Raw genomic sequence first — 288,358 nt, forward strand, 5'->3', positions numbered from 1 at the left:
ATTAAATATGTTACATTTCTATAAAGGTATGTTTTACTGAGAAGAGATTCAGGACTTTTTTTAAACAATCTTTCAGATTGTTAATTTTTTCCCCGCTGTTAAGTGATGAATGCAATTGGTTTCACGATTTACAGTGAAATTCAATATATTCTGAAAACAGCAAAAAATTGCAAAAATTTGTTTTTTTAAATAACAAAATATGTGTACTGTATTTTTAAAATGTATTGTTAAATATTAATACTTTTTTTCTTTTTTTACAGATTGAGAAAGAAAATTTAGGAAAATTAGTACTTTTTTCTAGCAATTAAAAAAAACAGTTATTGATTATTAAGTTATTTTGTTGGTCAGGTAAGTTTGAAATATCTGTATTTATCACACATTTACCTTCATACTCCCTTTTTTTCACTTCTCCTCACTCTACTTTTCTCATTTCCCTTGTGGTCACTCAAGTACATTGAAGGGTGAAATAAATATTTTATTTTTAAAAAAAAAAGAAAAAAAAGGTGCGCGTACCTTAAATTTTTTTTTAAAACGTGATAAAATAAAAAAAAAAAATTGTGAGGTAGGGTGGCTCTTAAAAGAGCCCTTGTGTTAATACAGGGACGGAGGAAAGAAAGAATGGCAATATTAAAAGGTACCGCACTTGTGCTGCTCAATCTTATTGTCTATTAGAGGAATACTAGTCTCCCCCATAGCAATAAGAGAGTAACAAGTGTTGCACCTTATGTGTACTCTCTGAAACCGAGGGTAGATGTCCATAGGAGCAGAAGAGGGTGACGCTCCCACCGCAGAGGAAGTGCTCGGCTGAGCTGCCGAAGATGTACTCGGCTGAGCTTCTGCGGATGTGCTCGGCTGACTTACTGGAGGGGTTGCTTCAGTATGTCGAGCAAAAGTCTTGGGATGTACATCCCTAATGTGTCTAAACATAGAGAAAATTTCAAAAGAATACTTCTTCTTTGGATTTCCTCTAGATAAGACACGCCCACAAAGTGAGCAGGTGACTAATGGAGCATTGACTTTTTTCTGCCCCTCTGGAAATGTGAAATATTCCCAGACAAAAGAATTCTTCTGTTTCCTCCTTCTCTGTCTAATAATGCTGTCCTGCTCACTCCCAGAAGAGGACTGCTGCTCTGCCATTGTATCCCAAAGACAATTCAGCTCCTTCTCCTAGGGAATCACAAGCAGTAATGAGGGGAATGGGTGTGGTGTTGGAAGTTTCTGGAAATGAAACAAGTTTAAACCAATGAAAAGTGTTGTTTCTGGATCACATGACCTACCGTGCGCGCTCCGTACGCTTACCGTACGCGCATGGTAAAAGTACGCATGCGCGTGCGTAAGACGCGCGCACGCGCGCATGCGCATTAGAAGCACGCACGCGCGCATGCGCATTAGAGGCACGCGCGCACGCACGTACGGCGGTTCCGCGTAACGTGCGCGCCCATGTGCGTAGGAAGAAAGCGCTTACGCGTTGCAGACGAAATACGGACGCGTACGTAAATCGCGTACACATGCGCACACGGAGCATAAATATTATGTACGCGCACCGTACATAAAGCGTACCGTAAGCTTACTGTACGCGCACGGAAAAAATCCAAAAAATAAAATAAAATAAAGGTTTGTAGAAGATATTAACTGTTATTCAACTATATCTAACTATTTATTTAAAAAAGGTGAACCATTCTATATTGCAGGATACAGTAAATCAATGATTATATACATAGGTAGCATCTTGTTTTAAAAAAAAACTCAAAAGAAAAAAAAAAAAGGATTTAAAAAACATTGCAAAATCACTGAAAAAAACATAGGTTTCACACACGTTATAGTTACGAATTAGCATTTAAAAAACCTTGCAAATTCACTGAAAAAACCAGAGGTTTCACACATGTTATAGTTAGCTCGACATTTCACTCGTACAAAACCATTGAAATTTCCCCGTTATAGTTAGTTCAGCTAACTATAACTCGCGCGCCCGCAATCCACTGCTGATGACGTCACATATTACATCACTCATGACATGGTCAGTGACATCACTCATGACATCACTGATGACATCTCAAATGACATCACTGATGACATCATCCATTGAGTATGTGTTTCTGAACAGTTTTAATATGTTTAATATATATAGGGAAAGGCCTGTTGAAGAATGAGTGGGTGTACAAGTGTGTAAATGGATGATGTTCTGTGGTGCGTAACTGACTCTATAAGTGAGTCGTTAAATGTATCTTACTGCAGACTAGTGACTAAACTGTGTAAATGTTTGTATGTGTCTGTGTGTTGGTGTATAAGTGGCGGCATGGTTTTGTGAATACCTATATAAGTGTCTATATGAGTTATTGATTGCTTGTCTCAGTATCTGTATGGGTTCCTGAGTGTTTGTGTGGGTAGGGTGTGTGTGACTCTATGCATAGATGTGTGAGTGGGTGATTCTATGGGTGCATGGTTTTAAGAGTGCATCTGTGATGGACTGTATGGTTGAGTGAGTGTATGTATGGGTGTGTTACGGATTGAATGTATATCTCAGTGGTACATTTGTGACTAACTACATATGTGAAAGGCAGTATATATGCGTGTAAGAGTATATAAGTGGGTAGATGTGAGAGTGTGTGATTGTGAGAGTGACTGTATGGATGAGTGTGTGCTTGTATCAATGATTCTATTAGAGCGTAAGAATGTGATACTATTTTTATGAGTAAGTGAACTTGAGTGTGTATAACCGCATAGGTGAGTATATGGGAGTGTGATTATTTGCATGACTGAGTAGGTGTGAGAGTACCTCTATGGATGATTGGTAGTGTGTGAGTGTCTATATAGGTGTATAAATGCATATGATAGTTTCGTATGGAGTGACTGTAAGTATGAGTGACTGTACAGGTGAGTGTGTGGAGGTGTATGAAGACCTAAAAGTTAATAAGTGGGTATGCAGTTATTGGTATTGCAGTATGTATGGTTTTGAGAATGGAACTCTTAAATTTTGAGTCGGTATATCAAAGGTTATATTAGGGTGTGAAAAGATGTGGTAATTTATCACATGGATGATGTCATTAGTGATGTCATCAGTGATATATATATATATTACCTACTGGCGGTCGCCAGTAGATAGTTATAGTTAGGACCGTGTTTCCATAGGAAATCCGCAACATTCTATTTGGAATAACTTTGGCGACGATTGACGAATCCTCGCGAAATTCTCAAAATAGGTGGGGCGATACGCTCCGCTCCTACCCTAAAAGTCTCGGGGGGATTCGTCAAGCGAGGGCTGAGAAAAAGGGGGGGTCCCAAAAAGTGTTTTCCCCATGCATTTTTCCATAGGACCTTTAGTCCGAGCTACAGCCTGAACGGCTGAACAGAATTACTTGAAATTTGGCAGAGAGGTAGCCCTCAGGTCAGGGATGTGTCTTTTGAAGGTCTCGTGTAAATCTGTTCAGTATTTCCTGAGAAAATAGCATTTAAATCAATATATATATCTATGGGCGCGCTCCGAGCGCGTACCGTAAGCTTACCGTACGCGCACGCTGCCGTGCGGGAGCGCGATTCTGATTGGTTGTTAGATCTCAGTAAACATTAGAATCGGTCGAAACCAGGAAGTGTCGGCCGCCATTTTGTCTCTCGCAGTCTGAGGGGGTGAAAAACAAAGGTGGATAACGTGAAAAGGGGGCAGGCTGGACAGTTCCTGACCCCCTAGCCTTTGTCAGGGGGTCCCAGAAGGACCCCCAAGGGCAAAAATTAATTTTAATTTTTTTTCAAAAAATCGCCGAATGCGCGTAGCGTACGCGCACGGCGTAAACGGAGAAATTCTGCGAACTTCGCGTAATTACGCGTACCGTGCGCGCACGGCAAAACATTTTTTTCAAAAAGGAAAGCTTAAAAAAATATAAAAAAAATTGTGAGGTAAGGTGGGCTCTTAAAAGAGCCGTTGGGTTCATACAGGGATGGAGGAAAGAAAGAATGGGAATAATATGAGCGTCTACAAACGTGCTGGTCTATCTTATTGTTAATAAGGGAAACACTGGTCTCCCCAAAAACAATAAGACCACAACACCTTGTACACCTCATTGCAACCCTCCCAAATCGAGGGTTAACGTCCAGAGGAGCAGAAGAAGGTGATGCTCCCACCTCAGAGGAAGGGCTCAGCTGAGCTGCCGATGATGTACTCGGCTGAGCTTCTGAGGTTGGGCTCTGGTGACTTACTGAAGAGTTTTCTCCAGTATGTCGAGCAAAGGTCCTGGGATGTCTATCCCTAAGGTGTCTCATCATAGAGTGATTTCCAAAGGAATACTTCTTCCTTGGATTTCCTCTAGATAAAACACGGTCACAAAGTGTGCAAGTGACCAATGGAGCATTGACCTTTTTCTCCCCCTCTGGAAAAGTAAAATACTCCCATACAAAAGAATTCTTCTGTTTCCTCCTTCTCTGGATGATGGTGGTGCTGCTAGCCTCACTCTCAGAAGAGGTATGCTGTTCTGCCATTGTATCTCAATGTCAATTCAGCTCCTTCTCCTAGGGGATCTCAAGCAGTAATGAGGGGAATGGGTGTGGTGTGGGAAGTTTCTGGAACTGAAAGTAGTTTCAACCAATGAAAAGTGTTCTTTGTGGATCACATGACCTACCGTGCGCGCTCCGTAAGCTTACGGTACGCGCTCGGAAAAAAGTACGCATGCGCGAACGTGACGCTTACGGAGCGCTTACGGAGCGCGTACGTAAGACGCACTCGCGCATGCGCATTACACGCCCCTGCGTAACCGCGACATTGCTTCCGCGTGTACGCGTACGTCACGTACATATCACGTAAGCGCGCTGTACTTATGACGTGCGGAGCGCATAGCGTCAGCATACCGTACGCGCATCGTATCACGTAAGCGCACCGTACTTATGACGTACGGAGCGCGTAGCGTCAGCTTACCGTACGCGCACGGAAAAAAATGCATAAAAAAAAAAAATTAACCATTCCATAATGCAGGATATAGTACATATATTATTTTATACATAGGTTTACCAAAAATCTCATTAAAAAAATTGCATTTAAAAAACCGTACAAATTCACTGAAAAAACCACAGGTTTCACACACGTTATAGTTAGGAATTAGCATTTAAAAAACCATGCAAATTCACTGAAAAAACCATAGGTTTCACACATGTTATAGTTAGCTGGACATTTCACTCATAAAAAACCAATGAAATTCCCCCGTTATAGTTAGTGCAGGCAACTATAACTCACGCGACCGCAATCCTCTGCTGATGATGTCAGATATTACATCACTGATGACATATGTGTCTTTATGAAAAATAAATATTTGTAATATATGTATAGCTAAAGATTAATGGAAGAAGACATGGGTAATTAAGTGTCTAAATACAGTGATGTAATATCTGACATCATCAGCAGAGGATTGCGGTCGCGTGAGTTATAGTTGCCTGCACTAACTATAATGGGGGAATTTCATTGTTTTTTTATGAGTGAAATGTCCAGCTAACTATAACATGTGTGAAACCTATGGTTTTTTCAGTGAATATATATATATATACATACACACACACACACTCATATATATCAGAGGAGGAGACAGAGAAAAAGCCCTCAGACAACTAGAGTGCAGGTACATCCATAGGATGGGGACCAAAGAGCCAAATGGCATTAATATTGATGAGGAGCTGTATACTTTTCTCTAAATCTGTGTCTCTATTAATATGTGTTGCTCTCTGCCTTTTAATAGCTTCCTTATAGTCGCCTCTTGTTCTTGTCTTTATGAACTTGCACATATTGAATTGTTTTTAATTGTTTTTATTGTGTCTTTAGTCCTTATAGCAACATAGTAACAATATAATTATTCGATTTTTGTTTTAGGATGTTTAAGAAGAACACCATGAGGCAAGTGCAAGACAACTAAGATATCTTTTCTTTTTCGTTCTCTTTTTTTGTTGTAATTCTTGTTTTATTTTGCACACTGTCAATCATGTCTATATTTTTTGAGCTCTGGTAGTAGCATGCCCAATGGGGCGGTATTTATTCATGGGATGCTCTATGATGCTTCTTTTATTTATGACTTGAGCAACCATGAGTAAATGGAGACTTCACTTAGTTTGTCTCATGTACATGGATGTATTTGTGCCCAATGGGGCTGCTTGGTGATCTTGGTAATCCGTAGTGGTTTAGACAAAGCCCAATGGGGCTTCCTTGTCTGCAGTTTTTTAAGTTGTGCATTTGAAAATGTGCATGCATGTTGATACTTTCCTTTAATGGATATATTTAATTAATTAAATTCATACTTGAGTATGTCCAGGTATAGTGAAATTCTAAGCGTTGAAGGCTAACATCTTACTTCCAGGTATCTCCCTTCAAAGCTCATAAGTAAATGTGTGAGGTGATAAAGTAGTGTCTTTGGAAGGAGTCCTTTTTTTTTTTTAAAGACAAGAACCCTCACTCACCCAAGGGTGACATGCTTCTTCATGGTGTCCCGTTCTCACACCCAGACTGTGAGGTCCATGGTGTGGGCTACAACTCCCAAAGTGGGAGGAGCAGAGGTGTTTTCAGATGAGTGATGCATATAGAGTCAGTGATGGACAGAGTCCATTCAGAGATCCTACTAGTGAGTGAGCAGACTACTTGTTGCAGTATAGAAAACAAGGAGTGCAATGACACCCCTCGTGGAGGCGTCTGTAGTGGGATTGCTCTCGCAACGTTGAATTTATAGCCTGTCGTGTCCCCCGGGATGGTGGAACAGCTGGTGTACTCAGGATGGAGGAACACCACAAAATATGGGGGAGGATTCCTAGCATCAGGCAATGTCAGCCGCTGTGGGGCTGGAATCCAACAGTATCGCTGCTGGCCTCTTAGGGAGGCAGCTACCCCCCTCGTGGAGTCAGCTGCTGAGGGATAATATTCCCAAAGTACTGAACGGAGACTCACAAGTCCCCCAGAGGTGGGTGGAGCAACAGGTGTCTCAATACAGGTACTGGCAGTCTCCCAAAGTGTGACTTACCTGTTGTTTGGTGCCTCCGTCTGCCCGGTGTATCAGTGAGGGTGAGCTCTGCGAGCACCGGTGGCTGTTATCAGGACAATGGGGCACACCCACAACACGTTGAGTGTGTCCGTGGCGTCTACGTGACATGTGCCACATCCCCGTGTTCTTGGGATATGAAGTCTGACTAGAGAGGAGTGCAGCTAAGTATACAGGAAACAGCAGGGGTTGCGGACTCGAAAAAGAAAATACAATGAGTAAGGTAATGAGATAAAATGTGTCCACAAGACACACAAGAAAGTCTGTGTGTCCTTAGATCCAACTATTCAGGCAGCCATAACTTGCTGTGACTAGGTGCTGTCAGGATGTCCTTGGACAGGGAAAAGGTGTAATTATTGTACGTAGATGCGTTCCTTTCCAACTTGGAGGGGGGTGGTTAACTCCTTTTTATACACAGTATGTATGATTGAAGCTATGTTTAATGTGGGGATACTTGCTCATGTATAAGTTCTGATGGTCCTCATGTTACAATATAAGAGATGGGCTAACATGTTAACGTCCAGGTAACCCGGCCCCAGGTCAAATGTGTCCCAGGCCTGGGTGTGCTGCTGGGATTCTGCACATACACAGAACTATGCACAGGAAAACAGGACCTCGGTGTACAGGGGCAGAACCTTCCTACCACCTTAGTACCCGAAATACCAAAACCGACTAGCTATTGTGCCTCATTTGTTCTCCTACATAATCATGATGAATGATTAGACAACCCATAACACAACACTCCTGGCTCTCTCAGGAACTGAGGCAGCAAGACATACCCTTTCGCTCACTCACTCATACTTGCCCACAATAAGAATTGACAGAGTCAAGGTTATAGTTCAAAATGTTTATTTTAACTATCGTGCTGTATAATGCAGTATACGAGTCACTACCAGTAGCGAAATGCATAAACCTAAAACAGTTAGCATTGTTACAATTCCATAGAATATAAAGGGGGATGTCATCATATACAGACAGTAGAAAAAGGACTATCGCGCCTAACCACCCTCCCCTTGGTAAGGTGAAGTTAATAATATAAAGGAAGATCTCTGGACTTTGTCAGCAGACCCCATACCTTATTGCCTAGATGGAAGTTTTACATCATAGGAACAGCATAGCTCTTCTCCCTGGAAAGGTCCCTCTCCAAGTGTGTATTGAATAATATGCATCCCTGTAATATCAAAGCACGAGTTTCCAGCAGCGCAGCTGTGTTAGCATGTTTTGTCTAGGTGCTAGGGACTGACCAGAACAGAATACCAAGGGGCATTGTTTATTGACCTTGCACATCATGTTCATACTAAACTCCAGGAACAGGCCGAGAACGCAGAAAGCAGACAGTTCTCATGTGAAAGGCACAGACAGAGTCTTGCAAAATAATGTCATGTAGTAACGTGTGCAAAAAAGCATCATGAAAACAGAGCTCATGCTAACTTAGCAATGTCAACAATGACCCTAATGGCCATATAACAGGTGTATTCTTCCCTCATAGAAAGTATTGTTCATTAGTGCTGTGTGAAAGTCACTACATATCATCTAACTGGGGGGCAAGATAGTACGTCAGTATCCCAGGCTTGTCCAGGGTATGTCGTCATTCAGCCCTTGACTGTCACTTTTAAGCCTTTACACCCAACGTTGTTCTCTATAGAAGAGGAATGACTCCAATGTCCCCATAGTGGTTGTGTAGTTGGGTTTGTCTAGTACCAGCCAGGTGATATCGTTCTGAGTGTTGGCATGCTCCAAGAAGTGTCTAGTCAGTTTTGTATTGTTTTTCTTACACCGTAAAGATCTGTGGTGTTCAACAATCCAAGTGCAGACTGTGCGAGTTGTCATCCCAATGTAATTCAATCTGCATGGGCATCTCAATAAGTATATTACCCCTTTGGTGTTGCAGTGTGACTGGGAAGTTCCCATTGTGTCCGTAAGCCTAAATCAATCTTAGTTGTTGTTATGGTGTATAGGCATACTGAACATGAACCACATGGAAAGTGTCCCCTTACCGATGTTAGAAACCACAGTGTATTCTGTGATCTGAGCTTGTTCTATACGTGGTCTTGTATGGACTACCATATCTTTGATGTTCTTACTGTGTTTGTATGCAAACAGTGCTCTATTCAGATTCTTTTCTCCTGTATTCAATATATGCCAATTTGTTGTCACAATTCTCTTTACTGTATTGGTCAGGTGACTGTAAGTCCCTACACAGACTAGTCTGTCATCATGTTGCTTGATGTGTGTCTCTAGGAGGGCCTCCCTATTGTTGTTTCTGACACGTTTAGCTGCTCTATTGTTTAAAACGTCTGGGTAGGCTCTCTGGGATAAGTTGGTGCTGAGTGTTGTTGCATGTTTCTTACTTCAGTACAATTCCTCCTTAGTCTAAAAAATTGTCCTACTGGCAGATTATCCCTCAGGGCGCGGGGATGAAAGTTATTATAACTCAGAAGGGAGCTCCTAGCCAAGGGCTTGGTATAGAATTCTGAATAGATTCCACCATCTTTGGGGTAAAGCAAGAGATCCAGGAATGGTAGGGAATCTGTACTGTATTCACAGGTAAATCTGAGATTGGGGTTCCTGGTAGTCAGCCAGCCTGAGAGTGCTTGGAGTGTCTCTATGTCACCTTCCCAGATCACCAAAATGTCATCTATATACCTCTTCCAGATTTTCAAGTTCTCCCTGTATAGATTGTCTGGAGGGTAGATGCAAGACACTTCAAGGCTGTGCATTTACAGGTTTGCCATGCGAGGGGCAAAGGTGCTCCCCATTGAAGTCCCATTAGTCTGCCAATACAGATGATCTTTGTACTGGAAAAAGTTTCATTGCTATGGTTGCACAGTCTAGTATGAACAAGATAGGTGTCATGTCCTCTTGTGTTCTAGAGCTAAGAAGGTCTCCAATGGTCCTCAGTATGTCGTCTTGCGGGATATTGGTATATAGACATTCAACATCGTAGGAGACAATTAAATGCCTAGTGGGATCGAAAGTAATGTCTGTCAATGTGTTCAGAACATGCTTGGTATCCTGGAGGTAGGATCGCATCTGAGATACCCAGGGTCTCAGGAACCAATCCACAAATTGTGATAGAGGCTGCAAAAGTGTGTCAATCCCCACACTATCGATCTTCCAGGAGATGGTCTAGTCGGTTTGTGAATCTTAGGGGTATGTAAAAATAATGATCCTTGGAATTAGTTGGTTGTGACAACTCAGATTCACTCCTAGTGATCCAGCCTGCTTCATATCCTCTCTCCACCAGAGTCTTGATGGTTTTCTGTAGTCTTTGAGTTGGATCACTTTGTAAACGTTGGTAATACCGCTGATCACTCAGTTGGCAGGGGTAATCTGTGCTGTTCATGATCACTATGGCTCTGCCCTTGTCCACTGGTTTAACATTTATTGTTTTGTTTGATCCTAAATCCTTGAGGCAGTCTCTTTCCACCTTTGTGATGTTACAAAAGGGATGCCTCACCTTTGATTTTTGTTGTTCAAAGTCTGTGATGACAGCTTTCTCAAAAGTAGCCACTTCTGGTGGAACTAGATGAAGTGGAGGATTGAATGTGGATTTGTTCCTGAGTCCAGTGTTGACATTGAGATCAATGTGATCATCGTCTTTCTTGTCAAAGAAAAAAGACAAGCACATTTTTCTGAAGAATTGGGATAGTTCCACATGAGTTATGAAGTCGTCACCCAGGTGAGTGGGTGCGAATCCCAAGCCCTTGTCGAGGACTTTAGTCTCAAGAGGGGTCATTGTTTCCCGCTAAGATTAACTATTAGATTGATGTCCAGCTCATCGAGGGTAGTGGGTCCTTGGACATGCTCCTCGTTATCCTGTAGATCGATCGCCGGGTCCCACTCTATGTGTGGTCTCTCCTGTTCTGCCCACTCTGGCTGTGTTGCCCTGGTCTCTCGTCTTCTTCTTCCGCTTCTGCCACGGCCCTCCCCAAAACAAGGCTGGTATTCCATGCCTCCAAAGGAAGGTGGTTGCAATGGTTGGAATGGTTAGAACAGGTATCCCCATGGTTGTGGTGGCCACCACAGATTGGGTGGTGGAGGTGGTTGATTATGGGCGAAGTAACCCCAACCTCGGAATTGTCTTGGTCTTGATTTTTCACCTGAGCCACTATAATCTGAATCGTCCATGTTGCTTCAGTCGTCCAAATTTGAGGTCCACTCGTCAGTTCCTTGTCGCCATCCCTTGGTTCCTCTCTTAATGTTCTTTTGGGTACTGTTGTCGTGTACTCATATGCCAGGTAGAGATATACGCTTTCGTATGTAAACCATTCCATATCCTACCTTAGTTTGTTAATCTTGTACTTCAAGATGCCTTCTCTCGTCTCGCTGAGTGTTTTGTTGATCTCCTCAAGTTTCTTTTTATATGCAGTCAGGGAAATGGTGCCTTTGAGTTCTGTAGTGGTGTATGAGTGCATATATCAGTGACTGTATTGATCAGTGACCGCTTGTATGAGTGACTTTATGGGTGAGTAGATATGTGTGTAGACCTATGAATCAGTGAGTGGGTATATACTAACTGGTATTGGTGTGTCTATGGTTTCGAGAATGCTAGTCTGTATTTTTGAGTAGGTGTATGAAATGTTATATTAGGGAGTGAGGAGGTGCATCAGATATAAAGTGGATGACGTCATCAGTGATGTCATTTGAGATGTCATCAGTGATGTCATCAGTGATGTCACTAACCATGTCTTGAGAGATGTAATACGTGACGTTATCAGCAGTGCATTGCGGGGGCGCGAGTTATAGTTAGCTCTACTAACTATAACAGCCAAATTTCTTTGGCTTTGTACGAGTGAAATGTCCAACAAATTAAAACATCCCTGAAACCTGTGTTTTTTTCAGTGAATTTCTAAGGTTTTTTAAATGCTAATTTCTAACTATAACGTCCCTGAAATCTACGTTTTTTTCAGTGAATTTCTAAGGGATTTTTTTAATGCTAATTCCTAACTATAGCATCCATGAAACCTATGGTTTTTCAGTGAATTTCAAAGGTTTTTTAAATGATAATTTCTAACTATAACGTCCCTGAAACCTATGGTTTTTTAGGGAAGTTCAAAGGTTTTTTCAATGCTAATTCCTAACTATAATGTCCCTGAAACCTATGTTTTTTTCCATGATTTTCAAAGGTTTTTCAATGCTAAGTTCTAACTATGCCTACAGAGGTAGGACATGTGCAGAAAGAGGAAGAAAAGCGCAGAAACAAGCAAGAGAAATGCAGAAAGAGGCAACAGAAGTCCAGAAAGATGAAGAAAGGTGCAGAAAGAAGCAAGAGATATGCAGAAAGAACCAACATAGGTGTGGCAAAGGCATCCTGTGCCCCAACTTATTGCTGAGTGGTACTGGTAGTAACTGACTCTGGCTAACCAGGCCCGAAGCCAGTACTATGCTGAAAGACACTTAGAATACAGTGAAAACACCTACATATACTACGGTACACTATAATTGGGGTACCCCTGTGATTGGCATGAACTCTCCTGTAAGGCCCTAGTACATAACAGGACAGTGGGTTTAAAAATACCTCTAAGCCAGAGGTGCAGAAAGAGACAAGAGAAGTGCAGAAAGAAGCAACAGAGGTGCCGAAACAGGCAAGAGAGGTGCAGAAAGAAGCAAGTGAAGTACAGAGAGGCAATGGAGGCGCACACAGTGGCAACAGAGGTGCAGAGAGAGGCAGGAAGGGTGCAGAAATAAGGAAGAGAAGTGCAGAAAGAGGCAAGAGAATTTCTGAAAAACGCAACAGAGGTGTAGAAAGAAACAAGAGAAGTGCAGAAAGAGGCACGTGAGTTGCAGAAATAAGCAAGAGCAGTACAGAAAGAACCAACAGAGGTGGAAAAAGAGGCAAGAGGAGTATAGAAAAAGGTAGGAGAGGTGCACAAAGAGGCAAGAGAGGTACAGAAAGAGGCAGGAGGGGTGCACAAAGAAGGAAGAGATGTGCAGGAATAAGCAACAGAGGTGCTGAAAGAGGAAAGAGGAGTGCAGAAAGAGGTATGAGAGGTGCACAAAGAGGCAAGAGAATTACAGAAAGAGGCAGCAGAGGTCCAGAAAGAAGGAAGAGAAGTGCAGAATGAGGCAAGTGATGTGGAGAAAGAAGCAAGAGCAGTGCAGAAAGAACCAACAGAGGTGTAAAAAGAAGCAAGAGCGGTAAAGAAAAAGGTAGAAGAGGTGAACAAAGAGGTAAGAGAAGTACAGAAAGAAGCAACAGAGGTGCTGAAAGAGGCGTGAAGGGTGCAGAAAGAGCAAGAGAAGCGCAGAATGAACCAACAGAGGTACAGAAAGAGGTAAGAGAGGTTCAGAAACAGGCAGGAAAGGTGCAGAAAGAGGGAACAGAAGTGCAGAAGGAGGCAAGAGAGGTGCAGAAGGAGAAAAGAGGAGTGAAGAAAGAGGCAAGTGGGGTGCAGAAAGAAGCAAGAGCAGTGCAGAATGAACCACCAAAAGTGCAAAAAGAGGCAAGAGGGGTGCATAAAGAAGCAAGAGCAGTGCAGAATGAACCACCAAAGGTGCAAAAAGAGGCAAGAGGAGTACAGAAAGAGGTAGGGGAGGTGCACAAATAGGCAAGAGAGGTACAGAAAGAGGCAGGAGGGGTGCAGAAAGAAGGAAGAGAACTGCAGAAAGAGGCAAGAGAATTGCTGAAAGAAGCAACTGAGGTGTAGAAAGAAGCAAGAGAAATGCAGAAAGAGTCAAGTGAGGTACAGAAATATGCAAGATTAGCGCAGAAAGAACCAACAGAGGTGCATAAAGAAGCAAGACCATTACAGAAAAGGGTAGGAGAGGTGCACAAAGAGGCAAGAGAGGTATATAAGTAGGCAGGAGGGGTGCAGAAAGAAGGAAGAGAAGTGCAGAAAGAGGCAAAAGAATTGCTGAAAGGAGCAATAGAGGTGTAGAAAGAAGCAATAAAAGTGCAGAAAGAGGCAAGTGAGGTGCAGAAAGAAGAACAGTGCAGAAAGAAGCAACAGAGGTGTAAAAAGAATCAAGGGTGGTACAGAAAATGGTAGAAGAGGTGAACAAAGAGGTTAGAGAGGTACAGAAAGAGGCAGGAGGGGTGCAGAAAGAAGGAAGAGAAGTACAAAAAGACGCAAGAGAAGTGCAGAAAGAGGCAAGAGAGGTGCAGAAAGAGGCAAGAGGGGTAAAAGAAGAGGCAAGGGAAGTGCAGAAACAGGGAGGAGAAATGGGCAAAGGGGCAAGAAAGGAGCAGAAAGAGGCAAGAGAGGTGTTGAAAGAAGAAAGAGAAGTGCAGAAAGAGGCAGGAGGGGTACCATCCACTCCTGCTCACCATCCAACCCTTGCCGGCACCACATCTTCAACAAAAGCAACCGCATCATCGCTCCCCAGCTCCGGAAGATCATCAACAGCTCCTTCGAGACCGCCACATTCCCAGAAAGGAGGAAACATGCCGAGGTCAACGCACTACTCAAGAAACCCACAGCGGACCCAACGGACCTTAAGAACGTCTGACCCATCTCCCTGCTCCCATTCCCGGCGAAAGTCATCGAAAAGATCGTCGACAAGCAACTGTACCACTTCCTTGAGGAGAACAACATCCTGGACCTGTCCCAATCAGGATTCCGCAGCAACCATAGCACCGAAACTGCCCTCATCGTTGCCACCAGTGACATCAGGACCATGCTGGACAATGGCGAAACTGCGGCCCTCATCCTCCTGGACCTCTCGGCCACCTTTGAAACGTCTGCCACTGCACCCTCTGCACATGCCTCCACGACACAGGAATCAGTGACAAGGCCCTGGGCTGGATCCCCTTCTTCCTCACCGACAGAACCCAGAGGGTCCAGCTCCCCCATTCCACTCGGAAGCCACCAAGATCATCTGCGGCGTGCCCCAAGGATCATCCCTCTGCCCTACCCTTTTCAATGTCTACATGGCTCCACTCGCCAACATCGTCCGCTCACACAACCTCAACATCGTCTCCTACGCCGACGACACCCAGCTGATCCTCTCTCACCAAGGACCCCGCCACTGCCAAAACGAACCTCCACAAAGGACTGAAGGCCTTCGCCGACTGGATGGAGAACAGTCACCTGAAACTGATCTCGGACAAGACGGAGGTCCTCATCCTCGACTCCTCCCCCTCCGCCTGGGACGACTCCTGGTGGACGGCCACGCTGGGAGCCACAGCGATGCCCACAGTCTATGCACACAACCTGGGATTCATCCTGGACTCATCGCTCTCAATGACCCAACAAGTCAACTCCGTCTCCTCACCCTCCGCATGCTTCGTAAAATCTACAGATGGATCCCCACCGGAACCAGAAAGACGGTCTCCCACGCACTCGTCAGCAGAAGACTGGACTACAGCAACACCCTCTATGCTGGAACCATGGCCAATCTCCAGAAAAGACTGCAACACATACAGAACACCTCCGCACGCCTCGTCCTAGGCATCCCCTGCCCCTCCCACATCACAGCCCACCTGGAGGACCTGCACTGGCTCCCCGTCAACAGCAGGATCACCTTCAAGCTCCTGGCCCACGCTCACAAAGCACTCCACAATGCCAGACCAGCATACCTCAACAAACGTCTCACCTTCTACACCCCAAATCGCCAGCTTCGCTCTGCCGACCTTGCCCTCACCACCGTCCCACGCATACACAGAACCACCACCGGCAGCAGATCCTTCTCCTACCTCGCCGCCAAGATGTGGAACACCCTCCACACCCATCAGTGTCTGATCCAGAACCTGCTGACCTTCAGGAGACACCTCAAGACCTGGCTGTTCGAGCAGTAGCTGTTACCCCCCCAGCGCCTTGAGACCCTCATGGGGGAGTAGTGCACTCTACAAATGATTGATTGGTTGATTGAAAGAAGCAAGTAAGGTGCAGAAAGAGGCAGCAGAGGTACAGAAAGATGCAAGAGAGGTGCAGAAACAAGCAAGAGAAGTGCAGAAAAGGCAAGAGAGGAGCAGAAAGAGGCAAGAGAGGTGTAGAAAGAAGCAAGAGAAGTGAAGAAAGAGGCAAGTGAGTTGCAGAAAGAGGCAAGTGATGTGCAGAAAGAGGCAAGGGAGGTACAGAAAGAGGTAAGAGATCTGCATAAAAACGCAACAGTGGTCCTGAAAGAGGCAAGTGAGGTGCAGAAATGGGCAAGATAAGTGCAGAAAGAGGCACATGAGTTGCAGAAAGAAGCAAGAGCAGTGCAGAAAGAACCAGGAGAGGTGCAAAAAGAGGCAAGAGGGTTGCAGAAAGAGGTAGAAGAGATGCAGAAAGAGGCAATAGAGGTACAGAAAGAGACAGGAGGGGTGCAGAAAGAAAGAAGAGAAGTACAGAAAGAGGCAATAGAATTGCTGAAAGGAGCAACAGAGGTGTACAAAGAAGCAATAGAAGTACAAAAAGAGGAAAGTGAGGTGCAGAAAGAAGCAAGAGCAGTGCAGAAATATCCAACAGAGGTGCAAAAAGATGCAAGAGGGGTGCAGAAAAATAGTAGGAGAGGTGTACAAAGAGGCAAGAGAGGTACAGAAAGAGGCAGAAGGGATGCAGAAAGAGGGAAGAGACGTGCAGAAAAAAAGCAACAGAGGTGCAGAAAGAGGCAAGAGAGGTGCAGATACAGGGAGGAAAGATGCAGAAAGAGGGAACAGTGGTGCAGAAAGAGGCAAGAGAAGTGCAGAAAGAGGCAAGAGGGGTACAGAAAGAGGCATGAGGTGTGCAGAAATAAGCAAGTGAGGTATAAAAAGAGGCAACAGAGGTGCAGAAAGAAGCAAGAGAGGTGCAGAAACAAGCAAGATAAGTGCAGAAAGAGGCAACAGAATTACAGAAAGAAGCAACAGAGGTATAGAAAAAAAGCAAGAGCAGTGCAGAACGAACCAACAGAGGTGCAAAAAGAGGCAAGAGGGGTACAGAAAGAGGCAAGATAACTGCAGAAAGAGGCACTTGAAGTGCAGAAAGAGGCAAGAGAGCTACAGAAAGAGGCAAGGGAACTGCAAAAGCAGGCAAGAGAAATGCACAAAGAGGCAAGAGAAGAGCAGAAAGAGGCAAGACAGCTGTAGAAAGAAGCAAGAGAAGTGCAGAAAGAGGCAAGTGAGGTGTAGAAAGAGGCAAGAGAGGTACAGAAATAGGCAAGGTAGGTGCAGAAAAAGGCAAGAGATCTCTAGAAAAAAGCAACAGAGTTGCTGAAAGAGGCAAGTTAGGTGCAGAAAGGAGCAAGAGAAGTGCAGAAAGGGGCAAGTGAAGTGCAGAAAGAAGACAGTGAGGTGCAGAAAGAGGAAGAAAGGTGCAGAAAGAAACAAGAGAAAAGCAGAAAGAGGCTAGAGAGGCACAGAAAGAAGAGAGGTTTGTGCACCATTAGTTCCAGTTTCACACCCACATTTTGCAATAAGTAACACATGACCATTCCAGTTTTGCAAAGGGCCTTCCACCACGCTGTAACACATGACACTGCATTTTTGGGAACATTTGAGCCGTTTGAGCTAGAAACAAGGCTTTCTTTGTTCAAATCTCGAGATTAGGGAGCAGATGATGAATTATGTGGCTAATTCAGAAAATATATGATTGTGCGAAAGTCGGTGCAACCAAATAGTTGCATAATTCTAGTGGCCCTACTCATACCTCTGATTAGGTCCACAGGTGCTCCTCAGTGATTCCTTCTTTTTTTGTCTCACTGGGTTCATAGTTAAGCTTCTATGGAAACAAGGAAGACTAAACCTGAGGTTACCACTCCAGAACACAGAATACCATACCACATAATTACTCTCCATAAAACATAATCCCACTCTACATAATTCCTACAAAATAAATACCACATACTTTTATCTACATAATTTCACTGCATAACTTACCACATAATTCCACTACACACAACGTACATCCACTCCACTCCAAGAAACATTAATAAAACCCTTTTAGATTTACAATGCTAATAGCTCTAACTCTTGCAAATGCCAGACCTATTACATTACAAATGCTTCTTTAACCCCTTCGCTGCGGCGCGAATTCTGCCGCAGCGCTGGGGGGTTTGGGGGGTTTGCGGCGCCGCTATGCTCATGACGGAACCACGCCGTCATGAGTCACGGGCGAGCTGTGCTCATGACGGAGTGGTTCCGTCATGACTCCACCCACTTGCGCTAATCGCCCGCACAGGCGGGGAATTAGCGCCGCATGGGAGGAGCGGCCGCCAACGGCCGCAGCATGACGGAACCACTCCGTCATGAGCACACGGCGCCCGTGGCTCATGACGGAGTGGTTCCGTCATGAGCGGGGAACGGGTTAACTGGTAGTCATGTTTGCAGAGTGATGGAGAAAGGTGAGCGTGGCCTCTGAAGACCTCTAAGCAATCCCACTGTGTGGGACTTACTGGAGGTAACAGGAGGGGTAGTTGGCCCACAAGGTGAACATTGGGGGCCAACTACCCCTCCTATTACCTCCAGTAACTCTCACTCAGCAGGATTGCTGAGTTTCACAGGAGGCCACACTCCCTTACCCTACCACTCTGCAAACACACTTCCTGGCTCTCTCTTGGATGAGGATTAAAGTCCCCTTCACTGCTGAGGGTCCTTAGTCTACCTGATACCTCCAGTGTGCCCCAGATAGTGGGATTGCTAAAAAGTGGACACAGGCCATGCCCCCTTTCTCCACCACTCTACATATGTGCCTCCTGGCGTGTTCTGGGTTGGGGGATTAAGTTCCCTTGAATCCTGAGGGTCCCTAGGGGCCAACTAGCCCACCAGGTACCTCCAGTAAGCCCCACATAGCTGGATTGCTGAAAGTTGTCCGAGGCCATGCCCCCTTTTTCACCACTCTGCAAATGCGCTGCCCGGTGCATTGCTGCTCAGGAGATGAAGTCCACTTCAGTACTGAGGTCCTTAGGACACAAATGTACCCCACCCCACCAGCAGTGCGCCAAGAGGCACATTTGCAGAGTGGTGTAAAAAGGGGTGTGGCCTCGTACCACCTCTCAGCAATCCCACTGTGTGAAGCTTACTGGATGTTCCTGGTGGCCTAGTTGGCCCCCAGGGACCCTCACTAGCAACGGGGACTTACTCCCCCAATGCAGAGTGCACCAGGGAGGGGGCAGGGCCTTCGGCAAGTTGCCAGTTTCCCTTTTTTTATGGGAGGAGACATTTTTGGCCCCCAGGACCTCATTGCCCGGGGCATACCCAGCTTTTTTTATTTTGGGGTGAGCCTGCGTGGCCTCCTCCTGAGGCCAATTTGGGCCCCAGGACCCCATCCACTGGGGCCACGGGAGCCCGCGGTTCATTTTTTTTCTTTTTTTTTTCACCGGATTCGCGCACCCAGCCTGCATTTGGCTAATTTGTGTTTTTGTAATGCTTTTTCTGGCCCTGGGGGTCCTCTCTGGCCCTGGGGGCACTTTCTGAACCAAGAGCTACCTTTTTGCCATATTTGGTGTAATTCGGTTCAACAGTTCGGGCTGTTGCCTGTTTCAAAATTTCCTATGGAAATTAACAAAGAGAAAATGCATTTTGGGACCCCCCCTTTTTCTCATCCCCCGCTTGACGAATCACCCCCAAGCTTTCAAGACAGGAGCTGACCTGAGCTGGTCATTAGTTTGGAAAATTTCGTGAAGAGTCGTCAAATGGCGCCAAAGATATTGGCAAATCAAAAAACACATTTCCTATGGATAACAGGTCCTATCTATAACTACCTACAGGCGACCGCAAGTAGGTTATATATATATATATATTTATTTTTTTTTCCACAAGAGTTGCCCCACTGAAACCATCACACAAGAGGGGGTGAACACACTGGTATCCCAGGCGGCTGAACTTTCACAGGTCAAACAGCCCTTAAAGCCATATGCATTTCAAGCGACTTCGCGCTCTTGTTCACTGGCAGGCTCCACACTCAATGATGCACAGAAACAGCAAACGTGTATCAGGACACGGATTATTTAATGAAACAAGTCCCGCCCCCATGGGCGTCGCCGTGGCTTTCTGGATGTAGTAGTCCATTAATATACAGCCATGCTTGTAGTCCCGTAAAAAACCCCAGTGGGTGTTTGCATGTTTCAAAAGTTCATAATAATGCCTAAAATATGTAGACTTGTGTAGGTTCGGGCCAATATATACCTGAGGCTCCGGTCCCCTTCCTTCCACATCAGGTTCGCGTTTGCGGGCCTTGGGATCCGCCTGTTCTGGCGGCGGGACGGCTTCGCGGCTGGACAAGCCGCAATTTATCTTTCCACAAGATTTGCCCCACTGAAACCATCACACAAGAGGGGGTGAACACACTGGTATCCCAGGCGGCTGAACTTTCACAGGTCAAACAGCCCTTAAAGTCATACGCGTTTCAAGCGACTTCGCGCTCTTGTTTACTGGCAGGCTCCACACTCAATGATGCACAGAAACAGCAAACGTGTATCAGGACACTGATTATTTAATGAAACAGAACAGGCGGATCCCAAGGCCCGCAAACGCGAACCTGTTCTGGAAGGAGGGGGACCGGAGCCTCAGGTATATATTGGCCCGAACCTACACAAGTCTACATATTTTAGGCATTATTATGAACTTTTGAAACATGCAAACACCCACTGGGGTTTTTTACGGGACTACAAGCATGGCTGTATATTAATGGACTACTACATCCAGAAAGCCACGGCGACGCCCATGGGGGCGGGACTTGTTTCATTAAATAATCAGTGTCCTGACACACGTTTGCTGTTTCTGTGCATCATTGAGTGTGGAGCCTGCCAGTGAACAAGAGCGCGAAGGCGCTTGAAACGCGTATGGCTTTAAGGGCGGTTTGACCTGTGAAAGTTCAGCCGCCTGGGATACCAGTGTGTTCACCCCCTCTTGTGTGATGGTTTCAGTGGGGCAACTCTTGTGGAAAGATATATATATATATATATAAATTCACTGAAAAATCCATAGGTTTCACACACGTTATAGTTAGGAATTAGCATTTAAAAAACCTTGCAAATTCACTGAAAAAACCAGAGGTTTCACACACGTTATAGTTAGCTGGACATTTTACTCGCAAAAAACCAATGAAATTCCCCCGTTATTGTTAGTTCAGCTAACTATAACTCGCGCGCCCGCAATCCACTGCTGATGACGTCACGTATTACATCACTCATGACATGGTCAGTGACATCACTGATGACATCACTGATGACATCTCAAATGACATCACTGATGACATCACTGATGACATCATCTAGTGAGTATGTGTTTTAGAAAAATTTGAATATGTTTAATATATATAGGGAAAGGCCTGTTTAAGAATGAGTGGGTGTACAAGTGTGTAAATGGATGATTTTCTGTGGTGCATAACATGATTCTTTAAGTTAATCATTAAATGTATCTTACTGCAGACTAGTGAGTAAACTGTGTAAATGTATGTATGTGTCTGTATGTTGGTGTATAAGTGGCTGCATGGTTTTGAGAACAGCTATATGAGTGTCTATATGAGTTATGGATTGCTTGTGTGAGTATCTGTATGGGTTCACAAGTGTTTGTGTGGGTAGGGCGTGTGTGACTCTGGATATAGATGTGTGAGTGGGTGATTCTATGGGTGCATGGTTTTAAGAGTGCATCTGTGTTGAACTGTATGGTTGGGTGAGTGTATGTATGGGTGTGTTAGGGATTGCATGTATATCTCAATGGTACATGTGTGACTAACTCCATATGTGAAAGGCAGTATATATGCGTGTAAGAGTATATAAGTGGGTATATGTGAGAGTGTGTGATTGTGAGAGTGGCTGTATGGATGAGTGTGTGCTTGCATCAATGATTGTATAAGAGCGTAAGAATGTGATACTATTTTTATGTGTAAGTGAACTTGAGTGTGTTTCACTGCCTAGGTGAGTAAATGGGAGTGTGATTATTTGCATGATTGAGTAAGTGTGAGAGCATCTCTATGGATGATTTGTAGTGTGTGAGTGTCTATTTATGTGTGTGTATAAATTCATATGACACTTTTGTATGAAGTGACTGTAAGTATGAGTGACTGTACAGGTGAGTGTGTGGAGGTGTATGTTGACCTAAGAGTTAATAATTGGGTATGTAGTTATTGGTATTGCAGTATGTATGGTTTTGAGAATGGAACTCTTAAATTTTTTGTCGGTGTTTCAAAGGTTATATTATTGTGTGACAAGATGTGCTACTCTATCACACGGATGATGTCATCAGTGATGTCATCAGTGATGTCATTTGAGATGTCATCAGTGATGTCATCAGTGATGTCACTGACCATGTCATGAGTGATGTAATATGTGACATCATCAGCAGTGGATTGCGGGCGCGCGAGTTATAGATAGCTGAACTAACTATAACGGGGGAATTTCATTGGTTTTTTGCGAGTAAAATGTCCAGCTAACTATAACGTGTGTGAAACCTCTGGTTTTTTCAGTGAATTTGAATGGTTTTTTAAATGCTAATTTTTTTTTATTTTTTTTATTTTTTTTGAAATATTTCTTTTTAAAAAAATTCCCTATGTATACATTTATATATTATCTGTATCCTTTAATTTGGTGTGGCTTTTTTTAAAAGTTTTTTTTAAATTTAATGTTGAACAGCATAGTTAATATCTTCTATTATTAAGTTATGTCCTCTTTTTTTTTTTTATATAAATTCTTGGGGTGCGCGCTCAGAGCGCGCACCTAGTACGTTTGCGTACATTTTTCATGAATTCCGGCGTACGTTATTTACGTACGCATATATACGTATTACTGCGCGCTCGGAGCGCGCACCTAGTACGCATGCGTACATACGCACGCTTACGTACGCCGTACGTACTCCACGCGGTATACTTCCGTATACGCGTAGAGTACGCGCGCTGACATTTACGCATACGCGCGTGCTGCGTATGCGCGTTACGTACGCGCATATTACGTAAGCGCATGCGCGCATACCCGTTCGTGCATGCGTAATTGTACCGTGCGCGCAGGGAGCTTGCTCGGTGCGCGCACCTCGGGGTATGTGATAAATAAAACAACACTTCTAATTGGTTTTCATTACTTTCAGTTTCAGATTGTTTCAACACCACACCCAATCCCCTCATGGCAAGTCATGTGATCCAGAAACATCACTTTTCATTGGTTCAAAGTACTTTCAGTTCCAGATTCTTCCAAAATCACACCCACCCCCCTCATTGTTAGTTCTGATTCCCTAGGAGAAGGAGCTAATCTGTGTGTTGAGATACAATGGCAGAGCAGCAGCCTCCTTCTGAGAGTGAGCAGGACACTCTTGAGAGACAGAGGCAGAGGAAGCAGAAAGACTCCTTTATATGGCAGTTTTTCACTTTTCCTGAGGGACAAAAGAAGGTGAATGCACCAAAGGTCACCTGCAAACTTTGTCAGTGCGTCTTGTCACGTGGGAATCCTAACAAGAAGTATTCTTTTAGTATTCATACTATGTCAAGACACGTTGAGAAAATGCATCCAGTGACTTTTCGTCGAGCTTCTGGAGCAAACCCTCCACCTGCTCAGCCGACGACATCTGCAGCAGCTCAGCCGAGCACATCTTCGGCAGCTCAGGCGAGCACTTCTTCTGCAGTGGTGCCTTCACCTTCTTCCACACCTTTGGATATTCGTCCTTGTTTTGGGAGGATGAGTACACACTGCATGGATTGTGGTCTTCTTATTACTTTGGGTGAGAGCAGTATTGATCTCATTCAAAGAAAATTTGAGGAGCATCTTTGCGAAAGGCCATAATTTTGTTATTTTCTTTTCGTTTTTCTCTTCCTCTGTCCCTATATTAACTCAAGGGCTCTTTTTAGAGCCACCTAAAATCCAAACACAAAAACTTGTTTTTTAGAATCTATTTCTCTTTTTTTGTTTTAGAGTGCGCGCACCCAGCGCGCACCCAATGGGTTTTTTTTTTTTAAAAAAAAACATTTTTTTTTCACCTTTACTAAACCTTCAGGAACTCCTTGAGAAAGAGAGGGGAGTGGCAAAGTAATTAAAAAAGAGATGGTGTACATTTCACAGATGAACGTAAGACAGTTTTCCTATTAAACTTTAAACTCTGCATCAGTATTTATGTATAGGTACCCAAAAAACATTATAGCTCATTTTAGTGCTGCATTTGAATTTGCTGTATTTACAAGGAGAGGAAAAGACACACAGAGAGGCTTATCCTCTCCTTGTAAATATGGAGGAGCACCCTGCGCCACTAGTACGTCAAGAAAATTGATGTAGTGGTAGCGCAGGTGGCTTGTAAATGTGCCACAGAGATGTAAAGGAAATTAAGGGTGAAACAGACAAATCAAGAGTGACAGATACAGACACAGAGAGCAAACAACTGACAAGGAGTAAGGCAGTTAAAAAGACTAAGACATATGGATACAGAAAAAGGAACATGGATGAAAAATTAGTTTTAGAGGTAGTAAAGGTAGGGGAGTAGTATAGAAGGAGTGAGGAAGTTAAAAAAGAGTAGTAAAGCAGGAAGAGAGAGTGAGAAGAGAAATGAGAAAAGTAGAGTAAGGACAGGTGAAGAAAAGGAAGCATGAAACGAAACCAGTGACACATACAGATATGTTAAACTTACCTGACCATCAAAATAAATAATTTAGAATTAAATGTTTTTATTTAATTGCAAAGATAACTGAATATCATCTTCTAAATTTTCTTTCTAGTTCTGTAAAAAAGAAAAAAAGTATTAATATTCAACAATACACTTTATTAAACAGTACATGTTTTTTCATATTTAGCAAAGCAATTTTTTGCCCTTTTTTGCTGTTTTCAGAATGTTTTGATTTTCACTGAAAATAGTGAAATCAATTGTATTCATCATTTAACAGCGGGCAAAAAAAAAACCAATCTGAAAGATCGTTTAAAAAAGCCCCAAATGTATCCTCACTAAAACATACCTTAATAGAAATGTTTAAAATACCTTTTAAGAAGAATAACAATTTCTAAAAAATAACATCTGTAAACCTTGTTGCAAAAGAACATTTTCCAAAATAATATCTGTCAAAGAAGTCCACAATTGTTTGTTTTACCTTTCCTTACAGCCAAATGATAAGTTTAAAATCCCTTTTGAGAGAAATATCCAATTTTAATCCTTTTAAATTTTAATAATGCTTTCTTCCAATGATGATGTTAGTATTTAAAATTTGGGTTTCAGAAAAATTAGGTAACAATTGGGTAAATCATAAGGCAAACGTTGCTTGAAAATCAATTGATAATCATTACACAGTGTCCATCCTTTTTCACATTTAAGATAAACTGTGTAATGACCAGAAGTTATAGAAGGTCCATCATGAAAAATTATTGCAACTGCAACAAAAGTTTTTCCAGATATTGATAATTGTTGTCCTGTAAACTTCTTTATTAAAGTGTCCAGTTTTGTTCCATCAGCTCTACAACGTTGCATCATTAAAATTACATACTGTCCATATTTCTTTAAAAATAACGTTGATAACATGTCTGATTTACATTGAGAACATTCCATGTTGTGATTAGCATCTTTAACTAATTTACTAAAAGTCACTGTTTTACTCTCTGGTAATGGTAAATATATGAACCTTTCAGAATCAACATTACTACTGCTTGTGTTCATACAGTTATCACAACAATGTTCCCATTTATAAGAGACACCAAATACATTTTCTACTTCTACCCCTTCATCTTCCAGTACCATCAGGATATACATCAAGAATTCCTGTGCATCTTGCTGGACATTTTGTGTAAACTGTGTACATCCAGAACATACATCTAAAAGATTTCTAACATCAGAAGCACTTTCTATTTTAGTTTTATCATTACTCAGCTTCTCATAGAGGAGACTGCGCAAAGAACAGAATCTTTTTTCTTGATTTAGTATTATCTGCTCTTGCAAACTTTCAAGATAAAATACAACATTCAGCACTACATTTGCGTAGCAGTTGACACCAGAGCTATTTTCAAAATGACAACCAACAACCTCTTCAGCATTGTCCTTTTTCTTTTTGCTTGCAGTCACATCACTATCTTTTTGTTTTCTCTTCTGTACACCCTCATTACAGATATCCTCAAATCTCCTTTTCCGACAAACAACACGTTTTTCAAACACAGGATACTGTCCTAAATTAGGAGCATAGCTTCTTCTTAATCTATTATACTCCTTTACACAGTTTGCATCAGCACTTACTTTTGAGTCATCAAAGTCTATCATGAATAAACCAGATAATTTTTTCACGCGTGATAAAGCAACATATGCCATACCTTCTTTAAACACACTAGATCCAATGTTTACAAAAGCACTATCAACAGTTAATCCTTGAGACTTGTGAATAGTTACAGCATATGCTAGAGAAAACAGAAACTGCTTCCTACGCACATATAAGTCTTTCACAAGCAAGAAACGAACTGAACAACGACAAATGTCTTTAACCTCTTGTATCTGATCAAATTTTATTTTTAAACATTCAATTCCAACTTTTTTCTGGTAATTGATAAAACCCACAACTCTTCCCATAGCTCCATTCACTAAACCTTTCTCTACATCCAAATTCCGTCTTAAAATTACTCTACAGTTCATACACACATAAAGATTATTTTCCAAACCTGCTGTTTTTGAAATGTTTTTCTCCAGAGAATCCAATTTAGTACCCAATTTGCCTGTCAATATAACAGTTATTCGTTCATGTTCTTTTTTATCCACAGCTTCCAGTTTTATAATCTCTTCATTTTCCAATTTCAAAAGTTCTTGATTGAATACAGAACATTCATGTAGTGTTGGCATTAAGCAGATTAGAGTATTTTTTTCTGCAATTTCCTTGTATATATTCTCTGGAACTATTTGTTCTGTTGGAAACAGATTACTCAGCAATCGACTCTGTAATGCTTTTCTGCCATGTTCTGTGAGTAGTCCAATTCTTATATCTTTCAGAATACTTGCATAGTCCTCATCATTGGCTTGCCTCATATTGGTAATGAGTTCCTTATACTCAAAATATGTCCAAATATTTACATTGCCTATACTTCCTAATGACTTTTTTGTGTCTTCATGTGTAAGTGTATGGAATACCGGTTGTCCTTTAACTGGAGTAAGTTGCAAAAGATCTCCAAAAACTATGACATGTTTTCCTCCAAATAGGACGTCAAAGTCTGTCTTCAGAATTTGCTGCATTCTTAAATGCACAAAGGCAAGCATTACGTTTGATACCATGCTTACCTCATCAATAATGAGTACTTTCATTTTCTTCAATACTCTTGAAACTTCCAAGCATGCTTCTCCTGCTAGTTTGTGGTACTGTATTTTGTTCTCATGCTCTACTGGTAACATTAGCAAACGATGTAAGGTAACTCCTTTGATGTTATACGCTGCTAACCCAGTTGGAGCAGTAACAACACAAGACAAAATGGAATCCATTTTCTTCTGTAGGTAGCTTCTAATTACATTAATTAAGAAACTTTTTCCAGTTCCTGCTTGTCCACTTACATACATTCTCATTGGTTCAAAAGATGTGCATGAGCACTATTTATTTTCATATATTAATCCGTGATCAATTTTTTGTCTGACTTCTTCATAAATTTGTTTTTGTTCTTCATTCAGTTGCTCCTCCAAATATGTTAAGTCTACAAAATCTTCCTGAGCTTGATTCATAGCTGTTTCCACTTCGTTCATGGCTATTGCTGCTTCATTTTCGATGATCGGTTGTCCTAGAGGATCTTGACTGAATGTCCCAGAACTTTGACTGTCTTGAGAACTGTCTCTAGCTACTTCAGCTGCAATTGTTGCTTCTTGTTCAACTTCTTCATTTAACATTTGAACATAAGTTGTGAAAGTACTGCATTCAACGTTGTCTTTGTTAGCATTGAAGGAATCTTCATAGCTCTGAAATTCTCCAAGTAGTTCCTCCTCTGTACGCCATGGTTTAAACAGCTGCAAAAGTGCCAAGTAGTAAAATTCCTTTTTATCAGGAGTGTCGCTAGTCAGCTTCCGGTGATTTATCAAACTTCCTTTTGTTTGCTGCACCAAACATCCTTCCTCACCAATGACTTTATATTTTCCATTGTTGATATCTTCTGTGACATTCCGTTTAAAAATAAAGTTCTGCAGCACTTCATAGAGACACATGTTCTCAAGGTGATGACTTCTTTGTGGGTAATATGTGTCCAACATGTTTGTTCTTAAAATGTCTGTACTTTCTGGTTCGAACTCTGCTAAATATTCAATTTCTCGAATAGATTCCAGAACCCGATTTCGCATTCCTGCAAGGCCTAAACTTGCCCAAATTATTCTTCTGGATTTCGAGTACAGACTTGCAGATGATAACCTATCTGAGCATTCGTAGGATCCAATTTCTCGATGCGATAACATCTTTAAACTGAAACTGTATAGCTTCTTACTGACAGTCTTCTCGTGAGAAATCTCTTCCCACATTTCCTTCAATTCCGTTTTCTCAGATTTAGTGATGTAAGATGTGACATAGCGAGCAACAGCAATAGAATTGTCAGCCACATACTGTATATCCATGTTAGCATTCCACATGGATAAAATGACTGGGTTGTAGTCATTTATATATTTTGACTCTTCTTTTCTTCTTAGGTTGTAGGTATTCTTAGGCGATCTTGTAATAGTATGTCGCACAGCTGACATAAAACTGTTTACTCTTCCTTTTGAAAGAACAGGTCGTGGAACTCCAAATCGACATTTTGTGTAGAATTTATCTTTACTCTTGTACTTCCGTCGACAGTATTTTCCACACCGATGACTTTGGAATCGTAAAACTTGCTCTTTTAAATTTTTCTCTTCTGTGCTTTTAGGTATAGCACATGTTGCATATCCTTCGATGAAACTTAAAACTGCATCATCAGAATCTGTTCCAAATTTTGGAGCATCCTTGATCCACAACAGCATATGAATATGAGGAGCACCTCTGGCTTGGTACTCTTTTCTCCAAAAGAAATCCACAACTTCTCCAAGAGGTGGATTTTTTTAATTGCAGATGAAGGACATCATAGCCTCAAATCTATGATTGAAATATCTGCAAACATTAACCGGATCCAATGAGCACAATTCTCCTGCTGTCTTGTATTGGATGTTTTCAATATTTGAATTTGCCTCTCGAAGAAAATCCAGAAGATCATCCCAAGCGTACTCGGCACAGCTTAGGGTTAGGAACCATGTAGGAGTTCCTAAATTCCGTAACATACATTTCAATTCTCCATGGCGTCGGTACCAATATTCATTCGTCCCACGCTGACAAGCCATCAAATTGATCAATTGAGATTCCAAATGATCATCTCGCTGTTGCACTTTGTTCATAAAATCCTTTGCAGTTACATTACATAGATGTACTCCAGTTTTCAAAATGTGATTTACTGCATAAGATAGTGCTGACAAGTCACTTTCAAATAAAAGATGGAACAAATAAGGAATACTTTGACGAAATCTAGGATCTTCAGCATATAGTCTTGTAGTCCGATACTCAGAAGCAGGAATCTGTACTGGACGTTCATCATATCGTCCTCCTTCTCCTGTAGGAAACAGCTGGGGAAAACAACGAGCTTCCAAGCTCTCTTCCCACACACTCACGGGAGTTCCTTGTGCTTTCTTCATCTGAAACAGATCAATAGCGTTTCCCATAACTTCTTTAGAATGTAGAGGATGTATGCTGAAATGTTCATAAATTTCTTCTTCTTTTGACTTATCCACTTTTTCAAGTTGCCCAGTTGGTATTCCTGTGTCTTCTAGTATTTCTTCTTCATCCATATAAATGGCTTCATACCATTTATTATTTTTTTTCAAATACAAATTTGCTCTTTGTACTTTTCGTACATCCACCAGCTCCTGACAAATTTTCTTATTCTTTGTAGGTACACCATTAACCAGAATAACTAATGGTTCAGTTTCCAAAGTATCTGCATCAATTGTTTCCATATTTTTTTTCAAATCTAATGGCAAATAGACAACTCTTCCTTTGAAACCTCTCTGTAAATCCGAAGGAGGTAATTTACCAGTTTTTGGCTCCATACGCACTATGGTCTGAAACGGATGGACACATTGAATGAGTATAGACTCATACGTATTTAAATCAGAAAGTTCTGGAGGAATATCAACCAATTCTAAATTATTATGTACAGCTCTAGCTGGCATTCTATTTACTTCGAACTTGTTATAACAGTATTTACAAATACGCTGATCTTCACCCAAATCAAAACAATTTTACAGAAATATATATGTTGCAAAATCTTTCCACTTATAATTATCTTCATTTTCACTTTTTTTATACAGATCAACATTCCTTGTTTGATTTTTGTAATGGCTTCTCCGGCAACATATACAAGTAATATTTGGTCTTTCATTAGAGATGATAGCAAATTTTGTCATTTCATCATCAAAATTTTTACTAACAGTGAGTTCTACATTCTCTTCCACATTTTCATCAATAACTGTATCATTTTCTGCACTTTCTTGTTCTGGACCAAAGTAACAAAACTGAATTTCATCAGTAACCTTCACTACATCTGATACAGATCCATGGAACAGACCATTATTCAACTCATTTAACTTCAGTGCTGGACTTTTAGCAAAATACAATGTTCTCACAAACTTTCTCATTTCAGTATGATGTACTGCCAGCATCCTAAAATGGTGAAAAACACTTTGACACACTTTCCGAGATAGACAAGCCAGAGAATGTCCTTGCAAACCAGTATTCTCTCTCACTCTGCATGGATCTAGTCTTTGAAGCACCTTAATCTTCTGTTTAACACTCTTTTTACTATATTCTCTTAGAAAGTCACGTAATTTATCAATAGATTCCTGACGCACAGTACAAATACTACTACAATTCCAAGTGTACACTGGGGCTTTAGGACGTCTTCCCATAACCTCATCAGCCATCACTTGTTCCTCATTTCTTGGAACCATTTTCTCCTTTTCCATTACACACCCATCCTTAACTTCATATGCTCTACCATTGGTGTCAACTGCATGCAACAAACTATTACTTTGAAGATAACTCTCTTCATTAAAAAATGGTTCAGTACTTGAACTATGCTTCCATTCTCCTAAGAACACTTTACAAAAGTTTTTTTTTTTACTTCTCTTTTCCTTTTGCTTTGTGACTTCATTGCATTGACTAATTTATCTAATCTACGCATCCTGTTCAAAATTAAAATGAATAGTTTTTTTTTATTTCTAATGCCTTGGTAACAATATTTTCAATTAATTTATTTTTCTTATAAAATTTTGTTTTTTTCTTATATTTTTTCATATCCTTCAGCAAATTTAACATCACTCTTCTCTGAAACATTTTTCGACGAATGTTTTTAAAATCTATTTTCCGTGTTAAGTCACTCTTCCTAACTTCTGAGTCTATATTAGCATTTTGTTTTTGCTGTCGACTCTGTTGTTGTTTTGTACTTGAAACACTGTTTGAATGTATCTTCCGATCATTTTTTTTTTTTTTGAAGATATTTTAAAAAAAATCTTTAGTTTGTTTACCAGAAGACTTTTTCTGTTTTCCAACACGTGCTTCGCCTCCTATTTTTTTTTTTATCAGTCGTCTTCAAATATAGTTGTTGTTTCTTTTCTTTTGTTTTTCTTGACTTTATAGGCATCTTTTTTTTTTCACTGTTGCTCACCAATACCTGCAAAAAACTAAAAAAAAATACCTCTATGTAATTTAAATTCATTACATTTAAAAAAAAAACTTTTCAAATCCTATCACATGAGCTGATCCTTTGCTACGAGTCAAACTCTTACAAAATAGAAGAAACATGAATTAAATCTCTGACAACAATTCCTGTGTCCACACAGACTCATGATCTGATTCTAGGCAGAAAGCGATATTTCCTTTGGCAATTTGAAAGCACATTTACTACTGGGGTAGAGCAAGTGATAATTACTGTAACAGACTGACACATGTTCCTTCTAGTTTAGACAGGCAGAAAGGAGCACATGTCCTAACAGCTCCTTGAGACCATGACCATGTGTTACAGGGTGACTGATTAGACTAGAGCAAAGGAAATGAGCCTTGGTGATTTTGAATCTGTTTGCGTTACACACTGCTATCTGAAACAGCACACAGAGCTGACTAATACACATGGGAGTGTAGCAGAAGCTGCTGCGTGTGTGCAAAGAGTGTGTTTCTGGAGACTGTGTATTGTCAGCTGCAACAGACATCTGCATAGAGACTCCCACAACTGCATGAATAGTACAGACATGTGTGTAAGAGTACATGTGTGGTAAGGGTTAATTGGAGTTTTCAACATGTAGGAACCACCTCAGCCATTGCAAGAATTGATGAATAATCTACCATGCTATTTTCAAACGTGTTTGCATTTGCATCACATTTTTGAGATACTGCTTTCTGCTGATTGCTAACCAACACATTGGAAGAAAACAAGCTGAGCCTTTCCTGAATGTGAAAGTTTTTCTGATCAACAGCAATACAAATTAAAACGCTAACAACAATTCCTGTATGCACACAGACTCATGCTCTCATTCTAGGCAGAAAGCGATATTTCCTTTGGCAATTTGAAAGCACATTTACTACTGGGGTAGAGCAAGTGATAATTACTGTAACACACTGACACATGTTCCTTCTAGTTTAGACAGGCAGAAAGGAGCACATGTCCTAACAGCTCCTTGACACCATGACCATGTGTTACAGGGTGACTGATTAGACTAGAGCAAAGGAAATGAGCCTTGGTGATTTACAATCTGTTTGCGTTACACACTGCTATCTGAAACAGCACACAGAGCTGACTAATACACATGGGAGTGTAGCAGAAGCTGCTGCGTGTGTGCAAAGAGTGTGTTTCTGGAGACTGTGTATTGTCAGCTGCAACAGACATCTGCATAGAGTCTCCCACGACTGCAGGAAGAGTACAGACATGTGTGTAAGAGTACATGTGTGGTAAGGGTTAATTGGAGTTTTCAACATGTAGGAACCACCTCAGCCATTGCAAGAATTGATGAATAATCTACCATGCTATTTTCAAACGTGTTTGCATTTGCATCACATTTTTGAGATACTGCTTTCTGCTGATTGCTAACCAACACATTTGAAGAAAACAAGCTGAGCCTTTCCTGAATGTGCAAGTTTTTCTGATCAACAGCAACACAAATTAAAACGCTAACAACAATTCCTGTATGCACACAGACTCATGCTCTCATTCTAGACAGAAAGCGATATTTCCTTTGGCAATTTGAAAGCACATTTACTACTGGGGTAGAGCAAGTGATAATTACTGTAATAGACTGACACATGTTCCTTCTAGTTTAGACAGGCAGAAAGGAGCACATGTCCTAACAGCTCCTTGAGACCATGACCATGTGTTACAGGGTGACTGATTAGACTAGAGCAAAGGAAATGAGCCTTGGTGATTTACAATCTGTTTGTGTTACACACTGTTATCTGAAACAGCACACAGAGCTGACTAATACACATGGGAGTGTAGCAGAAGCTGCTGCGTGTGTGCAAAGAGTGTGTTTCTGGAGACTGTGTATTGTCAGCTGCAAGAGAGATCTGCATGGAGTCTCCCACAACTGCATGAAGAGTACAGACATGTGTGTAAGAGTACATGTGTGGTAAGGGTTAATTGGAGTTTTCAACATGTAGGAAGAACCTCAGCCATTGCAAGAATTGATGAATAATCTACCATGCTATTTTCAAACGTGTTTGCATTTGCATCACATTTTTGAGATACTGCTTTCTGCTGATTGCTAACCAACACATTGGAAGAAAACAAGCTGAGCCTTTCCTGAATGTGCAAGTTTTTCTGATCAACAGCAACACAAATTAAAACGCTAACAACAATTCCTGTATGCACACAGACTCATGCTCTCATTCTAGACAGAAAGCGATATTTCCTTTGGCAATTTGAAAGCACATTTACTACTGGGGGAGAGCAAGTGATAATTACTGTAATAGACTGACACATGTTCCTTCTAGTTTAGACAGGCAGAAAGGAGCACATGTCCTAACAGCTCCTTGAGACCATGACCATGTGTTACAGGGTGACTGATTAGACTAGAGCAAAGGAAATGAGCCTTGGTGATTTTGAATCTGTTTGCGTTACACACTGCTATCTGAAACAGCACACAGAGCTGACTAATACACATGGGAGTGTAGCAGAAGCTACTGCGTGTGTGCAAAGAGTGTGTTTCTGGAGACTGTGTATTGTGAGCTGCAAGAGACATCTGCATGGAGACTCCCACAACTGCATGAAGAGTACAGACATGTGTGTAAGAGTACATGTGTGGTAAGGGTTAATTGGAATTTTCAACATGTAGGAACCACCTCAGCCATTGCAAGAATTGATGAATAATCTACCATGCTATTTTCAAACGTGTTTGCATTTGCATCACATTTTTAAGATACTGCTTTCTGCTGATTGCTAACCAACACATTGGAAGAAAACAAGCTGAGCCTTTCCTGATTGTGCAAGTTTTTCTGATCAACAGCAACACAAATTAAAACGCTAACAACAATTCCTGTATGCACACAGACTCATGCTCTCATTCTAGGCAGAAAGCAATATTTCCTTTGGCAATTTGAAAGCACATTTACTACAGGGGTAGAGCAAGTGATAATTACTGTAACAGACTGACACATGTTTCTTCTAGTTTAGACAGGCAGAAAGGAGCACATGTCCTAACAGCTCCTTGAGACCATGACCATGTGTTACAGGGTGACTGATTAGACTAGAGTGTTACAAAAAAACAAGCTGCCCCTTTCCTGCGAGTGCAAGGGTAGTAGAGCAAGACCAACCGGAATGAAAACTCTCTTTACATTTCCTATGTGCTCACTGTCTCATGGTATGATTCTAGGTAGAAAACAGTATTCCTGAGTGATACCAGTACACATTAACTTATAATGAAGTCATACTCCATAATATATAACACTTAAATATCTTCCTTTACATAAAATGTTAAACACAACTTTTAAAGTGGTAGGAAAATGTACCATACTATTTTCAAATGTGTTTGCATTTGCCTCTCACTGATCAGTAAATGATTTCTGCTGAATGCTAACCATCACACTTTAACATAACAAACTACCCCTTTTCTGCAAGTGCAAGGCTAACAGAACAAAAGCAACACAAATTAAATCTCTGTAAAAAAATCCTGTGTGCAGACAGACTCATGATGTAATTCTAGTCACAAAACAATATTCATCACTAATACCACTACACCTTAACTTACAGTGAAGACATACTCCATAATATCTTGCTAGTTCTAGACAGTTAAATTTCTCCTAAATCACAAAATGTAAAACACAACTTAAAAACAAGAATGAGAATTCTATTATTTATATCAAAATACACCACATACTTCCCCTCTCAAACTCATAACTCACCTTTAAAATTAATTAGCTGAGAAAGAAATGTGGGACTCAAACAGCAGATTATCAGAGCCAGAATCTCAGAGCTCTACACCTCTCTACTCTCTGCAGAACCAGTAAATGGCAATTTTTCCCTCTCTTTTTTCCCACATATACATTTAATGTAAAATCACAGTCCTTCCCACATTTTTTCAAATAGAATCACACATTTCTGTTGGTTGCAACTTTCAACCCCTTTGCAAATCATCCCTTCCCCCAACATGACTTCTGCCTGCTACCATAGCAACAGCTCATGGAACACTGGTGTGAGCACAGAGGTCAGAAGTTCAGCAGACATTGTTTCAAATCAAAACAGCAAGAGTGCTTGACTTTTCAAACCTAACAGCAAATCCAAAGTAATGTTCAGTGGGAACACATTTTTCTGTACCAATCCAAAACATGCTTTTAAAAATTTAAACATACAGCCTGGTTTTTAACTGTAAAATGGTTTAAATCAGCCAATGAGTTCTTTTTATCAAAATAAAGTATGTATGCCTCCATATTCCAACTGTGTTTCTTTTCATATTGCCATTCTACTGAAAGACACCTTCTGAGTGCACCCAGATCTCCTTGAAACATGTTCACAGCGCGGATTGTAGGTCATGGCTATGTCTTCTGGAGTTAAAAATTTGCAGAAAAAAGAGGTATGGTGAGAGACCTTGCTTTGCCACATGTTGACATTAAATGGATTGGTCAGAGAGGGTTAAAGTGGCACCAATGAATGCCTTTGGTGAAAACCTTTCTACATCTCCCACAGCCTAACCTTATTATTGTGCACTGTGGTGGAAATGACCTAGGCACTTTAACTGGGCTAGGTCTGGAAATGCTTATTAAGGACACCTTTGTGCAATTGATGTCGCTTTTTCCTCAATCTGCCTTTGTATATTCTAACATATGCCAAAGGCAAAAGTGGATCTGGTCCAACCAATTTTGTCCACAGATTGACAAAGCAAGAAAGCACGTCAATAAGTCTGTTTCTGCTTTCCTCAGAGACTATGGTATGGGTTCTATATACCACAACAACTTGCGTTACAACATGCAAGACATTTATAGAGGAGATGGTGTACATTTCAATGATGAAGGGAACAGAGTCTTCCTCTTGAACTTTAGACTCTGCATCGGTACTTACTTGTAGGTACCGAAAAACACTCAATGAACACAAGGGCTCTTTTTAGAGCCACCTAATATCGAAACACTTAAAAGTGATTTCTTTTTTATTTTTTTTATAATGTTTTTTTTCGGGTGTGCGCTGGGTGCGCGCACCTCGTGATGTTTTTTAGGTTTTTTCGGGTACGCGTAGAGTGCGCGCACCTCGCGATGTTTTTTAAAAAATTTAAATCTTTTTTTTGCCCTTCGTGGTCCTACTGTGCCCCCCTGACAATGACTAGGGGGTCTACAACTCCCTACCCTGCCCCCTCTTCACGGTCTCCACCTTTCCTTTTTAGTGCGACAGACAAAATGGCGGCCGACACTTCCTGATTTCGACCCATTCGAATGTTTACTGACATCTAACAACCAATCAGAATGACGCTCGGGCACGGCAGGGTGCGCGCACAGGGCTTGCTCAGTGCGCGCACGGTACGCGCGTATAGATATTGATATGCTTTTAAATGCTATTTTCTGAAGAAATACTGAACAGATTTACACCAGACCTGCAAAAGGCACTTCCTTGACCTTATGGCTACCTCTCGGCCAAATTTCAAGTAATTCTGTTCATCCGTTCGAGCTGTAGCTGTGTCTAAAGGTCCTATGGGAAAATGCATGGGGAAAACGCGTTTTGGGACCCCCCTTTTTTCTCGGCCCCCGCTTGACGATTCACCCCGAGACTTTCAGGGTAGGAGCTGAACGGAGCGCCCCATTAGTTTTGAAAATTTCGCGAGGATTCGCCAACCGGCGCCAAAGTTATTCAAAATAGAATTTTCAGATTTCCTATGGAAACATGGTCCTAACTATAACTATCTACTGGCGACCGCCAGTAGATAATATATATATATATTCATACGCTTGCCTGTAGATCCCCTTTCTGCTTGAAGAAGACAAGTGCAGACCCAATTTCTTTCAGTGATGTGTATTGTGCTAACACCTTGTCGCCATGATGCATTTCGGCCGGAAACAAACGGCCTTGATCACATGATATATATATATGTATTAACCACCAAAGATAATATGCAGCACTCCAAAGGGTTTTTTTCTTTTAGTTTATTGAGCCATCCTTACTCCACCTACGCGTTTCAACCAAACTGGTCTTGATCACGGTGCATGGCAGTAGTCCCTCTTTACTTTCTACTTTTTATACCAAATTCCCATGTAGTCTATAATGGTGCATTATGGGATAGGTAGTTTATACAGTATATATATTATACAAAGTTTTACATATTTACAAATTCTATTTACACAACACAGTTTTTATTAAAAAAAATTGGGAGTGAGTTTACAGTTCTACTTTTCAAGAGTGTAGATGTTTTTGCACATTATAAGACATCAATCAGCTTATACCTAAGATTCAATATTGATGAGAAAGTGGGCACTATGCCCACCAAAACCACACAGGTTGACACTCAACTAAGTTTGAGTAGAGATAATAATGTCAACAATAGTGGTATATGTGATCACAGGTACTTGCTTTTAATTATAACTAAATTCTGATTGATGTCTTATAATCCTTTGAAATTGAAGCAGTATGGCAGTATTCCCTAAAATGTCTGGAAAAACACCACAATTATTTATAAATGCATTGGGTGTTAGAATGATGTAAAAAACAATTAATAATTCAACAATCATGATCTTGGCCAGTGCCAGATGCAAAAACAATCGATAATCCCATCATGATAAACATTGATGGTAGTTTTCCATGTTATAGCGATATTTTGAATATTGAATAGGATGAGCATTACAAGGGTATAAACACAAGCTTGAGACTAATCTACTTGTTAAATTAGTAATTTAAATGTTTTTTCTTTGTCAAAATGTGATTGGACAAAAAACTGAGATCTTTCTGTAAAACATGCACTTTTTCAACTAAGAGTAAATATTTTCTCTTGTCCTGGGAACACCACACACTTGTTCACTAATGCATCTATACACTCATAAGCAGCAACCTTCTTTTATTTCCACTAAGACCTCAGCAAATATTTCTTTCCTATATCAATCAATCAATCAATCAATCAATCAATCAATCAATCAATCAATCAATCAGGTGTTTGTAAAGCACTGCTACTCACCCGTGAGGGTCTCAAGGTGCTGAGGGGGGTGCTGCTGATCAGTCTGGGTGCTGGGGGTCAATCGAAGAGACATGCCTTGAGATCCTTCCGGAACTGGGTCCGTGACGGGCATTGCCTGATGTGGAGGTGGTGTTCAAGGTTTTGGCAGAGAGGCTGGATCTTCCTCCAGCTCTAGTCTTGGGACGATGACCAGGTCCAGTTCGGCTGAGCAGAGTTGTCTAGCGGGTACGTGAAATGAGAGGTGGTGGTTCAGATATGCTGGTCCTGTGTCATAGAGGGCTTTGTAGGCATGTGTGAGGAGCTTTAATGTTATTCTTTCATTTACTGGGAGCCAGTGGAGTTCTCGAAGGTGTTCCTGTGATGTGGCTGGGTATGGTGAGGACCAGTCTGTCTGCGGCATTTTGAATGTTCTGTAGTTTCCTGAAAACTTTCTGGGCGATGCCGGTGAAGAGTGCATTGCTGTAGTCGAGTCTTCTGCTGGTGAGAGAGTGGGTGATTGTCTTTCTGGATTCAGTGGGGATCCATCTGAATGTCTTTCAAAGCAGGCAGAGAGTGTGGAAGCATGACAAGGAAACACTGTTGATCTGTCAATTCCAAGTGAACGAGGAGTCTAGTATGATGTTGAGGTGTCAAGCATTGGTCTGTGGGGGTGGGAGGGGTTCTCAATGCAGTGGGTCAGCAGGAGTCCGCCCAAGATGAGGGGGTGGGTCCCAAGATGAGTTCTTTGGTCTGTCCAAGCTGAGCCTGAGGCAGCTGTCTTTAATCTAGGTGGCAACTGCACATCCTGAGGTGGTAGTTAGTTCTGGCAGCTGTGGGTTCGCTGGTGAGGTTGAGGATCAGCTGAGTGTATATGTATATATTTGCTAAATATGAATTTCTTCCTCTCGTGATTATGAAAACGAGTGTCGGTTTATTAATCCAAACCAGCACTGTGATTAGATTTAACACTTTCCCTTTCAGACATTCTTTGAGAATCTCGACTCAACATTCATTTAGACTATGTCCAATGTAATTATGTTGGACGGGTTCTTTATTGCAGTCCTGACATTGTGTGAACAATGTTTTTACATTGTGGATTGAGTGAGCCTTTTTGATATTTTTGCCCGTATCCTGCGACCACTGAGAGACTATATAAACATGTAAACCCTCATGGATTATCTTCTGGTAGGTTTAAAGAAGTGCTAATATCATGTTGGGATTTAGTATATTGCTTTAAGAAAATTGGGGAAATATAGAGACCGGAAGTGACTATTTAACTTTATGTAAAGTTGCTTTTCAAGTTGGCGTCAAGTACATGTGTTTTGCATTGAGGCGTAAAATGTACTGGCTCATCAGGATCAATATTTACAGACCCCCTGGAAAAAACAGGCATTTGGCCATGGTACCGGTAAGTTTGACACAAACTGCCATGTAGAGAAGTTGTGCTTGAACTGTGCATTAGGACCATTTATGATGTATTACTCTGTGGCAGCTTATTCCTGTTGCTGTGCTTTGCTGTGGAAAATGGAGGTATAGCGTGTGCATAAAATAAACTTACTTTCCAAAAACATTTTCTGAAATTCCACTTTAATGGCTTTTGTAGTAACTCACACTTTTGTAGTAAGTCCAGCACCACATATGGCCAATCACTGGTACTGTAAAACCCTTCCATAGAAACTAATGTAGGGAGGGACTTACTACAAAGTGATACATTACCATAAAATTGTAAGTTGCTACAAAAGTGCAGTTTGTGAATACTGAAAAGTAGTAAACTTACTCAAAAGTGTAATTTACTGCAAAAGTGAAGTTTGTGAATAGCACATTGTAGTATGTTTTGTAGTGCTACTGTAGTAGTACAGAACTTACTGCAAAGTGCAGTTTGTGAATAAGGCCCAAGATTTTATGTAAACCGTGTGAAAATAAAAAACGCTGCACAAACACCTTCAAATATTATCTATGACAGTCTATAATGATGAAGCCTCTACCATAGAAGATCTTCTTTGAATTCTTCCTGTAGGAACTTCAAGCATAAATAATCTAGGAGACAAACCTGCTGTGTAAACAAATTGCAAAAGGTCTAACAAAGCAAGCAAGAATGATCTTGTTGGAGAAGAATTTAAAAGTGCTTAGCCTTAAAGTGCATGCCAATTTAGTATTAAACCTATACAACTGCCCAAAACACCCACATATCTGAAGCAACACTAGGTTTTCGAATTAAAACGGTAAAAAATGTGCCTATGATTCTTAGTACTCCTGCTAAGAGCTCATTGGTATGGATGGTTAAGTGGCAATCCAGGGCTAACATGTAAACTGTGTAGAGCTGTGCCTGAATCATTTCCACGTATAGTGGGCAAATGTAGAGGTTTGTTACCAGTGAGGAAATACTGGTTCCATCCGATGTTTTGTTTTTAAATATGTGCCACTGAAATAAAGCAGTTGATTGCTGCTTAAAGAGGGAGGTCCCCAATTGATGTCCCGCTTCTAGAAATGTATGAAAATGTCATCCAAAGAACTGAACCAAGCTGCCGGCATGGTATCTGCAGGCTTCCCTACCTGCACCACACAGAAATAAGAGCATGCTTGTAGACCCCTTTATGAGTTTCAGACTGTGTATAAGCTACGGGGAGGGATACCGCCCTACCACTTGTGGGCAATCAATGACTCTGAGCTGTGATATAAAATTTTAATTACTGAGCTTTGGATCTTAAAATATATTCTACATGCTGTTTTAACTTTATTTGGCATAACAGCATAACATTATATAGATTTTAATTAATCATACAATAAAAGCATTATCCATCTATCTGATGCTGTTTAGCATCTCAGATCCATTTCCAAGGCTCCATATTGGGAGCAACTGATAATTTGGTTCTATAGAACTGCCACCTACCTCCTCTGTTGTATCCTTGTGAGCAACATTTTGTTGTATGTATTTATTTTGCTCTTGTGAGATGCTATCCTTTATAAAGTGGAGTGGGGCACCTCCTTCCTGGTCAGCTTCCTTCCAACCTTTGTCCATGCAAGTATTATTTTATATCTGAATATAGGACCTGAGAGATGAGGCTATTTTTATTGCACCATGTGTGCCTGTAGGAGCAAAACCCAAGTGTTCTAGTGCACCCTCAATATTTTGATCACCCTGAAATTTAACTCAAAAGGTTCTGCTCCAGCACACTTGATCGTGCGATATCAATCACCATTCTCCTCAACATCAGGCCCACAAAAATTAGCAAACTAATAGGTAACAAGTACCACTCAATATCTGAGTTCAAGATCAGGGAAAAGTAAAATGTTTTGTTACAAAAATCCCAAATTAAGCAATACAAATAAATGCAAAATTTGTCATGAAGGCTCATATACAAAACACACAGTCAGAAATCAGAATTATTCCAAGTCCCAATAAGCAGCAAATTCAAGAATGGAATGGAGAGGGTCCCTAGCTAATGGATGTTCAGGAATATATTTGGCTTACCCCAATACCAAGGGTTTGTATACACCTTTTATGAATATGTAATAAGCACAAACTGAAAATTTAGGCATGACTGGTGATAACAGATTGAGAATATCAGAATAGAGATCGTCACAATAATAATTATAAAACTAGCCCATTTCTATGGTAAAGGAAATATACCAACAACTTCTGAAGGAGCAACACAGTTGAAGATGTACCACACAATATGAAACATTTTCTAACGAAGACTAATACACCATTGTGCTAGCAAGCCTGCACGGGAACTTCCAGCGAAAGGACCATCAAAATATTACATGAGGGAACACTAGAAAAGTTTAATTCACAATACATGCTTTCTACATGCATGTGCTACATGAAAATTGTGAGGAGACAAGACATGCAGGGTGATTGGGAGGGGTCATGGGCAGAAGCATGATGAACAAAACACCGAAACAGCATGAATTTTTTAATAAAATGGTGCCTTTGCGGAAATGTGGCACAACTAAACTACTTTAATAAACACATCTAAACCTTTACATAAAATTGTTTCAAGTGCAACATCATTAATTCATCAGTTACAACAATATTCATTATAAACATCATTAGTTTTAAACATGAATTTGTCACCAAAAATTGCACATTTAGAAAAATATTTACCATGACTAAATTATTTGTCAAATGTTTTTTTTAAAATAGTTTTTATTCGTCAATATACACATAAATTGCAGGCCCCTGAAATCCCCAGAGGTACCTGCCGAAGCATTGCAAACATAATATCGTCGACGTTTTACATTGGAGAAATAAATGTAAAGGCGCTTCATATGAAAAACAAACCCCCGAACCCCCCCCCACCAACTCCCGGATCCCCCCTCCCGACCGCACCCAACCATGACCAACAAGCAACATCCTGCATGAGCATAGACTAGACAGTTCTGACACCGGGCCCAAACTAAGCCCTCCCTCCCCAGGGGAACTAAAGGGACCCCTCTTTCCACTCCTCCGGGACTGGCTTAAGGGGGATAGCTCTGTAATCTGCAAAACGCTTCCATATCTTATAGTGTTTACGTGGACACCCCTTGGCTGCAAATATGGGGAACTCCAAACCCATGCTAAAGTCCAGACCCCTCTTCCACACATTCAGAGAGGGAGCCACCGGAGCCTTCCATGCCAGGCGACATCCCTCTTAGCCAGCGTGAGGCCCAACAGTAGCAGGTGCCTCTTGTATATGTTTCCTCCAATGTCAGTCATGACGTGCAGGAGTGTCAGCTTAGGGTCCACGGGAAGATCCCAGCCCAGCACCTCAGATAGGCAGGACAGCACCCCTCTCCAGAAACGGGATAATGATAATAATAACCGTGTGAATGAAGGAACCCTCCTCCCGCCCACATCGGAGACACTCCGGAGATGCGATCAGCCCCGCCCGCCACAGCCTCCTACAGTAAAATAAACCCTGTGCAAGTATTTAAATTGAATAAGGTGTAGTCGAATGGCTATGGCTGCCCCCCGAGGCGATACTGGAGCGAGGGGGAGCTGTGAATGACAAGCGTTTGGTATATCTTGGAAATTTTGGTATATCTTGGAAATTTTCCGCTCTTGGAGGTCCCCCATGAAGAGCTGTTCTTCCACGGGGCTAAACTCAGCTATGGAATCCAATCCCGCTAGGTTGGGGGAGAGTGCATGGCGGAATTGGAGGTATCTATAAAACTGTGTCTGGAGCATGCTGAATTCTTGTTGTAGATATAGAAAGGACTTCAAAGTGCACCCCCGTACCACATCGCCTATGGTGGAGATGCCTATCCGTTCCCACCCCTCAAACCCGGACAGGGCCGTCAAATGGGGTTTTGGCTCCCTAATACACGCAGTAGTGTTCCTTGAGGTTGTAAACCTGGATTTCCTCAGCTTCTGGATTGAGCTGGCAACATTGATTCTTATGTTGCCAATATTTTTATTTAGGTCGCTGCGGATTGGGAATTTCTGTGACCTTAAACTATACTTTTGGGTGTTTTTAGGTATTAATGGAGAGGGGCAAGGGGCCTCTTCTCTGCTTTTAGCCCCCTCCTCTCCACTCTTCCCCTTCGGCTCCAGCTTCCTTCTGCCCTTTACTGACATTTGTAATTACATCTGTACTTCCAGATTTCAAACAATCTGGTGCATCAATGTTGATGCGCTAGTATCCAAATGTATTCCAATCCAAACATGACCTCTAGAAGGCGTTACCACTGGACTCTTAGGAGCGCCGCTCTCATACATGGTGCTAAGGGTAGGTTTAAGGCATAGCCTCAGAAGTGTTATCATGTTATTCAGCCTGGTCTCCTCCAATTTTTCAGTTGATGTTTAATAAATGCAATGTAGGAACAGAACTAAGTCAGTGGGATTAAAAAATAGGTGCTTTTCAGTGCACTTGCTGCCCATCGATTGACTGTTTGAGGAATTAAAAAACTATATTTCTATTTGAACCTGCCCTACATTTTATCCAATATGCACACCTTTATGTAAAAAATAAAACTGTTATTGTTGTTTACTAATTCCTTGCACTGCTTTGTGGTATTGACTGAACAATGAGAGTACTGTTGAGGTCTATTCTAAACGATAACATAAAAAATCACTGCAATGAATGTTTTAGTAAAACAATTTTGCATTATTGACGATTAACTTTTGTTTTTGTCTTGCTATAGATTTCCCAATAAATGAAAAGCCCTCTGCCTCTTTCTAATGCTTGTTTGTATCTTCTCATTGCCAGAGTTTCAAATTTAGTTGTTTCTATTAGTACTCATTAACTGCACTTGCATCTAAAAAAAAATCATAATTTGTAGTTTGCAGTGCTTTAATTATGTTTTGTTTGGCTAGCATTCATTGTGTGTATGTTATCTCTAATTTAAAGAAGCTATAAAAAATAATTACAGTCATATTTTTTAATTGTTCTTCTGGTTACCCATGCAGAGCATAAACTAACAGCTCTACATATAAATGTTTTGGCTGCAAGAAATGTATTTGATCTGACTGCGAACTCTTAAATACTGGTAGGAAATATATATACACAACATGAATTGCATACAATTTCATAAACTGGATTAATGAATTTCAGCAATCGCTCAGCAATACATAATGCACTTATTGATTAAAACCATGAAAGGCAATTACTATGAGACTAAGGGGATCAACAGGATGGCCGGCAGAGGCACAACCGTGGTGCTGGCGGAAAATGACCTTTTCCGCACTCCAGCAGCGGTCCTCGTGTCCGTACAAATCACGATGCCGCAAACAGCCCATCACACCGCAGCGGAGAATCCACCCACCCGGAGAAGGCGGACGCACGACAGCAGAGCACGAAACCAGACTCCCGGTCCCCTCCACCCGGTCCTGACTGCAATGGATCCACTTCTTCAAGCCTTTCTGCTGCTGTACCTGATCCACTGCCAGCAAATAATGCACCGTCACGGACAATGCTGCAGGTACGTTAATACACAACCACAACACACAATTCCTGTGCTGACATACAGTTCCTCTCCACATCAGACACTCTGGTGGGGACAGGAACATATCCACCAGTGCATCCACACAAGTCCTACCTGTTAGAAACTCACCCCTCTGAATCTGGGTCACGCATCAACCACAGAATCACTGCAATTTCACGGTCACGTCACCGCAGCGGTGAAGTAGTGGGAAAACCTGCACACAATGTAGTAGGCAGGGCCTGCGCCAGGCAAGGGCAGTACGCCAAGATTTACAGGGCTCCACCTTCACCCTTCCCACACCACGCTTCCTACACCCATTTGGGAACATGCTGTCTGCTCCTCCTGTGCCCCCCCTGCACAACACATTTTCCAGGTGTAGCCAGACCCTGCACCTCACACATCAAAGGACAAGTCAGATTGACTGGGAAGGTGAGGGTGAAGAGGAACACCCTGCACAGAAGCTCAAGGGCTGGACAACCCTTCTCCTCACACCAACCTTCCACTCATGTGAAGCAAACTGAGTATGAATACAAAATGAAGACTCAAACTGCATATTAACATCCACTGAACTGTTCACACTGCCTGTCAAGTCACTCCCAAACACCCCACACCGACACACAGCCACATACTCATACCATAGGTCAGCAGCAATGGAGGACAATGAATGGGCCAGCCAAAAGTGAAGTGGACAGTGCTGGAAAACCATGGAGCAAGCCACATAGCATTTGTACTTCACGTGCAAGAGAAGGAACATATCACACCACCCATAGGCCATCAAATCAGACATGGGTGGCACAGAGAGTGCAATTAAACCAAAGTGACCTCTGTGCAACTACTCAGGAAGACATCACACAAGCCATGCATAGGCGCAGGAATGATAGCAAGTGCCTGAAGTCATACAGTGACCAGCTACACATCTGTGTCAAGTCACTTGACACATGTATGTCATCAGTACAACACACATGGCCCATTGTCACACTCCTTGACTGTCAAACACAAGTAGGAACTTCACACTTATCCGTCCTCTACCCACCTCACACCTGCAACACTCAACACCTGTAAGAAACACACATAATGGTGAAAATGATGTCCTGTGAGTTCAGTGACAATCAATCACACTCCCTGTGGTGCATCCACAAACATCACACTCACACTCAGGGATGCCTGAACCAATGCTGACACAGAAACAATAGCCAAAGACAAAACTCACATACAATATACACAGAAGTCCAACAAGCCCACACATGTGCAGCCAAACTGTGGAAAGGCAATGTGACCCTAGACAGAAAAAGAGTACACAGCATTGTCACTCAGGGCCAATGCACCGACAACATACCTCAAAACAAATCAGAACTGCATCATCAAAAATAATTAATGAACAATAACTGGGATCAATGGGACAGTCAGCTAACAGAGACACCACACCACTCATCAAGTGAACAAGGTGCCATAGTATACCACAAGCATGCACAAGCACAATCCTGACAAGTGAAAGGTCAAACATAGGAGGACAAACCACCAATGTGCACTCAAAACAAGTGCAGTAACAATCCACCGTATTGCATGTGACAGACACACAAGTAATGCACACTATACCTGCAACACAAATCTGAATGTATCACACAGCAACAACTACTTAAACACAATGTCATGTAAATAGAACATCACCTACACATAGCATATGTCACTAGAAAGAGCCAACACAGGCCAAACACTGCATCCATCCACAACAAAAACACAACTGATGCACTTACAATCATCACATGGAAAACTCAGCTGGACATCAGGGGGATGCACACCAGGCAAGTACAAGGCAACATACACTGACTGCACTGAATGCACACCAAGCAGTGTGTGCACACCGACCAAATCAGTAGCACACACATCTGAGTGCCACACCATGAACTCCCACAACAAAAATCATCACAGCACACAGAGAACATCACAATCAGGAAGGGTAGCAGTACCTCAGCAAACACACATACAGCTGAACCATCACCCACAGAGGCACAACTAAGGGAAACCCAGTGGCAAACAACCAGACTAGAGGACTGTGCTGCCCAAACTTATGCAATGCACATGAGCAACCATGACAGCAAAACAGTAGAAGAAAATAACACATAACTAATTGGGCAAATAACCTGAGTGGCACGTTGGTCCTGTACACAGTTCAGCCTCACAAAGCATAGTGTCGCACTATGAAGGGGTGGGGAGGATAACACACTGGCAAGCTATGGGGTGGAAGACATGAGACTGAAGTGGTGTGCAAGTAGTATTGGACAGGGGAGGAGTTTACAGTACACAAACACATAGATGAGTCACTCACAATGTGTAGTCATCTGAAACACCTATAGGGGATGGCATGACACCACATACCACATAGCATACTGGAGCCAAAAATGGTTCAAGTCACAGCAATGCATGAGAAAACTCACAACTAATGTCAGTGTGGCTGAGCAGGTCTGCATACTGAGCAAAAACAGAAACAAGACACATGGGTGACTAACACAACACAACACAGACTTGGCAGTCACACACTCTGCATACTCACAACTGGCAGCAACAACAAGTAGTTGTCCCCGAGGAGTGCAAGGACACACCAACTCACTACACAGTACCCAACCTACCAACTCCTTCATGTGCCCAGAATCTGAAGCACATTGCAAACTATTTAAACAAACAGGCACTCCTCACCTGGATCACACATGTGTGCAGTTGTCATTCCAGGGGCACACACACACATCAACACAACTAACAATGTGAGCCCATTCACACTGTATGACCACTCAAGTTCACATATCCTAATGTACCCATGTGACTAGGAAGACAGGCCTACACAAGATGACCACTCGTCAATATTGCTGTATATACATCAAGAAAGATCACACAGATATGATGGACCCTGGCTAACATGCAAGTAATCCTGTGGAAAGACGTCACCTCTGTCATGGTATTGCATCATAACATGACAGGTGTACAATTTAGCAAACATGACCATAGAATGATCAGGATAACAGTAGATCAACACAAACAACCCTCATTGCACCGTCAAGCTTCAGATTCAACAAGAACTGAAGTGCCGGTCACCACTGGCAAACTCTGAAAAAGTAAAACAAGCAATTTGCAATGTTAAAGGGGCATACAGAGCATTTCTCACATGCAATCATGCCCATACAGAAAACATTTGAGACTGACAAAGCAGACAACAGGAGTAACTGTCTGTATTACATATCACCCCAATAGGCATCAACAGTAGAAAACAGCAAGGCCATTGACCAGTCTATAGTTCAAAGTATGTACATGTGTACATGAGAACCTGCAAAGGGAATGTGTAACACTGTACACTGTGATGGGAATCACCAAAGATCTGGGAATACAAATGGGCAGTCCAGGCACTGCTGGGGAGAGATTGGTTTGGGAGAAGGACTTTGCCTCAGACTTGGCTGTCAGTTAAACTGGGAGGTGGCTGATTGTTGGGGCCAGTAGTAGGACTGGAAATGGGAGAGAGAGAACGGCTGAGGTAGAGTCATCAGTGGAGTTGTGAGCCAGAGGGCTGCTTGCACTGGGTGGCATGGTGGCACGGGGAGGCGGAGACATGCTGCTGTAAGACACAGTGTGTGAAGGTGAATGTGGAGGGCTGCCTCTCCACTTCTTGGGGATTCGATAGCCAAGAATGGTCTTGTAGGAGTGGGAAGTGCAGTAGGCACAACAGCCTCACCTCCACCAAAGGTGCATCAGGTGCAGGTGGTGGCCATCCTTGTGGGGATTTGCTGGATCTGGTGGAATGCTTGGCCTGGCCTTGCCTTTTCCCCTCCATCCCCTGTTGCTTAGGTGAACCCCTCACATTGCTCTCCTGTCCGAAGTTCACAGGGCTGTTGGTGGAAGTTGAGGTTGTGGGCGAATCTGCCTTAGAGAGCTGTTTCTGCGGACTCTTTGCAGGCACCAGCTTCACAGCAGGCAGGGCGACTGTTTGTTTGGCTTTGGGAGCAGGTTTGGTGACAGGAGTGTCCTTGGATTGGGCAGATCTGGATGCATGTGAGCCTGAGGCCTGCTTCTTGGCCTGATTCCCCTGAGTGTCACTTGTAGGGCTTTTGCCTTTGCGCTCCTGTGTGTCTATTTTTTGTTTTGAGGATGGTGTCTGCGTTCTGGTCCGCTTGGTGTGCTGCCATTGTGTGCTGCGTGTTGAGTACTTGGAGCCTGAGGGCTGTGGTGTGTGGTCACTCTCATCAAATGGGATGGTGGTTACTGGAGAGACTGAAGCTGGACTCTGAGCCTGTGCCAGCTGAATGGCTGGCGTCACTTGGGAGGACAAAGACTGGACAGTTCTGTGTAGCCCACCCATGTCAGAATGAATTCCCTAAATGAAGGCAACTACCTGAGCCAACTTCTTGTCATGATCCTGGAAGGCATTCAGGAGAGAAGTCTTACCCACACACAGCTGGCACAAAGGTCCACTACCTCAACACTGAGGGCAGCAGGGGAGACAGGGGCAGGGGGAGCGGTGGTAATAGCCAGGAGGGTGGGCACTGGATGATGTGTGCTGGAAGAAGAGGCAGATTTCCCACTCCCTGTGCCCGCCAACATTAAAGAGTCATCGCTGGAGTCAGATGACGTTGAGGTTGGTGTTTCTGGGCGTGATTCTTCAAGGACACTTCTGTCCCCCTCTGAGGCCCCTAGACATAGACGTAGGTTCAGTATAGTGCCATACTCACAAACATCATATGCAAGCAAGGCACAAAACTCGATTATGATACCCCCATGTTGCACACCACCCTGTGCAGTCTGCATGTGCAACCTTAATGCAAAACTCAGAAGATGCATGGAAACATGCACAGTTGGCATTTATAATCCATTTGACATTCACACAGCTAAATAGCTGGCCCGTGACACCATATAACCTGACATACTGATTTCTGTAAGCATACCTATATGCCTGTAGGTGAGATAGATGTACATCTCAACATGTTGTCACAGTCACATACGGAGTCACTCTAAAGGGGACAACATAAATACTGACTCAAGAATGTTCTTATACTATGGCCATGAGCTACTGATGTCCACCATGTTGTGCTTTGAAGCACAACGACCATAGCACATTGGTGTCAGATGTGTAGTTCCCAAAGTTTCCAAGTCAGGCACTGCACACATCAACAAAAGCACACTAAGATGAGGCACACTGCTGTTCACTGCCCGGTGACGTCAATGACACCCATAATGCAGGCGGTGTGATAAGGCCAAATCTCTTCTTGCAATGTCAAGGGCCATTAGATTAAATACATGAGAAAGTACATGTAGCGTAAATACATGACAGCTGCACGCAACACAGAGGTCACTTACAAGCATTGCATCACACTAGAAAGATCACAGAGCTCTGCAATGGTGCAGGGTTGGGATACATGTTGTCACTCACACCCAAAGTCACCCTTTGCAGAATACTCACCCCCAACTTGCTGCTGACGGGCCCTCAAATGTCCATCCAGCTCTGGCTGTGTCACTGCCAAGATGCGGGCCATTAGTGGTGTCATGCTCCTGCACACCAACCTGCCAGACCGAGGGAGCAGCCTCAGCATCATCTCTGTCATGTTTTTGCTCAGCCAGCAGATGTCATCCCACCTCTTGTGACAGTGTGTGTGCCATCGGTTGGAGACACCCAAAGCCCTCACCTTGCGTGCAATGGCCATCCATAAGGCCTTACGCTGGCAGACTTTAAGCTGCAGGCATGGGAGACAAGAAGAGGAAGTTTCAGTGACCCTGGGTTACATGCCACTGTGTCTCAGTACAGGAGCATGCACAAACTTAGCACAGATATACAGATATGTTGAGCAGAGGCCATACAGCATAACACGTAGTACATTAGCATCAGATAAACGTATAGAAATGCATGCAGGTATGAGGATGGACACAGTACCTGGTCATCCCATACGCATGCAGAATGCCAGTACAGAAAGCAATGTGAAGAAGGCCCTCAACTGTGATGCAGTATGGGAGGGAGCAAGACATACATTACATTTGAAATGATGTGTCGGGGCAGACTCACTGTGACCAACACTGCACACCCCTCAATGTGCTTGGCCTTTGAATGGCTCACTGTGTCACGGAGGTCACATTCAGGGACATGATCTTACATTCTCACACCCTTCTCACAAGGTCTGTCCTATGCAATCCACAGGCCTAAGATAGCTCATTGATGAATAGGGTGGTAGACCATACATTTGTCTCACTCTGTCCATTTATTGATGGGTCCCTGTCAAATTGGGTACTAACTGTGCAGTCAAGCGGGACTAACACTGAGGTTAAAGGTGGGCCATCTAAACAGTCACATGTATGTACAATATGAGAGGGCAAACAGTGCCTACACATGCGAGTTAGTACACATAATGAAAAGAATGGAAGTTGGATGTTTTCAGAAGGAGAACAATCTGCTGTGTCATAGATGACTTCCCACTAAGAGTGGCACCCTCAGGCATTTCAGTCTTGTGCATAATGCTTACATATCCATGGTAGCAATATGGAAGGTAAGCACACTTCCTTCAGTACTCTCTGGAAGGAAATCTTTTGTAATGTCACAAATGAAAACCTCATGGACTCTGACATCCATCAGCACCGGCAATGTTTGTTCTGACTTCCACTTTCCAAACCAGCAGTGTTACTGAATGGATGCAAAAACACTGCATGTCCCTCCCATCCTGAAATGCAGCCAGGGATCTGTGGAAATGAGGCTACAAACCCCATTTCCCTGAAGTCAGCATGCAAGGCAGTGTATCACACAAACATGCACTCACAGGCACATATTACAGCAGATCAACTTCATGTGTGCACTCTTTGCACTCTCCTACTGTCACTCTGAAACACTTACCATGACATCAGGAGCACCATATAGCCTCCCTTACTGTGAAAGCACCACTTCCACCAGGACCTCCAGCTCCTCCGTGGTGAAGGGACGGGCCCTGATGTTCTCAGTTCTCGCCATCACTGGGTCCAGTAGACAGGAACAGCAGCAGTTGGTGGTGCAGAATGTCAGGCAGAGGTGTTTGGATGCAGTGGAAATATTTGGCTCTTTCCCAGACATATATAGCCCCCTGGGGTCATTTCAGTTGTACTTAGCTGCTGCAATTGGTGTTCCAGGCCAGCTTTTTTCAAATGTGACCAATGACCGGCCCTGCGGTAGTGGAGCACGCCTACCGCAGGTTTCAAAAGTGTATTACACTACCGTGATTGCGGTTTCCATTGGCTGAAAGAGCATGTGCATTGGCAGTGCAAAACCGCAGGGGCCAGGTAGTTGCTACCGTGATTTGGTATCTTTGAATTGGTGCCAATGGGTGTGATTGTGGTGGCAGTGCGCGCTTACGGCACCTATGGACACATCATGCTGTGGCAATGGTAATGGCCAGTTCTCAGCATTGCACAGTAGACACTTACTATGAATCATGACACCAGATAGTGTAATTAATTGCTAGTGTGACATTTAAGTCACTGATGCTTACACATGCCATGTCAGTGCACAGGATTACATGCATTGCCATGTACTACCTCACATGTGACTTAGGATGTTGTTGAGCATGTACACAGATCTATTGTGTGAGTGACTCTTGAATATGTACACATGTCAATGTGTGAAATGGCTAAGCACCCACAGTAATGATGGACTTACTCCATAATATGCCTATTTCACTATGTAGATTGCTGAACTCATGTCCATACTTGATATTTATGCACACACTGTGCTCATTGTGTTGTTAATGGGTGCCCTGTCCGACTCACGCAAGAAGGTGTCGCAGGTACAGTAGCTATGTAGAAGCCAGCAGTGTTGCTGTTTCACACATGTGCTGTGTCAATTATTCTCAGGGCTTGTGACACAGGATGTTGAAATGTACCATTTGGCAATCACATAGTCTGAATGTGTTTTGGGGGTACTCACTATGTACATACTGGACACTTGTACAACTACTTTGGATCAAGGTGTCTCCACATGTGACTTGTGCTGTAAGCTGTTGTTTCTGGCCAGTCATTGTTGGCACGGTGACAGTCAAAACGGAAGATGTGTAACACATCTCATAGGGGGATTGAATTGGCATGTGTCCCCTTTCATCTTACCTAGGAGGCGACCAAATGTGCATCGTCCATTCACATTGCTTGCGGACATGGAGGATGAGGACATCATATGTAAATTCCGTTTGGACCAACCTACCCTTCAAGACCTATGTGCTCAGTTGGAGCCCCATCTGAGGCCTCGCAGAGCATATCTGACTGCTTTGACACCAACATGTAAGGTTATGGCAGCCCTGCATTTCTTTGTAACTGGTTTGTTCCAGTACACGGTGTCCAGCGCAGGTGAGATGTCTCAACCAATGTTCAGCTTGGTGCTACGTGTTGTCCTGTCCGCTATGATGACCTACAAGGACAGCTACATCCATTTTCCCAGGAGCTATGAATTGGCAGCTGTGAAGGGTGAATTTTATGACATTGCCCACATCCCCAGTGTTGTTGGTGCCATTGACTGCACACATGTTGGACTGGTTCCACCACAGGCACTTGAGCACATCTACAGGAACAGGAAGCATTTCCATTCCATCAGTGAGCTAGTGGTCGGCCGAGTGGATATGATAATCTCCCAGGTCTGTGCCAAATTTCCAGGATCAGTACATGACTCCTACATACTGCGTAACAGCAACATGCCACAGCTGATGGCAAATCTGCATCCGGAGCGAGCGTGTATTGGGGGTGAGTATGCAGAATCAAGTAGCATGCTGTATGTGTAACATGCTGTCATTTGCCACAGTTATATTACAAAATTGGTCTGTGTATCTCACACATAGGTGACTCTGCATATCCCAACCATCCTTGGTTGCTGAGCCCACTGAGTAATCCCAGGACCCCCGGGGAAGTCCGCTATAATGAGGCCCATGGGAGGACACATTGTGTGGTGGAACGTACCTTTGGTCTTCTGAAGTCTAGATTCTGGTGTTTGGACAAGAGCGGAGGTGTACTACTCTACTCTCCCCAGAAGGTGTGTCAGATTGTAGTTGCATTCTGCATGCTCCACAACCTGGCCTTGCGCACAGAGATCCCCCTGGACGATGATGAGCAGCAGATGTCCCCGACTGCAAACTCACACATGTCCAGTGACAAGGATAGTGGAGAGGAGAAAGGTGTCGACCAGCGTCAACAGCGTGTCAACTGCTACTTCCCTTGAAGGTGAGTGACATTGTACAACAGTGCCATTGTCTTCTGTTTTTGATGGTGGTGAAAAGGCCTAAGGAAGCTTTTTGACTGCTGGCTGTTGTTGGCTCTGTGCTGATGGCTGAAGTTTGTGGCACAGTGTAGTCATGACTAGCCACATGATTTCTATATTGATATTGTTTCTCATTGTAATGTGTGCTGATTTGTGTACCTTGATGACTAGTGTTGTGTTCTCTTGTGTCTTTCTAGGTCCCTTCAGCCTCTCAGTGCCTCGTCACAATCAGAGCTTCTAGTACATTGGAATCTGAGTCAACATAGTACATCCTGTGATAAACATGGAGCTGACACAAAGACATAGGTGTGTAAAGAGTATTTATTTACAGAGATTGTTTGTGACAGTCAAGTGGGGTTTAAGGAAAAGGTGCAAAGTGAATCAATGAGTTGTCAGTGATGTAGACGAGACAATAGAGTAGTCACCACATTGATGTGGTGACATAGTCCAATAGACACCTGCCCTCAACATGGGTGTGTGGATAAGGATAGTCAAAAAAGTCAATGTCAAGGTGAAGAGAGGTGCCATAATGGCTGGCTCTTTGACTTGCTTGTGCATTGCCCCGTGATCCTCCCGTAGGGTTTTTCAGACGGCCCCTTTTGCGTTTTCCTGGGGGAGCCTCTGCTGTGGGCTCAGCAGTGTCTATGGAGTCATCCTGTTCCAGCTCACCCCTCTCTGTGGCCCCAGCTGAGGTGGTGGGATTAACGTCCTGCAGGCCACTGGATAGATGTTGAGCTGTCCTTTGGGCCACATAACTGTCCCTCAGAACACCAACTAGCTGGCCCATGAGGTCTACAATTTGGGCCATACGAGTGTCCATGGACCTCAGCAGCAGGTGGAGCTCACGCACTTCTTCCAGAACCTGGCCCATGTGTCCCTTAGTTTGTTCATATGCCCCAAGGACTCGGGCGATGTTGGCCAGGGCTTCGGCACCAGTGTCCTGTCTATTTAGTACCCCAGTTGCACTCCCACCTGCCCTGCTGTCCCAGACCTGATGGGCTAGGTTTGTTCTCTGCATCTCAGAAACTGATGGAGTCTGCATCTGAGGGTTCATGTTCCGGGGGTGGGGGGGGAGACTGGCTCTGCAGGTCGGTGTTCTCTTCTGCTCCAGTCAATTGTTGATCTCCTGTTGGGCAGAGGTGAAATGGTCATTGAAGTGCACCCCACAAGATTTGTGTTAGATGTTTGGAGGTTACATGTGATACACCACACAGTTTACATTGATGTCACTTTGTTTCGCAGCACGGTACTGAGCATCATGACATAATGTGGAGGTTCATACATTATTTGTCCATGTTGTGACATGTCAATAGATACCATGCTCCACGTACAGAATGTGTGGTTACAATCACATGTCGTCATCTCACGACTAGCAGCATGACAACTTAGTGTGAGGTGTCTTTTTTGTTTACTCTAGATGAAAGACGTTACATCTGAGCAAGGACTTCCCATTGTAATCTTATGCTTACCTTTGTCATATCATTTACTTTACTTTTTTTTACCAACTGACCATGCATGTTTTGTGCTCATATGGGCCTTGATGCTCTGCCCTCATGGCATTCCCACATGGAATTCAGTGCTGTACATGATTGTGCCCTGAATTTCTTTAACATGTGACTTTGTGGTTCAAACTTTAGTTTTTGTGACAGTTACATACGCTTAGCTGTCTGCACACTTGGAGTTGCTATTGAATCTATGCCAAGTTGGATGCCATGTGAGGGCTGGTGTGGTCATATGGATCAATGCTTTTTTGGCGGAATGGCACGGTGCATACACTGTCTACCTGCCTGTTCTGGGACACAGTTGAGGTGAATTGCTGCCATATGGTTGTGGGTGTGGGGAGTGCTCCATCCTGCTGGGCTTTGGGACAGGGGGCTGGTGTGAGTTGTAGTGCAGGCTTCCCACTCACAAACACACCTCCCTGTGAAGATGGCTGCCTCTCTGTGAAGTGGAGCAGAGGAAGGAATATGCTACGCATGGCTCTTGGATGGGGGAGTGTTCCATCCTGCTCAAGGGTGGGTCAAGAGAGCATAAGAAGGCTACCTACCTGTTAGGTGGAGGTGAACAATGAAATGGCTGACACTTGGTTGGGGGTGAATGTTCCATCCTGCTGAGCTGTGGGACAAGGGGGCCTGGTGGGAGTTGTAGTGCTGGCTTCCCACCCACAAACACCATTCCCAGTTAAGATGGATACCTACCTGTTAGCTGAAGGTGAGCAAACACCCCTACCTGTTAAGATGGCTACCTACCTGTAAGTGTGATGTGAGCAAACACCCCTCCCAGTTAAGATGGCTACCCACCTGTTAGGTGAAGGTGAGCAATGCAATGGCTGACACATGGCTGTGGGGGAGTAGTGCTCCATCCTGCTGGGCTTTGGAACAGTGTGCCTGGTGGGAGTTGTAGTGCAGTCTTCCCACCCACAAGCACCCCTCCCAGTTAAGATGGCTACCTACCTGTTATGTGAAGGTGAGCAATGCAATGCTGACACATGGTTGGGGAGAGAGCTCCATCCTGCTGGGCTTTGGGACAGTGTATCTGGTGGGAGTTGTAGTGCAGTCTTCCCACCCACAAACACCCCTCCCAGTTAAGATGGCTACCTACCTGTTAGGTGATTGTGAGCAATGCAATGGCTGACACATGGCTGGAGGGGAGTAGTGCTCCATCCTGCTGGGCTTTGGGACAGTGGGCCTTGTGGGAGTTGTAGTACAGTCTTCCCATTCCACACACACCCCTCCCAGTTAAGATGGATACCTACCTGTTAGGTGAAGGTGAGCAATGCAATGGCTGACACATGGCTGGGGGAGTAGTGCTCCATCCTGCTAAGCTTTAGGACAGTGGGCCTGGTGGGAGTTGTAGTGCAGTCTTCACATCCCACACACACCCCTTCCAGTTAAGATGGATACCTACCTGTTAGGTGAAGGTGAGCAATGCAATGGCTGACAAATGGTTGGGGGGAGTAGTGCTCCATCCTGCTAGGCTTTGGGACTGTGGGCCTGGTGGGAGTTGCAGTGCAGTCTTCACATCCCACACACACCCCTCCCAGTTAAGATGGATACCTACCTGTTAGGTGAAGGTGAACAATGCAATGGCTGACACATGGTTGGGGGAGTAGTGCTCCATCCTGCTGGGCTTTGGGACAGTGGGCCTGGTGGGAGTTGTAGTGCAGTTTTTACATCCCAAACACACCCCTCCCAGTTAAGATGGCTACCTACCATTTAGGTGAAGGTGAGCAATGCAATGGCTGCCACATGGCTGGGGGGAGTACTGCTCCATCCAGCTGGGCTTTGGGACAGTGGGCCTGGTGGAAGTTGTAGTGCTGGCTTCCTACCCACAGACACCCCTCCCTGTTAAGATGGCTACCTACCTGTAAGTGTGATGTGAGTAAACCCCCCTCCCTGTTAAGATGGCTACCTACCTGTTAGGTGAAGTTGAGCAATGCAATGCCTGCCACATGGTTGTAGGTGTGGGGTGGAGTGTTACATCTTGCTCAGCTTTGGGACTGGGGTGCCTGGTGGGAGTTGTAGTGCTGGCTGCCTGTGCACATGCCCCCATGGTAACATTGCTGGCTACCTTTGGGGTGATATGTAGTTATATGGTCAAGGGAGCACTCCTTGTATATGGTTCTTCCAGAACAATGTTAAGATACGACTTATTCCTAGGGTGCTGCAGCTAAGCATGAGTTGTGCACTGATGCTGAGAATTCATGAAGTTATAAACAAGTCTGAACTTGTGGAAGCTGCGCACTGTTCACCTGGTGCTAAAACTCACACCTCATAATATACCGAATGATACCAATCAAACATTTAGTTGAAGCACATAATATAACATTTACTGTTCAGCAATGTGTTTACTGTTGTCTTTTAACAAGCATTGATAGTAAATAAAGTTTTCCAAATCAAATCATTCAAAAAAACATTCATTGATTTTACATGAATTTTGTTCATTTCATTGTACAAATATGTTATTCATTCACATAAATGCATCTGTAAATAACATGCCCAATGCATTTCGGAACCTGTTGGTTCCTTCTTCAGGGGACAGTCACCTTTGGGGTGAATCAGAGGGAGTGGATGCTGGATCTGTGAGACATGTTTTGGGGAGAGTGCAGTGCACATGCATGCATTTGGGCCTAGGAGGTGTCACTTTGTAGTTGTGCAAGACAGTCCATAGCAGTGTAATAATAGACATTTGTTGGTACTTACCAGCCTCCACTCCCCTGTCTATTCCTGGGAGACTCTCTGGATGCAGTGTGGCAAGCACCTTCTCCTCCCATTCGGCAAATGTTTGTAGTGGAATGGGAGGGCCCCCGCAAGTCATCTGAGCCAGCTTGATGTTCTTGTTGTTCTTTTCTTTCACCTTGCTCTTGAGGTCATTCCACCACTTCCTGATCTCCTTCTTGGAGCAGGGGATGGTCCCTACTGCATTGACTTTGTTGACTATCCTTTCCCACATTTGATTTTTCTGGCTTGTGGTGTCTGTTGGACCAAGCTTCTAAACAAATGAGGTTCTTTTCTGAGAACCTCATCTACCATCACTGACAACTCATTTTCAGTGAATTTGGGCATTTTCTTTTGTGACATGGTGTGCACATGTGTGAAAAGTGCAGTTGTGAAGGTGATGGTGGTGATGTGTGTGGTGTGTGTGTGTGTTGTTGCGCTGTGTGATGATTTGCCTCTCCTTTCTGCTGTGGGGTTGGTTCCTTCAGTAGTGGAGTATTGCAAAGCATTCTGGTCAGGGAAGGGGCTGGTTTTGTACTCAGTTATGTGGGTGGGTCAAAATGGAGTGTTCCTGTCAGGTGTGTGGTGTGGGTTGACCTGGGATTTGTATTTTTTAGTTACCCTGGGGACGTGTCATTGGGGTGTGTTATGTGTTTTGTGAGGCAGAGCCATTACTTTTCTGGAGCGACTGTGACAGTGTAAATACAGCGGCCCTTCCGCTGGCTCTCCCATTTATCTATAGTTGCGATTGCAGCGGTCGGAAACAGTGGATCGTCCGCTATCACCGCAATGCTATCCTAATTTGACGTGCGGTCATTCCACTGGGCGTGCAGCGGAATTGGGTCTTTCCGCAGCAAATCCGACCACCACAGATGGATTTTCACATGGTCCACACATTGCCGGCAGTCTTTCATGGAATCTGCCCAACGTGGTTAGATTTTTCTGGCGGTTCATCCTAATCTGACCACCGCTTTTCCCGCGGTGCATGCGGGCGGTTAATTTCTGCTACCACGGCGGTCGGAATGGTTTTCCGACCACCATCCTAATCGACCCTTAAGTACCAAGGCTCCATTCCTTACTAAATCTAAAGTCTTAGGGGTCTACTCACTAACTGCATTTTGTAGTACGTATAGTAGTGCTACAGTAGTATTAGCTAAATGTTCTACAAAATGCTATTCACAAACTTAACGAGTATAAATCTCCACACCTCCTATCTTTTCTCTGGAGATCTCCTCATTCATGTAAGTTTATCACTTTGTTGTAAATGTGGGAGGGATCAGTGGGAGTGGCTGGAAAAAGAGGCATTCATACTACTAAATGGAAGGGTTTAGAGATGGGCGAGGAGTGGCTTAGCAATGGTTAGGTAGGGGTTTTTTGGGACAGACATTCACCCACCCACAAATGAGTAAGCCCATTGTTATTCACATACTGCACTTCTAATATTACCACAGCCAAAAAGGGAACCAAAACAGTAGTAACTTTCTCTGGGTCAGAACTGGACTACGTCCAGCACCCCACATGGTCAACCACTGGTACTTCAACAACCTCCAATAACTTTAAAATAAACCCTCATAGGAAATAATCTTAAATTAAAAGAAATTATTGAACATAGTTCAAAATATAAATAAATATAATTTCATCTTTTAAAGAAATTTTCAAATGCAGCATATTTAGTATTCAATTTCTAAATATTTTAACACATTCTTTTTAATTCTACATTACTGTGACATTATTTTGTGATATTATTTTCATTAAAATATAATTAAACTACTTCTCATTAATTCTACAGATCATGTTTAATACTTATTACTGCATAATAAAAATAGTTTTATTACTTTAGAAATGTATTTTTTAATTTAAACTTCAGTAAAACATTTGTTATTATGTTTAAGTATTTATTGGTAATTCTATTTCAATTTTAAGCCATTTAATAAATAATTGTAATCTTTTCTGGGTAGTGTAAAGGGTTAGTAGGTGTCTTTAGGGTTATGATATGAGTAGTGTTCAGTTGTAGTTAGTAGTTTTTATACCTCGGGCATTCAGTTGTGCTTTTCATTAGTAAGGAATTTTTAGGGGTGTATAATATATAGTAGTAGTAAGGAGTTTTTAGGGTTCAGAGATAGGTTGTGTATGGGGTAGGAAGGACTTTTTAGGGTTCAGATGTGGGTTATGTTTCATTAGTACGGGAATATAAATGGTTAGGAAAAGATGTTTCAAAATCCCAAAAAAATGTAACCTACAAAAATGAAAAATATTGTAATGTAAAATTATAAAACTAATTTAGGTAGAATGTTAAAATTAAAATTAGATTCAATAAAGTAAAAATAATTTGCATACATAAATACATATTAGTGCCAAATTTCTATATTTCTTTATTTGACAGACTTGTAGCGCGTGCAGCTACCTCGAGGGGTTTCTCAGCGCATGATAGAGGCAGATAACGGTAACCCAACAGACAGCAAAAAATGCCAAGCCAGATTCTTGGAGCAGCCCCTGAGAAGGCCCGATTGTAAGTTTTTTTTTTCTGAAAGCGTACAGGTTGGAGCAGGAAATCTCTGGCAGAACTGGAGTTTCTGGTTCCTCCGGAGATCACGAGTTTCTGTGTCAGATATGCACGGGAGTTAGAGTGTAAAGCTTTGTGCGTGATGCATGCTTGTTTGAGCTGTATTCTTGCCTCCAGGGGAAGCCAGTTGAGAGCTTTCAGGTGTGGGGAAATATGATCGTATTTCCTTGTGCCGGTCAGTAGTCTGACGGCCGCGTTGAGGCAGGCTTTAAGAGGTGCCAGGGAGATCATGGGTAAGCCCGAGAGGGTTGAGTTAAATTATAAGGAGTTGAAAGTAATACTTATTTACCTGAGAAGAACTAGAGATGTAAAGGTACACAAGTTAATGGTATAAATTAGGCCTGGGCAAAATTTCAATTATGCCAGAGTAATCAGAGTAATTTTGTTAAATCTGTATTACTCTTGGATGAGGAATTACCGATAATTACGCAATAACTCCTTCCTGCACAGATAGGAGAAAAAATGCTAAAGCAATAATACATTTAGTGAGAGTAAGTGGCCGCTCATGCTCGCTGTTTGTGTTCTGCTGTGTTTAGCACTATTTATTGGTGTAAAAATACATCCCCATGTACATTTTGGATGCAATGGTGCATTTTGTGCTAAGTAAATAGCTCTAAATGCCAGGAGTAAATTGGGGAACATTCCTTCCCCAAGAGCACATTTAGTGAGTGCAAGCAGCTGCTCACACTTGCGATTTGTCTTCTGGAGCATTTAGTGTTATTTTTTAGAAAAGGGCCTCCTTGCATCCCTTTTGTACACATTGGGGCATTTGTGCACTAAGAAAATGTGCAAAACACAGTTGACTTTTTTGAGTAATTCTGCTTAATCTCACAGAGTTCTTAGGTAATTCCACGTTACACATAATTGCACAGTAAAACCCAGCCCTAGTAAAATTGTAAAGATATAACTTTGCTGAAGTAAGCATTCCTAGATGAAAAGAGTCTCACTTTAGCAGAAGTATCAGTGGCAGAGGTTTACAATAGGAATCCAGTGTAAATAATTTTATGAAACGGCCACCTTCTTCAAACATAATAAAAAATGCTCCGCAAAGTTTAGAATTTGCTGGAGCCTTAATAATAACTAGTCAGGAAGGACCTTAAAGAGGGCTTTATTCTAGTGAAGTAGAAAGCGGGATGCTGTCACGATTGCATATTGTCCCTTTGGATGCATGGTTAAATGGAGAGGTCTGGATCCAGAACTGCAAAAAGGTGCTGACATAGTCAAGGCTATGTTTAAAAGCACCTGGACATAGAGTTTGGTCTCACAATCACCATACTCATGTCAATAACCAGAATCTCAGTTATGTGCCAATTCAGGGGGTAATTACGATGGTGGAGGGTCTGCCACCGCAAGCCATGCGGTGGCGGGCACTCTGCCATCGGACGATGATTCTCTGCCCGCCAAATTAGGATGCGGGGGAATCGTACCCTGACCGTGGCAGGCGCAAAGACCAATCCAATTGCCTGCTGGACCGTCCAGATAGCGTAAAATGGGGGCTGTGCCTAGTACGCACCGTCCGCCAGATTACAATGCTGGCCGCAGCCATCCTTTCCGTGGCGGGTAAACCACCATTGAAAGGCTGGTGGAGAATGCATTTGGGGGCCCGTTGTGGGCCCCCCTTCTGTTGGGGAGGTGGTGGTTCACTGTGGGGTTACCTATGGTACCCCTACATTTCACCGCACTAAGTGGCAGGCACCGCTATGGTTGCAAAGTAATCTGACGTGTGGGACCACCGTGTTGCAGGCAGGCAGTGCAAGGCACCGCTACGGTGGCGGGCAGACTCGAGTCTGCCCGCCATCGTAATGACCACCTCAGTTTTGAGAAACTTTCGGCCAGCCAAAAAATATATAGTGAAAACTGCATCCACTCAAATAAATTTCTGTATTGGGCCTACGATCATTTATAACAAATGGTGCAGGGGTTTTGTGGTCACATATTGAATATGATAGGGAATAAGGAAGCAATTATGTAATGGTAAAGGTATACAAGAAGTTGTAAGAATGGAAAGTAATAATAGATATTGGTAAAGAATCAGTTTTTCTAAAGGTGGTTTTCTTATAGTTGATTATAGGTATCATATCTGATCTACAGTTCACTATTTTCTTTTCTTTCATACCACAGTCATAACTGTGCAAAAGAGGCTTTACAGAGGACCTGTCTATTTTATGGATTGTTTAAAGGACAGGAAAGTACATCCGATGATGTGCCTATGGACACGAGGGCAAAGTACAGTGTACATGACCGTCAAAGTTTAGTTGATTTGCTTTACAGTGAATTTTCGACATTTCATATGTGTTCAAGCAATTTTTTGCACCAGAACTTTCAGCATACATATGCTTGAAAATCCCTTCTTAGACATCCAGGTAGTATGAGACTAATTGCATGTTGTTATAGAGGAGTTACTTGGAGCTCTGTTCCAGAATATTTGTTTCATGTGTGGTATTTGCTTCAGGACAGTGGCTACTCTGATAAACGTCAACTTAAAAATGCACTCTATTTGGCCTTTATTTTGGATATTGTGGTCACTAAGTCCTTATTGTGGGTTTAGTTTTAGTTCTTATTTCAAGACCGCGGAGGAGACAAATAGGCTGCATCACATGCCTCACAAGGAGTCATAAAATATGTTCCAGGAACTGGCATGCAAGAAGTAAGGGGTGAGGAATTGGGAGCCCAGTATTGTAGCAATAAATTGCTAAATGCCAAACAGAAAAACATCAAGCCGAGATATTCTGATCTTAAAGTGATACATTTCACAGGTAAAGTGTGTTCTGTTGGAGACTAGTGCAGAAAAGATTGCAACACAGCAATAGCAATAGATAACACATTGATTGTAGTGGAAGGAAAATTGGTGCAAGGAGTATCAAAATTTAAAGGTGCAATGCAAGAAGGGTATAGAATAACATATTGTGATGGTCTACGAAGGGTCAAAGCACAATGATGCAACACATGGAATCATTCATTTTAATGTGAGGATTGTTAGTATGGGTACATTTTTCATTATGGATCTATGTGTACAGCTTATTAATCTTACAATTAACATTAACACATAGTTGAATAGAGAATGGTGGCAAATGAGATTTTGCAGTGGGCAGGGTATATTATTGTTCCCAACATCAAGGCAGGTTGTGTATCATGTCAGCACTTGTTCCGGTGGCCCTTGGAAGAAGATTCTCTCATGTCAGGCACCACACTCTCCTATACTATACTCAGTGTTGAACACAAAGGGGAGAGGGAGAGTTCAATTTGTAATTATGATTTCCAACAATATCTTTTGGGATATCTGTTGGACCTGGCCCTCTCTGCAGGGTCACCCTCAAACTTGTTGCCTTTTTCAGTCCACTTTTTGCAGAATTCGTTTGTATTGGCCATATAAATCCTGTGCTCGTTACCACTTCTGACCAGTGCTGAAGTGGTTGCGCAAGTGCCTTTTGGAGTGGTATACGCTACACTCAGGACCTGTAAATTAAATTCTACCATGGGGCCTGCAGCACCTAGCATTTATTATGCCACCCACTTAAGTAGCACCTTAAAACATGCCCCCAGCCTGCCACTGCAGCCTGAATGCTGTTTTAAACAGCCAAGTTGACTGGGCATATAACCCTCTTGCCAAAGCTTAAACTCTCCTTTTTGCATACAAGTCACCCCTAAGGTAGGCCCTAGGAAGACCATAGGGCAGGGTGCATTGTAATTTAACACTTGTACATGTTCATTTAAGTTTTACATTTCCTGATAGTGAACCTACATTTGTTTTTCACTACTGTGAGGCCTACCTGTAACATAGGATAACATTGGGTTGCCTTATTGCAATTAATGAGTGCTAACGTTTGATTCAGACCAGATATCCAGTTCACGTTTGGTATCTATGAAATTATAATGAAAAATCCTCTTTAATGGTAAAGTCAGATTTCGAGTTACAATGTGGAAAATTCCACTTGTAGAAAGTTAACATATTGAAAATGTGTATACCCCCACACCATAGATTCTTCTGATTCTTGCCTACACTAGTTTGATCCATGCCCCTTAATACCTCAACTGAATCACTCCCCGCTGTGATAGACACACTTTTAGAAAGTTGGCATTTTCCTTCCCTTAGCCCTTTTGTGCCTGCAGTCTGTCTTGTTTCACATGACTGGATGTAACTTACAGTTAGATTTTGTGAATTCCTCCCACACAGTCACAACATAGAGGGATTAGGTGTGTTTGAATTGGCCATCTGCTGGCAGGATTGGGGATGGTGGTGAGCACATCCCCACTTACAACTGAATAGGGTGTGCTCTGCCTTCACACACAGGACCTATTCACTTCGCATTGACTCTGCAGTTAGCTTGAAGCCATAGTAGGGGAGTCCGAAAATTCCACGCACTTGGAAGAGCCCTTCTAGAAGATTCTCCCGCTTGCAGAGGAAGAGAACCAGGGTATAAAAATCGGAATTTTGGGCCCACTCTCCAATTCCCTTTTGGACCTGTATAAGGATTGCCTGTGACTGTGACCTGCTGTACACTCTGCAAGACTGTTTTACTGTACCTGTAAGGACTGCTTTGCATGCCTGGAGCCTGCCTTGAACCCTCAGAGGCCAGCAGCACCTTCACCTGAACCCAGGACTGCCAGAGTGACTCCAAGGGCTAGTTTTTTGGCATCCTGTTCAGAGCCAAAGGGACACAAAAGGGTCTCATCATCTTAATCCCACAGCTGGACACAGCCTCAGTGAGTCCTGAACCCACAAATGGTGTCCCACTGCCACCAATCTTATACCTTTGGTTGTGGTGTTGGAGGTGCCCAGATGAGCAAATTCTAAAACTGAGTACTTAGAAAACGTCTAACCAAAAACTGCTCTGAGAACCAGGAGGAGACCTGTTTACTATTCCAACTCACAAATGGTGTTTAGCCCCTGGAACTGTGTTTGGCTAAAGCTTTCTGCCTCCTCCCAATGGGGGTTTTTGACTTCCAAAAAAGAGGCTAGTGGCCTGATTCAGATCTTGGTGGACCTGATCCCATAGCCGCTCTTCCGTCGGTTTCTCCACCCGCCTACTAGGAGGTCCGCCCACTCAACTTAGCTGCTGGTGGGTTATGGACGATAGTCTGTCTGAGTGCCACCTTTCCCGTCAGAATTTGCCTCCCACATTGATGGTGGCATAGCCAAAAGCAGCAGTCAGAGGGAATCCAGCCAAGATTTCCTCCGGGACAATCACAATGTGCCTTGTTGCCAATGTAACTGTGGAGGGTAGACCACCACACCTGAGGTGGTGGTGTCAATGGGATATAAGGAAGAAACTTACCTTTTCTATTTTTTCCACTTCCCTTTCCATCATGATCGTCTAAATACTTCCTTTGCTGCTGCTAATTGACCACAAAGCAAATCAACCCCATTGTCCCTGGAATAGAAGGTAAGCTTCTTTTTAGATTGTTTCTTTATGAACTGTCTGTTTAAATAAGCCCTAGACTCATGCATTTTTAAATCTCTCTTAAAAGCAAAATGTTATTAATGTGTAATGCACATGTGTGGAATGTTGTCATTTAAGAAATTTAAAGAAACACACTTATATAATGTTATTCTATTTTCAAATCTGGTGAAGCTGCCTTCATGATAATGGACACTTACACACAAATTGACATCAATAAAAAATCAAAAAGTGTTTATACAGGAGTGTTTAATTATTATTCATAAACTATCAAATTATAAACATATGCATTACACATTATTGGAATAATTTAAGTTTAATATAATGTAGAAATTTCACTAGACAAGGTGAAACATTTTTTAAATAACCGTAAAATCAATATTAATTCTAAACTTAAATAATTTGATATATTTATAAATGTAACATTTCCCCTCATCTGGTGCATTATCTATATCTAATTACATTTTAATTCTCTCTTTATTTTTTTAAGGTCCAAATAAACACACCTATGTTAAATCAAAATGGTGTAAGTGTCCATTATCATGATGAATGCTTGCACAAAAATGTAAATGTCCATCACAATATTTTTTTACTAGTGTATGGACTTTACAAATTAGAAATTTAAAAAACTGTTGTATTTCCTGCCATAATTGTATGTAAAAAAATGTAATTCACATTTTCATCATTAACATTTCTAGGAACCAATGAATTGTAAACTAAAAATATTGTTAGGACACACTTTGTCAAATGAAAATATTTGTTATGAACAAATGAGATACTTCACTCAATCAATCAGTCAATCAATATATTCTTTATTCGATTTTAAAAATAAAATCATAAAAGACAAATACATATTAAAACAGAGCACAAAAATCAACATCAGCATAGGTAAAAAAATTATACTTGCTTTAAAACCCCAAAAAGATCATGTAAAATAAAAAAAACACACTGTAGGTGTATATAAAACTGCAAATGCAATAATGCAGGTCTAACTTGGGTAAAATTCATCGGCTTTAGGAGCGGATGTATACATTTAAATCGCAGATGATAAAATTTCACACAGATCATGACAATATGTAAGCTGTCATTGACTGAGACATTATCACAGTCACATAAGGGCATCATCAGGTCCTTAAAATAACTGTGGTTAAAAGGCACTAATCGCAGAAATAGATTTAACCTAAAATATATCAATAGACGTTGCTGATGGCTGGACAAGTTGCAGGTCAGATAGGATTCCAGGCCAGTCACGGTCTTTACTAATATTTTGTGTCACACAGAATGTTTCTGTAGTGCTATATCCTCCCGATCAGATGCCATCTTGTCTCTGAACTCTTTAGCGACCCATTTAAGGTCAGATCTAACTATGCTACTGGGATTAGTATAAAGTTCAGTTCTCCCTAAAGATGTCAGATTATGGGAGATATAAGCCAGCCAGGGAAGTAAGGAATGCTTATCCATATTCAGACAGTCTTGTACAATTAATCTGTTAAGACCAAGTTCCTCCTTTGTCCAAATTAGAAGCCAAAGTTTTGAAGGACAGAGCTGAAGCTGGTTGGTGATATAGCCCAATACCAGTTCTTTGTGGGTGATTTCATATGGTACACTTTGTGGAACTCCCAATAGGCCCCTTAGGAATATGTTTTCCTGTAATCAAATTTTGGCTACAGGTCCATAACCCGAAATTCAACAGTTATAACTGACTATTGGGATGCACTTGGCCTTAGAAATTCCCCGGACAGACTTTATGTGGGTGCGTCCAAGCTGACGTGAGAAATCACTTATGCTAAACATTGCTCAATTAAAAGCAATCACATCATGGATTATACGTGAATGCCAATTAAGGCCAGAATCTAACTGAACCCCGAAATCTAGAAACTAGTCCAACTGACTAATATGATGTCCATTTGCTATAAATTTCATAGCTTTTATTTTGGCCAGGCGAAACTTCATCACATGTGATTTTGAAAAATTGATGGAGACGTCAAGGGTGTTCATAAAATCGATAAAAGAATGAAGAAGCCCTGGAATGGAACGGCCACCCAATTAGGGGACATCCAAATATAGTTCACTCACTGCTAATTCTTGTGGTAAATAAAAATTCCTTTACCGGGACTGAATTTGATACAGAAACATTATAAAATAGCTCAGTAAAATGAGAGGCAGAATCCGTGATATTAGAGTTTCGGAATGGGCTTTATTCCAATAATCGATTATAATCGGATGCTTCAAGTTCCATCACCACGGGGGTTCAGGAAGTGAAGTACATACTTTATTGACAAGAAGTAACTTTTATAGTACATACATTATATTGAAGTGAATACAGTAGGCGTAACAATTGATAAGGACATTGACGTTTGGTCTGCGTAACCGAAAATGGGTGTAATAATGAGTAAAAAGGAACATGATTGGTTATGATGTAATACATAGGTGGATCTATAAGATAATACTTGGCATTGATGCGCGCGCAGCAGTATGACGTGTAATTGACGTGTAACTAGGGGGTGACGGGGACTTGACATTTAGCTCTATATGTGGAGACGAGAAGTCTGGGGGGTCAAGTCAACCTAATCCCAAATCATATCTAACATCCTATGTTTAAAGAACTATGTTATCCATAAAAGAGGGACTCTCGGACAGAATCTATTCTATACTGACTGTGCGTGCGTGTACAAGCGTCTAAGTGTCTACCCTGAATGCGAGGGGGTAGGAATATTCCATGGTAACAGGGCTATGAATTACTTGCATGAGGACAGAGAAGATGGGCCTTTTTGCTTGGTAACTGGAAGAATGTTTACTTAAACTACTAGGCAGGAATGCATCGGCTGAGGGGGAGGCAGATAATTCGAAGGTGAAATACAGTTCTTGGCAGAGAGTAAGCTGATGTCAGGCTTCGTAAGCCGCGCAGAGAATGAGACAAAGTTCATGGTCACAGATGCAGGCTCGGGCTGGAGCTTTCAGAGGCAGAAGGCAAGAGGAGTTTTGATGACAGAATCAGGGCCTACTTGCCTGGACTGAAAAGTGGCATAAGTGAACCATATAAAGCCGATGGCCTTTCATATTTAGGAATGGGATATCCGGCCTATACATGGCGGATCTGTCAAAGGACATGTTGACGGTGGACGCACATGTATTTGCGTCTTCATAACTGGAACTGGAGGGAACATACATGTACTTGTGACATGCACATGGAACCGTTGGGGTCCAAGATAGGGGACATAACTGACCAGAAAAATCCATATTTCCACATTCCCTCCTTGTCCCCTACTTGCCCTTCAAGAGATATCAATCTTCATCAATCCATTGATCTGTTCATATAGCATCATTTGTTCTTCTTTCTTCTTCCGGGATCTTGAATGAAAATCTTGATGTGGAATGCACGATGTGGCACACAGACCACAAATTGCTGGACCACATTGTAGACATAGACAGCAACTGAATAGTATGAGAAGGCCAATACCTAGGAAGGATAAAACTCTCCATCCCCAGGCTGATACCGCATTCCAAAACCAACTGGACCAAGTCCAAGTGCCTGGGTTCTGGTGTATCTGGCTTACAATCTTATGAAGGCGAGTGATGGCTTTATATACAGATGGCGAATTTTCTGGTATGAATACGCAGCAGCTTGATCCGATGACCCTACAAGCTCCGCCCCTATCAGCCAGGATGACGTCAAGGACAAGACGATTTTGAAGCACAACAATCCGCATAGCAGACTGCTCTTCCGTTAAATTGCCTAAGGCGGAAATAGTCTCATTCACTACTGCTTCAAGGGTTCTAGTTAATCTACGTATCAGCTTACTATTAGTAACAGTACCTATATAGGGAAAGATGCCTTTATTAAAATCTACATACTTGTCCCATGCCGTCTCAGTGTAATCGACAATGGGGAGATCTCTCCGTTCTCTGTTGTGTACTAAATGAATATTTCTGTAATAATCAGGAGGAGCTAGGAAAACAGGTGGCAAAAGGAATGCAATGTAGCAGGTACCATCCCAATCTAGAGGTAGACGCATATATGCAGTCTGACCACATATAAAGTAGGAGTGGCGAGGAGCTCTAAATGAAGATTTTCCTTGATCACTGAATTCTACCATAGTAGTGCATTTACTATGGCCCATATGTATGGAACCAACCTTTCTTACACATAATTCACCCCTCGCTGGGAATACTGACATGGTGGGTAAGACTAGTTCAATTTCAGATACGACATTTAGAATCATGAGATTAGGTGTAAAATTACCTAATCCATATACTTCATTTTCTAGATCAGTTCCTGTTCTTTTGGGGCGACCCTCCTTGTCAGGGTAACAGACCTTGAGTAAAGCTAGGTTCAGATTTCCCCATACCCAATGATCTTGGTAAACTGCTGTGTCTGAGTCTATGGAATTAATTAAGCTAAACCATGCTCCACAGGAGCCATTATGTGTAAATGGATGTGGAAAGAAAGGCAGGACTCCTTCATAATTCTGATAGGGAGGGAGTCGGCCACACACCCAACAATTGGTGGCATTACTAGTCTGATGGGAATGATGTAACATACTAATGAAAGTGTTATTGCGCAGCGCAAGTCTATAAGACAATTCATGCGGAGGTAAGTCACTAAAAGAATGTTCAGCAGCAACATTATAAACATGTCTAGAAATAGGGTAATATATGTGCAACAACATACTTGTAATAATTATTAAAAGACTCAATAAAAACAAAATTAATAATGTCACTATGCAGTGGCTACGCAGTGATTTACAATACGCCTGTCGTTTCAACATTTTTCGGGTATTTTCTCTACTCAGGTCCAAGGGATACATGTCAGAGACAATTCAACCGCTTCACCTTGGAGAGGACTTAAACAATCAAATTGCTCGACTGGTTGGGCCTAAGCTTTAGTTTGTAATTTTCAGATTTGTTAGGTTCAACAAAAGGGAGTTTTGTATCAGTCTGTGAGGGAGTGCAGGGCACAATGTCTATATCCGAAGATAGTCCATGAAATTTCTTGATGTGGCTTGAATGAATCCCGCCCTTGCGGCCCTCGATCTTCACGGCTGTTCTTGTGGTCAACAGGACCAACTTGGGTGCTTTCCACCTGGGCTCCAGCTGAGTCTTTCGGTCGAAATTCCTCACAAAGACAAGATTACCCGGAACAACGTCATGGGGTTTCACCTCAGTGTTGTCGGGAAAGGCTGCAGCTACCTGTGAACGAGAAGATTGTAGTGCAGACATCAAGGAAGCCAAGTAATCTGTCAGCATATTACAGTCAATATCAGTTATTTTGCGTGGTATGGGCGTCCCCCACATATTCGGTGGTCTACCGAAGATCACCTCATACGGGGATAGCCCTGTTCGAGAGTGTGCTACCATTCTCATGTAAAAGAGTGCAACTGGTAACGCTACTACCCAGTCAACACCTTTCTCTCTGCATATTTTGGACATTCTAATTTTCAGTATCTGGTTATGTCTTTCTACGAGACCTGCTGCCTCGGGATGTCGGACACAGTGGAATTTCCACTGATATCCTAACAGAAGTGAAACGTGTTTCATTAATTCGGAGGAGAACGGCTGGCCGTTATCTGAGTAAACAGCACGTGGTAAACCGTATCGTGGGAAGAATTCTCGAACCAACTGTTTGGCAGTAGTCGGGGCAGTGTAATCTGAAACCGGGTATGCCTCCGTCCAACGGGACAGAGCGCAGACAACTACGAGAACATATTTGAATCCTCTGCATCGTTCCATCTGGATATAATCCATCTGGAGTACTTCAAAAGGATGATTAGGGGTATGAAATCCACCCTGTTCTACGGGAACGCTTTTTCCTGGGTTGAACTGACAACAGATCATACAGGTACGGACCTTTTGTTTTGCTGCTGCTCGTAAATGTTTATTGAACCAAATGTGTTGAATGCTGTCTAGCATAGCTTTTTCTCCTAAATGTGCTGGACTATGTATAGTGTTAATTATGACTTGGACCATTGAATCAGGAAGGAACCATACAGACCTTTCCTTCATCATCCATCCTTGGTCCGTTTGGATCCCTCCTAATTCAGTCCATTTCTTTATTTCGTCTGGTGTAGCATGTGTCTGTATGTCAATTACGTCAAGAGTAGGATCTTTAACTGTCATACAATGTGTCGGTGTCGGGACTATTGTCTTTGTCATATCGGGGGTTTGAGTTTGAGCAATCAGTTTAGCTGTTCTGTCGGCTAGATCATTGCCTTGGGAAATGATATCAGTAACCTTCGTATGAGCCTTACATTTCATAATTGATATTTCAGTGGGTAGATGTATTGCATCTAATAATGCATGAATGAGGGGTCCGTGCTGAATGTGGGCACCGTGGGAAGTTAAATAACCTCTCTCTCGCCACAGCACGCCGAAGTCATGTACAACTCCGAATGCATAACGTGAGTCAGTGTATATGTTGACTTTTTTATTCATGGCTTGAATACAGGCTTGTGTCAGAGCGATAAGTTCTGCGGCTTGAGCTGACAAAGTAGTTATACGATTGGTTTCAATGACCTCAGTATCTGTTGTGACTGCGTAGGCGGCTACTAACTCTCCTGTACTTGTTCTCATGCATGAACCATCTACATACAAGGTCAGGTCTGGATCTGACAATGGGACATCGGTTAAGTCTTGTCTGGGTTTTGTTGTTATTGTAATAACTTCAATACAGTCATGGGCTAGTGGATCTGTTCCGACTACTGGTAAAAGTGTGGCAGGATTCAATGTGTTACAGCGTCTGATTTCTATATGTGGCTGAAACAATGTAAGCTCGTATCCTGTAAGTCGCGCTACAGTCAAGTGTTGTGTTTGCGTTCTATTTACAAGAACCTCTACTGCATGTGGTACTTGAACTGTCAATGGATGTCCTAACACTATGGCATCGCTTTGTCTGATTGCTAAAGCTGTTGCTGCTACTGATTTTAGGCATGCAGGCAAAGCCTGAGCTACGGGATCTAATGTACTAGAAAAATAAGCACATGGTTTGTGTGCTCCTGCTTGTTCCTGTGTGAGTACTGACAAGGCCGTACCTTCGCGTTCTGTAACAAAGAGTGTAAACTGTTTTCTGTAACATGGCGTTGCTAAAACGGGTGCTTGACATAAAGCTTTCTTTAAGCTTTCAAAAGCTTGTGTGTGTTCCTGAGTCCAAGGGAGAACAGTCGGTGTGGCTGCCTCCTGTGTTGTCAATTGAATGAGTGGTTTTGCTAGAAATGCATACTGAGGGATCCACTGTCTACAATATGAAGTGAGGCCTATGAAAGCCCGCACCTCCTTCTGTGTCTTGGGTATTGACATGTTAGCAATTAACTGAATGCGGTCGGGTGTAAGCTGCCTTCCCTCCTTGGACAGCGAGTGACCAAGATAAATAACTCGCTGGACACAGAATTGCAGCTTAGAAGGGGACACCTTGTGCCCTTTTTCGGCTAGAAATTGTAAAACCGTCAGTGATGCTTTCTCACATTCGGGTTCGCTTCTAGCGGTGATCAGCAGATCATCGACATATTGAAGCAGGGCAGTGTTAACCGGCATGTGGATACTGTCAAGTTCTCGTTTCAGTGCTTGGCTATAGATGCTGGGGCTTTCTGTAAATCCTTGAGGTGCGCGGGTGAATTTAAAGCTACGCCCATTTAAACTAAATCCGAACAAATATTGGCTTTCCGGATCTATTGGGACGCTGAAAAAGGCATTTTTGAGATCAATTACAGTAAACAATGTTGCTTCGGAATCAATAGCTGTCAATAATGACGAGATATCTGGGACCACAGGAAATTGTGGCACAATACATTTGTTTAACTCGCGCAGATCAATAACCAATCGATATACTGGCGGAGCTGTAGGATCTGTTCGTTTAAGAATCGGAATTATCGGTGAATTACATACATTGGAGTCTGTTTCTACAACTACTCCTTGGGCAATAAGCTCGTCAATGATTTGTAGTAAAGCCGTTACAGCATCTGGTGGTAACTTGTATTGTCGCATTCGTGGTAGTACCACTCCTGCCTTTAGTGTGACTCGATATGGTGTAATATTCATGCAACCAACATCAGTAGGGCCTTGTGCCCATAGATGTGTAGGTAAAGTCTGCAGTCGGGGATCCATGTCTCTAGATACATAGTGACCTTTAAAATCACGTAAAAACAACCTTACTCCTTCCGGAGAACAACATATTATGGCTCCTAGGGCTTTCAACGTTTTTATTCCTAACAAGTTTTCTGGACATGATTTAGTAAGCAATAAATCTGTAGTTCGGGTCAGAGGTCCTATCGTAAGTGGAAGAGGCTGTGACACTTCATTAACAATAGGTTTTCCTGAAAAACCAAGGGAAATATTCTGTGAGCCTGAGAGGGGTGCCCCTGGGACTTCACTTCGTTTTATAGTTGTTCGACTTGCCCCTGTATCGAGTAAAAATTTTCTATCTTGACCTAATAATTCACTATGTACATAAGGTCCTTCTTGATCTACAGGAATCTCGATAAGGGGTAAGTCAACTTCCCTCTCTAGGCTAGTTCATGCGTAACGTTGATACTCCGGATATTCATACTGTGCAGTCTGATACATTTGTCGTGTTGTTGTCTGTGTGGCAGCAACAGGCAACGGTGGTGCAGCTGGCACAAACTGTATTGGCTGTTGTGCGGCTGGCATGGCCTGGGCATGCTGCGTAGCTCCTTGTTCATTCTGATCTTGTCTTAGTGGCCGTGATCTTTCTTGTGTTTTACCTATGGCGATATTATGTTTTAGCACTGGACAATCGTGTACGTAATGACCTGGCTTTTTACAATAATTGCATGTCCCTTTTACAGGTCCTGCTGAATCGGAATGTGTCATACCCTTTTTATGTCCTTCAGCTGGAACTGTCTGGGAAACTAGCATTTTCATTTTCGTGTCTTTCATGCGTCTGTGTTCATGTTCTTGTTCCTCTTTAATTCTATTGTGGTGGTACTGTAACATTTGTAACATTTGTGTTGGAGTGTTACCTTGCCAGGTACTTTCGAATTTTAATACTCTATTCTTTACTGGGGGCAGGGCATTTTCCACTAATTTTGTTACAAACAGATGCGGGTATGATTCGCTACTTGCTTTTATGCCACTATTTATACCAAAACATTTCTCGAATCGGGCATAGTAATCGCTAGTGTCTTCATCTTGCTTCTGTTTGCAGGCTGAAATTGTACCCCAATCTTCCTTTTTCGTAGTTAATAAACGTGGCAGTACCTGTACTAGTAGACCTGGTAGTGCTTTAGTTTTGTCCCCAAGCCCCGAACCTGGACCTCGGGCCCTTTCTTCTGCTTCTAATGCTGACCATTCTATCTTTTGATCACCTACCTCCCACTCTTTTTCCTTGAGTTTCTCATAAATGCCAGCAGGCATCAACACCTTTAATATTGTCATAATGTCGGGGTAGGTATACTCTCCCATGAGTAACATGTCTTTAATTTCTCGGTGAAAACCCGCTGGGTCCTTGTCATGACTGGGTACTACTTTCTTCATTTCTAACAATTCTATTTTCGATATAGGCGTATATACAAATACACGTTTAAACTGATTGTCCTCGCCTTTTATTGGGTGTACTTCTCGTAAGGGATTCTGTCTATCCAGGTGATACGTCGTTCTTTCCTTGACAGGCAATGAGACATGCTCTGAGCATACAAAAAGAATATACTGCTTTCTAGATACTAGAATTTCTTTAATTAATTCGGTACCTGGACCTCTCCATTTATTCATAAGCAATTCAGTCAATATGTCAGGTAAGGGACCAGGGTCCGAATGCTGACTCTGATATAGTATAATGAGTTGTTGAATCATATAAATCCCAGCTAACCTCTGCTCATCTGGGGTGAGATTCAAAAATGTACGTACTACTGTCTCATCACTATATTTTCCGGGACTGTCCACCCAATGAACAGCTGCCCTCGCTAAATCTTGTTCATCCATAGAATCGAGAAAATGATAACCCCTTCGTTCTCGGAGTAGTTTGTCGGCGGTTTGGAACGAATGCTCGTTAGACCTTATGTTAATTATAGGTATTTGGAAATTCCTGTCATTATCTGGACATATTGGACGTATTGGGTCAGTATGACATCTAGTCTGATTCCTATTACAAGATCTTCCTCTACCTACATAGGCTATGGTGTCTGACTGTCCGGCGGGCAGTCCTGACCCTTCTTCCTCGCTTTGCTCGAACTCGTCTGTCTCTAATCTCTCTTCGTGTAGGCGTTCTATTTCTTTACGGATCTTTCGGCACATGGCTATTATACAATTTTGCTTATCGTGTCTCCCTTCTGATATATTCTGGCTCCATTTTGTAAGAATTTTCATTGCTTCCGGATCTACCCCCGGTCGGTCTTGATTTCTGATCACACAGTTTATGAGGAAACGCAACAGTTCCCCCTGTATCTCTACTTTCTGGTATTCCATAGCTCTGTTAATACATTCTGGATCTCGCCCTGTTTGAACAAAATGATATATTTTATCTAGATGCGCAGTCATTCCTGGTAGCTTCGCTAAATACCCTGCGGCTTGTCTGATACGTAATGATGCCAGGATCATTTTGTCCTCTTTACCGAGCACCGGGTCATATCTACAGTCTATAAGAAGTTCCTTAAGCGTACGATCACTTACGAATTTGGGTGTACGTGAATGCGCTGACTCTTGGAAAATAAGTTTATTTATTCTAGGTGGCGTAGAAAAAATATTGGTAGCACCTCCCGTGGCCCCGTCTGGGGCGTCGGGTGTGAAAGGATTCGTCGAACGTGACACAGCAACTATAGGTGTGGACTCAGCTATAGAAGTACTTGTAGGAACAGATGCAGAAACAGATGTGCTTGCCGGAACTTGTGACTCGATTTGTTGCTGCAGGGATACGGGTGCTGGATCTTGGCGTTGGACCTCCCTGGTATGCGGTCTACGTGGGGCGGAATTAGCATACTCGGGAGCTGCGTCATCTAAATATGAGGAAAGAAAAACATCTTCTGCGGTTCTAGGATGCCCCTTAGGATGTACCTTGATTGGGAATAATGGGGGTGGCAAGTCTTTCGGTATCTCTGGAGTAGCCTTAGGTAATCCTTCGGCCAGAAGGGGATACATACCATTCATAAGGGCATTTCTTTGTCTGTCTACTTGTTCTGATTTCACTCGGATACCTTCCTCAATTAATAGATTCTCTCGAACTTTATTGGAATTCTCTTTACTCTTCTCTTCCTGTCTACGTGCTTTTTCTGTTCGTCTATGTGATTCTTTACGCCATAATTCAACGGCGTCTTTCTGTGACTGTCTGACTTTTCTTTTCCATAACTCTTCCTCGACTTTCATGATGCACTCTGCATCCCAGGTCCCCGCTGTGGGCCACCTCTGACTTTCTGGTAATCCCTTGGTATAGTCTACCCATAAATCAAGAAATAATATAGCGTCTAAGCCATGTTTGTGATACATAAAGTGCCCTGGAGTGTCCCTAGGAGGAATAGGGACGGCTTCTTCGAGAACCCCTTTTCTGGTAGTGATCTGTCTTAATTTTGAAAAGAGCGGCATATTGAGAACTGACCTTATACTTGATTTTGACCTGATACTTGAATTTGAACAGACTTAATACAATAAACACGATAATGAACAGTCATTCATACCACGATATACAGAACATACTTAAACACTTTAAACATTTAACATTAAACCTTTAACTGAAACAACAATGATGATCGTCTGCATAACTAATCACCAAGCTTAATTCTCGACAATAACTAGACAATAACTAGATACTTCGGAATACTTCGGAATACTTGATATACTGCTAAACAGTACAGATACACTGCTAAAACAGTGCAGACCGGATTTGTGTACCCAAACCCGTCTTGACCGGCACAACCTATGTGCACGTCAGAAATGCCTCCCCAGCAATGGTACTCACCGGGTAGCTTCGGAAAACGGAAGGCCTCAGTAACTTGAACTTGAACCGGACTGGACTCGACTCGACTCGACTCGTCGGACACTGGGCTTGACTTCGGACTGGTGGGTCTCTGTATACCTCGGATCTTGCTCTCTCAGCTAGGCTCTGGTCGGGATACTTCGCACTTCTCACCGCCTCGTCTGGGTGTTGATCGCAGTCTCAGTCGCCCCCGCTTGACCGGAGGGAGATACAGGAAATCCTGCTGGTACGCGTTATTGTCCGTCCAGCTGTGGCAGGAGACCGGGCCTGCAACGCACCGCCGGCGCGTGAGATGAGAAAGTGTCCCTGTTCGGGCGCCATCATGTGGTAAATAAAAATTCCTTTACCGGGACTGAATTTGATACAGAAACATTATAAAATAGCTCAGTAAAATGAGAGGCAGAATCCGTGATATTAGAGTTTCGGAATGGGCTTTATTCCAATAATCGATTATAATCGGATGCTTCAAGTTCCATCACCACGGGGGTTCAGGAAGTGAAGTACATACTTTATTGACAAGAAGTAACTTTTATAGTACATACATTATAATGAAGTGAATACAGTAGGCGTAACAATTGATAAGGACATTGACGTTTGGTCTGCGTAACCGAAAATGGGTGTAATAATGAGTAAAAAGGAACATGATTGGTTATGATGTAATACATAGGTGGATCTATAAGATAATACTTGGCATTGATGCGCGCGCAGCAGTATGACGTGTAATTGACGTGTAACTAGGGGGTGACGGGGACTTGACATTTAGCTCTATATGTGGAGACGAGAAGTCTGGGGGGTCAAGTCAACCTAATCCCAAATCATATCTAACATCCTATGTTTAAAGAACTATGTTATCCATAAAAGAGGGACTCTCGGACAGAATCTATTCTATACTGACTGTGCGTGCGTGTACAAGCGTCTAAGTGTCTACCCTGAATGCGAGGGGGTAGGAATATTCCATGGTAACAGGGCTATGAATTACTTGCATGAGGACAGAGAAGATGGGCCTTTTTGCTTGGTAACTGGAAGAATGTTTACTTAAACTACTAGGCAGGAATGCATCGGCTGAGGGGGAGGCAGATAATTCGAAGGTGAAATACAGTTCTTGGCAGAGAGTAAGCTGATGTCAGGCTTCGTAAGCCGCGCAGAGAATGAGACAAAGTTCATGGTCACAGATGCAGGCTCGGGCTGGAGCTTTCAGAGGCAGAAGGCAAGAGGAGTTTTGATGACAGAATCAGGGCCTACTTGCCTGGACTGAAAAGTGGCATAAGTGAACCATATAAAGCCGATGGCCTTTCATATTTAGGAATGGGATATCCGGCCTATACATGGCGGATCTGTCAAAGGACATGTTGACGGTGGACGCACATGTATTTGCGTCTTCATAACTGGAACTGGAGGGAACATACATGTACTTGTGACATGCACATGGAACCGTTGGGGTCCAAGATAGGGGACATAACTGACCAGAAAAATCCATATTTCCACATTCTAAATGATTAATATATGAAAAAAAAATAAAAAGGTGCTAGAATATGACCCTGACGAACCCCACGCTGCAGTTTAAAGTACTGTGTGCATTCACAATTAGGCCCATATCTAACACTATCTGAGAGGTCCTTATGTAAGTCATACAGAAAATTAATTAACGTAGGCTCTACTCCCATCTGAGCCATCATGGTCCACAGTTTGGAACAATTGACTCTGTTGAAGGCAGAGCTGAGGTCCATGAAGGCCTTCACTCATACATATCTTAAACATAAAAGGAACGTAAAAAGCCTTCCTCTTCACAACAGGCTGTCATAGTGTTGCCTAAAACATGCCTCCTATACACACACTGCCAAAGGGTAACCTCCTCAGGAAGGGGCATCTATTGGGCACACAGCAGGCACCTCAAGGTTTTTCTTGGGAGGGGTGGGTTTGGGGTTTACACAGGTTATAGACAATTAAGATTTGAATTCAGGAGGAGGAGTACAGGTAGGAGGGGTCGAAGAAGATTGGGTTTTGGAGGTTGAGGAAGCTGGAGTGGGTGATGTGTTTGTGTCTGTATGTTTTGGAGTTGCATGTGGGTCTCGTGTATGTTGTGTATGTTTGTCTGTGTTTGTTTGCAGGTGGTGTTGGGTAAGTGTGTGCATTTGGTTTTGGTTGGTGTTGTTTTGGGTGTAGGTGTGCTTTTGTGTGAGTGGTTTAGATGTGTGTGCTGTTGAGATTGTTGGTGTGGTTGTGGTACATGTCTGTATAATTTACAGTTGCATGTGGGTCTGTTAAATGTTGTGTATATTTGGATGTGTGCGGTTTGGCTGTTGTTTGGTATTCTGCTGAGTGTGTGCATCTGGGTTTGGTTTGTGTTGTTTTGCGTGTAGGTATGCTTATGTGTGAGTGTGTTGGTTTGGTGGAGTGTGCTGTTGAAGTGGTTGGTGTGGTTGTGGTGGGTGCTTGTGTGTGTGGTGGTGGTTGTGGGTGTGATGGTGGTTGTGGTGCTTTTGAGTATGCTGATGGTTGTGGATGTGCTGTTTGTTTGGGTGCTTACGGGCATGCTGATGGTTGAGGTGGTGGTTGTGGGTGTGATGGTGGTTGTGGTGGGTGTGGTTGTGGTTGTAGTAGTTGTGGGTGTGGTGGTGGTTGTGGTGCCTGTGGGTGTAGTGTCAATAGTGTGTTTATGTTGTTTGTGTGTTTGTATGTGCTTGTTTGTGAGTTTGTGTTCTAATGTGTGATTGCGCTGCTTGTGCCAGTTAAAGTGGGTGCCTGCAAATAAATGGGTATGCTTGGGAATGCGGTGGAAGTTAGAATTTGGTTTGAGGAAGGGACCTTAGTTAGAGCAGAAGGTTGGGCTGGTTGGGAGGCTGTGGTGAGTGAGGAGGCTATTTTTGCAAGCATTCTCTATATGCCAGACATTGAACTGTGAACGGCATACAAAATGCAACCATTTTTTGCTTTTGTCAACTACGGCCATGTATGCCATTCACTATCTCAGTCTGGCCTACAGAGATGCAGCGTAAGAGGTCAATAGCCTCCTCACTCAACACAGCCAGGTTGACAGGAGCAAGGGGTGAGGGGCCTGTGGTGAATAAGACCCTAGCCCTTTTTAGGGGGTAAGGTGTGGCCAATGGGGGAGAACAAGAGGGAGTGTGGAGATGGGTCTGTGGGTGGCAGACAAGGATGCAGTTGGTACAGCTGCTGTAGGGCCCACCACCACTAGGGACTGGTCACTTATGGAGCCCTTCAATGATGATGATGAGGTAGTGGCCTCTGGCCTCTGTCCCATTCCCCTAAAACTCCATGCCACTGTGTCCATTGGTGTCTGATGTCTCACCAACAGAAACACCGTGGCTGCAGCTTTCCTGCCTTTGTGGCCAATGTCCTCTTTTCCTGCTCTTGAAGATGCTGAAAAAACATATACAATAGTTTATTGTATCTGTGTAAATAGAACTAATCATGAACGTCTTTCTCAAAACATTTACCAAGTTTTCATATTCCACCTGCTTTAAGGGTTTAAAATTTAGTTTAATGTTATCATTATCTCATGCATGTAGGCAACATCTTCAGAAACCATTTGGCTCCTATCTTATTTTTTACCATTTCTCTTAACCATGTTCAATGTTCTCCAGGAACTGTTTAACACCTCTGAATGGTTCTGATTGGTTGTTTTGAATAGTGAACTTTTGTTTATTTTTTTTTTATTGAGAGTTTTATTTTCCATGGTACATCATTATACATTTGCAAGTACGACGTTATGCCAGGTGTACACAGGCAGTCAGACAATATAAGCACATTATGGAGCATCCATCTCATTATACATCATATAGTTCAAGTAACAAACAGCACATTGTACATGGATATTACCCCTCTAGTAATCTGGTATGAGATGTGGTGGGCTGACTAATGCCAGGTGCCTAATTTTGTGGGTTTCCGCAAGGGTGCGGGTTGATATGTAGACCCCCCACTCTATCCTGGTGTACCTCTTTGATTAATGCCCATGTTTGTGCTCCCAATATATAGGAGCCTACTCTGTGGTGCCAGGGGCTAAACATGAAAATGTGAACTGAGGGAGGGGGTGGGAGGGGGATAGGAGGGGTCCAGGGAGTCTACAGAAAAGATATTTTGTGGTAGGTGTCTGTTTTGTGGTTGGTTCCAGTTCGTCTGCGAGATGTATGTGACATCAGTGTCGGGGAGAGAGGGAAGTCTAAAGGGGGCTGTATCTCCCATCAGTAGTTGGGGTACTAGTCTGGTGGGACCCTATTGCATGATCGGCCTTTCATTGATACAGCTATGGCGTAGTAGCATTTGTTTGCGCTATCAGGGACAGGGGTGGAGTTTAGGACTGGGATGGTGTAGCCCTGGGTGAATCTTCTTGTGTTGTCTCTTGTGTTGAATAGTGAACTTATGTCACAAAAATATATATATTTTATTAAATCCATTTGTACATTGCGTGTACAAGGCAAAAAAGCAGATTTATTTGTATTTGAAAAAAATAAAAATATGAATTCATGTGTGTTAATGTTTACAGCAATTTTGTAACAATATCTGTATAAACTGAAAGCCTGTTACTTTTGCTTGAGCATTTCACTATTGTAACACTTAATTCAAGTAACTTGAGTATTTTTCAAATGTTAAAATTAATTTTCATATGCATTAACTTATGCTGTTGAAGAAATTCAAGAACAGTTTTGTTGGTATTTTCAAATTACTTCTACAGTATATGTAAATACACTGGCTTGATATATGTCTAATCTACTTTAGTACTGAGCAAATACATTTTACTTCTGACTCCAAAATAATTGTATATACACTGATTCAGATATATATATTTTTTTAAAATATGCAAATAACAATATGAAAAAGATTAAACCTTGATGCAATTCTAAGATTTCCCAATGAGTCCTTTTTTGTGCCTGATTCAGAGCTATCCAGATGGGACATTCCACCATAAATGTGGCGGACCATTCCATCTGCAAAACCCCCTCTAACTAATCTATTTTTGTTCATAATTCATTTATCCTCTGAACCTAAAACAGGACAAATAAATAATGTTAAATGGTAAGTCTTACTCTGTCACCAATGTATTCACATTCCTGTCTCTTTTTTTTCAAAAATACATGCTTATCAAATTCCTTTTTCAAACAACAGACTGGCTTACACGCACACTGGTGAATCAGTAAGACATCATGCAAATCTGTCACTTTTAACATAAATGTAATTTTATTATTTAGTAAAACTATATTTGTAATATATTTTTAACACAAAATGTAGCCATTTATTCATATGCTTCTAGTCATTTTGGCGCACATGCTCACTATTGTTTGTTTACTATTCCAGCTTGCAAATGTGATATTTGAAACACCGATTGTATCAGAAGTGCATTTTAAGCTATATGACCTCTAACAGGGCTAATGTAACATCCTTCACAATTGTGACGGAGCATCACACCAGACACAATAATACATTTTGGCATGCCTGGTACAACTGTCCCTTATAACATCAAAAAAACTCATATATCATTTTTTAGGCAGGCTTGTGTCTGCTTAAAACAGTCCTTTGGTAGTGATCAGGAAGATTTTCGTATAATTTTCCACAAATGCAAAACACACCATCATACACCTTGTGCAAAGCTTACACACTCAAGAGCTCTTCTTATGCAATGGACATGTGGCGACCTTTATGTTGATGCCATAATGCTGCTGCTGTTGAGCTCTCAACCGCCCATCAAGCTGGGGATAGGCCACCACAAATATGGAGGCCAGTAAGGGGGTCGGGGTGTGGCACACATGCTTCACATGTTGGGAGGACTTGTCGAGCTGGACCTCTACTGATATCATGGTTCAGTATTGTCGGTCCTCCCATCGCTTACTGCAGTGAATAATGGGCTGCTTGCAAACCCCCTCACCTTATTTGCGATGGCCTTCCAGATGTCCTTGTTCTGATGAGAGTTGACCTGTATGGACACTTGAAATAAAAAAACAAAAAATTGTTTTGTGACTTTTTGTTTGTATGTATTGATGTAATACATTTGAGAAATCAATCGCAAGCATTAAGAAAAGTTATAACAGCATTACTTTTTTTTATAAGTTTTTTTTAGGAACCTATTGAGTACTTTTATTCCTTGTTATGATCTCATTTCAGGCCAATGACATAATCTAGGCAGAGTTATTTGTGGTATAATACAAAAACAAAAATCATATTTCTTTGGAATGTAAAAAATAAGAGAAACATGTCAATTAGTATTAAAAATGTAATATATTTTCTAAATTAACATAATGTTAGTTTTGTAGATTTCACATACAATTATTGAATATAACAACAATAGGGCGTCAAAATCACAACACATACTAATTTTAGAGGTGTCGTCTGATTATAATGTGTTTAAAAATAAACTCCATAATTTTTCTCTGCAATTCAAAAAGACCAGAAACTTCACTTTAATCACTACACTTCACTCAGGAAAAAGGGACATTCTACCCTGTGTTTAAATAAATAAAAAGTTCATCAGAATTACATTTTCATCTTCAACATGTACCTGTTCCTCTGGTGAGCCATACAGCAGGCTGTACAGGGGCAGGACCACAGTAGCCAGCATCTCTAACTCCTCTGGCCAGACGATTGGGGCTCCATCTTCTGCTTTTCCTGGCATTGTGGTTCCCAGAGGTTGGAAACAGCAGCAAAAGTTGAGGAGGGTGTTGTTGGCTGCAGTGTTAGGAGGTAAGTGAGCTTTGTTTGAAGCGCTGTGTACATCTACATGACGTGCGCAATCGTCAATGGACACGGACACTTCGATTAGCTTTCATTCATCGCTTTTAAACACATTAGCCTATAGCTGTATCTGTTATGGAGTTTTACACCCACTACCCTGTCAACTTCTGCTGACTTCCATCTAATTGTAAATGTCCTGATGGTGAGGTCAGGCACCTCCCATTTTAGATTGTGAAATAGTGTGTTTGTGAATGTTAAGTACATCACCACCACTCAAAATGGTGGCTAGTTTGTTTACATATACAGAATGCCAATGTTATTCATTTTTTCAAACAGAAAAGAATTATGTAGTACGTTACTGTGGTTAAATGAAATAGTTGTGTGATTTTATTTATACTACTGTTGACTGAATCTTTGATACAAAATGATATAAAAAAAGGTGTAAATTAGACATCTAAAATAAATTATTTACACATTTTTTGAAAAAAAATTAGTAGACATGTCAAAAAATGTATTTTTTTTAAATGAAAATTACAACTAAGGTGCTGCTTACGATGCATTAGGAAAAAGATGCAACCGTCGGTCGGAGCCATTTCCTAACTCATTGTAATCAGTCTTTGCCAGACGGCAGTCAGAATGACTTCAGCAAGCCGCAAACGATCCTTTGCATGCTTCCCAAGGAGGGTAGAAATCATGGTTTGGGCTCTGCAAGGCTGACTACATCTCCCGTCATCCCCTGCACTTTTGGAGCACTTTTAAGTGTGATGCCAGACTGTGGCCCCTGTAGCCACCAACAATCCTAAACGCTTCCCCAGGAGGGGAGGAGTCATTGTTTGGATGCTACAGGGGGAACTACATCTCCCATAACCCCTTGCACTTTCAGAGCGCTTTTAAGTGCAACGCCGGCTTGCAGCCCCCTGTAGCCATCAGTGATCCTCTGTACACTTCCCCAGGAGGGGAGAAATCATTATTTGGAAGCTGCAGGGTGGACTATTTTTACCGTCACCCCCTGCACTTTTGGAGTGCTTTTATGCACAACGCTGCCCCGAGGCCCCCTGTAGCCTCCAACGATTCTCTGCGCACTTCCCCAGGAGAGGAAGTAAAAATGGCCCTGATTCACTCTAAACCAAAAACATTAGATGGATGGTTTGATCAGACCTGCAAAAATTGCTAAAAGCATTGCATATAGCACTGAAAGCATGAACTAGAAACAGTGTCCTGATAACGTCATTGCGTGAAAACTATTCAGGTGCAAGGAAGGCACGGGAAAGAGCCTTGAGGGAGAAGGCCTTGGAACATCTAGAAAGTGCAGCAACTGCCAAAAGCAGTAGCGATATTTGGAAGGTGATTAATGCCCCTCTTTTTAAGAATCCCTCTGATCCCACGCTGGATACCCATGTCAGTGAAGAGGCATGGGTGACTCACTTTGAGCAGGTTTTTGGCTCTTCTTACACCCTTCCAACTCAACACTTCTCCACGGTTTTTCCTTTGAAGGAACTCTTAACATTCTCGATAGATTAAATAAAAACTGGGCTAGGGAATTTTATTGGTGGGAAGGCCCCGGGCCCCGTTGGGGTTCTCATTGTTTTTTTCTTACACATCAGGACATGTGGCCCCCCTTGATAACAAACGTGTTTAATGTGATAGAAAGAAATGTCCCCTTAGCTTTGTGGAATTCTAGCATAATTGTACCGATTTTCAAAAAGGGAGATTAAGCAAACCCCCAGAACTATAGACCTATTTCTCTGCTGGACGCTACAACAGAGCTCATGGGCTTTCTTCTGTTACATAGGTTGGAGGAGTGGGCAAGGGAGAAGAAAATCTTGAGCCAGGCCCAGTACAGCTTCCACAATGGTAGAGGCACTATAGACCAGTGCCTCAACTTAAATCTGACTGTAGATAAATATACCAGAGTAAAGGGAGCCCAGACCTTCCTGGCATTCATGGACTTAATAGCTGCATTCGATTCCGTGAGCAATTCCAAGCTATGGAGCCTAATGGAGACTATGGGGATCGAGACTGCAATAATAAATTTAATCCATCAATTGTATTCCAGTGCAACTGCTTGTGTCCGTTATGGCAAAAACTGGGACTATACGCGCTCATTTAAAATCACTAGGGGAGTGAGACAAGGGTGTGTCCTCGCCCCCTTTTTATTTTCAATCCATACAAATGGGGTGGAGGCAGCCCTATGGGGTCAATACCAGGGGGTCGTTTCCAATTCTGGAAAAAGGCCATACGAATCGTCGTACGGAGCGTTTTCTCCGTACGACTCGTACCCGGTAAACTGTCCCTACAACCTAGGAAGTACGATTCGTACAGAAAGCCGATTTCCGTACGAATCGTACAAAAGACCGTACGTGTAAAAAAAAACTACGTTTCTGATCCGGAACAGCCTGTACGCGACGTCCGGACGTATTCAGGCAGCAGTTTCCGGCCCAGCAAGTACGATTCGTCCCTACGTCACTCCGTACGGCTCTTCTTTTACGGGAGTCAAACACAGCCGGAAAAGCAGAGTCCGATGCGAACCGATACGCAACGGAGCCCTGGTACGTGACGTGCACGCCATGAACCCCGTCGTACGTGTCATCCTGGTCCTCTTGGCCTACGACCTGGTGCACCGCACCCGACACACATGCCGCAGAAGGTGAGAACAACACCCAGGAGCCAGGGTAGGGGTGAGGGGCAGGAAACAAACCCCATACTCAAAGCCAAACCTATAATATGGAGGCCATACATTACCACCAGGGTCTGGTCACTTGGGGGGGCGTGGCCAGCAACCCCTGCGTACCGCAACAACGGAAGTGGACGTGTACGGTGCGTTCAACAAGTACCCCTACGGCACCATTAGAACAGTGATACGGACCGTACACACGCAATGAATGCGTGCGTACGGTGCGTATCACACGTATCCCTTACGGCACAGTAGAACTGTGATACGGACCGTACACACGCAATGAATGCGTGGGTACGGTGCGTGTCACACGTACCCCTAAGGCACCATTAGAATAGTGATACGGACCGTACACACGCAATGAATGCGTGGGAACGGTGCATACCACACGTACCCCTACGACACCATTAGAACAGTGATACGGACCGTACACATGCAATGAATGCGTGTGTATGGTGCATACCACACGTACCCCTACGGCACAGTAGAACTGTGATACGGACCGTACACACGCAATGAATGCGTGGGTACGGTGCGTGTCACACGTACCCCTAAGGCACCATTAGAACAGTGATACGGACCGTACCCATGCAATGAATGCTTGGGTACGGTGCGTACCACACGTACCCTTACGTCACCATTAGAACAGTGATACGGACGGTACACACGCAATGAATGCGTGGGTACGGTGCGAGTCACACGTACCCCTACCGCACCATTAGAACAGTGATACGGACCGTACACACGCAATGAATGCGTGGGTACGGTGTGTATCACACGTACCCATATGGCACAGTAGAACTGTGATACGGACCATACACACACAATGAATGCGTGGGTATGGTGCATGTCACACGTGCCCCTACGGCACCATTAGAACAGTGATACGGACCGTACACACGCAATGAATGCGTGGGTACGGTGCGTGTCACACGTACCCCTAAGGCACCATTAGAGCAGTGATATGGACCGTACACACGCAAAGAATGCGTGGGTACGGTGCGTACCACACATACCCCTAGGACACCATTAGAACAGTGATACGGACCGTACACACGCAATGAATGCGTGGGTACAGTGCGTGTCACACGTACCCCTACAACACAGTAGAACAGTGATACGGACCGTACACACACAATGAATGTGTGGGTACGGTGCGTGTCACACGTACCCCTACGGCACCATTAGAACAGTGATACGGACCGTACACACGCAATGAATGCGTGGGTACGGTGCGTGTCACACTTACCCCTATGGCACCATTAGAACAGTGATACGGACCGTACACACGAATGCATGGGTACGGTGCGTGTCCCACGTACCCCTACGGCACCATTAGAACAGTGATATGGACCATACACACGCAATGAATGCGTGGGTACGGTGCGTGTCACACGTACCCGGTTACGGCACCAGTACATTTGGGATACGAGGCGTACACACGCCAGGAATGTGGGCTTAGAGGACTGGCCCAGCATGTTACCTTCATATTGGTGTGTGTAGGTCCAGGCCAGCAGTGTACTGCTCCAAGGGGGTGCGTGGGTGGGTGAATATGACTCCCAGCAGTGGCCTGCAATATGAGGGGTGGGTGCATATGACTCCCAGCAGTGTCCAGACATATGAGGGGTGGGTGCATATGACTACCAGCAGTGTCCAGACATATGAGGGGTGGGTGCATATGACTACCAGCAGTGGCCTGCAATATGAGGGATGGGTGCATATGACTCCCAGCAGTGTCCAAACATATGAGGGGTGGGTGCATATGACTACCAGCAGTGTCCAGACATATGAGGGGTGGGTGCATATGACTCCCAGCAGTGGCCTGCAATATGAGGGGTGGGTGCATATGACTCCTAGCAGTGTCCAGACATATGAGGGGTGGGTGCATATGACTACCAGCAGTGGCCTGCAATATGAGGGGTGGGTGCAGAGAACTCCCAGCAGTGTCCAGACATATGAGGGGTGGGTGCATATAACTACCAGCAGTGTCCAGACATATGAGGGGTGGGTGCATTAGACTACCAGAAGTGGCCTGACATATGAGTGGTGGGTGCATATGACTACCATCAGTGGTCAGAGATATGAGGGGTGTGTGCATATGGCTACCAGCAGTGGCCTGCAATATGAGGGGTGGGTGCATATGACTCCCAGCAGTGGCCTGCAATATGAGGGGTGGGTGCATATGACTCCTAGCAGTGTCCATACATATGAGGGTTGGGTGCATATGACTACTGCAGTGGTCAGACATATGAGGGGTGGGTGCATATGAATACCAGCAGTGGTCAGAGATATGAGGGGTGAGTGCATATGACTACCAGCAGTGGCCTGCAGTATGAGGGGTGGGTGGCTATGACTCCCAGCAGTGTCCAGACATATGAGGGGTGGGTGCATATGACTACCAGCAGTGTCCAGACATATGAGGGGTGGGTACATATGACTACCAGCAGTGGACTGCAATATGAGGGGTGGGTGCATATGACTCCTAGCAGTGTCCAGACATATGAGGGGTGGGTGCATATGACCACCAGCAGTGGCCTGACATATGAGGGGTGGCTGCATATGACTACCAGCAGTGGTCAGACATATGAGGGGTGGGTGCATATGACTACCAGCAGTGGTCAGAGATATGAGGGGTGGGTGCATATGACTACCAGCAGTGGCATGCAATATGAGGAGTGGGTGCATATGACTCCCAGCAGTGTCCAGACATATGAGGGGTGGGTGCATATGGCTACCAGCAGTGTCCAGACATATGAGGGTGGGTGCATATGACTCCCAGCAATGGCCTGCAATATGAGGGGTGGGTGCATATGACTCCTAGCAGTGTCCAGACATATGAGGGGTGGGTGCATATGACTCCCAGCAGTGGCCTGCAATATGAGGGGTGGGTGCATATGACTCCTAGCAGTGTCCATACATATGAGTGGTGGGTGCATTTGACTACCAGCAGTGGTCAGACATATGAGGGGTGGGTGCATATGAATACCAGCAGTGGTCAGAGATATAAGGGGTGGGTGCATATGACTACCAGCAGTGGCCTGCAGTATGAGGGGTGGGTGGCTATGACTCCCAGCAGTGTCCAGACATATGAGGGGTGGGTGCATATGACTACCAGCAGTGTCCAGACATATGAGGGGTGGGTGCATATGACTACCAGCAGTGGACTGCAATATGAGGGGTGGGTGCATATGACTCCTAGCAGTGTCCAGACATATGAGGGGTGGGTGCATATGACTACCAGCAGTGGCCTGACATATGAGGGGTGGCTGCATATGACTACCAGCAGTGGTCAGACATATGAGGGGTGGGTGCATATGACTACCAGCAGTGGTCAGAGATATGAGGGGTGGGTGCATATGACTACCAGCAGTGGCCTGCAATATGAGGGGTGGGTGCATATGACTCCCAGCAGTGTCCAGACATATGAGGGGTGGGTGCATATGGCTACCAGCAGTGTCCAGACATATGAGGGGTGGGTCCATATGACTCCCAGCAATGGCCTGCAATATGAGGGGTGGGTGCATATGACTCCTAGCAGTGTCCAGACATATGAGGGGTGGGTGCATATGACTACCAGCAGTGGCCTGACATATGAGGGGTGGGTGCATATGACTACCAGCAGTGGTCAGAGATATGAGGGGTGGGTGCATATGACTACCAGCAGTGTCCAGACATATGAGGGGTGGGTGCATATGACTCCCAGCAGTGTCCAGACACATGAGGGGTGGGTGCATTTGACTCCCAGCAGTGTCCAGACGTATGAGGGGTGGGTGCAGAGGACTCGCAGCAGTGGACAGAGATATGGGGGGGGTGTACATCATCATCATCAGATGACCACACCTACATGGTGGTATGGACGCATCCCTAACTTTGGACTATGATTTTAGTGCTATTACAACACATCACTGACAGCAGGGTCCCACTCCCAGGACGATGGATGTCTGTCACATACTGCATGACGCACCACATGTGGGTGTGAGGACATATAACACATGCACACCCACCCATGGCGGATGCAGCACAATACACACCCTGATTTCATGTCAACAGACTGTATAGTCATGTAACTGCATATAAAACTAAGATAGCCAAAGTGAACACTCACTGTCACGCACATCCCAGGAATGTTAGGAATGATATCAGGTGCCACAGAGGAAGGAACACTCCTTGGGACAATGCCTCCAAACTAAATAAACACACACTACCAATGATGTACAGGTGCTGGTCCAGCCACCAAGCTGTTGTCTCTCATGGAAGGAATAGGGTTCAATTCCACCAGATACAATGCCCACAATTGTGAGTCAGGTGCCCAAATACCCTGCATAACAAGTACCATTTGTGTGGTAGGCCGTGATTACACACATGCATAGTGCTGAAAAGGGCCAATTTGTCCCTGAAGGCATTCCTACATACCCAAAACACAAGTACAGTGACTAGCAAGGATGGCACAGACGATTCAGCAGGAGACATCGGTGAGCTGGCATGGCCATTGTTGAAGGGATCCCTCACCAACAAAGGAAATGTGGACACAGGTCAGCACAACAACTGTGCAAATGTTTGCAGGGAAGATGTCTGGTGCCACAGAGGAAGGAACACTCCTTGGGACAATGTCTCCAAACTAAATAAACACACACTACCAATGATTCTTTGCAGAGACATTGTGATGGCACACAGATACCATGGTCCACCTCATGACCATCATACAAAAACATTTCTCAGAACCCTAACACATTACCCGAACACCAACTCCCGGAGCCTCATCACCAACATCAAGTACCTGAAATGCAATAGTGTTGAAAGTAAAAGAAAAGACTTTAGTCAGCACCAAAAATAAATTAATGTAAAGGATACTATGTAGAAAGGCCAATGGCCAGTCCATTTCTCAAGCCCAAGGGTGGACGTAGGGGACCGCGTCCACCCCTACCTTGCCTGCACTAAGGAACCTCAAGGTTTGTCGACCGGGGGGCATCATCTGTGGCAGGACCAGGCACCGCAGGGACATGAGGGGGAGGGGTATGTGTGTTGGGTGCAGGGGTGGACGTCTCCACCACAGGGGGTGGGGCAGCGCCAAAGGTGGAGGTGAACTCGGCGCTGCACACTGCTGCTAGGGCCTCCATCCTAACCCCTGCACCTGAAGATACCCCAGGGCCAACGGAGGGTGTGGTGGGCGAGGGATGGGGTGCAGCACACTTGGGGGAGGGGGTGGACATGGTGGGGGACTCAACTCCCGTGCCCAGGGACTTCCTCGCCCGCTTGTGGTGTGGTGGCTCAGTGGGGGCGAGGCCCAGCTCAACCATACAGGTCTCCTTGGGTGACAGTTTGGCAGGGGAGCTAAGGGGAGTGGTCTTGGAGGAACAGGGTTGTGATGACTGCGACTGTGGCTGCGTTTATGTCGTCTGCCCCCAGCCCCTGTGGGTGTGCCTACATCCCCCTGAGTGTGCGTGCCAGGAGGTGTGCGCTGTGCCTTGCTTGAGTGTGTGCTGGATTTGTCTGGTGGGGTGAGTGCCCGTGACAGTCTGGGTGTGCATTGGGCAGGCATTGGAGTGGGCAGTGTGGATGGGTCCGGGGAAGGGGGGGACGGAGCGCTGCAGGAGAGAAACTGCTGCTGTCAGGGAAGATTCCATGGACTGCAGAAACCTGCGTTGGTCAGACATCGTTGCTGACATGCCCTCCATGAACGACACCATCTGTGTGAGCAGTTTAGTGTGTCCATGGAGGACAGTCAGCACCAATGCCTGCCCAACCTGCAACTGCTGCAGTATGTCCACAGACTCTTCACTGGGGGCAGCAGGGGTGACAGGGGCAGGGGGTGTGGTGCCTGGGCCGAAGGAGACATGGTGGGACTCTGCACGGACAGAAGGGACAGGAGCAACTGGGAGGGCGGAGATGGTATTGGAGGAGGCGGGGACAGATGTGGGGATGCTGCCAGTTGGTGTTGCAGCCTCCGCCTCCTCAGCGAGGTCAGCCTCGGACCCGTCGGTGTCGTAGCTGCTCTCGCCTCCAGACAGGTCCTCCGACTGACTCCTCTTGCCCTCCATGCCACTGGCTCCTTCTGACTGCCCAGCACTGGTGGCACTGTCGCTGGGTCCCTCCTCCAGGTCCATGCAGGTGTCTCCCTCGGTTGCAGATGATGATGCTGTGGGCAATGAGAAGAAACAGAAATGCATCAGTCACCTGTACACATCTGACACATGAGCACAAGAACAATTGGTCACAGTGCATATCAGGCAATGCATCATAAGTAACAGCTAGATAACTCCGCACATATGTAAGCCCTGTACTGCCCAGTTGGTAGACCCCCTATGCCACTTGGACATCAGGAAAAAAAGAACACTAAAGGCCACAACTTGAATGAGAAATACACTGAGAAGCTAGTGTCTGTGAACCGGTGAGCACAACAATACAATGAAGTCATGCCACCTCTTGTAAGTACTTTGTAACACAAAACGAAAAAATTTTGCTACCTTGGGACTCACAATACTTTACACAATCTACATGTTTTGAATGTGCCAATTCGCCATTTCATGAAAAGAACACTCATGTGCCTGCATGAAATATGTCGCACAAGGCAGTGCACACAAAAGTACATTTACACTGTCATTGAAGAAGCTGGCACCTTTTCTAAGAAGCCACTGTTAGAAATGAATGGTGTTTCAGAAAGTACATATACATGGGCCCACGGAGGTCTTGATGTCTTGAGACTCGTCAGTTTGTATCACCAACAACAAAGAAGTCTCACAAAATCAAGAGCACTGTGGGAACATGTATATGGAGAATCTGCAACACCATTTAATTCTAACAGTGGTTTCTTAGAAAATGTGCTAGTGTGTTCCATGAAAGTGGAAATGTCGTTTGGTGTGCACTTCGTTGGGCGACTTTTTTCATGCAGGCACATCAGTGTTCTTAACACAAATCATCAAATTTCCACATTTAAAACATGAAGAACTGTTGACAAGTGCTGTGATTGCCAAGGTACAATTTTGTAAGAGTAACAACTTGAATTATGTCAGTTGTCACATGGCCATCCGTCACCTGATTACACAGTTGGCTACACGTATGACCTACTGCCTGTCATCTTGAGTGGCACACATGTCCACACCCAGGACAATGCATAAGCTAATGGGCCTGCAATTGGGTAGAAAAAAAGCCTAGCTGTACTGTGGGGACACCCTCATGGCAAGCCAGAATGTACACACAGATGTCAGCACACAAAGTCCAAACAGCGTTGCACCTGAACCACACAAAGGTGGTAAAAATGTATGAGCAGGAATCATGTTTTTAAAAAACTGACACAGGCTGCAAAGCAGGTAAATTAAGCACTGGCCAGCATCACAGCAGCACTGCATGGTGATTCTTTGTACAGCCAAGTATCACACACAAGTCAGACCTGGCAATGAAAAATCAGGGTTGCACATGTATGCCTCTCCCACACACCCCACCCCATGCCTGAGTCAATGTGATTGATACAGATCAAGAAGTGACACCTCTTATTCAGGGTTACAATAACTGTGCTGGAAAAATAGCTACATTTACACAACATCACCTCGTGGGGCTGGCAACACATATTGGTGACAAACAACCATCAACAGATTGTTGTGAATAGCCACACAGGCACTGCCCAGTGTGAGTATGCACAAGCAAAGTGGTGTATCCCTGTCCAGTGGACACATGTAGCACACATTTTCAAAATACTAACTAGGCCAGGGAACAATGCCACAGAGGCAGACCTATGCTGAACACACAGAGAATGTGCACAGTGTTGGATGACACACATGATTAGGAGGCCAGGGTGTCTCATGGGACTGTAGTGGGCACACTGCTCCATGGTCCTGGAATGAGCATGTACCATGTTCAACCGTCATGGTAATATGCATATCTCCCACTCATGCACATCATGTCTGAGGCCACAACATTGGTCATGCATGCTGCAAGGGTGTTCAGTTGAAAGCTCACACTCCTATGTTGAGAATCATCATCAGTGACAACAAATATGGACCCCCAACATAGTGAACAGGTCATGGCACAGGCAAGGTACCAACACAAGTCACAGACCACCCTCCCACATGATGCCGAAAGCAATGTGCACTTAGATTTACTGGCACCCTAGATGACCATGTGCAAATGTGATTACACACAGACCAGGGCACACATGTCAAGGAGGGGAAGGGATGAAAAAGAGCACCAAGTGACATTGGGGAACCGAAAATGCACTGCACATATTAACTCTGGGAGTGTATCCAGGCTACAGAGCACTTCCAAAAGCTGGCGACACATAACACGACAAACAGCCATGTACCTACCCCCTCCTTGCTGCAGTCTCTCCTGTAACTGCCTATCGAGCTCAGGGAATACCATCGCCAGGACACGTTTCATGTGGGGGTCAGGCGTCGGCGGCCGCAATGGGGGTGAGGACTGTAGCGCCCCAGCTGGACCCGGGCGATCTGCCGGGTCCAGCACCGGATGTCCTGCCACCTCTTGCGGACCTGTGGCAGCTGCCGCCTACGCTCCCCCTCAGATCTCACGGCCCTGACGATGTCTTTCCAGATCACGCCCTTCTCGTAGGCAGTTACCTGTCAGGATGACAAAGTGACACAACATCAATACACCTGCTCCATGTCCCAGAGACACACATTTGAACATCATTGAAATGTTGAACAGGGCATAGGATGTAGACAGGAATTACATCATACACAATAAGAAATTGGCCTGTGTGCAAGCCCCAATGCACTACATGGCATTGAAAGTCCTCTCCCAGGAAATAGCTATTTGCTATGGCTTGGCAGCAGCTTTGACATCTTCCGCAAGTCACAGTATACACTGCTTACAGCACGTAACAGTTGATAAATGCTCTCACTTGCTGAAAGCATAGCTTTCGCATGTTTCCTAACCGATGTCAAGTGGGCAGTGAAAAAGATGAAAGAATTGCTCTGAACATGCAGCTCCCTGTTAGTCAGAGCAAGCCGGCTTCCACAGGAGGTGTTTAGCCGACAGGGTCCGGTAGGGCCCTGAGGCTCCCCCACTGCCTAAAACAAAGGTCAATGCAGTACCTGCGTGAGACCATGGCACTCGCAATTGAGGTCAGGCCCCGGGGGATGTAGTACCTGGGGCCAAAATTGACCGGGGAGAGGGCGTTGGGTGGCCCCCTACCCCATTTGTGAATGGCCAGACCCCAGGGAATAGGGTCCCTGGGATGGAACATCAGTCAGGGAAAGGGATTTGAGTGGCTTCCCCCCTTAGATTATAAAAATAATAAAGCTGGGCCCCGGGTGATGGGGTCCCACGGCCCAAAATCAGCTCAGGGAGGGGGCCATGTGGCCCCCTCCCCATTTGTTTATAGCCAGACCCCAGGGGATGGGGTCCCACTCATACACCAATACAACCACTTAGATATCCACTTGCACACTGATACAGACAGTCACACAGATTAGTATCTATCTCAGAAAAGTTTACCAAGCACATACACTCATGGGATGATTTAATCAATGATGTAATTTGACTTTTCATGAATGATGTCATGAGTGATACCACTGACCATGTCATAAGTGATGTAATATGTGGGGTCATCAGGAGTGTATACCGGGGGCATGAGTTATAGTTAGCTCAGGTAACTATAACTGCCAAATTTCACTGGTTTTGTATGAGTGAAATCTGATCCTAACTATAACAGTTCTGTAACTGTTTTGTCAGTGAATATATATATAAAATATATGTTATCAAAACTATTTATATTAAATTATATCGTTTTTACTAATTTAATACTTTAAATGTATTATTTATGAACCACTGTTTATAAAAACAATATGCTTAACTTAATCTTGGCGATTTACTCTTCCACAATATTTTTGACACCGTATTTGGGTGTTTTACATTGAAAGTATATAAACAAGTAAGTATATAAACACAATATTCATGTCAAAATATATTGTTATTTATTATATTATATTTTACTACTCTTCAGGACACTCCACTGAAGTGGGGAGAGGCTGAGGTACCACATGAGGGGCTGGGAGAAAACCACCACACATCCTGTGCCTTCAGCTTTGACCAGAAAAGGAGATGCTACCAGCATTTACAGCACTCCTTCCTTCTACAGGTATGAACACTGACTGAAATGCAACACAAGGCAGTGGCCTGCCATATCACAGGGGGCACTGCATTGCTCGGCTGTATTTCAGGTTCCCCTTACAGCAGATATTTTTGGAGGACTCCGATGCAATGGGGCCCTCTCATCTGATTCAAAGCCACTTAGGGGCTGTCTGAGTTAAAGGAGCAGCAGGATGCAGGAATAATGTTTGATGGTCCCTCGATGGCCCAGTAATTACCTATTTCCTCTTTCTGTATGTAAAGTCCTGTTTGTCATGGTAGGCAGAGAACTCTGTCCTGACTATGGATTTCTCCGCCTTGAGAAATTGTGTACGTAGGTGCAATAAATAGGTCTACCAGAAAAGAAGGGGGATTACCATGTGGTTTTTAAAGTACCCTTAGTTATATATGAACTATGAATTTAGGGAAATGTGTTAATGTCATGCAGAGGTACTTGCATGTGATCAAGAAGATGTGTGAATGTATCCTGAATGTTTTATATTTTTGTCCATACACTACTTGTGGTATGTTCGAATATGTCTTGAAATTATTAGTGTATGTGAACAATGAATACAGTCATAATATGCAATCTATGAATGAATGAGTGAAGTGGTAGGGGATACATATTACACAGAGACTTGAAAGTTTCGATACGACCCAGTGTTGCAACAGAGGTGTCTCAGAATGATGTATGTAGATGGGGTTATAGTACACCATTCATCATTGATTGATTCTACAGTGTTTAACCACTTTGATTCAGTAACCAAACTAGTAATTTTAAAAAAAAAAGCATAGGGGTGGGCAGAACTCACGAAGTTACCTAAAAACTCACCGAGATTCCATTAGCAGGGGAGTTTGGTACTTTGCGCTAACTTTTAGCACCAGGAGCTTGTCCTACACGGTAAAATCAGCATAAACTGCACCATTTGGTGTGCCAGAGAGTGCTGCTCCTTTCTGCTGCTCGAGAAGACTTCCTACTCGAGCTGAAGCTTTCTCAAAGCGAGCAGCAGCTTTCTTAATAAGATCGGTAGCGGCCAGCTGTGTCTGCCCGTGTTGAGAAACCTCACTGGGAAGCGGTCTATCACTGAATATTTTTGGTCACGCTCACCATTGTTATGTTGGTGAGACTTGCATGCGGTGGTTGTTGGAGTTTTTCTCCAAGCAGATTGGGCAAAACTCTGCGAGCTCCAACAGAGAAGCAGAGTTTACCACCCACCCTTAAAAATGAGGCAACTATTTGGATATATACCTGCCAACCCTGATCTCTGTTCTGTGTCCCACTCCAGGAATCTGGATGGGAAACTGGTTCAGGGATAAGGTCTACTCCTAGCCTCATCATATGTTGATGTTGTGCAACACACGCCAGGCTACAATAATCAAGTCATCTTACCATACAGTCAAACATTAAAACCAAAAGTGCTTTCAATTATGTCTTGCATATATTTATGTGTCCTATTGTTACTATGTTCTGGCTACCTGATTGAATGTAGGAAACAAGTGAGGAGGTGGATAGAAAGGGTATACCTGGCATTACCTGCAAAAAAGATGTGATATTGTTATAAAGGTATAATTTTGTAACCTAGTGAATATAATGTGTTATAGAAAATATAACACACTGTCTACATATTCATTCTTTGCGGATTAGTATTGTGAATGTTTATTGTGTTGTGGTGATGGTATGAGAGAAAACATTGATGTTTTGTACCAAAGGTACACATGCAGTCACAGAGTGAGTAGGTGAATCTTACCTAATAGACACATATCATCAAAATCCCCAGCAACCAATGTGCAATAGGTGACTGTCGAAAAAAACGTTCGCAGAAAAGGCAGCATATACATCATGAAGCACACCTTGTCATCACCAACATCTAGCACTTTGATGGTTTGCCATTGATGTCTGTTGTGGAAATTATGTTTTCTATGCTTGGATGGCTGAATTGCAATGCTTTAAAAAAACTCATCTGATGGGAACTTGAAGCAGTATTTAACAACAATCAGTTCCCTAGACATTCCAAAAATGTAGATCCTCTGACTTTAACTTCCCCTCTCTCCTAATATAAGTGTTCCTCAGAATAATGCAAGACAGTAAAGATATCTGCGGACATTGTGATTCTTTTTTAAGGTCCATATCTTGCTTTCTGTGGGTGCGCTGTGTCTGATTACTTGATACTGCAATAACTTTCACCTGTTATTAGGTGTGGTGGAGTCCTTCCTGTCCAATTCCTCAAACCCCTGCAGTGGCTGGTATGTTAAATGTGAGTTAAGCTGGGATACTATTTGTGGTTTCTACTACTTACTCCATGGCTTAGCTGGAGCTGATTAGATCCTTTGTTGTCAGTAGTACTTCTGGAGTAGATGTGGGAGTAACTTTGGTTAGTATCAGCTGGGTTTCACCACTGCCCTCACCACCTCACTCCTGTCACAGATGGATCAAGGCCACCGGAGAACTTCTTGTCGACTTTCTCAGCACAATCACTCTGCCAATGCCAACGGATGCCAAACACCCCTCAAGGAAAGTCCAGGCAAGCAACACCCCAAGAAAGCCAGAAGGTTCACTCCCACCCTCCATGAGTCTAGACTCACCTGCAGACTACTCAAGAAGAGATGGAGGAACATCGAAACCACAGAAACCCAAGCTGCCTTCAAATCCGCCTTAAACGCACACCCCCTCTTCCTCAAAACCACAAAAAAACAGCCCATTAAGACAGAATCATTGCCAATGCACACAACGGCAAAGAACTCTTCACCATCATCAAGGAGTTTGCCGAGCCCAACAGCAGGACCACAGACGTCCCTCCCTCTCAAGACCTCTGCAACAAATTCAGCACCTTCTTTCACCACAAGATCAGACAGATCTATGACAGCTTCAAAACCCCAGACCCTGCCACTATGCCTGCCACCTCTGCACGCAACAACACTGCACCCCAACAGCCCATGCTCAGCTGGACTCACAACAGAGGATATACTCAAGACCATGAAGAGCATCCACTCATACCCCAGTAAAATCCTTGCCCGTACCACATCTTCCACACAGCAGCCACCACCATTGCCCCTCAACCTCGCTGCACCAACAACTGCTCCATCGAAACGACCACCTTCGCCGACGGTTGTAAACGTGCCAAGATCAATCCCCTGCTGAAAAAGCCGTCCTCAGACCCGACGGACCTCAAGAACTTCAGACCCATCTCCCTCCTCCTTCCCAACCAAGGTCATGGAGGAGGCCGTCAATACCAAAATCTCTGCGTTCATAGAAGTGAACCACATCCTGGACACCTCCCAATCCAGCTTCTGAAGCAACCACAGCATGGAGACTGCACTTATTGCCGCCCCCAATGACATCCGCTCCCTCTTAGACCGAGGTGAGACCACTGCCCTCATCCTACTTGACCTATCTGCCACCTTCGTCACCTTCTCCCACTGACTCTAAGCACGAGACTCCATGGCGCCAGCATCCACGACAAGGAACTCGACTAGATCCACTTCTTCGTCACCGGCCCAACTCAGTGAGTCTGACTACCCCTGTTCCTCTCAGAACCTACGGAGATCAGCTGTGGGGTACCTCCTTGAGCCCCACCCTCTTCAAAGTCTACATTGCCCCCGTCTTAGCCATCGTCAGAAGCCACAGACTCAACATCGTCTCCTATGCCGACAGCACCCAGCTGATCCTCTCCCTCACCAATGAAAACACAACTGCCATAAACAACTTCAACAGCAGAATGAAGGCAGTTGCCTCCTGGATAAATGGCAGCTTCCTCAAGCTCATCTCAGACAAGAATGAAGTACTCATCTTAGGACCCTCCCCTTCAGCCTGGGAAGACTCTTGGTGGCCATCCACTCTGGGACCACCCTCCCACCTCGATGGACCATGCTCGCAACCTCAGCATCATACTGGACTCATCTTCCCACAATGAACCGCTACATCAACGCAGTTTCCTCAACCTGCTTCCACATGCTTGCCTGCATCGAAAGACATTCAGATGGATCCCCACAGAATCCAGAAAGACAGTTATCCATTGACTCATTACCAGCAGACTCGACTACAGCAACACATTCTACACCAGCGTCAACCAGAAACAGCTCAAGAAACTACAGAACATCCAAAACGTCATAGCCAGACTGGTCCTCGACTTCTCCCACTACAGCCACATCACACAACACCTCTGACATCTCCACTGGCCCCCAGTCAACAAGAGAAACAATTTCAGGCTCCTCACACATGCCTACAAAGCTCTCCAAAACAAAGGACCAGCATACCTGAACCACCGCCTCGAATTCCATGTACTCGCCAGACAACTCTGTTCTGCCGAACTTGCCCTAGCCTCCGTCCCCAGGATCCACAAGACCTGAACTGGTGGAAGTTCATTCTCCTACCTCACCACAAAGACCTGGAACACCCTGCCCATCCACCTCAGGCAATCCGCGTCACTGACCCAATTCAAGAAGGACCTCAAAACCTAGCTCTTTGAATGATCCTACACCCTGAGGAATCACAGCAGTCCCCTCTTACAGCACCTTGGGACCTTCAAAGGTGAGTAGATGCACTTTACTAGCACCTGATTGAATATGAGTGTAGTTTAGTATTTGCATGGGTCTCCCCACATTCATCCTTGATTTTTTCTTTTTTGCCTTCCCATTTAATAATAGATAATATTTCACATTATCGTACCATTCCCACATACCTCTCCCACAGGAGACCTGTTATGTTAGGTTTTTGAAAATTTGTAGAGCGCACGTTCACTAACAGGTCTCTTGGCACTGGGTTTTCCATTTAAGTCACCGAATAAAGAAGGTCTGTGTCTATAACCTTGGGTAAAAAGCCAGGGCCTTCAGCTGTTTCCTAAAGCGCAAGTGGTCTGTTTCTAGTCTCAATGATGTGGGCAGTGCATTCCAAAATTGGGGTCCCTGAATTGAGAAGCGCGACCCTCCTGTCCATTTACATCTGTAACCCGGCACCACCAATAGATTCATGTGTGTGGATCTTAAAGTGCGCTGTGGTGAGTATCTGTGAATTTTTGAGGATATGTATTTTGGGCCAATGCCATGTCTAGCTTTAAACAGGATGCAGCCGTTTTAAACATGGAGCGTGGAGCGCTGTTCCACTGGAAGCCAGTGTAGTTCCTTCAGCAGTGCCTTGACGTGACAGTATCTGCCTTGTTGGTAGATAGTTCTAGCTGCATGATTTTGTATCAGCTTCAGCCGATGTTTCTGGTTGCACAGGAGGCCTAGGTAAATTGCTTTTGCATAATTAATTTTTGATAGAATCAAGGCAATGATGATTTGAATACTGGCCTCTCTGCTCTAAAACCGCCTGATTTTTTGCAGTTTCTGTAATTGGAAGAAACAGACAGAGTTGACCGTCCCAATCTGTGAGTTCATGGTGAGGTCTGAGTCAATATGTATGCCTAGGCTCTTTATCGAGTTCTTAGGGGCTCCTGCGGGTCCTAACTTCAAGGGCAAGTGGGCCGGAGTCCAGTGCTGAATTTTATTGTTAGGGTTGATGATTTCAGTTTTTTCGGAGTTTAGTTTTAATTGATTTTTATTTACACAATTCCTGATTTTAAAAAAGAAAAATCTTTTTATTGTTTTAATTCAAACAACACAATTACAGACAATATCAGGATAATTGTGCAATCAATCAGACATGCAATGATGTTGAACCATATTAGCATACAATTACATATGTCGGACAGATATTCTTATCATAATAAACCACACTTCGTGGGAGCTGCAAACTATGAATCGCTGCCGCCTAATATGTCAGCTCAATTATAAGAATCCAGCCTGCCAGTGAATTATAAAGGAAATACACCCTCCTGTGATGAACCTGACATTGCTAAATATAATCTACCTCCCCTCCCTCTAATTCCACCCTCCTCCCCATTGGCGTAACAACTATATACAATGATTTGTAGTGACAAGTCCCAGCTGTGTTGGCATTAATCAAGTACAAAACATCAAGTAGTGACATAGTTCTCTGCTGTCAAAGGTAGCTCCCATGCGTAAAACCAAAGTGCTCAACCCCCTAGAGTTTGGTAGCCCCTCAAGGAAGCTCATCTAAATCTGGTGATCCCGATTCCACATCAGAGTCCGTATCTGGAATTTTTAGTAGCATTACTAGTGTCTCCCAGGCCCTCGTGATCTCCAATGCCTTTTCGCTATTTGCGCGGGTCGCCAACTGCAATCTCGTAGTCCCCTCACATTCTGCCCATTTAAGAAACTCGACTTGCCATCTCCGAAAGCTAGGGCCCTTCTTAGCCTTCCAGTGAGCCGTGATTTCCCTCTTTGCAAGCAGTAGCCCTAAGTCTATGAATTTGCTCGTTACCTTGTTCTTAGAGGTATGAGGGAACCAATGCAGCAAACATAGGCCTATAGTGGGCTCTATGTCTCTACTCATGATATCCTGCAAAAGTGTTACCACCTCCTCCCAATATGTTCCAAGTTGCGAACCTCCCCAAAGTCCTCCTCCCATTTTTGTCGAAGCAATAGCAATTGGGTTAACTTCTTGTGCGTCATTCGTCGATACAGGCACGTAACTGCCTTAATAGTGCTGGCTGCCAAAACTATGTATTGACAAGCCATCGAGGTTGGAGGTTCTTCGAGCCCCTCCTTCCAATGTGCTTGAATGGCCATCATAAACGCCATATGCAATAAGTAGTCCCCACGGGCCAACTCATATCTGTCCTGTAATCCCCATAAGGAAGTAAAACGCCATCTTCATAGAGATCTCCCATGGTGGCCAACCCCCTTTCCGCCGAGTCAAGCAGTGCCCCCCAATCGCCCCAATGCGGCAGAGCAGTGCACATTACCATCGAGATATCAGGAGCATACGGCCGCGCTATTTGTGTGTGCCACTGACTTCTGTTCCAGCAGAGTTTAAACGTCCCCATCTCTCGAGTGAGAGAGGAGGTTGAGAGCAGCAACTGCAATATTAATCTTGAAAGCGTCTGCCTATTAACCCGATTCCCATTGACGTCGTCTTGGCCCCGAAAGGTTTGTACTATTGTCTGAGTAAGCCGCTGCAACTGCGCCGCTAAATAATAAGTTTCGAAGGCAGGGACCGCTAAGCTGCCCTCCGATCTCGGTCTCATCAACGTGTTAAGTGCCAAACTCTGTCTGCCCGAGGCCCAAAGGAACCCAACCACCATCGACCGAAGCTGCTTTACCAATTCAGCGCGGCGCGGATTACCGCGCTGTGCTGAAGGTTCCGTGCGCGGACGGGGCCATGACGGAGCGGTTCCGTCATGCGCACAGCGCAACCGACGCGCATGACGGAACCGCTCCATCACTCTCATCGAAGGGGTTAAAGACAGAGGCCAGAATCCAGATCGGCAATGTCCTGAAATAGTATAACAGCCTGGGGAGTGCTATCATCTTCAGAAGGGCCACCCGCCCAGCCACCGAAAGAGGAAATGTGCCACAGAATTCGATACAGCCTTTAAGCCCCCTAACGGCCTTGCCCACATTACCTTCCAATAGGTTGGTTTGGGTATGATAAATACGAGTGCCGGGATACATCTCGCATTGATGCTCCCATTGGATTCCCTGCGTAGTAGATGGTTCTTCGGTCGCAGGCGCAGCAGGAAACAGACAAGTCTTCGCCCAGTTTACCCTAAGACCGGCAATTGTACCAAGGCTTCCCAATAGATTCTTTGCACCAAGAAGGGCACCCTCCGTGTCGGCCAAAACCTAGGAAGATCATTGGCATAAAGTGCGATATGATGAATTTGTTCACGCACTTGGAGCCCAGGATAATGCAAGCCCGTTCTGGCCCGGGCCGCCAGCGGCTCCATGGCTAGGGCAAGCAACAATGGGGAAAGGGGGAAGCCCTGTCTCGTACCCCGACCCACTATGCAGGCATCCTATATCATCCCACCCGTTTTAACCCGCGCTCTAGCCTGGCGATACAAGACAGCTGTCCAATCCACAAAATCATCTCCTAAGCCAAATCGCCGCATAACTTGAAACAGATATGTCCATTCCAAGCTATAGAAGGCCTTCTCAATAGCTATTGCCAACACGGCAGAGGAGGCCTTGTGATATGTATCAGCATCTAAGATACTAAGAAGGCGCTGTACATTCTGGGCTGTATTCCGGGTTGGTATAAACCCCCCTTGATCCGTATGTATCAGGTGGACCATATATGGGAGGAGGCGGGCCGCTAATATCCGGCATAACATTTTATAATCCGTAGTCAACATTGACCTCGGGTGATGGGCCGTCCTTTTATGAGGAGGTTTCCCCGGTTTTAGAAGTGGTATAATTACAGCCTCACGAGTAGTAGCAGGTAAAAGGCGTGCCCTTCTTGCGGTGTTATACTATGTTACCAACCTAGGGGCCAAGAGATCGACATATGTACTATAGAACTCCACAGGCAGGCTATCCACCCCGGGGGTCTTTCTCCAGGCCATATGCTTGATCGCTCCGCGGACCTTCCCTTAAGTTATGTTCTGACCCAACAACTCAGCCCACTACCTATCCAATGCTGGAAGATCTGCCACCTCCAAGAAGCCCTGAATGGCCTCCACGCTAGGTGCCACCTTGCTCTGGTATAAATCAGCATAGTAGGCAAAGAACTGATAATTTATCCCGCTGCGTGTAATGGACTTCCCATCAGGACCATGGAGATCCAATATGATCACCCCCCTTCGTGCAGGGTTGGCTAACCAAGCCACCAACGCCCCAGACTTATCTCGCTCTGCATGAGCACGCGCGACATACTTTTTATAATCAAAGCAGCACAGCCTTTAAACCTGCACTGCAACCTCCTCCCTTGCTGCCACTAATTCCTGATTTTGATCTGGGTGTTCAGGCCTCTCTCTCTCCACTTCCCGCAGCCTCTGATCCGCCCGCTCTAATTTTTGCAATAATGCTCTACGTACTCCCATCTTATACGCAATACAATGCCCTCTTATTACATTCTTAAAAGCATCCCATTCCGCCGCCAGTGAGGAGGCGGTACCAGTGTTTTCTCGAAAATAATTAGCAATGCCGATCCCCACCACCTCCTGAAACAACTGATCTTACAGTAACTCTGAGCTCAAGAGCCATGCTGTGATTGTGGGGTGCCCGGTAACAAGCTGATGCGCAAAAGCAAGTGGTTATAATCCGACAGTGTTCTGGTGAGATACTCACTGTGCTGCACCACTGCGTGCATGTCAGTAGAGCAAAGCATCGCATCCAGGTGAACATGGAGGTCATGTAGTGCAGAGAAAAACAAGTAGTCACAAACATTTGGGTGATGCGCTCTCCAGGTATCTATCAAACCCCAACTATGTTGCCAATCCCGTCTGATCCTTGAGAGAGTAGGGGTAGGCGCATCAGGGAGAGGGGGATAGGATCTATCCATCACTACTTCTGTAACAGAATTTAAATCCCCACCCATGAGTACAGACCCGGTCAAAAATGGAGCAAATTTCCCTGCCAATTGTGTAAAGAAGCCCGATTGCCCTATATTTGGAGTATAGATACTGCCCAGCACCACATCCCTGCTATTCAGTCGGCCCGCCACTAGGACATATCGTCCTTCGAGATCTTTTAGTTGCCATATGGGTTGGAAAGGGACACCGGCCCGGACCCATATAAGTATCCCCCCGCAAAGGCAGAAAAAGTTGTGCAAAAAACCTGCCCTCTCCACTTACGCTGCAATGCCACGTCCTCGTGGTTGCCATGTGAGTTTCCTTAAAGAAAGCCAGTTGGACCCCTCTACGCACTAAGTACGCATGTATCCTATGCCTTCGCAGCATGGAATGCATACCCTTGACATTCCAAGACATACATTTTAGATCAGATACTGAACCCATGACATTGTTCCACTCTGAGCATTACCAGCACACATAAGAAATTTACGCCAATACCCCCTAAACATTCCCTTACAACAGAAAGAACAACCCCAACACCCCCACTCCAGGACCGGCACTAAGAAACTAGCCCCCACCCAAACTACTTAGAAACTAACTTCCCTCTAGTGGCTACAGAGGAACAATGGGGAAGAGTGGGTGCAAGCCGGTGGTTACCTTCCGCCAGTAGATTTGGAATCGACTGCGCTTGTGCCTCATGTAGTACTCCACGCCCTATCCCTGGGAGGCATCTCACCAATAGAATGAAGGAAGCAACCCCCCCCGCTGTGGCCTGCGATCATTCTAACAACAATAAAACAAACTGTGTAGTGCAAGAGGCCACAAAGGCAGGATCCGTGCCTATTGCACCTGTAAAGGAAAACTGGTTAGGCAAACATGAATTGTAACCATCAAGCAATTTCGTCAGCTGTGCCTGGCGTGACACGTGGCAGCTGTACACTACTAGCTAGGGACCCATCTGTGTCAGTGCCCTCAGGAGTCTTGTCCATCTCTGTACCAGCTCCCAATGACTGCTCACGGTCCCGGAGTGGCTCCGACACCGCCCGCAGCACCTCAGACCTCTCCTTTGCCCTCAGAGATGAGCTGGGTGTCTTCAGAGTGGCAGGGCACCGCCGTGACCTGCGGAGGTGCTGAGGAAACCGCACTGGGGGAGCACTCGCCCCAGACCCCCAACTGGCCTCCGGCCCATTTGGTACATTTCAAGCCAGTCCCATGCCTCCGTTGGTTCATCGCAAAAGTGAGTTGTGCCATTGAGGATAATCCGAAGCCGGGCCGGAAACATCAAGGAATATTGAAGGCCCTTGTCCCTCATGGCTCTCTTGACGGCCAAGAAAGAAGCACGGCATTGTTGGACTTCCAGCGTATAGTCTGGGAAAATTGAAACCTTGCTATTATCCACCGTGGTGGGTCCAGAGGTGCATGCTGTCTGCAGGAGGAGGTCTCTGTCCTTATAATGGAGGAGTCTGCCCACTACTGGGCACGGCGGTCTACCCAGCGCGGCGGACTGGCCGGGACTCGATGGGCCCTTTCCATCGTGAAGAACTGGGTCAGCCCCTCCGGCGCCACCGTGTCGCGGAGCCAGTCCTCAAGGTATTCGACCATATTGGCCCCTTCCAGTCCTTCCGGCAGACCTAGGACACGAATGTTGTTCCTTTGGTTGTGCCCCTCAGTGTCCTCAGCCCTTTTCTCCAGGACTAATAACCTATGGGTGATGTCTCCCACCTGCTCAACGAGGGATTTCTGCGCTGGTTCCAGAGTCGCCAGGGATGTTTCGACCTGCTCCACTCTATCCGCCAACTTGCTATGCTTGGCACGCAGTAGTCCCAACCCCACCATCACAACTAGGGGTGGGCGGAATTACCGGAAGTGCCTTTCGCCAAATATCGCGAAACGGCACAAAATCTCCGCGATCTCGCGATATTTTGCGTGATCGCGGAGATTAGTGCTTCCGGTTGGGTGCCCTCCAGTCAGCTGTCTGTCATAGTGGGGGAAAGGGCGGGAAGACATTGCCCACCACTGGTGTGTGCGGTGGGGCTTCCATGCAGTTCACATGCCGCTTGTTTAAAGGGTCAGAGCAGCAGACGAGGAGACAGAACCTCCTGGTGTCAGGAACTACACGGGGATTGCGCTCGAAAAAGTCATGGATGCACAGAGCTCCATCGAGTATCACAGCTAATTTTTGACGGGAGATAACTGAACTTGTAGTACTTTCTACTGGCTAATCAGTAAGTGCTACCTCGTTGGGTAAATGTATAGTGCTTTTCCTACACTACAACTGCGTAAAGTGCCAGAAGAGTTGTCTACAGTGACCATGTGTGTCTTTAACGTTGCCAAGGCGCCGACGGGCCACGGAGTTCCGTGAGTCAGCTGTCCATCATAGTGGGGGAAAGGGCGGGAAGACGATGCCCACCGCTGGTGTGTGTGGCGGGGATTCCATGCAGTTCACATGCTGCTTGTTTATAAAGGGCCAGAGACCGATCAGAGCAGCAGATGAGGAGACAGAACCTCCTGGCGTCAGGAGTTACACGGGGGTTGAGCTCGAGAAAGTCGTGGATGCACAGAGCTCCATCGAGGATCACAGCTAATTTTTGACGGTAGATGTGGGGAGAAAAGCACACCTGCCCAGCCTCGACCTAGCTACTCCCGAATGTTTTGTGCTGATTAATGCGTTACTGAATTTGAGCTCCAACTCGGGCACCTGCTTTATTTATATCTGTAAGTGCTTCCTGTTGAGGTTTAATTTTTGTGACAGGAGCATCGTGCCAGAATGAATCCTGTCCTGCATATGTCCGTTCCGGTCGTGGATCGTGGAAGTTTCGACATTTTCGCGTTCAGCGCGGAACACGAAAATGTCGAAAAGTCGCAATTTCCGCGAGCGGAACGGAAATCTCGCCCACCCCTAATCACAACAGCGATGTCCAGACGTAAGGCCTCTCTCGTGTGTGTAATAGCCTGCAGTATCTGAGCCAAATGCTGCTGCACTGTTTCAGCGGGCACTTCGGGCGAAGCCGGTCGCTGCTCCTCCTGCCCTAAATCCTCCTGGTCTGGCGGGGCCAGCACCTGCTTCCCATTAGGCTTCCCCATCATGCAAAATGTGGTGAGGATGCCCCCTCCAGTCCAGGCCACCCGCCGCTCACTGCTCCGTGGCACCTTGTCCCAGGCACTATAGGACTGCCAAGCAATGGTTCACCTGCACTCCATGTAGTCCGCGTTGCTCAGGGCGGAGGACTTCTCAGAATAGTCTACCCTCTTCGGTGCCAGCAGCAGTCCCAGCGCACAGGTTGCCCCTGGCAAGAAAGAAAGCAATCGCCCCTTCAGTAATACAGGGCATCCGGGAGCTCCAGGCTGCTCTACACCTCTTCTGTGCGGTAAGTTCTGGTCTCTGGCAGGGCTGTCCCAAGCAGCACAGGGCCCGCGTGTTCACCCCAGGCAGCCGACGCTATTGGGCAGTCCACAGGAGAAGTGAGGTGGGAGACCTCCCCCAGTCCCAGCTTCCAGCTCCCCTCGGCACACGTGGAGAAGCACTCACCCGCAGGCGCCAATGGCGAGCAAGGGTCAAGCCCAGAGGCCTTCCGTATGATGTCGGGTCCGATGCGTGGCAATCCAAAGATCACCTCCGCGCGACACAATTAGCCTGCGTCACCCGGCCCGACTCCACCAGCAGTCCTCCAGTGATCCCATCAGGGATCTGTCGGGGTCGTCAGCGCAGTGGGGTCAACAGCAGCTCAGGAGGGCTCCACCTCCCCCAAGTCCCCCGACAGGCGCAAAAGTACTTTCAGTGGCCCCGACTGGTTCTCCGAGAGAGACGTGCCGGGCTCAGGGCTCTGCCACCACAACACCGCCCACTCTATTGCTCTCCAGAGCATGTCCTCCGCCAATCAGTGTCAAGCCCAGCCTCCCGCTCTCCGTCGGTTGGGCTACAGGACTGCTCACTTAAGGTCGAGCGGGAGAGCGGGGAGCCCCTGGAGCCCCGGCTTCTCACTCAGCACCATCTTGAACGCTTCAGTCAAGATCTGCTTGAGGCTGCCGATGCAGTTCAGTGCCCCGATTCTGCCAATCTGGTGCTCCGAACTACTCCCCGGGACATCGCTACGCAGCGGGAGAATCCGTGCCGCACCCCCGGGGACAGGGCCGTAATTACTGTGAATAAATCAATGGGCCGGTGCGGAGCTGCGAGCTCACGCGTCCGCCGCCATTAGGCTGCAAGCCACACCCCCATCCAATTCCCGATGAACAGCATGGTATTCCTGATCAACTCCTTGGAGTTTGTGGAATCCTCAAAAGAAAAGGTCAACTGTATATTGTCAGCATAGTTGTAGATCTGTACCCCCATCTGACGAAGCGTGCGTTATGAGGGGCCAAATATATATATTAAAGAGGTGCAGAGACAAGGAGGAGCCCTGCGGTACTCCACAGTTCATGTTGACAGTGCTGGATTTGTAGGGTGAAAGCAACACTGTTTGTTTCCGGTCTTCTAAGAAGGATTGAAACCAATTTAGGGCAGCACCTCTGAGACCTGCTGCAGCAATATGTTCCATCAGAGTGTCATGGTTTATGGTATCGAATGCCGCAGACAGGTCCAAGAGGATCAAGGCTTGAATACAGTCTTCATGAGCCTTTCCTTTTAGGGTCGTCCATGTCTGTGGAGATCTCCTCACTCTTGGAGTAAAAGCGCTGCACATAAGACATAGGGCCGGCATAGGTGGCATGTGTGAATAGTTAATGTAGTACTAGTGCAGCACTAGTTTAATTACTCAGAAATGCTTTCATTAATATCCAAAGCTGTTTTAAACAGCCCCTAGGAAAGCTATATTGATGGAATACTTTTATGTGGGAGGCTGGGTGGTATCCATGCAAATAGTGTCAAGTACATGGGAGCGCAGAGCTCCTGTGCAAGATGTGCCAGTAGCCAGAATAAACCAGGCACGCGCATGTTGCAGGTCTGCCGTTAGCCAACACTTTTTGATTCTACTAATATTTTATGTCAAATATACTTACTTATATGGGTATTCAGCAACCTGTTTCCTCAATTTGTCTGTTATTGTGTCTTTCACACTTTCACATTTTTTTTTGGCCCAATACAGCTTACAGCTAGGGGCAATGGTTCAACCCACTTGACCCACTGGTTAAGCTCACTGTGAGTTATGAAGGCTTATCCATTATGGCAGAGGAGTCTCTCCACTAGGTGGCAACAGATGTAAATATGAAAAATAAAATGATAATAAACACATTTTATTATCATTTTGTTTTTCTTCCTACTTCCTGCAGGCTGCCAGCGAGTAGCATCATAGGGCGGGGTGGTGCAATGCAATGTATGGCAACAATGGGGAGGAGGGGTGATGGGCAGTACTAAGTACACATGACTGTTTGGCCAGCCATCTTAGGGCAGCCAAACCGTCATGCACGCTTAACATTTCCCCACCCAGCTGTGTTGTACAGTTGGGTGGAGTAAAGCCACAGGCTCCCAGGCACTGTCTGAACAGTAAATCAGGCCTCAGACAAATCCCAGCGATGCTCTCATGCTGGGAATAGCATTCCAAGCATGAGAGCAGCATTGGAATTGGCATCTGTGAGTTTGAACAGTGTGAGCCAGTAGAGGAGCAAGAGAAGAGCAAGACAGAGCAGGCACAGCATTAGGTAAGTAAAGTTTACCATGTTTAGGTCTCGCCTAGGCAGCGCATACGCTGTCTCGTTGAGACATGCAGTATATGCTTTACTAGGTGAGTCTCCGCCTCCTTTTTCTTATTTGTTATTGAGTGTGTCTTTCAAAATGTATTACTTGCTATTGGCTAAGCGTGTTTTAAGTCCCTCCTTGTTCCCTGTTGGGCACGCCTATGGATATTAGCCACTTTACTTGTATTAGTGCATTTTTTGGGGGTCTGTTGTTTTTCGGGGATCTCTTTTTTTTAATGTGCCTTGCTTTTTTTTTCACTTTGAGGAAAGCGCGCTTTTTTTTTGTACTTTAACACTTATCCATTCTTAATATCCGCTTGTGCCCACCTGACCGAGGAAATGGATGGGCTGGGCAGACTTGGGCTGCTGCCAGCATTCTTCTTTGTTCCCCCGGGACGCGATCATTCGGCCAGGTAGACAATGGTGGGGTGGGGCGTGGCTTGCCTCTGTTCACCGCACTCCCGCAAGCTGCCCTGCCCTCTGGAGGCAGTAGAGGTCCTTGCTGGCCCAGTGGCTCTCCGGTGATCCCGCGCTGCAGCCCCGATGGACTCCGATACCAGGTGAGAGTCAGCCATGCCTTTTTTTTCAAGGGCTGTCATATTTAGGCAGCTGTGCAGTGGCATAGCTACGGGGGTTTATAGGGGGCGTACCACCACAGGTGGCCCTTTTTGGGGGGCGGTGGCTGTGGTACGTGGCCCGAGACTCAGAGACTGCGGCACAGCAGATTAGGATCCAGCACAGGGCCTGGCTACGGCCGAGGAGGAGGAGGTTGGGCCGGGAGGAAGCCGATTGTCACTGTGACACTGTGTTCGGCACACTATTTAGGACCTTTCACATTAGGTCCCAACAGGGCTGAGTGGCAGCAAGGCAAGCTGTCTTTTTTCTTCTACCTCGTAATCCTTCTTAACCAACCCCCAAACCCTCTCCCCATTCCCCCCGCTTGTCGTCTCTAACCTGGACCTCCCCTCAATCAACTCCCCCCTGACTCGTCGACATACTTCGCCAGCACCCCCCGCTGTTAGTATTTTCAGCGCACCATGCACGCTTTTGGGTTCACAATGGTGTTTTCACACACTTTTGAGCAGCCGCCCAACTCTGTTGTGTTCAAACTCCTTTGTGTGAAATGGCAGCGGGCTCTTTACCACTGCTGGAACCGAACCGTTTCAACAATGAAGACCGCGCCCCTTTGTTTACTTTTGCGCGGCTGCCCAACCCATTTTTTCCTAAACTTCTATATTTTTAAAAAAATTCAGCGGAACCCAAACCGGGAGAGTTGGTGGTGGGGGCTCCCAGGAAAAGCAGTGGAAGGCGGACGTGTTCTGGGGCTGCCAGCCGGCGGGCTCAGACTCCTTCCCCACCTCCGGATCCATGATTAACACCGCACTCGGTCCCAAACCAAAGTATGGTGGTCGGGTGCCTATGGTAAGTTGTTATCTGTGGGTTATCTGTTTTCTTTGAGCTGCCTGTAAAAATGTAGCTGTCCGAAATTAGGCCGGAGAGACTGATACGGGAATCTTCCCATGACATTATGGTCAGAGGTGCAAATATCCCAGGTGGCCTACTGAGCTTTTCATCCTTCTGAGAGTGACGAAATCGGTCACAAGAAACGTACGTTTTCACTGCCGCCATACCATTTGGAATAAACTTGCGCTGTACAAATACTACTGACATATTATATTGTTAAACCTAACTATCACTGTGTACTGCTGACAGACAGCCACTGCTCTGTCCACCGTCCCCCCTCGGAAGTTGGCACCAGGCTGTGACATCAACAGTGATTGGCAGCTCTGCCTGTGCTAGATCCTCAGTAGCAGCAGCGAGGAGGGGGCAGCCCTGCTGAGACTTAGTGTTCCCTCCATGGTCTGCCTCTCTTTTCTCTGTTGGTGCTTTCTGTACTGGTCCAAGTATGCAAGGCGCAGAAATCTTTATTTGTATGTGATGCATGCACTGTGCCACATGGCTTTGCGTTGGCATGCACATTTTTTCTTTGTATTTGCTGTGCCAGCTAGTTTCCCATTTGCATACACACATTTCCTAGTAAACAATACCGACACATACATTTCAAAACAGAAATGAACTCCAGCTGCAAGACCTCAAACTTACAAGGCGGACTGCTTCAGGATTGTCTTAACGCGGTAACTGTTATTGACGCTGGCGTTGTTTGCTCTTTCATATTACCTCAATTGTCTTCTAACCTTGGCAATAGATTGTCCGGGGAGATGATGGCATTAGCTAGTGAAAGCTGCCCTTTGCTTATTTTTTGGTGACAGAATAGGTGCATAACAGTGTAAGCATGCCCAACTTTACTTATGAAGGCATGCTTCTTTCTAATCAACACTGTATTGTATTAGATTCCATAGTACCTTAGCAACATCCCTATATTGATACATGTATTTATGTTTTTTTTACAGTGTTTATATGATTTCTCTCTCCTTTGTACAGCACTTTGACAGTGACTTGACGGTGTCCACACTATCTAAAACAAATCTCAATTTTTAAAAATACTATTTTTTAAGCATGAGGCAGTTTATTTGGAACAGCTACCAAATTTATCCAATGCCATTTGGGTGAGTTTAGCCCAATTCTAGCTTTTTATAATCTACACTCACAAAGTAAAAAACGAAACTTCAATTCCCACAACGCAAGAGCGATTAGCTTTAAAAGTCGATTTGTTTAAGGTGTCACCCGCACCTCTGTGCAAGCAATCTTGCAGAGACAAAGTGTGCAAGGCTATTCATGTGGGATATGTCCTCGGTGGCTCGTCAGGCACATCCCCCACTCCGGTTCCCCTCAGTGGCTTTTGGGAGCAGGAAATAGCATGCACACAACAGGGGGAAGGGGTGTCAGAGGGGCGCAACCCCGTTGTGCAGAGGCCTAAGTACTGGTGCCTGCAGAAGGATGGTCACTCCAGCTCCCACGTACTGCACAAATACAGCCTTTATCTGGTTCCGAGGTTGCCACTTGCGATGTTTTTTCCAAGCCAATCTGTACTTTCCCTCAGATACAGTCGATTTTTGACGAAGTGCCGAAGCGTGAATTAAAACCCAGGTTTCTAATACTGCCACTCTGCTAGTGTATTAGTGTTGGGCACATTGTTGGTAATCCTTTTCTGGGGGTCGTTTAGGCTAAACCTGACAATACTGATGTGTGTCAGGCAACTATTGGTGCCATTACATTATTAATGGCTTTGTGCAGGGCCAAGTCTGAAGAGTATTATTAATGGTGGTGCCATATTTGTGTTGGAGTTGAACGGTTGTGTAACTAGTTTGGGGAGGTAGGTCTAGCACTGCAGTGTCTTATGATGGGAGATGCGGCTCTCTGATCTTCTCTTTCTTCTGTTAGCTCAGTAGTACAAGGATACTCTGACTACAGCCTCCCTGCGAGCTAAGCTATGACGTGGGTGCTTTTAATGGACGGGTATAAAAAAAAAACTGCACTCTATCAGCTACAAAAAAAATGCTCTCTTTACAGTCTGCAAAAAAATCTATATTTTGGAAACACTTTATTCTTAAAGCTTTTTGCAAACTTTGTAGCCACCTATCTTATACTATGTGTATTGTAAGTTTAAAACAACGACTTGTTCACTGTGCTTCTTGTCACAGACTGGGGCCTCATAGCACTAAATGTACACAAGCCACTATTCTCTACTGCACCAACTAATAGAGGTTTCGTAATGGACGATAGTGAATTTCCCACTGCTTAACATAACTTGAATTTAATATTAATTTTCGCTATGTGTTATTTTATATGTAGTTACTGGAAGGTGAAAGACCAATAAAAGTTACAGAATATTTTGGTTTTTAGGCACGCCCACACGCTCACTCACCTCGCTCCCTTGCACGCAGTATCACAGTTCCCATACTTTTTTTAAGCATTTCGAACACTGATTGATGGGACTGTTGCTTGCTGTCATACACTGATGTGGGTTCCCAGATTTATGGTGCTGTTACTCCTCATTGAGATGCATTGCTGGATCTGGTGTGCTGTTCCCTGGTGTCAGGCTCATTGCTAGATGCTACATGCGGTTCCTTGCTAGGGTGTGTATAATCCTTGTTACAGTTGTGTACTACCAGATTTGTTGTGGAGGTTTCGTCTATTGTCAGATGTTATCTTTTACTACGGTTGTCGGTTTGTGTTGCTAGGTATGCCTTGTTGTTTGAGTATGTTTTCAGATATTTACTGCAGTTGCCTATGCCAGGTCAGGGTGCTGCTGTGGCATTAATTTATACACCACTGACAATGCCTTTTATTTATGTTTTATAAACCAAACCATAAATAAAAGGCATTGTCATTTACAATGCCAATAGCTCAAACTCGCGTAAATGCGAGACCCGTTGCATTGCAAACCTCTCAGATGCCACAGGTTTGGTGCTTATTATGACACATTATGACGAAGGCAGTTGGTCTAGTTTATTAATTGTGAAAAACATGTTTAAGCTAGTAAACTTTTAACAGCTGGTTGTTATTACAATGTGGGATCACTTGCCTAAACCTTCGCTGTGAGGAGCCTAGTTCACCAGGAGGACTGCTGCTGATTCCAAAACTCACCTCCATTCCTCGCCGCACCCGCTTCGCGGGTGTCGCTTCGCTGCATGGGGACAGAGACAGTGGAATCTGCCTGAAGGAGTGGTGGTCTGTGGTCAGAGGTTGCACCAGGGCTGCGAGCGTGTTAGCAGGGACTCCATCTCCCAGGAGTCCCTGCCCGACCGACATCTAACACACGGTCTGCTCTCCCTGTTGCTCCGCCCACGGCCCGCCCGAGGGGATTACAAACACCTGCCTGCCCTGCTATTGTGGGATCACTTGGCTAAACCTTCGCTGTGAGGAGCCTAGTTCACCAGGAGGACTGCTGCTGATTCCAAAACTCACCTCCATTCCTCACCGCACCCGCTTCGCGGGTGCTGCTTCGCTGCGTGGGGACAGAGACAGTGGAATCCGCCTGAAGGAGTGGTGGTCTGTGGTCAGAGGTTGCACCAGGGCTGCGAGCGTGTTAGCAGGGACTCCATCTCCCAGGAGTCCCTGCCCGACCGACATCTAACACCTGGTCCGCTCTCCCTGTTGCTCCGCCCACGGCCCGCCCGAGGGGATTTCAAACACCTGCCTGCCCTGCTATTGTGGGATCACTTGCCTAAACCTTCGCTGTGAGGAGCCTAGTTCACCAGGAGGACTGCTGCTGATTCCAAAACTCACCTCCATTCCTCGCCGCACCCGCTTCGCGGGTGCCGCTTTGCTGCGTGGGGACAGAGACAGTGGAATCCGCCTGAAGGAGTGGTGGTCTGTGGTCAGAGGTTGCACCAGGGCTGCGAGCGTGTTAGCAGGGACTCCATCTCCCAGGAGTCCCTACCCGACTGACATCTAACACCTGGTCCGCTCTCCCTGTTGCTCCGCCCGTAACCCCACCCTATATAATCGATCTAGCTTTCCGCTGCGCGGGAGCGCCCAGGGCTAAGCCCGGGCAAAGGGTAGGCCGTTTGAGGCCGTTAGAGAACGGAAGAGACCGGGACCGGGCCACCCCCCTTGGTGCTTGAGCTTCTGATCTATCCTCACCGTGATACTTGGGGATAATGATCGCCAGAGAGACTCATAGCAAAACCACGCTGACAGCCGGACCAGCCAAGGGTACTTTGGACACATATTTCGCCAAAGCTGGCTCCCTGTTAATTGATGAAATCAATGTCCTAGAAAGACGTATCTCACAAGAAATAGAGTGGGTTAGGAGATCATCTATGGGAAAGATAGCACAGGCACGGACCCCAGAGAATAGACTTGAACGTATACTCTCAGTCACTAGGGAAATTGGGGAAATTGGGGATGGTGGAGTAACCGGGAGCCCTAACACATTAAATCCAAATAGCTCTACTGCCAATATGAGGGAGGAAGGAACTAGTATACAAGAATCCCAGATTCGACTCACTTTATGTAGTTCCCGGCTACAATCCGCCCAACCCCCTATTCCGGCCATTGAGGAAGATAATACCCCTGTCACTGATAAGGAAAGCCGTGTAACACAGGGACAACGGGAGGGAGCTATTTCAAAGAGGAAAAGAGGGGCTCATAATCCAGGGGGACGCAAGGCTAAACTGGGAATAATACGAGAGATGTACCCACAATAAGTTGTTCCGTGCAAGATAAATCCCATGAGGTATTTGCTATAAATCCAGATCCGCAGCTAATATATCTAGAGAACCCCTCCCCTAGCATAAACACAGAGGAGGATATAACCTTGCATAATATTGGCGCTCTTATGAGGGCTTTACTAAGCCCAATTGAGGCTCGTCTGATAAAGATTGAGGCAAGGTTAGTGATTATAGAAAAAGCTACTGCTCAACTAGCTGACACACTTAAGTCCGGTAATAGGATAGACAAGGGTAGAGGGGGAACCATGACTAACGAGGGAATATTTCTACCCCCCCTAGAGGGAGCAAATCCACAAGTGATACCCCCACAACCGCAGCTTGTGGTCTTACCTCCGGTAGCCTCACAGTCCACCGTGGGGACACCTACCATTACTCTGGTAGAGACCAAAAGCACACCCATACAACTTCTCCCCCCGAAAATTATAAAAGCCTAGGCCAGTGCATCTACCCCCAGAGGCAGCCCCTTACACAGTCATCTTAGCAGGGGTGCCAGAGCTTAAGCAGGATTCCAAAGAACCAGTGGCAGCACTAAGAAACAAGGTTGTTAATTGGCTTACCACTAATAGACCTCTCCCGCGAGGAGTATTTGCTGATGTACGCATGATAAGAAGGGTTCCATGGCTGGGCAATTCAAGAAAAACCATTAATGGTGACTGTGTGCTGATTAACTTTAGGGATCCTAGGTCAGTTTCCCACATATGCTCCTGGCCGCATCATGACCAAGGCACGTCAATCCAGCCGCTACCATTGTCATTCTTTTATCCACCGCAGACTTTCGGGGGTGAGGGGGATGGATGGCAAACTGTTCCTAGGAGGGGTGGGGGATGGGGTGCTAGAGAGTGTGGGGATCCTTACTCTCATGGCATCCAGCAGCCTGTTTATTTACCGACATTTAACAGGTTTAGTTCGCTGGACATGGTGGATTGACAAAGCAAGGAGAGTGGGGTGGTGGTCACCAGCTCACCTAAGGCTCCTAAGAGGAGAAAGGGTACCCTAGTTGGTTAAACGTCAAATTCCCCCAAGGTAGTTCAGTCCGAGGTGCTCAGTGTTGTTAAGGACCTCGAGTCACGGCCAATAGGCCCCCCACCTTGTATTAAGATACCTATAGCTGATAGTGAGGAACCCTGACAAAACATTAGATCCATGGCCACCTTGGGTGAAAATACCCCCACAGTTCCCAATGAAATAAGCAGTCCTTTACATCTAAAGATACTGTCCTGGAATGTGGCCGGTCTCGGGAACAAGCTGGATTCCCCAGAATGCGTCTCCTTTGTGGAAGATAATGATATCTGTATGTTCCAAGAAACCTGGGCGAGAGAGGAGTACTCCCGCCCGGGTTTTGCAGCATTCTCAGTGGCAGCTAGGTGGGGGGGTCGTGATCGTCCATCAGGAGGCCTTATCATCTGGGTGGCAACGGATCTGGGGTGCTCTGCTACACGAATCATCACCCATTCTGAGGACGTCCTCGGCGTGATACTGGAATGGTCAAATTCTTCCAGGCTCGCCTTGGTTAATGTCTATTCAAGGCCGGTTAATATCACTCAAGAATCGAGGACGATGGATGAACTTTCAGCCTTCCTCGATAACATTTCCTCGGATATACCCTTCGTGGTGGGGGGAGACCTGAACTCTCAATTTGAGCCTCTACTGGGCTTAGTGGATGGACCCTCTTTAGACGAGGATGCCGTTTGGTTGGTTCCTCCCATACATGCTACCCCACCTAGAGCTTGGACACCCCTTGCGGTCCAGGTCACCGCCCTAACATTTAAGTACGGTCTGCGGGCCTGTAATGACCGTGTAAACTCTGATATCCCTCCAAAGTGGACGTATAATAAACAGGGTAGGGAATCAAGAATAGATTATATTTTGGTCCAACTCTCCTAGTGGTCGCTAATTATTGACTTCAAGGTAATTACAAGGGAGGATAGTGACCACAATGCGCTCCAGTTACAATATAAGATCCCGGGTTTAACGGGAACAAGGGTCATTGCAGGTTCTCGGTCCACTGGGTTGGTCCTTACGTCTAATAGAAGGAGAATTAGATGGGAAAAGCTTGCCACTAATCAAAGGAAAGTCGCAGAATTATACTCCAGGGTAATCCCCATATTTGACGTAGTGAGCACTTTAACGGAAATCCCATCGCCAAAGACCATCATGAGTTATTGCGTTTGGCGCACGATGACTTGATAAAGCCTCTGGCTGAAGTCCTCTTCTATCCACTTAAGAAGGGGGGGGGGGTCCACAAATCGCCAGACCTGGTACAATGTTGCTTGCCGTATGGCAAAATTAGACCTTTTTTTAAACGCCATTAAGGAAGGCAATAGCCGAGCTGAGATCAAGGCTAGGAGAAGGGAGTATAAGCGTTTGATCTTTAATGCTAAGATCGAGTGGGATCAGGAGAAGTGGGAGGACCTTACTAAATCACTAGCCAATTCTGGAGAATTGTAAATACTGGTTCAGAATATCTTCCATCGGCCATGGAACCTAACATCTCAGCTGAAGCTTGGAAGGAGCATTTCTGGTCCCTTTATAGGGTAGAGGCTGGGGCCCCCGGCGAATTACTACCCTCTGTAACATCATGTCATTCTAGAGACCATTTTACGGTGACTGAAATTAGAGCAGCGATTTCTGCCCTACCCCTTGGCAAGGCTCCGGGTTTGGACGGCCTCCCCGGGGATCTCTTTAAACAGGAACCAGATGTTTGGGCACCATATCTAGTGTCCATGTTTAATGCTATCCTGGGGGGCATGGAGGTGCCTAGTACTTGGCTGGGCGCAGAGATTGTGCCGGTCTTTAAAAAGTGGTCACCTCTGCTCCCAGCCAACTACAGGCCCATTAGCCTTATAGATGTCTCCCAAAAGCTCTTTGGTAGGCTGATTCTTGATCGCCTCCAAACTTGGATTGATGATTTCTCCATCCTTAGCCCCTACCAGGCAGGTTTTAGGAAGGGGGTTTCGACTACGGACCAGGTGTTCCGCTTGAACCTTATTTACTGGAAGACCGCAATAATCGAGGGTGGCAGCTTGTACACGGTTTTCGTGGACTTGCGTGCTGCCTTCGACTTAGTTCCAAGAGTAAGACTCTGGTCTGTCTTGGCGGACCTCGCCATACCGCAAGACATCCTTTCAATTTTGATAAGATTGCATTCGGGAAATTTCGCACGTGTGAGGTGTGGTAGGAATGGGGTACTCACGGATAGATTCCCGGTTGACAGGGGGGTAAGACAGGGTTGTGTCCTCACTCCGACCCTGTTTTGCCTCTTTGTCAACGGGGTTATCGACCACCTGTTGAGGGTGGCCGATACTGATGCACAAAAACTCAATGGCAGCAGGGTGCCCGCTATCATGTTTGCGGATGACACCCTGCTGCTTTCCAAGTCCCCCATGGGAATCCAACGCATTTTAGATGGATTTTCGACCTTCTGCATTGAGAGGGGTCTAGAGATTAATGCAACGAAGACGAAATATAAGATTTTCAATCCCCCAAATTCCACCCGGCCCAACCCCACCATAGGTACTCAGCAGTTGGAGAGGGTATCTACATTTGAGTATTTGGGGGTCACCATTAATCAAACAATGTCCTGGGACACCCACCGCAACAAGGCCAATATGAGACTGGTTCAATTAACTGGAGGTATCTGTAGGTTGAGGAATACTTCGTCCTTCAAACCCTTGACACCAGCCCTACAAATTTATAAAATGCAAGCGTGTGGGGCAGTAGTATACGGCGGGGAACTGTGGGGCCACACCTCCACCCAGAACTTACTAGTTACTGCAAATAATTTTATTAGGCAGCTTGCAGCCCTTCCAACAAGTACACCCCTTTTGCCGTTGAGGTTGGACCTGGGACTGAGACCCATTAGTGAAGAGCTGGCACTTAAACCGCTGACCTTCTGGCGTCGTTTGTGGGCTAGGCCAGAACTTACAACATACAGGTCTGAACTACAAGAGATTCTAACTCTGCCAAAAGCCGCTATTATCCCATGGCTAACCTATGTGAAAAAAACATGTGAGAATCTGGGACTGCCGGACCTTTGGCTAGATCCAGAGAGTGCGTGCTGTAGGATCCGTAGGAAACTCCTGGTAAAAGAATTTTATGAATTTAAATTATCAAAACTTATAGGGGCTATAAAGGAGGGGTCTCTTACTAACTCATTTGTTAAAACGAAAGATGTGTACCACCAAGAGAGTTCTTGACAATATTAGTCCGGTCTTGACCAGAAAATTGTTCCTTCAGTGGAGACACAGCTCACTCCCACTTAGATCATACACAAAGCAGTGGTCCAATCCCCCCTCATCAGAGCAATGCTCTCTATGCACCCAATCCCGGGAGGATGACCTACATATGATCTTTTTCTGTAAAGCATACCGTAGACCCAGAAATTACTGGCTAGTTCCCCTTCTTAAGAACCTGGGTCTTAGGCATTATCTACATGCATACAGAGTGTTAAAAACAGATCTCTCGCCCCCGGTTGTGTTTGCGGTAGCTAAATTTTTAAGTGCAATGTGGCACATTCGAGCAAGTCATATAAAGCAGATTGAGGCTGGGGATAATAGAACTATTGAATGAATTGTATTTTGTAACTCGTTGTTATTTATACTTCTGCTCAAAATGTTATGTGTTTTTTTTTTATCTGAATGTTAATTCTTTTTTAAATGTTTTTATTGTTGTATATCTTTTATGATCTAAATGGTCGAAATAAAGATTATAATATGAATATGAATATATTACAATGTGTTGCAGGATAGAGACTGGTATTTTGTTAATCTCACAGATTACAGTAGTAGGCAAGGGTTTTGACACTGGCCACCACATTGAAATATACTTAGAGTTTTCACTGGGATGATTCTTCTTATGCCCTGTTGAGAGGGGATATATATCCCAAAGGCGAGACCGATTGCATTGCAAATGCTTAGTATTTATGTTTTTGTTTCTGATTATTTTTGTATCCGCCTCCCCCGCCCTACTGCTTTGGATACTGAGCAGCCACCACTGCATTAAGCCCTTTCACAAGGAGCACACCCAGACACAAATTAGTTCCCTGAAGTGCTATGGTCTAGTGCAGCAATGCTTTTAGAGACAAAAAATGTTTAGCTTTTAGCCAATGTTTGTTTTATTTATACGTTCATGAAGGCCCAGCAGCATCCCAAACAACAAGGACTTGCAAAAACCATGACAAACCGAAACATTGAGCAAGGAAACGAGTTTTCAAATGGGGAAGTGAATAATCAGATAGGCTGTTAGTAAAAATTTGATAGACAGCCCATTGAACTCGTTGGACATTTTCAGGATACTTTCTCAGCCAGAACGCAGCTTCACTAATGCAGGCTCGGGGCTACACATTTGCTGTGTTATGTTATGTAAATTTGTATGCCACAGTTTATCACCCGCGATAACACAGCATAGCAGAAAAGCTCCCTATTCATTATTTGGTAAGCAAGGGCTGTGCCCTTATCATAAAGAAAGGTTCTCTTTATAAAGAAGGTTCTCGAGAGATACCCTTTAGCAGCTTGATGACGATACTTGTAAATATTGATGGAATCGATTATAACATTCTAACACATCTGTAAGTAGTTGTATCACTCTGTAACATTTTATCAGTTAATCCTACATTAAACTAGAAAGACATGTTTTGGGGGTACAGGGTAGTATCAAATTGACTACCGGGGAACAGTAGAAATTCTACAGATGAACATTACTTGGAGATGCAGAGAGAAAATATCCAGAAGACTTTTAGGACAGGTAAAATATCAGAAACACCAGTTCTATCCAGTGCATTCACACGGCAGATCTGATGTTGGGCGCTTTGTGAAGACAAGCATTGGTAGTGCCAGCGGTTCTGTGTTTGCAATACAAACACGTATTAGTCATGGCCTGTGCTTGCAGCGCTGCATCGCAATGCCAATTGGAGTGTTTGTATGCGTTGTCTTAGTCAGTGCTTGCTTTTCAATGCGGAATCTAAAAACATTTTAAAAGTCAATATGCTATCATGATTTTGCATACACTAGCTCCGGGTAATAAAGTCCGAATTTCTTAAGTAATAAGAATATATTAGAGTATTTTTCATTTGGAAAGATAAAGAAAGGTAGAGAAAAAAGTGACAGAAAATGAGCCCTATTTCCTTTGCTAAACATCCCCCCCCCCCACCCCCGCCCTCCCTTGCTCCCTCTAAGGTCAGAGGATGACTGATAGGCATTTGTGACAGAGAGGACATGGGCTGGCAGATTGTATCTCCTGGGGCCTCGGTGCAATCAGCTCCTCGCAGAGAGATGGCCGCTCACAGGCCTCTAATGAGCCTCAGAGAACGCCACTGAACCCAAACACGGGGCGCTTGCACAATTAGAAATTGGAAACATCCTTTCTCTTTTCTTTCGTCATATTTCACTTTGGATGTTAATAGGTCTTTCTCATCCCCTTATAAAAGGTACCCCTGGAATATCCGCGAAACCTGGCATTTAAATGGAAATAGCCCTGCTGGAACATTTATGTTTCAGGCATCTCACGATTTTACTCACAAAACCCTTTTAAAAAAATTAATCATGCAGCCCAAAATCAGCATGTTTAGCCATAAAATTATCACACGGACAGTCTGAAGTAAGATGTAAAGTGTTTAAAGTGCAGTGTAGGAACCCGTGCTCCTGAGCCTTAAGCAGACTGCTTCCAAAAGTAGCAGGCCACTAAATGTTAAAAAAGAAAAAGTGTGTTCAGACTTAAGCAGTATAAATAATGAAAACAATAGCATATACTATTGGTGCTAATAATAATATCAATGTTGACTCTCACAATCTAAGGGGCATATTATCAAGGACGGCGTTAAAAATTATCGCTAAAGCGGCGATAATGGGCTTGATAATATGCTCTATGGAATTCCAATAGAAGTCCATGTTCTGGTGTGAACATGGGCTTCTATTGGAATTCTCCAGGGCATATTATCAAGCCCATTATTGGCGCTTTAGCGGCAGTTTTCTGCCGCTAAACCGGCGATAATTTTAACGCCGTCCTTGATAATATGCCCCTTAGGGGCATATCATCAACGAGGCGATCAAAAATTATCGCCGTTTTATCGCCAGTTTCCGGCGATAAAGCGGCGATAATTCTATCGCCCTATCAACAAGGCGACGCTAACCCCTGTTAGCGTCACTTTTCCAGCGATAGAGACTGGAAATGTATCGCCTTTCAAGCCAGCGATAATCAACGCTAATTACATGCAAAGTAGGAGTTCCTGACTGAAATCCCACGAAAAAAGTTGCTAACACAGCTGCTCACTATTATCAAGGATATCACCAAACCGCTTAGCTACAAAAAAACGCATGTTAACTCCCGCTAACTCCAGTTATTATCACCTGATAAAAACCCGACTTAAACTGGAGATAAGTGGGTGTATATAGGGGAGAGTCAGCCCGAGCTTCCCCAGAACAGCCACAGAAGCCATGGAGGTAGTCATCATGCAGCTTGGAGTCCCTACAAGGCAGCAACAACAACAACCACCGCCAATGCCACCACCACCAGGACCAGCACCACCCATGCAGAGACGAAGAAGACAGCGGGCACTGCGCAGACATGTTTACCTCGCAGACTTCAGTCCAGAGGAAGTCATAGCCCACTACAGGCTCAAAAGAACATCCATCCAGCACATCCTGACCCTTATTGCCCACAGGCTGATGCCACCAACACAGCGGACAACCAACATCCCTCCGCAGACAAAACTGCTCGCTGTGCTGCACTTTTTGGCCTCTGGGACATTCCAACCAACAACAGCCAGAGTCGGTGGAGTATCACAGGCAGCCTTCTCAACCTTCCTCCCCACTGTCTTGGATGGCATACTCAGCCTGATTTCCCAGCACCTTCACTTCCCCAACACTGTGCAGGAGCATATTGCCATCAAGCAAGGATTCCATACCATTGCTGGCTTACCACAGGTGATCGGTGCAATTGACTGCACACGTGTACCATTTGTGCCCCCTGTGGACAGCGAACACATCTACCACAACAGGAAGCACACCCATTCAATGAATGTGCAGGCAATAGTGGACCACCGCGGACTGTTCACAAATGTCATTGCCAAATTTCCAGGGAGTGTGCATGATGCCTTCATCTTCCGACACTGCATCATAAACCAGCGCTTCCAGGATGGCACATATGGAAATGCATTGCTTGTGGGTAAGTACCAACTGAACACACCACATGCTCAAAAAACACAATCATGTTGACCCATCAAGAGGGAGGATGTAAATACATTGCCTAGGTACTGATTGGGGGGGGGCACAAAATGCATGGGCACATGCTGATGTATTGTGCACGAGGATGAGGTATACAGGCTCCACTACATAGAGCACGGGTACTCATAGTATGGCCCATGTGCTGCCAGCGGCCTGGCAAGCCTTTCTTGTTGGGCTGTGGACCTTGCAGGCATTGTACCTGTGTGCCATGTCTGCAGATTTCATAAGAGTGCCACCAAACTCTGCTGCACCAGCGCGGACTCCGAGAGACTCTGCACCATGGGGGCTGTGCGAGTCCAGCGATAGTCAGTGGAGATGCATGTGTGCCAAGAGGTGAAATATAACAAAAACTCGTTAACAAGTACATGGTCCATGAAAGACCTGTGAAGTACTGGGGTGTGGCTGTGTGTGTGTGCCCATGAAGCTGTCCCAGCCCAGGCTGCCGGGGGGAGGTGACAGAGGGTGACAGACGGAGAGAGAGGGAAAGAGACAGAGGGAGGGAGACAGAGGGATGGAGACAGAGGGACGAGGGCAACAGAGGGAGGGAGACCGAGGGTGACAGAGGGAGGGAGACAGAGGGAGGGAGACAGAGGGATGAGGGCAACAGAGGGAGGGAGACCGAGGGTGACAGAGGGAGGGAGACAGAGGGAAGTTGAGATAGGGCAAGGGAGGGAGAGATAGAGCGAGGGAGGGAGACTGAGAGAGGGAGGCAGAGAGAGAGAGAGAGAGAGAGAGAGAGAGATTTGTGTATGCCAGGTCTGGTGGCTCAGTGAACGAGGGTGTCCGCACCAGGGGCCTGTGTCCAACCACATGTTCAGTTTCTTTTCTCACTAGCCCTGCCCCCTTCCCCACTGATCCAGCCCCCACCCGTGCAGCACACTGCCACAAACCACACTGCAAATTTAGGACCAGAGAGAAAGTATATGATTACCCATGGTGTAGAGTAACCCCCAGCACCTGGCCATCTATGTACCTAATCAAAGTCATCCTCACTGGTATCCCAGTCCGGTGTGTGTTCGCATTGTTGATGAAGATGAACATGTTGCAGTTCTTGTTGCTGGTGACCTATTAGGGTGACCCAACGTTGCATATGTACTCACACATGAACAATCAGTATGTCAATTCAGAGGTCTGTCGTGCCCAAGGTTGTAACAATGCACTTTGATTGTAGGAAGTGCAGAGTGTGGCAAATGTGCATGCATAGGCCGGAAAATGTGTCATGAAACCACCATACAGCGCCATTGGTGTTGACTGCAGTGTTGTTGGTGCTGCTGTTGATGGTGTCTAGTAGCATCTCCTCTCTCACTCTGCCACACATATTTTTCAATCTCACCCCTGTGATTTGGTGTGTCATGTGGTTGCCCGATGAGTAAGTGGATGTCTATTCGGCCACTACTTGTGTGTTGAAATAGATAGGTCAAATGCTGAAGAATTACAAATGCTAAGAAGTGTGCAAAGGTGAGCCATGTGATGTGTATCAGCTTGGTGAAGTGTGTGGCCATTCAGATCTGGTCAAATAAACCACATAGCGCAAATGATTTGGAGAAGTGGAGTCATGTGAGTTTCATGCCCTGCTAGTGACAGATGACCCAGGCCATGAAGTTTACATTGTGTCAAAAGTTATTGTTGATGGTGTTTTCAAACCTTCACTGTCTCCAGTGGGCCCTGCAGGTCAGGTGGCTGCGGACTGTCCCTCGTTATCTCATGGAACATACAATTGCATGGCTTGTGTGGTGTCACAGGTCTGCCATCAGCATGAGATGCATGTCTGAATGTGAGCTGTGTCATGCGTGGCCGATGTCATTTTACCATTCACATGGCGGTGACTGCAAGGAGTGTGGATCAGTGCCCTGGCTAGATCTCAGGAGAGCCAGGCTGCCTGTTGGTGTCTGTGGTTTTAGGGCAGGTCTCAGTTCCATTGAGTACATTTGTAGTGACACGTATGCAGCTGTGCAGCAAACACAAGCTAAATGGCTGGTTGGACGATCAACACTGAGGCAATGTACTCAGCATTGATGCTGCTAAATAACCAGAAGCAACACATGTCTGACCTATGTCTAAGAATTGCTAAAATCACAAGATAATAAACTGTCAACACTGCCAACATAGTATGCTTAATGAATCATGTACCCATCTATCCCTCACATGTCAAAGGTGATCAAGGATATGCTCTCTGCCCGTGGATGATGACACCGTACGAAACCCCACCACCCGGGCACAGAGGCTGTACAATGCTGCACATCGCCGCACACGTGGTATTGTGGAGGGTACATTTGGCGTGCTCAAGTCACGTTTCCATTGCCTGGATGTTACAGGTGGCAAACTGCTCAACAGCCCAGAAATGGTGAACAAAATAATCCTGGCATGTTGTGTATTGCACAACATTTGTGTCCGCACAAATGCCCCCTGAATACAAGTGCCTGCAGCACCGGGCGATGAACAGGATGATGGCGAGGATCAGCCAGGTGGCCCACACCCCACAGCCACTGCGGCTGGAATTGCCCGAAGGGACCGGATCATAAATAATTTCTTCACATGAGCATATCAGATTGTCAATTACAAAAGCAAATACATGTATGTAGAAAAGGACCTCAAGTACTGTTTGTGACAATAAACAAACTCATCACACATACCCTGTCTGCAAGTTACTCTCCTGCATCATTATATCACTATGAAATGTTACCATTGTACAATAATTGCAATTAAGAGTACCAAAGTAAAATCATGCTGTGTATGTTTCATCATCCCAGAGAGTTGCAATAGTGCGTCAAGCGTGCACAAGCTGACTTTACAATGAGTAAAATCAGGCACACAACTCATCAATGGTTGTGTCAAATACTATGTAATACACGATTCACGGGGTGTACTTGACATGATAATTTATAACGTATGGTCTATGAACTGACAAAAAATGATTTCATTGGTTAATTCGTTGTTAAATATAACTGTTAAGGCCGTGATAAGGGGGCCAAATCAGAAAATTGAGTGTGGAATGGGGAACTAACCTGAGAAGTGGGTGTGGAATGGGGCACTAACCTGAGAAGTGGGTGTGGAATGGGACTCGATGTGGAGAAGTGGGTGGGGAATGGGGTTCAAATATGAGAGGTGGGTGTGAACTGTGTGTCCCAGCAGAAAAATGGGTGTGAATTTGGTGCTCAATTTGGTAAAACGTGTCCTAAATTGGGTGCAAATCTTAACCGTGGCTGTCAACTGTGGATCTAAGCTGTAAATTGGGTGTGAAATGGTGCCAAATGGTGGAAAGAAACTCTGCATGCATCCAAGACATTGAATGAGCCAACAGCAAGGCTCACATGCACACCTTCCCTAGACACCTTCATGAAGACTAGGGGTGGGCGGAATTTGCGGAATTAACCTTCGCAAATTATCGCGAGAATGTTTAAAATTATCGCAAACAAGCAGAAATATCGCAAAGATGCGGAAGTTTTTTTCCGGCATGTTCGCGAGATTTTCTGCATGGTTGCGGGTCGCCAACTTACCCATGTGGTTGCTTGCGGGCGCGGCCATCTTGTTTTGAGTTGTTCTCGCGGAGCATGATCGCGAGAAGAAAGACGTGATCGCGCGACGCATGACGTCACTGCGGGCGCGAACTGTCGCGAGACAGCGCAAATGGCTAAAAACAATACAACATCTCATGGAGAACGCGACCGGATCAAGAAAACTTGTCGGCGAACGCAGGGATTCAGGTAAGGCGATCGCGCGCGCGCGAGAATGTATCATTTTACAGCGCGAGCAAGAAACAAATTATCGCCAAGCTGCGGAAACCGGAATTTTTGACATTTTCGCGCTCTCCGCGGAACGCAAAAATGTCAAATTATCGCAATTTCCGCGAACGGAACGAAATTTTTGCCCAGGCCTAATGAAGACCGTCAAGACCGGTCACAATGTTTAACAAATTGGCTCATTGGCAGTATGACCCAACAGACAAGATGAACTATCTGACCATCTCCCTGCAACCCGTGGTGGACAAAGTCACTGAGAAACCCATAAACACCCAGCTGCCTGGCTACATTGAAGAGAACTCCATCATGGACCACTCCCAGTCGTGTTTGGGTATCAAGCACAGCACCAAGAACATACACCATGCTGACAATGCTTAAATATGCATGCCACTTGACCTGTGTCACACTGCGGACAACACATCCTACTACACCTCTATGCAGCCTCAAACACCCTCTCACACACCACACCCCAGATGCCAGACACCACCACAAGGGGATACGAGGAACAGCCCTCACCTGTATCCACACCGTCTTCCCTGCAATAAGCCAAAGGACCCTCACCCACCCCTATCTCCTAAACCACAGGCAACAACTGCGGAGTCTCCTCCACCTGCTTCAACACCCTCTGTATGCTCAACAAGATCTACAAATTGTGTCGACAGACACAAGGAAAACAGTCACCCAGGCCCTCGTCAGCAGCAGACTCGACTACGGAAACGCACTCCACGCCGGGGCCACCGCCAAGCTCATGAACAGACTGCAAAGAATCCAGAATGCATCTGTACGCCTGATCCTCGACGTCCCACGCCGCAAAAACATCACCCCCCACCTGAGGAACCTGCACTGCGTCCCCGTCGATAAAAGAATCTCCTTCAAACTCCGGATCCATGCACACAAGGCACTCCACAAGACCGGCCCGGACTATCTCAACAGTCGACTCTCCTTCTACGTACCCAACATGAAACTCTGCTCCACAGACTTCTCTCTGGCTACCGTCCCACGCATCCATAGAACCACAGCCAGAGGCAGATCCTTCTCCCACCATGCCACCAAGACCTGGTAGACCCTCCCCCTCAACCTACGACAAACCGAAGACCTTCTAACCTTCAGGAGACGACTCAAGACCTGGCTGTTCGCCCAGTAGCAACAGCACCCCCACCTCTCCCCACCCTCAGCGCCTTGAAAGCCTTGCGGGTATGTAGTGCGCTTGAAAAATTATTTGATTGATTGATTGATTGATTGCTTGAGTACCACATGGAGCGTCACTAAGACACACGTTTTGCTATATGCACATGTCCCCACTCACTGCCATTGCTAGACTGCACGAGGTAAGCATATCATCCCACACAGACAACACACAGCTCATCCTCCCCCACACGAGGAACGCAGAAGACACAAAAGCCAGCTCCCAGGAATGAATGTCGGAACTAGCAGATTGGATAACACACCTCTGCATAAAGATCAACTGTGAGAAGACTGACCTCCTCATCTCCGCTCCATCCACGTCCGCATGGGACAACCTCTGGTGGCTGTCTGCCCTTGTGAGCCCGCCCTCACTGACAGACCATGCACGCAAGTTTGGCATCATCCCAAATCCACCATCATCCTGCCCAGCCAGATCTACTCCATTGCGTGCTACAGCTGTCTACAGATCTAACCAAATCCATCACAATGAATAACCCCAGGATGCATTAAAATTGTCACAAACGCACTCATCCCCAGCAGACTGAACTACTGCAACAAACTCTACGCAGGGAGATACAAAACGCCACTACACAAGTTCTAACACAGCCTGAAAGCTGCAGACACACCTGTCTTCAGAAACCCACGTCCCAAACACAAGAGGCAACACATACAGAACATCCAATGTAGCACCGACAAGGAGAAAGTAAGCCTCAAACTACTCACACACACCTACAATTCACTACACATCATTAGGCACAAAGACATCCACGAGAGAGTCAACCTCAACATCCCCAGAGTAACTGCTGCTCTGACAACCTTGCCCTTGCAGACTCGACAGGGAACAGAAAATCACAAGGCAGAGGAAGAGGTGCCACCTACGCCGCCTGCAAAGCCATGGACGAGATGAAAGTCAACTTCAAACAATCTCACACCCAGCATGCTTACATGCAGAACCACAAGACATGGCTATTTGGCTGAGGTGGAGCTGCACTCCCACTCCCCCACAGCGACTTGGGAGCCTCACTTGTGAGTAGGGCACATCATGCCCACCCTTATTGTCGGATTGATCTGCGCACATACTCATCACCTACAGACCACCCCAGGTGAGTAGTGCCCTTACAATTCACATCTCTTTTTTGAATGAATGTCTGTGAAATTACCAAAAGAGGTGGGGATGAGTAATGTCACATGCCATTTTGGGTGTCAACTGTCTTGGAACATAAAAGGTAGTCTGTGTATACCCCTGATGAAGTGTTGTCTATGGAACAACAATTCCCATTCTGTTGGGTGCAGGGTGCTACACAGTACCTGCGCCTACAACGTGATCCAATTCTTGCCTGTACAGCGAAGCTCAAATATTCAACACTGTTGGATGAGACGGCTAAGGCGCTGGACGCCTGCTCAAAACTGAGCCTCACATGGTTTGGATGCATAGCGGGAGTGAAAATGTAGATTCTTCCACGCATTTCCTATGTATGTCAATTTGGACACATGGTGTCCCACCCCCGTGCACTCACACAATTGCAAGCCCTCATTAATAAGTCTGTCAGGGAGGGCAAGCGGACTTGCCTCTCACTTATGCAGCTCACACGGCCGAAAATGCAAGGTGGCCTGGGATTGCCCCTCATTGGTGGCCACTAACAAGCCACATGCCTTTGATATATAGTTGAATAGAATAGGCTGCTATCGGAGAAGCAATGGAACTTCATGGACCAGTCTGTGGCATGCAAAAACATCTGGATCTAACTGTGGCTAGCCCATAAGCACTGGCCCTGGGGCTTGTACTCTTTGCCAGTTCGGGCGCCCACCCACAAGGTCTTGGACAGGGTGGCAGTATGGAAGGGGTGGACCTCTTTCCCCTCACCGACGAACTACAGCGTGGATAACCCGGACTTGCCCCCAGGTCAGGAATCAGCGATATTCCATCGCTGGCACAAACAGGGCTGCAAGAGCATAGGGTCTATCTTTGATCTAGAAGGGCTTGTGCCATATCTGCGGCCCCTACAGGATTATGATTTTCCCGCTGCTGATGTGTATTCATAATGCCAAATAACACACTGGGTCAAGGGACTCGAAGTTGGTTACGTCATATGCGAAGTGGTTAGCGCGTAAGGAGGACAAACATTCCCTCATATCTGAACTGAACAAAATGCTTTTCACCAGTCTGAGTGGTCAGTGCACAAAAGTGCAGGTTTTGTTGGAAATGTAGCTGGTGAGGCCAATTTCATCCAAGGAATGGGAACGTATCATGTATTGCGCACACCACACTGCGCACAGTGTAGCGGAGACTGGAACCTCCTTCAAGGTTTGCTCTCATTGGTGTTGCACACCTGTGCAACTACATGTCGGGGATAAATGCAAGCCAGATCGCTGCTGTCAGGGATGCTGGATAACTGGTACCCTCGTGCACTTACTCTGCATTGTCCAAAACTGAAAATATATTGGGGTGAGTCCTTAGATAACATAGATACAGCGTGCGACATTGTAATGCCCGGCGCACCGGAGTACACTCTCCTTGGCCTCTCACATCCGAATGCCTTCCCACTAGAATCCCTCAGGGGTAGGCAAATAGTCCCAGCATTGCTGGCGGACAGGCAGGTTATCCTAGCACAGTGGGGTACAGTGGCAGTTCCAGGGCTCCTGTCCTGGTTACAACGTCTAAGGAACCTATTAGCTCTGGAGCATCTGTCTCGGGGTGCAGAGGGAAAGGTGAGAGATTTTGCAACTCTGTGTTGCCCCTTTGTGATTTCATTGTCCAGAGATATGAGGGAAGTTACATGCCCAAAGTACTTGCAGGTCTGACGCATTCCACCGATGGGGCAATCATCTGCCGCCGCTCACCCAGTGGAGTGAAGAGGGGGCTCCCTTCCACACATATTGTGTATGCTTACGATCATCTAGGGAGGCTGCAACCAGTGCGGAAGGTGGGTGTTGTGGGAGGGTTATTGGGGGAGGGGTCTCTTTTCTCCCTTGTTCTTGATTGTTTCACGTGTCTGTTTTACATGGTTATTCTTTGGAAAATGGAAGACGCTCATAGTGGCTTGTTCGCTCTTTCGGTATGCGGCCGGCCTCCGGGTTGCGGCTTAAGCGCTGTGTAAATGCTAACCCTGGGCGTAGTTCGCGAAGTAGCACTTCGCGAAGCTACGCAAAGTGCACTTCGCACTACGCGAGCTACGCGTAGCACTTCGCGAACTGCGTAGTACCTTGTTCGCACTGTGCCAGATGTCGTTTTCAATGATTGCACAGTGCGGACAAGCAACCGGCACTGTGCAATCATTGGAAATGGCATCTTGCACAGTGCGAGCTGTAGTTTTCTGCTGCTCGACTAGATTTTTACTCGAGCGGCAGCTTTCTCAACGCGAACTGGTAGTTTCTCATCGCAAGCAGTCGCGAGCATACGCGACCACTCGCAATGAGAAACCTGACTTCCTCGCGTTGGGAATCTCGCCGGGAGGTTTATTTTCCATGCTCGCGATCGCCAACTTGATGTTGCTGATCGCGAACAAGGAAAAAGTCTCGCCGGGATGTCATTTTGCTTGCTCGCGTCACCAACTTGACGTTGAGGACCGCGAGCAAGCAAAAAATGACCGCAGCACTACGCAACACTACGCTACGCGTGTTCGCACTGTGCTACGTGCAGTTCGCGTAGTGCGAAGTAGCGCGAACTTCGCAAACTACGCGAGCGTAGCGTAGTGCTTTGCCCAGGCTTAGTAAATGCTCACAATGCTTGCACGGCCGGCATCCGGATGTAGTCAGCAAGCTGTGTTTGCCAAATTAGCCTGCCTTCCTATAAAAATATGTAACCCTAAAATGGAGTGTGCCTTCATTGTGCAAACCTATCTTCACATGTATTATTGTGCTGTGACCAGAGTTTTGGCCTGAATGTCCATCATTGCTATAAAAATGGCGGGGCATGAGATTCTTATCTCAAACACGATGATATGTCCCCCGCATTTAAAAGGACATGGCTGGACACACTCCCCAATACTGTATCAGCATCAGGCCAGTAGCAGCCTCTTAGCGTGAAGAAACTCATTGCAAACTATGAAACATGCCGCATACACATTACAGTAAGCCTAAGGACATTAGCGGGCCCTTAGCGTGCAGATTCTGATCGCATGTATTCAGCCTGATGACATTAGCTGCCCCTTAGCGTGCAGATTCTGATCGCATTGAATAAAACTGGACGCATACACATTACAGTAAGCCTATGGACATTAGCGGGCCCTTAGCGTGCAGATTCTGATCGCATGTATTCAGCCTGATGACATTAGCTGACCCTTAGCGTGCAGATTCTGATCGCATTGAATAAAACTGGACACATACACATTACAGTAAGCCTATGGACATTAGCGGGCCCTTACCATGCAGATTCTGATCGCATGTATTCAGCCTGATGACATTAGCTGCCCCTTAGTGTGCAGATTCTGATCGCATTGAATAAAACTGGACGCATACAAATTACAGTAAGCCTATGGACATTAGCGGGCCCTTAGCGTGCAGATTCTGATCGCATGTATTCAGCCTGATGACATTAGCTGCACCTTAGCATGCAGATTCTGATTGCATTGAATAAAACTGGACGCATACACATTACAGTAAGCCTATGGACATTAGCGGGCCCTTAGCGTGCAGATTCTGAGCGCATGTATTCAGCCTGATGACATTAGCAGCCCCTTAACGTGCAGATTATGATCGCATTTCATAAAGCGGGCAGCATACACATTACAGTATCAGCCTGAGTACATTAGCGGCCCCTTAGCGTGCAGATTTTTGTCGCTTTGTACAAAAACTGCCTCTAACACACAGGAAGTGATGTATGTCTGCTTCCTGTCTCCCTTGTGTGTGGCATTCACTTTCACTTACTCTTTTGAGCACAGTGTGGTTGATTTGGCTGAGTGAGGAGGTGTTTTGTGGTTTGTGCTGGTGGAGAGTGGATTTTGGAGTGTTGCTGTGTCCTGTCTAAAGTGGATTTTTGAATTATTTCACATTTTATTTGCTTTTTACTGTCTACTGTCCTCAGTCTTGTTGTGTTTGTTGTGGGTTATTTTCATTTACTGTCATTAGAGGGTTTTCTTTTGGTAGTCTGGGGTGAGAACTGGGGTGTGTGGAGATGCTGGCAGTGGGAAGGTCAGGGCGGATGTGAGAGGGGGCATTGGGGGGCTTTCTGTGGCTGGTGCGGTGCTACCTGCCTCTGATGCTGGAGAGGGGAGGACGTATCCTCCAGGGCTACGGTGTGGCTGTGCGGAAGTTGCGGTGGGAGCGTGTGCGGGTGCAGATGCTCCGCTGCTTCAAGGTCAATAGGACAGTGCGCCAGTGGAAGCACCGCTGTCAGGAGATGCTGGTGTGGGAGGCCGACCTGTTGGACTACACAGGAGTCATGCCTGGCATCCAGGGTGGTAAGTACCAATTCCCTTATTGTCCATGAATAATGTTACGTACATATATGAGTAACATGTGTGACAGGAAGATATGATGTCTTAATGCTGTCCCAAAATCGTGACACTGTAACAACATGGTTAATGCAATGCGACTTGCTAAAAATACTTGCGCATGATGGCCTTGACTTTGGATTTGTGTGGCACACTCTTCCCACTACAGTGTGTGCAACACTACGGAAGGAGTTGGGATAGTCAATCAAAATACCCATTATTGATGTGCGCCATGCAGTGCAAGGTAGAGTGACGATGGGCTTTGCAATGACCGCGTAGATTACGTTTGCCACTGGAAATACCACATAAGAATGGAGATCGCCGGTGTTAACCATCCCAAAATACACATGCTTAATGTGAACGTATATTCAGCAGGAAGGGTTGCAGGGGTGTGGCGGTGTTTGCATGTTGAAGTATAGTAAGGGGTGTGTCTGTTGAAGAGCATTGTTCAGAGTTAGTGCTTGGAGATGGGGAGCAACATTGCCTGTCAGAGGTGTAGCGGAAGGTTGCCACAGGCCATGACTGCAAGGTAGGAAAAGGAGCAGACTCCCAATCTGGTCCCTCTGGGGCGGGGGAACACGGCATAGGCCAGCTGGTCGGATCGTCGGGTCCTTTGAGAAGTGTGGCTCACTGGTTAGAGTAGGCAAACCTAGAAGCAGAGGTCAGCCCGGGACCAGGGTTCAATTCCCGGCTCAGCTGGGTTATGAGTCCACAAATTGTCCATGGACTCGATAATTCTCGCTCCAGTGCATCCTCGATTCATGGGTTCACACTCTGCGACTCTGGGCAATAGCTTGCTTAATCTCCACAATGGCCCCTCGTGGCGGGATGCCTGGCTTTCACCTTGTGGATGCCCTGCTGGGTTATCTCACAGGGGAATACCTGGACGGGTTCCCTAAGCAAGCGCTTAGAGACCGGTTGGTGATTTGCGCTATATAAATATCTGCACATTTACATTTACATTTACTTTGATGTGCCATGGAAAGAGAGTTGTACGTTAAGGTATGTTGGCCCAGTGTTGTGGATGGCTGTGTGAGCCTGGGTGCACATCTTCTAGCTTTGATGTGGAGATAGTGGAGTGTGCGCAGGTGGTGGGAGGTGCGACAGGGTCCTGGCAGTGTGAGGATCAGTCCTCTGGTTGCATTTGAGATGTCCTGCAGCTTGCGGATGTTGTTCATGTTAATTCTGTCATGGACTGTGGTGCCGTAGTAGGGTGAGCTATTGCACAGGGCATGAGTGAGTGTCTATGTGTGTTTGAGTAGGAGTCATTTGACTGTCTGACATAGGAGGCAGAGTGTGTGGAAGCACGATGTTGAGACCGGATGGATCTTGCAATTATCTTGGACATCAGAGTCCATGATGGATTACATGTTGCGTGCCTTGTCCGTGTTGGGGTGTGGGTTCCCCATGCCGTGTGAGGACCCTGTGTAATTCCATGCGTGGAGGTTTTGGAGCACGATGGGTACTTATCTTTTGTTGTTGCTCACTTGTATGCAGCTCTTTGACATTCATTTAGCAAGCTCTGCCATGGCTCCGCAATACTTGTGTTTGCCGGAGTTGTGTTATTTGGATGTGTCGAGGAGGAGTTGCCAGTCGTATGCCTATGATACAATGTTGAGTCCATAGCTAATCCTGATTGCGGCGTACAGAGCCATGTAGATGTCAAAGATTGTAGGGCTGAATGAGGATCTCTGGGGGACTCCACGGCTGGTTGTTGTAGGCTCCAAGACAACAGAGGGGTGTCTGACCCACACCGTAGGTACGTTGAGGAAGGAGCAGAGCCAGTTGAGGGCCTTGTCTTGGATCCCTTTGTTGTGGAGTCTGCATATTGGTGGGCTTTGTGAGACAGTGCTGAACGCTGCAGCGATTGGTCAAGGATGATGAGTAAAACGGTTTTGTTTTGCGCTCCGTGTGGATGAGGTGCCTTGATATTGCGTGACCCAACTCATATGTGCAGCTCGGCCAGCAGTGATGTTTTGGCTGTGCAGCCTCTGCTTCCACAGGTTTGTGTGTGGATGCCATTCAAAGTAGGCCCAGTAATGTGGCCAACATGAAGTCAACACCACAGGGATGTAGCATTGTCTGTCACTGTAACAATTCACATTGTGAATATGCCACGTTTGCTGGGGTTTGCTAACAACACCTATTTGCGTTTGTCCTCTCACAGATGGACGCCAACCCATCACTGCGGGGGACATTGACCGTTTCCGGGACCCACACGCCACTGGTGAGTAGTGACAAGAAATATTGGCATGTTGCGTGGTCATGAGTGTCAGTGCCAAATGCAACACATTGTTGATTAGCAGTATGGGTGTGTATCGCATGTCAATTGTCTACGATGTGCAGAGGTATTCAGCCTTTCCGATCTGTGTCAAATATGGTAGTTTAAAGGGGTACAATGCATCTTATTCAGAGTTGTGACTTTAGTCCATCAACTGTCAGTGATACACATGTCAATGTATGTGCCTATTTCCGAGCAACTAATGCTGCCAACTAGGCCTTTACACTGCAGTTGTGTTGTCAATAGGCCACTAGCATTTACTCCCATGTTCATTTGCGCAGCCTAGTCAAGATAGCACACTTACATGCGGTAAACCTCGTCCAAGGGGCGTGCAGTGGGTGTAGCATTGTGCACAATGAGGCAGTGCTATTATGTCCATACATGGTCAGACATATTGGCATAGTGATACCTAAGGTATGCTGCATAGCACAGAAGCAGAAGTGGCAGGGTGTAGCTCAGATCCAAATTTGTCAATGGCGTGTTACACAAACACATTCCATAGAAGTGTACGTCAATTGAAATGTGATATTTGTGCACTGCAATGGTGTTGACAGGCTATGTCCGTGTGGACATTCCATGCTGGAATCAGGATCATGTGCACCAACTCATCTGACACAATTTGTGACATCACTCAACACACATTTCATACGCATGCATTAGCTATGCATCATTTGATGTCATATAGATTGGCAGATCCAGCCTGCGGCAACAATATCTGTGTGTACGCATTAGCCATAACAATAACACAACCCTCATGACCCCAGGGTGCCATTACAATGTGTAATCCATTGTAACAGTTTGCGTAGTTGACGCATGCGTGTTCATCTCTACTATGGAGTGAGATTGCGGGTTACAACACATGCATGATTGGCAGTTGTGGGTCAATGATGTATCCCCCTCGCAGTGGATGACTATCACCAATTGCATAGTAATCGTGGAGTGAGTAAGTGTCTAAGTCAGCATTCATACCCCAAACATGTTTCCATGTGTGCGGCATGATGCTGCATGATTGCAAGTGTGAGTAGGGCAGTCCCAGTCCTGTTATTGTGCATGTAGTGTGAGACTACAATAGGTGGTTATTCACACCTGCACACATTCACCCTTGCCTGTCTTGGCACTGACTTGATGTACTACACACAGTTCCTGGGGGACACACATGGCTGCACATGTGCATTGTACTTTTGATGCAGCTGTCTATAACAGGATGGGAGAGGGTTGTGCTGTGCACGTAGGGATTATGCTTCCCGAATGAAGTCAATTGTACATGTCACCCACAGCCCGGTTGTCCAATGGTGCCATGTTTGTAGCGTGTCCTTAGCTTTCAGTTGTGTCAGTGCATGTACCATGCCATGCACTGTCATGTCAGTCTCCACAGCATGTAGTTATTGAATCATGCGTAGACATTGGGTTCAACAGGTCAGACCTTGACTTAACAGGGTGAAGCGGATGTATTGCCTCCCATGTTGTTTTGAACTTGTGATACAGATCTCATGTTGGACGGTTACATAGTGTAGGGGACAGACAACTGACATAGATTTTTCCTCTCTCAGACAACAAGACACCTGAGGAGCAGCACCGATTCCAGGTCGCCAAGGACTGGTACCTCCACGTGCGTAAGGTCCATACGGGATTTAGAATGATGGCAAGGAGGCACCGGGCCGAGAAAAAGGTAGGGACCTGGAAGTCGCTGCCGGAATGTGTCCTGACCGGCATCGGAAACATACAATTAACCTCAGGTGCCAGTGTGGGCTCCCAACCTGTCAATCCCCCTGCCGCCACACCCGCACAGGTGCCAGGCCACCATGCGCCGCCACCTGCTCCAGCACCAGCACCAGCACCCGCACCTGCCCCCATGGATCCTGGACTGTCCCAACTGATACAGATGGTACAGAACAACACAAATATCCTCACAGACATTTGCCGTGAACTTCTCTACCTCAACCGGCATCTACATGAGATTCGGACCCACCTTGGACTGCAATGAAGACTGGCCCTTTTCTCACCCCTCCCCTTCTTCTCCCTTCCCACAATGTCCCTATTTAAGTATTATGTTGTGTAATGTCATAGTTGTGTGTGTTAGTTTGCATAGTTTTAGTGTAGGCTTAATTAGGAATAGCTTTAGACTTTTTTTACTTATTGAATGTTATAGGATTTGGGGATATGTTTCATTTATCTTTGTTAGATTTGAAGATCTAGCTTTCACAGACATGAAGAGTTTTTTAATTTGCAAGAGAAAATAGTACATGCCATGTGTTGACGTGGGGCGGGGGAGGGTGGTGGGTACTATGGAGAGGGATATGTGTGAATGCAGGTAAGTTGACTTTGGATGACTGAATGAATTTCATGATGCGCCCTGCATCGCATTTTGCAATGGAGGGCACATGACTAAGGGGCATATTATCAGGGAGAGCATTAAAAATTATCGGCACTTGAGCGGCAGAAAACTGCCGCTTAAGCGGCGATAATGGGCTTGATAATATGCCCTGGGGAATTCCATTAGAAGTACATGTGCTGGTGTCAACATGGGCTTCTATTGGAATTCTCCAGGGCATATTTTCACTCCTATTATCGCTGCGTTAGTGGCATTTTTCTGCCACTCAAGCGTCAATTATTTTAACGCCGTCCTTGATAATATACCCCATAATACGTATTTTTGGTGTGACATTGCATGTGTTGTCGGTATGCAGAGTCGCTCATTACTTTCTCATCTTGATGTACACAGTGCTGCATAGCATGTACAGGCAAGGGGGGATTTTTGTAGTACAGGCATGAGGTTGTCACAATGTCCCCCTTGCCTCATCACCACACTTATCCAAATCATCTTCACAAGGCCGCAACTCACATGTGCCAAAATGAGTATGCAGTGTGAATGTGACTGGTCACGTGCACGAGTAAGCATGCCAGCGACAAGCTCAGCACACCTGCAACATTGCACATGTGTCTGGCTCGTGTGCAAGGTTGTGTGTGGCCCTCCAAGTCACCCTTGTTGGCCACGCACATCCTTGCACACAAGTCAGCCACATGTGCTATTTTGCAGGTGTGCTGGTCTTGCTGTTGGCATGCTTACTGGTGCACGTGATCAGTCACATTCACACTGCATACTCATTTTGGCACATGGGAGTTGCGGCCTTGTGGAGATGATTTGGATATGGGATGTGATGGTGCAAGGGGTGCATTTTGGCAGCATGCTGCGTCTCTATGTGATGTGGCATTTTGGTATGTGATGTGGCACTTATTTTGTGGTCTGATGATGTACCTGGACTGTGTTTTTCTGACGTTTCAGTGCACATTTCAATGTCAGTGTGTCCGTCAAAGTGTGTCTAGCAATGTTTATGTTGGATCAGTTGATGTGTGTCCATGCCACCATGCACAGGGCTATCTGGGACCTGACCACAGTAATTGTGGGTATGCAATGCTATTTATTGTACATGTGTGCCATTGTGGCCATCCACCCCCGTCCATCCACTCTATAGTTTGTACTCACCCTGTTGTTGTGTCTGGTCACCTGCAGCAGTGTCCCGACCTGGCACTCCAACCACCGTCTTCTCGGTGATGACTTGCGCCACCATTTCCTTCTGCTCATCCAGCTCTAGCAGGGGCCCAGGGCTACCACCTCCAGTGGCCATGGCTGCCCTCCGGTTGGCGGCCATCTTCTCCTTCGTGTTCTTTTTGCAGTCGTTCCAGCGCTTCTTTACCTCCTCCACGGTCCTCCTCTTCCTCTCTCCCACAGCATTGACCTTTGCTGTGATCTCCTCCCAGATCTGTTTCTTCCTGGACAATGGCACTGTCCCCCGGATAAAAAGCTCCTGCTGGTGTTCAGCCACCAGGCCATACAGGACCTGATTCTCCTGGTGCCTGAACCTGGGGTTCCTCCTCCTCTTTGCCTTCCCCTGGCTCTCTCCCTGCTCCTCCTGGCTGGCTGTGGGGTTTGCTGTAGGCTCCACGCTTGGCCCCGCTTCCTCCATGTCTCTGGTCTCTTCTCTGGTATCCATTTTTTTTTTCTTTTTTTTTTTTGGCCTGCTTAAGGGCTTTTATAGTGCAATTTCCCGCTTGCTACATGCAAAATGCAGGCCTGTTGGCAATTGTCGGGCTGATTTTGGAGATAATTGGCTTAGCGCGACTTGTCGCGGCTTAGCGTGCGTTTTTTATCGCCGGCGCTAAGATTTTATCGCCATCCATTGGCGCCGAAACTGATAGCTATCGCTGGCTAGCGGTGCCTTGATAATGCGTCACTACTGCGGCGATAAAAAAAAAGGACTTCGCCGGTGATAACATTTTTAGCGCTAACAGCGCTTAGCGATAATTATCGCAATTTGTTGTTGATATGCCCCTAAGTTTATTGCTTACAATTATTATATTTTTAAAATATACAATGTCGTTGTCTAACATTATTTATAGTTACACTATCGAATGAGCTGCACCTGAGCTTCCACGCGCCCCTGCAAACAGAAAAGTGTGACAATTACATTGTTTTAGTCTATTTTATTTTCAGGTACAAAAAGGCTTACTTTCAGTAATAATATCTTTGTTTAGTGATAACCATTAACATCACCTCTGGTCATAATATCAAAATTTCCCAAAATCTAATGTTAAACGATTCAATCAGTTTAACTCCTTTAGTTAGAGTAGGTGTGATTTATTTTTAACATGTAAGAGTTGTGAGATATATACTCAAGGATTTGGCACTCCGAGAAAGCATTAACCAGAGAAAATTAAAATATGAATAGGGAACCCTACAGCTTTATGGGAATTGCATGGCTTCTTGTTGTTAGCTATGGTTAGGTATTTGGTGTTATGTGTGATTGGCTCTAGGAAAGTGCTTAGGTAATTGGATTTAAAAAAAAAATATTATTAAATTAGTAATTCGCAAAGCTGAAAGCCGAATCAGAGAGCAGGCAATTAATAAATCATTATGACTGCAATGTGGGAAACAGCAAGAAATGGTTTGATCCAGAATATAAAGACCTATAAGCTTCATACAAAATGTGTAATGTCCTTTCATTAACCCTTTCGCTGCGGCGGGAATTCCGCCGCAGCGCTGGGGGGTGCGGGGGGGCAGCGTGGTGGCGCTGTGCTCATGACGGAGCCACTCCGTCATGAGCCACGGTTGAGCTGTGCTCATGACGGAGCGGTTCCGTCATGACTCCGCCCAGTTGCGTTGTCCCCCCGCACAGGCGGGGAAACAGCGCCGCGTGGGTGGAGCGGCCGCCAACGGTCATGGCATGACGGAACCGCTCCGTCATGAGCACACGGCAACCGTGGCTCATGACGGAGCGGTTCCGTCATGAGCGGGGAAGGGGTTAAGGTACAGAGAGTACAAAACCCGAGTGGAAGAGCTGGTCTTAATCACCCAGCTGCACTAAGGTGTTTAGGTTATGCCTGGAAGCATTTATAGAACTCTGAAAAATGTGCTGTAGGCGAAGTGGAAAGTGAGGATTTGTTGTTGCAAAAGTAATCTACTCTATTTAGATGTTTAGGTGCGCAGGCAGTTTTCTGCACAGAGTACAAGTTTGTATACGGATAAGGATAGTTAATTTCAAAATGTTCAAGTGTTGAAAAGGCTGGAATCAGTACTTAATTTGAGAAAAAATAAGTGCCTGGGCCCTTGTCAGGCGGCCACTGAAGCTTGCACCACCCATTGCCCCTGCCAGCACTGCCAATTCGAATACCAGTATAACTACTAAACATCACACCCCTCCAAGTGTGACAACTTAGACTATTGCAGGCCCCCAGATCTGTAAGAATACCTTGGGAGGCAAGTATTAGTCAGTTTAAGGTATATTGAATTAACAAACAGTTGTTGTGCTGGTCTCTAAAGTATATAAAAAGCTCCACCATGTGGCAGGCTATCATAAGTACCAGCAGTGACACTTACTTGCTGTTGCCAAGCACCAGACACCACTGGCTCAAATTAAGCACTGTCTGGAATATCTCCACAAAGCATTCTACAACATACAGTACCATGTAGGCCAAGCACAGTGTCTTGAACCGGATTCTTTCTGTGACGAGTCATAAGTGAAATGTTTTCAGAATGTGTGAAAAGTGATCTTAGAGTTTTCATTGATGATAAGCCAGTCTGCATGGTTTTGGGTTCTCTGAAATTTTAAAAGCTGACTTTCTAGCAATGCTGCAAACATAGTTATTCAGTATTCTAGTCCTAAGGTAACCACCATAAGAAACTGACTTTTGTTAACCAAGGTACTTTCTTGTTGTTTTTCACACCAAGCAAAATTTGAGACCAACCAAAAAAGTGGGATGTAGTAAATGCCCATTTTCTGTATGGGCACCCCAGATTTTTCACCTTTTCTAGAACATATTTTCGCTGGCATTAGAACTCTGCACAATTTGTCACTGCTAAGCAGGTGTAGAACGTGTTTGTGCTCCCCCTTTAAACATGGTTAAATTGGATTGTTCCTGATTGACATATCACTCTACCCACTGGCTAGTGCAAAAAATAAATATAGCCCTGCACCAACTCATTATGTGCAAACAACCACTGCTGCGTATGGCTTTTGGGTGGGCACAGCAGGTGTGCCTACAGTGCCTCGTCAAAGGTCTGACCCTGCGCTCAACCATCAAGAACAGACAACAACTTTTTCAAACAGCATTTCACATGTGTAGTGGAGAGTTGACACAGGGCTGAGCCTGCAGCTGAGCCGGACTGCCAACATCTCTGTATCTTACAAGGATCTTCACTTAGTCATAGCTTTGCCTGTTGTACCTTTCAACCACAACTCTTGAATTTCATAAACAGTGGAAAGTTTAGAATTTGCAACTTCAACTAAAATCGCAAATTTGCAAAAATGTGTTTACAAAATGGCAGCTGTATTATCCCAAAATTCAGTCAAAGAGTGATTTTCTCCTTCATCAGTCATTCACATATTAAATGTGATTGACAGAAATTGTGAGTTTTTAAATTCACAAATTAAACTGACAAATATATACAAACATGTTAACTCTTTAATGATCAGCCAGCTCCTTGGTATATCTCTAATACCTCGAGAAATTACTGGCCTGATTTACACCACACTAATTATTGCACAATTTCTGAGTAAAGCTCTGCATTGATGCAAGCTTGACCTACAGCTGTTCAATTTTGTTTGCTGTAGCAGTGAGCAAAAATTCCTATGGGAGCTGAAATTTATAAAGAAATCTTTTTGATTCCCTTTACCTTTATTTCCTCAGACATTCACTGAAAGCAAGTTTCAAATTTTGTACAGATATCAGAGTTGGAGGACAATCAGGAAAGACCTTTTCAGTGATGGCACCTGTGTCGTTATGGGTAGGTCACAGTTTCCATTAAAAAGTCAAGACATTTTTTTGTTTTGGTATATCTTTGGTAAAAGGAACAAATACTTTTGCTCACCCCACCATCAGTGGCAGCTCCTCCATGTGGGTGGAGGAGCATCACCCCACTAGCCACCAGTATCCTCAAGGAAAGAAAAGTGCGGAAAGTATTTTGGCCTTCAGTACTTGGTTAGTCACCTTTCACCAACACCTGTGAAAGCAGAGCCTTTCTTGGCTATTCAAGGGTCAGTGTTTAGGGATTTTCCAGTGACAAGGGTGAGGAAAGCTTTAATAGGGTTTGCCCTCTCTTCTCCCCTAATAATCCCCTGTAGCTGTGAAGATGCTGAGTGTTTTCCGTCTATTACCCTTGTGTGCACCGCACCCCAAAGTAGGCATGCCTCTTGATGAAAACAATCTAAAAGACATCTGTGTGCAAGGTAAAGTATATCTGGTGCCCCCAGGACCTGGTGCACAAGGGGAAATTACAAATATAGTACGAGAGCTACCTTTGTTTTAAAAAAAAATTCAGTGGGAGTAGTTGATTTAAAAAAAAAATTGGGGTCCTGCGGGGTCACTGTGGGACCCCCCAAGAGGCCTAGGGGGTCAGGGTGTTTCTACCCTGCCCCCTTTTTTTAATTAAGGTTTTTTTATGTGTCTCGGATCAACCGAATCAGAAGGTGGCTGTCAACACTTCCTGGTTTGAAGTGTTGGCAGCCAATGAGATCTCAGCACACGATCATAGATGGGGACACGGATCCTCTGTGTCCCTAGGTGTATATCTTAAAAATCTTAAACTTTCTCCGCAACTACTGAATGGATTTACACCATTTGACAAAAAGGGTGCTTTCTGGACCAACAGCTACCTTTCTGCCAAGTTAGGTGTAAATATGTTCAGCAGTACAGGCTGTAGCTGTGTCTCGTCATCAGTCACATGATTTTTAAACCATTTTTTTCCTTATTGCTTTTTTTGTAATTTAAAGTGCAAGTGTGCTTCAAAGTGACAGTGCTTTATACCACGTTAATACAGTATCAACAATGCGTTAGCTTTCTGACAATTCCCTAGATGTCAATATTAAAAACACTCACATGATTCCATCAAGTGTTTGAATATCTTTTCAGGGGCAGTAAATGTCAATTCAGTGCAAAAATCGCAATTCAGTGCAAACAGAAAGAAATCCTAGTGCAAATGACATTGAGTTGAACTGTGCAAACATTGCAAATTAAAAACAAATTGCCCACAAATAGTTTCTTTACTTAAAATCATATCTTAAATGCCCTGTAAAGTAACTAGATGAGAACCCAACTTAATATGGTGTTGGATGTCACAAATGGATAGTCAAAATTGTTTAAAATTGAGTTTTTAAATACAGACTTTTTAAAAAAAATAGTAATTAAAAGAGATGTATTTTTGTACCTAAACAATTTTTGCTTCGTGAGAATGTTTTACGGGATTTAGTCTAAATTGGTCATCCTTATAGTAGTTGGTTTAGGTGGATGTAGACTGGCCAAGGCATTGCTGATCACCCAAAAGGGAGTGTTTAAGAAATGTGTTAAGTGCAAAGCAGCTATTTATTATAAATAAATAAATAAATAGTAGCTAAATGAAGTGAATTTGTTTAAAAACATGTCATGATTAAATAACTACCATAATGGTTTTATTAATCTGAGATCCTGGAGAACAGCTGTCAAGAAGGCCTGTTAACATGGTCAATTATATAGTTGAATAAACAATAACTTTTGTAATTGAGTTAAACAGGCCATAGTTGGAACTAGGGAAATGTATGGAGGTCTTCAGTCATGTTCAGACCTCCTGGATGTTTAGAATCTAGTTCCAAAATATATCTGGTTTCAAGTCTGCGCAGAGATTTTTCCCTGTCACCACCTCTTTTAGAAATAGGAATGGCATCAATAATAAAAAAAGTTAAAAACTTCGGATCTGATTGATGCTTATCCTTGAAGTGGCGGGCCACTGGATATGATTGATCAGCGTGTTTGATTGCCCGAATATGCTGTAAGATTCTTTTGTGTCCCTGAAGTTTTGTGCTGCCCACATATTTTAAACCACAGGGACACAGAAGAACATACACCACATGATCAGTTTTACATGTGAGGGCTTTATCAATTTTGATTACCTGTGTCTTGAAGGGTGTGATGTAAGATGTAGTGTTAACACCATTCTGACATGCCTTACAGGTTTTGCATTTGGTGAAACCTAATCTGCTGGAGAGCCAACTAGATGTTGGTTTGTCAACTGGGTTGTTTTGAACTAGTATGTCTTTCATTGAAGGAGCTTTGCTGTATGTGATGGAAGGTTTAGTGGGCAACAAGTGGCCTATTACTGGATCATTAAGTAGGATAGGCCAATTCCTTTTAATAATCTGGTAAATCTCTTTATCCTGATTACTAAAGCCCAAAATTATCCTGAAATTCCCCCTCGGGGGAGTGGTGTTGGGAGGTAAGGGGTCTAATTCAGTAAGCAGCGGTTTAGTCTGGAGCAGTTGTGCCCTAGTGTGTTTCATGCTTTACTGAATAGCTTTTTCAATACATTTGTGAGAGTAACCCCTCTCTAAAAACCTGTTTTTACTTGCTTGCTGTGCTGCTAACAAGTCAATTGGATTACTACAGATTCTCCACAACCTAACCATCTCACCATAAGGGATACTTTGGATTAAGTGTTGGGGGTGGGCACTAGACGCGTGTAGTATAGAATTTTCTGCTGTCGGTTTTCTGTGTATTTTAGTAACCAGTGACCCTTCTTTGATGTATACTTCAACATCAAGAAAAATGACTTTGTCAGAATTTATATCGGCCGTGAATTCAAGATTAAGATCATTGATGTTCAAAGACTTAACGAATTCCTCAGCTTCAATTACTGTACCATCCCACACAACAAATAGATCATCTATATATCTCAGCCAGAGTTTTACCTTGCTACGGAGAGTGGACTCATGTTGGCTCTTGAGGACCAGCTCCTCCCACCAGCCCATGTGTAAGCAGGCATAGCTGGGGGAAAAGCTGGCCCCCATAGCCACTCCGCGAATCTGTTGAAACAAAGAACTCTGAAAGAGAAAGATATTGTTGTGCAAACAGTATTCAATCATTTGAACCAGCATCTTGTTATGTCGATCTTGTTCTGGGGGTCTTTTGTTGAGATAAAATTGCACAGCCCTTAACCCATCTTGGTGATTGATACTGGTATATAGTGACGTAATGTCCATTGTCATCAGTAGAAATTGTTCTTGCCAAACAAAGTCATTGATTTTTAGGAGGAAGTCACTGGTATCTCTGAGGTAGGAGGGTAGACCCTGCACAAATTCTTGCAAAAAGTAGTCTATGTACTGAGATGTCTTTTCCATAAGACCATTGCGTGCGGAGATTATGGGTCTCCCTGGAGGTCGAACTGGGTCTTTGTGTAATTTGGGTAGAAAGTATATGACTGGTGTCGTAGGTGTGTCATTTTTGAGGAATTTGTATTCGTCAGCTGAAATGAGTCCCACACTTTTCCATGATAGGAGCTTTGTGTAGTACAGATTGTATGTTGTTTTCAGACACAAATTGTCACTACGACCATAGCATCTGCGGTCTGAGAGTTGTCTCATGGCCTCCTCGATGTAATGTGTTTTCTCCCAAATTACCAAGTTACCACCTTTATCAGCATTCCGAATAATCAAATCTGACTTAGATTTAAGTTTCTTCATTAGTTGATGATATTGAATATCAGATTTGCTCATTTTGTATTTAGATGTTTTCTGTATTTTGACATTCAGGGATTTAATGCCCACCGTAATCTGTTCATTAAAGATGTCAATTGCATCTCGCATAGCTATTGGGGTGAAAGTGGATTTCGGTTTGAATGGTGTTGTTGCCTTCGACTGATTCCCAGCAGAGTTGGCAATGTCACTTAAGATCGGAATCATGTCTGGTTGAGAGATCGTTTGAGCCAGGTCTTCCATAACTCTAAGGATGGGCATGTCAGATCCTGTAAGGTTAAAGGGAGGCGAAGTTGGTTGATCTTTTGTCATGCTCTCACTAGGTGGTGGTGTGTCAGGTTTCTTATTAATCAGATGGAATTTTTTAAGTTTCAATTTCCGTATTCCTTTAAAGAAATCTATTCTGGTTGAGGCATAGTTGAATTGATTTTTGGGACAATATGAGAGCCCCAAAGATAAGATTTTTTTTTCTGATTCATTTAAATGAATATTGGAAAGATTAACAACAGTATTGTTGTGCGCACTTAGTTCTTTTGCGGTTTGCGCTTCCATTTTCTTTGATTTTGCCTTCTTTGATTTCCATTGTCTTGCTTTTCGCCTCTCCCTTCTTTTGATGGTGTTGGTCTTTCCTGTTGCATCTGTTGGTGGTTCCGTGGGCGAAGCGTTTGACGTCGTTCCACGCATAAAAAACCAACTTCTTGCTCAAGAGTATGTTTAACTGCAGTCTGTGCCAGGTTATTGGATCTTGATTCCTGTTCGGTTTCGCTTTCGATAGCTGAGCTTAGATCAGAAGTGGAAGAGTATTCTAATGTTGTTCAGTTGGTGCTTGCAGTGATTTTTGGTTTAACTGTTTGTGCTCCCGTGTCCTTTGGAATTCTAAGGGAATCATACTAGCGTGCAAAGGTAAAAATGCGTCCGCATTCATAATCGACTTTGTCGCGGTGAAATTTAAAAGTTTTTCGTTCCCTTATTTTTTCTTCTTCCTTGCGTAGGCGTTTCATCATTTCAGCTCGTAATTTTGATTCTTCATCTTTTTGATTCATTGATTCAATTTCTGTATTTAACTGATCAATCTGTTCCTGCGTCTTGAGACGGTCACTTTCTGCGTATTTGACAAGGATTGTAACCAGCTTTCTTGAAGATTCAAGGTTGGTCTCCGCCCACTCCTTCATCATCCCAGGGTCAGGGGTCTCATAGCTGGGGGCTATTAATATTCTCAGCCCTCGTGGGACTCTTCCTAAATCCAAATAACTCTGGAGAGACTTGGCTTCCCACCATTTACTTTGTTCGCCTTTCATCAATTTCTCCAGGCAGCGCATTTTCTCTTTTAAACCAGTTCCTGAGTTGTTTATAGTAGTGCTTTGATTCGCAACGTGTGCTGCAGGATTACGTGCATCATCAAACATTTCAAGGGCAGCTGTCTCCCGATCGCTGAGCATGTCGGCTGACATCTTGCTGCTTGAGGGTTCAATATAGATTATGAAGTGGGACTTAGAGTAGCAGAGAGTCCATACTCGATTAGCTCAACACATAGTATCTCCCTTGTTACTTGTCCCCGCTAGACTTCTCACCCAGCACGTAATATTTGAACTGATCCTACCTTCACTCACGCGCATGCGTTGCTCCGCGTCCTCCGACCCGGTAACACCGCACTCCGAGCTCGGCTTCGGATCCTACAGGTAACGGCTGGGGGGCAAAACTGCAGAAAATCCTCCCGGATTGTAGCTTCAGTGTCCGAAAAACGGACTTTGTCTTCCTTGTCCGTGTGTTTGCCTTAGATGAGAAGGGGTCTACGTTGAGCCGGGGATGACAAAAACCGGCTCCATATATCCACGAACTCCTCGTAAGTTTTCTTAATCCTTCGAACACAAAGGAGCGAAGACCACATCAAATTGGCGGTTGAATGCGTTTATTTTCCCCTCAGTACAGCGATGTAGCAGCCATTACGCGTTTCAGCCCCGGAGGGCCTTGATCACATGACGTGCTCGTCATCAGTCACATGATTTTTAAACCATTTTTTTCCTTATTGCTTTTTTTGTAATTTAAAGTGCAAGTCTTCTTCAAAGTGACAGTGCTTTATACCACGTTAATACAGTATCAACAATGCGTTAGCTTTCTGACAATTCCCTGGATGTCAATATTAAAAACACACACATGATTCCATCAAGGGTTTGAATATCTTTTCAGGGGCAGTAAATGTCAATTCAGTGCAAAAATCGCAATTCAGTGCAAACAGAATGAAATCCTAGTGCAAATGACATTGAGTTGAACTGCGCAAACATTGCAAATTAAAAACAAATTGCCCACAAATAGTTTCTTTACTTAAAATCATAGATTTACACCATTTGACAAAATGGGTGCTTTCTGGACCAACAGCTACCTTTCTGCCAAGTTTGGTGTAAATATGTTCAGCAGTACAGGCTGTAGCTGTGTTTAAAGTGTTCTGTGTAAATGAACATGGGGAAAAAAGAAATATATATATATATATATATATCGGAGAATTCCAACTCCCGCTACTTCCAACCTCCTCATGGTGGCGGCGAAGAAGGAGACTCAGACCCCGCAGAACTTCTGGCAAGATGTTTATTCTTGAATCACAACCCACGCACGACGCGTTTTGGGCATCAGGAGCCCTTGATCACATACCGAGAAATGCCGATACACGGCGGTATGTTCTATGATGTTCTTATTTAATTTTATTTTCTCAATATGGGGAAGAGAAATTTAGATACATCGCAATGCATTAATGGAGTAATGTATTTTTCATGTATCTTTCATCGGTGTAAATGATGAGGATTGGAGAGTTTCAAAACAACATTCCAATATGGTGCCGGACACTGAAACGGAATAGTCCTTTGTTGATTTTGATGTTTCAACATGTCACGTGACTCACGTAACGTAATTTAAAGTTTGCCGCTTTTTGGCACACACTATGAAAACATTCGATTAATGCATAGCCGAAATGCGTCATGTTTATCATGTTTACCGTGGCTGGTACGAATTAAAGGAATTTGAAGATTGCAGAAGTCCCCGTGGAGTGCTATTCTAATCTATAGCAGAGGAGGAGTGAGCGCGTATGTGTAAACGCAAATGCACTTTCGCGTTGAAAGCACCCGTCCAAAGAGTGCGCTGTCTCAAGGTGCAGTTGGAGCGACAATATATATATACATATATATATATATATGCTGATATTTTAGGAACACTAACATGTGCATTTTATTGTATTCATACTGTGATTTATTTATGTATTTATTTATTCATTCATCTATATGTAAAAATATATTTAAATGTATATTTATTTATTTATTCATGCAGATGCATTTGAAAAAATTCTGCCTTCATTCAGGTGTTTTTAAAGATATAATTATATATATGCTGAACAGTTAGCTTTGAGTCCCCATTGGGAGCCATTATGCAGTCTGTTTTCTATATGTATTACTTAGAATGCCGCAGTCTGTTCTCCATGTTCTTTGATCACGTGACACTGGGTGCTGAAAAAACATTTTAAAATGAATTCTCCCGTTATGGCGAGTGAATGTGAGCAAGGCCGACGTTTCGGCCGAAACGCGTCATGACAAGCAGCAGAGAGAACTAAAATAAAAAACTTTACTTTGCCACCAAGAGGAGTTTGCGTCGTTCCTGATGGAGTGATTGTTTGCAAAATATATATATATATATATCTACGCTCCACTTGCACCGTGCCAGAGTCACTCGCGGTCGGGTGCTTTTGTTATGGCGGTGCCGTCCGCAATTATTAAAGCTCAAGCCTTCCTCACTTTTAAGGAAATATAAGCACTCACGGGTAACGTGTTGACAGGTCTTTTATTGCCAGAACAAACACGTTTCGGCGGTCTGCCTTCTTCGGTGTTACCGACACACCGCAAGCAGCCGTCTTTTAAACACACCCATGTGAAATGAACATAGACAATGGACAACAACAACAGTACAGAAGCGGTAGCGCCATCTTGTGATGTATAAACATTGTTGTTCGTATGCTAACGCATTAAAAGCAAAGCAGTGCAAATGCATATTGTTTCAATTCATTAGCTGGCATTGAAAGCATACTATCACGGTAACGCTATTATTTAGTGATCACCGATATTCAACAATTTTCAACAATTTTCAATAATTTCATAACACATTTTCGGTAGTATATCTACCTACTTATATCCTGGCATCATATTCATTAAATCACGCCGTGAATCGGCTTTGAATGTGTTAGCATACGAACAACAATGTTTATACATGAGGACGTCACATATTACATCACTCATTACATCACTCATGACATCACTGATGACATCATCCAGTGAATATGTGTTTTTCTGAAAATTAAATATGTTTTATATATGTATATCTCAAGGTCAATGAAAGAAGAAATGGGTATATAAGTGTCTAAATGGATGATTTATTTGTTGAAAAATTGATTGTATAACTGACTGTTTAAGTGTATCTTAATGAATACATGGGTTAGTGAGTAATGTTTAAATATATAAATATCTGTATCAGTCTCTCAATTTGTGTATAAGTGGCTACATGGGTTGGTGAGTAGCTACATGAGTGTCTATATAGGTTATTAGTTTGTTTTTTGAGTATCAGTATGAGTGTCTGAGTGTCTGTATGGTTCAGTGGGGGGTATTACATAGTGCATAGATGCATGAATGAGTGACTCACTGTTTATATGTGTTGAAGACAGCATGTGTGCAGGACTGTATGGGTGGATGAGTGTGTGTATGGGTGTGTTAGTGAGTGAATGACTGCGCAATAGTGTCTTTATAAGTAACTACATATGTTTTAAACATGTAAGTATTGGTGTATATAAGTGAGTATATTTGAGAGTGAGAGATTGGAAGAGTTCCTGTATAAATTAGTATGTGTTTCTATTAGTAATTGCTTAAGAGAGTAAGTATGTTTAAGTTTCTGTAGAAGTAATTGTGGTGATGTGTGTATAACTGTATATGTAATTTAATGGATGTTTGATACTTTGTTTGCATGTGTGACAATGTGTGTGAGTAACTCTAAGGATGAGTGTAAGTGTGTAACAGGATGTATAGGTGTATGAGTACATATGATGAGTGAGTACATGTATGAGTGACTGTATAGTACTGTTGGTGAATGAGTGGATGTGTGTGTAGATATTGTAATTACTGAAAAGGTGTGTTGTAAGTGGAATTGGTAAGTCCATTGTTTTGAAAATGTTGGTTTCTATTTTTGAGTGTGTGTATCATAGGTTATATAAGGGTGAGAGGAGGTCTGCCACTCTATCACAAGGATGATGTCATCAGTGATGTCATTTGAGATGTCATCAGTGATGTCATGAGTGATGTCACTGACCATGTCATGAGTGATGTTATATGTGACATCATCAGCAGTGCATTGCGGGTGTGCGAGTTATAGTTAGCTGAACTAACTATAACAGGGGAATTTCAATGGTTTTGTACGAGTGAAATGTCCAACTAACTATAACGCCCCTGAAACCTATGGTTTTTCAGTGAATTTCAAAGGTTTTTTAAATACTAATTTGTAACTATAACGTGCCTGAAACCTATAATTTTTTCAATTTATTTCAAAGGTTTTTTAAATGCTAGTTTCTAACTATGCCTACAGAGGTAGGACATGTGAAGAAAGAAGAAAAAACATACAGAAAAAAGAAAAAGAAATGCAGAAAGAAGCAACTGAAGTCCTCAAAGACGAAGAAAAGTGCTGGAAGAAGGAAGACGTGCAGAAAGAACCAACAGAGGAGCAGAAAGAGGCCTCCTTGGTGCAGGGAGGGGGCGTGGCCTGATGTCACAAGTCCACAAATGCACCTTGTGGCCATTTTAAGTTGGGAGATTAAGTCCCCTTGAATCCTGAGGGTCCCTAGGGTCCAACTAGCCCACTAGCTACCTCCAGTAAGCGCCACAGAGCTGCGTTGCAGAGAGGTGTAAAAAGGGGCACGGCCTGGACCACCTCTCTGCAATGCAGCGCAGTGGCGCTTACTGGAAGCACCTGGTGGGCTAGTTAGCCCCCAGGGGCCCTCAGGATTGAAGGGGAATTATTTCCCCAACTTAAAACACGCCACAGGGTGCGTTTGTGCACTTGTGACATCAGGCCACGCCCCCTTCCTGCACCACTGCGCAAACGCACCCCGTGGTGCATTGTAAATTGGGGGATTAAGTCACCTTGAGTCCTGTGGGTCCCTGGGGGCCAACTAGCCCACCACTTACCTCCAGTAAGTGCCAGAGAGCTACATTGCAGAGTGGTGTAAAAAGGGGCATGGCCTGGGCCACCTCTCTGCAATGCAGCGGCGCTTACTGGAGGTAAGTGGTGGGCTAGTTGTCCCCAGGGACCCTCAGTAACTTAAAACATGCCACAGGGCGTGTTTGCACCCATGTCACCTCAGGCCCGCCCCCTCCCTTCACCACTGTGCAAACGCGCACCGTGGTGCATTTTAAGTTGGGGGATTAAGTCCCCTTGAATCCTGAGGGTCCCTGGGGGCCAACTAGCCCACCATGTACCCCCAGTATACACCTGGGAGCTGCGTTGCAGAGAGGTGTTCAGAGGCCACGCCCCTTTTTAGACCTCTCTGCAACACAGCTCTGTGGCGCTTACTGGAGCTACCTGGTGGGCTACTTGGCCCCCAGGGACCCTCAGGATTGACGCGGAATTAACTCCCCAACTTCAAACGTGCCACAGGGCGTGTATGCACACATATCAACTCAGGCCCGCCCCCTCCCTTCACCACTGTGCAAACGTGCCCCGTGGCACGTTTTAAGTTAGGGGATTTTGTCCCCTCCAATCCTGAGGGTCCCTGGGTTCCAACTAGCCCACCAGGTACCTCCCGTAAGCACCACAGAGCTGTGTTACAGAGAGGAGTAAAAAGAGGCGTAGCCTCCCAACACCTCTCTGCAACGCAGCTCCCTGGCACATACTGGAGGTTCCTGGTGGGCTAGTTGGCCCACAGGAACCCCCAGTATTCAAGGGGAATTATTTCCCCATCTGCAAACACGTCAGGGGGCGCGTTTGCTGAGTGCTGCTGCTAGGGGGCGGGGCCTCCGGAGCAATGCCGGTCATCTTTTCTTTTTTAAAGAAGGGGGGCTGTGTAGCCCCCCTTCCTTTTCTATGTTATGGGCCCTGGGGACTCCATCCCCCAGGGTCTCACCTCCATTTTTTAAAAATAATAAAAATGTTGCGGGAGGCGGGCTGCGTGGGCCCACCTCCCATGGCCAATTCTGGCCCGGGGAGCCCATCCCCCGGGGCAGGGCCTGATATATATTTTTTAATTATGGAGGGGGGCTGCCTGGCCCCCCTCCTAAGGCCTCTATTGGCCCCGGGGACCCCATCCCCGGGGCCGGCCTTTATTTAATTTAATTTTTTTTATTTGTTATTTCATTGATCCCAACCCCCGGGGCCTGGCCATTGCTCTTTTAAATTTATTTTCTGAGGGGGGCCGTGTGGCCCCCCCTCCTCAGGCCTATTATGGCCCCGGGGACCCCATCCCCCGGGGCCAGCCTGCCGTTTAAAAAAAAACTTGTAGGGGAGGGGTGCTGCGTGGCCCCCCTCCCGGGCCACTTCTGGCCCCGGGGACCCCATCCCCCGGGCCGGCCCTATCCGTTGAGGACCGTGGGGGGTCCCCAATCCCCCCACAGTCCTGCCAGCTCCCTGTGTCCTGCGGGAGCCGGCATTGCTTCGCCACAAGGGGAGCTGCTGACATGCAGCTCCCCTTATGGAAAAGCAATTCTGCTTTGCTTCATTGAAGCAAGAGCAGGTTTCCCTGCTCTCGCTTCGATGAAGCAAAGCAGAGTTTGCAATGACAGGGTGAGAGCAGCGAGGCTCCCGCCCTGTCATTGCAAACAGCAGTGTCCCGGGGTGGGCACCCCGGGACACTGCAAGAGCCGGCCCTTGGGGGTGGCGGTCCCCAGGGCCATCATTGGAAAATCCCCGGGGAGTGGTGGTCCCCAGGGCTCGGGGGTCCGTAACGGACCCCCTATTTTGAATATTTTTTGCCCCGGGGAGGTGGCGGTCCCCGGGGCATGTTGGGGGGCTCGAGCCCCCCCACACAGGTTAAATAAATTTTCAAAAAAAACCCCGGGGTGGCGGTCTTCGGGACTGCAGGGGGCAGTGTGCCTCCCCACAATCATAATTAATTAGAGCCTCCGGGGCTTGGGGGGCCTTAGAAGCCCCCCAACTTTAAACTAACAAGCCCCGGGGGTGGTGGTCCCTAGGGCTGTGGGCGGGATTGGACCCCCACACTTTTTTTCTCATGCCCCCGGGTCCTGGCCCACCCTTACAAATGCACAAAGGCACTCATGCACCTACTCACAGATTGAGACAACCAATCACAGACCCATTGTGATACTAATGCACCCACTCATAGATATACTGAGGCAGTTACACATTTTGTTAAAGAAGTATTGATAGACTGATGCACCATCTCACTAATCCTCTCAAAAAATTCTACAGTGAACGAGAGACATAGTGCCTCATTTTGATGTCGGGCAGAATTCCCTTCGCCCAACACGACTCAGTCCTGGGACCAACAAACACCCATTTGGCGATCCCGACTGGCCCATTACAATGCGACTGAACAATATTCAGTCGCTTTGCATTTTCTTAATAGGAGCTTGTGTTACAGCCGGAATCCCGTGTAACACAAGCTCCCATTGAGAAAAGGGAGGTGCAGTTCATCCCTGCACCCTGTGAGGTGCCTGCCACGGGTGTGGGGATCAAAAGGGCCTCAAACTGGAGGCTGTGCACCCAAGGGGCCCTGATGGGGGCCCCAAAGGTGAGTTCCGACAGCCTTTCCGTGTCGGAAAGGCCAGCATGGAAAGGCTGCCGAAACCCAACATTGTGATGTCAAGGACAGAAATGCCCGCCTTCGAGGTCACAGGCCACATTCCAACTGGCCGACAGGCTCATTGGAAGTCAGCAGGTTTAGTTTACAACCGCCTCCATCATAATGAGAATGAGTGTAAAGTAAAGCCTTTTACGGCCGCATCATAGTCGGCCCCTTAGTGAAACAGTGATGCATGCAGTCATAGATTACACTGAATACATTATGCACTGTGTTATAGAGATATTAAGGGAGTTGTACATGTTATTATACAAGTAGAAGCACGTTCCTGGATCAGAGCGTGTCACTCGTGTTGCACTCCAAATGGAATTTAATCCTTCATAAATAACTCAAGTTAACAATGATATTGCTCAAAAGAATATGAAGTTTAATAAGCGTCTTCTTCCAAAACGTCTTGAACTCGTGTACATTTTCAAAAATCATTTGTGGTAAAATAATGTAATCCAAGATAACCTGGATGTCCAATGCATTTCTGTTTGTATAGATTTAAGTCTTCTATATGCATGAGCGGCTTGAACTCCAAGCCATACGAGAAATTGCGCAGTTTAAATAATGTTCTATCCTGTAAAAGCTCTTACACTTTGCACAGTGGGGTCATGGAACCCATTCTACAAACTTCAGAATTAAAACTTGCACTGGTAGCTCTGTACAGTACAGCACCATAAGCATTCTGAAATCTAAGCAGCTTGTTATGAGTGATGCAGTAATTGCGAGCTTATATCGCTAAATATCGCACATGGAGGTCTTTGCTGAGTGTGTTATTAAGTCACAGAATAAGTGCTAACTCAAATATCCGTGTACATCTTCTGCTGTCAATTCTGTGTTGGGTGACACCACAGAGGAATAATGTACGATGAACACAGCATGCATGCTGTTCCAAGTTACCAATGCGTCAGTGGGGTAACAAAATCTTAGCCTCCACCCCTCCCCCATGGACTTTAAGGGGGCCCTCTACAATCATCTGGCCTCGTGCTGTTTTCAAACACCTTGCCCTTGCAAGCAAGCCAACGTGTTCTGTAGGCAGGGAGACATCACTGCGTATGAAAAGACATTTCAGATGTTGTTGATTCACCAAATTGGGGTTCCAGAAGTAAAAATGATTGGTGATATGAAGAGATCCCAGGGCACAGGCATAGCATCATAAGTATAGCAAAGATAACAGTAGGCAAAAATGCCACCGATGTGCTATTGAAAAGTCAATTTGCAGCGCACCAATGGATGTTGTTACTGGTATTTTAACCTTCATATTTCTCAATTCCATCATATTCCTAGTCTATGTTTCAATCAATCAATCAACTTTACTCTGAGGCATAATATACGGGGCAAGATTGCGTCCAAGTGAATCCACCACTCTAACCTCTCCCGCAGACAGTCCTCGAGTTACTAAACATGTGAGGATTTTCGGAGCAGGCGTTTTGGGTCATGGCTGCCTCAGCGGACTGGCGGCACTGGCTGATTGTTTGGAGGTCGACTCTTTTGCCTCCGGTCTCTCAGCAGGGACGTCCTTTGACTGCAATGGCAGGGCGCAGTGGCAAAGGTGCTAAACAATGGGCTGCCCTCCCTGCTCCTTCTTTATCGACGATAACTGGCCAGCCTCCCCCACGGCTTAAGACAGCGACAGGGAATCAGACCAGTGGCAGGGCGTGCTAAACGTAAACAAAGCACATCGTGATTTATATGAGTCCTATTGCATTGAAGACTCAAACAGCACCGTCTCGAATGTCCAGCTGCTTAGAAAGTGAAAGCGTGCACAGCGCGCTAAATGTAAACAAAGCAGGTCGTGAGTGATGCGATGGCAGCGCATTCGTGCTGCATGGCTAGGCGAGACCTAAAATAAAATAGTGTTAGGAGTAAAGCGGCCAGTAGTCGTGGAAGGATACAAATGATGACTGAGGAGGGACTAACAAGCCTCAAACCAATCAGAAGGCAGCATTTAAAACATAAGTCAATGGGCAGAGAGTGGGCGGAGCTTCCACAAAGCTTCCACACTACAGTGCTGCATCGCTAGACGAGACCTAATATATGAAGGTGAAGGAGACCTAACGAGACCTAATAAAACCAGCTATTAATGTACTTTCTTGAAAAACACATACCAAATCAAAAAGTAAGTGGTATATAATATAAATATAATATATAATATTCAAATATAGAAAGAAAATACAATAATATTAGAGGCTCACTTAAAAAAACAGATGTTACAATTAGGAAATAGAATTTAAAAAACCTTAGAAATTCACTCAAAAAATCTAAGGTTACAGGGACGTTATAGTTAGGAAATAGCATTTAAAAAAAGAGAAAATCACAGAAAAAAATAAAGGTTAAAGGGGCATTATAGTTAGGAAATAGAATTGTAAAAAAACTTTGAAATTCACTGAAAAAACCCAAGGTTATAGGATGACAGTTCACTCATACAAAACCAGAGAAATTCAGCAGTAATAGTTAGCTGAGCTAACTATAACTCACATCACTGCAATGCACTGCTTATGACCCCACATATTACATCACTCATAACATGGTCAGTGACATCACTGATGACATCACTAATGACATCACTGATGACATCATCCACAGAATCTCTGATGCACCCACTCATATCCCAATATAACCTTTTATACACCCATTCCAACTTCCACACTAACATTCACAAAGCCATTGAAACACCCATACCAGTACTTACACACTAACTCACTGATTCATAGCTCTACACACACATCCACTCAGTTACCGATACATCCACTTATACCCAAACTCGCTCACTAATACAGCCACTTATATATCCACTCATTCACCAATACAGCCACTCACACACTGTCAGTCACTCATAGAGCTATTCACAGACCTACACACTCACCTGTAGAGTCACTCACACAGACATTTACTCACCTTTACAGTTATACACACACAAACTCACTTATTCATACATATACTAACATATAATCACTCACCCGTACAGACGCTCACACATGCACTCACTAACCCAAACAGCTACTATCCCAATCCCTCAGTCACACACACAGTCATTAATATACTCCAACACTCAGCTATACTGCCTTTTACATATGCAGTTACTCACCCATATACCACTGACACATCCATTCACTCTCTGACATAGCCATACACACACTCACAGCCCTCACCTACACACTCACTTACCTATACAGCCTCTGACTCACCCACTCACTCATCAATGCAGGCAGTCACATACACGCTCACCCACCCACCCACACAGTTACACATACACCCATACAGATACTTGGACAACCAATCAATCACCCATACAGCCACTCACATATCTCCTCATCAACCAATACAGCCACTTAGACACCATCTGACAGACTGATGCAGACATTCAGACAACTTAGTCTGTGACCCATATATTAACTGACACACCTAATCACTCACCTATCCACCCACTGAATCAACGATACAGGCATTCATACACCCACTGATTCATCAATGCACCTTGGCATATATATTTAAAACTCATAAACATTTTAAAAGCACTCACAGTCATGGTGAATTTCAAAGTTTTATTTTTATTCTATGGACTAAATATAACGCCCTTTAACCTTTTTTTTTTTTAGTGAATATATTCATGTTTAGCAGCTGCCCGAAGCTGTGGAATTATTTAGTTGGAAATTGAAAAACAATTTTCGATGATATTGCCATTTGGTATACAATTGACAGGTCAGTGTTTTATGCTGGATATGGATGATGATACAGCAGGGATATTTGGATATATGCATATGTTGTTGCAGTTAGATCTTGATTATGTATTCCACAGAATTGGAAGAGAAAAAATACACTAAGTGTTGCGCAGTTTTGGGAAAGGATATTGTATTCTTATCAATTAGAAGCCGGAATCAAGGGCAAACAATTACAGGATAAATTTAAAGCGATTTGTGTACATTGGAAGAGGAAAATTGAAAGTTAATTCTGTCTATAATAATGAGATGTATTTAATTATAATGCAGTTAATGTACTGTAAATGTTTTGCATGTATACCTTGATGGCTTATTCTCTCAATTATGAGACTGATTCACTTGTAATTTTTATTTTAATATTATACTCTTCTTTTTCTAAAGAAAAACGAAAAAGAAAAAAACAATGTATTCCTCCTAACATCCTGTGATCTCGTGGACTTAAAAACATTTTGGCACCAAACCCCTCAGGAGGACCGGGACAAACCTGCTATGCTGATGCGATGAAATGCATTGCAGCTGGGCTGAAGATTCAGGTTTCCCCCACTTTGAACTTCTCTGCAGCAGTAAATCCAACTTAGCAGGACCTTGCGAAGAAGATACCCAGCCTTGCAGACTCCTTATGGCTACAGCCGGCACCCGTGCCCTGCTAGAGGAATCAGAGCTTCAAAAAACGGAATAGTTGCGAACATAGAAATCTTTACAGGGGGAAGGAACCAAATGTATCTGGTAGGTGAAGGTCCTTTGGCACAAAACTCTATTTTTTTCCCACACAAAGCTTGCCTGCCAAAAGTCAACAGTTTCACTGGAAACCCGCCCGATCATATTCGATCATGTGGAGCACACCTTGGCCACAGCCTGATGCCTTGCCCTGCTGAAGATTTTGGATTTTCATTTCAGAGACTTAGGGGCAGATTTACCATTCTTTAAGGCAACGCAACACAGCAAGGCAGATTTCTGCTCTATGTTGCATGAAAGAGAGAGGGCAGAAATGTCCCACATTTACAAAGAAACTGAGCATTTCTGTTCTCTCCTTAATATGGTGCACTATGTGCTAACTAGCGCCAATAAAGGCACCAGTGCATCATAGTGCAAGGAGGTCTGTGTTACTGCAGGATTGTTTTTGTGTAGGGACTGACATCCTTAAAGGCATATTCCTTTTTCTTTGTGTGCTACAGAGTGCATCACATGTGGAAAGAGAAATTAACTATAATTAATAAAGATATTTCTCCTCTTTACGCCTCTAAAGGTTATGCACACCATTTTGCTGCAAACTCAGATTTACAAGTCTTTGTCAATCTGGGGTTGCAAAATACATGGCTGGATGCATGGAAACGCTTATGTGCCACCAATATAACACCTACTGAGCACAAAGTAATACTAGCAGCACTATGTACAGTGTTGTCCTACTTTATATTTACTAAACCACGTAAAACAATGTAAAGTTTCCTTTATGCATTACGAAAGGGCAATGCACATCCATAGTAAATCTGCCCTTACTTTGGAAGGTAAAACTTCTGTCCAGGTCAAACCTTATTTCCGTAGCCGACCCACATCCATCACAGTCGGCCTCAAATTGCACCGAGGACCTGGTCTATTGTGACCGTTTGACCGCGGATGGAAAATTAATGCTTTTTGGTGCTGTTTTTATTGATATATTTAATAGTTCATGTCTTTGGTTATACTTATTACATTTATGACATTTTGGTGTTATTTTAGTTTTTTTTTAAATGTACTCTATTTTTCTAATTTCTTTTTTAGGATTTTGTTGTGTTGTATGTTGACATTATTACTCTTTTCAGCTAATACTTTTTACATTGTCCCTAAGTTAAGCCTGTCTACTCTATGTCGCAGCTACCAGTGGGTTGAGCACAGGTTAGTTTAGTGACTTTAGTGTCTCACTCTAACAAGGATTGTGCTTATTAGTTGCTGTAGGTAGCTACCCCTATCTCGACTAATAATCTAATTTCTTTCACTTGACCTATAATCTCAACCCACAATGCATGGTACAAGAAGTAATGCAGCTGATGGCTACAATATCTTAAGTCCTCTGAAGTCCAAAGCATCCCTCTCCATATTTCCATCCTACAGTGTAATGCACAAGAAGTGATGTAACTAGTCACCGCCAACAAATTAACTTCGTTCTAAAGTGGACTTGTCAGTTAATAGTTATTACTATTTGTCTAGCATATTTTATCTTATGGTCAAAGACTGAGTTATTACAGTAGGAATTATTGTTACATAATTGATATATTTCATTGATAAGACCTAATATAGAGTTTTAATACCTCGTCTTTCCTCCTTACTATTCCCCTTTGTTTTCCTCTCTTTCATTCTTTACTTTTCCCATCTCTATATGAATTATAGAATATATGAATTAATTGCGTTATTCTATACTTATGTAATGTATCTTTAAAAATTGTCCTATGTTTTATCTTTTCATCAAATAAAATGTCTTTAAACTTAAAGTGGACTTCTCATGAAATTCTGTTAAAGGAAGCATCCCACACAATATTATATGTATTTTTAAAGTAAACATACATGTGCACCTAATATTATTAATGAAGTGGCACAGCAGTAGTGTAAGAAAACCTCAGAGACCCCCTGAAAGGAATGGTGAGGAGCCCCTTGCACTGGTCATACCCCGAGCTGACAAGCTAAGGGTGACTTCCTTTAAGTATGGAAAACTAGCGGATTTTGTTGGCTTATCATTTATGAGCAATTCACGCTGGAAAGTAAAAAGACATTTGAGAATGAATGAATGACATATTTTTGTGTTTGTGGTGATACGTGGATATATGTGAGAAGATGTGACGGTGTATTTGAGTGTGGCTGGGTATCATTACATAATGCATGAAATCAGACTATAATAGTCTAAAAAAATAGACTCTGCTGTTTTCTCTGTCTGAAAAGAGAAGACAGAATATCTACCACAAAAATATCATCATGTAAATAACATAAAAATCAATAAACAAAAATGTCACTCATTTAAATATTGAGTTTAACAACTTATCAAAGTATTAAAGATAGACAACCAAATATTGATGTTCTATTCATAATATAGAAACATACAAAATTATGAGCCTTTTGAATATTTAAAAATTAAAGTTGTTGTTAAAATATAATAAATACAATACCTATATAGCAAGCCTAAAACATTAGAATACACTTTGAAAAAAAGAATGCACCAAGAAACCCCTCCACATTAGAGTTAAATGAGACTGTTCCATAAATGGGAAATGTGTAAGAAAATGTTTTAAAAAGAGAACCAGAAAACCAACAACGTTTGACATAAAAACAATTTAACCAGTCAGAAAAGACTAACAATTAGTAAAACACTAAGGTGCCGATTAGGATCCTGGAAAAACCGGGTACGAACCGTCGGTCGGAGCGTTTTCTCCGTCCGACTCGTACCCGGGACAAAAACATTACAAACATGGAAGTACGATTCGCACGGAAACACCATTTCCGTACGAGTCGTACAAAACACCGACCGACCAAAATATACATACGAATGTGATCCGGGAATGCTCCGACGTGACGTTGGGACGCTTTCAGGCAGCGTTTCACGACCCAGGAAGTACGAATCGAACCGACAGCAGTCCGAACGGCAATATTTTTACGGCACCCAAAAAGTGCCGGAGAAGCGAAGTACGCCGCGAAACGAACAGATTAGGGGGCCCGGTACACGCCGTACCCCCCTCCCCAGCCCCCGTGAGTACGAGTCGAACCCCCACCCGTGTACGTACGAGTCGAACCCCCACCAGTGTATGTACACCCGTGTACGTACGAGTCGAACCCCCACCCGTGTATGTACACCCGTGTACGTATGAGTGGAACCCCCACCGTGTATGTACGGTGCGTACCCCCAGCGCGTAGCACTGGGGGTACGCAACGTACACGGGTGGGGGTACGGGTTCGACTCGTACGTACACGGGGGCTGGGGGGGTGTTCGGCACGTATGCGGGCACATGTCTCCATGGTTGCTATGGGAGTTCGGTCCGTACGGTGCATTTTCCATACGGTTGTAACATCGGACGCACGGGATGGATCGTACTTGCGCGGACGGACTTCACTTTTCACATTTGTATGGTAAATCGTCCGGGGACGTGTCGGACACATTTTCCAACCCGAGGACGTGTGGGGAATTATTCCCAATGCGATTCGTATGGACTTTTTCCCATGCGAACCGTACTTGGCAGTTTGTACGGCACTTGTACGATTCGTACGGTAAAAAGACCGGATACGAGTCGTACTGGGACATTTTTTCCAGGATCCTAATCGGCACCTATTCCTACAAGAAAGTCATCCTATCATTGCATCTATTCCCTAACCAGAAAAGACTGAAGCTACCAAATGATAAAAGCGAAGTATACAAAAAGTAACAGATTAAATACTTGTATTAATCTCAGCCACTAATTACTTGGTGCCACATTCAAGTCCATTGTTATTTTGCACAATATGCCACCTCAGATTGGGCCAAGCTATAGGCAAATCAGTCTTGACCCTACTCCAATAGCAGCAGTCCAGCCAAAACTGCCAAACCAGGTCCTCCCTGAAACAGAAACAAACAACCTGGGACCGGTTTCACCCTTTTTATGTGCTCATCAGCCTGGTGCCAATTTGAAAAGGACAAAACTAGAAAGCAAGAACAGAATAATTTGCTAATCATGAACCAAAGACATAAAACACATTTTTTTTAAAGTACATACTGCTTGTTATTCATTTTGTGTTATAAAAATAAATAGTATTTTCCCAAAATGTGAAATGAATATATAACCCTGCACCAAATACCCTTACAGTGATAACCATTTCTCACCACCTAACACTCACCTGTACAAAACAAGACTATTGTTTCTCAACCTAAATAATGAAAAAATATATATAATTATTGCTACTGGCCAGCATATTCTTTACATAAATAAAGCATCCTAAACAACAACTACAAAAAAGAAAACTTTTTAAAGTGCATATTCATCCTATGTATACAAACAAGCTTCAAAATCAGAAGCCTTCATCTTACAAGTACATATAGCTCATGCATCAAACATTACATTTATACAGAACGTAGCCTACAATATCACAGTAAACAAAACAATAAATCCTGGTTTGAACACAGGGATGCAAGCAATCACAAACTTGATAAAAGTCTTCTTCACTCCTGTAATGAAACCAAGAAAACACTTCCCACTCCCAACCAAAACATAAACATATACAAAACAACCTTTAACAAATTTGAACATATTAAAAAATAGCATAGCACATACAGTTCAACAAGTATATAGACAGGCACTCTTGGCATATTAACCTAAATGAATCACATCTACCTGCTTCTAACTATATATAATGTAAATCACCGTAGCTAGTATGAAACCCCTACCCATAAATCTAACTTAGAAGTAAAAACTATTTAAAAGTAAACCTACCTGTTCTGATGAGCCACAATCCTGCTTCTGCATACATTTTTGATGACCTTAGAATGAAGTCAAAAAGCAAAGACTATTATATTTGTTTAGCAAGAAAACAAAATATAAACAACCTTTCCTTACATTATTTTGTAAAAATGATAATAAATATTTAAAACATTGTAAAAAATATACATTCATTACAAACATATTTTATTAATTGTTATCTTCTGTATATAAGTTTAAATATTTAGTTAAACTTACATAATTTTCAATCTTTGATACATTTATCTTGAACCTACACAATTTATAAATGTTGTAACTTTTATTTAAATTTGTAAAAATGTTATGTTCAAGCTATATTACAAGTTTAACCATGATATCTTTATTATTTAGGAAAAAGAGAGGAGTTAGGCCCAAGGGGGCGAGGCAGAAGCAGGGCCGTATTATAACTTGTTACAAAAGAATGTGCCTGTGACTCGCATTATTTTGCTAAATGTCTTTGCTAAATAGCCAAACCCATTAATTTTAGTTTGAACCGGTGTATTTATGTTCACCTTCTTATTATCACTATTTTTTATTCTTAGTTATTTCTTTCAATCTGAAAAAAGATGTGTCATGTCATATCAATACATCCTTGTTCTTAAAACAATTTACACAATTAAATAAAACATAAATGTGCTGTTCTCGAAACTATTTAGCAAACACACTTAAATAAGACATAAATGTGCAATACAACATGTATCACAAACACTTTTTACATGAAAAAACATTTTAACAAAAAAAACATCCAATACATATATCACTATTGGTGGTATGCTTTCGGTTATGATTCTTAAGACTCTTTAATGTCTATATTCGATATCCGATCTTATACAGGGCACGTTGGAGATTTTTCTCTCTGATCACAAGTTTAATTCAGTGACCCTCTGTATATTTATCTGCCGATGCGTTTCTGTTCCTGGGCGCGAAGTACCAGGAGACTCATCAGGGCAATTGTATTTAAAAAGCAATGGCGATTTCTGTAAGGGTATGTGACATAAAACAATCATTACAAGGGGCTCCTTTCTATTTGCAATCAGTCAATCAATCAATCACGGCATTTATATAGCGCACTACTCACCCAGAGGGTCTCAAGGCGCTAGAGGAGGGGGGTCTGCTACTGCTCGAACAGCCAGGTCTTGAGTTGTTTCCTGAAGGCGAGGTGGTCCTGGGTCAGGCGGAGGTGGGTCGGGAGGGAGTTCCATGTCTTGGCGGCGAGGTAGGAGAAGGACCGTCCCCCTGTGGTGGCTCTTCGGATGCGGGGGACGGTGGCGAGGACGTGGCCGGTCGATCGAAGCTGGCGTTTGGGAGCGTAGAAGTTGAGGCGGCTGTTGAGGTATCCTGGGCCTTGGTTGTGTAGGGCTTTGTGTGCGTGGGTGAGGAGACGGAAGGTGATTCTCTTGTTGACCGGGAGCCAGTGCAGGTCTCTCAGGTGTCTGGAGATGTGGCTGTGACGGGGGATGTCCAGGATGAGTCGTGCTGAGGCGTTCTGGATCCGCTGGAGTCTCTTCTGGAGTTTGGCGGTGGTTCCGGCGTAAAAGGAGTTGCCGTAGTCCAGACGGCTGGTGACGAGGGCCTGGGTGACCGTCTTCCTGGTCTCGGTGGGGATCCACCGGAAGATCTTACGTAGCATGCGCAGGATGTTGAAGCACGACGAGGAGACGGCGTTGACTTGTCTGGTCATGGAGAGGGAGGAGTCCAGGATGAAGCCCCGGTTGCGTGCGTGGTCTGTTGGTTGGGGTGCGCTGCCTAGGGCGGGGGGCCACCAGGAGTCATCCCAGGCGGAGGGTGAGGATCCCAGGATGAGGACTTCCGTCTTGTCCGAGTTCAGTTTCAGGCGACTGTTCTTCATCCATTCGGCTACCTCTTTCATCCCTTCGTGAAGGTTGGCTCTGGCGGGGTCGTTGGTGAGGGAGAGGATCACCTGGGTATCGTCGGCGTAGGAGATGATGTTGAGGTTGTGCTGGCGTGCGATGTCTGCAAGGGGGCTCATGTAGACGTTGAAGAGGGTTGGACTGAGCGAGGACCCTTGAGGAATGCTGCAGATGACTTTGGTGGCTTCAGATCTGAACGGGGGGAGGCGGACTCTCTGTGTCCTTCCGGCGAGGAAGAAGATGATCCATTCCAGTGCCTTCTCCTGGATTCCGACGTTGCTGAGTCGCTGCACTAGTGTACGGTGGCAGACAGTGTCGAAGGCCGCGGAGAGGTCTAGGAGGATGAGGGCCGCTGTTTCTCCGTTGTCAAGCAGTGCTCGGATGTCATCGGTGGCTGCGATCAGGGCGGTCTCGGTGCTGTGGTTGGCTCGGAAGCCAGACTGCAAGAGGTCGAGGGATCCGTTTGTCTCGAGGAAGGCGGCCAGCTGCTTGTTGACGGTCTTCTCGATGACTTTTGCAGGGAACGGGAGCAGCGAGATGGGGCGGTAGTTCTTGAGGTCGGTGGGGTCGGCTGATGGCTTCTTTAGTAGAGCGCTGAGTTCGGCATGCTTCCAGCTCTCCGGGAAGGTCGCGGTGTCGAAGGAGGTGTTGATGATGTCCCGCAGGTGGGATGCGATGACAGCGTCGGCCTTGTTGAAGATGTGGTGAGGGCAGGGGTCGGTCGGAGATCCGTAGTGGATGGAGTTCATCGTGCGGACGGTATCTTCAGCGCTGATCGGGGTCCAGGCGCGGAGGGTGGTGGTGGGGGGCGGTGGTTCGGCCGTGGTGTGCGTCGGTTGAGTGCTGAAGCTGTTGTGTATGTCCGCGATCTTGTTGTGGAAGTAGGAGGCGAGGGAGTTGCAGAGGTCTTGCGAAGGGGTGATGTCATTGTTTCCGGCATTGGGGTTGGAGAGCTCTTTGACGATGTTGAAGAGTTCCTTGCTGTTGTGTGCGTTTTTGTCCAGTCGTTCCTTGAATGCAGTTTTCTTGGTTGCGTGGATGAGTTGGTGGTGTTTTCGGGTGGCGAGCTTGAGGGCAGTCATGTTGTCCGGTGTTGGGTCTCTGCGCCAGGTTCTCTCGAGGGCTCGGCAGTCCTTCTTGGAGCTCTTGAGTTCGTCGGTGAACCATGGGGCTTTCTTGCTGCCGGGTCTGCTAGGCGGGGTCCTCAGGGGGGCGAGGTCGTCTGCGCAGTCGCTGATCCATTTCGTGAGGTTGGTGGCCGCTTGGCTGGGGTTTGTTGCGCTGGTGGGTGGGTTCTTGCTCAGGGAAGTCGCGAGCTGGTCGGCTGTGATCTTGTTCCAGCTTCTGCGTGCAACCTGTTGCTGTTGGTAGTGGATCGTGGTCCTTTTGAAGCTGAAGTGGACGCAGCTGTGGTCCGTCCAGTGGAGTCCGGTGGCGTGGCTGAACGCGATGTTCTTGCTGGATGAGAAGACTGGGTCGAGTGTGTGTCCGGCGTAGTGGGTGGGGGTGGTCACCAGCTGCTTGAGTCCAAGGTTTGCGAGGTTGTCCAGCAGGGTGGTGGTGTTGCGGTCGTTGTTGTTCTCCAGGTGGAAGTTGAGGTCCCCGAGGAGGATGTAGTCAGCGGAGGGGAGGGCGTGCGGGCTGATGAAGTCGGTGATGTCTTCGCTGAATTGTGTGCGTGGTCCCGGGGGTCTGTAGATGAGGGTGCCTCTGAGGGTGGTCTTGGGGTTGATGTGGACCTGGAAGTGCAGGTTGAAGTACTGGGTATTTTAAACCCAGCAGTGCAGGGGCACACACCCTATGACTTCTGGGATCTCCCTGTTCCAGACCTACAGAAACACAGAGTCTTCTGGGTGAAGTCAAAGATTCATTTTATTGGCTGCAGACCAATTACAGGTATCCTAGAAGTACAACAGCGTGTATGTTCTCAGGAGACTGCTAAAAATCATAGAAACGGACTTCTCCTTAAGTACAGTTTTTCCTGCCTCAGGCATACATTCCTAGGTTTATGATACGGCCATATACACGTGTACATTACAAACGAAAAGGCAGAGTCATGATGACCATCCCGCATTCCAGTTAAGCCAGCCCACAATTATTTACACAGCAAGGTTCAGATCCCACATCAGATATCGATAGGCCCCAATAAAACACGGGCAGCTCCTGTTGATAGAAACAAGTCATAAAGCAGGAACAGTCAGGTGTGAAAGAGATTAGCCAGAGGCTTGTGTAGGATGAAAGGACTTTATGGCGTGTCAAGCCCTGACGCTAATCACAGGTGGCCGGAGGAAGGGGAGCTCGTGAGACCAGTTTGACCTGGGGCAGCAGAGCCAAGCTGCCCAGGTCACAGAAGAGTCATGGAAAGGCAAATGTGCTGTGAGGCCCATATTTGCTTCATTATAGCCTATGTGAGGGCAATCACAAGATGGCCACCACTTCCAAAATGGAACCCGCGTGTACACAGTGCATTCATAGCTAGAACGGTATACAAAGCACTTGTACATACCGCATTAACCATTTGCGGTTCGCCAATACCAGGATAGACAGGGGTGGGGCCCTGTCCCCTACGCGGTCACAGAGATTAAAGTACGACAGACCCTCCTTTTGCCCTTACATAGGCAATCACTATACTCATCTTAATCCGAGTCTAGGTCAATGTTCACAAAGTCATGGAGATGTTGCTGTAGCATCATCCTATTACTTAGCTCGTCCCTCGATAGAGGTTTCCTTACACATAAGGTAGCACAGAGGCCACATATCGCAGGAGCACACTGTATGCACAGACAGAACAGGAAAAGAATGGCTAAGATCATTCCAATGACCATCAGAACTTTCCAACCCCAGGCAGATATCAGTTCCCAGAACCACCCCACCAGTGACCAATCTCCTTTATCCACGTGTATGGACTCAGATATTTTATGGAGTCTGGAGATGGCTTGATAGACTGTTGGAGCGTTATCTGGTATGAAAATGCAACAACTGGATTGGATAACCTTACATACCCCACCGCGGTCTGCAAGAATAACGTCTAGAACCATGCGGTTCTGCAAAGTCATGAGGCGATCCGCTTGGAGCTCAGCTGTCAAATTACCGAGGGCACCAGCCGTTACATTGACAGTGGATTCAACCACACGAGTCAGTTGTCTCAGGTTCCTACTATTTACCATAGGACCCCAAAACGGCAGGAAACCCAAGAAGAAGTCTCCCGCTTCCTGACCGGCAGTATCCTCCTTACTAATTACGCCCCTCACAACTGTAGTCTTGTGATAGTCGGAGGCAGCAGTAAATGTTGGCGGTAGCAAGTTCGCAATATAACATGTGCCCGAGAAATCAGGGGGCAACCATGTATATGCTCGGTCATTGCAGATGAAATAGGTGCCCTTGGCAGCCAAAAACGCAGGAGAAAACTGTAATGAGAAAGTGTACGTCTCAGTACAGTCACTTCCCCCTAGTTGAGCTCTAGGATTCTGACCATTACCCTGTAAGCAGAACCGACCTATGTGGGGTACGACCCAGATTGGGGATGAGATTTTTCGCTGTCTTTCACCCAGACTAATACTATACCCCGTTGCGTTCCATCCTACATAAGGTCTCAATTCTTCCTTGGGTATGGACGAGTATGCATCGATATCTCTGCTCATATCGGCAACTCCTTTCATCAAAGCCTTATTATTGGTGATAGGTCTGATGGAACGCGGCTGTCGAGGAGAGTACGTATCTAGAGCATAGAGAAACATGGTCTGGAATGCCCATGACGATCCATTGTAACTGTACGGCAACACTAGATAGGGAATACCCTTGTTGATGGTATGTGGCATTAACCCACACACCCAGCAATTGGTTGTATTCATTACTAGTTGGTGTTGGTGCAAGAGCTGAATAAACGAGTTATTTACAAACTCCGATCGTCTGGTTTGCTCATGTTCAGGCAGAGGGTGAAAAGAGTGTGAGGAGGCAGTAGAAAGAGGTATAGGCTGTACAGTGGGTGCAATGGGCTCTTGAGAGGAGAAAAATACAAATCCAACGATGAACATTATTATACTACATAGTATAAATAGGCACAAAAATACAAAACATTTACTCTTTATAATTTTACACATCCTTGCTTTAAAGTTCATTTCCTCAACGGGTCTCTCCATCTTAAAAAACTCCATCCTCTAATCGGGCCGCTCGCGGTGGATAAGTTTCTTCTGCTAAGGAGTACGCCTGTCAGTCCAGGGAAACGCCCTAGACCAACCAGAACCGTTGACCTAACGTCTTCGGCCTGTACCCCAAAGTCTTGGCACCGCGACCCTGCGGCTGAACCCGGATGGTGGTTCGAAAAACAAAAATCAAGAAAGTCCTTCAGATGGGAGAGCTTATAATGTCAAAAAGCAAAGATAGTAAGGAAATCTTTATTTGTCCATAGGCCTTGGTCTCAAATTATAGCGGAGACGGCCAGGTGCTGTTTGATCCTGGAACAAAAGTTCAGGCTCTGTGGTGTCCAATCGACTTGATGATGGCACAGCTTCTTGCAAAATATCGTTACTCTCTTGGTCTGAAACTGTGCCCTTTATGCGTGCATCACTGAATGGTACAAAACGAGGTACAGTGTCTGTTTCAGAGTCGGCGATACCCTCCTGGACCCACTGGTCATATGGCAGGGGCAAGGGGACTACCTTGCAGTGGGTGCCATGGACCCAATTCTTTCTCCCTTTCACCCGAACCGCTGATCTCGTTGACAGAAGTACAAGGTGGGGGCCGATCCAACGAGGCTCGTCGTTGCTCTTGCGCTGGAAGTTTCTAATCAGCACCCATGTGCCAGGGTCGATAGGGTGTCCAGGAGTTTCAGAAGCTTGGGGAAGAGTATCATGCACCTGTTGATGTAAAACACGTAGTTTAGCAGTCAAATCATACAAGTAATCGAGTAGTACTGGATGCTCGATCTCACTGAATTTCGTAGGCCTTGGTACACCCCATACGTTGGCCGGGCGGCCAAAAACCACTTCATAAGGACTAAGTCCCACTCGTGAGTGTACGGTCATTCTGGTGGACAGGAGTGCTAAAGGCAGAGCATCAGGCCATTTAAGACCGGTGCTCGCCTGGATTTTGGCCAGTTTAAGTTTTAGAGCGCCGTTGTAGCGCTCTACTAGTCCAGCTGATTGGGGGTGATTTGCAGCGGGGAACTTCTGCCTAATACCTAGTCCCTCACATACATTCTTCATCACTTTACCCACAAACTCACTTCCATTATCACACCACATCATTCTTGGCATTCCAAACCTAGGGAAGAACTCTTTCACAAGGGCTTTGGCTGTGGATAGGGCAGTGTTATCCTTTAGAGGATAGGCCTCTACCCATTTTGAAAAAGCGCAGACAACCACCAATACATATTTCAGGTTGTTGCACCTTTCCATGTGGATAAAGTCCAGCTGCAAAACTTCAAATGGGTATGATGGGGGTGCAAAATGACCAGCTGGAGTTGGGGTTCCCCTACCAGGGTTATACTTCAGACATACCATACAATTCTTGACCACATTCTCTGCACACTTGGGAATTCCAGCATTCTGCCATACTGGAGCCAACAACTTACAAATTCCTTTCGTTCTGATATGTGCCATTCCATGTGCCATTGTAACTACTGGAAGCACATATGCATCAGGCAACAACCATCGCCTATGTTCCGTCAGATCAATCCAACAACCATTCTTATCCAACTTACCCACACTTTCTCTCCACTTGCTTAATTCTTTCTCTGTAGCTTCAGCTTGAAGCGACTTCACACTCTCTATCGTGTTTTCACACATTCCAACATCATCAACCCATCTTGCGGGGCCTGCAACATACATTCTAGTCTTTACATTCTGTGCTGTTTCTTTCGCGATCTCATCAGCAAACGCATTCCCACGTCCAACATCATCTGTGATTTTCCTGTGCGCACTGCATTTCATAATCGCAACTTGCAACGGTAGGGTCAGTGACTCAAGGAGATCATTCACCAACTTGCCATTCTGAATTTTAGCTCCATGCGACGTCAGGAACCCACGTTCTTTCCACAATCGCCCAAAACTATGAGCCACGCCAAAGGCGTACTGGCTATCGGTGTATATATTCACTCTCATTCCCTCAGACAACACGCATGCTCTTGTGAGGGCGATTAATTCTGCTGCTTGGGCCGAATTATGTGGCACTCGTGCAGTTTCCACAACCGTGTGTAAAGTCGTGATAGCATATGCAGCAGTCGTGTCACCATTAGGGAGCTTGAAACACGAACCATCCACCCATAAAGTACCATCACACTCAGTCAGGGGAGTATCTTTTAGATCTACTCTCCCTTTCGTCTCTTCCTCTGTTCTGAACAGACAGTCATGTTACTCAATCTCATCTAGGTCTGCTGGATTTGGCAATAACGTAGCTGGATTCAGCGTGTTGCATCACTTTATGTGTATGTGATTTGCTAACAGTGTGAGCTCATAGCCTGATAATCGCGCACTAGTCAAGTGTTGTGTCTTGGTCCTGTTTAATAATGTGTCTACAGCATGTGGAACCATAACAATCAATGTGTTGTCCATTACCAAACCAGCAGATTGTCGGATAGACATAGCTGCAGCAGCTGTCGCTCTCAGACAGCTTGGCAATGCCCTCGCTACAGGGTCCAAGGTTGATGAAAAATATGCGCATGGGCGCGGTCTGTCACCAAAAGGCTGTGTTAACACTGATAATGCACAACCATCTTTCTCGTGAACATACACTGTAAAAGGCTTGCCGTAGTCAGGGGTACCCAACACAGGAGCTGAACATAATGCATTGCGCAATTCCACAAAGCTTTTCTGGCACTCTTCAGACCATGGGATAGGACTCGGTGTGTCTTTGCATGTTAAAGCTAACAAAGGTTTTGCCAACAGGGAAAAATTTGGGATCCAGTGCCTACAGTATGAGGTAATGCCCAAGAAAGCACGCACTTCTCTCTGTGTTCTTGGCACACTCAACTGTGCAATGGCTTGAATTCTTTCTGGGGTCAGTTTCCTTCCCTCCTTCGACAAGAGATGACCTAAGTAGGTCACTTCTTGTCGACAATATTGCAGCTTTGAGAGAGACACTTTGTGATGGAAAGCAGATAAATGACGCAACAATGATAATGTGGCTTCTTTGCAGATCTTCTCAGTATCTGCGGCAATTAATAAATCGTCAACGTACTGAATCAGGATAGCGCCACTGGGTAAAACAAGTGCATCAAGCTGCGCTTTCAAAGCTTGGCTATATATTGATGGACTTTCACAGTAGCCCTGGGGAGCGCGTTTGAAGCGGAAGCTTCGGCCTCCCAGACTGAAGCCAAAAATGTCTCTGCTCTCCTCTGCAATTGGGATGCTAAAGAAAGCATTCTTTAAATCGATCACTGAAAACCATGCAGCAGAGGCTGGAATCATCGTTAACAAGGCAGTTATATCAGGGACAACTGGAAACTGTGGCACAACAATCTTATTAACCTCTCTAAGATCAATCACAAATCTGTAAACAGGTGGCTGTGAAGGGTCCGTTCGTTTTAAGACAGGTAAAATCGGACTATTGCAAACGTTGGCTCTTGTCTCTTCAATTACACCCTTATTAATCAAATCGCTGACAATGTCTAACAATGCTTTCTGGCCTTCATTAGAGATCTTGTACTGGGGAATGCGTGGCAGTCTGACATTAGCCTTTAAAGTTACCACGTATGGCGGTATCTCCAAGAGGCCCACATCATTGGAACCAGTAGCCCAAAGGACATCCGGAAGGGATGACAATTCAGGCGGCATTGTATTTTTAGACAAATACATTGGGGAAATCACTTTCCTGCCTAATGTAAGTTGTACTCCTGACGGTGAACAATACAGTGTAGCATGCAATCTTTTTAACAAATCTAACCCTAGCAAGTTTTCACCACAACCTGTTGTTAGGATCAGGGGTGCTTTCAGCTCGCAAGGTCCAATAGAAAGTGACATGGGACTAGAAATCGGGTTCCTAACTGGGGCGCCAGAAAAACCTACTGAAACATTTATATCGCCAGACAAAGGTGCGCCAGGGAGTTTTGAATGCATGATTGAACTCTTTGCAGCACCAGTGTCTAGCAGAAAGGGCTCCGTTACATTTGCTGTAGTCACCTCAACATACGGTCCGCTCTGATCCACTGGCACTGAAACAACTCCCTCTCTCTGTCTACGGCTGTCCTAGTAATCATTATTTTCTGCATCGCCGTCCTCTGCATAATAATCATTATTGTAGTACTGAGCTGTATTACTAGTCGCGTTGGCTTGCTGATCAAAGCTATTGATGGTATTTTGAGGCGGAAGAGGACGCGCGTTCTGGGGAACATTCCCACGCCCTCTGCCTCTAGGAGCTTGCTGACCACCCCTCCCTCTTGCGCCATACATATTGCCGTTACGCTGCATCAATTTAGGGCAACTATATTTAAAATGACCTTCCTCTTTACAGTATGAACATTGGTTGGGACCTACAGGGACACGTGGTTGATAATACCCATTCATTTGCTGATTGTTCTGAAATTGTTGGGGTTGGTGATAGACATCTTGGGGTTGCCTATAAATATTCTGACCTCCACGTGGCGGATAGGCCTGCTGTAAAAGGACCTTTGTTTTTAGTTCTTTCATTTTCTTTTCTGTTCTATCTTTCTCGTCTTTATCTCTGTTTTCATAATACTGTGCAGTAGCCAGTATTTGCGCTGAAGAAGAAACAGCCCAAGAACTTTCTGAATCTTTTAACTTTTTTTACAGGTCAGGAAGTAAATTCTGCACAAATGTATCCACAAATAACCGTTGGCCACCCTCAGTACTCATATCTTGCCCACTGTGGTCAATAAACGTTTCTTCAAACCTGGTAAAGAAGTCTGACACTGTCTCATCTTTCTTCTGCTTGCATGCAGATAGCTTGTCCCAATTTACGCGCATCGCGGGCATTATTGTCTTCATATACGTGATGATTCTACCAGGGAGTTCTGCTATTAAAGGCTCTGGTTTCGCGCCACCAATCTGTCTAGCGTCAGCAGCGATGATGTTAGCCCATGTGTCCCCTAGTTCTGCAGCATGATCCATATTACGAATGGATCCCCACAAAGGCTGTGGAACCACATTCCCAAACAGCATATCTATATCAGCCAGATTCATTACACAGGATTCTGCAGTTTGTGACAACTCCTTATAATAACCGGTAGGGTTTTTACGGGGATCAGGCAATGTCTGCTTAAGTGCTAACACCTCAGATCTTTTCCATGGAACATGTACCCAAATACGCTGAAAATGTGCTAAGACAGGTGGATTAGCATTTCATTCAGCAGGTCTCCAAACTGGGGGAACCTCACACATCGGATATTGGCGTGCTTTTACCCTTTTTCCCACAGGGACATCAGGTTCAAACAACGACTGTTGACAATCATCATTCCTGAAGGATAATACAACCGCAACTGCTTTATCTACATCGCGATCCACAATGGTACCAGTTCCAAAATCAAATCTCACTCGACACAACTCCTGCGGACTTGGGTCTTTACCACTATCATCCAATTCCTCACAGAGAATTTCGCACATTTTCTCAAAGACATACCTCTGTTTTGGGGCATCCCATTGATGCAAAACGTTGACAACTGATTCCACATCATATAGTGAAGGGAAAACAATCCATCTACGAGCCATTCGATCTATTACCTTTTTCTCATCGGGGTTAGGCAATTGACTGCGCAATTGCTTACGCTGTAAGCCAGGAGTCGCACCGGATGACTCAAAGAGAGGTGACATTAACGTAGTAACCACATTAGCCAAAGGCTGTCGCGCTGAAGGAGAAGTTGAGGCGAAAACAGGGGGATAAACAGAGGGGAGAAAAGAGGATGCAGAAACAGGTACTGGAGTGGTGCAAGGGAGAGTGTCAGGGGAGGCAGCTGCTGAATTAGACAAAGTCGCAGGAAGCGCGGGGGCAGTTGTAAACACAACTGGCGGCCCTTGAGAGGGCTGCGTATAGGGATAGGAGCCGGCTGCGAAGCAGCTGGCGGTAGCGGCAAAGCTTGCAGTATATTAACTGGAGGTGGCATATTCACAAGCTGGGGAGGCGCCGTGGCATTTTGAGCATACGGGGGTGGCGAACTCAACAAATGCGACATCAGGGGATCTTTCTCCTTTTCTTCTAACTCATTCTGTTTAGAGTGCGGTAAAGCTGGGTAACATTTGTCGATCCCTAACTTACGCTGTCTGTGCAATTGCTCATTCATCTGCTCCTCCTCATTGTCTTTGAATTGTACAGCTGCTTGCATTACTGTCATACCTTTCTCTCTCCTATTCTTTTTCGCTAGCTTAATTTCCTTCTGTTTGGCTTCCTTCCGCCATAAGCGGAAAGAATCAAACATCGCCGGCCGGGGTTTCTTTTTAAACAATTTAATTTCCAAGTTATCTAAAATATCGGTATCGAAACTACCATTTTGGGGCCAGTTTAAAACACCGTCTTTTCTGGTGTAGTGGATCCATACTTCGTTATATGCAATGGGGCCTACGCCATGTTTTACATAGAGCTCATAAGTTGGAGTTCCAACCGAAGGAACCGGACATGATTCCTCCAGCTAGAAATCTCTTCCACAACCCAAACAAAACAATCTACCAAATATTCTAGAACCAGGCATCTTTGCTCACTAGTCTAGATCCAAACGTCAAAGGATTATCGATTATGATAGTCTCGTGAATACACGAGTCCTCTGGCTTTGGCGTTTGCAAACTCCAAATTTCCAAATCAAAACGATCCCGAGGGATACCAAACAAATGGGAGACGCTCCACTTATACTGAACTGAATATTGATGATCAATGGCGTCACCAGAAGACTCTCTCGATTGTTTCGCTCTATCAAAACTCGTCAAGGGTCCAAAACAGGTCGATTAATCAGGGCAGCAGTCCTTTGTAGCCGTCGGGACGCGGAGAACCTCGCAGAAAAGACTTTCGGACCACGTCGACATGCAGGGGTCGATGAAGTGGGGGCCTTCCTCCGGAATTTCCACACGAAGCTCCTCACGAACCTCTGTCTTGGACTGGTACCGCTGAAATCGTCCCGAGTTGGGCGCCAAACTGAAGTACTGGGTATTTTAAACCCAGCGGTGCAGGGGCACACACCCTATGACTTCTGGGTTCTCCCTGTTCCAGATCTACAGAAACACAGAGTCTTCTGGGTGAAGTCAAAGATTCATTTTATTGGCTGCAGACCAATTACAGGTATCCTAGAAGTACAACAGCGTGTATGTTCTCAGGAGACTGTTAAAAATCATAGAAACGGACTTCTCCTTAAGTACAGTTTTTCCTGCCTCAGGCATACATTCCTAGGTTTATGATACGGCCATATACACGTGTACATTACAAACGAAAAGGCAGAGTCATGATGACCATCCCACATTCCAGTTAAGCCAGCCCACAATTATTTACACAGCAAGGTTCAGATCCCACATCAGATATCGATAGGCCCCAATAAAACACGCGCAGCTCCTGTTGATAGAAACAAGTCATAAAGCAGGAACAGTCAGGTGTGAAAGAGATTAGCCAGAGGCTTGTGTAGTATGAAAGGACTTTATGGCGTGTCAAGCCCTGATGCTAATCACAGGTGGCCGGAGGAAGGGGAGCTCGTGAGACCAGTTTGACCTGGGGCAGCAGAGCCAAGCTGCCCAGGTCACAGAAGAGTCATGGAAAGGCAAATGTGCTGTGAGGCCCGTATTTGCTTCATTATAGCCTATGTGAGGGCAATCACAAGATGGCCACCGCTTCCAAAATGGAACCCGCGTGTACACAGTGCATTCATAGCTAGAACGGTATACAAAGCACTTGTACATACCGCATTAACCATTTGCGGTTCGCCAATACCAGGATAGACAGGGGTGGGGCCCTGTCCCCTACGCGGTCACAGAGATTAAAGTACGACAAGGTGCTCGGCGGGTGCGAGGGTGTCGTCGGTGTTGGTCGTGATGCGGATGGTGTTCCTTTGGATGATGGCGATGCCTCCTCCGGTCTGGTTGATGCGGTCCCTTCGGATGATCTTATAGCCGTCTGGGATGGCGATGGCGATGGCGATGTCGGGCGCTGAAGAGGCGTTCATCCAGGTTTCCGTGAGGAAGGCGACGTCTGGTGAAGTAGTGTCGAGCATGTTCCAGAGCTCGATGGCGTGTCTGTGGACGGAGCGGGTGTTGAGTAGGATGCACTTTAGGTGGCTGCTGCTGTTGCTCGTCTTGGTCTTGGTCGGTGCAGGAGTAGTGCAGGTCCGGATGCAGGTGAACTTGCAGGAGTGGCAGCAGAAGGGTCCGTGGGTGCGTCTCGGGGTGGCTCGGTAGCAACCCGGGGTTTGGCCGGCGTTGAGTGCGTAGAGTTCGGTGGCGTCGTAGGTCCGGCGGGAGGGCTGGAGTCTGCGGGGGCCAGGGGTCCTGGCACTGGGCGCGGTCCTGGCGCGGACGGGCGCAGACGGGCTTACCTTTGGCACACCTTCGGCGCTCAGTCGGTGCTCCCGCTGCGTGCGTCCGCTGCACGGTCGCTGAAGGGGTGTCATAAGAAGGGAGCCGGGAGGGCGGGTCAGCTGGGAGGCGGGATCGTGGTAGCCAATCGTCTGGCGTGGGGGCGGGGCCGCAGGCAGGCAGCGGCGGGAAAAAAACGGGTGCAGGCTAAGCGGGCGGCCCCGCGGCGGCTGGGGCGTTGCAATCGGCGTCGGCTCGCAGCGGCGATGTGCTCAGGCAGCAGGAGGCTCAGGAGCAGGAGAGGTGAGGAGCGTGGGGGCAACCAGGCCGAAGGCCTTTGATTCACTAGTCTCATTAATAGTGGTTGAGTCATTTACCTTAGGCTTCTTATTTATCTTTCTCTTCTTTGCATATTTTAAACCAGCAGGTAATTGTTCACAGTAGACGGTACTTCTGTATAAAACAGAAGAAACCGTCATTGTTGTGCATCTGTATTATTTTATTTGAATGTTTATGCTGTTAGCAGCTGTCTCCTACCTTTCTTTCTTTTTAAGTCCGTTTATCAAAGTTGTGTGGTGGCAGTTGCAGCCCTGTAAACAATAAACAGGCTTAACCCCTTCAGTGCCCATGACGAGCTGGACTCGTCATGGGCTGCGGTGGCGCTGTGCCCATGACGAGTCCAGCTCGTCATGAACTCCGCCCGCTAATGGAAGGCGCGGCACTGGGCGGGGAAAGGGGCGGGCATGCAAGGGGTTAATGGTGCGCTTTGCCTTAGCGGAACAAACTTTAACTTATTTTATTTTTCTCTCGGTATGGACTCATTATATATTGTACCTTTTGGCTGGGTATTCAGGACCTGCTGTTTACTCAGCGTTTCAAAACTTTGTTGCAGTGTCTCCTTACAATTACGGGGCTTGCTTTTTTAACTTCACTCGCATACTCTGCAGGAAATATCTTTCAGAACGAGGTTACTAGTTATCGTTCTATGTCTATTTTGGCAAGCTATTGCTGCCATATCTTTTTTATCTTTTTCCGCTTACCTCATTTTAGATCTCTATTCTGCAATTGCTTTCAACTCCTTCTTTATTTGGCCAGCAATTGAGTTCGTTCTCGATGTTCAAACTAATATTGCATCCATGTGCTTGGGAGTTGTAGTTCCTGAGTGTTGTCCAATAGTAACCTATTACCTTGAAAAACTATTGCGATGCATTCTGGGTGCAGTAGTTTTTTAAGTTTTTGATAACTCTGACATACTATTAAGACCTGTCAGTGTACAGTTGTACTTAAGAATGAGGTAAGCCTCCTTTCTAAGTAGCGCATCATCAATATCAATTTGATGGTTAGAAGTCTTAATGACTGCCAGTATAGTCCATTTGAAGTTGTTTTCACTGTGAGATTTCTCCCAAAAATGTTCTACCATTGCAGTGTTCACTTTTTTCCTTATTCGTGATCTGTGTTGTGTGATCCAAGCATTGACTTGTTGGTTTGTTTTGCCTATGTATATTTTAGAACATGGGCAAACTATGGCGTATACCTTGTTCTTGTTTCAACAATTAGTGAAATCATGATGTTTCCATCTGATATTGTTGTGGATGAATTCCGTACCTTCTATTGTAGAGTGGCAAGCGACCCAATTGCCGCACTTATGAAGACCTTCAATAGGTTTCAAGTTCCATTGTGTTAATAAATCACTTTTTGTTTAGGTAGGGAGGTATCGGCTCTGACTATTTGCTGGCCAATACTTTGGCTCTTTTTCATTGCAAATAGTGGTTTGGGAAAAGGGCATTCTAGGTTTTCAAGGAGGTGCCAGTTCTTCAAAACAATTTGTATAAATTTGTTTGTGTCAGGGCCAAATGTTGATACACACACTAACCTGTCTAGGGATTTCTTCTCTTTGACAGTGAGGAGGGTTTCTCGTGGTGTGAATCTCGCTCTTTTTGTGGGTAAACACCCAAAATATCGATTCCAAAATATCTACTGCCCAGAATATCGAAGTTAAAATATAGAGTGGACAGAATATCGACTCATCAAAATATAGATAGGTCAGAATATCGAAATTGGGGTACAAAATATCGATTACCAAAATATAGACCTTAAAAATATCGAATACCATAATATCGAATTTTAAAATATAGATTACCATAATATCGAATTTTTTTGTGTGTTATGTATGGTAGTATATATGTTAAAATGATGTATTATTTTTATAATGTATGTTTAATTTATTTCAACAAATGAATGTTATGTAATTTAATTATTGCGTGATTTAATTCCGTAGCGGGTTGTGGGTTTATAGGGGAATAGGGTGGGAAGTAATTTAATTATGGTTAATTAAATGTTAATTATATTTATATGTTTTGATAATTAATTAATTGATAATTAATTATTAATTGGTAATTAATTTATATTAATTGATTAATTGATAATTATGTTAATTGTATTTGTTATTATTAGGAGCGGGTTGTGGGTTTGTAGGGGAATTGGGTGGGAAGTAAATTAATTGTAATAAAGTAAATAATTAATTTTGTATTATGTGTATTGATAATTAATTGATAATTAATTAATAATTGGTAATTAATTTGTATTAATGGGTAAATAATTTGTATGAATTGCTAAATAATTTTTATTATTTGCAAAATTATTTTTATTAATTGATTAATTGATAATAATGTTAATTTTATTTTTTATTATTGGGAGTGGGTTGTGGGTTTATAGGGGAATTGGGTGGGAAGTACATTAATTGTAATAAAGTAAATATTATTTTTTTTATTTATGTGTATTGATAATTCATTTTTAATTGGGAATTAATTATTATTAATTGGTAATAAATTTTTATCAATTGATACTTAATATTTTTAAATGGTAATTAATTGTTATTAATTGGTAATTATTTTTAATTAACTTTTTATCGGTATTGATAATTAATGTAATCTTATTTTAAATTTAAATCATGACTTTCCCTACTTTTGCACTCTCAGGAGTGGGAATAGTATTTTTTACCTTCTGCTATCCAACTCTTTCCCTACTGGTGCACTCATTGGAGTGGGAATAGTAATTTTTACCCTCCTGCTATCCAACGCTTTCCCTACTGTTGCACTCTTTGGAGTGGGAATAGCAATTTTTACCCTCCCGCTATCCAACGCTTTCCCTACTGTTGCACTCACTGGAGTGGGAATAGTAATTTTTACCCCTGCGCTATCCAACGCTTTCCCTAGTGTTGCACTCTCTGGAGTGGGAATAGTAATTGTTACCTCTACGCTATCCAACACTTTCCCTGCTGTTGCACTCTCTGCAGTGGGAATAGTAATTGTTACCCTCCCGCTATCCAACACTTTCCCTACTGTTGCACTCTCTGGAGTGGGAATAGTAATTGTTACCCTCCCACTATCCAACGCTTTCCCTACTGTTGCACTCACTGGAGTGGGAATAGTAATTTTTACCCCTGCGCTATCCAACGCTTTCTCTAGTGTTGCACTCTGTGGAGTGGGAATAGTAATTGTTACCCTCCCGCTATCCAACGCTTTCCCTACTGTTGCACTCTCTGGAGTGGGAATAGTAATTTTTACCCCTACGCTATCCAACCCTTTCCCTGCTGTTGCACTCTCTGCAGTGGGAATAGTAATTGTTACCCTCCCGCTATCCAACACTTTCCCTACTGTTGCACTCTCTGGAGTGGGAATAGTAATTGTTACCCTCCCACTATCCAACGCTTTCCCTACTGTTGCACTCACTGGAGTGGGAATAGTAATTTTTACCCCTACGCTATCCAACGCTTTCCCTAGTGTTGCACTCTGTGGAGTGGGAATAGTAATTGTTACCCTCCCGCTATCCAACGCTTTCCCTACTGTTGCACTCTCTGGAGTGGGAATAGTAATTTTTACCCCTACGCTATCCAACCCTTTCCCTGCTGTTGCACTCTCTGCAGTGGGAATAGTAATTGTTACCCTCCCGCTATCCAACACTTTCCCTACTGTTGCACTCTCTGGAGTGGGAATAGTAATTGTTACCCTCCCACTATCCAACGCTTTCCCTACTGTTGCACTCACTGGAGTGGGAATAGTAATTTTTACCCCTGCACTATCCAACGCTTTCCCTAGTGTTGCACTCTCTGGAGTGGGAATAGTAATTGTTACCTCTACGCTATCCAACTCTTTCCCTGCTGTTGCACTCTCTGCAGTGGGAATAGTAATTGTTACCCTCCCGCTATCCAACACTTTCCCTACTGTTGCACTCTCTGGAGTGGGAATAGTAATTGTTACCCTCCCACTATCCAACGCTTTCCCTACTGTTGCACTCACTGGAGTGAGAATAGTAATTTTTACCCCTGCGCTATCCAACGCTTTCTCTAGTGTTGCACTCTGTGGAGTGGGAATAGTAATTGTTACCCTCCCGCTATCCAACGCTTTCCCTACTGTTGCACTCTCTGGAGTGGGAATAGTAATTTTTACCCCTACGCTATCCAACCCTTTCCCTGCTGTTGCACTCTCTGCAGTGGGAATAGTAATTGTTACCCTCCCGCTATCCAACACTTTCCCTACTGTTGCACTCTCTGGAGTGGGAATAGTAATTGTTACCCTCCCACTATCCAACGCTTTCCCTACTGTTGCACTCACTGGAGGGGGAATAGTAATTTTTACCCCTGCGCTATCCAACGCTTTCCCTAGTGTTGCACTCTGTGGAGTGGGAATAGTAATTGTTACCCTCCCGCTATCCAACGCTTTCCCTACTGTTGCACTCTCTGGAGTGGGAATAGTAATTTTTACCCCTACGCTATCCAACCCTTTCCCTGCTGTTGCAATCTCTGCAGTGGGAATCGTAATTGTTACCCTCCCGCTATCCAACACTTTCCCTACTGTTGCACTCTCTGGAGTGGGAATAGTAATTGTTACCCTCCCACTATCCAACGCTTTCCCTACTGTTGCACTCACTGGAGTGGGACTAGTAATTTTTACCTCTACGCTATCCAACGCTTACCCTACTGTTGCACCGTTTGGAGTTGGAATAGTAATTTTTACCCTTCGCTATCCAACGTTTTCCGTACTGTTGCACTCACTGGAGTGGGAATAGTAATTTTTACCCCTGAGCTATCCAACGCTTTCCCTAGTGTTGCACTCTGTGGAGTGGGAATAGTAATTGTTACCCTCCCGCTATCCAACGCTTTCCCTACTGTTGCACTCTCTGGAGTGGGACTAGTAATTTTTACCTCTACGCTATCCAACGCTTACCCTACTGTTGCACCGTTTGGAGTTGGAATAGTAATTTTTACCCTTCGCTATCCAACGTTTTCCGTACTGTTGCACTCACTGGAGTGGGAATAGTAATTTTTACCCCTACGCTATCCAACGCTTTCCCTACTGTTGCACTCACTGGAGTGGGAATAGTCATTTTTACCTCTACGCTATCCAACGCTTTCCCTACTGTTGCACTCACTGGAGTGGGAATAGTAATTTTTACGCTCTCACTATCCAACAAAATCTCGACTTTTTTAAATTACTTATATTATGTTTACATTTTAAACATTTTTATATTACATTATGTATGTTTTATTTAATTGTTTTTAATATTTAATTAATTTTATATTATTTTTAATACATTTAAAAAATTCGATATTTTGGCTAACTATATTTCGACAGTCTATATTTTGGAATCGATATTTTAGTACTTACCTGATTGTAGATAGGGAGTCGATATTCTGTCCCTCTATATTTTGGTGTCGATTTTTTGTGTACTCGATATTTTGTCCCTCGATATTTAGTCACTGAACCCTTTTTGTGGAGTGTCTGAGCAGCTTTTTGGGATACCCTCTTATTGTCATCTCATTACAAAAAGAGGTGGCATGTTTTTCAAATTCCGATACCATTGTGCAATTTCTCCTAATCCTTAATAGTTGCCCATAAGGTAGGTTTTCCTTGAGGCCTCTTGGATGCGCGCTTTTGTGGTGCAGTATAGTGTTCCTGTCTGTTTCTTTCTTATAAAGAGATGTTGTTAAACACTTGTCAAGGGGGGAGACCTCAACATCTAGGAATTTCATTTTTGTTGTACTCGATTCTACAGAGAACCCTGATGTCTTGATGTCGGGCATTCAACCATACTTGGACGAATTCAATTCCATCTGGCTCCCCTGCCACAGGACCCAGATGTTGTCGATGTATCGTTGCCACTGCAGTATGTTTCCTTGAAAGAGATTATTTTGTTCCATGTACCTTTTTTCATATAGTGCCATAATGAGCACCGCCATCTCCGGTGCATATGGACATCCCATGGCGGTGCCCTTTACCTGCATAAAGAACTGGTCGTCAAATCTGAAGTAGTATTTTTTAAGGGTGACCTCTGACATCTGTAATATGAACGAGGTGGGAACCCTATGTGGGCGCTCCCTGCTATCCAAATATAGATCCATCACTTACAACACCTCATCCTGAGGTATCTGCGTGTAGAGTGAAGTGACATCGAATGCCGCCATTATTTGTATCTGGTAATCGAATGGGGTGCCCTCAATTTTAGTAATAAAATCTGTAGTGTCACGCAAATATGACGGGACATCTTTGATAAAAGGCTTCACGAAGTCATCTATATGTTTAGAAATTGGCTCTAAGATAGAGTCACACCCAGAAACTATGGGTCTTCCCGGTGGGTCTTCTAAATATTTATGTATCTTTGGTACACAGTACAATACAGGTGTCCTTGGAAATATCTTGGTTAAAAAGTCAAACTCTTTTGGTCACAAATAACCTTCCTTTAGTCCTAGCTGCAATATTTCAGTTATTGTGGCTTGTATAGAATGTACCGGATCTTCCTTAATTGGACGATACCAAGTCTGATTATTTACTTCGTTCCTTCCTTCTCTCATGTACATCTCCCTAGGCCAAATCGCCCGCCCCACCTTTATCGGCCTGCTTGATAATCACCGATGTATCTTGTTTAAGACTCTGTATGGCTGCCTGCTGTTTGTTGGTTATGTTCCTCTGTGTGTATTTCTTTCTCCGTTCCAATGTGGTAATGGATGATAAAACCGTTTGTTTGAATGCTACAATTTGTTTGGGAATATTTTGTGTGGGAATAAATTTGGACTTATTCCTCAGCCCTGTCGTCTCATTGTTTGCTATTGGGTCATGATTAGCAAAAAAGTCTTTCAACTGAATTTTTCTACAAAATTCAATTGCCTCTAATTTTAGTTTTGTGTAGTCTGTCTGTCTATTCAGGACACATTTTAAGCCCAGATAGAGGTGCCGATTCCGATCCTCGAAAAACCGGGTACGAACCGTCGGTCGGAGGGTTTTCTCCGTCCGACTCGTACCCGGTAAAAAAACATTACAAACATGGAAGTACAATTCGCACGGAAACACCATTTCCGTACGAATCGTAAAAAACACCGAAAGACGAAAATATACATACAAATGTGATCCGGGAAAGCGCCGACGTGACGTCGGGACGCAGTCAGGCTCCGTTTCACGAACAAGGAAGTACGATTCGAACCGACACCAGTCCGGACGGCAATATTTTTACGGCACCCAAAAAGTGCCGGAAAAGCGAAGTACGGCGCGATGCGAGCGGAATTGGGGGCCCAGTACGCGCCGAACCCCCCCAGACCCCCCGGATGTACAGGCCGTACCCCCACCCGTGTATGTACGAGTCAAACCCCCACCCGTGTATGTACACCCGTGTATGTACGAGTCGAACCCCCACCTGTGTCTGTACACCCGTGTATGTACGAGTCGTACCCCCACCCGTGTATGTACGAGTCGAACCCCCACCCGTGTATGTACGAGTCGAACCCCCACCTGTGTATGTACACCCGTGTATGTACGAGTCGAACCCCCACCCGTGTATGTACGAGTCGAATCCCCACCCGTGTATGTACACCCGTGTATGTACGAGTCGAACCCCCACCTGTGTATGTACACCCGTGTATGTACGAGTCGTACCCCCACCCGTGTATGTACGGTGCGTACCCCCAGGGCTAATATGTGATCCGGTAGAGCTGCAGCAGGATTCTGACAGTGGTGAATTGGATTGACTGACTTGTTCAGTGGCTGTGAGATACCATGTATGCCATTAATCTGCGGAGGTGGCCAGCCTAGCTCTTGGTGCAGCTTGCTGTGTGGCCGGATGCCCACCTGAAACGCAATGCTGCTTGCTAACACCTGGTTTTTCTTCCCCTGTGCTCCCCCCATTATTGACAGGAACAGATTTGATTTTTATCTTGTGAACTGTCTTCTGGTCCGCTGGCTCCTTGTAGATTCATTTGTGAATTTATTTGCCTTTCTACTCACACGCTTCCTTGGTGCCTGCTACCTTGTGCAGACGGAGTATTGACCTATTGCTCATTAGTTGTTCTCCAGCAGCAGGGTGGCAGAGACTGAAAGAAGTAGTGAAAATTGCCTGTGTGGTTTCTAACAAAAAGTTGAAATGGTTGTAACTAGAAATGTTGGCACACTGAAGGGCAATAAAGAAGAAGCTGGACTACACCAATTTATAAAAATAGGTTATATTTGTTTTAACAAATAGACACCAATGTAGGGATCCGGAGATGTGGATTTTTAAAGGATTTACACTCTCTAGGGCTTAAAAGCCGATAGCGCCACTCTGGGACATCTGATCGAATCTTGAACCGGGGCAAAGTCAAAGTTTGGGATCGACCGCGATGGAGCCCTGGTCAGATACACTAGTTGGGAGGCCCCAGTCAAAAGTTTACCTTCACACTTAAAAACTTTTCGGAGTTTTTTCTTCAGAATTAGAGTGACAATCCACAGCAGGCCAGATTCTGTGAGGGTTGGCTGGTCTGACATTCTGTGAGGCTCCGGTCAAAGGCTGGAAATCTCGAGCTCCGGAGCTTTCAGTGGGACGAACCTGATATCCTGGCCGGGTCTCAGTTGAAGGTAGTCAGCTTTACTCGCGATGTCGGGTCGGTCACCTCAAGGAGAATTTTCACAAACGTTTTTCAAACTTCATGTGGTGCCTCCTGAAGGTCTCCTTGTAGGTTCAAAGCTTCCACAACACCGATCCAAAGCAGCCGATCTGAGAGGCTATGCAGCCCTCAGATACTTATTAAATGGTCTGGGGTCAAGCAAGGGGCACCTCTCTTCAATGAGATGCTGGGAGCCACCAAAAAGCATAACATATTCCATCCAAAGTATGGCATCTACTTGTCCCACAAAGCACTGAACTTCCAAAATCCAACAAGGATGATTTCTGTGTAGTGGAGTAAAAGCTGGCTAAACTAACCTACTGCTACCTGAACCATCCCCTTCCAGAAATTCCATTCTTGGGCCTGCCATCTGGCAGGAAGAGGGGTGGGCCTGGCTGACATTCCTTACTGTTCAGCTCTCTTTGAAGCTCATGTTTTATTGCCCATCCTCTTGTCTAGTCTGATCTTTGCAGCTGCAGAACTGCCACCATCAGATATGGTGACCTACTCAAAGCAGTCTGGCTAGGCCTGTTATGACTGACCAATCAGCAGACTACTAGAAAACTAGATTTTGGCTTACAGAAGAGAAAGTCCTATAACTTCTCTTCTGTGCTAGCTATGATAAATTCAACAGTGGCAAGTTGTTCAACTTTGGCAAGTGGTTGAATTTATCAATACCAATCTTTTGAGTCTTTGAATGATATTTTGACTCTTTTCCTAGCAATAGTTTTACCTAAATAAAACATTGCAATGTTAGCCTCTGGAGCTAAGTATCTACAATGGGGGAAGAATGAAATGGGCAGTTTTTCCCTCACCAGGGCATATGAAACATCTTTTCTAAGGTTCTTGCTTATAGTTACATGCCCCACACTCTTGGGATACCTAGGAGAGACATTGGGGGTGCCAAATATGTAAAAATAAGGTAGATTACCATGAGGTAAAGTGCACATACCACCAAAGTTGAATTTACATAAATATACTTTTAAAGACAGTCTGCAAAGCAAGTCTTACTTTAAAATGAAGCAGGCACTCAGCAGTGCAGAGATGCACTTGCTGGATATCTGCTGGGCATCTAAACTTCCATGCCATATTATATACTAGGGATGTATAGGTAATTCCCTCACCTCATTATCTACTAGGGACTTAGGAGCTTTCATGGCCAATTGTAAGTGTACCCAATTACATGGACCTTTTTAATAAGAGCACTTGCCATGAACCTGGTTAGCAGATCCGAGGGTACAGTCAGAGTCAGTTACCACCAGTACCAGTCAGCAAAAAACTGGGGTGAACAAGGCAAAAGATTGACTTTCTAACACCAGCAATACTATATGTGGGTAATACTAACCTATTGGATCGTACAACATTACGTCTTCAAAGCAGTTATATGCTTTCACTGCTTGTTGTCTAGTTAATTACTTTAAAATTAACATTAATAATAAAACTAAAGAAATTAGATTCTCATAAGCAAGGAAAAAACAAAAACAGTTAAAATGGTGGATCAGATCAAAAAAATTAGAGGTTGTAAAGGTATATAAATATTTGGGTATACTTTTTTAAGACAATCTTGATTTTAAGTCTCTTATGTCCTGCCAGGAGCAGAGGACAAGGACTTTTGCCTGGTCTTTAAAGAAAATGGACTCTGCTCTAAAGCATGCATCTGCTGCATATTTAAGAGAAAAGTATACCCTAAAAATTGTGAATGTATTTCTTTACAGCTCTGAAATAATGGCGAAAGCAGATATATTACACTTGCTATCAGTAGAAATGGCTAGTTTGAAAAACTGTCTGAACCTTCTAAAAAGGCTCAAATGATAGTGCACTTAGTCTGGAATTGGGCAATATTAACCTTAAACAAAGATATTGGCAGAGAAATTTAAATTGTGGAGCAAAATTATGGTCATCACCAATGGGCTCATTTAGGTATTTACTTAAATACCAGTTACAACTGAGGGACACAACCAGCTGGAGTAAGAAACTGTGTAATCTCTTGTAGGCCATGAATTTGTCCTCTGCTTTTACTCATAATGAACTTCAATTATGTGCAAGTAAAAGTAAAATAAAAAGATGCTAAAAATCACTCTGCAATCTGATATTAATGGTTGCAGAAAGAGACCACAGCCTACCCACTTATTACATACAGATTACAATGGTAAGTTTCAAAGGTATCTATACGATTTAAAAACAAAAAATATAAGATGAGGGATGCTAAAGATGAGAATAGGTCAAGTGCCGTCATTTATAAAGTGGAAATATAGCACTTTAATTCCCAACAAGGATCACCAAATAGAGGTTCTCTGTCCCTACTGTGCATAGTGCAATTTAACCCTAAGTCATATATTAATATTTCGTAGTATTTTTAAATGTGAAAGTAAGAAAATTTTACTTCCTGTTTTTAGAGAGCTTCAGATACAACATACCCAAGATTTATTATTTTTAATATTGGCATGTAGCAATTATAAGCTATGCAACAGGGTGGGTACATTTTCAGAAATGGTCATTAACCGTTTGAGCAAATAAGGTGAATTTACCTGAGCTAATTGTGAAAAAGTATAAGGTATGCACACAAATGCCATTGCATTTTACATGTTTAAATATATATTGGTGTGATTATATTGACTGAGGTTATTACAATTTCTATGGAGTTACATTGTACTTTGATCAATATATTTGTTGTATATATTCATAATGTATACACAAGGTCACTTTATATTTAAAAAAAGCATTGGGCACTTCTTTGGAGTGTCGGGATGGGAATGTAAAATTGGCTATGAGGGTGCTGTTTTGTTGTATTTATTTTTATTTTTTAAAGTGAAAGTATTTGTAATATTTGTGCACCTTGTTTGGCTCAAATTAAACACTAAATTTGAAGTTGACTGTTGGAGTGATGATGCTAGACTCACTGGACAATTTGCAGTACAACTCACTGTGACCTGGCAGGTTTGTGGATATGAGCAATTATTCCTAATACCATTGGAGGGTCTCAACGGTCGAACATCATATATACTGTCTGAGGTATCTGATGAGCTGAACTGCAAAAACCTATGCTAAGTAAGCTCAATACTGTTACAGTGGTGGATGCCTTCAATTTGGTTGGTTTAAGAATAGGTCTCCTCTCTGGCCATAAACGTCATGAATGCTTATGTTCACTAGCTGGATCATGAAAGCAGAAATTGGGAAAGGCAACATACCAAAAAGTAGGTATATTGTGGGGGCATTACCATCTTAAACACCTCTACTCATCCCCACAAAGGTAATTGCATCAAGGACCATTGGAGAAAATCATTAACTTAATAATAAGGGCTCTGAAGTTCTCAGAAGCCTCATCTACCATTCCCCTCTTGACAAGCACAGTCAGGTATTTCAAATTTGACAAGACCAAGGTAAATATAAGGCCATAAGTCTCTGCAGGGTCCCCCAAATGTTTTGCCTTCACTCCCTTATTTTGCCAAAACATTTTTGTTGGCTTTTAGTACTCTGTACACATTATCACTGCTGACAAGGGCTAAACAGATTGCGTAACATTGACCTACACCTGATTGGTATATTTAATTTACTTGTAAGTTCCTTGTAAAGAGTACTACCTATACCCAATGCCTGTAAGTTAAATGCTACTAGTGGGCCTGCAGGACTCATTGCACCACCCACTAAAGTAGCCTTTTCAACATGTCTCTGGCCTTCCATAGCAGCCTGTAGTGCAGTTTTAAACTGCCATTTCGACCTGGCAAAGTACACGTGCACTTAGCCAGGCCTAAACCTTCTTCTTGAATACCTATAGATCAACCCTGAGGTAGGCCCTAAAGGCTCACAGGTCAGGGTGCAATGTATTTAAAAGTGGGATATGTATATAAGTTTTCCATGTACTGCCAGTAAAAAACTCCTAAAGTCCTCTATCACTGCTGTGAGGCCTATCCTTCCCACTGACTAACACTGGGTTACCTTATTACATTTAATAAGTGATCATTTTGGATTGGGAGCACATAGAGATATGCTGTTTAGACTAACATTTATTGTAATTTACAATCTTCTATAGTGGTAAAGTCAGATTTAAAGGCACAATTCTCAAAATGCCATGTTTGGAAAGTTTATAAACTGACAAAGTATCTAGTAGCCAAATATCTGTTTTACTCACTCAAAACAAAGGGACCAATAATTTTATTTCATTAACCCTTCTAACTTATTTCACTTTTCTTCTTTGTTTACTCCAAAGTTTTGTACTACATTATTACATGTCTTCGTGAAGGGCAAAACCCTTTTCTAAAGAAAAATTCAAATGTACACATGAAAATACATTTATCATTGCAACAATACAAAAAACATGAACATGAAATAGTTAATACGATCTCCGGCCCCGTTTTGTTCAACCAGATAAGCTCACCACTCAAATTTCAAATCAGCGTAATTAATGTCATGTTGCATTCCTTCCACAGGAATACTTTCCTAAGGCATCAATACGGGATACACATCTCACTGAACAGGCCTCATACTTGCTCGATAAAAGAAAAAAATAAGAACCGATTCAGTACAATAAAAATAGGTATGCCGCAGTAATGGAATGTATTGTGTATTAACCTGAGAGGATGAGGTCAAAGTTGATAATTTGATAATTTTGTAATACACTACTTTACATCACCTTTCACAGAACCGGCCAGGTCCTGGACCTGAGAAGAACCCCTAAAATTGCTGTGGGGTTGAAACGCATTGGCCTATGCCTCTGGGGAAAGGATATCCGCAATTAAATCAATAGTGTTTGGGAGTGATTTATAATGCATCAACTCTCTTTATAAAAACATTTCGAGCTAGCAGCTCCAAGCTAGTTTACACTGATAGGACATAGTATGTTAAGGAACAAGAAAGGAATACTCCGCCAGGTGTTAGTATGTTTTGAATGAAGTACTGGTCTAAGAAAGGTCACTTACAATGTGTTTTTTTATAATAGAATTTGTTTTTTATCATTATATGGTTTTTTGTATTGTTGTAATGTTAAATATGTTTTGATGTGTACATTTGAATTCTTCTTTAGAAAAAGGTTTTCCCCTTCACGAAGACATTTAATAATGTAGTAAATACGTTTGGAGTAAACAAAGAAGAAAAGTGAAATAAAAGGGCTAAAGAAATAAGATTATTGGTCCCTTTGTTTTGAGTAAGTAAAACACAAATTTGGCAACTAGATACTTTGTCAGTTTTTAAAGTTAAAGAAGGTCCAATCTAGTTTGCATCAAAGGCCCAACCTCCTCTTTGTTATGTTTAGAAAGTTGCCATTTCCTAGTCCCCTGCATTTCTGACATCTGACTGTGTCCTGGGCCACATGACTGTGAATGGCTCTGCTTTTGGGGTTTGTGTATTCCTCCAATAGAGTGACTCTAAGGGGACTAGGTGTGGGCGGGATATGCTATCCTGGCAGGATGGTTGGGGCCTCTAGCACAAAATAAAAGCAGCCTGACACCAGCCTTTTGCCACCCTTGGCAGTTTGGAGCCTTGACTGGTGAAGGGAAGAATTTTGCAGAGCAATATGCGGAGGTAGGACAGGCTACTCCCCACACAAAGGCCAGCACTAGGTATAACCTTTGGACCCCCCAGAAGCACTCTCAGTATGCTTCTGGACCCGCACACATTACAGAAGAAGGACTACCCTGTTACCCAGAGGGCTGCCCTGTTGCTTGAGGCCTGCCTTTTTCCCCAGAGGACTGTCCTACTACTTGAGGTCTGGCTTGTTCCTCAGAGGACTACCCTACTGCTTCCAGAGGACTGTCCCGTTGCTTGAGACTTGCTTCGTTCCCCAGAGGGCTGCCCTTCTGCTTGAGGCCTGCCTTGTTCACAGAGGACTGCCTACCACTTGAGGCATTCCCTAATCTCTGAGAAGGAAGACTAGTGCTGATCTCTTTATCCATGGATATCTGAGTGACTACAAGGGTCAGTTTCAATACTGTCAAAAAGAAGTTCAGTATCTGGGACACAACATTGAGAAAAAAGCAAAAGAGGTGTCACTAGAAAATGTTGAAGCAATTCTTCAGATGAATCCACCTTGAATGCAGAAAGAAGTCAGGATGTTTTTGGGAATGGTTGGGTACTGTAGTCAGGGCATATCATGTTTTTGCTCCAGTGGCTAAGCCTTTACGGAGGCTGACAGACAAAGATGTGCCTGATCTGTTTCCTTGGGACAACAATTGCTTGAAATCTTTCCTATAGCTGAGAGAAAGTCTCTGTCATGCCCCAGCACTAGGAATTCCTGATAACAGTAAGATGTTTACCTTATTTTGTAGCAAAAAGGAGGACTGCACTCTCTCAATTCTTACTCAGATGCATGGAACTGCTCAAAAACCTGTGGCATACCTATGTTGATGTCAGTAGCTGACACATGGAAATAATTTAAAGGGTACTAGACATGTTTCACAAGCAGAACAGTGATGTTGGGTCAGAGCAGGATGTGAGAAAAACACAAATTACATTTGGGTATCAGCTGATGGGAGAGCAGTGTTACCTGACAGATTGCTGTTTCCAATGACACAACACTTCCGTGGACACACACATCGAGTGAGAGATGCCACAGAAAGCTTATTTAGGTGGAACTGCTTTAATTCCAGATTTAGGATGCTTGCAGAAGAACTGTTCCATTGACTTATGAGATGCTAACAGGGGAATGTAGGGTAAATAACTCCCATTACACTGAGTTACATTGGGATATCAGACAAAATGCAGATAGGCTTTATCGCGATGCCTTTTTTCAAATGGGTTGAGATATGTCTTAGTCATAGTGTGCATCTTTTTGTGAAGGGTGGAGGGCTACCCAACCATTAGGAATGACAGTCTCACTATAGTCAAACTGTTATTGTGAGAATTGATTCCCAGGTACGGTATGCACGTTTCTTTAGAATCAGTTCAAGGGGCCCACTTTAACAACGAGGCTCTGAGAATGACACGGGGAGCATAATAAATCAATCAAAGATTGCATTGAAGCTATCGACCTGCAGCTTCTGGTATTGTTGGACTGCACAATGGCACCATAAAGTCTTGTTTTGCCAAAGTCTGTGCCTCAACATCACTGAAATGGCCTGATGTTTTGCCCTCGGTGTTGATGAGTATTTGAAGCATTCTTCATAAGTTTTATCCCTCTTGAAATCCTCAGGGAAAATGCTATGAGATTGCCTGTTGTGCCTGCACATGCACTTGTGAGCATCACAGATGAAATGATAATCAATTACTGCTTGGCTGATGTGCTGCGTTCTGTCTCTCACCAGGTTGCAGCTGCTACACAATATCCACATCAAGAACAGCGCCACAACCTCAATCGAGGGGCCTCAGTCATGATGAAGAAGCACGTTTGAAAGACTTGTTTGGAATCTAGATGGAAAGGCCCTTTCCGGGTGATCCTGGTCACAAACCCTTCCGCTAAACCTGCCGGAGTCGCAAACTGGGTGCATGCATCTCACACCAGTAGAGTAAGAAATCCTTATGAAGAAATTGTGTTCTTTGAGCCTGAATGAAGAGCATAGGTGACTGCACCATCACAAGCTGAACCTCAACAATGAGCAATGACACAGAGAGGACAACAAAAGCATAGAGAAGAAATGGGGTGAAGAACTGCAAATTGGTGCACCGAATCAAGTGCCTGGCATTTCACAAAGTGACTATGATGTATCTGATGAATAAGAAGAGACTAAACCTCAACTTGAAAAAACTATTGGAACAGCATAAGTATGAATAGAGGATCCGGGTGAAGGAACAAGCACTGAAACAAAAAGAGTCACCCGTAAAGTTGAATGGCAACAAAGGACATTAAAAGCAAATGTGTATGTTGATCAAATACCACCAACTATCGCTGGGGAGCAGTGTAAGTGACACAGAGGAAGATCAACAAAGACTGAGAAAATGCCTTGTCAAAGGTATTCTTCACCTGAATGGAGATACTATGTGAACAAGGTACTGAATGTATCATTGGATGAACAGTGTGATATGAAAATGTAACTGTTCAAACCTCTATGAAAATTCTTCAAAAACGTTTGGATAAAGCTGTCTAATAAAGACTTCTGGAGAATGCTGAGAGACATTCAAAAGACATAAACTGCTTGAAAAGTGCTAAACGACTGAAATAAAAATATTAATTTAAATTTAAAGAGACCTAGTGAAAAAGAGAATTCTTTGAGAGAAAGTTCCAAAGTGCATATTTGGAGAAAACTCCAAATTGAACTCTTGAGCTGTTGCTGTATAATTTGCTTGAAACAATCTGATGTGATCCAAACGTGTTGCCTTAGAAATAGATGCATGATTATTATCTGTTTAATTCTTGTAATATCAGTACAAATGATTATAATAGTGTTAGTATGGATTTATTTAACACCCGAGAAAGATATTGGATCTACTAATACAACTACCACATTTGCACACACAACAGATGATGACCAATTGAAAGCATAATTTGCAACATATAAGAGAGATGATTATGCAACTAACATATATTCTGGGTTAGGTAAGAATGCATTCAAGCTATGAATGCAAAAGACTGTTATGTCTGCGCTCACATACCATCATCAGCAGAATTTCTATGCAGCATATTGCTTACAATTGTATATAGGCGAGCGCATTTTAGATACTTTTATTCTAACTGTGATCTAATACTTCCCAGAGTACCATTAGTTCAAAGCATGAATTTACACCCACAAACAAAAGAAATGGACACAGCTTGGCATTATTTAATTATTATTTCTCTGCCAATAGCTAGTGTTAAGTCTTGTCAGAACAATCAAACCTGTTTAATGAGACCACTGGACAAAGTGTTTCTTATGACATTAGAGATAATGAACACTAACATTTCACATAGTAAGGATAGAGAGAATGATGTTTTGAAAAATGTCTGGAATAGGGAAGAAGATGATATTTTCTACCTATGAACATGTTAAACAGGAATCACCACCAAAACCTTATGTTTCCCTTTGTACCAGAACTACGAATGCCTTCTTCTCACCTACTATGCTGTCTTATTCCTTCTTTAAAGAATCCTTTCCCTGGATCGGATAATTTAACAGCAAAGATTGAGAAAGGAGAATCAGTGGCATCTTAGAACTTGAAGCAATAGTTTAAAGTAGATGATACAACTCTAGTGGCAATGATACATTTTGTTGGTAGAATGGGTTACAATGTAAAATAATAGGTGCATGAAGTTATGAATCCTGGGGAGGGGGGAGGAATATTGACTGCACAGCAACCAAGGACAGAAAAGAAAGGAGCTACAAAAAAGATGAGTTAAGTGTGTAAAAAGAATTAGTAGGCTGCCTTCTACTCTACCACATGCAACATGCACTTCATTTACTCTCTCTCTCACACACACACACAGACAATTGTTTTGAGCACAATGATTTCATTTAAAAAATAAAACAAATGGTCATTAGAAACAAATGTATATTCTTTATTCTATGGCATATAGTTGTAGGGATGATGTTGCATTCTGTCAACTCTGTAATCATGTTTATAATTTTATATTCATAGTAGAACATCTGGCGCACGTATCAGTTCACTTGTTGTAGAGGTATTAAGGAAGGTCTATTCTTTGTTCTTTTTTCGAGTTATAATAATAGTTGCATAAAATTGGCTGCCCCACTTGCCCTTCATGTAACTTTGTAGATACTGGGAGCTTGCTTCATTCATTCATTAGTTTTAACAACTGTCAACAAGAACACGTCCCTCATATTGATACTATTTTCAAACACTTGAGTCTTCTCTAACTCCAGCTATGGGATGTAAAGTCAAGCCATCTATATGGTGCTTGCACATGTGTCAATATTCAGGTATTGTAGTTCATCCAGGGGTTGGGGGCTGCCCTCCAAGTTGGAGCATCTGACTTTTGAACTCGAGAATTAGGTTCAGATCCTGACCTCAGCTTCTGTGATTCTCAGCAAATGTTCACAGTGTAAAATATTTCAATTTTCCAGCGCTGACAGAAAATATTCCATTGCTCATGGACTAGCACTTTGCTCTAAATAAAAATTCAAAAAATGAATGAAAGTATAGGTAACCAGGTGTTTGCACTTTCACAATGGGCTGTTCTACTGTGCAGTGTCTGATGGAACACTCACGGTAATATTCTCCAGAGTTACAGACTGTACTTCTACTGCTCTTTCCTTCCACAATACATGTAGTATTTAGTAATGTGCATGTATCCAGGCCATATATGTGAATCAGGTTCTACCATGCTATTCTGGAATTTTTTATAGGATTAGGTATGTATTCATAAGGAACATCTAAAAGGATGCACAGCATTTTTAAAATAGCTTTCAGGGTAAGCAGTCCCCTAATGTCCAGTTTTAGACAGTGTACATATACTTTCCTATAGCTCTTTCGAACAGTCTTACAACAAAAATTGAAAATTGACCCTTTGTCCAATTAAGTTTTCTGAGAAGGTCGCTTGCTCTTTCGATCTCTGTGAAAGTTTTTGACAAGATCCTAATCATACCAGTGTGCATTTTTCCGAACATACAACTGCTTCAACAAATTATAAACAAGTAAGGTTCTAGTAAATAAAAATTACTGTCAATAGTTCTTGATAGTTAGTTGGTTTGTAGATATTCATGAGTGTCCTTCTGAGTATCATTGATTGTATGCACATAACAGCAAGTTTAATAGTCGCTCCTTGGACAGCCATTTAGTGGCATCAAAACTCTCAACCCACCAAATGCCATCAAATGTTACACCGGGTCTTCCTTAATTAAATTGTCAATATTACTCAAATAAACTCCGTTTATAGACCTCTCTCTGTCTTGGGTGATGCAACGTTCAGTCTTTTTTGACCTGCATATGCAGAAAAAATTGAGGGCAGTAGTTGTCGGCTGTGGATTCACCCCCCCACTGATTTTAGTTGATGCACATTAGAGAAGAAATAAAGACAATACATTACCTAAGATTCTACAGGTATAAATATTCAGTTTAAAAATGCAAGGGAGAAAATAAAGTATTTTTATGCTTTAAAAATGGCTCATCTTCTCTGAAAAGTTGCTGACTATGTTTGGTGCTAAACCCTTGTTAGTGTTTGCCCTGTGCAATAGCAGCATCAAGAATCAGCTCATTAAAAACCACATTTCTTCATACAGTGGCGGTAATGCATGTTTATAGCTCCTTCCACGGTTTTCATTGTAGAAATGTTCTTTTTAAGTTGGTATTTTATTACCTGGGGTCACTGCATTGAACACCCTTACCCATGATACCCCACTGGGAAAATCACATAACTTTTGATAACCACTGGCAGATTTCTTCATCATACACTGTGACATTGTGCCTGTATCTTTATACACCTGCTGGTGAGAGTCCTCTTCCAGTGATGGTGGCATCAATCAGCGGTAATAGTAATCAATGGTATTCACATCATCTACAGATGACCTCTGTTTGGCGTAGTGGCTATATCTCTACATGGTGTGAATTGGATCTATTTCATGTCGAGATGTTTGGGCCTTGGCTGAAACTGTCTCAAGATCACCTTTTATATCCAATCACTCACTTCCTCTGATGCCACTTCCGGTGCATTGAATGGTGGTATTTGTTTAAAGGACAGATCTATTGTGGCTTTAGGGTCCTAAGAGGTTGGTAGTCACCAGCTCCGTCACTTCCTGCGCATTGCATGGTGGGAGGGGTTGACAGAGTGGTTTAACTTCCAAGGTCAGTGTTCTGAGAATATTTCTGGGATTAAGGCCCATGGGTGACTTCACTTCAAGGTCAGAGGTTATCAGGGTACAGCCACTACCGTTACAATGGCATATTGATGCTATTTTCTGATTGGAGCTTCTGGTCAATCATCATAGGTGATGCTACACCTAGTCTGGGTTCCTCAGATTATATCTCGTCTGGGAAGATGCTGACTTGATTTCAATTCTGGATCGGCGCTCAAGTGTGATGTCATTCTAGGGAGATACCTCTTCTTGGTCAAGTGGGCCAGAAGTTTATGCCACTTCATGGGCGGTACGTCTGGCTCATGCCATCTGTCTCAGTGTGCAAGCCATGATCTTTTTTGTGATTGATGGAAGGAATATTCTGCTCGACAGTACTCTGCTGTAACAGGTTTTTCTCTGAGGTATGGGGAATTTATGGCGCCTGCAGGCCTAAGATCAGTCTAAATCGTTTTAATTACACACTATTTCCCAATATTTAATGATATGTGTGAGAGAGAGAAAAAATGTGTGGGTTGTCTTCACAGCTTGTAACCATGAGGGTCCATGAGGAGAGCATGTTCCTGCCAGAAGTACTACACAAAATGCATAGATATAGATTATGTGCATCCTTCAGATAGTGCAATGATAGTCATGCCCTAGGCACGTATTTGCGTGCTATGCTGTAGTTACCATAGTATCAGGAATATCAACTTTCTGACTTTGACCATGTGTATATAAAAGCAAATAGCAGATTATCAAAAGTTTCAAAGAGCGCACAGATGGCAAATTAATACTCTGATTTTGGTTTGGTTCCATGAATCTGTGACAACAGTGATTCTGTAGTGGAACTGGTTAGCCCTGGGGAACAGCAATCTTATGATCTCTTATAACTTCTCACCTATTGGTCAAATCGTCACAAAACGTTCAAACAATGAATACAGTTCAATAAAAGCTTTATTTGGAGGCAAAGCACATCCATATAAGCAAGGTACAAATACAGCATTTTTAGCTAATTAATAAAAATTCATTTTATAAAAGTACATGCAGAAAGATCTAACAGATCAAAGTCTTTTAAAAAATGAGAATAATTAATCATCAGAACATGTCAAATAACCTAATTATCAGCAAAATTTAAGTAATAATATAAATTAGTTTTTGTGTTTTGCGATGGTTAATGATATACAGCTAAAAATCAGAGGAAGTAAATGATTAATGTTTAAAGGTTTGATCTGTGCCTTAGGCAAAATTTTAAAAACATAGCAATATTAAAACAAATTGCAGGAGATTCTAACATTTGTAGGACCAGTAATGCTGGACGACATTTGCGCATTGACAATTGTTTCAGAACAGGTTTCAACCACCGTTTTCTAGGTTCAATAAAATATTTACAAAAAAAAGTAACGTGTAGAAGGGACTGTAAAGAAAGATCGTCGCAGGGACATGTGGAAAGAACCTTTGACCAGTCATTTGGGTTCGGGAAAGTAATTAATCGGTGGAAATTATTAAATCTAAATCTGGTGAGTAGGAAAACATCGTAGATTGGAAAGCAGGAGGACAAATAAGGCTCAATTTTGAAAGAAGTTTGGATTATTAGGGAGTGCTGGACGGAAGGTTTGTTGGCTTCTGTTGTTAACCGGAGATTGTCAAGATGTTTTAGACATTCCATTTTGAGTGATTTGCGCGATATTCTTAGCATATCATGTGGTGAGGAATAGAAATTCGGGTAACCCAGGTCATTAAGGAAATTGCGGACAAAATTTAGCCAGGGAACTTTTTCAGAGTGATCCAGTTTTTGACAGTCAGTAATGATTTCTTTGGTTAATGACGTCTTGTCTGAGGTCCAGATACGGTGCCAAAGAAGGATTGGTTGCAGACGGATGAGATCGGTTATGAATGGCATGCCAAGTTCTTGGTGGCAGGCATAGGTAGATGAGGATTGAGGGAGTGATAGTAAATATCTCAAAAAGGAGTTTTCTGTTTTTTGGATGGAATCTACTCGGGCGTGACCCCAGATACCCGCACCATAAATGGCAGTTGAAATGCATTTTGGGCGATAGATTTCCAGGATTTCCGTCGGCGATCTCTTTCCGAGTCTCTGGGTAAAGGACATTAGAGCCATGGTGGCCTTTAGAAACTGATGGTTTCTCGACTCAATTGCCCTTTTCCAGGTCTCCTTATTATCTATCACCACTCCCAGGTAGGGGTAGGTTGTTGTAATTTCTATCTTGGTGGAGGTAATTGTATATGCGTGGGACCATTGGTGATGTTTTACCAGAGGACATAATGAAGGTTTTGTTCGGATTAATTTTTAGATCGAGATTGGACATGAAATTGTGATAACGGGTCAGGGAGCGTTGGAGTTCTAGTGGGGTGCGGGCGAGAATTACCGCATCGTCGGCATATAGTAATGCGGGGATTGGTCGATTTTTGACCAGGGGTAGGTCCTGGCTCCCCTCCAACATGGCTGCCTCCAAGCCGTTAGTGTAGATGGTAAAAAGGAAGGGTGCCAGGACACATCCCTGTCTTACTCCCCGTTCCACTTTAAAAGATGATGAAAGTTGGCCCCCTGTGCCGAATCTTACTTTGGCAGTGGCGCCAGAGTAAAGTTCTCGGATGTAATTAACTATGGTCTTATCCACCCCTATGTCCAACATGATTGACCATAGTTTTGTGTGAGAAACGCAGTCGAATGCTGCGGAGAGATCGACATAAGCCATATGGAAATTGCCTCCCTTTGCATTCACGTATTTTCCTCTAATCAGTACTAGGTTCAGAACCTGGTCGATTGTTCCCAGACCCTCTCTGAAGCCGTATTGTAGATCTGAAATGATGTTGTTGTGGTCTGCCCAGCACTGAAGTCGGTCAAGTAAAACACGACCCACCACTTTGCCGAGAGAGTCAAGCAGAGAGATGGGTCGGTAACAAGTCGGACTGTTGCGATCCCCTTTTTTGAATATTGGAACCAATATGGACTCAGACCATGAGTCCATCGGTCCTGTCTCGCTGGATGCATGCAGTACTCTGAGTAAAAGGGGAGCCCACAGGTCGATGTTGGACTTATATCTATCTACAGGAACCCCGTCCGGTCCTGGAGCCTTTCCCCCCTTACTGGCTTTCAGGGCTGAAGTGATGTCATCCAAGGTGAATTCAGGGTGAATGGGGTGCGAATCGTGGGTAGAGGATTGGATAGCCTGCAGAGGGAAATTTGAGGATGATGGAGAAGAGTGAGTTAGACTAAATATCTGGGAAAAATGATTAATCCATTCTTGCTCCGGTATGGCCACCTCTAAAGAGTTTTGATTTTTTGGGGCTGAGAGGAAGGATGAATTGATTACCTCCCAAAAGGCTGTAGGGTCCTTCGCTTTAGAGCTATTACGGAGGGCAGACCAGAGTTCTTCTTTTAATTCTGATTTACGGTTCTTTAAGCACTCGTAATAGAATTTTCTAGCTTGGGCGACCTCAGATTTAATGCGCGGGACTTTCTTTAATGCCTGCTTCAGCGCTTTGTGAGCCTTAGAACAGGTGGAATTAAACCAGCTAAATATAGGTGTTTTTTTAGATTTGAAGGGAATGATTAAGGCCTTGTTGATTTCTATTATAATAATCTGGAAGTTTAATAATATCTCAGAGGGAGAGGAGGAGTCTGCCAAACAAGATGAAAATGCTGCCCTGTTCCCTATAATAAGCTCTTTCAGGATTGTTTCAGGGTCGATACAAGACCACTTTAGGGCATAGCCATTTGGCCGGTTCATTATGAGGTTATTCTGGCGTAGTGAATTTACAGGATGAGTGAGGGAACCGGGTAGATCCAGAGTGATGGAGATGGGAAAGTGGTCGCTGTGGATGCAGTCATGAGTGGTAAAATTGGTAATCAGATTGACTGCACTGAAGGATAGAAGTATAAAATCTATACATGACATGGCACCTCTGCCATGAAAGGTTGGAGTTAGCTTGATTGGTGGAATTAGCAGTTCGTTGGAAAAAGTTATTTCCAAAGAAGACATTATTTGATTCATCAGGGAGCCTTTAAGGGAATGTGAAAAATGAGTGACGGGGGATTCGTTGGAATCCATAAGGCCACATGTGATCTTATTTTTATCACATAGTGATAAGTTGAAGTCTCCCCCCCAAATCAAGAAGGGATTGTTAACTTGGGACTGATGAAAGTAGTCCACTAGAAAAGATTGAATTTCTTGCAATAAACCTAGCAATTTTGTGTCTTGCAAATTATTATAAAAATTAACTATCAGAAAGTGAGTATTTTTGTTTAGTATAATGGAGATGATCTGATAGTTAGATTCGGCTTTTAGTACATTAATGAGTTGACCTGAAATGAGATTCGAGATGTAAATCACTAAGCCTCCCTTGGCCTGCCCTGAGGGTGAGGGAAGCGCAGCGGAAAAGAAAGTTTTGTAACCGTTTAGATGAATAGGTAAAAGAGCCCAGGTTTCCTGCATACAGATAATATCGTAGCGACTGACGAAGTCGAGCCAGCCCTCGTTTTGAATTTTTGAGTGCAGGCCTGCAATGTTCCAAAAAATGGACCTTAGTGGGTGACAAGAGGAAGGTTTTAGGGGAATATTTGGTGTAACGAGTTGTAATGTTGTTTGAGTAGGAAGAGGAACCTCGGGGGTTAGGATTAGGTTAGAATCTATGTGAAAAATATTTTGAGAATTAACTAGAGTGTCTATAGGAGTTGGGAGAGTAAATAGGACTGGTTGGGAGAAGATGGGAAGTGATGAGACGTGAAGAGGAAATAAAAATGGTGGGTTGCTCATCGGAGGGGGTACTAGTTCAGTATCAGTATTTAATTGAGATGATTTGTTACTGGGAAATTGAACAGTTATAGGCGTTTGAGGGGACTTTGGGACCAAAAGTAGTCAATCAACTTCCTCGATTGGTGAGAGGGAGTTGAATCTGTTTTCCATTAGAATTGGGTCAGTCGGAGGTTTGGACAAATAATTAGAAGGACGGTAGAAAAAGCCAAGAGGGAGAGCGGAAATTGCGGTTGAGTTAAGGAAAGGATCCTCTTTTTGTGTTAGGATCAAACGGGCGAATTTAGGAGAGCTAAAGTTCACGATGATGCAGTCGCCCTGGATCGTTTTTTCTGAAGGACCAATCCAGTCTGTTCTTCGTGCCATGATAATTTGGTTTGAGTTATGAACATTAAACTGTCTGTGTTTAGCAAGCCAGTTGACCACTTTATTTTTCAAGGAAGGCCAGGACTCGGTCGCTCCATGATGCAGGGAGGGGACTCCAGTTAGAACCACTATGTATGGACAGGTGGCAGGCGGCAAATTTGGGCGGACTGAATTTGGATGAGACCGTTTGGTGGGGTTATTGAGGTTGGGAGGGATACCAGAATTCTTTTGTGAAGAGAATGTTATTGATGAGTTATTATCTGTCAGACTGCTGCTAGTTGGTAAACTGAGAAATGGTTGAGGAGTGCCGTTAGGCAGGTTATTTTTTTCGAAATGGCAAAATGGGTCTTTTTGATGATTGGCGTTAGTGAAAACTTCGGTGGGGATAATGGAAGGATCACAAAAAGGTATAGATTGTTCTTTAAGGTTTATTAATTTGGTCTCAAGGGATCTAAGTGCTTCATTCATTTTAGCATAAAGGCTTGAGGCCATAGCATCCAATTTTTGTGCAAGGATGTTTCCTAAATCATCAAGATTAATATTTACAGTTGGTGATGAGTTTGAATTAGGTAAGATTGATTTGAAGTAAGACTGAACAGTGGGAGAGAAATCCGCCTGATCGGTTTGAGTGCCTTGGGATAGCTTTTTTAGTTTAGTAGAATCGGTACGTTGTTTAATTACCCTGGGCCTTTTCTGGGATTTCCCTGGTTGCGTGACTTGAGAATGTTTCGTTCTACCTCGCGTTAATGGGCCCTTAGAGGAGGTGATGGGAGAGCGAGGGTGAATATCATTATTAACTGATGGATTTTGGGTGATAGGAGTGTGAGATATGGATGGGGGATTGAGGTAAGGACTTTTGGGTGTGGAAAGAGCAGTGCTGTGGGAGGAGTGGCTGTGCGGGAAAGGGTGCGATGGCTCAACAGATAGTCTACGTTCTATGAGGTCGATTTCATTACTTATAATTGTATCCGCCCGCAGAAGGTAGGCGTCCAAAGTCCCTGTAGAACAGATACGTTTCTCCATATTTTTTAAACACGTTTATGGCAATGTCAATGATTTGCAATAGAATACAAATTTCCGGTGCTAATGGTGCAGGCAGGACAGTAGGCCAAAAGGTACTCACAGAATTACTGCCTGAGTGATCTGGGTGAGAACTAGATGGAATTGCTGTAGTCGGGACTCCACACAAAGGAAGGATAGGAGATGACAGGGACGTGGCCCAGCCCAGCCTGCTTCAGCCTACGACGGCCTCAGACGGTCCCGCCCTTGTCCCGGGCTTCTCCCGGCGCTACCCGCGCGCGACCTCGCGGGAGGAGGGACCAAGCGTGACTTTATAGCGCCTCCTGGCGCGCTGCAAAATCGCTTGCGGGGGCGTTGCTGCGGGGCTGCTGGTCTCTGTAGTCCTGGAGCTGTACAGGTAGGTCAAAGAACCGCCGAGCCCGGCCGGCACTGTGGTGGATAGTGGAGTGAGTCCTGTGCCTCAGCGGGGCTCGGGAAAGGTATCAGGAATATCAACTTTCTGACTTTGACCATGTGTATATAAAAGCAAATAGCAGATTATCAAAAGTTTCAAAGAGCGTACAGATGGCAAATTAATACTCTGATTTTGGTTTGGTTCCATGAATCTGTGACAACAGTGATTCTGTAGTGGAACTGGTTAGCCCTGGGGAACAGCAATCTTATGATCTCTTATAACTTCTCACCTATTGGTCAAATCGTCACAAAACGTTCAAACAATGAATACAGGCATATATTTGATCTGGGAAGTTTGGTCTAGTCCAGAGTATGTTTTCTATGTGAGAATTTAAAAACCTCTTCATGGATTAACCCCAGAGTTACACCACTAGTAGACATGTGTCTGTTGTGATAAAGATCCGTACAGCTTATTTATTAATTATTTCAAGAAAAATAGACTAAAACATGTGTAACTACGTTCTTCATTCTCTGTTTGCGAACAAAAACTTAAACTTGAGCTCAGAATCTGACGGTTCACAAAAGTCTGAGACCTTTTTTCAAGGGTTGATATACAGACATATAGATAGATAGATAGATAGATAGATAGATAGATAGATAGATAGATAGATAGATAGATAGATAGATAGATAGATAGATAGATAGATAGATAGATAGATAGATAGATAGATATTTCACAATATTTTAGTGTTCAATATTTTGATATTTTGACGTAAAGTTATAGGAAGACTTAAACCACACTGCACAAATCATAATTTGAATTTCATTTTTCAGTCGAAAAACAAATGGAATTTGTGAGGCATAACTGAGTAGGATTGTTTTCCAGTCTTGAATATCTGTGAATTTTTGACTAAAGCTTCTTTGACTCATCCTTGACAGTAGGTAGTAATCAGACTTCAATAACAAAAAGCAAACAGAAGCCTGCATGCCAATAATGATCACACAATCCACTGGGGGACTCGGTGTATTCAACATCAAAATATCGCAACTAGTGCTCAAAAGACAACAGAAGATCTGATTCAAAAGCATACTGTCATATTCTTCCCGTGCCAGTTTTATTTAGCTTAGTGGGCTAGCTGGTGTTTATTTAATTGATGCCTACTTACCAGATGCCCTTGGACTAGCTACTAGTTCTGCAACAGAAACACAAAACTTTAGAAACATGTGTCCAACTCTGTATCAATAAGAAGAGACTAAGAATCAAAAGAAAATGTGTTAAGCTGAATCAAAACGCCATAAAGACACTTGCGTGAATAACCATCATGAAAATGCGCTTTGATTTTCATTCTGAGAATGTCTTGCTTGACCTTGTCCTCTCTGCAGGGTCAGCCCCAAAACTTTGCCTTTACACCACCTGTTTTCTGAAACCATTTTTCTTGCATTTTAGGAATTTTAGAACTCCATACACTTTACCACTGCTAACCAGTACTAAAGTTCTTAATATTTCTTCTTTAAGCATGATAACATTGGCATTCACCCTACTGACCTATTTAGTTTAGTTGAAAGCCCATATTAATTCGATACTACAGGTCCCTAATGGCCTGTAAATTAAATCTACGAGTGGGCCTGCAGCACGTACAGTTCTGCTATTCCACCATGTGTGTGCAGTTTTAAACTGCCATCTAGACCTAGCAAAATAAACCTTTTATCAGACTGAAACCTTCCTTTTCAATACATATAGGTCACCCATTAGGTAGCCCTCAACTACCCATAGGGTAGGGGGCAGTGTAATAAATAAAGTTGGACATGTACTATTAAGTTTCATGTGTACTGCTACTGAAAAATTCTCAAATTCTTTTTTCACCATGCAAGGCCTACCTCTCCTATAGGATAACAATTGGACACTGCCTCAGCTCCCACCCAAAGGACTTCACACTAGCCTAATGTACATGCAGACAGACTGGAACCAGGGCAGGCAGGCAGGAAATTCCAGATACTTCTGTAGGGAGAAAACTCCAGAGGTGTCTTCCACTTCAAAGGGGGAACCAGATATAAAAATAGGAACATCATATGCACTCTTCAAAACATTTCCTAGAGAAGAAGATTTGCCCTACTGCAGAGGAATGCCATGCTGCTTGAGGCCTGCCCTGCTGTCTGAGAATGAAGATTTGACCGGTACCTTTGATCCCAAGCTGAAGTGACTCCAAGGGTCAGCTGACTGACTTCTTGTTCTGAGCTACAGGTAAACGACAAGCTCCTGATACCTCTCTGCAATAGCCCAGCTGACCTACTGCAATTGGACCTGCCGGAGCCCTGCTGGCCTCTGCTGGATTAAGTTCCTGTTCCCCAGTAGGTGCCTCCCAATCCTGAACATTTGTAGTGGCATCAGTTAGCTTCTTTTAGAAGGAAAGGCGAAATCCTGAAGTTTTCGTCTCTTCATGACCACAAACAAACCCATTCGCACCAAGATCATGCCGCCTGTGCTGACCACAAAGCTCCCGTGAAATCTACTCTCAGCTCAACTGCCAGCAATGACTGGCAACATGAGATCTGTACTTTGTGCTACAGCATCGACAGCCTGCGGTAACTGCCAACTCGAAACTCCGAGAACGACCGTCCGCGTCGCCAGTTAGGATTTTTGCATGTTAGCAATAACTGCCCATGCCGCCCAGCCTGCTCTTTACGCTATAGTGATGATCATCCATGGCACTCTCTGAGCTCCTTGCAACCTACTCCATCGCAACTAGAACTCTTCGCACAGAACTTAAGAAGGTAACATTTTCAGCAGGACTAACCTGGTGGTCCCTGTAGGTCTTAACAAAGAATGTAGCATGCTACAACTTCTCACACAAATGCTAGGTGAGTCAAGCCAGGATATCCAGGAGTAATTTACATCTGCAACGCACGTAGCACAAAAGTTATCTTGGAAAATTAATTTTGAATTTGGCAGAAGAGGCATGATTTACAAACAAAATGGCTAAAACAACAGATTTCCAGCCTTGCGTGTGTGAAGGTTGCAGGTTCCTGTCAGTTTTCCATGCATCCTTTTGGTGAAGGACACCTTTGTAAATTCCCATTTGCAAACATCTATTCATTCCTTATGTGCAATTGTACTCGATTTTCCATGCCTAACCTTGTGTGTGAATGGAATTTTTCCTTCTCAAAAGGGAAAACATTTCCTTTGTGAAAAGTCACCTCCCCAACACTCCAACTAATATTGGGTGTGTACCATTGCCATTGTACCCATGAAAGGGGTTCTAATTCTGCCATTGCCTAGAATTAGGGCCTTATTTAGACTTTGGTGGACAGATAACCCCATCACAAACCTGACAGATATCCCGTTTGCCATATTAAAAGTCAATCATAGCCTATGGCACTTGTAATAAAGCAAATGGGATATCCATCATGTTTGCAACCAAGTAACCTGTCCCCCAAAATCTAAATCATGCCCTAAATCTTCAACCTACTCTAGAGTGGTCCTAAGCCAGGTTTGTGAATACCTACACATGATCTGGGGAGCAGATTTACTCACGCTAAACTCTTGTATACATAAAACTGTTTTTGAGTGTAAAGTTACTTTTTGGGAAAGGCAATATTGATATGTACATATAAGTAAAATTGTAATTGCAGATAGGTTTGTGAATTGAGCCCAAGTTATGATCTGTTAAGCACTGATATACTGTTAGTGAAACCAACTTTCTTAGCTCATTGAATAAGTGGCTGATTTGCAGGAAGGGCCTTGCAGATTCAGATATCAACAAATAAGACACTGCATTATGTAACTGATGTGAGGGAGGCAGCTATAAGACTGTTAGCCAACCCGAACCCCACCATCTTGCCACTGTGCCCTCCGAAGCATGAAGAAGTTACTATCAACCGCTATTAGTGGCTAAGATTATTATTGCAAGACCCTCAAGCAACATTCCATCCCAATGTGACATTGTTGGTGATGGAGAACCTTAGAAACCATGGCTGTAGAGAGGCTATCTGTCCATAATAAAATGGTTAGCAGTCCTACAACTACCAGACCAGCGTAGAGAAACATCCTGTCCATCTACATTGAGAGCCTAGAGGACGTTTGTTTAGTTGAGAGAAGGGTGACATGATTAGAAACAAGAAGTATTATGTTACTTTCAGATGTGTACACACAACTTTCTTGGAGAGAGAGAGAAGGGCTTTGGCTGCAGGATAAGTGAAGAGCAGGGCAGTTCATCATGTCAGCGCGCCAAGGCTGCTGTTTCTTAACAATCTAGAAACAGAGGCATCATTTGGCCTCCTCTTAGAAGCAAAAGACACACAATTGATGGATGGAATGCAGAACAAATCAAAACATTCACCCCCAGTCAACAGATCTGGGTTAAATACATCATTATTTTGCTCACCATGCCACCCAGTTTAGACCTGGCTATATGCAAATCAGTCTTGACCCTGTGCCTCATAGCAACAGTCCAGCCCGACCTGCCAAGCCAGGTCCTTCCTAGATCAGAAGCAAGCACACTCAGACCGGTTTTGGGGTTTCACCCCTCATCAGCCAGGATAGCTTGATTCCAGTGGCACAGTGAGCCCGGGACCCACGTCTGGGCATACCAGGCGCACTTAGGGCGAGGAAGCAAAAGACACACAATTGATGGACAGAAAGCAGAACAAATCAAAACATTCACCCCCAGTCAAGAGATCTGGGTTAAATCCATCATTCTCTTGCTCACCATGCCACCCCAGTTTAGACCTGGCTATATGCAAATCACTCTTGACCCTGTGCCTCATGGGAAGAGTCCAGCCAGACCTGCCCAGCCAGGTCCTCCCTGGACCAGAAACAAGCATCCTAGGACAGGTTTCAGAGTTTCACCCCTCATCAGCCAGGATCGCTTGATTCCAGTGGCACAGTGAGCCCGGGACCCACGTCTGGGCATACCCGGCGCACTTAGGGTTAGGAAGCAAAAGACACACAATTGATGGATGGAATGCAGAACAAATCAAAACATTCACCCCCAGTCAAGAGATCTGGGTTGAATCCATCATTCATTTGCTCACCATGCCACCCCAGTTTAGACCTGGCTATATGCAAATCAGTCTTGACCCTGTGCCTCACGGGAACAGTCCAGCCTGAACTGCCAAGCCAGGTCCTCCCTGGACCGGACACAAGCATCCTAGGACAGTTTTCGGGGTTTCACCCATCATCAGCCAGGGTATCTTCTTGATTCCAGTGGCACAGTGAGCCCAGGACCCGCGTCTGGGCATACCCGGCGCACTTAGGGCATGGAAGCAAAACACATACAATAGATGGACGGAATGTAGAACAAATCAAAACATTCACCCTCAGTCAAGAGATCTGGGTTAAATCCATCATTCTTTTGCTCACCATGCCACCCTAGTTTAGACCTGGCTATATGCAAATCAGTCTTGACCTTGTGCCTCGTGGGAACAGGTTAGCCCGAACTGCCAGGCCAGGTCCCCCTGGACCATAAAAAAGCATCCTAGGACCGGTTTTGGGGTTTAACCCCTCATCAGCCAGGATAGCTTGATTCCAGTGGCACTGTGAGCCCGGGACCCACGTCTGGGCATACCCGGCGCACTTAGGGCAAGGAAGCAAAAGACACACATTTGATGGACCCACGTCTGGGCATAGCCGGCGCACTTAGGGCGAGGAAGCAAAAGATACACAATTGATGGACAGAATGCAGAACAAATAAAAACATTCACCCCCAGTCAAAAGGTCTGGGTTAAATCCATCATTATTTTGCTCACCATGCCACCCCAGTTTAGACCTGTCTATATGCAAATCAGTCTTGACCCTGTGCCTCATGGGAACAGTCCAGCCCGAACTGCCAAGCCAATTCCTCCATGGACCAGGAACAAGCATCCTAGGACCGGTTTCGGGGTTTCACCTCTCATCAGACAGGATAGCTTTATTCCAGTGGCACAGTGAGCCCGGGACCTACGTCTGGGCATACCCGGCGCACATAGGGCGAGGAAGCAAAAGACACACAATTGATGGACGGAATGCAGAACAAATCAAAACATTCACCCCCAGTCAAGAGATGTGGGTTAAATCCATCATTCTTTTGCTCACCATGCCTCCCCAGTTTAGACCTAGCCATATGCAAATCAGTCTTGACCCTGTGCCTCATCGAAACAGTCCAGCCCGAACTGCCCGAACCCAGATCTCTTGACTCGGGGTGAATGTGTGATATATTGAGCATTCCGTCCATCATTTGTACCTCTTAGAAGCAGCAGGCAGTGGGCTGGAATGTTAATGAAGTTCCATTATGATAGGGTAATGGCTATATCGAAATATTGACCCCCCATCAACTGCACACATTTGATGCTGACGATGCTTGTAGAGATCCCTATAATGGACTGATTATGCTAATAATGGGAATATTCTGAAACCAAATCTCTTGAAAAGACGTAGCGTGCCTCCAATCTGATCCCCTAGAATTGATGATATTACACTCTACGTTTGAGAAAATATTTGCCACGTTACCACCCTGGCGCATGCACAGACGCGATCATTGTGTTCAACTTGGCCTAGTGACTAAACTGCTCAACTCTGTACCTGGAATCATGTGTTCCAATGAAAGCATCAGCACTTGAGCTGGAATTTGTATAATTCAGGTCACGTACACATCTCAGTGTAAACAGAATTTGACCGCTTCTGAGATTAACACCGTAGCAAAATCACATCATCAATACTTGTGAATATATAGCTACAAAAGCATTGTAATGCAGAGGATTAAAACTATTTCAATACAAGAATAAAACAAGTTTAGAGATTTTAAAAAGGCTGTTGCAAATTTGTTCATTTGCAGCGGAAAATATATAAAACAAAACTAAACCTGATGAAGTGATGCTGAATTTTGAGAACACGGGCTGAAGAAAAATCCTTCAATGTATTTTTAAAACATGACAAGCCAAAATTGCATGAGTGAGATCCTGAAAGCGGTTATTGCAGAGGACAGATTTGTGCTAGGAATATCATACTACGCTATTGTCTTTACAAATTAAGAAGGCCAATAAATGTCAATAACTTGATTGGTCTACCAGGATTGGTCTTCAAATTCTATAATCCATTGCAAAATATAGGTAGGGTTGCACTATGTTGACTTTGTCCATATGTGCAGTTCTAAAATATTTGGTTAAACTATGGAATTGATTTCCATCAAGTTCAAAACTAACTCATGTGACTATAGGTTGCAAAGCGGCTTTAACTGGGCAAGAGTCCAATTTAACAACTTATGTGTGGCCAGGCCACCAGTTTGCAATTTGTAGGCAATTTTTGTGTGGTAGTTGCTGGAAGTTCCCTCCTTATAAGTAATCCTAGCTTTGAAGGGTGTTCTCTGCCCATGAAGAGGTTACACTCCCCATCAAACTACTTGTGCTAGGGTGAGCGCATAAAAGCTGCTCAGGACTATCTCAAAGCATAAAACCTGCGTATGATATGCCCCTAAACTTCAGGTAGGAAATGACATGAGATCTGTAGGGTACATATTCTACACAGCCGGTATCTTAAGTTAAAAAAATCATGAGATGTTTTTAGTGTGGTTGTCCTTGGCAAACTGAGGTCCCCTCCCATGAGTTAATGCTTTTCCTGGCATATGCTTTATGTGAACTTGAGTACTTATGTCAGAGGAGAAGTTACTTCCTAAGCAAGAGTATACTTTTTCAATGGCGAATATTTCCTGCACTAATTTCCAAGTGGCCTAAATTTTCTTATTTGTGTCTCTGAATATGACTATTTTACTATTCTGTACATTTTCAATTTGTTTTCAGTAGATGAGTTGTTTTGAACACTTCTAGTTTATTCACACTGTTGAAGACTCTGATGAGTGAGATCAAGTAAAATCACACGGTTAGCATACATTAGGGAACCCTGGGTTGCCCCTTGCAATCCCTTGCACTGTATCGGACCCATGGAATGCCCCCCTGAAGCGAAGAAACTCAAAGCAGCACAAAACATAACCGTGCGTTACTTTTTGACACTATCCAAAGCTAGTGCTGATTTGCTTTCGGTATTAGATCCCACCATAGCACTTTGTGCCAGGTTTATAGCACACAACTGACACAAGCCCAGCCCAAAGCATTAGTAAACGTGGGTCTGAGTGTCAGTAAGTATGAACGAGTGTGAATGAGTGAGAATAAGAGTAAATGCAAGTGAGTGTGAATTAAGAAGAATGAGTGTAAGGTGGTGCAATAGAGTGAGTGATTGAGAGTGTGAGCTAGAATGCGATGTGATGCTTGCGAGTCTGCATTGGCCCTGGCACACTGAAGGTAATCATTGTTTGACACTCACAGTAAATACTAGCGCTGGCACACCTGCAGCAATTCTTAGCATTAAGGACACCTGTGACAAAATACTGGTACTGACAAAATAGGGTCAATTCTTGGCATATAGGCTACAAATGGTAAAATACCAGTACTGGTACTTTAAAGGTAATTCATGTTTTGTAGGCATTTTTTGAAAAAATTCGTGAATATTTGAAGGCATTCCTAACATGTGGGCATCATTGGCAAAATGCTGGTACTAGCACAAAGGAGGGAATTATTGGCATGAACGTGGACAACCTAATATATGGGAGGATGGCAACCAAGACAAACTGCTGGCCCTGACATAATGAGGTACATGTTTACATAGGGATCTCCTGTTGTATATGGGCAGAATAAATTATGAAAATCTGTCACTGTCATATTTTATGTAATTTTTGATATAAGGGTGCATCTATAACAAAATGCTGACCTTGGCACAGTGGAGGTAATTTTTGACATTTAGGAGCACCAATACCACATTTTGAAAAAAATGGGGTCAACTTCTGGGAAACATCAGGTTTCATTTACTGAGCACAACATGAAAGGGCATGAATATTCAATGAGTCCCCTTTAGCGCCTAGGATATTTTGGCAGACTTTGTGTGAAAATTGTACTTTAAAATGCACGATTCCACCTCATTCATTTGAAAACTTTTCTCAGGAGAAGAAACCTCCTAGAAGCAGTCTGGCTTACTTGCTTTGCTCACTCATTACAATTCTGGCCAGGCATTATGATCCAGAGCACTCAAAGATCAAGTTAGAAGCATAATCGAGGAATTTTCAAAAATAGACGTTTGTTTGTGGTGTGCTGCTATACTAATCATGCAGTTATTCTGGAACTCCACCAATATCATTTTTTTTGTGATGTTAGGGTCATGTGAGATAACTTTCTGAAAAATGTCAGGGTTTAGAGTCATATGATGTCACTTTCTGGGATGGGTATGCCATGTCACTTCTGCTACCCCAGGCATTACAGTGAATCGACAACAAATGCTGCTAGCTTATGCTACAGGGAGTGCCTATCTACTCTTTTGAATGCTTTTGAGAAAATGATAAATCCTTTATATACAAATGTCTTCATTATTCCTGAATGTCTTTCTAAGATGCAGCCAACATTAGCTTTGTTGTCCTAGGTAGGGCAGTTAATCTAAAAAACAGATTTCTCACAAGGGATAATGCTGTCTTCTTGTTCCCAAAACTAAAAGTGCTATAGAATTTAGTGGTAACTACAATGGCTATTCTTTGCCCTTGTTTTATGAATCATAGGGGAGATGGTGAGGTGCTGCAACCCCCTTCCTGTAAGTGTGTCAAAATATCACTTTTTGAACACAGGGTGTGCCGTGTACCGCCCTTTGCAGCAAATAAATCTGAGAGTTAATTGTACCATTCTTGGTAATGAATGGCTACTGATGAGGGTCTTATTTTCAAGTCTTTATTACTAGCAATTATATGCCATCATTTTGTCATTTTTTTTAATTCTGCTGCAATGTGTCATAATAAATCAGCCTTTTTCCTTCTTGCATCTGTCCTGTATCGTGATTGCTTCTTCCTCCAGAGCATAATTAATTTACCTCTGTTTTCTGAGAAATCTGCATACTGTTTCTGAGTTAGTCTATAAATTTCAGTGGAAAAATGTCAATCAGTTTTATATATTAATATAAAACGAGTTAATTTCTAACTAAAATATTATGCTTTCTTACTTGACGTTTATTTCGACTTACTTATTCATACACATTGAAAAAGGTGTTATGATGTCGCTTACATTTTTATTAAATAGGTAGATATATGAGTATAACATTCTGTAAAATAAAGGATCATTTTTCAGAGACCTTGAACATATGCTCAGATTTGTGGATCTTGAGATTACCTACAGATCCATTCTGGAGTCTTTTCAAATGGAATAAAGAGTTTGATATAGAGTAATGTGTATCTAAAAAGATTGGAAAATCTTCACCTATATGACACTATTTGGTCACTGGATTTATCTCAATTTTAAAGCACAAGATCATAATCAATAAAAAAGAGATACTGCTACAATTTGTAAGTGATGTATTTCTGTTCTTGATGGTTAGCTTAACTCACCATCTGTTGCAGGGCAGCCAATATTTTGATAGTCTGCATTTTTTCATTTTTTTTATTTCCTTGCTCTTTCTTTTTTCCCTTTCCCCTTTCCCACCATGACCTTCATCCACATAGTCTCAACCTCATTTGGAATATCCTGAGCTAGAACTAGGGATGTAATTGCTGTGTTTGTGGAATCTTTGGTGGAGTACCCATTTGTAAAACATAGGAGTATATATGGGAGACCCTCTAGGGATTAAATATTTAGGGACTTCCTCTCCAAGACCTTAGACCCTATTGCAACATTGTCTTTCTTGACAAAATTCTCCCAGAATGTAATATATTTTTGAGGGCACAGACCATGTTGCCCAATTAGAACGTAAATGAATTTATACGAGTGCTGAAGGTACCGAGATGGATTATGATTGTCTTATCAGAGTCCACAGGGAAACTTCAATGTCTCAATACAGATCCTTCAAAACATGACAAGAAGGACTCAGTTTCCCATAATGCCACAGCATCCTTAGCTTTCTCTGATTCTCTCATCTTCCTTGTTATTCTTCTATAATGATCTAGTTGTGAATGTTTCAATCATTTCTCAGATATACATTTCAATTCAACTCACTCTGATTCCTGTTCCTTCCCCTACTGTCTATGGCACTACCACTGCCTTCTCCCCAATCTGTCTCCTTGTCCCCTTGTAGTTCAAAAGCTTAGGTTCTGTAGAGTTTAATTCAGTGGCCGACTCCTGTAGGTTATGTCATCCTCATCATACCAAGAAACAGCACCTCGACGGAATGTCCTAGCATTTGGCAAAGAAAATTGAGAGCTCTTTCTGACCCCTACTGCGTGACCACAAGCCCCATCTAACGGTTGGGCACAGTAGGATGGGCCTTACAGCTATGGAGGTCAGTATGTCTCCCCCAGGCAGAGAATAGCAGTGGCATCATTCTCCTGCCGACCCAGATAGAAAAGCATCAGAAAAGCCAATAGGTTTTGCCAATTCAAGAGCTATTGGCGTTGTCAATTTCTTTTAGCCATGTGCTATGGAGTGGAATGGATGAATGTGGTGTGAATTGGAATTATGTGGGTCGGATTGGAATTGTTTGTTGTGGAATTGTGTGTTGTTGAGTGGAGTTATCTGCAGTAGAATTGTGTGGCATTGTGTGCAGTGGAATTATGTGGATATTAATTATGTGGTATCAAGTGTACTGGAATTATGTTGAGTGGGATTGTGTGTCATAGAGTGTAATTATGTGAAGTGGTGTTGTGTGTTGGGGAGTGGATTAACATGTAGTGGAATGGAATTATGTGGTGTGGTGTTGGATTTTGTAGCATAGTGTGGAATTCTTTGTAGTGGGTTTGATATATGTTGTGTGCAGTGGAATTGTGTTGTGGAATGGAATTATGCAGTTTGGTGTGGAATTCGGTGGTATGAGGTTGAATTGTGTGGCATGGAGCTGTGCAGCGTTGAGTGAAATTATATGGCATGGTGTCTATTTTTGTGGATTGTTGTTATGTGGCATAGAGTGGACTTACTTGGGTTGTGTTTATGTGGTTTTGAGCAGAGTGTAATCAGGTGGAGCTGAATTATGTGGAGTGTAAATATGTTGTGTGGTGTGAAATTATGTGGCATTGTGTGGAGTGGAATTAAGTGGCATGGTGTGGAGTGGTATTATGTGATGTAGAATTATGTGGAGTGTTGGGGGAGATTAATTTTGTAGGGTGCAATTATGTGTTTTTGAGTTGGGTGGATATATGTGGAGTGTAAATGTATGGCATGAAGTGAAATTTTGTAGGTTGGAGTGAAATTATGTGTATTGGAATTTTCTGGAGTTGAATTCTGTTGCGTGAAGTGGTATTCATTGAAGTGGAATTATGTGACATAGAGAGAAGTTGAACTTTTTGCATCGTGATTATGTGGTAGGAATTGGAATGATATGGAGAGTAAGTGTGTGTAGTTGAATTGTGTGGCATGGACCTATGTGATTTTGAAATGTGTTGTGTGTAGTGCAATTTATATTTATAATATTTTCACAAAATAATATAGTTAACAGAAATATATATTACACTATTGTGCTGTTGCTGGTCAGCATCTGCAATGCACACGTCTGTTTGTGACATGCTCTTAATATAAGAATATAGTTAAAAATAGTTAATAACAGAGCAATCTTCGTTCCGTGTCCTCTTTGAGTGCTTGCTGCTTCTGGAATGTTCTTGAAGTAAGAACGTAGTGAACAGAACTGCTATAGCTTGTGCCACAGAGTACACTTCTTCAGGTGCCTTTAATTTCATTCGCAAAGTTGAGCTATTCACAAACCAGGGGAGGAAAAAAAATATTCCGGCAAGCATTACATTTCTAGCAGAAAATAAACAAAGGAGGTTATTGGTATTACATGCTTGAGAATGAATGTTGGAAATTAGATTATATTCAATTACTCCATGCATCCAGTCCAGACCCTGGGCCATCTTTTAATTAGCACATGCAAGGAGGCTGCTCCATTTAGGCAGAGGAACTCGTGTCCCTTTTTTTCTCCTTCAGATGCAGCACTGCATGTGTGGCCATGTTAGAGTGCAGGAATTCAGTGTGGATTATTGTAAATACAAATGCACTTCATTGTGCATCAAAACAAATATGCAGCCTTTGTCTTAAATCTTGCCTTTGAAAGTGGGCAAGTTTTTTAATTTATCAGGTCTGTGCAATAGATTGAACAGATCACCACGAGTACAGAACACATTGCATAAACAGGTTTAACCTGCTCTTTCATATTAGTTTTTAATTTTGGGTTTGATAAAAGGTTGGCCATTAACTTTGAGCATAGTTTGTCACATAATGGTTGAATTTCTGTGCATCTACATTGTTGTTTCACAAGTCTCTTTCAGTTCATTCTGAAATCAGCATATGACATTTGATCTCTGTCTTTGAAAGAACATCAAATATGATAAAATAAGAACAAGATGTACATGCCTGTTTTCAGAAACAGAGCTCAAATGAATAAAAACAGGAGCGCTCCTCTAAAGTGCTAAAAAAAACTAAGAAAAAAAGTAGTTCCTAAATCACTTCCTAAAATGGGAGCAGCAGATACATAGTAGTAATTGGTCCATGCTCTTGGGGGGGGGCTAAACAGAGGAAAAGGGCTGATGTATGCATGCCATGGACAAATGAAGAGAAAGAAAATGAGAGTGACGTTGGAGCCAGCAAATGGGAAGCCTATGGGTGGGCTGAAGCCCACATATTGAATACAACATGTCTCTTCGAGACAGTGCATGCACTGTCTAGCTTAGACCTAATAAAAAAATAATTACAGAGAAGCTGTAAAAGACCTTTTGAGGTCAAATATGTGGTGTATACTGAATCACAGCCATGCTTGACATCTGAGCTTGGAATTCTGGGAGGCTTAGATGGTAAGGCACAATCCCGACCAGTGTCAGAATGTCTTTGATGTTAGAGAGAATGAGGTCTTCCAGTTTCTGAACCTTTTTCAAATATGTACCATGAAAGCAGCAATAAATGTCCATTGTGCAGCCTTCTACTGTCCCCTCTACGCATCCCACCAGAGCCTGGTACCTGGAATACTGATCCATAACCCCATTCCTAATTGTATTAAGTCCAGTATCCCATTCCAGCACTACACTATCTATGGTGCCCCGTTTCTTAGAAGAATATCTGCGCTCTTAGCTATAACTTGAACTGAACCATTTACTTAAGCCTCGTGTTAAAAAATATTTGACTGACGATGATCATTTCTCTGTTGAGAACATGTTTTGTCAAAATGTCTGTTATTGCTCTCAGCATTGAAAGTGTAAAGGATTCCACCTTCTGTGGCTCTCTCAGTACTAACGCAATGCACTCTCTGGCATGATCATTGCTATGATGTTGATGCAAAAGCATGCCAAGCATGCCAAGACCACTGTATGGTCCTTATTTATGCCATGTTTGCTCACATCTTTATAAAAATTCGATGTGTTCGCTTTTCATCATCTGGTGTATGTTTTGTTTAATTTCTGCCACTATTTGTGGATTCAATATCAAAGCAACATCTATAACTTTCTTGCTCAAATTTGTTTGCCTGTCATTTCAGATATCCTTAACTTGGTGTGAATAGCAGATAGTTTTGTGGATTTGTTATTTGCAGTACCCATCAATTGATCTTGCACTAGTCCTTGTTTATAAGGTGTTTCAAGGATCTCTCTAATAAGAGAAGAGTCACTGTTTTTATGTTGTAAATAATTAACCACTCTTTTTCTTTGTTTTGAGAGAACACTTAGTATCTGATTTAGGAAGGTTTTACACTGGGGCAAAGTCACACAAAGTGGTGCAACTCTTGCAAGGGTGTTCAGTTTCCAGTGCAAAAGGCATTTTGCACCAGAAATTTGCCATAAAAAGGAGCATCAAAAATCGCCTTCATGAAGAAGACACTAACAAGGAGAAGTGTTTAATTTCTCCAAACATTCCACACATTGTATTTACAGTACACATACAATGTGCGGAATTTGTCTAGCCCTAGGATTGTTTAATGGAAGAGTATGCTTCGAGTACAAATCTAACATTAGACAATGGACTCACCTCTGCACCATTGTAAAATGGTTCTGCATGGTAATGGGCAGTCTATTTGTGTGCCAACAGGGGTGGTGAGCCACAGTAGGGCATTTGAAACAAAGTTGGCTCTGTGCTGCTGCTGCCCTGACCCCATTACACAATGCAGTACATCAACTTTGGCTGTTGGCCTGTGGTGCCCTTAAAAATCATGACTCAGTCCCCTAATTTGCAGTCACCCATGGAGCCTCATTGAGTTGTCTTTTCACATTTTTATGTTATGATTATGTTTCTACCAAATTCTGACGGTGGCCACTCATGACCTTGTGGTCAAATTCTCTGGCTGCCAATATGAAGGCTCTGGGCCTACTTACAAACAGCATTTTGTAGTGGGTTTAGTAAATTACTACAATAGCACTACTGCTTCTCACCAGACATAGTTTAAGATTGGGAGCAGAATTCCTCTACAGCGCGCTACTGGGCTATCCGACTATGTAAAAATACTGCCTTCATGTCATTTTGCTATTTTATAGTCACTGGCTCATTCTGTAGAGCCACCTCTGACAACAATGGTATATCACAGGCATGTGCAGCAACAGAAGAGTGCACCAGCTTATCACCATACCATAGTTGCTGGTGAAAAGGCAATGGTCGACAAGATAATTTAATGCCTTTTCTCAATTCCCCTGTGTGGTATGTACAATTGACTGCATCTATGGAGATTGTCTCTCTCCCTTTGGTATAAACTGATTCTTTTCTTATTTCCTGACATATTTTTAGTATTTGTGCCACCCCTGCCCCCAAAAGTATCATGTCCCCTCTTCTTAAGACTCCATTTAAATTCATTTTTCCCATTTCAAACAACAGTTTTTAGTTTCTCCAAAATCATTTTTGGTTCAAAAGACTTTAATCTTCATCATCAATATAAAAATAGTTAAAATTCAAACATTTTCTGCTTAACACATGTTAATGCACTGCATGTCATCCAAAAGTTCTCCTACTACTCAGCTTATGCTATGCTGGTGGTGAGATAGTTTAAGACTGTGATTGTGCTGTGGCTGGTTGAGTTGTTAGCATTGGAGGATGAGGTGGTTTAGGTGGTGGAGGTGGAGTGGTGGAGGTGGTTGTGATAGAAATGTGATGCTGGCAGGTGAAATGTCCCTCCTACATTGAGGTGCCTCTGTAGAATTTCCTGCATGCTTTGGCCATGAAGAGTTGCATTGCTATGTTTTGCTTTTTGCCTCTAATTGCTTCACAGCCACAAAAGTTGCTTGTACTCACTTCCCTATACCTTTAAAAATGTTCTAGTGCTTTCTTGCCATATGCTGGTACCATTTTTCAACATTATCCAAATCACTCGTATGCATTTCAATGAGCTGAAGGAGTCCTTTATGGGAGGTAGCTATCTCATGAATAGTAGACCCCATTGCATCAATAACATCCACATTAGTTTGTTATTGGTAATAATGATTATCCCAATGAGCAGCATTAGACCATGCAACTGCCTGATATGCATGTCCATCTGAAATGACCAGCAGGTTGTCCCCTACAGAGAGGGGAGCATTCTGGGTGGTTGTGAAGGGGTGAATGATGAATGGGAAGTTCTCTGTGCTTGGACTGGTCAGAAGTGGATGACTTTATAGACGGCAAACTTTGTTCTTTCAGAATCTTATGGCGAGTTACAGGATGGGAGACCACCGATATAAAATAGAAGTAAGACTCTTTTGGACACATTCAACCCAATCGGAATAGTAAGAACGTGGAACATTTTGCAATTTAATGACTCCTCAACTATGTTTCATTTCTTCAACCATCTTTCATAACCTTGACAAATTGACCGTAAATCTAGCATTGATGAAGTCACCTTGTGATGAAACGCACGTCGGCTGTTTTTCCTGGTTCTAATACATGTTTACGGTCTACAACCATCTGGCTCTTGTCTTCAATTCAGAATCAACAGCAATGTGAATACGAATTATTGAGAGAACTTGAAACTGTCCTTTTTGGCTGCTTTGCGAGTGCTTTGGAACTACGTTTTTTCCATGTTCACACAAAAGTACCAGTACTACTGTGTTTCAAGCATCCATGGTAGTTGGGTGCTATTGTACCAATATAGCACCAACCAAATATACTGTGGTATTTTCTAACAATTTTTGCACACAACACGAGCTGTGCCGTCCGGAGGTGGGTTGTGACCTTGCCCACTGGGTCCCTCATGGACCATGGCCTTTACCCGTATTTTAGCCAAGTCTGATGTCGGGCATGTCTGGATGGTATCTGGAATTTCTTTGTGGCTGTTTAATCTTGGTTTTCGTGTAGCAGTATTTCTGAAATAGTCCATCAAAGTCGCCCTTTTTGTGGTGGCTACTGTGGGTACAGTTACTCCGTGTTTTTGATCATGAGAATTAGTACTGACCTGTGATAATGACACCCCCATACTTTTTTGTGCAGTGAGTGTGCCGCGGGGATCATGGGCTAGACAAAGGGTTGCTGCCCACATCCCAGTAATGCACGAGGTTGAGTTGAGTCTAACTATAGTCAGTACACAAGGTAGTGGTGGATAGTGAGTCGCACAATCACATAAACAATTTAACTCAGATAATGGGGCAGTTTGATACAATATGTATAATCAAATATGAGACACATGTAAAGAAGGTGCCGACTCGAGGTCAGATATCCCACTACCAAGGATATCGGTTAAACAGGTCAGACATGTCCCGTAATATAGATATACAGAAAGACCCCGGCACTCTTCACCAAATTGAAAACAATCACATTTGTTTGAAATTAATCATATAAACTGCAAGCACCAAGTAATATAGAGAAGAAACCAATTGGCATAAAGAATGTCATGAGACATACAAATGTGTGCTGTGAGCTCAGTTTTAATGATTGTCAGACACAAAGCACTTCATCTAGCGTGTAACATCATATGTCAGATAAGACATCAAACAAAGAAGATTTTTTTGTTGGTATATACATCTCAATTCTTGCAGTTCTTGTAAATGCAAGGGTTGACACGTAGAGCGTTCTTATCTGAAACAGCCAACGCGCGTTTCGTCACCACCGTGACTTCCTCAAGGCTGTAAGGTAATAGTAGAACAAACATTGAAGTGTTCCGACATAAGTGCACAAGATACTTTAAATGTCCATATCTAAGAATTTTTATTTGAATACTACTAAAAAGATATATGTCAGTGACAGAAGACCGCTTGGAAACGATTTCTATGTTTTCATATCACCCTAAAATCACGAGCCAAGAATAAGCGAAAAGACATACAGAAATTGGAGTAATGTGAGAAACGTGAAAAGATTCCGTGCACAATAGAAACAGTCACACAAAAAAATTCCAAAATCTAGACAAATAAAAAGGTGTTCGTGAATATGTAAAGAAAGCTAGAAACCAGTGAGAAAAAGATCTATAGGTCAATGTCCACTCCCAAGATATAGTGAGAAGAAACAACTCCATTAATATGAGAAAAGAATACAAAAGTATTTTGACGAAAAATAAAGGGAGTCTGAAATGGTCCCCCTATTGACCCCAAGTATATCGAGTCATAAGATAAGAATTGAAGAGTATATATAGAGACATTATGTAGTCCAAATTCTTTTTAAATCACCTTCAGTTCTGATGGTTGTAAAAGAGTTGGCGATGGCTATAGTGGGCCCGATCCACTAGGTTTCTCCGAAATCCCTAGAAATATCTCGAGGACTCCGGATATTCGCTATCTCGTAAGGTTGAAAATATATCGAAGCTGGAGAAGGAGAAAAAGCGAACCAGTCCTAGCAACATTAGATAATCCATTTGAGCAAATGTTGGCAATTCTAGAACCTAGTCCAATACATTAAATTGTCTGTAATATAACCGGACAGCTAGACATTCACCTTATTTGGCTTCTTTTGTGTGGAAGAAAGGGATATCCTATATTAGGATCGTTTACAACCTCCAAAGTCCTGGAGAGTGTTGGAGTCCAGTAAGCAGAAATTGGCAAAAACTACATATAAGACAAGAAGTAAATGAAGTTACAAAATGTTTTTTATAAAAAGTTTTTCATAAATTTCTCTGTCAATTAAGGCCTCATCCCAAACAGCCAAAAAAGAGTAAAAGTCACAAGGCCTTATTATTTATAAAAAGCATAAAATGAGCGTGACTTACACAGAGCACGTTACAGTCTAAGGACACAGGGTCTTACATCCAGAAGTGATGGATAACCCTGTTGTTCTATTCGAATAAATAAAAGTCTATGGAAAGAATAAAAAATGTGCAGATTCAGTACATAGTAGGAAGGATTTCTTTAGTTGGAGTATTAGATTCCTCATATTAAAAATAAAGCTAAAATAGGAAAAATAGTTACGTCTAGCTCAAAAACACTTACGAAATCGCCAGCAACCTATATAAGCTCTGCTATTTGTCAAGTGTCCCGTGAATTCAAGTTTCTAAGGCACCATGATAAGGTCCTAAAGTTCAAGGGTATAAAAATAAATATCACTAATGAGTCAGACCCAAAATATAACTGGTTGTTACAAGTTATTTGAAAAACAGGAAAAATTGGGTCCTAAGCATTCGGCCATCGTTAGTGCTACGCTATCCAGTTATGGCATTTACAGCAATTTATTTCCAATTACGAGTGTAAGAACTGTTAACCACCAACAAAAACCTCCCGTCACACACTACGCTGTCCACCACATTTACCTTCAGTCTGCAAATTGTAACGTCCTAAGAGTCCTCTCGTCCGTAGCCTTCCTGCATCAAATAGACCCGCCCGAGGTCTGATTTAAAAACCAATTATGTCCCGGAAGTGTTCCCTGCAATGTCACGAGTGAGCAAGCAAGCAGGTTAAAAAACGGACTATTACTCATCAGTATGGGCGCCATATTGGAGTGGGTAAAAAAGGATGAGTTCCATTTAATCATTCCTAAGTTGTATGTTTAGATCACACCTGAAACGGTATTCTGAGTCTTAAGATGCTGGAAAGGTAAAGAAAAGGAGAAATGGAGGAAATGTAGTGCATGAGATCAATTAGAATAATTTATGTTGGCATGGAAGGATAGACCTCGAATGTCACCAAGAAATAGAATTTCAAAGGAAAAGAAAGGGGAAGGGAGTGCAAAAACCCAATCCACCATGATTTTAAAGTTCAAGAAGCCATTCTACCTATTTTACCTGTACATTTTCGGATAAAAACATTTAGGAAATACTAGAGACAACAAACAGAGCAATCATCATAATTAGTACAGTAACGATATTATCTTGCTCATGGTAACAGTCTGATACAACATAGCACATGTTTGAAGAGGAAAAGCTCAGTTTTTAGACCAACACTTAGATTAATGATGTTGTAATTTCTAATTCCAGTGTTAAGCACAAAAAATAAAGTACAACCAGACCCACAGTAGGCGAGTTGGACTAGAAAACACCAATGTACTCATTGCTTGTGGAATTGTTTAAGTCATGCCTACGCAAGAATGTCAGCATAAATAAATCATTCGAGTTTAACTTTTGCAGAAATGTCAACATGAGTATATAACACAGGGTCACATTGTAAGTCATGGTAACTATCTTGGTTTTAGTCACATAGTATAAAATTAGGTTCTAGTATACTTTCTTAAATAAAGAGTACCTCTGTGACACAAGCTCAGGATGTGGGTGATCACTCAGACAGGAAGACATGTAGTTCCCTATCAAAATTTAAACCCTGTTCCACCACTCTCAATCTAATGATCCATTGTGTTTCGGTTCTGCGTAAACTTAAGACCTGGTCACCCCCTCTTTGCTGTGCTTTAATTTGAGTGATACCATGAAAACGGATATCTTTCATGTTCGCTATCAAATGTGAATCATTAAAGTGAACCGCAAAGGGATACTCTCTGTTGTTATTCCTGACAGCTCTGATATGTTCTTGTATTCGCTCTTTAAGAGGACGCAGTGTACTACCCACATAGATGAGCCCACAAATGCATACTAGACAATAAACTACATAGCAAGTATTGCAGTTTATAAATTCACGCACCGAATACTTTACTTGAGTGTTGTATTTAAAGTCCATTAGTTTGTTCAGTGCAAAGGGGCAAACATTGCATTGTGTGCATTTGAAGAAACCCTTCGGTTTGTTTGGAAGCCAAGTAGTAGTTTGACCTTTGGGGGGCAAATAGCTGGGACATAAGATGTTACGTAAGGTGGTACCCCTCCTATGTGCAACCATTGGTTTTTTGGTGATGTGTTTTGCTAAAGATTTATCTAGATGTAATAGATGCCAATGTTTTAATAGGATTTTGTAGACAACATTGCTGTGTGTGTGGAAACCAGTCACAAGTGCAAGCTTATTACATCTATTCCCTTTCTTCCTATGTGTGTTGTGTAACAGCGATTCTCTCGAGGTCTTAAGTATTTTAGTTTTGGCCTTCTTCAGAACAGTTTGTGAGTACCCTCTCTGTGCAAAACGCCCTTCCAAGATGTTTAGTTCCGAGGCGAAAACTGAAGGGTCTGAACAGTTTCTTCTAATCCTAGTCATTTCCCCCAGAGGGATTGCATTGATTTGTGAGCTAGGATGTGCACTGTTCGCATGTAGGACTAAGTTGCAGGATGTTTCCTTCCTATACAGTCTAGATAGGATCTTATTGTCCTCCACATATAAAACTACATCTAAGAAGTCTATTCTGGTTCAATGAGCTTTGTATGTGAAACTCAGATTGTATGTATTGACATTGAGATGGTCCACCAATTTCAAAAGATCTCTTTCGTTACCTGACCATATCATAAAGATGTCGTCTATATATCTAGACCAGTAAATGATATGTTCAGTCACTTCCGGGGGGCCTTCACGCCAAAGGTGTCTCTGCTCAAAGTTCCCCATATACAGATTCGCATATGACGGTGAAAACTTAGAGCCCATTGCGACTCCCACCGCTTGTCCGTACCAGCTACCCAAATGTAGGAACACATTGTTCTGTAATACCAGGCGAATTAAGTCTAGGAGCATCTCTGTGTGCTCATATAGTGTTGCATCCCTTTGCCCTAGACAATCACTTAGGACCTGAAGTCCCTTTTCCAGTGGTATGCTAGTATATAAAGAGCGGACATCTAGTGTCACAAAGGTATAGTCACTAGACCACTCGAAGTCCTCCTGTTTGTTCAGAAGATCTCCTGTGTCCCTAAGATATGAGGGTAAGTTGTGCACTAGGGATTGCAAATAGACATCAATGAATTCTGATATTCGCTCGGTGGGTGAACCCAACCCAGAGATGATTGGACTACCCTGTGGGAACACCCCCGGTTTGTAACGCGCGTTTCGTCACCACCGTGACTTCCTCAAGGCTTCAGTTCTGATGGTTGTAAAAGAGTTGGCGATGGCTATAGTGGGCCCAATCGGAATAGTAAAAACATGGAACATTCTGCAATTTAATGACTCCTCAACTATGTTTCATTTCTTCAACCATCTTTCATAACCTTGACAAATTGACCGTAAATGTAGCATTGATGAAGTCACCTTGTGATGAAACGCACGTCGGCTGTTTTTCCTGGTTCTAATACATGTTTACGGTCTACAACCATCTGGCTCTTATCTTCAATTCAGAATCAACAGCAATGTGAATACAAATTATTGAGAGAACTTGAAACTGTCCTTTTTGGCTGATTTGCGAGTGCTTTGGAACTACGTTTTTTCCATGTTCACACAAAAGTACCAGTACTACTGTGTTTCAAGCATCCATGGTAGTTGGGTGCTATTGTTCCAATATAGCACCAACCAAATATACTGTGGTATTTTCTAACAATTTTTGCACACAGCATGAGCTGTGCCGTCCGGAGGTGGGTTGTGAGCTTGCCCACTGGGTCCCTCGTGGACCATGGCCTTTACCCGTATTTTAGCCAAGTCTGATTTCGGGCATGTCTGGATGGTATCTGGAATTTCTTTGTGGCTGTTTAATCTTGATTTTCGTGTAGCAGTATTTCTGAAATAGTCCATCAAAGTCGCCCTTTTTGTGGTGGCTACTGTGGGTACAGTTACTCCGTGTTTTTGATCATGAGAATTAGTACTGACCTGTGATAATGACACCCCCATACTTTTTTGTGCAGTGAGTGTGCCGCGGGGATCATGGGCTAGACAAAGGGTTGCTGCCCACATCCCAGTAATGCACGAGGTTGAGTTGAGTCTAACTGTGATGAGGCTGCCGCAGTATCTGTGGCTTCAATGGTGGGCTCCATCCTAGATTTTTTTATGGTTCTTTGCTGGTTCCTTCCTGACTGTTCCTGACCGCATTGTAGGTTAGTGTGAATGTACTAATAGCCATTATTGGTTGGATGCTGGATGCGCCTTTGATGGTGGCTGCTGGCTCTGAGGATTACTGTCCTGTGGGCTCTCACTAGGCTCCCACTGGGCCTCTGTAATTAGCGCTCCTTCTCCTGTTAGGCAGCAATAGTCCCAAACTGCCCTCGCTGCTCCTCAGTACCCCCGCATCCCTGTGCACACACCCACCACCTCATCGCTGCGGTACCTTTGTGGGCTCTTGATGGACTTGGGGTGAACATCAGCTGGCTGCCACTGGGTGGTTATACTGATGGCTGTGCTGGTCCCGTGGACCCGTGGTCCGACCCCTGGGGTCCCTGGTAGTTTCTGACTGTGGGGGGTAACTGCTTTAGTCCACACCTGGCACAGGTGGGGGCACACCGGGAAACCACAAACCACACCCGATATCACCAGGCCATCTCCGGCAGGTGGGGGGAGATGGGGCAAATTGGGGAAGAGATCTTAATTGTGTCCACCCTTCACTTTCTGGGTGCTGCTGGGTGCTGGATGCACGGTGGGGCTCTAGAGTGCTATGGTCACCCAACTACCTCAACCTCCTGTGACCTTGCTGCACCTGAGACAACTCCTGGATCTGTTATATGGCCCTTAGGGACATTGTCGATATTGCTAAGTTAGCATGAGCTTTACTGCCGTGATGCTGCTTTTGCGCATGTTACTACATGACTTTATTTTTGCAAGACTGTGTATGCCTTTCACATGAGAAGAACTATCTGCTTTTCACGTTCTCTGCTGAGTTCCTGGAGTTTAGTCTGAACACGTTGTACAAGGTCAATAAAAAATGCCCCTTGTTATTCTGGTCTGGTCGGTCACTAGCACCTAGACATAACATGCTAAACACAGCTGCAATGCTGGAGTTTCATGCTTTGATATTACGGGGATTCGTTCTGTTTTAACACACACTTGGAGAGAGCCTTTCCATGGAGAAGAGCTATGCTATTCCTACGATGTAAACCTTACATCCAGACTTTAAGGTCTGGGTCTGCTGTCAAAGCCCAGAGATCTTCTTATATATAAATAAACGTCTTCCAGTCAAGGGGAGGGTGGTTAGGCCTTATAGTCCTTTTTCCACTGTCTTTATATAATGACTTCCCCCTTCGTACTCTATGGAATTGTAACAATGCTAATTGTTTTGAGTTTATGTGTTTTGCTTCTGGTAGTGGCTCGTATACTGTACTGTAGAGCACAACAGTTAAAATAAAAATTTTGAACTATTCCTGTGACTTGGCCAATTCTTTTTGTGGACAAGTACGAGTGAGCGAGCGAAAGGGTATGTCTTGCTACTGCAATTCCTGAGATAGTCAGGAGTGTTGTGTTTTGGGTTGTCTAATCATTTGTAGCTTTGTGATTTTGGAGGAGCACGAATGAGACACTATAGCTAGTCGGTTTTGGGATTTGGGGTACTAAGGTGTTAGGTTGGTACACCCCTATAGAGGAAGGTCCTGTTTTCCTAAGCGTAGTTCTGTGTAGGTGCAGAATACCCGCAACAGATCCTGGGTCCCATGTATTTCTGCCATGGGAACGCAGTCCTCGACTTTCTTCATTTTGCCGGGGGGCCCCCTGGGCCCTTTGGTGGGGCGTCAGGCCAGATTGAGCCCAAGCTTGCTCTGCTCCCCCTCCTACAATGGTGATGAGGGATCTTAGGCAGAGTAAGGGAGAGTAACGGCAGTAACAGTGGCAGCAGTGTCAAAGCCCAGGGCAAATGGGGCTCTACAGGTGGATGCAGGCCGTACCCGGTGCTACCCGGGCAGCCTCCACCTGGGGCACGCACTCTTCGGCTACCGTCAGCCACCCTTGCACTCATGGGTGGAATTGTCCACGGACTCGGTGGGGTGCCGAAAGCTTGGCGCAAGGTTGGCATGTAAGAAAAGCTGTGGGGCCCACGTAGCACCTAGCCGGAGCTCCCACTTCGCTGTAACTCCTGTGGCTCCTACAGCTCCTCCTCGCATCGTGCTACGTACTATGTGCATGCCCCTGAAAGTTCAAGGAGAGAAGTCTTTTTTCAGAGTTTTGTTTTTTCTGTGCGGTCTCGACCCCTCCTGATAGTCCATTTTTGCTTTCTCTCTCCAGGTCTGCCAGCGACTAGGAAAGAAGGAGGATCAGCCCCTAGTGCACTCTGTCAGTAAGTAGTAGTGGTGAGGGGCCATATAGTTTTTTTTACAAAAAGAATTTGGGATGGAAATTGGAATGGACCAAAAAAATATAAGAACTTGTGTTATATTTAAATTGAGTATTATTACATTGTCCCACCAGTATTAATGATAATTTCATGATGCAGTGGTGTTATGTATATTAGGTCTACTTTATGTTTTACAATCAACTGTGTTTTCTCTGTATATAATTTGTAGCCTGAAACAATACCAGATTGATCTGCTAAATTCCTAATTGTTCCCGTAGACTGTAAACATTGAGGGGAGTATATTGCCACATCGTCAGCATCTGCAGATATGTTTAATTGCACATCATTCAAAACCATGGGTTGAAGTGTTTGGATATTGATTATCCTCTTGATGTAAGATTCCAGATAAATGTCAAAAAGATGTGGTGAAACAGGGCATCCCTGTTTAGTTCCTTGAGTAATTGGTATCAGTTGTGAGTGTAGTGTCTTGCCAGTTAGAAATGATGGAACACTTTTGCCTCCTAATGGAATCCGTAGTGCTGTAATGTAGGTGTTAGAGCAAAATGCAATGAAGTGTGATTTAGAATATTGAGTTTGCAGTTCCATGCAGAAAAATAAAGTCATGTAATATTAAGCTCTGTGTGAGGTGTAGTCATTTGTGGGTACCCAGGTTGGGGAAGACAATACAAATGGTGACGAGATAGGGGATAAGTAACCCAAAGATCGACAGTGCTCTCCAGAGAGAGTTTGCCATGGTTCAAGCAAACTGTTGTGCATGCCACATGTGCCATTGTCGAAGTACAGAATTGGCACTTAATGCCTGCGGAGTCAAAGTGCTGCTTCAGCCACTGTGGAGCAGTTGAAGACATATAAAGCATTGCAGAATCTACAAGTTGTTGGTCACGAACCTGCTGGTTAGGCCATACATAAAGGTACTGTGCTGCCATGCCAGATAAAGCCATACGTGATGCTGACGATGAGCACAACCAGGTTTTCAAAGAGCAGTCAGTGATAATCAAAAACTACTAAATAATGGTGTAAATTCAAAGTGCTCCAAGGCAAAGATAAACCAGGTGTTGGAAAGGGCAACTTGACAAATAGAAAATAAGAATGTATTACCTTACCAAAACCATTAAGAGAGCCATTGGACCGCTGCACTTTGTGAAGTGGCTCAAGGAGACTCACCCAAGGTAGTGCTTAATGAGCCATCCATACCCGAAGTGGCCAGCTACCAAAACTGCTGACTAGGGCTCAGAACACATTCACAGGTCATTAAGGAATCAAGAGCCAAGAGTGACTCTTTGAATAGTGAAATGTTTCTGATGGCAGTCAAGAAAATCACATTTCCAGCTACCCTTAAAGATGATCCAGAGGCCAGCAAGTCACAAGGTCTCACAGAAGAGTCTCATAAGCCAAGTCACAGTGACCCACCCAGCAGGATCATTAAGTTCAGCACAGGTCTAAAATGCTGTCATAAGGAAGATGCTGAGAACTGACGAATAAATGATATACTGTCATATTAAAGAAACTTGAAATCGCAAGAATGCCAGAAAGTTGGGTAAACCATCAATGGATTTGTGAAGAGACTTGATACACTCATCAAACACTTCAATTAATTTAATGATAAAGAATCTATACATCGTAGAGTTATTGATGGATGCTTGTCAGATTCATTTAGACAATGAATGCAGAGAGGAACTCTTAGTCTACAGCAAGTGTTAATGGCTGCCAGAGCTGAAGAGCATGCTTATAGACAAGCTGCTGACATGGAGGCAAGAGGTACTCTGAATGAATCAATCATGAGCTTGAAAAGTAATCCAAAACCAAAACCTGAAGGACACAAGAAGATGTCTGCACTGAAAAAGAAGTTGTGTTTTAGATGTGAATTTTATTTCCATTGGACAGATATGTAAAGGAAGGGGGAACAGTCCAGCCCGAACTGCCAAGCCAGGTCCTCCCTGGACCGGAAACAAGCATCCTAGGACCGTTTTTGGGGTTTCACCCCTCTTCAGCCAGGATAGCTTGATTCCAGTGACACAGTGAGCCCAGGACCCATGTCTGGGCATACCTGGCGCACTTATGGTGAGAAAGCAAAAGACACACAATTTATGGACGGAATGCAGAACAAATCAAAACATTCACCCCCAGTCAAGAGATCTGGGTTAAATCCATCATTCCTTTGCTCACCATGCCACCCCAGTTTAGACCTGGCCATATGCAAATCCGTCTTGACCCTGTGCCTCATGCGAACAGTCCAGCCCGAACTGCCAAGCCAGGTCCTCCCTGGACCGGAAACAAGCGTCCCAGGACCGGTTCCGGGGTTTCACCCCTCTTCAGCCAGGATAGCTTGATTCCAGTGGCACAGTGAGCCCAGGACCCACGTCTGGGCATACCTGGCGCACTTAAGGCGAGAAAGCAAAAGACACACAATTTATGGACGGAATGCAGAACAAATCAAAACATTCACCCCCAGTCAAGAGATCTAGGTTAAATCCATCATTCTTTTGCTCACCATGCCACCCCAGTTTAGACCTGGCCATATGCAAATCAGTCTTGACCCTGTGCCTCATGGGAACAGTGCAGCCCGAGCTGCCAAGCCAGGTCCTCCCTGGACCGGAAACAAGCATCCTAGGACCGGTTTTGGGGTTTCACCCATCTCCAGCCAGGATAGCTTGATTCCAGTGGCACAGTGAGCCCAGGACCCACGTCCCATGACCCTGATCGGAAATGTAATGAATTGTCTCCATTACTGCGAATGATGTCATTGAAAACCAAAGTGTATACATGGATTGCATCGACGCCCTTAAAAAGTCAAGGTTCATTTGTAGTGACAATAAAGCACAAGAAAATGAAGGTGCAAGCACCCACCCATGTGCTTCAATATGCAGTGTTAAGTGCCTGTCCACTCAGCTTCAGCACAACTGCTGATATGGGATTGATTTCCGTAAACTACAACATGAATGCTCACCATGAAATAGTAGATCAGTTCCCTTCACTTTTTTATGGTTTAGGAAAGCTTAATACAATCCAACTAAAACTGCATATTAATGAGGGCAAATTGCTTCACTTTACAAGATGCTTTTGAAAAAGAACTTGAATCAATACATAAGCATGATATCATTGTGCGATATCCTGGCCCGTCGCCATGGGTTTCTCCTATAGTAGTAGTTCTAAAAAAGGACAGTGAAGGAGCAGTGATGCGTCGACATGCATCAGGTAAAAATGGCAATTGAATGAGAACAACATCCAAGTCCACCCAATTAAATAGTGCAAAAGTCTTCTCTCGCCTTGATTTAAATAAAAGCTGTCATCAGTTGGAACCCAAAAACAATTGCAGACACGTTATAAACTTTTCTACAAGCAATTAGTTCCACAGTGGGAGCCAGACAAGAGATACACAGAAAGTTGCAAGACACAGAGGCCAACATTTCACAACTAGAACAAGAGGCAGTGCTCGACCCCACGAAACAGGAATCACTGCAACAGACACGCATCCAACACGCAGAACTACTTGAAACACTGAGATCAATAGATTACAGATCTTATACACAAACACATCTTTCGGACGTAGACAAGTCGGGTACCCTCTTGGCAAAGCTGATCAGAAATGATCCTCCCATTACTGTCATTAGCCGTATTAACCTGCCAGGAGGAGAGTCCGTGACCACACAATATGCTATTAGTGACGCCTTCAGTGAATATTAAAAGGGACTGTACAGTGCACCTCCCCTCTTGGAGGAGTCTTCCATCGATGAATTTCTCACAAACATACCTTATCCGCAATACCCCACAGGCATGAAGAAGGACCTGGAGGGACCTATCACTAGGGCAGAGATTAAAGCGGCTATAGTCAGGCTCTCACACGATAAGACACCGGGCCCAGACGGATTGCCGGTGGAATTTTTTGTCGCATACTCGGAAATATTAATACCGCACCTGGATGAGCTATAAAAGAAATCGCTCGAGTTGGGGCATCTTCCTTGCACCACTGCTCAGGCACTGGTGGTGTCATTGCCCAAGCCGTGCAAGGACCCGGCAGATGTGTTAGGCTATAGCCCCCTATCACTGCTGTGCACGGAATATAAAATCTTAAGCAAGGTATTGGCTAATAGAATTCAGCCATACCTTAATAAGTTGATCCATATCGATCAATGTGGGTTTATACCAGCTAGGAGTACTTCATTAAACCTGCGCAGGCTGCACCAGATCATGTCTACTGATCTTACACATCATTCAAATGCTGGCTGCATATCCCTGGACATGCGGCAAGCATTCGATAAGTTGTCATGGAAATACATGTTCAGGGCTATTGCACGCATTGGTTTTACCCTCCGAATATATACAATGGGTAAAATTGCTATACGCTGCACCCACTGAGTCCAAACGGGAAAGCTTATCTCCAGAGAATATGGTATTCACAGGGGTACACGACAAGGCTGCCCCTATCCCCGATATTGTTTGTTTTCATGCTGAAGCCATTGGCACTCCGTATATGGCGAGAGGCCACGCAATGAGGAATCCCTATAGGCCCATCCACGCACCTGGTGTCGGCATATGTAGATGACCTTATCTTATATATCGCATATATATGACTTTGAAATGGTATCAGGTTTATCCATCAATAAATCTAAATCCCATGCCTTTTTCTTTCATGACCAAATATACCCAGATTGTATTGTTTTCGGAGTGCTCCGGCTGCCAGTGGCCCCACACACTTTTAAATACCTGGGCATTAACGTATATCGCTCACAAGCGGACATGCTAGAGGGCAACCTGGGTAAGGCTATTCGTGGAATAAGTTTGCAGGTAGCTTTCTGGACCACATTGCCATTATCGGATATAGGCCACGTGGCTCTATCTAAGATGGTGGTACTTCCCCCTCTTTTGTATTATTTCACGAACTTGCCATTGCAAATACCCACAACAACTTTTAGTACATTAGATACTATCCTGATAGACCTAATATGGGGTACGGGCCGACCTCGAATAAGTCTTAAGAATCTCCAAATCGGCACACGGGAGGGCGGCCTGGGGGTGCCAGATTTCAGAGCTTATTATTATGCATGCCAAGTACAGTGGCTGTCCTACTGGACAGCAGGATGCAATTTACAGGAGATTGATCATAGTACCAGGAACATCGAGCAGGGAACACTCCACGCCTTATTGCCACCACATAGTAAGCCACCCCCACAGCACTGCAATGTTGGGGACAAGCAATGCATTATACTTCCAGAGGTGGCAGATATGCTGATTACATTCCAGTGGTAGGAATACCATTGGCAAGTGGTGGGTTGACGAAACGGGCACTTGGACCGTGGACGGAAGTGGGTGTGGAGTCTTTTGGGGCTTTTTTTGGAGATGGGACACCCATGGACCACAACACCTTTACACGTATTATGGGGGCGCCTGCCACACTATACATGACACATGCTGCCCTACTGCATTACATTAAAAGACAGTGGGCTCCACAGCGGGAGGAACCCCAGGCAATTGCTTTTGTCAAGTCTCTTTATTACATGGGGCGTGGAAGCCACCTCATAAAATGGTTATACCCTAGCATGCGCACACATGCCCAATTCCCGCTAGATACCACCCGGGCACAGTGGGTGACAGATTTGGGACGGGACTTAAAGGACAGGGAATGGAGGGACATATTGGAATACCTGCGCAACATACCACACAATACCAAGTTCAAGTTTATCCAATCTATGATCATAGACAGAGCTTACTTGACTCCGCACAGGCAACACAGAATGTACCCGGAAACGGCACATCAATGCCCCCAATGTAAACTACCTGAAGCAGATTTACTTCATATTTTGTGGACGTGCGTAGGCCTAGCTGAGTTTTGGAGGGGGGTTAAACAAATGTTGGAGGATGCTACCCACCTGTCCATGGGGGACACAGCACTAGAGTGTGTATTAGGTATTCGTAGATGAACGAAGACACACATGGTTCAGCTACTTTTTTTCGACTTGAAGCTTATAGTTGCAAAGAGATCCATCACTATGCGCTGGAAGTCAGCCAGAGCCCCAACCCTATATATGTGGCATAGTGAATTGCTTAGATGCGCAGGAGCGGAAAGCGCGGAGCTACATAGAGAGGAGGCCCGCGGCCTAAGGAAAAATCCAATCTCCCTGGAATGGGATGTAATGATGGAAGCCTACAAAAATATTAACCCGGACGATGCTTCCACTGTCCCAAGTACCCAATAGTAACTGTAATATTATGGTATTGTATATAGTAACCCCTGAGGGTTACCGATGGAGCAGTGTGATCAGAAATAGTACACAAAGTAATGTAATTGGATGGAGATGATCAATTGAATTATATACTGAACAGCCAGAGCCAGATGCGGGGGGGCATAAGAGGAGTGGAGGGTGGGGTTAATGGGTGTTGATTTATTATAAATATCCTTATAAGCGTCCTGTACATTATAGTGTGGGAATAGCCTGCACAGAAGCAGTCAATGAATGTAACATCTCCGGAAACTAAACGATGATGACAAGGTAACCTATTGTATAAAAGGCCTTATATGTCATAGAATTACAACGCTGTATAGAAAATGTGACAAATATGCTTCATGTTTGGTGACGGAAAAAACCCAATAAAGATTGTTTATAAGAAAAAAAACGTTTCTACAAATTTTTATTGTGTTTCGATACAAAAGACTAAGTTTTGGTGTGTCATCGGGTGCAGATGTTTGTCAAAACGTCATTCGACATATCATACTGCCTGTCATGAATGCGTTCAATTATAGCAATGACATATTAGTTTTTGGAGATACACAAAAAGAGCACGACAAAGCTCTCACACAAGTATGTGATTTACTTGTGGAGGCAGGTTTGACCTTCAATGCTGATAATTGTGAGTTCCATTAGACAAAGTTAAAATTGTTTGGCCATATCATATGGGGGTATGACACCTGATCCTACTAAAGTACAAGCGCAGTCAAATGCTTATCCCCCACAAGATGTCTCAATGGTGTGCTCAGTTCTAGGCATGGCCAGCTACTGTTCCAGATATATACAAAACTTTGCCACTGTAAGTGCTCTATTGAGAGAGATGACGGAAACAAATGTTTCATTTAATTTGTTCCAAGAATGTGAGCTAAGTTTTAGGAAAATCAAACAAGCCATTGAAAATGCTACTGAAAAGGCATATTTTAATCCAAAGCTTCATACGGAAGTTGTTGTCAATGCAAGCCCAGTCGGGTTAGGCACCATCCTTGCACAGAACACCAGACATCCGAATGCCCGATGGCGTATTGTGGCATATGCATGTAGGAGTTTGTCCTAAACCAAATGTGCTTATTCACAACCTAAAAAGAAAAGTGTAGCTGTTGTAATGGGCTTGTGAACATTTCTATGTACTCCTGTATGGAAAGCCTTTTATGCTGGAAACTGATTATCAAGAATTACAAACTATATTTGGCAATCCAAAGGCCAAGATGCCTCCTTGCTTTGAATAATGGGGTCTACCTCTACAAGAGTACAATTATTACATTGCATCATCCATGGAAATATCTGAACCATGCTGACTACTTTTCCAGAGTGCCTATACAAGGTCATGACACTCCATCCAAGACGGCTGAAGCCTATATCAATTTCATTGGAAAATCAAACACACCAGCTACAATTTCGTTAGCCCAGATTATCACTGCCATGAGCCATGATAGTGACATGCTAAAGTTGAAAGATATGATCACATATCAGTCATGAAACTAACATCCTCTACCTCTCATCAGTGATGGTGAATATCAAAAATAGAAAAATATCAAAGATGAACTGTCCATAACTCAGGAAGGAATTATATTGCGAAGGTCAAGAATCCTTATTCTGGAGATTCTGAGGCAGAAGAGGATTGAAGTGGCTAATAAAGGACATTGTGGAATCCTTGCCACAAAGCAGGCTCTCCGAGACCCAGTATGGTTTCCGTATCTCGATGAGTGGGTTGAGAAGGAATTAAAGACTTGTCATCTGTGCAACTGCCTTTCTACCAATGTTACTCAGCACACCTTAATCATGTCAAAAGTCCAGAAGCATGCCCGGAAGAGAGTAGCCATTTACTTTTTTGGTCCATTTGACAATGAGCGTCACCTCATAGGGACTGTAGATGAATACTCACGATTTCCCTTAACTGGAAAAACCGAGACAGACTAGATGGCATCTTTGAAACATGGGGAGTTCCAGCCTTGTTGAAATCTGACAATGGCCCACCCTTTAACAGCTGTGACTTTAAAGACTTCTTACATCATCTGAATATAAGGCATCAGGAGATTATACCTCTGTGGCCACAGGCCAACGGACTTGTTGAGTGCTTTATGAGAATACTAAAGAAACCCTTGAAAAGCTCAATTGAAAAACTATGTTAAATTCTACCTTAAGAGCTTGTCGTTCAACAACTCACTCAACCACAGGTGAAAGTCCTGCAACATTGATGTTCGGGAGAGCAATGACAATCAAGTTACCTCAGTGGACAAATCAGAGAGAAAAAACTTGTGTGAAAGACTTGGTTCAGAAACAAAAGATGAAAGCATATGCTGACAAAAGATGACATGCTAAGAACATCGTCTTTAGCCGAAGAGATTGAGTGCTTGCACAGCAGATGAGGAAAGGAAAATCTGATGCTCCATTTGATGCAGAACCTTTTCAAGTAGTGTCTACCAAGGGACACATAGTAACTGCCAGTACACTGGGAAGTCTATTAACAGAGACTCTCACACTTTAGGTGTTGAAGTCCTTGTTCATCAGATCTAAATGTTGAAGGAGTACCATTAATTGAAGAGATTTAATTATATACATCTCTCTCTCTCTCGCTCTCTCTCGCTATATATATATATATATGTATTTTACCTACTGGCGGTTGCCAGTAGGTAGTTATGTTTAGGACCTAGTTGGGCCGCTCCGGTCAGCTCCTGTCTTGAATGTTTTGGAGTGATGCGTCATGCGCGGTCCTTGAAAAAAGGAGAATCCCAAAACCCTCCGGGACACAAGCTTTATTCTGATTGGCTGTCAGCACTCCAAACCAAAAAGCGTTGGCAGCCATCTTGTTACTTGGTTGAACCGAGTCACAAAAAAAGATCAAAAAACAAGAAAAGGGGGCATGGTAGAAACACACTGACACCCTAGGCCTGTTCAGTGGGTCCCACAGGGACCCCGAAGCCCCAAAAACCCATTTCATTTTTTTTTTTAAATTGTGGTCTCCTGCGCTTCATTTTCTGGAAGCCCCCGGGGACCACCACCTCCCCGGGGCATGATTAATAATGTGCGGGGGCACGTGGCCCAAACTAGCCCCATGGAGCGCAGCCTCCCCGGGGCCTTTTAACAAACCTGCGTGGGGGTTGGTCCTGACCCCCCAACACTGCTGCAGGGACTACCACAAAACATACGGGGTCCATAGCGGCCCCGGGGCCCACCACCTCCCCAGAGCTTTAAACCTGATGGGATGGGGGCCACGCAGCCCCCCTCCTGGAGTCTTTCTTGGCCCTGGGGACTGCCCCCTGGGCCAGCTCCAGCAATGTCCTGGGGTGCCCATCCCCGGGACATTGCAGTTTGCTATGAGTGCTCCTGCCCTGCCAGAGCAAACTTCTGCTTCGCTTCATGGAAGCAAGAGCAGGAAAACGGCTCTCATTTCCATAAAGTGAAGCAGAATTACTTTTGGGCAAAGGGAGCTGCATATCAGAAGCTCCCTTTGTCCAAAAGCAATGCCGGCTCCCACAGGAGGCAGGGAGCCGGCAGGGACCGTGGGGGCATTGGGGCTCCCTCCGCAGTCTCCAACATGAGGGCATGTGCCGGGGATGGAGTCCCCGTGGCAAAACAATGCCTGGGGGAAGGGGGCAAGCGGCTCTTTATTTTTAAAAATGGCTGAGCCTCGGGGGCAGTGGTCCCTAGGGCAAACTTCAAGCAATGGGACTGGGGGACATTTCTTTTCTCTCGTGTCTGGAGTCGCCAACTTAATGCGGCTCTCAGCGCGGCCCCTAGATCCACCTCAAATAAATAATTCAATAGTGTAGTATTTAGAAGATTGTGTTGCATTTGTAACCTTTTTTTAAAAACCTAGTGATATTGAAGTTATTTATCACAATAATGTCGATAGAGGTATTAATAATATAATAAATTAAAAATTAAAAGTTAAACTTGAAGAGTGTATTGTGTTGTAGTACATTGAATTTGTGCTTTTGTTTTGCAGATTTGTGACGGGTTCGCGAATCCACAAAAAATTATAAGTATATGTATATTTAAAAAAATAAAAAGATTTACGGTTGCTCTAAAAATAAATCTTATTTTCATTCTGACTTTGGTGAAGCTACATGTAAGTGCAGAAGCACAGCTTAAGGTTGTTGAGAAACACTCTGTTTCCTTCATCTGTTAAGTGAATTCAATCACTTCTGTAGATGTCATCTATATCAAAACATAAATTGTTGTTATAGATGGAGCCCATCCTATGGGCTCTGAGGTAAGCAGAAACCGCTTTATTGACATTCTTCCTAGTTTGGACAGAATTGATTTGACCACTTCCATTTCTGTCTTTGGCATATTTTAGAGTAGACAATGACAGTTTGAGGCAAATGCAACACCAATTGTCCAAAGGTATCCTTCATGGGTATTTCTAGTCCTACTCCAGTCAATGTGCCTAGGTCGATGCCACCATAGTGCACAATCATGAGGTGAGGGGGTTGGAGATGCAAAAGGGTTTTAACCAAAGACAACAATTGGTGCCACTTTAATCCTCTCTGTGCAATCCATTTGATATCCACATTTTGCAAACCTAGGTTATTGTCACTACCTCTGTGTTCAGCATATCTTTTGCACCAGAAAACATAGCTGTGCCCCACAATCCACACTGTGAGCATCTCGAAGGGATGTCGGGAAGGAATGAAAAGATGTCTGTAGCTAAGGTAGCCAGTTGGTAGAATAAGAGGTATCTAAAATGGCGGAGAAGATATTGTTTTTGAAAAAGCCGATAAGTGATTAGCTGTTCATTAACATTGTGCACTCAGAAATAGGATGCATGTTACTTTGTTGAGGGATCGTGTTTCTGATTGGTTATTAAAAAAAAATTGGTAAAGTAATATTTGGCAAAAGTCAACCACACCTGCTGTTTGCATTCATAAGCTTGTGGGCTGAACTTGGAAATATGGTGAACTTGTGACTTCCCAATAAAGTTGAATGTTGCAGAAAGTGTTAATATGGAACCTGGGATTAAGCAGAATGGGGGAAGGGTTGAAACTTTACAGTGGATTTAAAATGTGAAATAGAAACCTTAAATATAAGTGATATGTTACTAAATTAAGGTTTTCTGAGTCAGTTGGATGTGTACAAGTAGTGTGTAGTTAAAAAAGTATACCAGTATTAATAGAAATAGGTTTTTGAAATCCCGTAAGGGTTTGCGGCTCCATCGCAATGCTACACTGTGGCACCGTGGTGAAGTTGCAACTTCAGAAAATTACAGAACCAGTTTGAGCACTATTTGAAGACAGTTAGAAAAGGTTAACATGTCTAACCAATAGAAATGTGTTGCTCAATTTGAAATAATGTAGGAAGCAATGTGATTTGTTATTTACATTTATTTGTGTGCAGAAAGAGAGGAAAAGTTTGCTATTACTGGTTTGATCTTGCTGAGAGTGCTGCATTACATTTATTGTGTGCAAAAGAAAATCTTTAATGAGTTTCTGATATTTGATATTCTGCAATACAATTTCAGAGATGAGTAACACATTTATAATGTGTGTCATGTATTTTGCAGCAGTGCTTTACTCTTTGTAGTGATATTTTTAGATTTCCCCAAACATACATTTGAAAGTGGAGAAAGTGATAGAGAAGTGTAATGTTTGCAATATGTTATGAAATGTACAGATGTCTATTGTAGTTTGTTTTATTGTAATGAAATGATATTTGAAATAGTTTGTGCAAAGTAACATGTGTACATTGGCAGATGGATTAGTGATTATGGTAGTTAGTATGAGCGTGTGGAAAGTTGCAGATGTAGTATGCCGCATGGTCCAATATGGTCTAGTGACTGAGCTATTTCTCTACTCACACATGTATCCTGACATGTGTTATGGATATGAAGAGGGTAGAGGTATAAAAAACATGTATACCTCCATTTGTATGTTTCTTTGAAGTATGATGCCACTAGTAAAGGTACAGAAATATGCATACGTACTTTTATGAATATAGTGTGAGTTATAACACACACGTGCAAAGGGTTGCTGTTTGATATTTGGCTAGGCGCAACACTCTCGGTAGTTGCTCAATAGTGAATCTGTAGCACAAAAGTGAGGTTTAAGACATGTTGTTAGAAGGATTAGTGATTAGGTTACCTTGTATCATTCCATATAAAAGAACACTCCAAGTACACTTTATAAATGTAGGTGTCTCCTTCAAATGTGAAGTGCAGTTTGTCAGGTTTCAGGGATTTTATGGTCTTATTCCTGAGGTATATCTCTACTTGCACATATATATATATATATATATTCTCACACATGTTATGCATCTGAAGATGTTAGATATATAAAACACAGGTATACATCTATTTGTATGTTTCTGTTATATATTATGCCACTAGTAAAAGGTACAGACACATGCATGCATGGTTTTAGGAGTATAGTGAGACATTTAGTTGCTTTGTATTTGGCTAGGCCCAACACTCTCAGTGGTTGCTGAACAGTAAAGCTGTATCACAAAAGTGAGGTTTAAGACTTGTTGCTAGAAGGATTAGTGATTAGGTTAGCTCATATTTTTCTACGGAAATGTGCACTTCAAATATGCAGCATCATTTTAGGTGTCTCTGAAATGGAAAAGGCAGTCTGTCAAGTTTAAGGGACTTTATAGTCTTATGATTCAGGTATGTGTCTGCTTGTACATGTATTCTCACACATGTTATGCCTATAAAGATGGTAGAGGTATAAAACACTGGTATACATGTATTTGTATGTTTCTTTTATATATGATGCAACTAGGAAAAGGTACAGACACATGCATGCTTGCTTTCTGGAATACAGTGAGAATGACATCTCTATACTTAAGCACTAGGGTGCCGATTCCGATCCGTTAAAAAAAATTACCGTATGACTCGTAGCCGTATTTTTTTATGTACGAATCGAACAAGTCCCGTACAAACGGCGAAGTACGATTCGTACGTGAAAAATACATACGAATCACTGCGGTAAAAGTCTACGAGACATCCCCGGACAGTTTTACATACAAATCGTAAAACTGAAGTCCGAGCGCGCAAGTACGATCCGTACCGCCCATCCGAAAACACAAGCACATGGAAAAGGCCCCGTACGGAGCGAACGCCGTACCACTCGTATCCGGGTAAAATTGTGCCCAGGATACGAGTCGTAGAGCCCCCCCGCTCCCCCCATATGTCAGCACCGTACCCCCCCATGTCCGCACTCTACACCAGCCCCGTACGTGTACGCACCGTACCCCACCACCGTACACCAGCCCCTTACTTGTACGCACCGTACCCCACCACCGTACCCCAGGCCCGGACTTGGATGCACCGTACCCCAGCGCCCTACACCAGCGCCCTACCCCAGCCCCGTACCCCAACACCGTACCCCAGCACTGTACTTGTACGCACCGTACCCCACCACCGTACCCCAGGCCCGTACTTGAACGCACCGTACCCCAGCGCCGTATAACATGCCCCTACTTGGACGCACCATACCCCAGCACCATACCCCAGCCCCGTACATGTATGCACCGTACCCCAACACTATACCCCAGCCCTGTACTGGTATGTATCGTACCCCACCACCGTATCCCAGCCCCGTACTTGGACGCACCGTACCCAAGTGCCATACCCCATGCCCCTACTTGGACGCACCGTACCCCAGCGCTGTACCCCAGGCCCGGACTTGGACGCACCGTACCCCAGCACCCTACCCCAGCGCCCTACCCCAGCCCCGTACCCCAACACCGTACCCCAGCACCGTAATTGTATGCACCATACCCCACCACCGTACCCCAGGCCCGTACTTGGACGCACCGTACCCCAGCGCCGTACAACATGCCCCTACTTGGACGCACCGTACACCAGCGCCGTACCCCAGCCCCATACTTGGACGCACCGTACCCCACTACCGTACCCCAGCATCGCGTATGTACGAAGCGTACAACAACATTGCATATGTGAGCACTGTACAACAACATCGCGTATGTACGCACCTTACTTATGCTAAAACGACTCATACAGAACCAGGACACTGTAAAACAGCACAAGGAGGGTCAATTTGCCTCGCACAACACCACAAAACACGTCTACAGTACAAATAACATCTAAAAGGCTGACCTGGCACATCCAAACAGGCAAACAGAGGCCCAAACTCACAACCACCTCTTATAACACACCCACCAAAATTTCAAACCCAGCCACACCCACAAATGGACCAATAAAAAGGGCCCACACTCACAAACCATGAGCCTTTGCAACAGACCCACTGCTGACAGACACCACACACAAACAACTGCAACCATACACCTTAACTTACACACCTTCACACAACCTCCTTCACACATACCCCCCCTACACATTCACACACACACTTACACATTCACACCCACACACCCTCAACCATCCACACCCACACCCCACACCATGCCCACAGACAATAATCCAAAGTTCACAAGGGAGGAGCTGGACATCCTTGTCAACGAAGTCATCAGAGTCGAGCCACAGCTCTTTGGAACATTGGTCAGACAGACTAGCATAGCTGAAAAATCACGCCTGTGGCAGAGGATCGTCGATCGGGTGAATGCTGTTGCACCCATCAGAAGGACCAGGAATGAATGCCAAGCCAGGTGGTACGATCTGCAGAGGGCAGTCAAGTGCAAAATGAACGAGGACTACGCCCAGAGTAACATCACTGGAGGTGGGCTGCCCCGCAGACCGGTACATTGCCATCCCTGGGAGGAGAAGGTGATGGCCCTGCTTCCGCCGGTGGGAGTACACGGAGTCGAAGGAGTTGCCGAGCCTGGTGAGTACACAAACAACTTACGTAACATGGGGGTAATGGCATCCACACCCCAAACTACAACAAATGCACTCACCTACCCCCAAGCCCTCACCGGACACAACCGCACTCAAAAACATCGCTCATGCCACTAACATGTGTATGCCCCATTCACAAAGCAAGGCCATGCCATGTCCCAGCCTACGCAAACCACAAACCCAAGACTGGATGTCCGGGATGCTGGGAGGGTGGGGATAACTAAACACATTGTACAACTCAGAAACAGACACCATTGCCCTCGGCCCATATGGCCCAGGTACATACCCATGCAGCATGCGCAATGCACAGGGACTGGCAAAGTACTGACAAGGTAGCTGACACTTGGCCCTGCTGTAGGCAGCACAAGGCCCTCCTGTGACAACTGCAAACTCTAACACAAACACAACAAGCTCAGACATCTAGGACAGGAACTCACACTCACTGACATGGCAGCATGCTCCATGGGGGACAGATACATCACCTGGGAGACCCACTGCCAAATCACACTACACCCACCAGCAGGCACCGTCAATCAATCAACAATCGATCAGGGTACTTGTAAGGCGCGCTACTTACCTGTGAGGGTCTCAAGACGCTGAGGGGGGGTTCCACTACTGCTCGAAGAGCCAGGTCTTGAGGAGTCTTCTGAAGGCAAGTAGGTCTTGGGTCAGTCATAGGTGGGTTGCGATGGGGTTCCAGGTCTTGGCGGCGAGGTAGGAGAAGGATCTCCCGCAGGTGGTTGTACGTTGTATGCGGGGGATAGCTGCGAGGGCGAGGCTGCCAGAGCAGAGCTGGCGAGTGCGGGTGTAGAAGCTGAGTCTGATGTTCAGGTAGGCTTGTCCGGCGTTGGGGAGTTCATTGTGTGCATGGGTGAGGAGCTTGAAGGTGATCCTTTTGTCGATGTGGAGCCAGTGCAGGTCACTCAGGAGGGGGGTGTTGTGGCTGTGGCGGGGGGTGTTGACGATGTAAATGTATGTGTCTTGTAAAGCGTACTGCTGCCCTGAGGCGTCCTGGCTCTGTAGACCGCTGGGGAACCCGTCCTGGCTATCCCTGTGAGATGGTCCCTCCAGGGTATCTCCAAGGTGAAACCAGGCATCCCCGGCGAATGTGGGGGGCCGTTGTGGAGATGAGGCAAGCTAATGCCCAGAGTTGCCGAGTGTGTTCCTGGTTAGAGTAGGTACCGAGGCGAGAATTATCGAGTCCGTTTTGACCCTGGTCCACGACCCTGCCGCGTCGGGAATTGAACCCTGGTCCCTGGCCGATTCTCTGCTTATGGATCTGCCGCCTCTAACCAGTGAGCCACACCTCTCCACGATCAGTCGTGCGGAGGCGTTTCAGAAGCGTTGTAGCTGCCGTTGGTGTTTGGATGGGAGTCCTGCGTAGAGTGCATTGCCGTAGTCCAGTCAGCTTCTGACGAGGGCCTGTGTCACTGTTCTACTTGTTTTTGTCGGGATCCACCAGTAGATCTGGCGTAGCGTGCATAGGATGTCGTAGCAGGAGGAGGAGACAGTGTTGACCTGCTTGGACATGGAGAGGGAGGATGCGAGGATCAATCCTAGGTTCCGTGCGGGGTGGGTGGGTGTCGTTGCTGTCCCCAGAGCGATTGGCCACCAGGAGTTGTCCCAGGCTGAGGGTGTGGGTCCCTGGATGAGGACCTCCGTCTTGTCCGAGTTCTGTTTCAGATGGCCGCTCCGCATCCAGTCGGCGATGGCCCTCAGCCCTTGTGGATGTTTGTTTTGGCGGTGTGAGGGTCCTTGGTGAGGGAGAGGATGAGCTGGGTGTCGTTGGCGTAGGAGATGTTTTTGAGGTTGTAGTGGTGGGCCACTTGTGTGAGGGGGGCCATCTGGAGGTTGAACAGCGTCGGGCTGAGGGATGATCACTCACCCCTTTCACACAAGCACACACCCCCGGGGCGGCCAATGGAGTTACCCACTCTCACAATGGACATGTGACACAACAAGATCAAGCCACAGCCAAAGAAGCATCAAAGCCCAAATTCGACATGTCAAACACCCTGGAGAACATTTCAATCAGTCCCCTGCAACATACCCATCCACAAGTGAACATTGATGTGAATGCTAGGCACATACAACTACCTGGAGGAACTGTGGCAAATAGAATATGTATGAAACATGGATGTCGCATTAAACAGCATTAACATTGTCTCTCTCTCAAACACAGGGCAACATCATGGATCTCCCCCCAACAATGGGGGGGAAGTACCACAGTCCCAGGCTCAGGAGGAACCTGATCCCACCAGCAGCGACACCTCACAATACTCCGCAGATGACCCCAACCCACCTGGCCCCTCTTGTGTCCAAGACCCTGCAGCACCTGCTTCAGGTACATCTGTGCCAACCACCACCCCCATTCCTGCCACATCCCAGGAGACACCCAGGAGCCCTGCCCACACTGAACAACTGAGCCAGTCTGACCTGGAGGGAAAAGGTTCGCCGGGCACCCAGGAGGAGGCAGCCAACACCGACACTGCCATCCCTCAGGGGTCCCGTAGACCCGATGTGCCCACAATGGCAGGCCAGGCTTGTGTGGGCATGGGTGGTGGGAGTGGAGGCAAGCGGAGGCGAGAACCTGACCAGACAGCTGAAAGGACCGGTATGTCACACGTACGCAACATCATGGAGGCATACCAGCGTGACACCAGGGCCATCAGTCAGGTAGTGGCGACCCTCACAAACATTAAGAATCAGCAGGCCGAGCAACACGCCAGTCAACAACAACACCAAGGACGAATGGAGGCAAGACTGGCTGAGCTCCTGGCGGTGCAAAGGAACATAAGCCGACAACATGGGCAACCCTCCCTGTGACACCAGGCGCAGACCAGCACCAGACACAGGGAGGGAGGAGGAGGAGGAGGATTCGTCCGACGGAGCATCCCAAACATCGTCAAGACCTGCATCTGAGGGTCCCCGGAGGAAGGTGGGTCATCCACGAAAAATACCGTGAGAGGCAGCGGGCCATCCACATCTCCCAGGTCACCTGGCACCTGGCCTTCATGCGCAACAGCAGCACATCATTCAGTGACATTCTTTGCCACATGGACTTGCTGGTCACAGTCTGACCAATGATGACCAACACTGTGGTTTGGACTCTGATGACTTCAAATGCCAAGGATCCCATCTCCCCCTGTGAACTTTGGATTCTATGCACCCGGTAGAGCACCTTATTTTTTCTACCAAAACACGCACCCCACCGAGAATAAAGCTATTTTTTAATCATGAGATGTTGCAGTCATTTTGCATTAGTCCACAACATACGTGTGGGTAAATGTCAAACTATGCCTGAGTGTTGAACTAACTCCAGCCGTCCATACCCTGGGATCTGAGTCCGGTACAGGACACACATGGGTCACAATGTATCATCCGATACAGCCTGGGTGCCCAATACTCACCCGTGATGGCCTCAAGCTGCTGAGGGGGGGCTTGAAATACTGTGCGGACACACCAATCAGGAAGAGGATGATGAAGGCCTAGAGGTCATGGCTCATGTGGAGGTTCCCGGGGAGGGAGTCCCAGGTATGTTTGTCCAGGCGTGAGAACCATCTCCTTCATGCTGGAGTGTTGTGGATGTGAAGAATGGTGGCCAGGCTAAGTTCGGATGCATAGAGTTGGGCCAACGGGGTATTGGATGACAGACCTACAAGGTTGATTTTGGGGTCTGGGGTTGTTGACTGCCTCCTGAGTGTGTGTGAGGAGTGTGAAGGTCATCCTGCAGCACACAGTGATCCCTTGCAGCTATCTCAGGTGGACGGTGATGTTGATGGGGTGCGGGATGTTGAAGCTGAGTTGTGCAGATGCACCCTGGATATGGACAAGTTTCCCGTGAGTTTGGATGTACTTGCTCCGTAGAGTGCGGGACAGTAGTTAACACGGCTGGTGTCGTGGACCTGGGGGATGGTCTGTCTTTCCTTGGAGTGGATCTATCTGAGGATCATGTGCATCATGAAGAGGGTGTTGCAGCATGAGGTACAGATGCTGGTGATTTGCATGGCAAATGTGAGTGACAAATCCATGATGCACACCATCTTGTGAGCGTGGCCACTGGGTGCTTGTGTAGGGCCTCTGCGGGTGGGACACAAGGAGTTGAGCCAGCTGTAAGGGGACAATCCTCAGATGCTTACCTCAGTCCTGTACAAGTCCAGCCTCAGGTGGCTGATGTTCAGCCATTCATCCACGGACCTCATGCCTTCTTGAATGTTGGAACTGGCAATGGCTGCGTCTTTGGTCAGGGTAAGGAGCACCTGGGTGTCAATGGCATACGACATGATGATGAGGTTGTGTGCGCATGTGATGGTGGAGATGGGGGTCCTGGACACATTGAAGATTGACACGCTGAGAGATGATCCCTCGGCCATGTGCCAGATGACGCCACTATACCACATGCTGAAGGCTTGAGTCCCACTCCCATGGCCTTGCTGGTGGACGGAGCCGGTGTGGAGCAGGAGGGACATGATCTCGTTGGTGTGACAGGGCCTGGAAGGCGGGGCAGCGCTGTGTAGGCAGTTGGAGTTGCACACTCAGCATGCAAAGGTGTCATGTGTGCGCTTAGGGTATGCCTGAGAGCAGGCGGTTGAGTTTTGGATAGACATTGCTTGGAGGGTGGCTACAACATCAGACTGTAGTGTGATGTGGGTCATGCAAGGACATGAGGGTCGTGCAATTGCATGTGCTGACGGTCCTGCCTTTGGCACCGCATGGCCGCAACAGTGGCACAGACAAGATGATGACAGACAAATGAATGGGTGGAGGGAGGCAGGGAGGAGCATCTTTGAGGTGTGTGTGTTGACGAATCCCGCCACTTTGTGGGCCCTTGCTGCAGGGGCCGCAGCAGCAGGCGGCATGTCCTGGAAACTATGCCAAAAGTAGCACACAAAGACAAGGATGTCAGAAAGGACAACTGCAACAGGCGTATGTAAAGGAAGGAGTGTCTGGTTACCCATGGCACACCCAGAGAAAATGTATGCACAATCACCAAAGATGACTGACACAGGGTCAGGAAACAGAAGGCCGAGCCGCGCACAGGAGACACACCCTCAGCAGGTGTTGACGGCCCGTCGTGGGGACCAACATGCCCAAATACATACACAACCATGAACTTCATGCACAATCGAGATTCTAACCCATGTAGAACTGCATGCATGTAGCCAAACTACACATAGACTCATATGCACAATCTTTGACAACTATGCCAGAGATGCTGCATGCAAAGTGGCAAGAGACCTGCATTGACAGAGATGAGGCACCTTGGAGGGTGAGGAACCCCTTTATTACTCAGGCTCACACTAAGGGAAATTCATCAATATGAACAGACACAGAGGTCATTTGGCTGAACATGTGGGACCTACAATTGGACACCCCCTTCACAACACAGATGTAGTAAATCCAAATGGCCTGGCACACAAGTTAAGGGGATGAGCCAAACACCCCCTTCTGCAAACGGAGAGGCTGCAATTCCCCATTGAGCCTGTTATGGGGATGTCCCACACCATGTCCACCCGTAGCATCCTGTATGTTTCTGAAGGAAGTTTTACACACATTGATGCCTTCATCAGAATCCACAAACCATTAGAGATGACTGTCACGAAGGTTGACTATCAATTCATGGGAGTCATGCTACATGTCATGTACCCCATGGTGAGTCGACATGTATGCATGGTAACCCAACATGCAAAGGAGCAGTCCCCACACATTCCAAACACGTAACACCCACAAAATGCCTTGCTGCAATCCTCACCCAAAATGACTTTTCCCCATGTCCGTGCATGGAACGCTGATTCAGCACACGTTGCAATACTCGTGAGGGATAGCAGGAGGCCAACGATGACATGACCAGACAACATGCGCAAGAACCTGTGGATGACAGACACACTAGAAGTCAGATAAAAGATTGTTATCCGCATGCATGGTCATTTACTCTAAAGGAATAATGTTGTCACCATACGATTAGAAAAATTAGGGTCACAGCTAAAATGAGTGGAATGACATCATCACTCGAGTGACACATCAGAACACACATCTAAGTCACTTAGCATACAGTCAGCTGGACACACACATTGCAACACATGCCACACAAGGCTCCAAGCGTGCACACTCAGACCCAGTGACTCACCATTATGAGAAGAAGTTGCGTATGAGCTGACTCCGGATATCCTCCTCCTCCTCCTCACTTGCCTCGTGACCAAGCCCTTCATCCTCCACAGTTGGATGTTCCTGCTCATGCTGCTCCAGGATGAGTGGCACTGCTGCCTTCTCCACTGCCATGTTGTGCAGCATACAGCACACGAGGAAGATTTTGCAGACCTTCGCCGGTGCATACGGGAAGGACCAGCCTGTCTTGTGAAGGCACCGGAATCGGCTCTTCAGGATGCCAAACGTCCTCTCAATCACTCGCCGGGTCTGCCCGTGTGCATTGTTGTAACGGTGATCTGCAGCTGATCTTGGGTTGCGGAGAGCCGTCATCAGCCATGGCATGTTGGGATAGCCAGAGTCCCCTACATGGAAACATCATGTAAAAAAGTGGGTCAGGAGATGCTGTAAGATACAAAGATACCGCAAAACACAGGACAAACAGAGTATACCCACCAACAAGACATGCTCGTTCGTTGTGCAGCCGCAGCATCATTTGTGGCACCCTGCTATGCCTCATGATGTAGGCATCGTGTGCTGACCCTGGAAAACGTGTACAGACATGGGAAATCAGCATGTTAGCAAGACACACCACAAGGGTAATCTTTACGGTTGCGATAGGCGACCTCCTGTGCCTGTGGTGGTACCAATGCCACATGTGTCCCATCAATGGACCCAATGACATGGGGCTTCCCTCCCAGGGCATCAAAATCACCCTTGACACCTGTCAACTCCTCAGGAGTCGGAAAATGGATGAATTCATCCAGGTGCTCCAAAATGGCTGCCAAAACATCATGCAGGACACGGCTGAACATCATCTGGGACATGCCACCAACATCAGCTATGGTGAATTGAAACGTACCTGTGGCAAAAAAATGGAGGGCTGCCATCACCTTCATCTTGGGTGTCAGCGCAGTAGGATACCTGTGTCGCGGTTGGAGGTGTTGTGCCAGCCTGTTTGTGAGGTCCTGAATCAACTGTTGGGTGAATCTGTAATGGCGTATGCAGTCACGTTCCCTCATAGCACCCAAGTCTGGCATTGGTCTGGGGACAGGCGGTGCCCTGCAGAAAATTGGAATGAATAACGAAGAGTGAGAACATAACAACATCAATGTCAATCAACTGAGCACATGCTCAACTGCTAATACACATCTGCTAAATACAGAGTCTGGTCTGTGCAATACATCCAGGACACGTATGCCAGCCAGGTGATACTCCTACAAAAAGCCAGCTACACCCGTTGATTGTCAAGTCTACATGACATGCCCTGAAATGAGCTGTGGGCCAGTGTCAGTGAACAGCCAGAGACATCACAAGAGTGACATACATCCACATATCAGCATTTGAAAGATGTCATCTCATACAGACAGCTGACGGCAAGCTAGACGCACAGATCACATGGAATGTCAAATGTACAGATCACACACATTGCGATGAAGGGGTACTCGTGAAAACAGAAAACACAGACATTGAGATGGCGCAGATATGTCCTCATGTAAAAATATCAAGTTCGATGCATACAGACCCACGTTACGTGGAAATCCACATGTGGCATGGTGTGCGTAGATGTGTGCCATGCCCATCTAGACACAGGCACATGTTGGATGCAGCAACAGCAGATGCAGTTGACAGAACACCAACAGCAAACTCATGGGAACACATGACACACACATGACATAGTCACATCGGTGCACGCTGGTCGTTAAATGTCAGTTGTTAAGGTCCCTGGTATCAGGGGACAGTTGCGGGTGGTGGTGTCTGTGCCATACCAGTGATGCTGTGCTTGACACGTTTGTACTACATGCACACATGTGCAAAGTGTGAAGGGGAAGTGTGCCACATAGTGCCCCATCACAAATGACATGTGTACACAAGTCATCACACATCAATTGTGCAAATACATGAGGAGACATGTGCAATATCACTGCCTGACACACCTAGGCCCTGCACATGTAGGACAGCAATGACAATGACTTGATGTACATCCTTGTGCGAGTCTGAGACCTCCATTCCTTTCGAGAGCGCATCCTACCAACAGTGTAAGTGTGTGAAACGCACCATACACATGTTCTAAGGGCGTGTGTACGGTCCGTATCACTAGAGTTGTGTGGCCCTGGGAGTACGCGTGGTACAGACCGTACACACGTACATGTACTACCAGTGCGTACACCAGTGCCTACAAATACGTGTACTAGCAGTGCCTACACATACGTGTACTACCAGTGCCTACACGTACGTGTACTACCAGTGCCTACACATATGGGTACGCACTGGTAGTACACGTACCCGTACGTGTACTATCAGTGCCTACACCTACGTGTAGGCACTAGTAGTACACGTATGTGTAGGCACTGATAGTACACGTACCTGTACGTGTACTACCAGTGTGTACACGTACGTGTAGGCACTGGTAGTACATGTACGTGTAGGCACTGGTAGTACACGTACGTGTAGGCACTGGTAGTACACGTACCCGTACGTGTACTACCAGTGCGTACACGTACGTGTAGGCACTGGTAGTACACGTACGTGTAGGCACTGGTAGTACACGTACGTGTAGGCACTGGTAGTACACGTACCCGTACGTGTACTACCAGTGCGTACACGTACGTGTAGGCACTGGTAGTACACGTACGTGTAGGCACTGGTAGTACACGTACGTGTAGGCACTGGTAGTACACGTACCCGTACGTGTACTACCAGTGCGTACACGTACGTGTAGGCACTGGTAGTACACGTACGTGTAGGCACTGGTAGTTAGTACACATACCCGTACGTGTACTACCAGTGCGTACACATACGTGTAGGCACTGGTAGTACACGTATGTATAGGCACTGGTAGTACACGTACGTGTAGGCACTGGTAGTACATGTACCCGTACGTGTACTACCAGTGCCTACACGTATGTGTACTACCAGTGCCTACACGTACGTGTACTACCAGTGCGTACATGTACGTGTAGGCACTGGTAGTACACGTATGGGTACATGTACTACCAGTGCCTACACGTACGTGTACTACCAGTGCCTACACATACGTGTACTACCAGTGCCTACATGTACGTGTACTATCAGTGCGTACACATACGTGTAGGCACTGGTAGTACGTGTTGGCACTGGTAGTACACGTACATGTAGGCACTGGTAGTACACGTACCCGTACGTGTACTACCAGTGCGTACACGTACGTGTCAAACGCACTGTGCAACTTGTGCGGTAGGGGTACGTGTGAAACGTACCATACCTGTGTGTGGATTTGAAAATTACATAGGGGACACATAAGGGACAAGTATTAGGCACTAAGTGCATGCTGGTTGTCATGGATACAGAGTTTTCAGTTAAAATTTTTCCATCAGGTGGCCTGGAAAAGTTAGTTGGCCACAAAATACAATGTTGCAAAGTGGTTGTTGACTTGACATGATGCTCAAAATTTGAACGATGCAAATGCTGTCACTGGTGTATGTGGAAAGGGATTGGAGTAAACGTAAGATGCGAATGAATCTGACCAATCACTATGTACTCCTCCAAATGAATGCCCCTCACCAAGACAGATATAAGTCAGCCAGAACCCATGAGAGGGCACTTGCCTGCACAACTTTCCTGTCGACAACACTGCTGCTGTCTGTGCGTCCTCTGGCACCATGTCAAGGTCTGTGGAGAGGGCCCAGCCATTCACCCAGGAAGAGAATGAGGCATTTCTGAATGTCATCCTCCCACAGTACACCAGCCTGTATGGGAGACCAGGGGAGCAGGTGAGTGCTGACTCCACTAGCTTTGACTGTGCACCTTTTTTGTGACTGTCGCTTCTGGCATTGTGTCCAGGTGTGACAGACATGCAATGTTGTTTAGAGTGGGTCCCAGGGGGGGAATGGCTTATGTCTCCCATGCAGAGCATGATGTAGTTCATGTGTGCACTCCTCACTTGCATTGTGCTTACTGTGACATTCACTGCATAGTGCATGACACATTCAGCCTGGCTAATCCTTTGTGGCATTTTTTGGCTATAGTCCTGAGGTGATTCAGTGGTCCCCCCGGTGTGACAGGTGACTGTACCCACAGATGGGTGTGAGTTGAGTGGTGCTGTGGTGAGAGTGTCCAAGTGATGTGTACGCCCCCTGGACATTGATGTGTGTGAATGTTCCTTGTCATGTGGGTGAGTGTCTATGTGAAGTGTTGCACCACAGCTGCATGGAGGAGGCAACAGCTCTACCCATCTGATGTGAGAAGTAAGCCATGATGTGTGTCTGACTTGCTGAGCTAGCCCCACACCTGTGACACCCCACAGGCAAGTGGCACATGTGCAGAGTGAGGTTTGCATCCTCTGTTGCCAATGGCATATGATTGATCTGTGCCTGTGTGTGTCTGTGTACTCTGCTGAGGTGGCGTCAGTGGCCTGGGGCATGTAACTGCTTGGAGGTGCTGTCCATAAGCCTGGTGTTGCTTGTGATGCACAGTGTGTGCCATGTTCATGGAGTGTGTCGCACCCCTCATGCCACCTGTGTACTTTATATGCCATGTAGTGCATTGGGGCTTCCACAGATGCCAATGTCCATATGACAAAGATGCTATTCCTTGGCAGCATCCTATGCCCTGTTCAACATATCAAAGATGTTCAAATGTGTGTCTCTCTAACATGGAGCAGGTGTAGTGATGTTGTCTCACTTTGTCATCCTCCCAGGTAACTGCCTACGAGAAGGGGGAGATCTGGAAGCGGGCTGTCAGGGCCGTGAGATCGGTGGAGGGTCGCAGTCGGCGCCTACCCCAAGTAAGAAAACGGTAGCAGGACATCCGGTGCTGGACCCGGAGGATCGCCCGGGTCCTGCTGAAGGACTCACCTCCATGCCCCACGGCGGGCGCCGACACCTGACCCACCAGATGAGGCGTATCCTGGCGGTGGTCTTCCCTGACATGGATAGGCGGTTATAGGAGATACAGCAGCAAGGAGGGGGTAGGTACATGTGTGTTTGTTGTGTGTCACCAGCTTTTGGAAGTGCTCAGTCACCTGGATACACTGCCAGGGTTTATATGTGCAGTGCATATCCTGTTCCCCCAAGTCAACCGGTGCTGTTCTTCCTCCCTTCCCCTCTTTGACATGTGTTCCCTGGTCTGTGTGTAATCACTATTGCACATGGTCATCTAGGCTGCCAGTTAATCCAAATGCACATTGCTTTCTGCATCATGTGTGTGGGTGGTCTGTGACATGTGTTGGTACCTTGCCTGTGCCCTGTCCTGTTCAGTCATTTGGGGGTCCATATTTGTTGGCACTGATGCTGAGTCTCAACATAGGAGTGTGAGGTTTCAAATGAACAGACTTGTAGCATGCATGACCGATGTTGTGGCCTCAGACATGATGTGCATGAGTGGGAGATATGCATAGTGCCGGGACGGTTGCTCATGTTACAGTCAGATCATTCCAGGACCATGGAGCAGTGTGCCCACTACAGTCCCCTGAGACACCCTTGCCTCGGAATCATGTGTGTCATCCAACACTGTGCCCATTCTCTGTGCGTTCAGCATAGGTTGGCCTCTGTGGCATTGTTCTCTGGCCTCATTTGTATTTATCTAAAGTGTGCTACATGTGTCCACTGGACAGGTTGACCCCATTTGGCTTGTGCATCCTCACACTGGGCAGTGCCTATGTGTCTATTTACAACTGTCTGTTGATGGTTGTTTGTCACCAATATGTGTTGGCAGCCTCACGAGGTGATGTGGAGTACATTTTGGAATCTTGATGCACATTTTAGTAAACCCAGATTAAGAGGTGTAACTTCTTGATCTATCTCAATCACATTGTCTCAGGTATGGGGGGTTTGTGTGGGCGAGGCCTACATGTCCAAACCTTATGTCTCCTTGCCAGGTCTGACCTGTGTGTGATAATTGTCTGGACAGACACTCAACATGCGGTGACCCAGTGATGTTGTGCAGGGTTTCATGTTTTTGCCTTGCAGCATGTGCCAAAAGTTTAAATACATGATTCCTGCTCATCCATTTTTGGCACCAGTGTGTGGTCCAGATGCTACATAGTTTGGTCTTTGTGTGCTGACATCTGTGTGGACATGCTTGCTTGCCATGAGGGTGTCTCCTCAGTGCAGGTGTGCCTTATTCCGACACAATTGCAGACCCATTAGCTTATGCATTGTCCTGTGTTTGGACATGTGTGCCACTCCACATGACAGGCAGTGGGTCAGATGTGTTGCCAACTGTGTCATCATGGTACGGATGGCCATGTGACAGGTGGCATGATTCAAGTTGTTAGTCAAGAAGTCTTGTACCTTGGCACTCACTACACTTGTCAACATGTCTTCATGTTTTCAATGCTTGACTTTGATGTTTTGTTGTGAAGGACAATAATATGCCTGCATGACAGATGTCTCCCAAGGAAGTGCACAAGAAACCACCTTTACACTTTCAGGGGACACGCTGGCACATTTTAAACAAAGGCACAGTTCGAATTAGACTGTTTTTCAGATTATACATATACATGTTCCCACAGTGTGGTGGCATTTGGGTAAGTCCTTGGTTGTTGCTGATACCAACTTACGAGTATCAAGTCATCCAGACCGCTGTGGTGCCATGTATATGTACTTACTGAAACCCCATTTCTTTCTAACAGTGGCTTCTTTCAATAAGGCTGGCAGCTCATACAATGACTGTGTAAATGTAGTTTTGTGTGCACCTCCTTGTGTGACTTCTTTTATTCAGGCACATGTGTGTTCTGTTCACAAAGTGGCACATTCACACATTCTAAACATGTAGATTGTGTAAAGTGGTGTGATTCCCAAGGGATCACAATGTATTTTGTTTGGGTTTCCAAAGTACTTACAGGTCTCTGAGTGTGGGGACACCTTCAGCATTGAGGTCTGTTATTTAGCCTTGGGTGCACCATTACTGTTTCGTTCACAGTAAACAAGAGGTGGCATGCCTTCATAGTATTGCTGTGCTCAACTGTTCCCAGACACTAGCTTCTCAGTATATTTCAATATCAAGTTATTTGCTGTTGTGTCCTATTTTTCCTTGTTTCCAAGTAGCATGGTGGGTCAACCAACTGTGGAGTGCAGGGCTTTACATATGTGCGGAGTAATCTAGATGTTACTCATGATGCATTTCCTGATATGCACTGTGACCTATTTTGTTTGGACTCATGTGTCAGATGTATACAGGTGACTGATTATTTTCTGTATCTTCACCTTGCCCACAATATCATCGGAGGACACCGAGGGAGACACCTGCACGGACCTGGAGGAGGGATCCGGTGCCACCACTGCTGGCGAGTCTGCGGGAGCAACTGGAACGGAGGATGAGGGGAGTCAGGTGGAGGACCTGTCTGGTGGCGACACCGACTACGACGCTGACGGGTCCGAGGCTGAACTCCTCGAGGGGGCGGAGGCTGCAACAACACCTGGCAGCAGCACAACATCTGTCCCCGCCTCCTCCATTCCCATCACCGCCCTCCCAGTTGCTCCGGTCCCTTCTGTCCGTGCAGGGCACCACCATGTCTCCTTCGTGCCAGTCACCGCACCCCCTGCCCCTGTCACCCCTGCTGCCCTCACTGCAGAGTCTGTGGACATTCAACGGCAGTTGCAGGTTGGCCAGACATTGATGCTGAATGTCCTCCATGGCCACACCAGACTGCTGACACAGATGGTGTCGTTCATGGAGGGCATGTCAGCAGCGATGTCTGACCAACGGGTGTTGCTGAGTTCCATGGACTCTTCACTTTCGGCAGCAGTGAGTCTCCTGCAGCGCTTCGTCCCCCCCCTACCCCATGTCCATCCATACTTTCTACTCCCATGCCTGTCCTATGCACACCCAGACATTCCCAAGCACACACCCCACCAGACACAGGCAGCACACTAACACGTAAGGGCAAGCACACACCTCCTGGCACGCACACTCAGGGGGATAAAGGCACACCCACTGGGTCTGGGGCACACAGGCATACACGCAGCCACAGTCTGAGTCCGCATGCCTCACTACCCAGTCCCTCCAAAGGCACTCCCCTTGGCTCCCCTGCCACACAGTCAGACAAGGAGAGCTACATGTCTGTGCTGGGCCTCAGCTCCACTGGGTGACCAGCCCGCAAACGGGCAAGGCACTCCCCGGGTAGGGGAATTGAGTCCCCCCCATGTCCACCCCCTCCCCCAGTAGCGCTGCACCCCATCCCTCCGACCCCCCCCCTCCTTTGTGCCTGTGGTTTCTTCCGGTGCAGGGGATACTCTGGACGCCCTGGCAGAAGTGTGCAGCGCCGAGCTCACCTCCACCTTTGACGCTGCCCCATCCCCTGTGGTGGATGCGTCCGTCCCTGCACCCACCACACCTACCCTTACACCTCCTGTCCCTGCGGTGCCTGGTCCTTCCCCACATGATACCCCCCCAGTCGACGAACCTGAGGGTTCAAATGTGCAGACAAGCTAGGGGAGACGCGTGCCCAAGTGTCCCCCCAAGGACTTCTATTCTGGACTGGCCATTGGCCTTTGTATATAGTGTTCTTGAAAAAAATATTATTTTATGCTGATTAAAGCATTTTCTTTTTACTTTGAACACTATTGCATTTCAGGTATTGATGTTGGTGCTGCTGCCCCAGGAGTTGGGGTTGTGGTAATGTGTTATATTTCAGGCAAAGGTTCGAGTCTGATGGTCATGAGTTGGACCATGGGATCTGCGTGCCATCACAAGGTCTCTGCAAAGGATCTTTGGTCGTGTGTGTTATTTGTTTTTTGAGACATTGTACCAAGGAGTGTCCCTTCCTCCGTGGCACCTGACATCTTCCCTGCAGAGAGTTGCACAATTGTTGTGCTGACCTGTGTATACATTCCCTTTGTTGGTGACGGATCCCTTCAACTATGGCCATGCCTGCTCAGCAATGTCTCCGGCTGCATCGTCTGTGCCATCCTTGCTAGTCACTGTACTTGTGCATTGAGTATGTTGCCATACCTTCATGGAGAAATTCTCCTTTTTCCGCACTATGCATGTGTGTAATCCCAGCCTAGCACACATATGGTACTTGTTCTGCAGGGTATTTGGGCACCTGACTCACAATTGTGGGCATTGTAACTGTGGGAACTCCACCCTATTCCTTCCATGAGAGACAACATCTTGGTGGCTGTCCCAGCACCTGTACATTCCTATCAGTCATGGGATGTGTGTGACAGTGTGTGTTCCCTTTGGCTCTCTTAGTTTAGTAGGCATTGACATGACTATACAGTCTTGTGGCATGATCTCTGTGTGTGTATTGTGCTGCATCCGCCAGGGGTGTGTATGCATGTGTCATTTGTCCTCACACCCACATGTGGTGTGTCATGCAGTGGGGGAAAGACATCCATCCTCATGAGAGTGGGACACTGCTGTCAGTGATGTGTTGTTATGGCACTATCAACATAGTCAAAAATTAGGGATGCGTACATACACCCATGGAGTTGTGGTCATCTGATAATGATGTATACACCCCCATGTCTCTGTCCACTGCTGGGAGTGATAGGCACCCACCCCCATGTCTCTGTCCACTGCTGGGAGTGATAGGCACCCACCCCTCACATGTCTCTGTCCACTGCTGGGAGTGATAGGCACCCACCCCCATGTCTCTGTCCACTGCTGGGAGTGATAGGCACCCACCCCCATGTCTCTGTCCACTGCTGGGTGTGATAGGCACCCACCCCTCACATGTCTCTGTCCACTGCTGGGAGTGATAGGCACCCACCCCTCACATGTCTCTGTCCACTGCTGGGAGTGATAGGCACCCACCCCTCACATGTCTCTGCCCACTGCTGGTATTCCTCTGCACCCACCCCTCACATGTCTCTGTCCACTGCTGGGAGTGATAGGCACCCACCCCTCACATGTCTCTGTCCACTGCTGGGAGTGATAGGCACCCACCCCCATGTCTCTGTCCACTGCTGGGTGTGATAGGCACCCACCCCTCACATGTCTCTGTCCACTGCTGGGAGTGATAGGCACCCACCCCTCACATGTCTCTGTCCACTGCTGAGAGTGATAGGCACCCACCCCTCACATGTCTCTGTCCACTGCTGGTATTCCTCTGCACCCACCCCTCACATGTCTCTGTCCACTGCTGGGAGTGATAGGCACCCACCCCTCACATGTCTCTGTCCACTGCTGGGAGTGATAGGCACCCACCCCTCACATGTCTCTGTCCACTGCTGGTATTCCTCTGCACCCACCCCTCACATGTCTCTGTCCACTGCTGGGAGTGATAGGCACCCACCCCTCACATGTCTCTGTCCACTGCTGGGAGTGATAGGCACCCACCCCCACGTCTCTGTCCACTGCTGGGAGTGATAGGCACCCACCCCTCCCATGTCTCTGTCCACTGCTGGTATTACTCTGCACCCACACCTCACATTTCTCTGTCCACTGCTGGGAATCCTAGGCAGCCACCCACCCACCCACTCGCACCATTGGTGCAGTACACTGCTGTCCTGGGCATACACACACCCCAATATACTGGTTATATGCTGCACCAGGCCCTAAGCCAACATTTGTGGTGTGTGTACGCCTTGTATCACAAATGTACTGGTGCCCTAGGGGTACGGGTGATGCGGTCCGTACCCCCGCATTCATAGGTTGGGTACGGTCCGTACCACGCGTACCCCTACATCACCACTACAATGGTGGTACGGACCGTACCCACGCTCTGAAGGCGTGGGTACGGTCCGTACCACGTGTACCCCTACATCACCACTACAATGGTGAAACGGACCGTACCCACACCCTTAGAGCATGGGTACGGTCCGTCCCACCATTGTAGTGGTGACGGGTACGCGTACACGTCCACTTCCGTTGTTGCAGTAAGCAGGGATTGGTGGACACGCCCCCCGAAGTGACCAGACCCTGGAGGTAATGTATGTACAGAATGTAGTTTTTTTAAATTGGGTAGGGGTTATGTTTCCTGCCCCTCGCCCCCCCTTTGCCCCTGGGTGTTGTTCTGACCTTCTGCGGCTTGCACTGCGGTTTCGGTGCACCAGGTCATAGGCTAGGAGGGCCGGAATGACACGTAGGATGGCGTCCATGGCTGTCCGTCACGTACCGGTGCTCCTTCTTTGTGTCATCCTCAATTTCCCGGGAGTTTTTGGCTGCTGTAAAAAATGAGTCGTGCGGAGTGACGTTGGCACGAATTGTACTTGCTGATCTGTAAAGCGCTGCCTGACTCCGTCCGGACATCACGTACGCAATGTCCCGGATCGGAAGTGTGGGTATTTTTTAGCCGCACGTAGTTTTTTACGAATCGTACGGAAATGGTATTTCTGTACGAATCGTACTTGCTGCTTTGTAAGGAGGATTTCCCGGGTACGAGTCGTACGGAGAATACGCTCCGTACGACCATTCATACCCGGGTTTTACAGGATCGGAATCGGCACCTAGGTGTGCACGGTTGTAAAGAGGCACATATCACTCTTGGACTAATGAATTCACTTAGGCATTCTTATTCAGTTATTGAGTCAAAGAGGCACTGCCTATACACACTTCTAATCACACAGACATTAACCATACATATATATAATCACCCAGACACTACTATTCCACTCAAACATTCACTCAGGTAGTACCTATGTACTCATCTATTCACTCAGGCACAACTGATGCACTCATGCAATGGCCCAAGCATTATCCTAACACTCATATTTTCTCTCAGGTATTTTACATATACTCATCTAATCATCCAGTTACTACCCCTGCTGTCATAGAAGCACTCAGGCAGTACTGATCTACTCATGGAATCACACAGAAAACTAGTCTTATATTAATCCATTTATTCAGGCACTACTCATGCACTTATCCATTTACCTCAGACAGTAGCCATACACTCACCCAATGACCTAGGTACTAGAGTTGGACAAATCCATTCACTCAGGCACTAACATATCCATTTTATCAAGCATTATCCATGCAGTCATGCAATGATTCGGGGGCTACAGTTGGACTAATCCATTGATGCAAGCAGCATCCATGCACTAATCCATTCTCTCAAGCACTATCAATACCCTCATGCAATAAACCATGCATTAGCTTTGCTTTCATAGTTTCTCTCAGGTTTTTCACATTCACTGATCCAATCACCCAGGCAGTACCCCTGCACTCATGCAATCATCCAGGCACTACTCTTCACTGAACTATTCACTTAGACACTATCCATCCAGTTATCTATTCCCTTAGGTACTACATATGCGATCATCCAATGACCCAAACACTACTCTTACATTCATCCTTTTACCTAGGCACTACCCATTCACTCATACAGTTAGGGAAGAACTACCTGAACACACATTCAATCAATCATGTATTACCTATGCGATTTTGCAATCACCCAGGCAGAACGTTTGCACTCGAAGATTTACTCAGACAATATCCATGCACTCATCCATTCCCTCAGGAACTACTGTTGCAGTCATACAATGAACCATGGATAACTTTTTGGGTCATCCTTGTACTCAAGTACTAGCTATGCAATGATCTAAGGAAGCAGATATTTCTCTTGCACTCATGAATTCACCGAAGCAATACCAATGCACTTACCTACTCACCCAGTCTGTACACCTGCACTCATGGAATCACCCAGGCACTACTCCTGTACTCATGCAATCACTGACATACTACCCATGTACTTATACAATAACTCAAGCACTACTGTTGCAGTAAACCATTCTCTTAGGCAGTACTCATGCAGTCATCTAATTACCCAGGCATTATTCTTATAGTGATAGTTTTACTCAGGCACTACCCATGCATGGATTTAATCACCCAGACATTACAGTTTAAGTCATAAACTCACTCAGGCAGTACTTATGCACTCATGCAATCACCAAGATAGTACTTCTCCACTTATACATTCACCAAGGCACTAATCTTAAACTCAAACATGAAAAAAGAAGAGAACAAATAAAACAGAAGTACTTAATTAAAACTAAGTGTGGACTAGAAAAACACCAAAATGTTACTGAGGATAAAGTCTCTTCTTGTAAGAGAACTAAACAATTTATTTAAAAAGTTGTAGAGAGATTAAACAAAGACAATAGTAATCAAATAAAAAAAGAAAATTTAGCAACAAAGCAAAAGCAAATAAAGAGATGCAATGGAAAAAAAATATTCATTTTGGGAAAAAGAACACGTCACAAATAGACAGAAACAATTTAAAGACATACGTGTATGTATGTTTCAGAATAGAGTAATTCAAATTGTATTAAAAGATTGTAAAAAGTAGAAAAAAAGATCAGCAGTGTATAAGAAGAAGCAACAGATTAAAAGTGTAGTAGATACTGCTTTTGAATTGAAACAAAAATGTATATTTTTTTTTACAGAATTTTATATAGTGTGAACTTGACCCGATTCGGGTATCATAGCACTTTACATAGCACCAGTGGCATTACATGAGGACACATTCATTTTTGATGGGCACAGGGAGATTAAGTGAATTGCCCAGAATCACAGGATATTCAGCATCATTGCCCAGACTCAAACCCAGTTCCTTAAATTCGAGGTCGATCGCCCTAGCCATTAGACCAACTCCTCTCCCAATTTATATTGATATTTGTATCGGTATTGAAGAGAATGAAAACATTGAATAAAACGCTGCACTTTATGTAGGAGAAAAGAAAAAGAAAAAGACTGGTTAATAGAAGTAACTTTTGCAAACCTTTTACTGGTGAATGGAAGCACACTTCTAGTACTAAGCCTTTCTTTAATGAAGAAAGCTATTTTCAACAGAATATATTATTTGATGCAGTGTATACTAGTGGCCGATGCTATGAGATGAAAGATGATTGTCCCATCCCAAAAGAAAAGATGGTTCCTAGGAATGTGGAAGAAGTAATAGCTGAAGAAGTTCAAGGGAGGTGTACACAAACTCCGGTATATAAGTGGGATTGTAGTAGTATTTGTGGTATTCAATAGGAATCTATTGACATATTACAAGTTTTCTTTATGAGAATATGCCAAAAATGTTTTAAACAGAAGATTAAGATGTTACAAGGACTAGATACATGTTAAGTGAGGAAATATAATGAGTTGCAGGGTCATTATCTGGCTTGTCTTACTAGAAAAGTGTGTAAAAGTAAATTTCATCATTTAAGAATGTTAGTAGTACACCACTCAGAAATGCGAAAGTTAGTAAGGAGACTGTACTACGTAAAAAGTCCTGCATTATCTTTAAGTGAAATGAACACAGCTCTTTTGCATGATTTGGTATCAGATGTAAAAAAAGTTTGTGATGATACACGGTTTTGTTTCTTTGGTTCACAAGAGGAGTGTAGAGAAAGTGAGAGCTTGATAAGTGTAGATGTTGAAGAACAGGTGGAAGATACTAGGACTGACAAGTTTGCAGAAGAAATTACAACAATCAAGATAGTTTCATCTGAAAAACCAAACTATATTTGTATTTGTTTTCGACGTACTCACTATGGAAGTCAAACTAGGAATGTTGATGTATATTTAAAAAGTGAAAAGGAAAACAATGATAAGCGGGAGCAATTTGGTGCATATTTGTTGGTGGAAAGTCATTTTGAGTTGGGTACTGATCAACATATTTGTAAATATTGTTACAACAAATTAGAAGAGAACAAAATACCAGCTAGAGCTGTACTTAAAAACTTAGAGTTGGTAGCTATTCCTCCAGAACTGGCATATTTAAATGCATATGAGTCCCTTCTTATTCAGTCTTTGCACCCGTTTCAGGCTATAGTTCGTATGGAGCCTAAAACAGGTAAGCTGCTTCCAACAGATTTACAAAGGGGTCTGAAAGGAAGAGTTGTGCACTTACCTTTAGATTGTAAGAAACATATTGAAACTGTTGGTATAGAGAGGGAGGAAAGTGAGCCTGTAGGTATTCTAGTTAATGGTGTACCAACAAAGAGTCGAAAAATACTGCAAAGTTAGTAGATGTTAACAAACTTCAAAAAACTACATTTTATCTTGTAGAGAACAATATTTATTATAAAACTGTAAATGTGGAAAAACAGGAAATATGTTTAGAAGAGGAAACTGAAATTTCAAGTGGCCAAATAGTAAAAGTGGATAAGTCCAGGAGTGAAGAGATTTATGAACATTACAGAATACATCCTCTACATTCAAAACAAGTGATAGGAAACAGTATTGAATTATTTCAAATGAAGAAAGCAAAGGAAACTCCCATGAGTGTATGGGAAAAAAGTTTAGAAGCAAGTTGTTTTCCACAGCTGTTCCCTACTGGAGAAGGTGGATGATATGATGAACGAGCAGTACGGATTCCAGCTTCAGAATACCGTTTGACAAGATTGTACTCAGAAGATCCCAGATTTCGACAGTGCATTCCATATATATTTCATCTTCTATTTGAAAGTGATTTGTCTGCACTTTCATATGCAATGAACCACACATTAAAAACAGGAGTTCATCTGCAACATGTTTCTGCAAAAGAATTCATGGACAAAGTTTAACAAAGAGATGAACATTTAGAATCATAGTTAATTATTTGATGGTGTGTCAACGTGGTACCAATAAGTATTGGTATCATCGTCACAGAGAACTTAAATGTATGTTAAGAAACCTAGGTACCCCTACAGGGTTTGTAACACTTAGCTGTGCTGAATATGCATTGGACGGATTCAAATGTTACAAATATTGAATCGAAGACACCTGGAGAACTCTGTTCCTTGGATCCTGTAAATGTGTGCAGGTATTTTAAACATATATTTCAAAGTATGATGTCATTTATCGCCGATAAAAATATTCCCCCTCTTGGAGAAGTTACTGATTTCTTTTGGCTAAAGGAGTATCTAGCCAGAGGTGTTCCTCATATATGCTATTATGGCTCAAGAATGCTCCAAAATTTAGAACTGATACTGTTGAAAGTGTTTTGTCTTCCATCAAACAGTATGTTACCTGTGCCATTCCAAAAGAAGGAGGAGAAAACAGCTAGAGGGAACAAGTCTAAGGGAAAATGTTATACAAAGTGTTGTTTTGGATTCCCACATCCAATAATTTCAAAAGGAAGAGTAAATAGTTTTATGTCAGCAGTAAAGCATACAATAACTCAAAAATCTTTGAAGAATACATACAACTTAAAAAGAACCAACGATTCAAAGTATAATGACTAAAACCCAGTGATTTTGACAATGTGGAATGCAAAAACAATGGATATTCAATATGTTGCAGATAATTCAATTGCTGTTGCTCGCTATGTTACATCATATATAACCAAATCTGAAAAGACAGAGATGAAAGAAATGTGGGAAGAAATTTCACAGGAAAAGAGTCTTAGCATGAAATTGTACAGCTTTAGCTTGAAAATGCTTTCCCACCAAGAGATTGGATCATTTCAATGTTTGGATCGGTTGAGCACTGCCAGTTTATATTCAAAGTCACAAGGAATTATTTGGGTGAGTTTAGGTCTTGCCTGTACACAAAATAGAGTATTGAAAACATTACAAGAAATCGAATACTTAGCATTGAAGGAACCAGAAAGTACAGATATTGTTAAAACTAATATGTTGGATACATCCTATGAATGAAGTAGAAACTGCAATGCCACAAGCATAACAGGATATTATCCAGTTAGAAAAGTTAGGAGAACAACTAAACATTGAGCAAAAAGAAATATATCAACAAGTGACACAACAGATACAACATGGTTTGCTGCATGAAAAAAGCAATCCCAATGTTCATCATTTAAACCTATTCTAATGTACATCAGTGGCCAAGCTGGCACAGGAAAAGGTTTCTTAATTAAAGTTTTGACCAGTTATCTACACAAAACTACAGTATCACATTTATCTTGTGTTGTAACAGCTCCAACTGGATTAGCAGCACACATTAAAGGGATTACTTTACATTGAACATGTTGAACATGTTGAACATGATAATAAATTGTAATATCAAAAGATATCTGGAGAAGCTTCTTATGAAGTTTCAAGAGTACTGAAGAAAATGAAACTTCTAATCATTGATGTGATGAGCATGGTCTCAAATGTAATGCTTGGAATTGTACACTTGAGGATGCAACAGATTTGAAAAACAGACTACGATGCTCTGTTTGGAGGTAAACATGTACTCTATTCAGAGATCACTACAACTTTCTCCTTTAAAAGGACAACCTGTTTTGTTTTTAAAACACTTGTCTATGAAGACACTAGGAATTCTTTGGAAAGTATTGAAATGTGAACATTTGGTTACATCTTGAATATAAAGAACTTAATAAGAATATGGGCCAAGCAAGTGATGAACATTATGGAAATATTCTTCAAGATATAAGAATTGGTGTTTTGACAAAACATGGTAAAAAAGCTTTGGAAAGTCGGGTACCAAGGAACTTGTTTACAACTGGAAACACAGAGGCTGAAATAATGTACCATAAGCTTGAAGAAAAAAAGTCTATAGTTTGCCTAATGCCTACACTGCAAGAGTGTTCTACATTCAATCAAGAACTTTTGAAACTGGAAAAACAGAAAATAGTGGAAATTAAAGCTATTGATAAAATTGAACACCAGGGAGTGACTATTCTTCTCACAGACAAAATACAGTATAAAGTGGATTATTTCGAAAAGTCTGTATCTTAAACGGCAGGCTTAGAAAAGACTTTACATGTATGTATAAACTGTGAGGTAATTTTATGGCGTAATTTGAATGTAGAAGAAGGTTTAGTAAATGGAGTGATGGGAAAAGTTGTTGAGTTTGCTCATTTTCAGAACAGAGATGGAATAGAATTTTTGATGATAAAATGTGATTGATTAAAGAGGTAAGACAGATTGGGCATTGTGTTGTACTTTATTTACTTTTAAAAGACTTGTATGTTTGCAGGAAACAGTGTCCTTAGCATGTGCAGTAACTATTCATAAATCTCAACGTTTAAGTATAGACAGTACTTTGGTGAATATCGGAAGTACAGTGTACAAAGAGGGAATGGTATATGTTGCATAATCTCGAGTAAGAACATTATGTGGTTTGTATTTGATAGATTTTGATGAGAAGAAGGTTAGTGCTGATGCAAATTGTGTAAGAGAGTAAAATCGTTTAAGAAGACTTTATGCTCCTGATTTAGGTGAATATCACTTATATGAGAAACGTATAGTCTGTCCATAATGGAAATATGTCAAAGATAGAATTGAGGTTGGAATAAAGAAAAGAAATGAACAAAATCTTGAAGGTGTAAAGAAAAAGAAAATGGAAACTGTTGATGAAATAATAGGATATCAGTTGGAAAATAGTTTTAGGTATCAACTGCTATGCCAATGTGATTCTGAATGTTGTGTTTAAGCTAGAAGAGCTTCATTGGGAAATCATGAATAATAATTTGTTCTTTATTACATCATGTATTTCAAGAGTTGGTAACTGACAGAAGTAAAATCCATACTGCTTCTGGCATTTGGCATCTTTTGGATATATGTAATGGTTCATTGACATTTATTCTTAATGTGCAACAAGATGCACAAGCATTTTTAATGCTTATGCTTGGAGTATTAGAACATGAAGGAATTCAGATTGAAAATCTATTTGGAGTAAGTTACAGGTGGGATCATAAATGTGAAGAATGTTCATTTACTACCTTCACTGAAATAGAAACAGAACGATTCATATTCTTGACGATACCAGACTGTAAATCAGTACCTTTTAACAAATTGATTAAAACAGCCAATCAGGACATGAAATGTTCACATTGTAGATCAGGGATGTTGTCTACATTACATATAGAAAGATACGGAAAATATCAAATTTTAATGCTACAACTTTGTAAGGCAAATAGAAGAAAATTGGAAACGAAAAAAAAAAAAATTGCAAGTCAAATATCTATTTTAGGAAGAACTTTTATAGCAGTGGCCATTATTTTCCATGATGGACCTACTACAACATCTGGGCACTATACTGTGTATTTAAAGTGTAATAAATGATGCACATATTGCAATGATGCCCACTTGGAATTTAAATCTAGGTTGCCCTGCGAATTACCAAATTCATATCTGATATTTTAGAAGCCAAAGTTTTGAAGACATCATTCAACTTATTGAGAAGAGGTGGACAGGAATTAACAAATTTATATTCGATATTTTCAAAGCAAAAGTTTTGAATACATTATTCAGCCTATTGGGAAGATGTGAACAGAAAGTAGACATCATTGAAACAATTACTATTTATAATTAGTGTTTGGATTATTATTTGTGCTAATTAATATTGAATTTGGAAAATTGTGTTTAAAAGCAAATAGTTTATATATTTATTGTCAATATTGTACCAGATGTAAATGACAGTATACATTTAAGCAAATGTAGTTGAGAGAAAAAATAGACTTAATGTACAAGAAGGACATAATTAAAAACAAGGTAGATTGGTAAACAAATAGCTACACATATTGACAATAATGCTCTTCCCTTTTTTTTTTTTTTACAATCTTGTTAATTGTTTTTTTCCCCGCTGTTCATTGATGATACTATGTTGAAATCACTGTGTATGGTGAAGTTCAGTAGAATCTGAGAACAGCAACGAAGGTAAACTGAAAATGTTATGTAATTCTGAAATTATATTGTGTTCTTAAATATATAATATTATAATTTCTGTAATACATTACATTGCATAACAGTTTTTCTTGTTTACAGTAGGTATTGGTGAAGTCTGAAGAGAGTTTTAATGCTGTTTACGACAATACTACTCTAAAATAGCTTAACAGAGTTAGGTATCTAAATTACTTAAAAAAGATAAGAATACATAACACAATACTCATGATAACATGAAACAATGATTAAAGTTCATTTATATGTTATTTATTTCTAATAAAAATAATGTTGATCCTTTACACTATTTAAAAACTTTCATTATGTTGCTGATGTCATCAGATAAGTAGTCATCCTTTCACACGAACACTATCCATGCTGGCATCTAATCTCTGTAGTACAACATTGGCACTAATAGGATAACCCAGGCACAATCCTTGCATTTTTCATTTTATAGAGGCAAAATCCATGCACTCATGCAATCACCCTGACACTACCCATGCACTTATGCAATATATCAATGCACTACCCATGTACTCATACAATTACGCAGGTACTCCTCATACACTCATTGTTGGAGGTGAGCGTCCTTATCCCTCACTGCCACCACCAAATGCTGGAGGCAGGAGTCCCTGTCCCACACCGCTGTTACCAGGTGCGAGATCCGGACCCCTCGTTTCAATGTTAGGCTAAGTAAGGACACCATCTGAGATAGCCCTGATCACCCCCTTAGTAGCTTGGCACGAGCAGCCAGGCTTATCTCCAAGGCACGAGTGTACAGTATGTGCAACCACACTCACAGCAACCCAATGATGTCACCACAAATAGACTCCACACGAGTTTTTAAAACGAGTATAATCTTTATATAAGAAGATATGCAATATGGCCACACGATACAAAACCAACATATAATAATGGGTAGTATTTCTTCCCGTGGAATTGTAAGTTCTAATTCCAACCACCGCTTCCAACCAACAGTTAAGCTTACTTCTAACCGTTTCCAAAATATTAGGCAGGTCGTATTGCTAGAATCACACACGTTGCAAAGAAACAAAATACTGCAATGTGTAATGATATACTCCTGTACTGTGCAGTAGAAAAACAATGCCATACATAGCGCAACAGTCATGTACTTTGTAATAGAAGGAATAATGCTATGCATATCACTACCAGCATGCCCTTTGCAAGGAAGAAACAAAGCAATGCGTCACACTACAATCATGTACTGTGCAATGAAGAAATAATGCAATGCGCCACGTTCTAATCATGTACTGGGCGATGAAGAAATAATGCAATGCGCCACGTTTACAATCATGTACTCTGCGAGGGAAAAATAAAGCAGGGCGAAGCGCACCAAGCATGTAGTTCGTCAGGCACAAATAAAGTCAGGCATCATACGACAGTTCGATAGTTCAATAGCAGCAATTATGTAAAGTGTAATACGACAGTCTAGGTGCTCCGTTAACAGTTACCCCCAACATGGATCAATGATGGCACAAGAGTGCCACTTCTCACTCCAGCCCCAGTACTGCCCCTCCTTGGGCCAGCACGGGCCTCAATCTGAGCCGAAGCAACAGGCTCACGCAGCTGCCAGAAGTGAGATGCAGAGAGAGTGTCCCTCCAAGCCCGCACCCCGCCCCCCACCCCAGGTGGTGATCCACGTTACCTAGGGGGTGTGACTCCACTCTCCTCTCCTCCTTCAGCAACTTGGGCCTTGATCCAGAACTCTGTCAATGGGCACGATGAGCTCGGGCCGGTGGTTCCTCTCCTCCGGGACTGCCAGTCCAGGCCGCTACTGTTTCACTCTGAGGGCCCAATGACCTGGCACTCCTTCCGGCGGTCTCAGTGGACATTGAGACCCGCACTCAGTACTTGTGGAGACTTACTTTGATTTCGATGCACACACTACCCAAGTACTCCTCACCAGCACCTCTGGTTGCACCGCGACACTCACTCTGCACGTCTGAGACTCGCCTCTTTTCTGGTGCACACGATAACCGGACGCTCTTCACCAATGCCTCGGCTTGCACCATGACACGCACCCTGCGCGTCCGAGACTCACTTCTTCTCCCGGTGCACACAACGACCAGGTGTTCTTCACCAACGCCTCGGCTTGCACCACGACACCCACCCTGCGTGTCCGATTCTCACTTCTTCTCCCAGTGCACACAACGACTAGGCGCTCTTCACCAATGCCTTGGCTGCACCACGACACGCACCTTGCGCGTCCGAGACTCACTTCTTTTCCTGATGCACACAACGACCAGGCACTCTTCACCAATGCCTCGGCTTGCACCACGACATGCACCCTGCACATCCGAGACTCACTTCTGCTCCTGGTGCACACAACGACCAGGCACTCTTCACCAATGCCTCAGCTTGCACCATGATATGCACCCTGCGCTTCCGAGTCTCATCTTGTCTCCCGGTGCACACGATGACCAGGCGCTTTTCACCAATGCCTCGACTTGCACCACAACACGCACACTGCGTGTCCAAGACTCAGTTTACTCCTGTGTGTCTGTGATCACAAAGCAGAACTTCCGAGGGTCTCAAGCTGCAAAAGCACGCACACACCGTGTTGCTTGGGACTTCTCCGGAAACTTTTATGTTCCTATGTTTCCAAACACGGAACCAGCTCACCTCGGGCCCTTGGGGTTCAGGACACAGCACAAAGCACAGTCCTGTTCAAGAAGGGGGGGACACCACACACTGCAATGTCCCTTCAGTCTCTTCCTTAGTAAAAGCTACAAACTGCAGGCCAGCCCCAGATCACAAAGCAGGGTCAGTCCTATCCAGCAGTTTCTTCAGCACCTTCTTCCTTGACAGAGGTTCTTCTTGACCACAAAAGAGGTCAAAGCCTTTGCAGACTCAACCTGTCCATTTCGCCATTCAAAACTACATCAAAATCTATGGGTTTCAGTTCTCTTAGTTATACCCTTTCATGTCTTTGAAGTTCGCTGCACTCAGGGATCCCTGACCCCTGCCTAAATTAGCTCTGGGTGTCTCCCTCCGAGTGTCACTTTTTTTCCCTTTGATACTGGGGGTCTGGATCCTTAATCACCCAGCAGGAGATAGGTCAATTGGTTTATAGCACCAGCCCAGGCCTTTTCACCTCCGGGGCTTCTCCTCCCACTACTCTCCAGATGCAGGGCAGCCTAGTGCCATCTAGGGGTGGGCGGAATTTGCGGAATTAACCTTCGCAAATTATCGCGAGAATGTTTAAAATTATCGCAAACAAGCAGAAATATCGCAAAGATTTTCTGCATGGTTGCGGGTCGCCAACTTACCCATGTGGTTGCTTGCGGGCGCGGCCATCTTGTTTTGAGTTGTTCTCGCGGTGCATGATCGCGAGAAGAAAGACGTGATCGCGCGACGCATGACGTCACTGCGGGCGCGAACTGTCGCGAGACAGCGCAAATGGCTAAAAACAATACAACATCTCATGGAGAACGCGACCGGATCAAGAAAACTTGTCGGCGAACGCAGGGATTCAGGTAAGGCGATCGCGCGCGCGCGAGAATGTATCATTTTACAGCGCGAGCAAGAAACAAATTATCGCCAAGCTGCGGAAACCGGAATTTTTGACATTTTCGCGCTCTCCGCGGAACGCAAAAATGTCAAATTATCGCAATTTCCGCGAACGGAACGAAATTTTTGCCCAGGCCTAGTGCCATCTCAAACCCTCCCTTGGGTAAAGACCTCCCCCAGCTCCTCTCACCGCTCAGACCCAGACAGATAATCCACATTCAGAAGAGACACACAGAAATGCTTAAAGCACAAAACTCTGCCACTTTCTAAAAGAGTGGTTTCTGAACACACAGTGACAAAACCACTTTCATGGAAAGATTTGTTATGACACTGTGAGTTCATACATACTAAACTTCTCCTCTCCATTATAAGCTTATAGGAAACTAGGCTAACAAAACACAATACCCAGCCTCCCCCATTCTGTCCTATGGGAAGAATGGCCTTTCACCAGTGAAAAATGAAATGGAGTGTTTTTCACTGTCAAGACATAACACACACCTCAGTATATGTCCTGCCTATTATGTACACTGCACCCTACCCAAGGGTTACCTGGGACCTACCACAGTGGTGCCAACAGTGTACACAAAAGGGAAAGTAAGGCCTGAAAAGTGGTTGCACTTGTCAGGACAACATGCTAACTTAGCAAACTGCACGCAGGCCCTACACTGAAGGCCTGAGTTCCCTTATTTGCATGTCTTTGCATTACTAGCCCTTGCACACACAGTGCACATCACCAGGGACTTTTACTAGTAAGGCAAACATACCAATCATGGCCAACCAATTACCATTGTACTTTACATAGTGAACCCTTGTACTTTGACACTGATCAGCAGTGGCAAAGTACCCAAAGCACCTGAATTGGCAACTCTATGTCAGGAAAACGATCTAGGGGCAAAACAAAAAGTTTAGGGAACTTTAGCCAAAAAGGCCAAATCCTACACTCATCCATTCACTCAGGCACCACCCATGCACTCACTCATCTATTCCTCAAATACTATCCATGCACTAATACAATGACCAAGACATTACCCTTGCACTCATACTTTCACTCAGGTACTTCCCATGCACTCATTCAATCACCCAGGCACTACTCCTGGACTCATGAAATCACCCACCCACTATGAATATACTTATGCAATCACTAAGGCACCAGTGTTGAACTCAACTATTCACTCAGGTATGACCCCAGCACTCATTCAATGACCAAAGCACTACCCCTACACTCATCCATTCACTCAGGCCCTACTCATGCACTCATCCAATCACCCAGGCAGTATCGCTGTACTTATGCTATCACTTGGGCACTACTATTTCATTCAATCATTGTCTCAGGCACTATTCATGCACTCATCCATTCCTCAAATACTACGCATGCACATATTCAATGAACAATACATTACCCTTGCACTCATACCTTCTCTCAGGTACTTGTAATGCACTCATTCAATCACCACAGTACTACTCCTGGACTCATGGAATCACCCACCCACTATGCATGTACTCATACTATCACTAAGGCACTAGTGTTGAACTCAAATATTCACTCAGGTACTAACAATGCACTCATACAACAACTTAGGCATTATCCTTGCATCAATTCATTCACTCAAGCACTCCTCATGCACTCCTTCAATCACCCAGACAGTACCCTTGTACTCATCCAATGACCTAAGCATTACTTTTGCAGCCATCCTTCCACTCAAGCACTACTCATACATTCATCCAATCACCCAGGCACTACCCATGCACTCATGCAATCACCCACGCACTACCTATGCAGTCATGCAATCATTCAGTCACTAATCTTGCACTCAGCCAATCACTCAGGCACTTCCTATACACTCATCCAATGACCCAAGCATTATTCTTGCACCAATCGTGCCACTCAGGCGCTACCCATTCACTCATCCATTCACTCAGGCACTACCCCTGTACTCATGCAATCACCCAGGCAGTACCCATGCACTCATGTATTACTCAGCCACTACCCATGCACTCATCTATTCACCCAGGCACTACCCATACACACATCCAATCACCCAGGCACTATCATTCTACTCATCCATTAACCCAGCTAATACCTATGCACTCATCTATTCACCCCGGCACTACCCATGCACTCATCCAACCACCCAGGCACTACCCATGCACACATGCAATCGCCCAATTCCTACCTTTGCACAACTCCAATCACTCAGGCACTACTTATGGACTCAGAGATTTACTCAGGCACCACTGCTGCACTCATTGTAACATCCATGCACCAGTTATGCACTCATTACTCAGGCACTACCCATGCACTCATCCAGTAATCTATACAGTATCGATAGATTCATCCACACACACATTTATCTAAGCAATCAGTTTCACTACATACAATTTTTCTATTTTTAACCAGTATAAGTGGTTCCGTAAGAACCTTTATTCAAACTATTTTGAGATTTTTTTGTCTTTTTTAAAAATAGAAAAAACTTGAAGAGTCCAACATGCCGGTTCAAAATAAAGAAACAAACGATTGTCAAACTTTTTTTAACACTTGTGTGTTTTTATCATGTTAATGATGGCATGAATGCATTGCTCTCCAACACACAGGTTTACCTGACATTTTCTGCAGTTTATGCGAGCATCTGCTAGCTCAGGAAAAATATGTGGCGGGGGTGTAGATGGAACTGCTGCTCCTGATGTAGATGGTTGATCAGGACCAGCCTGGGCAGTGTGCTCTTTTTTTTCACGTGCCTTCACTTCTCTGGCCAATCGAGTTGGATGTATTGTTTTGAAATGCTTTTTCATGGATGATGGTCCACATAAATACTTTTTCTCCAATCCTAGTGAAAGGACTTTTTGGCAGGGAGTGCATGTAACTTTTCTGGCATTTTTTCTCCCCCTCAGGCACTGTGAAAAAAGCCCTCACAATGCTTTCTTTTAGTTTTTTGGCAGGCTCCTCAACTACTTCAGGATCTTCCAGCAGTTCTTTTTCTGGATGACTGGATGCTGAATATATGACGTTACAAAGCATGCAATTACAACCAATCCTTTTACAACGCATTCTTTACATCACAGCTACCATTACATAGCATGATTTTACAAAGTATGCCATTTATTTATTTATTTTTGCCGTTACAGTGCATTTTTAAAAACTATTATTACAACACATTTAATTACAATGCATACCATTACAACCCAGACCATTATAATGCCTAATACTTTTAGGGCAACAGTAGAGTAAGTGTTGGATAGTGTAGGGGCAAAAATTACAATTCTTACTCCTTTGAGTGCATAGTAGGGTAAGTGTTGAATAGTGTAGAGGTAAGAACTACTAAGTGTTGGATAGTGTAGGAGTAAAAAATACTATTCCCATGTACCCCAAAGCCCATACCCACCCTAATACTAAAAGAAATCTCCATTACTTACCTCATAATGCGTTGTAATGGCATGCTTTGTAATGGTATGCGTTGTAATGGCATGCGTTGTAGTGACATGTGTTGTAATGGCATGCATTGTAATGGCATGCAATGTAAAGGCAGTTGCGCTGTAACACTTGCGTTGTAAAGGTAGGTCATTGTAATGACTGAGTTGTAATGGATGTTTCCCCTGGATGCCATAGCAATAAAGAACTCAAAACACCCAAAAAATACGCAATTGTAAGTGCCTACAAAAAAGATGTCCTGACAGGAAGACACAGCCAAACTAAGAGGAATAAAACATGTGTTGGATCCTCCCTCTAACAGAAAGAAAAGTTTTTAAACTAATCAAAAGCTTTCTTTTCATGTGACATGGATTCGCGTACAAGATGCGTACCCATCGCGTATACGTCGCGCACCCGTACAATCTGCTACACTTAATTCTAAAGTATACATTCCTGTTTATAAATTGTTTTGTAAAGTATATTAGTGAAAGTATTTAAGCAAAACTGATATATAAAGTTTCCATAGTGAAATTTCATTCTTTTGAAATTTCGCCGAAGTCACATTTCTCCTACGCGAACCCGGAAATACGTACCAGAAGGGTGCCTGCACCCACCACGTAGAACCGCGTTCCGTATGCGATAGCATGGCGTGCACAAAAATCTGTCAAAAACATTTGCAAACAAATTTAAAACACCTTTATTACTATTTTGATGTACTCAGTAATAAACTTTTACATCTAAAACATATATTAATTTATTCTAAATGTGTTTTTGAGATTGAGATTTGCATACCGGATCCACACACCCATCATGTAGGTTCACGTATGGTGCGCGACCCTTCTTTGTAAATAAAAAAAGGTAAAAAGATAGTTATCATAAGAAAACAACAAAACAACTTTCATAGTAATAAAAGCAATCTTATAAATTTTTACCTTAGCAAATAATACTTGAAAATCAATACTAAACATTTTAAAAGAAAATCTTTTTCAATTGAAAATTCTATTATATTATGTCACACTGATCAAAATTGAAAACAATAAAACAGTGTTAATTTAAGTAGATAATACTACAAATCTTTCATCAGCTATGTTTTTTATTTAAAAAAAACAGATTATAAATATTTGAAAACATAATAAAAATACTTAAAAATACATAGACAGAAAATTTTAAAATATTTACAAACATCTTTTTTTAAAAAAACATGTACACAAACGTAGAAATTCATTGAAAAAAATAGGTTTCAGATATGTTATAGTTAGGAATCAGCATTTAAAAAACCTTAGAAATTCACTGAAAAAAACCACAGGTTTAAGGGCCGTTATAGTTAGGAATTAGCTTTTAAAAAACATTTGAAATTCTCTCAAAAAGACAAAGCTTTCAGGGACATTATAGTTAGGAATGTCCTGATTACAATTGGTAATCCTCATTACTCTTTGTCCTACTCATCCTCAACCCAGTCATTACTAATGAGGTAATATCAACTGACAGGAAACAAAACAGGAAAAGCTTTAAGGTTCCACCCACCCTCCAGCTAGGGGCTATAATAGTGTAGCCAGCCGAAAGCACTTCCTGACATACCAAGCACAACAAAGGACTGGACTAGGGAGGGTGGCTAGGAAGATGACTGGGTTGAGGACGAGTAGTGAGGACTACAAATAGTAATCAGACATTACCTCTACATCCCTTGTCCTCGACTCAGTCATTACTAATGAGGCATAACAAAGCAAACCACACAGCAGCAGGCATTTGAAACAGCAGAAAGAAGAGCAAGACACACTAGAGAGAAGCATAGCAAACTGAACTGTTTAATAACAAAACATGCTGAAGGAGGAGCAGGAGGCCCCGCAGCAGACAACACACTGGAACCACAAGCATTCAGTGCACAATTAACAGGGTAATGTTTAACAAAGGTAGAATCAGAAGCCCAAGTACCAGCACAACAGATCTAATCCAGGGAAACCCCATGAAAAGCAGCCCAGAAAGCAGAGACGCCCCCATGGAACTGGCCTGAACACCCACAGGACAAGTCATACCAGATCCCTGATAAGGCAAACAAATAACAGATTTGATCCACCGACCAAAGGTAAGGTGAGAAGCACCCTTCTCATGATAAACCAAACCAAAAGTCACAAACAGACTGTTGGAATTTCGAAAAGCAGCAGACCTGTCCACATAGACAGACAAAGCACGCCTAAAATCCAGGAAGTGCAGCAACTGTTCAGCAGGAGAAGAGGGAGAAGAAAAGAAGGAAGGCAAGATCAATTTCTCCGAAGAATGAAATCAAGAACGCAGCTTAGGCAAAAAAACAGGAACCAAACAGAGGACCACAGCATGCTCCTTAAAACACAAAAAAGGAGTTGAACAACGCAAAGCAGTAAGTTCACCCAATCTACAAGCAGAAGTAGTGGCCACCAGAAAGGCAACTTTAAAGGATAAGAACGTAGGGTCAAGAGACTCCAAAGGCTCAAAGGCAGAGGCTTGAAGCACCTGCAGGACCAAAGAAAGATCCCAGGGAGGCACAGAAGGATGAACAGCAGGCGAAGAGAGAGACAAACTCTGAAAAAAACAGGAGACCAACAGCCCATCGGTAGTAGGCAAAGACCCCAGATCATGGAAAGCACGAATTTCAGCCCATTGGCCCCTCAGAGTAGAGAAAGCATACTGCTTGTGGAACCCATCCAAATAGAACTGAAAAACATCAGAAACAGGACAGGAGACACGCAACAGACCAAGCTCAGAACACCAAGATGTGAAAGAAGCCTAATGCTTAGAATAAGGGAACAATGTAGACCTCCTATGGGAGGCCTGCATCACAGTAATAATGTGGTCACCTAAGGACAGCGATTCAACCTCCAGGCTGCTAAGGTGAGAGAGTTCAGAAGCAGAGGTGAAGACGGCAGGAGTAGAGATGGGTAGCGGGGCAATATCCAAGGAGGACCCACCGCCAGGCTGAGCAATAATGGAAACCAAGACCTCCTTGGCCAGTAAGGTAAAACCACCTCCACCTGAGCTCCCACCCTCCAAACTTTCAGCAGAAAGGCCTGGATGAGAGGGAAAAAAGGGAAGAGATACAGGAGCCAGGGGGGCCACTGGAGAGACAAGGCCTCCAATCCCCACGTACCCCATCTCAGAACCCGGGAACAAAAGAGGAGAGGCAGAGCATTGTCCCTGGAAGCAAACAAATCTATCACAGGAGCCCTGAACCTCTGGCAACGTAACCAAGACACCCTGGGGGAAAGGAAGGGAGGATAGAAACTTGTGGCTCAGAACATCTGCCACCACATTGTCCAAGCCCCGGATGTGTTGAGCCGAAATCGCCCGGAGATGAAGTTCCGCCCAACTGGCTATCGCACAGGTCACCAGATTCAAGGACCGACTGTGAGTACTGCCCTGATGATTGATGTAGGCCACAGTAACGGTGTTGTCGGAGAGCACCAGAACATTGCAACCCTTAAGATGATCCTGGAAGAATCTGAGGGCCCTCTCCACAGCCGATAGTTCCCTCCCATTGGAGGACCTGTGGGCCTCCAAGCCCAGCCAATGAGCATGAATCATCTACTGACCCAGAGTGGGCCCCCAACCGGAAGCACTAGCATCCATTGTCAAAACCACAGGAGGATCGGGATGTAACCACATACCCCTGGAGAGATTTGCAGTGACCAGCCACCACTGGAGAGCGGACACCACCATCAGGCAAACTGGAATCACCACAGAGAAATCCTGAACAGGGAAAGGAATACAGTGGTGAAGGTGCCACAGCAAGAGGCGAAGATGCAATCGGGCCCAAGGAACAGTGAATACTGATGCAGCCATGTGACCCTGCACCTCCAACCACTGTAGCAGGGGTGTCGAAGGCTAAGAAAACAACTTCCTCAACAGTGATTGAAGAAAATGGATCAGAGAAGGAGGAAGTAACACCTTGCCTATCACAGAATCGAAGTCGGCTCTGATAGAGGTTCGCTAAGTGGCTAGAAGAAGCTGACACTGCGGAAGGTTCAGGAGAAAGCCGTGGCTTTCGAGCAAATGAATGATCAGTTCCAGATGGCGAAACATCACCAGAGCAGAGGGGGCCTGCAGGAGCCAGCCGTCCAGGTAGGGAAGCACTGAGATGCCCAGAGGTTGCAGATGTGCCACAAGAGGAGCCCCCACCTTGGTGAAGACCCAGGGAGAGGACAGCAGGCTGAAAGGCAGGACACAAAACTGCCAATGAAGAACCCACAGGCAAAATCTCAGATACTGCCGGAACTCCTGGGCCACAGGGAAATGAAGATAAGCATGCTGAAGATCCAATGTAGTCATTACCCAGCCAGCCTGAATCAATGGAATCACCTGCTGTAGAGTCTCCATCTTGAAAGGAATCTTCCGGACAAATTTATTCAGTGGCCAGAGATTGATCATGATCCGAAAGCCCCCAGTGACTTTCAGAATGAGGAAAATGCAAGAGTAAGTTTATAGACCCCATTCTGCCCTGGGGACCGGAAAAATCGCCTTCTTCCGAAACAGAATCTGCACCCCTTCCAGCAGAGCATGACGATCAGATACATCTGCTGGCACAGGCGTCCTCACACTGACCGATGGCAGAGGCGGAGACAGGAATTAGATCTGGTAACCCTGGTCCAGGATTTTCAGGACCCACTGGTCGAGTCCCGCGAAGCAGCCAGGAAATGGTGTAGTTTCCCACCAACTTCTGGCAGCCCCCCAGATGGAACAAGCAAGGCGGTGGCAAAGTCAGGAATGCTGACTCCCAGGGTCAGCATTCCTGATGAGGCTTCTGCTGGAACCCACATTGGAAAGTCTGCCTCAGACCCCTCTGGTTACAGAAAGAGTTCTGCTGGAGGCGAGAAGGTTGCCAGAAAGACCTTGCATTAGAAAAGGATTACTTACGATGTTGTTGATGCCGAAAGGACAGGGAATGCTCCGCTCCTTAAACACCTAATGTAACTTCTCCTCAAGGCTTTTCCCAAAAAGCAGAAGACCAGTAAAAG

General features: G+C 44.3%; 1 long non-coding RNA gene across 1 annotated transcript; it reads right to left on the bottom strand.

Moving 5' to 3' along the window:
• Nucleotides 1-228,349: 228,349 nt before the first annotated feature.
• Nucleotides 228,350-229,640, bottom strand: LOC146789377 (uncharacterized). The gene is made up of 3 exons (XR_014969793.1): nucleotides 229,555-229,640; nucleotides 229,019-229,153; nucleotides 228,350-228,481 (listed from the first exon to the last, which is right to left on the bottom strand). It is a non-coding gene; the product is annotated as an uncharacterized LOC146789377 (long non-coding RNA).
• Nucleotides 229,641-288,358: the final 58,718 nt, after the last annotated feature.

Source organism: Triturus cristatus, chromosome 10 (assembly GCF_964204655.1).
Source record: "Triturus cristatus chromosome 10, aTriCri1.1, whole genome shotgun sequence".
NCBI classification, from domain to species: Eukaryota; Metazoa; Chordata; class Amphibia; order Caudata; family Salamandridae; genus Triturus; species Triturus cristatus.